The sequence below is a fragment of the Zonotrichia leucophrys genome, chromosome 5, assembly GCF_028769735.1.
Source record: "Zonotrichia leucophrys gambelii isolate GWCS_2022_RI chromosome 5, RI_Zleu_2.0, whole genome shotgun sequence".
NCBI lineage: Eukaryota > Metazoa > Chordata > Aves > Passeriformes > Passerellidae > Zonotrichia > Zonotrichia leucophrys.
In genome coordinates, this window is record NC_088175.1 from 47,780,120 (window position 1) to 48,042,653 (window position 262,534).

Below are 262,534 nucleotides of genomic sequence, written 5' to 3' on the forward strand. Positions count from 1 at the left end.
TCTCCTTCCCTCCATCCTGCCACAATTCCCAAACAGCTTCACTTTCCAGCCTGGAGACCTCTAATTCATGCCTTGCCTTGAGTACTCCCCCAGGAGCCATCTGAGAGCCAGCAGAACCCATTGCTCTGCCCTCCTCAAGCTGAGCTCCTCTGTCCCTTCCCCATGCAGAGCATCAGTGTCCCCACAGCTCTGAACAGCACAAACCCAGAGGCCAAAGCAAGGCCTGACACAGCACTGGGGCAAAATGCTCTGCAGGGGGTTACTTGAGGCATGGGCATTTCAAAATTGACCAGAACTCAGTTGGACTATGACACAGGGAACTTCAGCAGAGAGAATTCATGGCATTAATGTCCCCTGATGTTTGAAACCTGAGCAAGGAAACCCACCACAACAACTTGTGCCCTCACACAACCCCAGCACAGTTTCTGCACTGCAACCCTTCTGTTATGGAACCCAACACTGGCACAGGGGATTAATGCCAAATTTCATTAAAAACAGCTGTAATCTTTTACACAGATTTCACCTCAGTGCTAAATAACACCTAAATGTACTTTTCAGCATGCACACAGAAGCATCACTAAAAACAAAGCCAGGGCTCCCATGAAGCACAGACCACACTCTGCATCACCCCCTTTCTCCCCATGGTGCCTCCAACACCTCCCTGCCTGTCTGCACAAAATGGGGGAAAGTTCTGCAAGATGGAAAATGGACAAACAAATAAATAATAAAGCATAATAAATAAAGGCACTAAACCAAACGTTACTGCAAGGGTTCCTGAGGACATCTTGAACCCGACCATCCCTCCCAGCAGCACAATTCAGTCACATCATGGTTGGTTACTCACAGACTCCAGAGGGGAGAGGCCATCTGATTTTCCAGCACTGTTTCTTCCCACGGGATTCAGACATCCTTGAGGATTCCTTCCTGTGCAGCCCTGCCCATGTTTTCACTTACCTGCCGAGCACAGGGCAATGTGGTATTTTGCTGAGACAGGCCTCTCATCAGGCCTGTCATTACACACACAACTCCAGTTCAATGGCAATTGATACAATAACATCCAGTCACACACCGAACAGCAGCAGATTCAGGTACAATCTCTGATCCTTTCCAAATTTTCATCTTTTAAATGGCATATTTTAGATCTCATCCTGCGCCCAAAATATTTAAGTGAGGCCCAACCTTTGTACTAGATAATTAAAAATTAGATAATGGGGATGTCTAAAGACAAGGAGGACTCCAACCCCAGCAAGGGACACAAACAGGAGACTGTACCTAAATGACCCAAATCCTTCTTACCTCCATAGCAAAGGTACTGCTGATGTGCCTAAGGCACTCAGAGAAGGAGCTGCTGCACAGTATCTATTCCATTTTAGAGATACTCTCACTGCCCCACATGTATCTCACATGTCAAGATTCCCTGAGATTATCTAGATTATTACTTGTTATCCCATTTATAACTTGCTCAGGGCATAGCCAGCAGCTCTCCCCAGTCTGCAGGGGAAGGGTGGCACTTGTCTCAAACCAAACTGAACAATGTCAAATTCAGGAACCTCATTTGAACCAGGGTCCTTCTGTTGCCACTGCTTAAAAAACATGGGCCTCTACACAAAGATTTGTTTGGGTCCAAAAGAAATGGGATAATAAGCTGCTGCATCCAACATCAGAGGCCTGTTGGAGGGAGACAGGCACCATTATAGATAAAGCAGTGCAATTGGGATGTGACAGCACTGACAGACTCCCTGTTTGATTCAGCAAATTGTTCATATAAATACCATGTGCCATCTTCAAAGGCCTCCTGGATGCTGATTGCCAGAGCTATGCCAGCAAGGAAAAAGGCTCTATACCAGCAAAGCTGACAGGAAGGAAAATAAAAGGGAAGGATTCAGGGGAAACATGACATAGAACAGCAGCAAACCCTGAGACACAAGTGCACCCTTGTAGAAAAGGAAAGATACTCAGAGAAAACAGCATCTCTGAGCATAATTACCCACTGAGTAGGCTCTGGGCTCGTCAGAGAAGAGGCTGCACCTTGCTGTACAATCAGATGTCACCCAGCATACATGAAATCCCGACCTGAACACTACTGCAATTCAAATTCCAAACCTGCTCTGCATCCTCATTCTCCTGCCTGGCTGCCTGGTTCCTGGGGAAGGAGCTGTCGGCCCTGGGGACGGAGCTTCAATCTCTCAGCTAATCTAGATTTATCTTAGGATTTATGTTTGATTCCACACTCATCTAAGTAATGGAGCAGTTAATTGGTGCTGGGCCGTGCATGAACTGCAAAGAGAGAAACATAAGAAGCAGGAATTTAATTCTACACTGCACAGGAAGATGGATCCTTTCTGCATTCCTCAGAAATATGGTAATGAGATTTTAAAATTTTATAAGATACTTGAAGGCAATTTTTCCAGGACCTTCCCTCACTGTGTTTAGTTAGATTTGGACTAAAGTATAAAATGGTGTTAAATGCTAAACCTGTCATCCCTGTCTCCCAGAAGCCTTTGTTTCAGGGCTCAGGATCCAGGCTCCTGCCCCAGTCTCCTCTTGTTTTAGAAGCCATATAGCCACAGAACGGGGAAGTTAGAGCAGACTCCAAGGTTCACACTCGCATCTCTGAACTACAGACATATTTTTAAGCATCTCAACACTTTAACAGGTTTATGAATAAATCAAGAACTACTTTAATTTAAAACACAAGTGCAAAGGATTCACAACTAAAGACAGGCAGGACTGTTTGTTTCAAATTATAAATCTTTTCCAAGCCCTGCTTTTTTTGCATTAAAAAAAAAGTAATATATCTGGAATACAGAAACATTTTACATCAAAAATTTTCCAGTGCAGCTAAGGAGGAGCTTAATGAATTAATTTCAACCAACTCCATCGGCCCAAACTTAGACATCCAGTTTACAGAAACCCCCTACGACCTCTCTACCTGCCATGAGTGAGAGAGAGAGTGATTTTGTCCTTCAGCAGATGTCTGAACCACCTCTGGAGCTGTTGGCCCAGGGGTGTTCCTCTCCCCATGGGCTACAGAGCCAACCTACACATTCTGCAGACTGGGTGCCCACCCTCTGCTGGCTGGCAGCAGTGCAGATGAATTCCATCCCAAATTACTTCAAGTAATCAACCATGGCTTCAATTTTGAAGCAGGATCTGTAGCTGGAGCAAATAGCAGAGGACAGAGGTTATGAACATCTTCTGAAGAAAATGCAGTTCTGAGGTCAGTTTCTGAGACAGCAGGACTGTCCTGAGAATACCTAAAAGTCCAAAATCTTGGTATCTGGAGTTTCAAAACAAGATCCCAGCTCCACATCTACAAATATTTTCTTGAGACCTCACAACAACACACACCATCACTGTACAATGTTAATCCCGACCTAGAGTCCAATTACCTTGAGGATCTCACTGATCAGAGAGTGCAGCATACAAAATACCTAAAACTACATCAAAATAGCTGAAAGAGCTGTTTAGACAACCAGAAACCTTCCAGATTAAAGGGCTGACAGGGAAGGGCAGACCAATAGCCAGACAGCAGCACACAAACACAAAAATCAATCCTGGGATATGCAGGATAGCTCAAATATTTCCATTTGGTCTCCTACAGCATCCCCAAAATGCTACCCAATAACTGCACCAGGGCAGCACTTCTCAGCCTCTCCAGAGAGAAAGGACTGGGAAGGCAAGCCACAGGAGCATGCTGTTCACATTCCAACCAGCACACAAGGTGTTGCAAATGGTGAATTTTTAACCATAAGATCCTGGTGGTAAGAGCACCTGGTCTTCATAGAGTCCACTTTGAGGACTGTATCCAAGGGTTTCCCCCTCCAAAAGTTTAAAATCATGAAATGAATTCAAGATTGACCACTAAACCATACACATTCTGCAGCAAAAGAGAAGCATGTTGATGCAAGAGAGCCACTTAGAAACAAATATATACATATCACATCTGATCCCTAAGGAAGGGTGTGCAGGTTTCTAGGTCCATATTTAACCAAGGGAAATTAAAATAATCTGTGAAAAGGTCTCAGAGGAAAAAAAAAAGGTCTTTGTGCATTGACAGTTTAAAGAGGTCTGTGCCCCAAAGTGAGTCAGCTCATGGCTCCAGTGCACAATGAAGGAAACAAAGATCACATTTCTAAGTGGGGAATATCGTTCCAGCTCAGTAGTCAGCAGCCTGGGTGTGCAGAAACCCACAGACATTCAGAAACACAACTTCAGACTCCACTTTCGAATGCCATCCTTCGGCAGCAGTGACCTGCAAGCCATGGAATACCCGCTTTATCCTTGAGACAGACTTGGTCTCACTCAGATCCAGTCTGTATTGATTGTCTTCAGCAAAGGAGAAGCCACAGGAGGCTGAGGATGCATGGACAGGATTCACATTTGTCCTCCAAAACAATCACTGGCAAGTTCCAAGCACCATTCACAGGTTGAGACTGCCTGGGCTCTTTAATTTTTTCTATATATTTCTTTTATAAACATTCCTTTTCCCTAGAGTTTCCCCTCATATAAAGTCAGCAGGTGGAGGTGCGCTTCCTGTACTGTTGGATAAGGGGCACCAAGCACTCTGGAAGTCCTGTCTGGAGCAAAAAGGGGTGATCCAGAAGTTCTTGTGCTGTTGCTCTTTCCAATGGATCTCGTGTCAACATCCTCTCCAAGAAGTCTCTCAGAACTGGGGAGGTCTGTGAAAAAGCAACCAACCAAGTCAACCCTGCAAAGGGCCCAGGCACAGCTCGTGCAACACCAGGCTGCCAAGGTGGGTGTGGTTAAAAGGATCCTGCACATTCCCAGTCTGTATCCCTGTTTTTCCAGCAATGTGACATGGGTCACATGCTTTTTATGCTATGGACATAACTTTCTGTCACTGCTAGGCACAACACTTAGGCTGTTTTCTTTTCAATGGGATACAGTCAATTAACTAAGACTACCTGCCACATCCTTCCATTTGAATTACTTCTGCTTCCCATTTTGTTACTTAAACTTTCCTGGATCTCAGCTCAAAAACTCTGCAGGACTCCTGCTACCTGGGCAAAGCACTTGAGTGGGAAGGGGGCATCAACCCATTCTTTTACTGGTCACAGATTATGGAAAGGTAGTTAAATAGAGTTCTCTGTCACCCTGATTTCTTAATATTTTCTAAGCCTTCTAGTGTTGACATTTTTGTATCGAACTTTCTCACACACTTTCTGCAGATAGTTCATTGTTTTACATTCCTTTATAGAAGAGGAGAAAGTTGACAGACTGTTAGTTTGTCCAGTGTCATTGGAGAGGTGGCACCGTCACCCTCCAATCCACTGTCACGTTTGGAAAACTATAAATGTTAGAGTCAGAAAATAAACTTCCCTTTTACCTTCACCTTGAGAACAGCAGTGTGTGCTTGTGTTCTTTCGTATCCTATAGCGACAGCTCTCCCCTAGGTTCCGAGAGCCTGAAAAACCCTCGTGCTAGTGGTACAAGAAGATGAAGAAGCTGCAGCACCAGTACCAAAAAGCTGAATGACCTCACAGGTTTGTCCTTTGGAAGGGGTGTAAAAGCCTCGTAGTAGGTAGCCCCAAGCATCACTTCATGACCCTGCACATCTCTGACTGGCTTAATGCTCTGCATTATTAAAACGGAATTAAAAAATTATCTTGGCATATATTTATTTATTGTAATGCTGATAATTACACCCAGTTTAGACTGGGGGCATTTTCCCAGCTCTGTTTCCCTCAGTAGGTCCTGAAATACTGTTCACTCTGAGATATTGCTCATCTCAGGAGTGCTTTGGATGACTTCACTTAGGCTTGCTGGAGAAGACACCACACAGCTCAGGACAAGTGTCAGGATCCAGCCTGTATCCCTGTCTATAAATCTGCCCATGCTTGAGCAATGCAGCAGGGATTATCCTAGGTCACATCCCTTTAACCTGCTGCCCCCAGAACTGCAGTCACCGACCACAGTGAGCCATGAATGGGCACCAGAATGGAAGGCTGGATCCACAGCTGGAGCTGCACTCCAGCAGGACACTGGGGAGGATGCCCACCAGCCTGTAAATCGGCCTGCTGGAAGCCAGTCTGCTTCCCAGTACAAAGTGGAGCAGAGCAAGACCGTAACCAGCTCTGGTTGTCACAGCCTGTGGCATGGCCATGTCACCAAGCAAGGTGTGACCCAGACCAGGATGGTTTTACACTGCCCAAGGAGAGCAAGCACCAGGTCCAGAACGTGACCGTGAAATTTTTATTAGTGTTGCTAAGGCAAAAAGGAAAGAACAGCTGTTGATGTTGGAATGTGTGCTGTTAGTTCAGCAGTCTCCTCTCTTAAATAATTCAGTTTTAGCAGCTGCAGATGCTCTGATTAATTGGAAAGGCTGGGTAGCTCAGGATGCTGCAGAAGCTGTTTGATCTCTCAGAGGCTGGGCATGGAATGAAAGGAAGACTTCTTTAAGCAGGCACTGAAAGGTGAGTGCTATTTCCTATGTCACTGCTACTTTTTCCTAACAAACCATGGAGCCAAGTTCATCTTCTGAGCTGCTGCAGTGTCTCTATGAGTTTGCATCTGTCCTGAGCTCACCTGCTCTGACCATAATGCATCCTTTGTAGTCCTGAAGGCCATGAAGCTGAAAACTCTCATGAGCAGGGATCCTCCTGTTCCCTTCCCTGGAAGATAAGCTACTCAATCAACATCAGTAAGCTGGGAACTGCTGGGTGCACCTGAAGCAGCTCTGACCTGCACTCTCCATTTATGCCCAGGTGCCCTCACACTGCCAGGGCTATTTCCCAAAGCAGCCACCAGCTGTCAGCAGCAGCTTGCAGCCACTAAGACCCTGAGGCCAAGGCTGTTCCCCAAGAAACATGTCCTAGCAAGTCCATTTCCACAGCCAGCTGTACTGGGAACAGCTGATATGGATATTTGCCCATGATAACCATCAGGCTTACAAGTGCTTGGCAGCATGCTCACCCTGTGGAAGTTTTTCAGTTTGGGAGGAGGGCTGTCACGGAGTCTCTTCATTGCCTGGACTGGAGAATCACTGAAGTAGGGGGGTTCTCCATCTACCATCTCTATGACCATGATCCCCAGGGACCAGATATCCACCTGTGGGAGACAATGTCATAGCAATACACACACTCCAGAGGAGCGGGTCTTTGTTTAGCTGCTTTCACAAAGACCACAACACCCCACTCATGACAAATGGCACTGAGAGTCCAACACTGATGCCCTTAATGCTTTTGGGCTCCTTACAGAAGTTGAACAAAGTCAATTTTGCACCCAGGACTGAGCCGTGCTGGTGTTGCAACATGTAAAGGTGTGCAAGTAACTGCCTGTACCTGGCTGGTTGGTAAACAAAACTAGTCAGTCTGCTGCCACCTGCCCAGAACTCCAGAGCTCCCATGTCTGCTTTCCTGAGGTGAGCCTCTCAGAGCCCACATGTCCCCCCTCCATCACCTTTATGGAACTGATTTACTGATCCCTATAATGTCACAGGCTGCTCCTTGCTCGCATCGGTCCACAGCAGACACAAGTCCAGGCCAAGCTTTAGGTGTAAAAATACAAGAAGTTGATGCCTTGTTCCTAGAAGCAGAACAATCTGGTTTTCTACTGATTTAGGAAATATTGATGTTAACACCATCAAAGCAGTAGTCATAGTTGGGTTTATTTTCTAAATAGAATCTAGAGACTTCCTAGAAAAGCCAATAGCTATTTTGTGACACTTCAGACTGTTACTTGCTCTCCTGCTATTAGGGAGGTGGTCCCTTACCTCGGTGGTGTATGGTATCCTTGCAATGACTTCTGGAGCCATCCAATAAGGAGTACCCACCAGGGATTTTCTTTTAGGTACATCTTTACTGATCTGAGCACAGAAGCCAAAATCAGAGAGTTTGACCTGTACAAAGAGAAAAGCAACCAACCTTAAAAATAAGCCTTAAACAACACAGAGGGAAATGCTACAGACAAAAAGAGTAAAAGGACAAGGGGAAAACAAGGGATTGGGAGCAGAAAGGAAGTAAGAGACAGAAGCTGCAGCAGCACAAGACAGGAAACAATTTGTCTGAGGAAACACACCCTGCCATCCAACGTCAGAAGGATGGAGTCGCTCTTGATGTCTCGGTGAATGACCCCCTGAGAGTGGAGATAGGTCAGGGCCTGCAGCACCGACTCACACACTGTGGCAATCTGCTCCTCGTTCAGCCTGCAATTACAGACAGGGCACTTAAACTGTGCAGAGCACAGTGCTCCTCACAGGGGCACAGGGATTGAAACACAGACACTTTGGTTCCCTGTGACAATCACCATCTCACTATCACCATTCTTCCACGTCTGTTACTGAGGAAAACATTTTTTACTTGAGGCTTGACAACTTTAAAGTTTTCATAGGTATAATATCGAGAAATTGCACTTCGAGCTCTGTACCTAAATTCATCCTGCAAGATGCTGTTTCAAGCAGTTCTGACAGGCAGCAGTGCTGCTTGATGCCAAGGTGCTGCAGTAACTGGTGAGACAGCTTTTTTTAAGCAAACACAGTAAAGACATTATTCACAAGGCTTATTGTGCAACTGTATCCACAAAACATCCAAATGCATAATTCGACAGCGAATATAGGGATCCTTTAGGATCCTTTAGGTGTTTGCAGACACCTGGGGTACACTTACACCTAACTAAAGATAGCACAGGCTACAAGCAGGGAAGGCACTACTGATTTCTACCACTGTTAGCACATGGAAATGAGCCCCAAGAAGCCCCTCTTTAGAAGCTGTTGCTAGAACAGCAATACAGAAACCTTCACAATCAAGTGAAAATGGTAGAAATGAAAATTCTCTCCTGTACCTGGGGACAGTGACAGCTCTGCATGTTTACACTGAGCAATGCTAGAAGCAAATGATTTCAAAGAATAGCTGAAGTACCAATTTGAGTACTGTGGATTATCAGCCTATCTCTAGCAGTTGTTCTGAACAACATCTGGTTGAGGACAGAAATGAAACCTCCTCAAATTCGGATCTGCAAGTGAGCCTAAGGAGAAGAGAGCACTCAGAAGGCAGAACTGTGCAGTGAACAGTACCTTCTAAACCCATAACAATTCCTATACCATCAGCTGAGAAATCTACACTTGCACTGCCTGTCTGGCATCCCATACCTTACTCTTCCAAACCAGGACAGCTACAAGGTTGTACCTGCACTGTGCCACACTGATGGCAACTAAATCTGAGGGATATCGGGGGGCTACTTCTGTCTTTAAGATTTAATCTGAGAAGGGAAAGGGACAAAGGCTACCTGTGGCACTTCCCAGCACAGAAACCAATGCCTTTAGGAACAGTGCTTTTCCTTTCATAGTGCCTGAGCTGATCCACCTGAAAGCCCTGGGGTTCCCAAAGATCACAGGAGGTGCACTTTCACCCTGTCACGTATGCAATTTGGTTTCAGTCAAGTGACTGCATAGTGTAAAACAGATTACTGGAGGATTACCTCACTCCTGGAGATGTAAATCACTTATCCCCCTCAGCAAAAGTTTAATGACTGCAATGATGGCATTTTCCTTCCTGGGAAAAACTGATAAAGGTTTGCAGCTTACTTCTGATAAATGTTATGGTTATAACAGATCCTTCTTCCATCATGAGGTTAAAAACAAAACCAATCACTAACAGGCTTAAAGGAAGCTTCTTTAAACAAATCTGGGCTGAGGTCTCACTGGTGGATATAAATACACAGACCCTTCATAAACCTCTTCATCACTTTTTATCTGCAATTCAGTACTAGCCAAGAGCTACAGGAGTTTCATTGGCCCTGTAAGCTGTAACTGAGCACTCCTCAGAATTAAATGTTGGCTTGCAGACCCTGAGATGCCTCTGAACTCAATTCTGGAAGGGCCTGCCCCGGTAAGTGTCTCCAGGGCACTCCTTCCAAGTGGGGTTGTGGAAGCTATCGAGGACAATGTGGCTCTTGATGCCTCTCAAAATTATACTTCCAAAACTCAGAACACAACAGAGCAAGATACATGCCTTAAATCCACCAAGCAGAGTAAGATACATACCTTAAACCCACCACAGGACCTAGGCCAAGCACATATGTGAACTAAAGGTATACTATGGTCTTTTAAAAACTGAATACAATTAGTGCTATCAATACTGCCTAAGTGTAATCCAGTTAAGATCCAGAATCTTCCAAAAAGAAACTCTCATCCTACAAATCTTCTTGGTCAGTCTCTCCAGTGGCATTCCCTGTCCCAGTTTCCAGCCTTGCAGGACTGCTCTGAAGCAGGAGAAGGGTGCTCCAGAGTCGTGGGTAAGACACAATCACCACAACTGCATCATCAGAACACCTTCTGAGAGGGACCAGAGGCCGTCTGAGAACAACTTATTTGCCCTACAGAAATGCCTTGGGTACTATTGAATATGAAGCAATATAGATAAGGAAACAAATTTAGGAGAGTGTCCAGTAGTTGCTATCTTTAGGCAATGAAATTTGGGAAGGAGTCCAGATCTCAAGGCTTTGCTGCACTTCTCCAGAGAAGTTAGTGAGGTTGAATTTGTGGCTAAGGTTGCAGCACTGAAAACCATTTCTTTAATACTTATTCAATGAAGGTCCTGGCCGGGATTCAACATATACAGTAAACACTTATATAAGTACTGTGTTTTACAGGGAAGGTCATCAAGGAGATGACTAGTGGGTATCTAAAGGGATCAGTACTTTAAATTAGTCCCTTCTACATCAGAAGTATTATCACATACTCAAAATTGGTAACAGTTATAAACTGTAGTAGTTTCAGGGCACTGCAAACACAAGATCTCTAAGGGAACCAATTTGTCTCAGAAATCCCCACTCTGCTGTCCTTGCTCTCCCATGTTGATGTCTGGGATTTTGCTTTATACCTGATCTGAGACACGATGTCTGTGAGGGCTCCTCCCTGCAGGAACTCCATCAGCACCCAGAGCTCTTCTCCCACGAGGTAGCTCTTGTACATCTCCACGACGTTGACATGTTGATAGTCCCTCATTATCACCACCTGTAAAACCACAGTGGACAAGTGACCACCACAAAATCACTCACCACACCTCATTCTATCCAACCAAGCGAGCACACACAGCCCTGCAACCGCAGCACAGAGCCTCCATCCCCCCAGCAATAGCTGGTCTTGGTATGAGCATAACACCAGTAAAAGGAAGATGATCCTGCTCTTCCCTTGCTCTTGCCACACTGATGGCTCCAGTGAGGACAGCAGAGTCCCGCTGTCTCCAGCACTCTCACCTCATTGAAGAGGAGCTCCCGGCGCTGCTGCTTCCTCAGGTCCATCATTTTCACGGCCACCTGGCGCCCCGAGTGCTTCTCCCGAGCGATGCACACGATTCCTGTGGAGCCCTCCCCAATCTTGATGTAGTTTTCCAGCAGTGCCCTGGGATCTCCTTGGTCCACAACCATCCTGAGGGCAGCTTTGAACTGCTCGTGAGTCACAACCACAGGGTCCTCACTGGCTGGCTGCCCCTTCCCAGCAGAGTCCTGGGGCAGGTGGAGGTTGCTGGAGCTGGTCTGGGTCTGCCTGTTCCTGGGGGACCCTGCTGGGGAGGGTCGGCCTGGTGGCACTGCCACAGCCTTCTCTGCTGTTGGGGACTTCTGGGGGGTCCCAGCTTCGGAGATCATCCTGGGGAACTCGGAGGCAGGTTGGTCTGGGGGGAGAGACTGGGCTTTGGCTGCAGGGCTGTGCGGGGAACCCCACTGCTGGGGCTTGAAGAAAGCATTAGGCTTCAAGAAGAACAAAGAGGAAAAACAAAGTGATGGTTGGATTAACAAGCAGAGAGGTGAGGAATCAGCTCTGTGTCATCCCACTCTGCCCTAGCACACCTGGGAGCAGACTGGAGTCAAGAGCTTCAGGTTCTTGTCTCCAGGTCTGTCCAACACATGGCTTGGATGAAGATCTCCTTAGATGCAAGATCTTCAAGAATCCCTTGGGGAATGGGTGCTATGCTTTAGCGGCCTCCAAACTGACGCAGTTTAAAGGGAACATGCTTTAAGAAAACCACCAAGACACAAAACCCACAGAAAAAAACCCCAGCTGCTAAAAAGCATTCCAACCTTGCCACCAAAAATCAGGGGCAACCTGTGCTGCAGAGAATTTGAAAATCCTTTATCCCTCCATGCCTCTGATCTTCCTTTGTATAAAAGGAAAGGGGATTCATGCCAAGGCTGTAAATCACTTTGAAGTCTTGGCCTAATTCCCTTTGGGTAATTACACTCTGCCTACTGAAAACACTCTCTGCACTTTCCACTGGTACCTGCAGAGCATTCCTGTCGATCAAGCATGGAATTAGCTCTCCACTTTGGGAAAAGCACCAGGCACCAGGACAGCTGGAGGCAGTCAACACAAGACTCCTGCTACACAGAGCCACCTGCCCCCTTGCTGGCTTAAAACTGACCTGCAGTGAATTTGGATTAGCAATGCTCGAGGTTTTTGGAGACCTCCCACTCAAATGACAAGCAGGCCCAACCCTACTTAGTGTAGGAGATATAGTAAGATCACAGCCTGTGGGAATGTGGCTTCAGGATATGCATTCCCATGCCAGGAAGGATAAACACTGTCGTGCTAATACTCACCCTGGAAATGTTGATTAATTAAAATCAACAACATTTAGCAGGTGAGGTACAAAATACATTATATACGTACATATGTATATGTAAAATATACATAGTATATGTATATAAATACATGCAAAATAATAGTAGATCTGTCAAAGAAGCAACTTCAGAAAGAGCAAACCCATCATTTATATTATAGGGCAAAACAGAAACTTCAAAGCAAAAAGCTTTTTCTTTCTCACAATTCAGAGAGATTATTAATAAAGTTAATAATATGGGCATGGGAACTGAAAACTGCCAATCGAGAATTTTTTACAAGAGCACTCATTTTCCCTGTCTCAGACAGGGAATAATTGTGTAGGATTTAATTCTATGCACTTTGGGTTTTAATCAAGGATTTTTGTCAAGAGCAGAATCTGCATAAGCCTCACACACAGAGAGGCCCTGGAAAACACGACTGAGCAGCATCAGGGCACAGCACAAACACAACTGCCTGTCAGGAGCTCCTTCCTCCCCTACACCAGCTCCACCCCTGCAGTCCTGTGCTGACATGCTCACAGCAACACAGAATTTACTTCCCAAATCTTGTTTTGTCTCAGGAGAGAGAAAAAACCCCACGTTTTACATAACCCAGAGCATGCAGAAGGGCACACGACATGCATGCAAGCTCACACATGTTTGCTTAACCACATATAAGTCTTATTTCCTGCTCCTGTAATCTGACAGTCCCCATGTACCTGTTCTCTGTCTTGGGACATTTTGAGGTGTCACTGGCTCTACCACTCCTTCCCTTCATAAGGAAGGTGCATTCAAACTTACCATGGTGCTTTTCAAGGCACCACCTTTTCATTCCAGCCAGTTACCCAGCCAAGTGGTGGATGCTCCATCTCTGGAAGTGTTCAAGACCAGGCTGGAGCAGCCTGGTCTAGTGGAAGGTGTCCCTGCCCATGGTAGGGGGTGGAACCCAATGGACACTGAGGTCTCTGCCAACCCAAACCAGTCTGGGATTCCATGATTCAGTTATATTATTGTTCCATTAATCTGCAATTACACATTTCTTACACATCATCAGCTCCATCAGAGCAGGAGACCCAGGTTTTCATCATCAGAAGCTGGTAAGAACATCTTAGATAAACAACTATGGCACAGATCCCTCACTGGATCTGTGGGAGATAGATTAGTCCTAAAGGTCTGCCCTGTTCCTCTCCTCTGACAAACAGCTGGAGCTCACACAATCCCAAGCACATTCACTGGGCTGGCAACTTCTGGTCCTGCTCCTGGAAGTGCTGAGCATGGCAAAGACACTCTGGGGAAGAAAGAAGTGGCCAGTTCTAGGTACTCAGGGGACAGGCCTCGAAGCAATTTAAATCAGCCCAGAGTCACTGAGACAGCAATAAGTGCACTTTGTGTTACACAAGGACTGCATTCTTTCAAAATCCTCTCCCTTGGAAAGAAAAGCCACTGTGCCCAAAGCCTTGAGCCTGGATCCTTACACAAACTGCAAGAAACTGGACTGGAGACATCTCCTCCCTGCAACACCCTTCAGTACAGTCAGGCTGGTTTGGACAGTGGTTCCTGTCATCATCCTCCCAGTTCAGAGCTGTTGGGAATCAGCCAGGCCCAGCATCACCTTTGAAGCCATGCACAGAAGACAGATGCTGGGTCAGCCCGAAATGGAAAAGAAGCAATGGTTGCATTTCCTATCCAGTACCAGGAACCAGAGATTTTCAGTTTAACAAGAAATGAGTCATCCATTCAGGACAGCTTTCCTGGGGGAGCTGTAGCTATGAGCCTTTACAAAATCCAACAGTCTGACTTCCTGTGTGACAGCACCGTGGGTGCTGCTGCAAACCCTGCTGCTGTAGTGGCCTGGCAGATAGAGCTATAACCAACACACTCCCCCAAGTTAGTTCTGGTTTACACAGGCAGAAAAATACTCTGCTAATGCAAATCGTGGCAATTTCCCAAATGGCAAAGGCTTTTTGGGGCCAGCAGAATGGCATTGCAGCTATGCCTTTACCTCACAGAAGGCAGTGACTAAGACCCCTCGTCCTTCCCAGCCCACGCTCCTGCAGCTCCGCCAAACCTTCTGCTGGAGATCTGGCTGCCATCCTGAGCTGTGCCTTGCAGCATCTCGCGGAGCTCAGGCGGACCACACATTTCCTCTGCTCAGGACTATTTAATTCCAACATTAATCATAACAAGAACAGATGGTTACCCGATGTTTGCAATTAAATTGGCTGCATATGTAACCTCTGGAACTGTAAAGTCAACACTGCAGTCCAGTGAATAACTCCTACCTTGATCTGCAGGGGAGGGCCCGGCTTGTTTGAGGTGCTGGACGAGGGGAACACGCTGCGCAGGAGCCTCCTCTTGAGGCTGTTCTCCCGCGATTTGGAGTTGGGGCTGCCCTCCCCCGAGGGCCTGGCGCTGGGCTGGCGCTGAAGCCAGCCCTCCTCCGGGCTCCTCATGGCCGTGTCGCTGTCCCCTGGCACAGCGGGCACGTGCTGCAGCCCAGAGATGCGCTGCACACAGCTGCCATCGGCGCCCTGGAACTCCGAGGGCCCCAGGGACTGGGCTTTTGTCACCATGCCGTTGGGATGAGACTGCCCTTCCAGGCGGGGCTTGTAATCCGGCCACATGGTCTGCCTCCGGGCCACCTTGGACCCACCATTGCAGTTGAGGTAGTTCCCATACTTGTCTGCCCAGTCTCCTTCAGGACTCTGAAGGTACATGTCTGGGGGTCTCTCATCTCCCAGGAGCCCGAGGGACTGGGCTCTCCTCCTGCTGGTGGGGCTTCTGCCTCTCAGAGTGTTCGAGCTGATGGCAGAAAGCTTCTGGATGTCATTGAGCAACCCAGAGATGTAGCCTTCCACTTCCACAGTGCTGCCCCGCACCACGGTCTGGGAAACACAGGCAAGGTGAGAAACAAGTCAGTGTTGTAAGAATCAAGGCTCAATTTGTCTTACCAAAGGTTAGATTTTGTACATATAGCCAAAGACAACTCAAGGAATTCAGGAAAAATTACCAATTTTTGTCTTTTGTTTCAATGTCCTTTACTGAGGGAAAATAAAAGTCCTTGGGTTACATCCCGCTGTCAGAGCAGCAGTGCTGTCAGCCAGAACAGTCAATTCTGCTGTTGTGCTCACATTCTAAAAGACTAAGTTAGAGCAAAACTGGGATATTTCAACACTCCTGGCTTTCTTGTGCTGAAACTGTGTGACACTACATACATCACTAATGCTCTCACCGAGCTCCTGAAATATTAGTTCTCAGAAGCTCCAGCATGCTGCAAGCTCCATTTGCAAAACTCACCTTTGCTGTGCCAACACAAGGTTCATCTCTCCCCTGAAGCACTCTCAATAGCGTTGTAATCAGCGTCCCTCAGTCTGCTTCTCTACAATTTCAGCTAATACATCCCAATCCTGACCACTGCAGACTGTGCTGTTCCAACTCTGCCTCCCTGCTCTACTCTGCCAAGCTATTATAATTAAAAATGATGAACAAAGGGTCACAGCAGCTCACAACTGCCCTGTAAGCAAACACTGAAGAACAAGGCTTCCATCCAAACAGGCACCAGCTCTGTACAGTAGGACAACCTGAAGCTGTTGGTATATTAGGTAGTGTTCTACCTTGTTTTTTTCTGGAACTGAAAAGCTTCTTTAGCTCTTCTAGTGCTGGGAACCAAAAGGTTTCATTTCTCCACAGAAATTTGCAGCACAGGATCACTCCTACACTTTCCTGAACCTCTGCTTGAGGAAAGTCCTTCCCTGGAGTGACAGCAATCTTCTGTTTGCTAACTGAGCTCCAGGGATCTTCTAAACATGCTGAATTAATTACACTGAGACTAATACTTAGCTGGTGCAACACAGTAGCTCCAGTAATTTCAACAGAACACCACCACAGTGCACAAACGAGCACCTGGTTCGCTCAGTGTCTGAGAACGAAAGGCAGAACAGAAGATTTTTGTTCAACAGGGTGAAGAAAGGACAACTCAACTCACTCCATGGCGCACACAGCAGCTGCAGCTGGAAATTCTGGTCTTCACTCCTACTCTCTCACCACACACACACCCCTTCCTCCACAGCCCAGCTGCTGTCACGGAACAATCTGCTGGGGACACGAACTTTTTGTCCAAAATTGACAAAAGTGATTCCAGAAAGACATGGGTATTCTCAAAATAAGAAGGCTCCAACAACATGCTATGGCCTCTCCAGAAAATCCCCTGCAGTGCTCTTCTCCCCTTCTAGCTAAAACTCCCTAGAATTAGACTCAGGTCACTCCCATGAAGTCAGACCTAGCCCCAGCAGACAGGGAAGATGGGAGTTAATCTTGCTTTGCTGCTATGTTTAAGCATTGCATCAGATTAATGAGGAAACATCCAAATTTGAGCCAAATGTATATGGAGTGCTGTTACATAGCTCATGCCCTACTGACCAAAACTGAGAAATTCTAATAAGAAAAGCACCTTTTTATAAGCTACACACAAACCCAGGAACTACTATGATAATTTAATCCAGGACTATGTACAAGGGCTTGGCCAACTAGCACTTGAAAAAAAAAAAATCAAATTGATTGGTATCATCGAACCAGAGTTAATTCAAATGGAGTTTACCAGAAACAGTCAGCTTTGTTATGCAGTCCATGAGAGTGCTTGCATTTGGAATTACTGAGAAAAACAGTGTTAGTTTAAAATGATTCTTTAGTTTTTTAAAGCCTGTTGGGTATTCTGTCCTTGTTCTCTAAAGGATTTGCACCTCCTTTCAGCTTTTACCATCCTCGGGTTTAGTAAGTCAGACATGAAAGTCCTGACCAGAATAAGGCTCAGGGCAAACTCCAGGAAATCTCTTCACACACATTTCTGTTTCAACAGGGATGCCTCACTATTTTTTGAGCATCCATGGCCTAATACTTGAGGAAGTTTGGCTTGCTCTGGAAACGCCATCGGTGCAGTGCCCAGAGGCTTCCTGAAGTCAAGATACAGGGGAGTGCTATCACTTCTCCCTGACCCAAAGCCCCCTACCCTGTGATTAATGAAAATTGGGTTGCTTGACGTGATTCTTTTCTTGATAAATCCATACTGGCTGCCAGCTATTACCCTGCTATCTCCTTGGAAGCGGTTGCAAATAGATTACTTGCTTATTTGTTCCAGTCTCTTTCTGGGGATAGAAATTATTCTGACTGATCTGCAATTCCTTGAATTTCATTAGGCCCAGCTGACTTGAAAATATGCAACTTCTTCGCTAAGTCTCATTTCTGTTCCTGTTCTTTTCTTATTCTGGTCTGCATTCTCATCCCTTCATCCTCATGCTAATTGTCAGCCCACTGATCACACTTAATGAAGACCAGAGAAAAATCATTAAACACTTAGGAATTCTCGGTATCATCTGTTAACTTTCTTCCAAAACCCGCAGTGAACAAATTCTTTCCTTCATCCTTCTTCTCCTCCTCATTGCCCTCATGATGTGTCCTCAGTGCCCTTTATGTTCTTTGAGAATAACATCTCTTTTTTGTGCATTGCCCTTCCAGTTTTGCTCCTACATGAATTTCTTTTCTCTTTGCCCTTTATAACTTGACCTAGTTTCCACCCTTCTGAGCAATCCTCCTGCAGTTTAAGCTCATTACAGAGCTCCTGATCTAACCAAGTTGGTCTCTTATTACACATTTTATCTCTCCTCTGGATTGTGCTCCTATCCCTCTACTATATTTTGAACCTCAAAGCACATTCAGGACACCAGGCAATACCTCCTGTCTTTTTTTTCCCCACCTATTCTTCTTAAGCAAGTTTTTCCTTTATAAACCAGCATTCTGCTCCAAGATCCTGATGAGCCATTTCATTTGTAGGTTTGATTATGTACCAAAGCTTACATTATACCAAATATAGTCCTCTTTATTCCCCATGCTTTAAGCACCTGTACACAAAAAGCTAAATATATTCATCAGATAGTCAACTCTTTTTTTATATCCCTCCTAAAACCCAAGTAGCAACATCTCTGTTTTACAGCACACCTCCCAGTTTTCAGGCTCCTGCAGGGTTTTTTGCCTTTTTTTTTTAACTGGGAACAAAAACTTCTGCCAAGCAAGCAAGATTTTAAGCACAATATTTCTGTCACCATCTTTCATTTCCTTTCCTGAGAGGTCACCATGAAGTTGCCTTTTCCCACAGCATGTTCCTGCTGTCACTTACACAGTCTCCAGATGCCAGCACCAGCAGCCATCTAAACCCACCCATCTACAGGAATCACTTCTTTTTCCTTACTGAAGGACACTGTTCCATTACTATGTCCCACTTTCCATTAAAATGCTGGTTTATTAACCCTTTTAGCCCAGACCCTAGTTTAGTCCTTGTGTTCCTTACCTGTCTGTGAACAGCAAGGCAGTGCTACATTGCTCTCTCTCCCACTTAGGCTTCCCTGGCAACTTCATTACCAGCCAAATTTGCTCACCCACAAGAATGACAAGCCTTCTAAAACAGGTCTCTCCACAAATTCTTCTCTTGGCTTCCCTGTACAACTGCTGAACGCACCCTGGCTCCTGTCAGCTACCACAGGAGCTTTCACAGGTCCCCATCACCGTAACAGGCAGCCTGGTTATTTCAACAGCAACAGGTCAGGATCCTACTGTCCTTACTCCTGATGAAGTTACTATCACCTTGGGGTATCAAAGCCTGCTATGCACTGAATTCCATACAGATACCACCCTTAGTCCCATTCATGGGCACCAGAAGCAGAGCCTCAACTCGGAGGCAACTCCCTGAGGAACAGGGAAGAACTTTCTGCCTCCCTCACCTTCATAGGCTGGAGCTGCATCCTTGTGATTCTTGAAGGGTCTACCACTGGCTTGGGGCGCCTCAGCGTGTCCAGAATATTCTGCCATTGAGGAGGCAGGCCCACAAATTTGCCCTCCTTTGGGTCAAATGAGGTGTGGACACGGTGCTCAAAGTTCTGTGGGGCCGAGATCTCCGGGCGTTTCTTCTTCTTCTTCCGGAACATGGTGCCTGAGGGGGAGAGGGCAACACGGTCAGTGCCTGTCTAGGGCAGAAGTGCCCAAGCAGTAAAATCAGGTATCAATTCTATGAGTTAATTATGTTGTATTGAGAACATTTTCCAGTGAAAAGCACTTTATCAGGAGTTGATCACCTGCTTTTATAGATGAGGACACAGGGACCAAGAGAGCAATGATTTTGCCCAAGGCCACCTTGCAGGTTCATGGCTCAGATGGGATTTCTAGTGACTTCCCTTATTTCTACAAATTAATATTGCCTGATAAAACTATTTAAAAAGTAATTAAGAGATACATATTTATATTTTACCTGCTTATACCTACATTAAATGGCTTTGGAATCCACCCAGTTAAACAGCATTGATTCCACCACAAGCTTGAAATTTAAGGTGGCAATGAACAGGGCTCAGGTTGTCTTCCCACTGCTTACTCCAAGTAAGTAATATCTACTTGGTTCCCATTTAATGACAGCAGAACTGTTGCCAAAGGAAGAGCTGCCAGAGACTGACTCTGGATCTCAGTTTTTCTTGCTTAGACAGAGGGCTCAGGAGGGAGGGAGGAGGTGGTAGGTGGAAATCAAACTCTGTCAGCAGGTAGCTGAAGAAGCTAAAATTAAAAACTAAGATTCTTTTCCCTTGGGGGCTTGAGAGAGACAGCTTGTGTGAACAGCCAGTGCAAGTGCAACAAGCCAAAAGCACCTAACACTGAAATATACCCAAACACAGGAGACTTCAAAATCTGAATTAAGAATTTATAAACAAATTTATAACCAAAAAATATACTTAGAAAGCTCAGAGACTGGACCTTTCTGAAATTGGGCAGATATGAAGGAAAAGGAAGAACCAGAGTTGTGCATGCAGACAAGAGGTGGGAAAGCTGGAGGACTGCAGTGGATTGACACAACCTCTTCACAGAAACCAGATAGGGAAGATACAGTGAGGTAAGAAGATTTTCTATGGAGAGCCAGGTTTTTCACAGTGGGGAGTAGTGGGAGTGAGAGACAGGCATAAATCAAAACAGGAGTGGTCCCAACAGCATGGACGGAAAAGCTTTCCTGTGACCAGGAGAGTCCAACATTGGAGCAGCCTGCCCAGACAGGCTGGGCAGGCTCCATCCTCAGGGGTTTGCTCTCAAAGCCAAAGCCCTGAGTAATCCAGCCTGACCCTCCAAGCTGACCCTGCCTTGAGCAGGGGGGTTGGGCTGCACCTTTCACGGCCCCTTTTCCCTGACTCTATTTACTGCTTTAGGAATAAGCTGCACAGGTTCTTTAAAGCAATTAACATCTGCCAGCAAACAATAATAACAATATTTATATGCTCTTCCTTTTCCAAAGACAACATTCCTATTGGCATTTGCCTCCCACTAACACTGTTACAGCCACGAATGCCATCTCTTCCCCAACATCAGGCTTAGGATTTTTACCACTTAATCTTCAACTTTGTAGCAGTCACTCTTCCCCTGTACAGGACCTCAGTTTCCAACTATTTGTGCTGAGTAAATATTTACAAGGGTCAGAGAGGCAGACCGCATAGAGAGATAACCCACTGCGGTGTAGACATGAACACACTTCTGGAGGACACCAGTCTCCAAAATCAGCACATCCCAGTGAAATCTATGTCAAACATTTCCCAGATTGTCCCACTCTAAACTTGTTTAGGGAGCAAAGTGCAGCCACCACCTGAACAATGGCTTTGCTCCCTGGTGCTAGACTGGGATTGGATTGAAAATCCAATACACAATGGCTCCCAGTTTGGTTACAATGACCCTGCAGTCACAGGGGTAGGAAGTGTTTGCATGGCAGAGAAGGACTTGGCTCCATCTAACCCCCCATTCAAGCAATCCACCCTTGGTGAAACACCAACTTCACATGCACTGTCCATTTCAACAGCCTACTAAAGATACCTCACAGGTGAAAAAGAAAACAAAAGGTTAGGAAAGAAAAGAAAAAAACCAAAAAGCTTACGAAAGAGGCTGGAAGCAACTGCTCTGCCTAGAAGAGATTTTTCAGCCAGAATAATCTTTGCTTAGAACAAGCTCCAATGAAAACCCAAATAGATCTTAATGGAGAGCTTATGGGAAGGGTGTCTGTGCTCCAGGTCTGTATTGCAGCTCCTCAAACACAGTGATTCATCTCTCAGGCCCCTTAGGTGCTGCTTATTAACTAATAATCAAGACTAAAGTCAGAGGGCAGTTCTTTAAGGAAAAAAAAGTGCAGACAATCCCAGAAAGGAAAGATACTCTAATAGCTCGTGGTGTTAGTAGTGCTCAAACCAACAGCTGGAGCTGCTGAGGAGCTTGAGAGTCTCCAAGGAAAGCAGGGAGTAACTCTGTAGTATTACAGCAAGTGGTTCAGTTCTGAATCCTTGACTACATGTGAGTTATGACAGCTCCTTGATCCACCTTAACCCAGCCACAGCAATCCCAGGGATCTTACTATTTCAACTAGTACCTCTTCTTCTGCTCCTACTCTCACAGCCTCATAATGAGAGGATACCCAGGGCACAGCAGACAGTCTTAAGTTTGCTTTTTAAGTGCTTCATGTGGCAAAGGGTCCTGTAAAACAAATGCCACAATCATTAGCACTTGTAGCATCAATGGTTTTGTGAACCATTTCCTGATTTCCTCATAACAAGAATGATTCTGGCTTAAGTATTTCAAAATGCAAAATTTTAAAGCCCAGGTGATATTTTGGCCCCAACCAGAACAGTGGCTCTATTTCACCATCTCAGCTTGCAGAAGCATAAACACAACACTACATTTGTATATTTACATAAAATCCCTATCCCTGACAATCAACATGTGGACTACAGCTGGATCCCATAGCCAAAAGCATGCTTCCAAAACCCAGAAAGGAGCACCTACTGAGTTCCTGGTCAGTTCTAAGTGACTGGTTGGCATGGCCTGCATCTGCCTTATTGGCTTAAAACAGACAGCTTAAAAACAACAAAATGTAATCAGCTCCAAATACAACACGCCCCTGGGCATCCAGTGGCATTTGCTCTACATGGTCAGCATCAATCCCTGATTATAAAGAGATCAGACAGGTGGTTTAAAGGTAAACTGCATTAGGATCAAATGAAATACATACACTAAAAATAGTTATTTGAAATCCAATGAATTCTAATAATTTTAGTAGGTTTTGCATCTCATTGAGGAGGTCTGTATTTAACCAGTCTCCTTTCACTTTGTGGTTTTCATGCAAGATCTATTTACTTGTATTTCCAATGCTCAGCTAAAGAATATTTATTGTTAAATAAAACACATAAACCAGGCCTTTTCTAAGTCAGTAAGAAATTCATAAGAACATTTTATGCATATAAGATTTTGTAAATCAAGCCAAACCTGTATTTAAACATAGACAGCATCCCTTTAATATAACAACACAAATACTGTGATACTGATTTTATAATAATCTACTAGACTTTAGTCTTTCATTCAGTGCTGACAACTGTACTGTAAGAAATGTCACAAACATAAATAATAAAAGTCACTACCACAAGACAAAAGCAGTCGGAGATTGAAATTCTCTCAGCGATCCATTCCTGCTGCCTGGGAAACCACGTTAGGTTTTTCAACTCCAGATATAGCTGTTCCTGGATGATACAGTTCCAAAAGCTGTCACATCTGCCAGTGAGCACGAGAAAAAAATCCCACAGCCAGCAGATCCAGAGCAGGGGGAGGGATCAGCTGGGAAGGAGGGGCAAGAAGAGAGAGGGGTCAGCTTCAGATGAGAGGAAGGGGTGGGAAGATTAAGGATGGAAGGGGAATGAGTGTTAGTAAGGGAGAGAGGAATGGTTGGGAGACAGGCAGCCCGAGGAGGAGGGCGCAGAAAAGAAGCAACATCACCCGGAGGGGAAGAAAAAAAAAAAAAAAGAAGAGAAGTAGATAAATGTTATCAGGAGTGGCTCGTTCCAACGCCCAGACAAAGGCAGCAGCATGCGCTGCCTTTTCACCCGACCTGCCTCCACCCTGCTCACGTCCAGCCACACGTTCCACTAGGACACCGCGCCGTACGGAGCCGTGCTCATTGCTCCCTCACTCACACATGCACTTGATGATAGCACGGCAGCACAGAGCTACTTCAGTCTCACTTGTGCAGTTTCCAGTTAAAAATAAGCTCTCCCTCCCCCTCCTTGCTGCAGCACTGAACTCGCTCATCAGCTCATTGCGTCGCTATCGCAGATCTGGATGCAGTTCCCTACATTCCTCCTGCCCCGGACGAGAGATAACGCTTGGTCCCTGGGCTCAAGAAAGCCATTCCCATCATTTCCAAGTCCTCCCACAGCCGATCTGCCAAACTGCTCTGGCCAGCTCCAAGAGGAGAGGGAGAGAAGGAGAACTCTTCCTACAGGACCTGAGGAGCTGCAATATGCAGATTGAGTTTGCAGTGGGAAGATGAAGATCCCAGGGAACACACCAATTAAAAGGAAAAATGTATTTCCATACTCTGCTACTCAGGTCACTGTCATGTGCTGCATTTGAAATGGATTACAGGTTAACTAGGCCATTATCCATGCATGTCATATGCATGTGTTCACACAAATGTATGTGTGAATATGCACACATGGAATTTCATTGCATCCCATACCTTCTAAAATACTCATGTTTGCCTTCCTGAGGTTTCCAACACTCTTAGTATTTATAACAAGCCATAAACTATCACAGCAGTTTGCAAATAAAGGGAAATGACAGGTTAGGTCCCTGAAGAGCTGACAAACTCGAACGTGACTTCACACAGCGGGGAATGGCAACGAGGGTCAGTGAAAGGGAAAAAAAAAAGCCAAACAGTCCAAAATCTGAAATGGGATCTAAGAGCACTGTCCTGACACCTTCTACATTTTTCTGCAATCCTACTTTTAGAAATATTGGTTGAAGTATTTTTTTCCTCCTAAAGGAAGAGTGAATATTTCCTAGCTGTGCTATCCCTTTCCTCATTGCAAGTCCTTTCCTTCTATTTCCTTTCTCCCTCACCAGCCCCCCATGGCAAAGCTGCATGTTGGAGCAAAGCAACAGCACAGCAAACTGATGTAATGCTCTAAATCCTGCCCAAACACACACGAGAGCACAGATTAATATTACATTAGAAATAAGCTTAGGGAAAGACATATTTGTTATATTGGTGGGTTTATTTCTGGGGGATGAGAAGAACATCACAACTGGTTGGACATTTTTGGCCATGCCTCCACTGAGCAGGGTCTGAAGGTGCTGCCTCTCTCTCCTCTGCTCCATTTCCTTGCTCATAAATTAGGATTAAATCCCAGTGAACGCCTGTTTGCTCAGCTTGTTTGGGACGCTGCTGGGTTACATACTTTTAGATGTGTTTTAGTTATACTGTACCAAATTCATTCTGGGACATATATAAAAGCATTTGCAAAGAAAAGACCTCTTGAACTTTACAAAACCAGCACAGGCATGTACCAAATGCTAATGGGCTTTATCCCTTAACAAATAAAGTTTTCCATTATTTACAGTCCCCTAGAAATCCCAGCTGAAGTCACCATCCCATTGTGTCTGTCTCTGAAGTCAGGCCCCACCCTCTGGAGGTTTCATCTAAACAGACTAAAGGTGAGGAAAGGGAATCATTATCCTCATTTGCAGATGAGACAAAAAAAATTACTAGCCCAATTTCTTCCCACCTATGTCTAGATGAGCAGATCTACAACATCTTTGAGCTATGTCTCCTGGCTGCTTTTTAACTTTATATCAAGGCCAGATCCCGGCCCAACACACCCTGGCTTGGATGGAAAACATGGGTGCAGGGCCCCAGTGGAGGCCAAGACACGCTCTGACCACAGGTTTGATCTCAACACCAGCATGTAGGTCCAGAAGCCTTGACAGAACTAAGCAGCACAGACAGAAATCACACCCAAACCTCAGCTGCAGTGCCTTCATTACAAGACCAGCCTCTCCCCGTTGAGCTCAGTGTGTGAGAGGGTTCAGCCACCAAACGCTGCTGCAGCACCAGGGAAGGCGGATCACTCATCGTGTCCTTGGCACGCAGGGCCAGCAGGACGTGTGCTGCAGGTCACCAGGCTGAGACCAAAGCCACAACAACTCTGACCCTTCTCCCCCTCCTTTTATGTGATTCATGTGGCTCATGTCCTGTTCTGGCTGTACCAAGCCATGCTGTGCTGCGCCTGACACTCACCTCACACCCACATCCCCTCCCTGACCCCTGTCCAAAGAGCAGCTGCATTGTTCCACATGGATTTCTCCACATTATTTTGCTATGAAGGATGCATCAGGGTTAAAACCAGGTTGCTGTATTTTACTGTTTATCCAAAGCACCACAGAGCTTCAAGACAGGGCTTGATGGATTCAGGGCTTCACTCTTCACTGCCTTGTGTGACAGATCCATTCAAAACCAGCATAAAAGTACTACTGAGATTAGAATAAGAACATTTAAGGTCCTCTCTCCAAAAATCCACATGAATAACAACATCTTGCATATCAGACAAGAGGTTACATTGGGACAAGCCAAGGGGCCACATCTGGCATGTGGGGTCACATGGCAGGGGAAGGAGCCAAGGCACTGGGCTGCAACACTGGGCGCCGCATCCTGCAGCTCCATGTGAGCCCTGGAAGCTCAGCACGCTCTTGCACTGCTCCCAGATGCAGCTGCCTCTGGCACACGGGGCTACGAGAGGGAGGCTGCAGCTCCATGTGCAAATGGGCACAGCACAGATTTTACTGTGTGCAGGAAGAGTCACACACTCAGGGAGCAGGGCTGGATTCTCACAAGCAGACCTGTCCCAGCAGAGGCACTGGTGACCACCACCCTGGATCCCCGTACTCGCTCCAGTAGCACAGCAAAGGGCTGACAGAGACACCCCAGCAATTCCCCAGATGGCCCAAGTATAGAGATGCAAGAGTTAAACTTGCTTCCAGCCAACACTAAACAATCTCAGTCCCTAGTTATGCTTGTCATGTTCTCCCAAAGAGAAATAGAAATATATTTAATTGCTGTCAGCAGCCTGCAAGACAGTTTGCTTGTGTTGTCCCCACAGGATAACTGATGGGAAAACTCCAGGCCAGGCAGTGCCCCCCAAAACATGGAAGGACAGATCTGCTTAACCCCACAACCTGCCTGACTCTCAGTGCCTTCCTGCTCACTGCTGCCAACACTGAGATGCAAATTTAAATTACAACAGACAAGTCTTCTCCCAGGGAATATCAGTTATCCTGCTCTGTTTGCCACAACTCTGAGTGTTCACACAGGCCCTCTGTATGTTAAACCTGAGGTGCACTCCTAACATGAGATATATGACTGCTATTGGCTACAGCTACATTTCGTTCATCAATTAATTACAAAATAATCTAATTACTAACACTACAAGTTAAATGGCTGAGCCCTAGGGAAAAGTGTAATTTCCTGAGACATTTTGAGGGAAACAAATTTCAAGTTTTAGTCTCTGGGCACCCTCCATTCCCACTGTTCTTTTTTGCCAGACAAATGGAAGGTCAGTCTAAGAACAACAGTACCATTGGTAAGACCAAATGGCAGTGCATTAGTCCCTGAACCTCACGGTAATCCTGCAGCTTAAGAACCCATAATGAGGAATTCTTTAAAAACAAGACCTGTAGCAGCCAAGTGCTGATTTTGTGCTCCATTGCACTAAGTCTGTGACATTATAACTCAAAGTCAGCGAGACTGGTGCAGGAGCAGCGTTGGTGGCACAGGCAAGGAAGCTGCTCCCCAGCCCAGAACCCCCCTGACAAGGTGTCAGAGTTTGCTGGGCTCTCTGCAGCCCTGAGCAGCACAACTCCTGGTGAGCCTTCAGCTACTCCTGCTCACTTGTGTCCTGTCCAGGTACAGCACTGATGTGCTGCTCTGAACAGGATGGAACTTCAGTAGAGTACCCCTGTGGGTGCCCAAAAACCCTCAAGTGCAATACAGAGCTCAGAGCCTGGCTGTGCGTTTTTTACTTGCAGTTGGGCTAAGCTAGTCCAAGCCGCTTTAAGCAATTTTGTTTAAAGCAATTTACACAAATACTTAGCTCTTTTCTCTGCCTGTGAATTTCCCTAAGCATATTACAGAAGTAGGTTAAAAAGAGCTCTTTTTTCAGATTGGAGGCAGGACAGCCAAAGTTTAAAGAATTCTCCTTAATTTCATTCTTCTTGGGAACAAAAACCACTTTGTGGCCAAGAAAGTGTTGTTTCTCACTTTGCAACCCTTGGCAGCAGGACCCAGGGTAGCCTTCCCAGGTACATCCATACTCACACCCAGCTAGACAGAAGCAGCCCCTGTGCACAGAGCAGACTTTCCATCTGGGAGCACAGTTACTAATCCAGCAAGCTATTTGCTGATAGTGCTTTCCACTGTTTGATCAGCTTTGCTTCTAGATTCATAAATCATTGTTCACATAGCATGCAGGATGTACGTACCAAGGCAGCACTGAATGTTAAAAGCAATATAAAACTTCATCACATCATCAGGAATGAGATTTTTCCGTGGGACATGGCTGGAGAGAGAGCAAGGCAGCAGCTTCCCTTCCCCAGCAGCTGTGTTAGGGGCTGACAGGTTGTACCCAAACAGAGAACCCAGAAAAGTAGACAAAGAGTGGCCAAAGGTCTCTTACTCCCCGTACACTCCCCAGCTTCACCTGAGAGCTCACACTCACCAGACACAAATTGCTCTTCTGTTTTTTCAGTGCTCTGTCCCCAAATACATTAAAGCATTAATGCCCTGGTAAAGAAGAAAGCAAATATTAACAGACAGGACTGTTTTCTGTCACTGCAAATACCTGCCTGTATGCACTGGTTACCTGACAAAAATAATTAAATACAAATGCACAATAAATCTGTATATTGTAACTTAAATAGAACAAGATTAGGCAGCTTTCAGCCAGCCAAAACACACACATCCAGCCCCACACGAGTACTCCAGCATAGCTTCAGGAGGTGTTCTGAAAGGATCCTGGCCAGCACAGCTGCCAGAAGGTTGGGAATCCGCACAGGAAGGGTTTAACTAGACCTCTCTGTAAGGTATGGTGAGGGTCCTTGCAGATAGAAGATACTTAAGAGCAGATACTGCTCTGTCTCCCGCAAAGGCGATGAGCATGCATGTTCCTGACATGCTGTCTGCTCTCTCAAGCATCATCCCGAGTAATTTTTAACCCCTTCTTCACCCCAAGGTTTTAAGAGCATCACCCTGCGAGATTGAACAAGGCATTTTCCCTCCACATTCCCCATCCTCTTGAGTATCAGTTGGCTAAACTGCCAGACCTCAGCCCCACACGTTGTCCCACCTCATAGACCCTGGAAAGTAAAAACCACAAGATCTTACTGGCAGTCCTGCTGCAACAATGCTGGTGGTGGACAGTTCCAAGGGAGAGGAGAAAGAAGGGTCTGGAGGTAAACTCTCCCACTGTCATGCAGCAAAGCCGATTGGAGGACGGCGTTGCTGGGCTATAGGAGTAAAGATGAAGCAAACTCCTTCCCAAAGGAATCCAGCTCCCAGTTTTTCTTCTCTTCCAGAAACATCCCTTGAGAGAAAAAAATTGTATGACCCCCTGAACTATTCCACTCTCACTTCACCCCAGGCGGGCACTGCCAACACACGTGTGATCGTTACACTAATCCATGCCAGTGGCACAGCTCAGCTCCGAAGAGAAGGGGTTAAGCCGAGGCAGCACAGCCACTGGGAAGCAGAGACTTAGTTTAAACTGACAAACCCAGTCCTCCGTAAACACAGGGAACAAATCCCACGAAACAGCGGCCATTAGGACGGTTGTTCTGGCTTTAAAGCAAGCAAGCAAATCAATGTTGATCCCCAAATCTGCGGGAGGGCGCTTACCCCTGACTCCTCATTGCTCCGTGACCAGAGATGAAGTGAGAATGCTCCGCCACTGGAATCCGCTGACACGTCGATAAACTTGAGCGAGAAAGACGGCAGGAGAAAGCGGGAGAAGAAAAAGGGGTGGAGGCAAGTCTGACATGTTTGTACAGTGCCTGATTCACCTAAGCTGCCGAGTTTGATTTCAGGGTGTGGTAGCAGATGGGACACAGGAGCACTCAGCGTAGAGAAGACTCAGATTTCTGTTCCATGGAAAACGACAGATGCCAACAGCAGTGTCTTGGGACCATCTCGCCTTCTTCTCACAGTCTCCTCTCTTGGTCCCTAGAGGGGATGAGAGAGAGAAAGAGCTCAGAGTCACACCTGGGCACCCCGATGTTCCACATCTCAGGCAAGAACTTTGGGGAGATCACCTCCTATTCCCCTCCACCCTTTTTCACACCCCACTTCACTGTGACTTATTAAAGCTCCGCTCGTCAGCTCTTCTCTCTCAGCTCGACAGCCTCAGGGCCGGGAGCTGCTGAAGCTTCTAACAAACCCAACATCTCTGCCTGTGTCGCCTAGCTGCACATTTTGGGACCTGCCACCAATCCCTTGTCATTCCAGGAAGGAAAGCTTTGATTGCTTGCTTTATGGCTCGCTGTAGAAGAATTCATCCTATTTATTTGCATTGCAGATGAGCAGCACATGACCTGGCGCTTTTACTTTTCCCCTGTCCTCGCCATGAGTCAGTGCTGCCAGGTCTGGAGTCTGGGATCACCCTCTAATTCAGTTGTGCTGCCTGTGCCTCAGGCTTTACTGACTACTGGAAATAGACTTTCCACAAGCAGCAGGACACCAGCTCTGGCAGCACCGCCTGGGCTTGGTGACTGGGCCATCATCAGAGGACACTTTGGGGATTACAGCCTGGAGCGTTTAGAGTTCATGGCAGCAAACTCATCAGCTGCCCTTGCTCCATTGCAAACAAGGAGGGTTCTTGGCCTATCCAAACCACTGACAATGCTGGCTTAACCCTCAGATATTTTTAGGTCCAAAGAACAGAGATATAAACCATAAAAACCCACCCCTGTGACTTTTTAGGGTTTTTTAAATAACATTGGTTTTGTTGAACCACCCTTAAATAAATGAGAGGCATGCTACAAATAATCATTAGGCGGTCATTATTATTGCTGGGAGTGGCTTGTCCCACAGTGATGAGCCAGCCCAGTGACCTTTTAGCCCTGTTCTCCCATTCCCATTTTCCTCCCTACCTGTCCATTCCAACTAAAAGAGCTGCAGTATCTTTGTGCAACCACCTCAGTCTCAGCTGTAGTTGGAATTCATGAGCTCTACAGTACTATCATGGAGAAGGAACAGAACCAAGGTTTACAGAGACAACCTTTTGGAGCTGATGGTCTGAGGTTCCTAATCCTCATTTCCCAACCTGCTGGCTAAGTTGTGGAAGGCTGGTTCCTGAACATGCTGTCACTGCTTCTACATTACACTGCAGGTCCCTGCCTGCCACAGTGACCCAGGTTTCCTGCCTGTTCCCTCCCCAGGGTATAGGAAATAGAGCCAGCCAGGTTCCTTTCTGTCTGGGGATTAGCTTCTCCCTTCTACGGGGCAGGCCCCATACACAGATGTAATCAAAAGAAGGAAAGTTCCCTTTAATAGTAAAAAAATCATAGTAAATAACAAAGGGGGACAGCATTCTTGCCCAGTGCACTGGAACTCACAGGGCAGAGCAGTGTGGTGGAGGATCAGGGATGAGGAAGCAGAATGTGAATCTAGTAGGTGTGGATGGCAAACCATCCCTGTCATCTGTGCACCTGGGCTTTGCTGCTGTGCCAGGCAGCGCGGAGTCATCTGCACAACCGTGGCGTGGGGAGCGTCACACACAAACAGCTTCTGCACTCTACAAAGAGTCATCCAGCCTTGGAGCTCCACATTTGCATGAGTATTGTATTTCCTGGCTTACATGCTAGCACAATCTTCTAGAACAAGACTTGAGTTTGTTATAAATGGCAGAGCCTGATTTTACTTGTCAAGGCACAAGCTTAGATGAAACCAAAGCAGTTCTGAATCAGTGTGAACCTCTGCTGCCTACAATCTTAATGAAAAATTAGGACACTTTCCAGTCTTTATATTCACAAGTTTGGTCCCAGCAGTCCTGCATACTTTGAAGAAAAATTTCCCAGTAAAAGTGACACGTCTCTAATTTTCCCCTTCAGCAACTATCCCTTCATTAGACATTTTACTGCTCCTTGCCTGCCCACTGCTGTCTTCTTAGCTGGAGAATTGCACAAGACAATATAAATAATTATACTGGCGCATTTATATAAACACACGATACACGCCCCACTCCTCCTACGGCGGCTCTCTCAGGTCCCGTCGGTCTCCGGGACAGCCATTCCTGGCAGCAACAAGTGCTGCAGGGTACGTTGACTAAATGTCTGCATTGCAGCCTGCCTGATTTATCTTCCCAGCAAAGGCCATTCCATATTCCATGTCCCCTCCCCAGACACAAAGCAAAGCAAATTTCAGATCCAAAGTGCTGATCTCACCTCGTTCCTCATCCTGCCCAGCCACATCACTGCGCTAGGAGAGCTCCAGGATCTCACATCCTGCACTGCTGCTGCAATAGCTTCCATTTAATCACCACTGGAGGAAGATTTTGTGATGAAAACCCCATTGTTAAATGTTTTCCTACTCCAATAGACAAAACTGGGAACTTTTAACTTAAAATATAAAAAGTCTGAGACAGCCAGGCCAACTGTACCATATACAATGTCTGTCTTCTGCCTCAGCCAGGAGAAACATACCTGCTCACCTGTCTGAAGCTGGTGGAAACTGAGCAAACTGCTAAGGAAAATGGATCTGTAGTCAACAGAGCTTCCAGGAAAAACCTAACACCAAGGCACAGGAAATCTGATACATTTATGAAATCCCAGTAAGAACTACAGCAATTCCACCTATGAAGTCAGGCTGTGGCTCAGGACCGGACTTTCCATCAAGTCTTCCCTGTGCTCAGGGATCAGATAGGAAGCAGAAATGCTCTTCCACACAGAACCCCTTCCTTCTCTTTCATAGTTCTGTAAATCTAGAGAAGCTGGCCAGGGAATTGAAAGAATGCACTTAAGGATTGGGACAAAGGGGTCACTAGGAGAAAGGGTGTGTTTCACATCAGAACCAGCCAGTGGGAGGAAGCACGAGATAGGAATCAAGTCTGGGAGTCTCAATCAACACATGTCAGTGAAGCCAGGACTGCAGATAAGGAGGGAGCAATCCAGAGGCAGTTTCACTTTAAATAAGTACTTACAGTTTAGCCACCTTTCCTTAAGGGTATCCCATTCGGAGGTGGGCAGAACATTCCAAGAGAGCATTACCTGGATAGCCAGCTCCAGTGTTGGGGTTATCCTCCTGCTTACTATGCATTGCTGCCATTATCCAGGTAGGATCCTGAGATGCCAGCAGGACAAAGTCCTGCTTGTACTCAAGCTGCATGAGCTCACCCAGTGTTTTTATCCAAGGTTTACAGTCTAAACCAGAAGAGGTATTTTCCAATTCAAAACAAAACACAAGTGCATGAGAGCTGAAGAACTGGAAGTTCATCGAGCAAGTCCAGAACTCTGAGTGCTGTCAAAGATCTGGACACATCCCCACACTCCTATCTGGCAGGGCAGTGGGGAGCTGAGTGTCTCTATTTACCCTATGCCAAACAATGCAGATTGGGGCACATGGAAGAAGGGAATTTGTCCTGCTTCAGGCTCACAATGGGTTACAGCCAGGCTCTCCTGGGCCAAACACCTCCTGTGGTGGGGCAAAGCATGGCCAGCAAGGAAACAGCACAAGGACCTGGGAATTCTGCCAAATTTGCAGAATTCCAGAGGTAAGAAGCACAGAATCATTAAGGTTGGAAAAGACCTCTGAGATCATCAAGTCCAACCTTGGACCCATCACCACCTTGTCAGCCAGACCAGAGCACTGAGCGCCACATCCAGTCCTTCTTTGAACATCTCAAGGGTGATGAATCCACCACTGCCCTGGTGCAGTGCCCCAGTGCCTGACAACTGTTTCAGTGAAGAAAGCAGGTAAGCTTAGAGAGGGTAAGAAAACACCAGACTCTTTGAAAATTTTAACTCCTGCTCTGATGAGAAACTGAAGAAGATCACCTGAACACAGCACATGCTATTTTGCTGCTGGTTAAATTCCTGTGGCTTGGTAGATGTTCCTGCAGATAATATCAATATAGCTTGGAACACAGCCACCTCACACGTCTTCCAGATCTTTTACTTGTAAAAATTCACAGACTTATTTGGTTATAACAGAAGTAACATCATGGTCCACCTCACAAGGCTGTCCCACCATCTACAAAAGGTGCTGCTTCTGCTTCCCACAAAAGCCACAATGATCAGTCCTGCAATGGCGCCATCACAGCAGAAAGCCAACATTGCCTACAGATTCCCAGGTCACCTTGGGAAAGGCATTCTGCATGCTGCTAAAATGACTGTGACAATGCTCTACTCCCCCAGAACAGAGGCGGCTTAATCTGTTGTTTTTCCAAGCATGCTGCGATCCTTAAGAATGCTATAGAAATGCAGATTGAAATCCCTCGCTGGCACCAGAGGAATACAGACCGCAGCCTCTGTTCTGAATAACTAGGTCAGTCAGCTATCGCTGAAGTATTAGCCAGAATCCAGCGAATTCCTAGTGGCTAAAATAACGGCTGCAGGAGTCTAACACCATTTGCTGCCATTAGTCACTCTACCTCTGGGTACATTCAAACCCAACTCTGCAGAGCTTAGAATAATTTGAGGGCTGGAGCCTATGCTTGTCAAAATCCAAGCACGTGTCTCCGTGCAGCACAGGTTTCCCATCCCACTTGCAGCCGTGTGGAGGCAGGGAACAACTGTCCTTGCAGCCAGCTCAGCCTTACCCTGAAAGCATTCAGCCCAGGAAAATCAGGAAGATGCACTGCTAATCCCATGCCCAGGGAACAGGCGTCACCTCCCAGCAGCAGCTTCCCTAAGCAAGTACAGAAGAGGCTTTGACCTATGGTGGTGAGTGGGTGACATTTTTGGGGGGGAAGGCTGATAGAGGCAGAGCAGCTATTCCTCCCTGTGGAAGAAAAGAAGGAAAGGGCTGACAGCTGCAATGGGAACAAGTATCCAAAATATATTTCAACCCCTTCCAGCTGCTGACACTGGATCAAGTATTTGGTTTCTTCTCCCTAGAAGTAGGAGGCAGTTGAAGGGTTAAACCTGGTTGGGTTTTTTGGGTGATTTTGTTTGTTTGTTTGTTTTTTACTATTATTTAATTTATTTTCAAGCTCTGGTTGTCTCAGGAGCCTGGCCTATGGTTCAGCTGCACGAAGTCATGCCACAACACAGCAGCCACAACCTGCATTGCAGGAACTGGACCTTCTTGTTCTGCCACTGAGAGCAGCATGTCACAATACTGAACCCTCGCTTTCCCTTATCTCCACAGGCGGCGAATGCTCTGGAGTCCACAGGAGGGGTTGCAAAGGATTAAATGATTATAATCCCCACTTAGAGATTTATTGATATTACACAGAAAAATGGTAGCTGAGACATCCTTGCCTTGCATTCTAACTGCTACGACAGAGGAACAAGTTAATTCCTACCTCCCCTAAGAGTGAGTTTTGCTTTCCTGATAGTAGTTACACAAGTCTTACTTTCTCTATCCTCAGCAATCTCCTCCATCCTTCATTTAGGCTGGAATTTTAATAGCCTGAATACTGCCCAAGCCAGAAGGAGGCACTGGTTGTTCTCAGGTACCGGTTTCAGCACAGCACAGACTAGTGGGTAAACAGTAAAGTTCAACTACCACAGTCTCCATTAAAAACAAGTTTCCAAACTACCCAACACATCTGTGCAACTGCTAAGGCTGCCAGATTCCACAATAATGGACCAAAGCATGCACACAGTCAGGCAATGCACGTTAGAAAGGACTGGAACACGCCGGCTGTCTCTGATACTGTAGGAACATTTTTCTACCACAGCCCTACCCTACAATTAAGGGAGGCCAAGCTGAGCACAGGCACAGCCTGAGCACATGGACCTGCTGGCACTTGGCAGAGTGAATGCCTGTCCTTTGGAAGGAGTCTAGATCCTGCTGGCTGCTGAGAGGGGAACCATGGTGGAACAACTCAACCAGAACCCTCTTCAACATGACACCAGAAACCAGTCCACTGATATACACGTGTGTGTGTGTGTATATCTAAATATTAAAGAAAATCTCCATCACCACCATCATCCTTAAAGAAGAGCAATATAAGACATAGCCATTTAAGTTGTAAATAAGATGTAATATTTTCTAATCTGCACATTTACAGATTCTGAGGCTAGCAAAAATAACTGAAAAACTTCAGTTGATCTTCTACTTAATCATCATTCCTCAAACTACTAATCCAAAAAAAACTCCTTTTCTTGTTCACGTGCTCTCTGAGGTGCCAAATAAATTCTATAAATAAATCAATTTTTAAAAATACATTCCAACACAAAAAAATATTAACTAGTTTGTCTCCATTCCACATGTGATCTTTGGGGGGAAAAAAGGCTTCTTAACACTTAAAATTACAATTTTTAAATTTAGCTCTCGAGAATTTTAATGAAAACTGAAAGCCTGGGTAACAGTTGTGCCCAAAGATGTCCTGCAGAAATACTTGAGTATTTATCTGAAAAATTCCTTCATTTTCTTCTTTCCACAAGTACAGTCTCAGTCTAAGCACAGCCACAGACCACTGAAGGTGATCCACAGGTTAGGAGTAGCCAGAAAATTCAGGTGAGCCCAAGTTCTAAAAGACTCTTTAAATGAATAAAATATAATATTCCTAAATAAGTTATTGGCTCAGCTTTATGTGACCCAGACTGCTGTTTTGAGATGCTTTGGGAGAACTTATTTAGAACTTGGAGAGAACACAAAAGGCCAAAGAGCTTTGCAAGTTTCTGGTTCGGGAGCAAGCAGAATTATTTTCTTTGCTTTAATACCAAACAGTATTCTGTAAGAAAGAGGCAGAAATCAGGAGGTTTTCTCAGCAGCAGTCACAGACAGGAGCATTTTGTCTATTGACATCATCTCATGGCTGATGAGGTGCCACAAGATTCGAAGCTATTTGTGCCATTAGTTAATACATTTAGGTTTCTAATGAAATAAACACAAGCAGGCGTTTTTCCTTTTAGGCCCCAGTTACTCCATCCCAGTGCTAGGTTTGCAGTCTGACTTTTCTCCTTTCCCTGCACACTCAGGAGCTCTGATGGCTGCAGACTGAGAGTGTCCCCAGAGTGGACAGCTTGCTGCAGCATGGCCAGCTCAGAGATGACTTGCCCAGAGAGACTTCCCAAAGTCAGCTGTAACATCTGTTCTTCGGATGCTATCCAAAATCCCTTGAAACCAGAGCTTTTTCACTGACTTCCACAAGTGCTAGAAAGATCCTCATTCTAAGCTGGATGTTACAGGAAAGAAGTTAATTTCTAGCATTATTGTATGCAGTGATGTACTTTCTTGGCCAAGGCCCAAAGTACTCATTATGAAGTGTAACACCCTGCTTAATTCTTCCAGAAGCCAATCATAAGGCTACTATGAATTTTAATGAGCACTGAATCAAGACCCAGATGGTTTTTTAAGCCAAATTATCCTGTTCTTGGTTATTTTAAGATCTGTGTAGTGCCTTCTGGCCACTACATGTTAACTCCTCTGTTCCTGGCCCAGATTAAGGACAGACTTGCACCCTCCTTCTCCTCTAAGCGCAGCTTTCCAGCTGTGCTGTGAAGACCCTCAGCTCCTTCTGTGCCTTGAAAAGTCACAGATTTAGAAGACTCAAATGTTGACACAGGTGGGGTAAAAAGGTTTCCACAATACTTGGCAGGGAAAAAAGTCAAAAAGCTAGAAGGCCGTCAATAAGGGAACACTGACCCTACAGACAGTCAACTCTATTTAGCCAATTCTCAGGGACAAACAATTGAGCTGAGAGCCATCAAGTTGACATTATCAACTTATGGAGTCACTGTCCCTGCTCAAGTTGCTGAGTACCATTTGCTTTCTAGTTTGCAATGCCATGTTTCATTTTAACAATGACACAATCTTGTCTATACATTCTCTCCATGCCATATGAGCAGGTCACCTGCCCCTGGCCAGGGGATGCTGCTGCATTGCCTCAGCTGGGTCTACACCAAAAATGACACTGCTCAAAGCCACAGTTTAGCTAAATTGATTTTTCAGAGCAGGTTAAAAATTGCCTTCCACATCTACCACAAGCTACTATCATCTTACTCTGTCCTTTGACTAAACTTGGGGGTTCTGGGGGAGAGCTGAGGGTAGTTGGTTAGTTGTTTTCACAGGTGGGGTAAAATGGACAGTAAAGGAAGAACACAAAAGGAAAAAGGCTCTACTACCTGCTTTCCTGGTCCCCAAGTATCCAGGATCTTCTCTCACTGCAACAGCAGTTCTCATTCCAGTGTCCCAAAGCCTCTTCTTCATAATATACTCATAGAATCACAGAATAGTTTTGGTTGGAAGAGACCTTAAAGATCATCTAGTTCCAGCCCCCATCCATGGGCAGGGACCCTTCCAATAGATCAGGCTCCTCCAAGCCCTAACCAGCCTCACTTGTATGGGTTTTTCTTTTTGTATTCTGGGATTATTTCCACCCCTCTCCCGCCCCCCCCCCCCACCTTGTCTGGTAAACAGATGGATGTCACAGAAATGAAAAGCATGAAATGGAAGGAGCAACCAAAACTGAAATGCAGCATTATGCAAGGCAGTTATGGAGAAGAAATATGTTATGTCACTGGCTGTTACTCAGTCAAGAGTGGTTAATGAGTTCACACTATTTAACTATCTCCCCAAAATGGGCATCACAGCTTGAGGAATGCAGATAGAACTTTGAGATGATCGAAAATAAGGAATGGAAGGGAAATAAGGAAACCAAAACGGCTTAATGCTCTTTCTTGCCTTCAGATGCATGACACGGGGCACAGTTGTCCTAAGTCTGGGTCTCAAATATTTGTTTTTAATTCACAGAAAACACCCTGACTGAGCAGCAGGAGTGCAAGTGACACACAGAACTTGCCATCATTTCTTAAAGCAGGGGGAGCTCAGTCTCTGTGCTGGGATTGCCAAGTCCTGCAAGAACATCCAGCTCAGAAACTCGGACAGCTCTGTCTTTGGAAGAGGCCTGAGGAGCATGTGCTTTAACCAGCATCTGTCCCTTTTCACTTGAACCACATTTGAACTTCTTAGCAGTGAAAAATCATTCTGCCCTGTTTCTATTCCTCTGAGAAATTGCACACAGGCCCCTCTTATTACTACATTAGTGTAATTTTGTCTCTGACATTCCCCCTGAGAGGAATTACTCATGTCCTGCTATTATTTATTTTACTGCTAAGAACCTGGGTTTTAGGAGTAGTTTTAATTAAATACCAATGCTCCTCCTCCTCAATTAGGATCACCTTTATCTAGGTTGCTGTGCTTTGCATTCTCTAGCAGCAATACTTGTTTCCTCTTATTTATCCATCCTACCACCGTTCTCTCTGGAACTCAAAAAAGCCCCCCTCTACCACCAAGTCATTGTCATGCAAAATACAAGGTTTTACCAGATATAAAGAACCATCCCATGGAAGATAACCTGATGTTTAATACTGGCTATGCAGAATTCCAGTTTAAAATTATGTTAAGTGGCACTGCCCAAAGCAACAGCAGCAGCTTCCATAATCCCCCAAAGGCTGCTGTGCCAGTCCACAGCATGTGGCTACTACTGTCCTTTTCTGATTTCCCTGCTCCTCTGGGGCCTTGCTTCCACTTCCTTTGCTCCCCCCTACCCTCTCATGTCGTGATTTTCTTTGGGAGCTTGAAGTGCAGCACAGCCACCCCTGGGTAAACACCTCTTCAAAGTCTTTGCTGTCCCTGGATAATGAATCGGATCACAATGTATTCCAGACTTGGGTACACAGGATTCTTGGAAGCTGCCCTAGATTAATGATTTAAGAGTTATTCATTCATGCTCCCCAAGTGACAGAGGCAGAACTGATGACTCCTGACTTGGAAGTTGGCAGGAATATCCTCAACTATTTCTACAGAGTGGAATCAAGCTGCAGCAACTCCATCCAAGTGCGTGAGCTGATCCAGTGCCTGGCAGCGACAGCTGCGGACACAGCACAACGTTACACAAGCACTGCTGGCACCAAGGCCCTCCTGGCCACCAGCCCCTGCCAACACTGGCACAGGTGCCCTTCCCCAGGCAACCTCACCCAGCCATTCTGCAGCCTGCCCAGGGCACAAATTCCCTCCAGGCACTGTTTGGTTCCCACCTTCCCTAGGGAAAAGAAGAGGCAACAAATTATTTTGATGTCTCTCTTCACAGACTTGACAAGGCTTTTTTCCAAAAGTTTACTGACTATAGTTATTTCCCTAACCAGAAGGTGGTTTTGTTTTATGAGCACATATTATTCCTTTTCCAAGAGCAAAATGGAACTGCATTCACGTATTAGCACCATTAGCATGCAAAGAGAAAGTGTGGATGCTCTGCCCTGCACTTCTGGGCTCAGCAAGTGCCTTCCCTCCATGGCTCCAGCAGCTCTGCCAAATCCATGCTCTGCTGTGCTCCCATCAAGGACTGTCATGTATACCCATGACCTAAGCACACATTTCTGGAGGCTTCCCAGCTAGGAATCGTTTCAGTATAAGGAAGGGACACTGATGATCAAACATTTTTTAGGTTTTACCAGTTTTTTTCAGAGCCATCTCTGTACATTCAAGGTATTTTTTCCCTACCTTTAACAGGCTTTTCCTGCAGCTAGGACAAGCTCTCTACTACTTTCTGGCCTCTCAACCAATAGTTTTCAACAGCCATAAACTGATTGTTCAGGTGTCATACAAATTAAAAAAAAAAATCTTATCTCCTTACTCTAGGTTTCAACAGCATTTCCTCAAACCTTGCCAATTAAAAAACTTTAAGTCCAAATTCCCAAGGCAGGAACCATCTTCATTTCGCCTCCTACAGAACAACAAATAATCTAGCAATGTTGAAAATCACTAAATTAGTAAACCATAAGCTGATGTCTATTTACTAAATTTTACTTTCATTCATCTACTGTTCTTTCAATACCCATCATTCTGCTACTTAAATATATGTTTTAGAGGCACAGTCCCTGGCATTTATTCACCACTAGAACACAGGCAGTGTTAAAAACACCACAGGCACAAGGCAGTGTTAAAAAAATTCTCTCCCACCCATTTTTATGGCTTCAGACCTCAGAAAATTAGCTCTTACTAGTTGATTTTTCAGCCTAAAAAGGGAGTACCAGAGATATAATACATTTATCTGAGTTCTACAGACCGGGAAGGTAATAAAAATGCAAGAAGTCATTTTAGTTTCAGTGTCCAGAATGCTGAACCCTGTTGCCCCATCTACCTCCCACAAAAGCAGGCTTACCTTGAAAAAAGATCCCAGAGAAATACTTCTGGAGTAAATTCAGTCCCTTCTTCCTTCTGACTGCAGGTTGCTGCTTGTCTTAAATACAGGAAACATCCCTTGCTTCAGGCAAAAATTCTCAGCAATTTAGTCTAAAAGCTTCTGCAGAAAACTCCTCATGCACATGCAAAGCCCCCGGCTCCAGCTGCTTCCTCAGCAGCGCTGCCCCTTGCCAGGTGCTGGGCAGTGATCCCAGTGCTCCCACCCCTGTTCCCAGCACGCAGCACAGGTGGTAGCACAACTCAGGGAAGGTACAGCAGCCTCACAAACACCAATTCCATTGAAACCTCGCAGTTCCGGCTGGGGAGATCTCATTGCAGACACACAGCCCTGTCAGGATGCTGGGATGCAGTGAGTCAATGTTTTCTGGGACCTTTTTTTATCGTGGGCTGATGCTGTGAGCTCAGCAAAGAGGATGGCACAGTGCCTTGAGTGGCATTTTACACAAAAGGCAAAAGCAAGATACTAATCAAGATTCTGGTGTGTAGAGACTCCATGCATTTTCCCCTCAACCAAGCCTGGAAAACACAGGCTTAGCATCACACTGGGGTGGGGAGAGAGCTACAGACATAACAGCCTTACACTTTGAGAATCTGTGATTAAAAACTCTCAGGCCTGTAAACTGCAGGCCACAAGTGGCAAATAAAGTGTCATTCCATCACAGACTCGTTTCTCTATGTGGGGAGCATTGCCACGTCTTTTTGTGGATGTCAGGACTCTGGGCATTGTGCTGGTGTTGCATAACTTGCCTGGGTCCCAAGTAATGCAATTTCAAAAATTGCAAAAGCTAATACAAAGTTGACACTTCTGCAGGCTAGGTTTCAGCAACAGTTTGCCTGGCACCCTGAGAAGGAAGGTAAACTGTTCCATGGCTTCAGACTTCACAGGGATGTAAATGAGGACAGATTTATTAAGCTGATTGAAACGGCTCATACTGGCTGAAACTCTGCAGCTGTAACCATTATATTCCTGATCCTTGAGTCCCAAATGCAACCCAGCAGAATCCAATGTTTTAATCAAGACACCAAGTGCCATGGCTTCTCCCCACTGCAGTCAGTTTAGAAATCAACACCAGCAGGGCTGCCAGGGAGGCAATTAGGTATTTTCCATAGGTATCTGATAAAGAAGCCAGTTATTTACAACTTCCTGGCACATCAGTTACTTCAGTATTTCCTACACAACACTCAGAAAAGAGAAGCACTGTTTTTTGGTGTTTTTTTTTCTCCCAGATAAAGGTGTTGTATTCCAGAGCCAATTCATTTTTCGTGTTCTTGAAGCTGGCTTCTATTTCCTCACCTGGATAACCACAAGCACATTTTTGTGAACATTAGGTAACAAGAAAGCCTGCTGCTAATTCTTCCTCATCAGAGCCTGGGGAAAAATCTGAGCTGTTGGGTGAAAGCTAAAAAAACAAACAGAATAGATGGGAGGGGGAAGAGGAGTGAGAAATAATTCAGGAGTGAGTCAGTCATACTCCTCCTGCTTAGTCACCTGTAGTTGTGCTCTCCAGACACACTGAAGATTGGGAATAAGATTGCTGCCTGCCCTCCACCTACCCCCTCCTGACAAGGACTTGGGAAAAGAGATAGGGCAGAGTTTGGGGAATCAGACACTAGAGATGCTTGTTTTCCAGTGTAAGAGAGCTGCCAGTAGCCTCTTTGTTTCCCACCTCCTTCTGTTGCCCCTGCACTATTTTGCAGTTAAATCATCTTGATTCAACCTGTTAATCTGCTGGTCTGAGTTCCTCTGATGGTGCCCTGCAGTTTTGACATCGTAGGGGGTTGCCATGGAGAAGAGGGTGATGTCATTGACACAAAAAGCACCCAACTTACAAATACAACAGGAACCGAGCTATTTATAAGAGCTGCTTCTCTTCCCCCACTCTTTGCTGAGGTGGGTGGAAGCAAAGACAGCAGCTCCATTCTTGATGTTTCTGTCAACAAGTTTCAGAAATGAATTTTCTTGTCAGAAAATATCCCAAGACTGTGAGATTACTGAATGCTGTCAGCTTTCGGACTTCATTCATTAGAGCTCGATTTATGTTTCCCAGCCCCTCACTGGTTTGAGGTTAAATAACATTCATGTTTGTAGAGTAACTTCTGCCCTGAAAATCTCTGCAGCATTACTGAGATACAACCACTTCTGGAAGGAAAGGCATGTCACAAAAAGAGAGGGGACAGAGACCCTGGTTTATGTAAAGGCTTCATACTGCTTATAACCACTCAGTAATAACTCAAAGAATCACAGAGCAGCCTCAGCTGGAAGGGACCCCCAAGGACCCTGTGACTATTGGTTTGGCCTTGACTGTGTGGGGTTTGCACATCAACACAATTCTTACAGAAATAATGTTTAGTGCATGTAAAAATGGCAAAACACAGAGGAGAGAAAAGGGAAGATTAAGAACTTAGAGAGGAACAAAAATAATAATTTTAGAATGCACTTGGAATAAGGCAGTTCAGTTCACATACAGGTAAAGTACTAATCCAGGTTGGCTGAGGGGTAGATGCAGAACAGTCCAGTGCCTTTATTGCATATCAAGGAAGCATACCAATACTGAATTCTGCAATATTCCAACTTTCTTTTTCCCTACAAAATGATTCCCGAGTGAATGATAATATAAAGTATTGCACTACAAAGTACATTACTAGTTTAACTTCAAGGAAATATACAACCCAAGGCACTGAAAAATCAAGAGACTCCAAAGCACTGGGAAAAAAACCCATCAGCTCAGGCCTAGAAACTGAACACTAACATTTGTCTTTTATCAGCATTGTGTCATCCAGCTCCTGATCCTGCTTGGTAAATCACACTTCCACACCAGCTGGAACCATGAGGTCAATAATTAAATAGCTTTGGATCATAGTTATTACAAAAGGAAAGCAGGGAACAAATATTTCTAGAAGCAACAAATGAACAACATTGTTCCTCGGTCTTTACTGAATGACCTTGATATTCATGTTGTTTAATAATTTAAACTATTATGGAAATGAAACCTTCATATTTCTAAGCTTCCAAACAGCATCCAGCTTCTGCTGGATTAACTGAGCAGAGGGGCAAAAAGTGTGAAATAGTAAGAACCAAAAGAATGAAACTGTTAAAGGAGTTCAGTGTTCCTTGTCAAGCTTTAAGGGTGATCTGTACAAACACAGGCACATCCATGTGACTGCAGCACCCATAGCCCGAGGCTAAAGGAAAGACTCCAACCACCAATTCCCAGCCCACAGGCAAATAACTCACTTCAAATAAGAATTCAGCTTTTGTACATCGAGGCATCCTTGGGGAAATCACTGGGGCGCAGCAGTGAGTGCTGCACCTCAGCCCAAATGCATTTTGGAATATTATTTGGGAAAGCAGCAGCAGAACAGAAGAAAGACACAGAATTACTTGCTGATGCTCATGCAGAAGGGGTGATTTGTCTTCTTTAAATAATAGAATCATTAAGGTTGGAAAAGATCTCCAAGAGCCCACCCAGCACCACCAAGGTCACTACTAATCCAGGTCATCCCCAAGTGCCACCTCCATATATTATTTAAATCCTGCCAGGGACACTGACTCAACCACTTTTTACTAAAGAGTGCCCTAAAGTCCCATAAGAATGGAGATTCTTCTCAGCCCTTTTTGTTGCTCATTTATTTATAGAAGCATTTTTATACTGTCTTTCACAGCAGTACCCAGATTAAGTTTCAGTTGGGCTTTGGCCCTTTTAATTTTGTTCCTGCATAACCTCACAACATCCTTATAGCTCTCCTGAATTGCCTGTCCCTTCTAGTTTACTCTGGAACCCCAAAAATCCTAGTTTATTCTGTGAAATCATTTTATCTGCTAGCACAAGCTCAGGCTTACACTTCTGATAATGTACCAGTTATCAGGTGCATCTTTCTCTTCTGAGGTTTTCTTGATCTTTTTATTGAACACAAACCCCAAGCTGCAAAAGTCTCAGATACAAATATTCTGAGTGCACTTATCTGATAAATTTTAGATTTCCCAATTATTTCAGAGTCAGGATTTTAAATCTACAAATCACATATCTTTGAAGACCAGCAGATGATCAGTACTCCTCACCTTTCCTCAAGCTTCCTTAAAATGGTCTCTTCAGATGTTAAGCGAGAAAATAAATCCAGTTTCAGAGATCCCAATGGATTTGTAAATGCTTGCAGGTGTACCTTAAAAAGCAATTAGGTTCTGTAGCATCATAGGCTGCTCCCCTAAGAGCCACTAAGGAGGTAACCTGGACCACCTGTATTTCAGTGTAAGCAATGATCTTGGTGAGCCCTCAGAAAGTGTGTAATCAACTCCAGCTGCAGCCTCAGAGCTGGAGGAGAAGAAAATGGCTCACACCTCTGGGGTTTGTCCCATCCACAGCTCAAGCACATTAAATGAGCCCCTAATTTTTACCTTTAGCATTTTTGATTGCTCAGTGATTTCCTGCAAATATTTCTAGACCCCTTTTTGCTTAACAGAGTGGACATTAATAATTTGATTATTTCAGTTTCTGAATCAAAGCAGCTGAAGCCTGCAGATATCTTCCAGACATCCCTCTTGTATCTCTGGTCAAGTTTTGTTCCCAAGCAACCTGGTACAATCATGACCCATCACATTCCTATTTTCCTTTGTGCACTTTTATTTATATAATAGGCATTAAAATTTTCCATAGCCCAGATTCCATCACTCTATTTTTTAATGATAACTTCACTAGGACTTCTACATCTGGCTGTCACACAATTTCATTTTACCCTCTACCTGCTGTGGAACATTTTGTCCTGTCAGGATTTATAAATGCCTCTTTTCCCTCAGAAAGTATTAAGACAGTTTTCATCTCCAAATATCCTGCAGGCAAGGCTGGTGTGTCTCCTACTTCATGACCTTGTGGCAATCCCAGCCTGCAAGGTCACAGAGCACCTCTGTGTTACACAATGATGCAAAAAGTGATGCTTGGGAAAAGCTTGTTGAAGGTTAGAGGCAGTTACTTGAACACACAACAGGGATGTCCCAAGAGCTCCCTCAGTTCCTGTTCCATGTTGGTGCAATCAGCTCATGGTAGAGGGGAGGCAGCAGAGAGGCAGAGTTCGTCAAAGCAGGAGTGGGAACAAACATCACAAGAGATGACTGCTGGTTCTTGTTGTACCTGCTTGCTCCTCTTCATTATTTGGGTGTGTTTATTATGGAGAAATTGATAATGCCATGGCTGTTTCTGTTTTTACACTACTGGGGGGCAGTTTTGTGTTGTCAGGGAGGTAGATGAAGAGTAACTGATTGTAGGCAGCCATATTAGACAGAGAAGGCTTAGCACACTTTTTGTTTAGAAAGAAAACAGATGCCAACAAAAAAGTAACAGTGGAGTATTGCAGCTGTGATTTAGATCTCATTTAAGTACCGACAAATAGGTTCACTTACATATTTTAAAGACCTGAAGAACAGATTTCCTCTACTGAACTTCTGCTGAGAGCTCTTATCTCTGCTCAGCCTGTCCTCAAAAGCTTTCTGTGCAAATTAGACACAGTGAAGTTGTTCTGTACTGGCTACAAACACGCCTTGTCTGAGAAGTCCTTGGGATGACTGAAACTTTGTTAGGAGCCTTCTCTTCCTAATCTACCTGGAATTCAGCTCAGTGCTGCAGGATATAAACTGAAAAAGTTGCAAGTGAGAGGACAGCAAATGAGATTCCCCAGATTTTGCCTAACAGTTAAAGGATCAGCAAAAGCAAAAAAAAATCAGTTAAATAAAAGAACAAACATGGCATCCTTTTAGAGCTAGCAGAAGTTAGCTGTGCATTGGATTCCTGAGTGCTCTACCAGTGATCTTGGCTCTAAACTCTGGTTAGAGACAGAGCATTGTTTATCTGCTAGCTCAACACATGACTAATCAATGTACTACAAGAAGCATTAATTAAGGCACTAATGGACCAAAATAAATTCTTCAGCAGCAGTTTACATTCGATATTAAAGCTGGTCTACCAGGGCATTTAGGTCCTATTCCTGAATTAGAATATGTAACCCTAACCCTCTCAGAGAAAGTGTAAAAAAAGGTATTAGGAATCCAAGACAGCAAAAAGAAGACAGGCCAAAGTAACAGGAACAGTGATGGAATATGCAGAAACAAAGCAGGAAAGAAGGTGGCTTGAAGCAATGTGGAAAAGACAAAACTGAGTTCCCCCTCAAAATTTGAAGGTAACACAAAGGGGGAGGACCAAATAGAACCATGGCTGGTGAATTCAACAAAATGAAAAAACACAGTCCATTTGGCTTCTTAGGGAGAAGAAATTGCTAATGATGCAGTTGTCTACTCTCACTTTCCTGTGTGGGAGAAGCTGTAAGGAAGTAAATCCCAAGTCTGAGAAGTTTCCCTACACTTCAAGTACATAGTACCACCCTGGGTTTGGATCTGGTAAATTCTGTTGTCTTGAATAAAATGAAGCCTTTGTACTGGTTTCAGTAATGCGGTACATAAAAGGTTAACACATATAACTATCCCCAAAACCTCCCACAAAAGCCTGCCAACACATCACTTAGGACAAATTGAGATTTCAGGGATGCTCAAATCCAGTCAGGAACTTCAGCCCTTGCAAAAGTAAACAAAACTCTTGCCTTAAGAAGAAAAATGGTTTATGTGTGCAGCTTTTCCACTTCTGGCTTCATCTACTTCTTCTTGTGGCAACTTTCTACAAGAACACATTCCATGTAGAATCATTCAAGCTGTATTCAGGTGTCCAGGAAATCCCATGTGGTTATGAAAGCTGCCACCAAATGAGAGGCTTTTGCATCCAGCAGCCACAAAATATTCCCAGTCAGGCAGCAGCACTTCTGCATGGATTCTAAATGAAGTCTTTTGAAACCATTTGATAGCAATGTTAAATATGATACTCACTACCAAAACACAACTTTATTGATTAAACACCAATAAAGGACCAACTGAATGCAGGACAAAGACATTTCAAAGAGTGGGGTGCAAGTTAGGTGTTAAATTTTTAAGGAGCTGTACAAGAAGGGGAGGTGGCAGTTAAGACAAAACAATTTTTTCTCACAAACTGCTCCAACACAAAAAGGTTCATGTAGAGGCTCAGGAGGTTTTCCACACACTCATGCAATAGAAACATTCTTGAGCAAGTCCCATGTGAAGTATTGCAGAAATGGCTCCAATCACTCTCATGTTTACATTTGAAAACAAAAAAGCAACAACAAATTCTTCTCTAGAATACAAAATGTGTTTGTTTTCTATGAAGTCACTGGAAGTTCACCAGGAGGAAAGTTTCTCCCACAGCAGTTAAGGTCAACAAAAGTCGTTCTTTGAAAGAGCTGTCAAACATTTCACTGATTTCCTCTCTTAACTCCCTCAGCAGAGGTACTGTGGACTTACCATCTGCATTCAGAATTCTCTCAAAAAGTTTACTCCAGAAATCACTGTCAGGAGTCCTAAAACAAACAGAGCAGCGTTCAGTGGAACAATACACACACACACACATATATACAGTGTGTCTATCAAGGTCTCCATTTATATTCAGCACCAAACATCCTGGGAGAACCATGCCTGAAATAATAATTTCACTCACCTGAGTAAATATAAAGGAAAACTAGGACTGTGTTGCTCATTTTATATGTATGGACCCCATTCTCTTTCTCCAATAGGTTTCTGGATAGTAACTACACAGGTCTAAAGCAAATGTTTATACAGTTACCTCTACTAGCAGACCTGACCACTACCATCATTCACACTAAGCCACAGCAGTTTTAGTTTACAGGAATTATCAAGAACATTTTTGAACCAAACAACTTGGGAAACTCCTTTCATGAATAAAGGGCAGAGGTAAATCTTATTTACCCACTTGCAAGCTAAGTTAACAGGGCAATATTAAAGGAAAGCTGCAAGAAAAAATAAAAGAAAAAAAAAAAAGAAAAAGATGGTTTAGAGCCAGTTTTGCTTCCTTTTTACCCCGCCTCCATCTGCAAGAGTTCTGTACAGATAATATTTTGGAGACAATTAATAGTAATAAATCCCCTCTCTCCCAGATGTACCCACACAACATGAATAAAAAGGTTAAGTGACTCATTTAAGTTCCAGAAAACTGATATTAGAGCAAACCCTTTGTTCTTCAGTCTTGCACTGCTACTGACTACTGAAGCATTTTTCTCCCTCGAGCTAAGAGTTACAGTGGCTTTGAAACAAATTATCTGCCTCTGCTTTATCTAAGTGACTCACAAAACAGCAGCAGCCAGTCTCAGAATGAATCCAGCCTGTACTGTTTGTGCTATTTCACTGGTAACTCCTGTATTTGCTAAAATAATCAATGCAGAACCTAACCAAGAAAACAATATACAAGACTTGAGTCCATTTTCTGTGTGGGATTAGATGAGCAAGAGGTGTGGCACAGGAGATGAAGTGTTGCTAAGGAGGTGTCAAGAGTTCCAAGTGACAAAAATAGTCCTAAAAATTCAAATGCAGCTTCTATATCCTGCTCACATAAACCTGCACAGATGACATTTCCTAAAATAGTAGTGAAAAAAGAAAAAAAATCACCTTATCCATTCCTTAATAATGGTAAAAATCCTCCCCTGAAAAACAGGCTGTCAGTATTATACTTGAAGATTAAAAAACCAACTTGATCACAATTTACATTCTACCTTCTCCTAAATCTCTACCACAATGTTTCAGTGGGTTCAATTCCTTCTGTCACCTTTTAAGTGGGTTCTCTTTTATTGAAAGCCATTGACCTTGGAAGAAAAATGTTGTGCTCTACTCTGCAATTCCCCATTGCTTTGGTAATTTGCTGAACTGGTAGTAAAATCAGTAGCTCTTGCAGTCATTATGCTATATCTACATTTGTTTAATAAAAATAATTAAGTCCTGTTTAAAAAAGCTTTCTTAAGATAAGAGGGTCATGGTTGTTGTATTTAACCCCAGTCAGCCTTCTAGTAAGAAGCTTTATTTCTAGCTGTCAATACCTGAATTCTCAGAACATTTTTTGAAGAACGTTATTCTGTCAATAAAATCCTTGAAAAAAAATACCCCAAAACAAACCACCAAACAAACTCAAATGAACCTCAAAGAAATAAAAAAGTCACTTGGAGTACTTTGAACACAAAGGACAGAAGCAATGCCATCTTTACAAAAGCAGAATTACTAAAAGCCACAGGAAGAAGAATCCTGTGTCTTGGGGGGTGTTACAGTGCCACCAGCACGTGTGGCTGTGTGCACAGGATGAAGAGCAAAACTGATCCCCATCAGCTGACTCTTCTCCCAGGGAATACTCAGCTGTGCAGCCTCTTCTGGTGGATGAAGGCTCCCTGCAGCAGTGAATTTGCTTGTCACAGATTACTTGAAAGCTTCAAACTGACTAGAGCAAATGTCATCAATCAATAAGAACTAGACAGACTAAAAGATCCATGTGTGAATGGAAATGGATTCAGTGCAAATTCCTTATTCCCACATAATGAAATAGCTCATTTACACTGTTGATATAAGATTTCAGTACAATGTGTAACTAAAGCACTTATGCAGACATTTATTGGAATAACTGATATTGAAAAGTAATGAATGATAAGTCTATAACACTTTCAGAAGCAAAGCAGAAGAGAGGGTGGAAAATGAATTCCTTATTTGGACTCTGAACTCCCAAATTATGAACTGATGCATGCAGGGGAGTGAGAAGCCATTACAGCCTGGTTCCAGCTCCACAGAACTTGTGCCCAGGCTTTATCTTCTTCCTGCAGTGTCCCCTGTAGCCCTTCACAGGTCTCATTCCTCAAGACTCCCTCCAATTCCTACCTCAGCCCAAAATCCTGATTTTTTCAATCCAGCATCCCCAGCTTTGACTACAATTCCTTTCCAATACACTCCTCCCCTTCAAACTCCACTGAGTTTGGACAGACAGCTCTATCCTTCCCAACTCAGACTTGCTATTCCTCTTGCTCCAGTTATCCAGACAGTTACTGCTCTTTTTCCCATACCCACATCCTGATCATGTCCCTGACACCATGTCCCAGCCTCCTCAACTCAGGCTTTATGTGGCAGTAGCTCAATTTAATCTCCTGCAAAATTAAACAAAGGATATCATAGTAGGAAACCAGACATATACCCAGTTAAAAAAAAAAAAAAGACATTTTTTCCTCTGTACACAGCTTAAGAAGATTGGATTTTTTCCAAAGGCTGAATACAGCAAACTGGGAGATGTAAGCAGTGCAGGTTGCTAGGGAACTGGACAACTCCCACGCTGTAGTGGGTTTTCTTAAAGCAATGGTCCTAGGAGTGATCCATGATCCTGAATCAGATACCTGTCCAGCAACTGCTGTCATGAGTGCACAGTTCTGGAAAATCCTTGTGAAATGCCAAGGCAAGTAAAGCTGCAGTATGTGCCTAACAAAATAAACAACTGTTCAGTCTAAGAACAAATAAAGGGCACAGGAAGGCAGAGCAGACTGATAGTCAAAACATGCAGCTAAAAGTGAGCAGTAGAATTTAATACCTGAGACAAACAGCAGCTTCCAAAAAGCAGCTGTTTGCACACTTGCATCTTAGATGACAGTTTTAAATTATTTTCTTTGCTGCACAAGTGTACTGTTTCTACAGCTGTTACACCCTGCCATCAGTGTCTTAGTAGAATGAAAGAAAAAAGCAGAAAGCCAAATGAATCCATTTCTGAGGCAACATGCTCTTGTGATCTTTGCCCCTCTCACCAACCACCCACTTACAAACTTCTCCAAGCTTGATCTGTAAGGTGCTGACTAAGTCTCATCTGAAAGGATGGAAAAAGCAAAATCATCTCAACCAGATTATTCATATTCAACTTAAAATTGTCTCCTACACAGCACTGAAGCTACCAGTGAACAAGTCCAACAACTTCACAATTTCAGGCCCCACAAAACTAACATTTTTTGGCAAAACCAGCCCCAAGCTGCTGTACATTCCAAGCCCTGAAGATAGTACAGTCTAAGCTCTGAAGATAGTATCACTATAAAGAAAATGAAGTTAGAGGTCTCTTCTTTCCCAGCAGCCCCTTCTGCAAAAGGACTTACTTTGATAAGTCTTGGCTGATTTTCCAGATGGCATTCTCCTGATAGACCTGGATATGATCCCCAAACAACAGCAAATGGACTATATCTGCAATGCCAACCAAGTCTACCTGTAATCACAACAAACAACACAAAATTCAATGTCTATCACTTCCTGCTCTTACTGCTTTCACACATTTAAGTTGGAAGCATCTTTACACCAGAATCTTCCAGAGACGTGTTAAGCAAGAAAACTTCAAAAGGTAAAATTCTGTTTTCATTGTAGGTTTCTAAATAAATACAGTAGCTACAATCACTGAACAGCACTGCTAATCCTTTCACTTAATGCCAAAGAGTCCATCAGATGCAAAATTCTCTTTATTCAGTATTTATTGATCAGAGCTTTCCACAGCACTTGGAAATTTTAACTTAAGAAAATAGGTTTTGTAAAGGAAACACAGAAATTAAGATGTCCTACTAAATACAGACTCACCTGATAAGGAAGAGAACTTTCTGCCAGAAGCTGCTGTCCATGAGGGGTGTGAGCTGTGGGACAGTTATAGGGCAAGCTGACTCGAGGCAGTACCCTCAAATCCAGGCTGTGAGAGAAATCCACCACCTTCAGAGCATTTGGCACCTCCTCATCAGAAAAGGCATCGCAGATCCTGAGCAGAAGAAGCACATTAGGCAGAAGACAATCCAACAAACTTTTCCTTTCTTTTAGAATTAAATTGAGCAGCATAGTGAAGGCAAGTCTTAGCCATGTCAATACTCCCCTCTGATGGCTGCTGTCAGAACTACTGCTGCTAGGGCTGCCCTGCATGGCAAGAGCTCACAGCAGGGAGCTTGGGGATGATAGTGCTGTCTCCACAGTAAGCAATAGGAAACAATAAAGAGTTGAGGATGATGCTATTTTTGTATTTGTCACAGTTATCTGAAACAAAGTCTGTGGACTGTGGGAGTAGTGTGATGCCTTTTCAGTGGTCCTGAAATGATGAGCCAGACACAGGTGGTGAAAAGGGGTTATCTTTGCAAGGATCCTTATGGTGCACAACAGCCAGATGAAAAGCGCTGAAGATGCACACATAACAAAGCAAACGCAATTTTTACAAGTCTAGCAAATCAGCATAACTGACAAGAATCTTCAATTAAAGACATAGGTGATGAGGTAATTCCCCCTGGTTCTGCCCATTTCTGAACAACCCCCCTCAGATGGGAACTAAGCTTTGTTTATGAATATGTGTCTTGAAGAGCTGTTTGCAACCTTGCCTCTCAGAGAGCCTAACCTTGGACCCTGGGGCTTGGAGCCACTGGGGAATTTATTTTGTCTTTCTGTCTAATAGAGTAGGTTAAATGCTAGCTATGAATGCAATCATAGGCTACAGAGCTATAAATATACATATGTAAATAATATAGAGAATAGATAAAAGCAAAAAGGCAAGAATCAATTTGGAATCAGTGTAATGTTTTACACTTCTCCTTCTCCATCTAAATCTCAAAATACTTGTTACAAAAAATAATGAAGCTTGATAATACTTCTAGAAACTTCTCCTAGTCTACAGGTGAGGAAGGACAAACCAGAAGGGCAGGGAGGAGTCTCTCTATTGACAACTGCCAAGCCAACAACATCTATATATCACAGCTCTCATGAGTACTCTTCTTACATACTTGTATGCTCTGAGCTTATTTTTTAAGTTGTACTATGCACTTGTCCTTTTGCTATCTGAAAAACCCCCAAACCATTACCCTAACTTTTTGGCAGTTGTTTGTTTTGTATTTGCCACACAGAAATACAGCAGGAGGTATCAAAGTCCATCAAGCCACTCTTAGATCAGTGACTTCCAAAACAGGATGCAGCACCCTAAGGGATGTGCAAGACAACCCACTGCAGGATGTGAAGAAAATAGTAGAACTTGCACAGTACAGGTATGTACTTTATAAATAATTATGTAAATAAGTTAATAATAAAATAATCACAAAGAAATGATAAGTAAACTATGTTGGGAGTATGTATGTGAGATGACTGTAAGCTCCAAGTAAATTTAAATTTAATAGCTATTTTTAACATATCAATGATAACTAAGAACAGCCCCAGTGAATTTATGTAATGGAATTATATCTGATTCATTAGACATTCTGGCTACTGGCTTCCCACTGATGCCTTAAGTTTTTAGCTTTTATGTATTTTTCATGTATTTGTAGTTCTGTAGACTGTTAAATGACTCAGTGCAACTTTCAGTACTTTTCCAGCCTTCCTTCCCACAATGAGCAGGCACTTATTAACACATTCCTAAAATTTTGTTGTCTTGCTTGTAAGTTCCCCAAGGACACTTAATTTTGTACCACGTAATCACTGGCATAATAAAGGTAGGAGAGGAGGGCAGAACCCAAGGAGATTACAAACCAACTGCTCCTCTAACTGGACAATATTGACCAGATATTCTGATTGCCTGATCTTATCAATTGCAAGGATCTAATCTGGGACACTGGTTTTTGCCATATTATGTACCTAAAGGCACTCAACCTTCACATAAATGTTTGCTTTTATATTATCATTCTAACATGGCCTGGAAAAGTTTGTGCTTTATTTCCAGACATCACCACACTTAGTTCACAGATCACATTCCAAGGGATACGTGACTTTGTTAACATCACATGGGAAAGAGCTTTAAGAAGAAAGTTAGGTGGGTGCATTAAGGTACAAGCTGGACTGCAGAGGAAGCTGAACACTTTGTTTGGAGTATCTGGATATTCCAGTCCCACCTGTTTCTGTCTTCTCATCTCCTGGGTTTCAAGTATGCAAAGACAAGTTACAAACTATATTGTGACTTGCATTAGTGGTCCAAAACCTTAGTAAAGCAGAAACTTAAAAACACAGCAAACCATAATAGCAAAACCATTTTGTTGAACATGAGTTTTACAAAGTCAATTATACTATTTCTACAGGAAGGCTTATTCCTAAATTAAGTGTTTTCAGTCTTATCAGAATACACTGGAGCCTAAAAAAACCTGGACTGCAGAATTAGGCCTGTTTTGCCAGTGGGCAGGTTCAGCACAAGAGGCACAGAAACCAACTTAAGGAATAGTGTAATTTTCTATAATGCAAGAACTTAAAGAATCACACGAAGGGAAGTTCAGCAATGCACCTCACCATTGCTGCCAAGGATTGCCTACAGCAATGGAGATACAGCACCAGTTACACTCTAAAGATTTCATCACCCCCCAGAGCCACACAGCAGCTGGGGGACTCTGTCACAGCACTGGAGATCCCCTCCCAGAACTGGCAATTCCTACAGGTACATCCATCCACAGACAAAGAGGCTTCCAACTGTGCTGGGACAGGGCCCAGCTTGACCAGGGGGCAATAAACAAACTGACACCACTTCCAGTGCAGGAACATCTGGGGTCAGCCTCCTCCTGGGTTCTTCCCAAAGCCTGGCTAGGGCTCAAGGAGCAACCCTGAGAGTTGCCTTTTCTCCTATATCCCCAAACCCCAGGTGTGGCCTTACCTGGTTTCTAAATACAAGAAAGTGAATACATGTTTTGACAATGAGTGGATACATAGATGATACTACTAATGAGTCTTTGTTAATGTATATTTCCAACAAATATAACATTTGGTTGGAAGGTCATCTAGAGATCAGCTTTGGCTCAGGGCCTGCTGTTCAGGCCTCAGTGCTTCAGCTCAAGGGTACAAGTTACAGCAGCACGGGAGCTGTAGCTGAAATGACTGTTCTGTACCCTCCCATACTGACAGGCAGAGACAAACCTGTCTCCCAGGAAGAACACCTCTGGCCTCAGATCTCCATGGACAATCTCAGCTTTGTGCAGCTTCTCTACCACATGCAGAAGATCATGAACAACCACGAAGATGATTTCCTTTGTGATGAACTTACGGTCACAGAGAATATCCTGAAAAGAGAATAAACATCTTTCTCTGTACCCTTCTACCTTCGATTAGGTGAAATATTTATAGCTCACTTTTTGTTTCATTATTCATTTGTACAGAGGTAACAGTCCCACCATAAATTCACTATAATCAGATTTTGCCCAGACAGAATTACAAGAACTGTAAGCCAGGAAACATTATTATTCAAAATTGGACAAAAGACCAGGAGGAGGAAATTGAAGACTGAAATCACTACTGAATTTCAGTCCTATTTGTATGCAACAATTCAAAATGCACTTACAAGAGTTAAAGTGAGAATCATTCAGCAAGACATTAATTGCTATGACCTTGCTGTAGCTGACTGGAATGTATTGAAAGAGGTTAAATTAAACAACAGCTTTAGATGCAAATCTCGCTGTGGAATAACATGTGGGTTTTGGCTCCAGTCCTTTATGACTCACTAAGACAGAAAATGTGAAAAATTGGTCCAAGATTGTCTCGGAGAAGCACATGATCTATGAATGAGAAACCAGACCCATCTGAGGCATTAACAGACAGCCCTGATTTGTATACAGATAAAGCCCAGAGCATCTGTATTGCAGATTAGACAGGAGAAGCTCTTCAGCAAGCAGCATAACACCACTCCAAACTCAATACTGGCACCCAAGCAGGAGTTTGGACCTTCCAACTGCCCCTGGTTTGTCTGTACTGACCCTCAGTGTGAAGCAATTTGTATCCTTGTGCACAATGGCACAGCCATCCTGGTACAGGTAACAGCTGCAATTCTCACTGAAGCTCTGGTCAAAGTCAGAATTCAAACGCTTCTGTAGCTCAAGGGTGATATAAAAATCCCAAGGCACAGGCTGAGAATACACCTACAAGAAGGTACATAAGAAGAACATTTATTTTTGGAATAAAGTGAAAATTGCTCATTTTCATATTCTTCTCATCCTCTTTTTTTCCCCCCTCCCACTTGATCAAGGAAGACATTTTTCACAGTCAGAAACTTTTAAACTATATCCTCAGTTAGGAAGAGGACTCAAACTAGCAAACTTCTTCCATGGAATTCAGAAATTAAGAGTTGATATTAATAGATGAGATTTTACCAGTTCACACTTCTTGTACAATAACCATCGTGTGTGTTACCTTTATTGCAAATCCCTTTGAACCCGACTGCAAAATGCATCCAGTTGGAATAGCAAAAAGCATCTTGTATTCTTCATCGTTCCAATATTCCATTTTGATGCAGTAAGTCTCATTTCCTGTGAGGAAAGTTTACATTCATAAACTGTCACAGTAAATACTCTTCCCAAGTCATTCCCCACCTGTGGCACATAAAACTAAGAGGGTGGATATGAGCCATAATTCAAACCCATTAAAGCACAAACTGCACTGCAAAGGGTCTGGCACACCTACCCAGCTCAACGTCCTTCTCAGGCTCCATGTGAGGCAGAGCTCCAGCCTCCAGGTGAAAATCTGGAGAGGCAGCCAGTGATGGCAGCACAGAATCTAAAAGCTTTTTACGCTGTTCAGGGCTCCACGGGAACTGAGCCACATCATCATCTAAGAAAACAAACAACATGTAGAGATGAGCTGAAACTGTGTTCTCTCTCTGCAATTTGGTTGTGTCTGTCAGTAAAAGTAAGCTGGATACTGGAAACTTTTGATGGACATTCTGATTTACTATTCATCTCTTAGCAAGTCAACTCATCTCTTTCCAATAGTTCTGGGAAGTCAATGTGACTCTTGTCTTCAAAACTGCCTTAGAGACTTTTACCATGAGGTCTCAAGGATTCTACTGTAGCATCATGCAAAATGTATCTATCTTTCACAAGAGACAAAGCTCTGAATTATTTCAGCCACAGCAGAATTCAAACTCATTCTGCAAATCAACACTCCTTTTTTAAATCTATGCCCATAGCAAGTGATTAGTTTGGGGTTTAGGGAAATTTAGTCCTTTGATTATAGCAGAGGTTTGATGTAAGAAAAGGAAAACAAAGCTGGACTCCAACTCTGTTGTTCTTGGCAACGCTAAGAATTTATTGGCTTTTATGTCCTGGAAGACACCTGTAGGACTGGACTTACTCTCCTTCTTAACAGAACATAAGGTCATTCAATAGATGAGTTGATCTGTAAAAACCAAGATAGCCTCAATGTTTACTCTGCTTGATCATTTGAGATAATACACAAGAACTAGACAGCCTCTACTGCCTTCTCCCAAATGCCATGGCTGAAATGAGGGAGAACAGTTTAAACTTTCACAGAACACATGTAAGAACCAGACTATCTACTGTTATGCCCACACTTATTTGAAGAGCATTGCAGTAAGCACTGCTCAGGAAGCAATTCTGTGAAAGAGCCAGGAAATAGTGTAGGCTGGAGGCTACAATGTGTTCCAAGCTTTTGCCATCACAAACCTAGGAAATTTACTGGCATATTTTGTGGGAATAAACTGACAGACATCTGAAGCAACTTCTATTTTTTACATGGTATTAAGAATTACTATATCCAGGGTGAGAGCTGCAGTTCAAGGGAGATGTGAAGAAATCAAGAAACAAAGACATTAAAACATCTGAACAAATGCTTTCTTTTTTTCTGAAGAGATTTTTCATCTTGCTCTAAAGTTTAGTACATATGATAAAAACAAGACAAAGATCCATCCAAAATATCCCAGCTATTTAAGTGACGTGATTTCTAATTGTATTTTCCTTCCAAGTCCCAAGCATGCTTCATCATAAAATAGTTTGTAGGCACATAAGAACATAACTCTGCAGAGCAGATATACTGAAATTTCAAATACACAATTCTAATAAAGCACCATAAGCCAAAACCAAAGGAGTCAAAGAAAGTTAAACACCTTGAACACCATCATCCAACACACATCTAGTTCCCCAGGTCAGATTTTGAAGGCTTTTTGTGACCATTTCTGTTCTAACTGTAATCTAAATATTTAGAACAGAAAGAAACAAATGCCTTTAACTGGAAGAAAAATAAGCAAAGAAACTGACAATTTTAAGTATCAGTACTGCTTTCCATCAATAGGAATAAGAAGGATACTGTGAAGCAGCACAGCAGTTTACAGCATAGTTAAAATGCAGATTAAACCAAAATTATGCAACTTGCACTAGACTCCAAATTCCTGTTCATTCCTTTCAAAGTAGTAGCTTATCAGCACATCAGGAGACACACAATATGATGACAGAGAAAAAAAGAAGACAGACCAAAACAAAGCTACCTTAGCAGTTATTACTGCCATCCAGTCCAAATTTTTAATTTTGGAATTTGACCTCATTACTCCCACAGAATGTGTGCTTTACTACCCTAAGTAACTTCTCTGTCACCTCAATACTGACATGCTTGGGATGCTGACAAGGAGAATCCTGTACTGCACCTCACTGCTGCTTCAGACAAGGGAGACAAGCTCAGTCACAGTAATGGGAAACACACAAAGCAGAGCAGGAAGGACAGAAAAATCCCCACATTTAGTGACAGGTGCAAGTTATTTGTTGTGAATGAAATTCAGTTTAGTACTAACCAGTAACCCCTTCAGCAGGCAAGCTCTGAGCCAGCTCCAGTTTCTCACTGATCTGCAGGTATTTAATAGCAGATGTTTGTGTAACAGAGGACAGAGAACCTCCAGAGACCGAAGCAGCCGATGAGTGAGTATCTTCCAGGCTTGCTTCCATGATGGGGCTGTAAATAAAACCATCGAGTACTCAGACTAAGCAAAGATACAAGTTGTAGATGACATCACCCCGGGGACTAGGAGAGGACACTGTGCACACCCAGATTTAATTAACATGAAGGAATTCTTTCCCATCCCTAGCAGAAAGCCAGAAGTCATGTCAGAGCTTCATTTCAGTTTTGATGATTGATTATACTCAGAATCTTAGTCTAGAGATGATTTCATCAATCTTTTTTTCCACCAAATTTAACTGCTACAAAAGAAGACATCCTGAATATTTATCACTACCTTTGCTACGCAACTTCAGTGCTTTCAAAGCAGTGAAGGGTTGGGTGGGAAATATTTCTTCCTAATTATCATCAGCAAGGTTTTCAAGGAACCTCCTGAGTAAAAAACACATTCAAGCATGGTATACATGTTTACATCCTAAGAGCCAGCAAATCAACTCAACTCTAGATTAAGAAACTCCCATATACCAGATGATTTTTCTTCACAATGATAAAAAGGCTTCTCTTCTCTCCAGCATTTTTACTCTGTAGAAGAACTAAAGTACAAACACTATAATCATTTTATATAGTCAAAATAGGTACAGGAGCCAATAGTATAAAAGGAACTGATGATACTGGTCTTCATGTTTGATAATGAAGATAGAAAGCATTTATTAAATTCTCTGAAAGTTATTTGGTTAAAAAACATTGTCCCACAGCACTAATGCAAAAAGCCAAGTGGGCCTGCTGTTTCCACTTCAATCTGCTCAAAGCAAAATGGACCCTGAGCTAAAGAAATGGCTCTCGCCATGATATTCTGGTCTTCTCAGAAAAACTCCTTCCTCAGCAACACTAAAATCACAACATGAAAGGCATGCAGGAGAAGGGGCTGTAGGTCCCTTGCTGTTATTTACCTCAGTTTCTTTACACTGAGAACTTCAGTGAATGCCTCTTCACCCACTGGTGTCTCCTGATTCAGTGGTGCACCCCTGGATTCTGGACTATCTTCCTTCAGCTCACCCTGAGAGAAAGCAGGAGCTGGGAGTCTCTGAGCTCCCACCCCGTGAAAGGGCGTTGAGGCCAGGTGGGCAGCCCTGGTAAAGTCACACGTGTCCTCTGGGTTGGCACAAAGGCTCTTGTTCTTGTAGGAGCCCGTCACAATTGCATCCTCACTCAAGCGTTCAATTCCATTCAGCTCATCCTGCAAATAAACAGAAAACACACTGAAAGCCTCCAGATTGTACGACAAATCTTTCTTTATTTAAAAGCTGAACATTTCTCTTCCCTTTCTTCCATTCCACCACCTTCCAACATGAACAGGACTTTCAGCCTTCAGGAATTCTACTTAGCACAGAATCCCAGAATGGCCCAGGTCAGAAAGGACCTTAAAGACCATCGACTTCCACCCCTCCCCATGGCAAGGGACACCTTCCACAAGTGCAGCCTGCTCCAAGCCCCATCCAACCGGGCCTGGAACACTTCCTGGGACACGGCAGCCACAGCCACAACAGGATATTTCCTGTACCAGCTCACCATCACCCCCTTCAATTACTGCCATGCCAGGCAGCAGCACAGGCTGCCTTGGTGTCTCCTGGCCAGGAAATCTGCCATGGCCCCAAGGGTTTCCTTACACAGGCTCCTGCTGCTGCTGCCGTGCTTTCCTTGGCACTCAGAGAATCCACAGCATCACGAACAGCGAGAGGCTGACGGGCACTTTTCTCATGGGCACCATCTGCTGAACAACTAAGAGGAAGTTACACTCAGTTACATATTTATTAGAGCAGCTGCCCATCTCCAACAAATTCCTCTCAAGAGTTTAAGTCTATTGATCCTTCCAATCAACCCATTTCTACTACAGAACTAGCACTAAGCAATAGTTACTTCTCTCCAGAATGAAGCAAGTTCATAGAGCAGCTTAAATAGTTCTAGGTTGAAGATGAAGAACAGAAGACTATTTCCTCATCAGGGACTCTGACTAATCAAATAAAAAATACCAAGATAAACAAAACAAAACACACACCCCCACACACCCCTACAAGAAGCAGTTATTTTAGCTGCTACAGCAAGGGTTTGATGCTTCTGTTTGCCTTCCCTCTGAAATCCAGTTCTTTATAATTCTACCTTGTATTCTGATGTGTCAAAGCAGAGGATTCATCAAATATAGAGAAAAATGGAACAGCAGCCGGTGGGGGAAGCAGACCTACACCTGTAAAGAAAAACCAAGAGGCTCTATCATATCCACAGTTCTTGCAAAACAGCATCTCCAACTCTACTTAAAATAGTTAATATGCAGTTCTAAAAGTACTACTCCTAACAGGAAGTTACAGAGCTGGCATATAAAGAAAGCCATTTTAAAAGGTTTGGTTTTGCCACATTAATGAACCACCCCTTTACCACCATATTATGTGAGCTAACTTGCTGTGTTTAAACTATGCTTCAGAACTTGTACATTTTTCTGCAAGACTGTCTTATTCCTTTGTTTCTCCTTAGAGTTTAAAAATGTATTTCCACTGTGGCTGTCTGGGGATTCATCAGGAGTCTGGATAACCACTGTCAACAACAACAAAAGTCAACTCTGATCAGAAGTAAAGTTCTTCAGGATTTGACCTTCCCAACAAAACTTATCAAAATCAACAACATACAATTTTGGGATGTATTCCACTAGCCAAACCTCTGAGGAAAAAGGACTTAAGGTAGTTATCAATCTCATGATAGATTTAAACTCTTCTGAAATGTTACTGAGACTGCAAACATAAAAGATGGAAGAAAACTTTGCAGCTACTGAAAGAAAAATGCTCTTCTTCTTCTTCTTGAAAGTCCTTTCAAATAGTGACACTTCTCAGATCTCATATGCTCAATAAGGTAAAAGGCACTACTAGCACACACACTGTCATTCTTCTAACCCACTTAAACTTTGGGTTTAAATTTGCTGCCTTCTTGGTATTCATGGAACACTTCCCTTTAACCAGACCTTCTTGTTAATGGTAAAAACTTGACTACTTACCCTCAGAACAAGATGGTTTTTGTAGCTGAGTATCTTCATAGACCTGGAATTCACTGTGAAAAAGATAAAATAAATGAGTTTGTATTCTACAGACCTTCAGAAAACCTAAATAAATTCTGTGAAAAAGGCAAGCCAGGATGACAAATGCTTCTTGCAAGAAGTTAAGATCCCTCAGACAAATAATCAAACAGACGCAGAAAGAGCCCAGCTCCTGCTTACAGGCTGATGCCAAGGCTATATTCCATTCCAGCTGAGCAAACAGGCTGCTAGTGATCCATGTTACTAATTGGACCTCCACAGCCTCACAAGTGTTCTCCCTGCTGTCACAAAAACCCCTCTATTACCTTTGTGACTGAGGCTGTTTCTCCCCATATTCTTTTGCACTGGGAAAAGCAAATCCTTGCATTCCCAAAGGTGTGAAAGCTGCCATCACCTCTGCTGCCTGTGGAAACAAAGCCACATTTCAGTCCTACAGTGGTTGCAAGGCTACAGAAATGCTTGTAAGTGGTTGCAAGTTCTACAGAATTGCAAGCCAGGCAAAAAGGTTCAAAAACATGAAGATAATCCCATGTAGCCATTAAAACCCTGATAGAAAATGGTTGCCTTTGGCCAGTTTTATTTATTTAGCTTACCTGCATGAAGAAAGTAAAGTCCACTTTTATTGCATAGTGAAGTTAAAAGGCATCATTTACTCTTTGCAACCATATTTATACTTTCATAGGAGATTTTAGTTACCCTGCAACTATTAAGGACATATGTAAGCAGTTCAGCAGCTTACAAAGTCACAACTCTGTTTCATTATTTAAAGTACTTACTGTGAAGGCATTTTGGAAACAGAGAAGGAAGAGATAGAGAATATCATTTACTAGTGAAGAATCCTTTCAAAAGAAGTTTAAAATGTGTTAGAATAATATCAGAAATTCTTCCTTTTGGCTTTCTTGGGTACTTTTATTTAAAATTGCAGCTATTTGCAGTTAAATGAGGACAATACCTGTTCATGTCGCTGTTGCTGCTTGTAATCTTCTTTCTTCTTTAATTTCTTTACCAGCTCCTCAATTTCCCTTTGTATTTCTTCCTTCTCGCGTTCTATGGCTTGTATTTCATCTAAGAAAAAAACACCTCTAAGGCCCAATGCCTATTTCACATACAATTGGTGGCTGCAGCCTAAATTGTCAAGGGGCCAAAACTTCTGGTGGTCTTTCCCTGTCCCACAGCTCCCACATAAAGCTGTTGAATGTGTTACTGTATCTGCACCTCCCAGCAGTTAAACAACTACTCCTGTAGAAATAGAGAAGCAGCTGCAGGAACAGAAGCAAATACAATTTTATGATTCCATCTGGAATGCCTTACTTGCTCCAGCCCACTTTGGAACATACCCTCATCTTTCTTTCTTGCTTTCTTCCTGTAGATTTCAGCTCGGATCTCTTCAAAAGAGAATTCATCCACTCCAGCATAAACTTTCTCTTTGCAGTACATCACCATCTCCTTCCGGGCCTGAGCATCCTGCTGCTGGTGCTGCACTCGCTGCAGGGGGTCCTGCCGCTCCTCAGCTTTGCGAGTACTTAACACAGAGTTTATGCTGGGCTCAATTTTACACGGTGTCCTGAAAAAGCAGCAATTTATTACTTAGGTTTGGTGAACTTCTCTGTACCACAGAAAAGCAGGCATGGGAGACAACAGGACTAGTTTCAGAATCTAGTTTTGGAGTAAAGACATTCTGTTCCATGCTTAGAAAAAATACATGAGAAAATTGGAATGAGTAACACCAAACTACTCAGAATTGTGTGATAACTAAAACAAACAAACAACAACAAACAAAACAAGACAAATCCAACCTGAAGTGTCTATAAGGTACAGTCAAAAACAAATAAAATTCTTATGATGTCTGAACTGCCCAGCATCTTGCAGCAGGACCTGGCCAATTTAGTTCCATTGAGCTGTGTGACGACCACAGGCACAAGTCCCTAAACTCTGGTTTGCAGCATGATTATCTGGGACAAAAGGGACACAGGAGAAAAGGGACTTAAAAATGGACATTCTTGGGCCAGATGAAACCAACATGCTGATTCCAGGAGAGAAGAAGCAGTGCTGCTACAGCTTTACAAACATCAGCAATCCAGATGACTACAGCTGGATAAATTCAAATCTGGGAGTGATCATACGGCAAAAAAGCGCTCCAAATATTCGGGGTTATAAAGCTTTATTGGAGGAGTGTGGGGATCAATACAAAGATCCCAACAGGGTCCTTCTGCCAAGAACCCTGCATGACAGCTGATGGCATGATTTGCATCACATTTAAACAGCTACAGCATAACCCTTCCACATTTGCAGGTAATAACAGTATCATAAGGAAGTGGATTCAAAGACAGAAAAAAACCCCCAAAATCTAATTTTAAGATTTCAACTACATAATTTAAACCTAGATGCCAAGTCTCTGCCTAAGTCCCTTAGAGATAACTTAGCCTGCTGCTCAGTTCTACCCACTCTGTCCCTCTCCCTGCTATGAAAAGCCACTGCCTTGGTAAGGAACAAATCTCCATCCCACAGAAATGGGCATGCCAAGAGATTTACCCTCTGATGTGGCATCACTGACTTCCAGGAGAAAGAAACAGTCTTACAGCTTAACAGGAATGCAGATTTTACACATTTGTCAGCTAACCCTGGCACAGCCACGGGCAGAGCCACTCTGCAGTCCACAGGCAATCCCTGCTGCTCACCCCTCCTCAGCATTCCCTGGTTCCATGCAATCCCAGCCTCTGGGAACTGCCTGTAATACCAAACAGTCTCTGCCACTCCTCCCTCACAGGGAGCCTGTCTGTTCCCTGGCCATCATTAGCCACAGAAAGGTAGAGCAACCTTGCAAAAGAATGTGTTTGCCTCTGCTCTGACTAAACCACCCCATCTCCTGGGATTTATCAGCATTTCAGGGAGCACTGTACAAGCACCACACTCACTCCTCCACAACCTAAGCAACACTGTTGGCATGGCAACTCTGACAGCTTATTGCAGAATAAAACTCCAGATGTGCTGAGCACAGAGTTCCCAAGACAGAAAAAAACAGCCACAAATCTGCCTCCATTTGGGGCTCTTTCACAGCAAACAGCACCCTCAGACACAGAGCTTGTGCTTCTGCCTCAACACACTGAGCTAAGCTATTAAGCTCATTAGCATATATGGATATGACACAGGCCCCCACATCATGAGCAGCACTGAACACTCCCCGTGTCCTTATGCAACCTCTGCTGAAGCCTCTGTCTTCAAGCTGCAGCACTAATTGCTTCCAGGCTGACAGATTTTAAATTCTTCCAGCTGCAAGAGAGGCTTAAGTACTCACAAAACAAGTCCCATTTCAGGAAGCAGCTTTGAGAATCCCAGATGCAATTCCCCATCCCAAACTCCAACTCACATCATCTGTGGCTCAGCTGGCTCGTCCACATAGGGGGTGAAACTGGGCACTGGGGGGGGCACTGCCAGGCCAGAGCTGCCAGTCCTGCGAGGACGCTGTGGAAGGAAAGGCAACATCAACAACACAGGGATCATTTCAGTCTCCACATCCCTCTGCATTCTGCATCTCCCTTCCCTCATCTTCTGCTCAGTTGGGCATTTTCTTACATTGAAAATTAAACTTGATGGAGACTTTTCCAAATGAATTCCCTTCTGACACAGTCACAGCCCACCAGCTGAACACTGGCACCTAAAAGGCTCCTCCTGCACGTCCTCACCAGCCCCAGCTCCTCTTATTCTGAGGAAATGTTTATATATATTGAGGGATATATATACACACATTATCCTGGTCAGGCTGGGTATTCCTTATTTTCCACAAATGCCACAGTTGTCATTTTCCAGCCAAGATTGTGCCAATTCTATGACAATATTCACTCCCTGTCCACCAACAACCTCCAGACTTGGAGTTTGGTTTTTTCTCAGTTTTCCCATCAGAGGCCATTGCAGCACCACAAAAATCCCTGAACAGTTTCTGAGGTCCATCAGTAAAGAGAAGAGGTGGAATTTAGTCTGGCAACACACTACTCTCATCTGCCTATTTCATCAGGCCAAGAAAATTTACATGGTGGGAATACTTCACAAACTCACTCCTCTTTTCCATCATTTCCCAAACTGCTTCCTGAGGCATCTTGAAACCAGCAGTAAGAGAAATCCCTTCTTCCCTGTGCAAGTTTTAATGTGTCAGAGCATTCACCCAAGCTTATTCTTGCACTCCCCTTCAATGGAGTGGAATTAACATCCTTGCCTCTTCTGCCAGAAACAGGATATTTTATTTAATTAAATCTAAGAAATTTCATTAAGAGGGGAGCAAAGACTACTCTAAGGGCAGACACTAAAAGAAATATGGAAGCATTCAGAGACCAGAATGAATGTGTTAAACAGCACAAAGAGACTGGCAAAATAAATTTTATATTAATAATTCTTCCTCACTCTTCTCAGTTATATTAAATCTATGATTTAGTTAACTTTTCCATTCATGTAACCAAACTGCTTTCCATCTGAAAAGAAAGTCCTTGGAGTTTCCAAGAATTTTAGCCTGGTTGCATCCCTCCCTTATTCAAGTTTTTCTTACCAAGCTCCACTTACAACAACGTCCATATTGAAAAGATGAAAATACTTTTATTATCTCAATGCCTGAAGTTGTTAGCTTGTATGTATTCATGCATTTGGAGTTCTGCAGACTGTTAAATGCCTCAGTGTAACTTCCAGTACCTCCCCACCTTTCTTTCCCACAGGGAACAGGCCCTTATTGACACATTCCTAAAATGTTATCTCTTGCCTGGTACTGCTCCAATTTTATTTTGCACCACACAATTGCTGGCATAATAAGAGTAGGGGAGGAGGGCAGAAGCCAGGGAGGAGATAGACATACACACATTATCCTGAGGAGAGGATATTGTGTGTATATGTATCTCAGAGGAGAGGAGCCAACTGCTCCTCCCATTGGACAACATTGCCCTGATATTCCAGTTGCCCAATCCTTTCAACTGTAAGGACCAAATTCTGGGCACTGGGTTTTGCCATACTGTGTACCTGAAGGTTTGCAAGGAAAGCTTTGTTTTTACATTGTCATTCTAACATGGACTGGAAAAGTTTGTGTTCCAGCACGTGACCAACAGAACAGACCACTGGGGACACAAGCATCATAAAGTCACCCTAGGGCATCCAGGCACCAGCCTCGTGCCTTTCTATTCTCCTTCTCTCAGCTCCAGAGAACATGGCAACACTGGGCTTATCCAAGCACCTGTGAAACAACCCCGATCTCCCAGGATGGATTCCCTTCACACAAGCTCTTCCATCACTCCCCTCCAACAGCCTCAACACCTGTAGCACAGCTGCTCCTTTTGATGTCTACTTGAAGCCATGGGAAGCTCCTCTGTCATCCAATTGCCAGGATAAATATTCCATTGATACTGCTCTGCAATTCTTTTGATCTGTGCTCTTCTCTTTTCCTCACAAGCACTTCAAAACAAGACTTGCAGAATGCTGCACAGCCCTTCTTTGCACAAGGCAGCCAACAAGTTCCTCCTTCAGCTTCTAGTTTCCAAAAGAATTCAACTCTTACATTTCTGTCTTACACTTTTAACTAATGCCTGCCTTCTCCCCTTCTCTCATATTTTACCTCTTACATTCCTTTTCTGCCCTCCAAACATTTCAGCAGGCCACCTCTGCCAATTCTTCTGCTTTGCAAGAATTTCCTTTTCTTCAGTTTAAAACTCCACAGAGAGTTTTTCAACCTTATTCAAGCAGTATCAGCCTGCTAAACTTGAACAGAGTACACATGGCCAGGGACTCTTTAGGAGAGCAGCCATTCACAAGGGATGCAGTGACAGCAAAAGGGGGAATGGCCTTAAGGCAAAGCAGGGTGGCTTTGGGTGAGATATTGGGAAGAAATTCTTCCCTGGGAGGATGCTGAGGCCCTGGCACAGGTTGCCACACAGAAGCTGTGGCTGATCCGTTCTTGGGAATGCCCAAGGCCAGGTTGCATGGGGCTTGGAGCCACCTGGGCTAATGCAAGGTGAAATCGGATATCTATAAGGTTCCCTCTAATCCAAACAATTTCACAATTTTATTATTACATCTGTATTTGCAACAGACACAAACCACAGGCAAGGAAGAAAGAGAAACCTCTGTTTCAGCAATCAGAAGTCATGAACTTCCACACACCTTCCTCTCTTTTCCCTGTCCATTTTGAGCCTCCTTACCCTGCCAGAGTTCCACGGTCCTGCGCTGCGTTCATTCTCCTTGCCCCTGTGAAGTGGAGGTATTGGGCAAGACTCTGCTGCAAGTGTGGGCATCTCAGGTCCAGACACAGAATTGTCCTCAAATACAGAACAACTTCGTGCTCTTGGAAGCTGTCGAGAGCCCTGAGGCTGGGAGCTTCTGTTTGGCTTCATGACTATAAACAAGAAGATTTATGTCAATTAACCTTCAACTGCCACATTCAATTGCAAATCTCACTATAAAGAGATTGAGCTCCTCCAAGAATAGGTTTTTTAGCTCTTTAATGTACCTTTAATTGCATCTCCGACACGACTGATGGGGACTCTCCTCCCTCTGCATTTGAGTTCTGCCAAAGAAATTCTCTGAGGCTCTGCAACTTCCAGCAATCCCATATTGTCTCCATCAGGAGTATCCTCAAGTGCCAGTAATGTCTGCCGAGAAACACGGGCCTGAAACTGCCTAGAAAAAAACCATTGGAGAAGTCAGCATAGCCTTCCCCATCCCGGGAAGCCAGGTGAGCACCTAAGCTCTTCCCTTACTTGTGATGAGCCTGGAGTTTGTCCAAAGGCTCAGCCTTGCGCTGGAGTCCTTGCTGGAATATCAGATCAGCTTTCCTGAAGCTGCCCCTGGCCTCGAGTGCCTCTGCCCAGGTGATGTAGAGCGCGGCCAGCGCGGTGCCGATCTCCTGGCTCCACAGGTAACTGTACAGATCCAAGGGCTCGTTGCAGCAGTCGCCCTGCAATGACCCAAGCATGTCGGTGATCACACGGCACTGCAGGGGCTCACAGGCAAAATCTGCATTTCAATGCCTCCAGCAAGACCCCCATGATTTCAATACAACTCTGACAGGAACAGCTCCAAGGCCAATACACAGAATTTGATCATTTCTTATTTGAATGTGAGGTAATTCAATGATTGAATTGCACCGTATTAGTATTGCTGAGAATGAACAGATATTTTCGCTTCAGATGAAGTACAGCATATTCCTTGCCACTTTTAGAACTGGTAGATTACCTCAGCAAACTAAAGATGGGGAAAAACTGCTTTGTAAAGCAACGGACAACAAAAATTACAGGACAGGACCAGAACACTTAGCATGCTTTGGAGTTTAAAAAGATGCGGATAGAATACAGCTAGAAGCTCAACTATCTGGTAGGACAGATATATTTTAGATGTTGTATCTTTAAATCGCTTCTCTCTCTCCTTAAATAAATATTTGAACTCTATTCAAGGCAGTTTTCTCAAAACAAAAACTTCTAGAGTTTGTAGCTGTCCAAAGTGAACAACCCTAAAAAACAGTCTGGAAATGAGAAGCAGAATTCAAGAGTAACATTTGCAGAAAAATACATCCAATATTGCACTCATTGTTGTGAAAATGCATGTATTTTATGATTGGCTTTTTGCAAATATTAAAATTAATATTATATGTGTTGTGTTAGAAAGTAATGCTGTATTAATTTTCTTAAGTACTGTGTTAAATATAGTTTTCGGTTATAAAAATAGAAACTATGCTATGTAAGATGCTTTGTTTAACAGAAAGGGCTTGCAGCGAGATGGCAGCCACAGGACACCTAAATCTTTCAGAGAAAGGGGATTTATTGCCCTCTTATCAGAAGAAACGAACTTCTTCCCGCTTTGGAGGTGCTGTTGGGATTAGAAGGAAGAAATTGACACTGACCAGACAGAATCCTGTGTTTGAATGGAATTTATGCATCATGTATGAGGTGTATGAATATGGAACAGGCTATTGTTCTTAAGGGTTAATCCTCTGTTAACAGGTGTCCTTTTTCGGGCTTATACTGCCCAGAAAAAGGTACCCAGATGTCCATAACTCTTTGTTTTTATTGTCTCATATTGTCCTAATTCAATTTGTCCAAATTGTTATTACTCTAATTGTGTTATTATTTTTATAACCATTTTATTACTATTAGACTTTTAAAATTTTAAAACCAACTCATTGGCGTTTTTCACACTGTACAACACTGTTTGACTCCTGTCACCAGAATCAACTTAGCTGTGTGCAGAGAACAGGAAAAGGTCCCAAGGAAAAGCAGCAGCCGAGAGATGTTCCCAAAGCACTCACAAACTTGAGCCAGAGATTCAGATAGCGAGGATCTCTGTAGTATCGCTGCTGCCCGTGCAGGGCTTGCACTGCCCTTTCCAGAAGTGCAGTCAGGTTGCCATCCTTGCCACCCCCAGGGAAGGCCTGCTCTATCCACTTGATGTACCTAGAGACAGAATGTGTTCAGAGCAAGTCAGTTCTTAATAAGCATCTCTAAAATATAAAGAGATTAAGAAAAAAATAGGCATAACATTGAAACACAATATAATAACTAAAAACAATCATAAAACTTAGCTTTCAATGAGTTTCTTATTAAATTAGAATGTGTTTTCCTTGCTTCTGCAAGGATATGTGAGCATTTAACTCTTTTTTCTGAAAAAAAGAAAAACTTACCGTTCCCACACATCCAGAGGATCATCTCCAGAGTAAAATCGTATTTCTGCTTCAAACTCCCTAAAACATAATATTATTCATCCAATAAATACATTTGTATCACTCTAAGTTGATCTTGTATATTACAAATTAAGAGTTAATTATTAATTAAAAAGCACAGCCAAATCTCTCTGGTGTTTGTTGTTCAAATGCTCCATTGCAAAATGAAAAAGTTGAAGTCTGTACTACACAACACCTGCACTGAGTAGTTCTAAAATCCTAGAGCGAGTTAGTAGGACAGATATTAATTACTAAACTTCTTTCATGCATTTTTTAATGCCTGTGAGATCAGTACAGTTAAAGAAGATATACATAGAATGAGGAGGGAGGAAGATAAGGGAAAAGGAGGTGTTCTAACAATCACTTACTGTTTTTTAAGCTGCAGAGCAGTGTGGCTGGAAGAGTCCTGCTGAGACAGTGCCTCTTGCAAGCTGGACATCACCCGTCCCTGCCGGAGGGGCTGCACATTCTCCTTGCTCAGCTCCCACTCGTGGCTGTCCTCCTGGGACATGACCACCTCTCCTCCAACCCTGAACGCTTCTCCTTTAATCCTGCACTTAAAAATAAATGCACACCTGTACAGCTGGGTACTGACCTGAAACCTGACAGAGACTGCTTTCCTAAGCCCATTCACCCCAAATTTCTGCACAGCCAGAACACACCACTTAGATACCCAACTTTTAGGGGGCTTTTAGAGGGACTTGGGGGTTTAATTCCCTCCTACAGGAAATACATCTTGACAGCGAAGAACCGCAAGCAGGCAATATTAGCAGCAAAAGCCACTAAGATTAGGCCATCTCCCTCCCGGTGATTGCTCTTTTCCATGCCCGGAGATCCCCCCATCCTCCTCCCAGGGCTTGCCCACGGCTGCGCTCCGGCCCGGGGGAGCCTCAGCCAGGCTCAGTCGGGACCCCCTGGTCCTTCACCAGTTCGACGAGCGGCTGCAGCAGGCGGGGGCACAGCCGAGCCTTGGCTCTACCGGGGATTCCCCGCTGGCACCGGCGGGAGCCGAGGCTGTTGGTGCCCCGGGACGCATCGCCGCACGCCGGGACCGGGCACCCTGCGCTGGCCGGGCAGGAAAATGTCTCACAGCGCCACAGCCGCGAGCGCCATGTACCTCATACCCTAAAGGCCCTCACAGATCCCACACAGACACAGCCCCTCACGGACCCCCAGAGACACCCACAGCCCCACAGACCTCACAGGCCACAGCCCCTCACGGATCTCCCAGTGCCCCTCAGCCCCGTGCCCCTCACGACCCGCAGCCGTCAGTGCCGCGCACCTCAGTACTTAGAGCCCCTGAGCCCCACGGGAATGCCACAGCTCCCCACAGTTCCTCAAGCCCTATTCACACCTCACGGCTCCTCAACCCCACAGGGATCCCACAGCCCCTCATGGATCGCCGAGCGCCTCTCAAGGACCCCACAGCTCCACGCACCTCACCGCACCGAAGGCCGCCTCATTCCCTTACAGACCCCACAGCCATGAGCCCCGAGCACCTTGCAGCTCCTCACGGACTCCACAGCTCCCCCAGATCCTCGAGGGCCCGTCACGCCCCACAGACCCTCACAGACTCCACAAGTTCAGAGCCGACGCCAGCCCCGCAGGCGCGCGGCCCTCACGGACCAAACAATTCTTAGTCTCGCGCACTTCCCAGCCCCTGAGGCCGCCGCGGTCCCTTAAGGGACACCACAACCCTCAACTGCCGCGCACGTCTCACGCCACACGGCCTCACCCCTCACGGACCCCACAGCACCGCAGGCCGGCCCAGTATCGCGAACCCCTCGCAGCCGCACGTACCGCACACAGCTCTCAGCGGCGCGGGCCGCCCGGACCGACACAGGACCCCAGCAGCGCTGAAGCTGTAACGGCAGCGCCGCCTCAGAATTCAAACCTCTCCCACTTCCCCATTGGCCGCGCCCCACCCCACCCCACCCGATTGGCGGCGTTCTGCGTCGCCCCGGGGCATCACGGGAAATGTAGTTCCTGCCGCACCAGCGCCACCTGCGGGAAATACTAAAATTTTTTATAAACACTGCGCTCGCAGTTAATCTGAGTAGAAAGACATACTCCTGTTCCTTCTCCCGTATGTTCCCGCCCTTTCCCTCTGGTAACCACTGGCACTCACTGATTCTCCACATTATTTCTCGGTCTTAAATTCATCCTGTCATTTTTTCTGAGGCGCTCACCTCATGCAACCGGAGGTAGAGCAACCTTGCAAAAGAATGTGTTTTCCTCTGCTCTAACTAAACCACCCCATCTCCTGGGATTTATCAGCATTTCAGGGAGCACTGTATAAGGAGGACTCTCACTCCTCCACTGTGGGATCATGTTTACAGGAAAAGGGACATGTGTTTAATGATCCAGCCTAACCTTCTGGAACTAAAGAACAAGGTCATCTTTGCGGACAGAAAACTGATGTTGCAAGAAGAAGCAGCAGCAAAGTTACTGACAAACACAGGGCTGTCCACCCGAGTAAAATGACACTTACCAGCATCTCACAAATAGATTAATAAAAAATGCATGCCTGCCTGGTGGACAAAGTAGAGCTCCCAATCAAGAGATGCGTGGACAAAGCAGAGCTACCAATTTACCAATGCGTGACTGTGTAGAGCATGATAAGAAGTAAATATAAAGAACATTTAGAAGCACAATAAAGGGCTTTTTCCTGATTCACATTGTTTCTGCAGAGTCCTTTTTCATCTCACGTCACATCCTAAGCATCATTATTGGGATAGCAACTCCAACAGCTTATTTCAGAATCAAACTCCAGATATGCTGAGCACAGAGCTCCCAAAACAGAAACAAACCAGCCACAAGTCTGCCTCCATTTGGGGCTGCTTCAGAACAAACAGCACCCCAAGACAGGTAGCTTGTGGTTTTGTGTAAGCACAATGAGCTAAGCTATTAAGCTAATTACTAGATATAAATATGATATAGGCTCCCACATCATGAGCAGCACTGAACACTTCCCATATCCATTTGTATCACAGCAGAGATGGACACATGCCAAGGTTCAAGCAGGAATAGTGATCTTTATTGTTCACAGCTCATATTTATATGGTTTTCAAAAGCAGCACATTCAATCCCAATTGGCTGGTCACTTGTTGCCACCCACATCACTGGCCAATAGCTGCCTCCAAACGTGCTGGCAAAAGATTGGCCAGCATCCATTCCTTGCAGTTAAGTCCTTCAGCTTTTCATTGTTTTCTTCCTTAAAGTCTTCCTTTTCTCACAGGTACAGGCTGATCAAGTCAAGGTTACTTGTGTCTGTGAGGCCGCCAGGTCAGCTGTTAGCCATCATAGTTCCTCCTTTTTGTATTTCAACTACCAAGGTGGTCTTTATCATCCTCTCAGAGCCCTTTGTAAACAGGATAACAAACATGGCACAATGTACAAAATAATTATGCTAATACAAAAAATTATAAGCCCAGTTTGAATGAGGCTCTTCACCTAGCCTGATAAACCAAACTCTTCCAGCCAGTGATCTCTCCCAGAAAATCCTCCATATAACACATGCCATCAAACTCTTCAGAACTGTGTCCATGAGCTAACAAAAGAAAATCAACAGCATGCCACATGCTATCTACATCTACAGCCATAGCACTCTAAATTAAGGAAGTTTCGTTTACTCTTTAATCCAGAAACTACTGGGAGTAACATTTTGCTTTCCTGTCCCACTTCTGTCCAACATATCATGTTCTGGTGTGTAATTAAAAAACACACACCCTTCTGCTGATAATGTCCCTAAAATGTCTGACTCTTGGGGTTCACATGGAGCAACAGGTAAATCATTATCATAAAACATCCCATAGCTCCCTAAGGGGGTTTTAGTATTACAAATGTTCTGGGAAGAGCATCGCACTTTGACAACATTTTGTGTTACTTGTATAGTTTATGTGCCATTCAAGGGTACCCCCACTAAGCAGGAGGGAAAAGGTTGTTCTGGCTGTGCCATAGACAAAATCAATCTGATTCCATTCAATCTGATCAGCTGCAGACAGCAACTGATACCCAAACACTGTTTCTGTTCCACAGCTGAGGGGCCCTCAGGGAGGTGCTGCTGGCTGTGATCCAGAGCAGAGCCTCAAGCACAAGGCCCCAAGGACCTTCCCACTTGCTGGTAATGAGGTCCCATACCTCAGGCTTGGGCAACTGGACGGCACAAGAGGACTGCAATGAAGGTTTTGGGAGCTTGGCGATATCATAAAGCAATGCAGTGTGCACAGAGCTTTGGCCACCCTACTTTGTGGGGTTTCACCAGACATTGGCCCTTTTTGTTTCTCAAGAATGCACTTCAAAGCGCCATGGGCAAGCTCAGCAATGGCTGGGCCTGTAGGGGAATGAGAAATGCCAGTGAGATGTGACATGCCCCATAACTGCAAGAATTGATGAGTTGTCTCTGAGGTACAGGCAGGGCCATTATCAATTTATCGGGGTGGCCAGCACTGCAGCAGAGCCAGGCCCAGCCCAGCCCTACCAGGCCATGTGGGCCATGTGGTGAAGTGTGGGCCTGACCAGTGCCCAGTTACCTGTTCAAAAGCTGGAAGCAAGACAGCTTTTCCTGGGTTTTGTTTGTTTTCAAATGTGATTACACAGGGACGTGTTCAGCTTCCTTAAGTGGTTTAATAAGGTGTCAATATTCAAAACTAGCCAGAGGATTGGTTCTGATGGGCCCAGAGGAAGCTTTTAGCAGTCCTCACAGAGAATCACTTCCATAACTGATGGATTTTCTCTTTACCTAAAAACCAAGCTATGTTAAACCACAACATTCACCACCCCTAGTCTCTGTGAATACACATTTTAAAATCATCAAAATTATATTCAACATGCAACTTCTACTTAGAACAATAAAAAATACTAAACTAAACAGAAGGAAAAAACTGCTTACAATAACCTCCACCCCTAGACATTTCACTATAATTACAATATAAATTTTCCACTATCATTCTATTTAAACTTATTGCTTAATACTTGCTTTGCCCTTTATTTCTCCTAATTATCTCACAGCTTTCACCAATTGTGTGTATTCTCCACCAAAAGATGCAGTGGTTTCAGTAACCAGGCAGAAACATCAATTTTCATTTGCCAATCCGAGTTTTCTGGCCAATGCACCAATTACTGAAATGGGTCTAGCACTGGCCAAATGCCAGTGCACCCACTAGAATTATTTACTCACTTTCTGTTGTGAGATAAGGATTAGGAGGAGGGCAAAACAGGTTTTAACTAAAAAATAAGCTATGCTAAACCAGAACACTAGGGAAGTTGACTCAGGGTCACTTTTAAGAATATTAAACAAGGGTGATAAATGTGGGGTAGTTAACCTTAAATAGGGTCATATCCAGCTGATGATGATACCTAAAAGGTTTTGTGCATTATTTAAAGTTTGGATCTTGGTTGAAAATTTAATTGTTTGTGGTTGTATTGTCTGATGTAACATTTTAACTGCTACCTATTTCCATGGGGGTTGTTGTTGCACCTCTCCAGGTGCAATGTGCAACTGCAACTCTTGCAGTGCTTGCATCAGTTTTGGCTGAATCTGTAAAAGGCCTTCTTTGCTGCAAGACTGACAGAGAGCACTGTAAATACAAATTTGGGATATCATCAAGACATAAAGGAATGGCAAAGAAACAGTTTTAAATCAACAATCAACATGTCCCAGGTAGCAGATATCGTAGCAGGGCATGGCACTCCAGGCTGTAAAGCACCCACACTTTCCGTAACTGTATTCATTTTTCTTAAGTCATGAAACAACTTCCATTTACCTGATTTCTTTTTAATCACAAACACAGGGGTGTTCCATGGACTTGCTGATGGCTCAATATGACCTTGATTTAATTGTTCTTTAACCAACAATTAAAGAGTGTTCAGTTTTTCTTTTCAAGGTGCCACCTATGAACCCACACAGGTCAATCAGTGAGTCACTGTAAGGCTAGTGTAGGATCCTTTATGCCCCTCAGCACAGTGGCCCCTGTGAAAGATCTGTTCCCAGCCACACCCCCTATGCTGACAAGACATCCCTTCCCCACAGGTGAGTGGCACAGCAGTAACATAGGGATGGATTGTGCCTGTCTGTTCTGGATTTTCAACTAACTCAGGCTTACCACTCCAGTAACTTTGTGTGGTACCTCCAAGGCCAGCAACAGATCCTACAGCTATGGTGGGCCATGACTGAGACCATGTGTAAGCAGATATGATCATAACATCTGCTCCAGTATCTATCATCCCACTGACCTTGATGTGGGATGGATTTGCCTGAGGCATTGTATGAGCACAAACCACGTTTGATCTTCGATCAGACATGACCTGAGTCCAGTATACTTCAGGTTCCCCAGCAAAGCCAAAGCTTCAGTTTCCTCACAGCTTTGAGTCTGTTTCAGGAACACAAGACTTAAAAAGTACAAGTTGAACAATACAACTTTTAGCTGGAATGGATACAGGAGGAGTAGCTCTTGATACCATAGCACATATTTGTCCAGTATAGTCTGTATCTGTAACTCCAGGGTGGACAAAAAAAACCTGTAACGTTGCTCTTGATCATCCTAATAATAATGTACTTAATCCCTCCCCAGTAGGCCCATGGGCCTCGAGGGGGATTTTATATACCTGCAACAAGTCTGTAAGTTATAATGCCATCAACAGACATATCCACATCAGCAGATCCTCTTCTTGTCCCTGTGCATAGGCCTGCACTGGAGGACGGGAAGGTGCTCATGCCTGCAAGCATCTCCCTTTAGGACTCCTGTTCCAGTTTCCCTGTCCACTAAGAGGCTGTCCGTTTGCGTGGAATTTAGACCTGCATTGCTTGGCAAAATGACCGGGTTTTCCACATCGGTAGCAGTTTCCCACTACAGGCACAGCTCTCCATTTCTGGTGTGTCCCCCATGAGTTGTACCTACGGGGACAATTTGCTTTTCTGTGGCCTAGTTGCCCGCATCCATAGCATGTATACAACCTTAGAGCAGCTGCCAAGTTATCAGCTAACCTAGCCATTTCAAAAGATACAGTTCCAACATCAGCACATGCATCAATCATTTCATCTAAGGATGGATTTATTTCTGGTAATAGGTCTATTGCTTTCTTGCAGTCTTCATTTGCATTGCTTCGTGCCAATGCCTGTATCAACAGATATTTTGCTTCATCATTTGCTATTTGCTTTTCTATTGCATCTTTTAATCGTTCTATAAATTGCATGTAAGGCTCTTTGGGGCCCTGCTTAATTTTTACGCAACTCTGAGTTGGTGTCACCAATGCCATTTTTCCAACTTCCATCAGGGCCTGCATTCCTAAATCTCTTGCCTTGGCCAATATCAAGGGATTTAGGCGTGCTTGCAACTGAGGGTTATTTACAGGAGACCATGCCAGAAGCTGAGAGACCCCTGCCCCAAAGCACGGATCTTGCTGCGGCACCGCTAAACTATGCAGCCCTTGCCTTTCCACTTTTTCCTTCCAGATGAACTCAAACATCACGTATTCCTTCGGGGCACAGACCAACCCCGCTATTTGCTTGACATCAAAGGGTGTCATTTCCCATTCAGCTAGAAGTCGTAACATCCTTGTTACAACCGCAGACCCCAGGCCATGCTGGGTAGCTAGTTGGCGTAACTGGGTGAGAATTTTAAAGGCGACTTTTATAAAGGATGCAGTCCCATTGTTTTGCCCTTCTTGGTTATCCAAGGAGTGTGGGAACCAAGGTACAGAAATTTGTTCAGCAACTTCATAATCTCTACTATCAAGTGCCATGAATTTCATACGTTGCCAAAAGCTAACTGGATTGTATGCTGAGATAGCAGCCCCAGTCGTCCCACTCACAAGCTCTTGGCCACTCAAGAACAGCCGGGGATACGGATAAGAAAGTTGTTCAGCAAGTTCAAGATCCCCATTAGCAATGGCCTCTAATTTATGATATTGCCAAAACGTAACCCGGTCATATCCTGAGATAGTAGCTGACACTGGTTGCGTGGCAAAATCATCCTTCTGAGGGAGAGCAGGGAGGCGACAACTTGGGCCTCCCCTGTTAGGATTCCACGAATCTACTAATAGAGGGGATTCCTTGGGCTTCTCAGGCTTTGGCTGTGGACACGATGAGGTGTGGCATCCTGCCGCTCTGGGTGCTGGCACTTCCCTGCTGGAACTGTCAGCACCAAGTGCCGCACGGCTCCCGGCTCCTATTGCCATGCCAAGCTTGCGATTGGACCCATCAAGCACTGGAGGGGCTGTCGGCAGAAGTTTATCATCACTCCGCTCATCTGTAGGCAGAGAAGCAGAGAATGGCTTGGTGCTAACTGGGGGTGCAGGACGTGGAGGTGCAGGAGCACAGGGCGCAGGCGGAGTTGCAGGGATGGCAGGCGCAGATGACAGCTGCTTCCCTTCTGCTTTTTCACCCGCCCTTTCCACTCGTGAACTTGATGTGGCACCTACTCCCCCAAGCGCTCCCTCCTGAGCTCCACCATCACCGGGTGTCTTGGCAGGTGGAGTCTGTGGTGCCTCAGCTGCTGGTTTTGCATTTTGCTCAAGTTGCAGCAGTTTCAAAGCGCCCAGCAACCGCCTCGAGGTGGGCATAATATTTTTAGCAGTGTCATCACCTCGAGAGGCTGATTCAAAAATCAATTCACCAGCCCGTTCCCAGATTTTAACAAGAAATGCAGTTTCTATGGTGGCATCTACCCCATGGTTCCTACACCACTGCAATAAAGTATGCAGATCCTTTTTATCACATTTTATCCCTCGGCGGTCCAACATAAAGCTCCATACATTCACTATAGCTTTTTCTTCTGCTGACACTTTATCTTTTTCTTTGGTTGACACTTGAGATCCCATTGTCCCCAGTGGATCACCTTCTTAATTTTAGGTCTTGACCTTTGCAGCTCACCACGCCGCTTACAGCTCTCTACGCTCCACTGTGTGCCCCTGCACCCACCAGTGTTTTCTGAGTCAGAGGTGCAGTGTTGGATTCTGGACTATCTTCCTTCAGCTCACCCTGAGAGAAAGCAGGAGCTGGGAGTCTCTGAGCTCCCACCCCGTGAAAGGGCGTTGAGGCCAGGTGGGCAGCCCTGGTAAAGTCACACGTGTCCTCTGGGTTGGCACAAAGGCTCTTGTTCTTGTAGGAGCCCGTCACAATTGCATCCTCACTCAAGCGTTCAATTCCATTCAGCTCATCCTGCAAACAAACAGAAAACACACTGAAAGCCTCCAGATTGTACGACAAATCTTTCTTTATTTAAAAGCTGAACATTTCTCTTCCCTTTCTTCCACTCCACCACCTTCCAACATGAACAGGACTTTCAGCCTTCAGGAATTCTACTTAGCACAGAATCCCAGAATGGCCCAGGTCAGAAAGGACCTTAAAGACCATCGACTTCCACCCCTCCCCATGGCAAGGGACACCTTCCACAAGTGCAGCCTGCTCCAAGCCCCATCCAACCGGGCCTGGAACACTTCCTGGGACACGGCAGCCACAGCCACAACAGGATATTTCCTGTACCAGCTCACCATCACCCCCTTCAATTACTGCCATGCCAGGCAGCAGTTTGGAATCCTTGCTGCTCACACCTGATGCCAGTCCAGCCAAGCTGAGCCAGCCTGGCAGCAGCACAGGCTGCCTTGGTGTCTCCTGGCCAGGAAATCTGCCATGGCCCCAAGGGTTTCCTTACACAGGCTCCTGCTCCTGCTGCCGTGCTTTCCTTGGCACTCAGAGAATCCACAGCATCACGAACAGAGAGAGGCTGACGGGCACTTTTCTCATGGGCACCATCTGCTGAACAACTAAGAGGAAGTTACACTCAGTTACATATTTATTAGAGCAGCTGCCCGTCTCCAACAATTTCCACTCAAGAGTTTAAGTCTATTGATCCTTCCAATCAACCAATTTCTACTACAGAACTAGCACTAAGCCACAGATACAGCTCTCCAGAATATAGCTAGTTCATAGGGCAGCTTAAATAGTTCTAGGTTGAAGAACAGAAGACTATTTCCTCATCAGGGACTCCAACTAATCAAATAAAAATTACCACAAAACACACCCCCCTCCCCATCCATGCAGCTAACAGTTATTGCAGCTACTACAGCAAGGGTTTGATGCTTCCATTTGCTTTCCCTCTGAAATTCAGCTCTTAATAATCCTACCTTGTATTCTGATTTGTCAAAGAAGAGATTCATAAATATAGAGAAAAATGGAACAGCAGCCAGTGGGGGAAGCCAACCTACATCTTTAAAGAAAAAACAAGAGACTATCATATCCACAGTTCTTCCAAAACAGCATCTCCAACATTACCTAAAATACTTAATACCCAGTCTTAAAACTACTGTCCCTAGCAGGTGTCCCCTGTACCATGAGGAAATGGATTCAAAGACAGAAAAAAAAGTACTTATAATGTTCCAGGGCTTGCAAGGGTCTTTCAGGGTGAAGAGAGAGGCGACAATCTTGACCTCACGTTCAGAAGGCTTGATTTATTATTTTATGATATATATTACATTATTACTATGCTAATAGGAATAGAGAGAAAAGCTCTCAGAAGCTTACTAAGCTAAGAATAGAAAAGGAATCCCCCACAAAGTTCTGTGTCCAGGCAGAAAGCAAGAACAGCTCTGCCGTGAGTCGCCAGCAAATCCAAACATTCACCCAAGACCAATCACAGGTGCACCTGTGGCATTCCACAGCAGCAGATAACCATTGCTTACATTTTGTTGCTGAGGCCACAGCTTCTCAGAAAGGGGAAAAATCCTAAAGAAGGATTTTTCAGGAAAGATTTCTGTGACATTATAAGATTTCAACTACATAATTTAAACCTAGATGCCAAGTCTCTGCCTAAGTCCCTTAGAGATAACTTAGCCTGCTGCTCAGTTCTACCCACTCTGTCCCTCTCCCTGCTATGAAAAGCCACTGCCTTGGTAAGGAACAAATCTCCATCCCACAGAAATGGGCATGCCAAGAGATTTACCCTCTGATGTGGCATCACTGACTTCCAGGAGAAAGAAACAGTCTTACAGCTTAACAGGAATGCAGATTTTACACATTTGTCAGCTAACCCTGGCACAGCCACGGGCAGAGCCACTCTGCAGTCCACAGGCAATCCCTGCTGCTCACCCCTCCTCAGCATTCCTTGGCTCCATGCAATCCCAGCCTCTGGGAACTGCCTGTAATACCAAACAGTCTCTGCCACTCCTCCCTCACAGGGAGCCTGTCTGTTCCCTGGCCATCATTAGCCACAGAAAGGTAGAGCAACCTTGCAAAAGAATGGGTTTGCCTCTGCTCTGACTAAACCACCCCATCTCCTGGGATTTATCAGCATTTCAGGGAGCACTGTACAAGCACCACACTCACTCCTCCACCACCTAAGCAACGCTGTTGGCATGGCAACTCTGACATCTTATTGCAGAATAAAACTCCAGATGTGCTGAGCACAGAGTTCCCAAGACAGAAAAAACCAGCCACAAATCTGCCTCCATTTGGGGCTCTTTCACAGCAAACAGCACCCTCAGACACAGAGCTTGTGCTTCTGCCTCAACACACTGAGCTAAGCTATTAAGCTCATTAGCATATATGGATATGACACAGGCCCCCACATCATGAGCAGCACTGAACACTCCCTGTGTCCTTATGCAACCTCTGCTGAAGCCTCTGTCTTCAAGCTGCAGCACTAATTGCTTCCAGGCTGACAGATTTTAAATTCTTCCAGCTGCAAGAGAGGCTTAAGTACTCACAAAACAAGTCCCATTTCAGGAAGCAGCTTTGAGAATCCCAGATGCAATTCCCCATCCCAAACTCCAACTCACATCATCTGTGGCTCAGCTGGCTCGTCCACATAGGGGGTGAAACTGGGCACTGGGGGGGGCACTGCCAGGCCAGAGCTGCCAGTCCTGCGAGGACGCTGTGGAAGGAAAGGCAACATCAACAACACAGGGATCATTTCAGTCTCCACATCCCTCTGCATTCTGCATCTCCCTTCCCTCATCTTCTGCTCAGTTGGGCATTTTCTTACATTGAAAATTAAACTTGATGGAGACTTTTCCAAATGAATTCCCTTCTGACACAGTCACAGCCCACCAGCTGAACACTGGCACCTAAAAGGCTCCTCCTGCACGTCCTCACCAGCCCCAGCTCCTCTTATTCTGAGGAAATGTTTATATTTGTGAAAAATGCATGTGTTTTATGATTGGTTTTTCACAAATATTAAAATGAATATTATATGTGTTGCGTTAGAAAGCTATGCTGTATTAATTTTCTTAAGTACTGTGTTAAAGATAGTTTCAAGTTATAAAAATTGTAAAAATAGAAACTGTGCTACATAAGATACTTTGTTTAAAAGAAAGGGCTCACAGTGAGAGAGCAGCCACAGGACACCTAAATCTTTCATAGAAAAAGAATTTATTGCCTTCTTATCAGATGAAATGAACTTCTTCTCGCCTCAAAGGCGCTGTTAGGATTCAGAGGAAGAAGTTGACAATGACCAGACAGAATCCTGTGTTTGAATGGAATTTATGCATCATGTATGAAGTGTATTAAGATGCAACAGGCTGTTGTTCTTAAGGGTTAATCCTTTGTTAACACGTGTCCTTTTTCGGGCTCGTGCTGCCCAGAAAAAGGTACCCGGACATCCGTAACTCTTTGTCTCTATTGTCTCATATTGTCCTGATTCAATTTTTCCAAATTGTTATTACTCTAATAGTGTTACTATTTTTTAACCATTTTATTACTATTAAAGTTTTAAAAATTTTAAAAACAAGTGATTGGTGTTTTTCACATATATATTGAGGGAGATAATATATACACGCATTATCCTGGTCAGGCTGGGTATTCCTTATTTTCCACAAATGCCACAGTTCTCAGCCAAGATTGTCTGAATTCTATGACAATATTCACTCCCTGTCCACCAACAACCTCCAGACTTGGAGTTTGGTTTTTTCTCAGTTTTCATATCAGAGGCCATTGCAGCACCACAAAAATCCCTTAACAGTGTTATGAATGAAGTTCTGTATGCCTAATTAATAAAAGCAAAATTTAATTTAGCAGCAATTTTAATTGAACTGCAATTTTATATAAATGAATACAATTGTTTTACATAATTAATTATAAAGCCAAATCAAGAATAAATTTTATTTCATGACCAGGATTCGGTCTCCGATAGGCACAACCAAAGGGGAGCGTCGAGCCTGGGAACACAGATGCGAACTCGAGGGCTGGGGATCCGCTCTGCTCACCAACGCTGTCTGTGAAACACAAAGCTGTGTTTGGTGTCAGGCACACACAGGCAATGTGTGCATTTGTGATTGAGATATGTGTGGAGACAGACAGTGGGACATCTGCGAACTCTAATAATATCTGAGCAAAGTAAAGTGTGGAAGAAGGCCTTTGAACGTATCTGCTGTTTGCATTTAACCTTGGTTGATTTAGGAGCTTTGGAATTAAAGCTTTAAGGATGTTGTTTTTTGCTTGTAGTTAATCCTTAAAGACTTCTGCAATAATAACCTTTTGAAGTATAATTTTAGAATATTGCTTGTGTCCTTGAAACTATAGCTTTGGAATATATATAGAGGAAATTTGCTTATCTCACGCCTTAATAAAGCAGAGAAAAACAGCTTGAGAAAGGATGAACATCACCTCAGGGTTTATGGTACTGACCAAGGGAAGCTGGACATCACTGTTATGAGATTTATCGTCTCTGCAGTTAAAAGGTGGACCCACATCTGGGGAGCTGGACCCCACCAGATGGGATTTGTCTTTCTTCTTTTGGAAACTGATTCCATCTGGAGATACTCCTTTTCTGGGATACATCCTGAGAAAAATTAAATCACAATAGTGTATAGAATTGTGACATAAAAATTGGGACTAGAAACTGCTGATGAGTAGAAATTGGAATAGAAACTGCAGAGAAAGCTTTTGAGTACCCCTATAAATAAATACCTGTAACCTTTAACTATCAGTGTGCAGTTGGAGGGAAAAATTCCCCAACTGTACCCAGAGCTGTATTGCTCATACTTTACCATATTAATTAATAAATTGATTGCTGCTTGAATATTGGCCTAGTCAAGTTTCTTATTTATAACATGCCTCTGCTGGGCTCTGCCTTCGAGGCGGGAAGAAGTTCGTTTCTTCTGATAAGAGGGCAATAAATTCTTTTTCTCTGAAAGATTTAGGTGTCCTGTGGCTGCTATCTCGCTGCGAGTCCTTCCTTTTAAACAAAGTATCTTACATAGCATAGTTTCTATTTTAACAATTTTTATAACTTAAAACTATACTTAACACAGTACTTAAGAGAATTAATACAAAAACTATATGGGTTTTTTTTGCAGAGGCAGAATTTCTCCTATACCTCCCGTCACTTTACATATTCACGTAGTTTCCTTTTCTCTGTGCTGGGCTGGACAAAACCGTTTCTGGGCAGTGCTGAATGCTGATTGTCCTGGAATTGGGATGCACACCTTGGACTACTCTATCTGGATCATAGACACTTATTGGGTGTTCATAGCTTGGGTGTCTCTGCACTGTCCTGGAAAGGGCCCATCTCCACACAGAGCCACGTCTTATCATTTGCTAATTAGGTTTTTCCTCCTGGCTGCAGTCTGTGATTTCACAATTGGTGAAGCAATCTCTCAGGGGGCTGCTTGTGGTTTTAAATCTTGAAGAATTTTTTGTACAAGCACAACTTATTTCATGAATATTTTACACAGGCACAAATTATTCCCTAACATATATCACACAATCAAGTGTATTAAATATAACCAAGCAAATAAAAAATGTGGCTGTGATTAATTAAGTATGATTAAGGTTTGTATAAAGCATAAGCAAAACCAACGAGGGTACGGGGAGGGCTTCTCACCCTGACCCATGCACAAAACAAAGTAATCCAAACTACACTTCCATACTGTATGCCAATACATATTCATCAGTATTTTTCCATAAATCTCCTTCTATTCTCAATTCTTGAAATCTATGTCACTATACTGCATAGACAGCACATGCTCCAGTTGTTGCTAGGGGGTCTCCTGGCTCTTCAGGGACAGGCTTGCTGCCTTCCTCGCTGTCCTCTGGAAACCTCACAGGTTGCACATGCACACTAAGCTGTGTGTTATGTAAGTAAGCATTATGTTCCAAACAAGCCTTATTATTCCATAGATAAAACCACAACTTGGATTCCTCACCTGGAATCGTCCCAACTTCGCTCTGTTTTGAGATCTTGCTTATCTCAGTATTACATCCTGTATCCTGTTTTTCACATGTAACAAAGAACTCTGCTCATGCCAAGGCCAACTCTGCTTGGGATCTTGCTTATCTCAATCCTACTTTATAACTTTATAACAATTATTTTCTAAAATATTGAGAGAATTACAATTTAGTTAGCACAAATCATATCCATTTATCACACACAGTTCTTATTTTACAGCCAAGATTGTCCCAATTCTATAATATTCATTATCCTGTCCACCAAGAGCCTCCAGACTTGGAGTTTGGTTTTTTCTCATTTGTTTCATCAGAGGCCATTGCAGCACCACAAAAATTCCTTGGCCATTTCTGAGATCTGACAATGACTGGGAAAGGGGCTCTGCTTGGTGCAAGCAAGAAGCCAATTTATTGTTCTACAGCTCAGTTTATGTACTCTTACAGCTTTAGATGGAATTTTCCACTGCCAAAGTGATACCACGATATTTATGTTTCCTGGTAACATTGCTTAACCACAGACTTGCATGATTTGCTTTAGACAAAGCACAATACTTTTCTGGTTTCTCTTTTACATTTCTGTTTGCTGTTCCCAGGGCTTTGGGCCCACCAGGTGCAAGATGACTGTGTAGTGCTTTTTGTTCTACTGCTCAGCTGATCCCCACAGAGGTCCATCAGTAAAGAGAAGAGGTGGAATTTAGTCTGGCAACACACTACTCTCATCTGCCTATTTCATCAGACCAAGAAAATTTACATGGTGGGAATACTTCACAAACTCACTCCTCTTTTCCATCATTTCCCAAACTGCTTCCTGAGGCATCTTGAAACCAGCAGTAAGAGAAATCCCTTCTTCCCTGTGCAAGTTTTAATATGTCAGAGCATTCACCAAAGGTTATTCTTGCACTCCCCTTCAATGGAGTGGAATTAAACATCCTTGCCTCTTCTGCCAGAAACAGGATATTTTATTTAATTCAATCTAAGAAATTTCATTAAGTGGGGAGCAGAGACTACTCTAAGGGCAGATACTAAAAGAAATATGGAAGCATTCAGAGACCAGAATGAATGTTTTAAACAGCACAAAGAGGTAGGTAAAAGAAATTTATATTAATTCCTCCTCACTCTTCTCAACTATATTAAGCCAGTGATTTACTGAACTTTTCCATTAATTTAATGTTATAAATGGCTATGTGGTAGTTGGCTCTCACTGCTATTTATATGTTTTAATTATAGAATTGCAACTCCTTGCAAATAATTATTTTAAGTTTTAACCTGTTTTTAAGCATGGGAAAATTAGTAATAGCTAATGGGCAATGCAAACAGAGAAGCAAGGCTTTCACAAGATGTAAGTGGGCTTGCAAAAGACCTATTTTAAGACATGCTTGCTGCTGCAAAACATACATTTAAAATAGCATAAGTAGAGAAACGAAAACCACAAAAGAAGAACCAAGCTTAAAGTCCCAACACCAGACCTTCAGAAGAACCCTGCAGACTGCTGAATCTGCAATCATTGAATTGCACAAAAGGAATGGAAACCTGAAGTAAGAAGTGTGGTCAAGGAGCCCAAAACAGATGTACAACAAAAAGTGAGGAAGTGATGCACCTGTAATGCTATAAACAACCCTGGGCTGAAGAAAGGGAGAGGGTACTGGCTTTACCAGGCACTTGTATCTTTTGCTTTATGTTTTATCCTTTCTAAATAATTTATCAAACTCTTAAAGACTGGGCTTAGTTTCTCACATGTAACCAAACTGCTTTCCATCTGAAAAGAATGTTCTTGGAGTTTCCAAGAATTTTAGCCTGGTTGCATCCCCCCCTCCTTCCAGTTTTTCTTACCAAGCTCCACTTACAACAATGTCCATATTGAAAAGATGAAAATACTTTTATTATCTCAATGCCTGAAGTCGTTAGCTTGTATGTATTCATGTATTTGGAGTTCTGCAGACTGTTAAATGCCTCAGTGTAACTTCCAGTACCTCCCCACCTTTCTTTCCCACAGGGAACAGGCCCTTATTGACACATTCCTAAAATTTTGTTATCTCTTGCCTGGTACTGCTCCAAGGACATTTTATTTTGCACCACACAATCGCTGGCATAATGAAGGCAGTTGAGGAGGGCAGAAGCCAGGGAGGAGATTACCTCACCAACTGCTTCTCTCATCGCACAACATTTCCCTGATACTCCAGTTGCCCAATCCTATCAACTGTAAGGATTGAATTCTGAGCTGGGTTTTGCCATACTGTGTACCTGAAGGCTTGCAAGGAAAGTTTTGTTTTTACATTACCACTCTAACATCTGGAAAACGGTCTGGAAAAGTTTGTGTTCCAGCACATGACCAACAGAACAAACCACAGGGGACACAAGTGTGATATTTATTGTGGAATAATTCGTGCCTGTGTAAAATAAACACAAAATAAGTTGTGCTTGTACAAAAAATTCTTAAAGATTTAAAACCATGAGCCGCAGCCTGAGAAAGAGATTGCTTCACCAATTGTGAAGTCACAGATGGTAGCAAAGAGAAAAAACCTAATTAGTAAATGAAACTACGTGGCTCTGTGCAGAGATGGGCCCTTTCCCAGGACAGTGCAGACACACCCAAGCTATGAACACCTGATAAGTATCCATGATCAAGACAGAGCAGTCAAAGGTGTGCATCCCAATACCCGGTTCCCTTAACTCGACAATCAGCATTCATCCCTTCCCAGAAACTGCTTTGTCCAGCCCAGCACAGAGAAAAGGAAACTACATGGATATGAGAAGCGACAAGAATTGAAGAAACTCTGCCCCAGGAGGAAAAACCCGTGTATAAAAGTAGCCCAGCAGAGGCAGCATTGGTAAACAGAGAGAGTTCAGATCTGTGGTCAGCAAGTGCTAATCCCGGGCTCGACGCTGACCCTTTGATTGTGGCTATCAGAGACCGAATCCTGGTCATGAAAAATAAAATTTTTATAGATTGATTTGGGTTTATCATTTATTATTTATAACACAAGCATCATAAAGTCACCCTAGGGCATCCAGGCACCAGCCTCGTGCCTTCCTATTCTCCTTTTCTCAGCTCCAGAGAACATGGCAACACTGGGCTTATCCAAGCACCTGTGAAACAACCCCGATCTCCCAGGATGGATTCCCTTCACACAAGCTCTTCCATCACTCCCCTACAACAGCCTCAACACCTGTAGCACAGCTGTTCCTTTTGATGTCTACTTGAAGCCATGGGAAGCTCCTCTGTCATCCAATTGCCAGGATAAATATTCCATTGATACTGCTCTGCAATTCTTTTGATCTGTGCTCTTCTCTTTTCCTCACAAGCACTTCAAAACAAGACTTGCAGAATGCTGCACAGCCCTTCTTTGCACAAGGCAGCCAACAAGTTCCTCCTTCAGCTTCTGGTTTCCAAAAGAATTCAACTCTTACATTTCTGTCTTACACTTTTAACTAATGCCTGCCTTCTCCCCTTCTCTCATATTTTACCTCTTACATTCCTTTTCTGCCCTCCAAACATTTCAGCAGGCCACCTCTGCCAATTCTTCTGCTTTGCAAGAATTTCCTTTTCTTCAGTTTAAAACTCCACAGAGTTTTTCAACCTTATTCAAACAATATCAGCCTGCAAACTTGAACAGAGTACACATGGCCAGGGACTCTTTAGGAGAGCAGCCATTCACAAGGGATGCAGTGACAGCAAAAGGGGGAATGGCCTTAAGGCAAAGCAGGGTGGCTTTGGGTGAGATATTGGGAAGAAATTCTTCCCTGGGAGGATGCTGAGGCCCTGGCACAGGTTGCCACACAGAAGCTGTGGCTGATCCGTTCTTGGGAATACCCAAGGCCAGGTTGCATGGGGCTTGGAGCAATGTGGGCTAGTGCAAGGTGAAACCAGATATCTATAAGGTTCCCTCTAATCCAAACAATTACACAATTCTGTCATTAAATCTGTATTTGCAATAGACACAAACCACAGGCAAGGGGGACCTCTGCTTCGAGGTTTAGAAGTCATCAACTTCCACACACCTTCCTCTCTTTTCCCCGTTCATTTTCAGCCACCTTACCTTGTTGGATTTCTAAGGTCCTGAACTGATTTCTTTCTGCAGGCTGGACATCTCCTGTCCCTGCCAGAGGAGCTGCACACTCTCCCTTGTCAGGAGGGAGTGGCTGTCTCCTGGGACACGACCACCTCTCCTTTAATCTTGTCTAAAATGGACACCTGTACAGCTGGGTACTGACCTGAAACCTGACAGAGACTGCTTTCCTAAGCCCATTCACCCCAAATTTCTGTGCAGCCAGAACACACCACTTAGATACCCAACTTTTAGAGGGACTTGGGGGTTTAATTCCCCCCTACGGGAAATATATGAGAAAAGCGCCCATCTTGACAGTGAAGAACCGCAAGCAGGCAATATTAGCAGCAAAAGCCACTAAGATTAGGCCATCTCCCTCCCGGTGATTGCTCTTTTCCATGCCCGGAGATCCCCCCATCCTCCTCCCAGGGCTTGCCCACGGCTGCGCTCCGGCCCGGGGGAGCCTCAGCCAGGCTCAGTCGGGACCCCCTGGTCCTTCACCAGTTCGACGAGCGGCTGCAGCAGGCGGGGGCACAGCCGAGCCTCGGCTCGTACCGGGGATTCCCCGCTGGCACCGGCGGGAGCCGAGGCTGTTGGCGCCCCGGGACGCATCGCCGCACGCCGGGACCGGGCACCCTGCGCTGGCCGGGCAGCCCCAGCGCCGTGCCGGGCACCAAAACACGTCTCAGTACGCCACAGCCGCGAGCGCCATGTACCTCATACCCTAAAGCCCCTCACGGATCCCACACAGACACAGCCCCTCCGCCCTACATACCCCACAGCCCCTCACGGACCCCCAGAGACACCCACAGCCCCACAGACCTCACAAAACCTCAGCCCCTCACGATCTCCCCGTGCCCCTCTGCCCTCAGCCCCGCGCCCCTCACGGATCCCGCCGCCGCTAGTGCCGCGCACCTCAGTACCTGGAGCCCCTGAGCCCCACAGGAATGCCTCAGCCCCCCACAACCTCTCAAGCCCTACACAACTCACGGCTCCCCGAGCGCCTCTCAAGGGCACGGCAGCCATCAGTTTCTCGAACTTCACAGCCCCTCAGAGACACCACTGAGAGATAACTCGAGGGCCTCTCACAGACTCCACAGCCCCTCAGCCTCCATCTCCGACCCCACAGGCGCGCAACTCTCACGGATCCCACAAACCTCAGCCCCGTGTATCTCACAGCCCCTGAGACCACCTCAGTCCTCCATGGACCCCTCAGCCCTACATACCTTTAAGCCCACAGCACCTCAGCCCTCACCCCCGCACGGATCCCACAGCTCCGCCAGCCGCCTTAGTCCAGAGCGCCGCAGGATCCGCCAACCCTTTCCAGACCCGCCTCCCACCCAGCCGGACGTACCGCACACAGTCCCCGGCCGCGCGAACCACCACAGCAGACACAACACCTTCCGCCAACCAACCAGCCAAGTACTGCCGCAGCCTTAATATTCAAGCCTCTCCCGCCTCCCCATTGGCCACGCCCCTCGCCCCGCCCCGCCTGATTGGGGACGCCATCCTGCGTCGCCCCAGAGCATCATGGGAAATGTAGTTTTCATCTCACCAGCGCCAGCCGGCGGAGAAAAATTTTAAAATTAATGCGGTCGCAGTTAGTCTCATCTGAAAGGCATACTCCTGTTCCTGCTCGTGTGTGTTCTCGCCCTTTCAATCTGCTAACCGCTGGCACTTGCTGATTCTCCACGTTATTTCTCTGTCTTAAATTCATCCCATCATTTTTTCTGAAGCACTCACTTCATGCACCTGGAGATGAGTTCTGCTTTGGTGTCACAAAAACCCCTCATCTTTTGGGTGAAAAATACATAGTTTGCCGCTCCCAGAAGTGTATGTGTCAATGTGATCCTCAGCCTCATAAACTACCTTCTCTCCAACAGCATTCCAAGAAACAATTAGTCTTATTAGTCTGATAGGTTGCAGTAATACACAGGAGCCTGGAGTGACTGGAAGCGTCTAAGGCCAAGTTGGACGGGGCTTGGAGCAACGTGCGATAGTGGAAGGTGTCGCTGTTCATGGCAGAGGGTGGAATGGAATGGGCTTCAAGGTCCCTTCCCACCCGGAACATTCCAGGATTTTATGAATATGTCATCACTGCTTCCAGTGCCGGAGCACGACCGGGAAGTGAGACGAGATTTTTCCTGCTCGTTGACAGGGCTGAGGGAAGAGCTCAGGAGAAACAACGGGGCAGAGGGTGAGCGCCCGTAGAGGCCGCACTCCGACAGCCTGTCCTGCAGCACCCCCTCGTGTTCGTGCCGGGAACTGCAATGAGCCAGGACTGCCTGTTCGCCTCTCTGAGAGCTGAAATCTTCATCAAATCCAGCATCTGCAGGGTCTCAAGGCTACAGATGTCCTGTTCCCCTCTGCATTAGTGTTATGTTTGCCCAATTATCCCATCAAAAAAACCCGAACAATATTTAAGGTAGCAGCAACTTTAATTAAATAGTTTAGGAAATATATAAATAAGGGATAATTTGGTTCAAATAATAGCGCATAAGCAAAAGATACCGCGGGGAACAGAGGGCAGAGTTCTGGGACCCTTGTCACCTCACGTACAAGCTTGCCAAGTGAAAGTCACCCCTTATATGCCATGTATCAATGCCATCTCCTCCCATTTTCTGTTCGTCACTTTTCTATCTTCGCCCTCATTACCACCTTTACCACGCATGCGCCACCACTCGGTTTGGTGGTCGCACAAGTCTTTGGGGGTCGTCACTGATGAAGGCCCTGTAGTCTTCTTCGTTGTCCTTTAATTCACCTTTGGGTTACACATGCGCATCAAGCCAGTACAATGTAAGCCAAGACTAACATATCACTATATCTACATATCAAGGCAATAAATCCCTTATAATTAGCATTTTCTGGGACCCAACCAGATTCTTTGCTCATTTTTAGCAACTGTATCTTCAGTTTCTTTCCTGTGGTCCTTGTGAACATCTGCTGGGAAGGGGGGGGTGGAGCCTCTCTTCTTTGGCATTACAATTTTTAACTATTTTATTATTCTCAAATATTAATTACTGTATCAATATTGATTACTGTTCCAATTTTTATCAGCGCGAATCATACCTATTTATCACAATTAGGATCTGCAAACGCTGACGTATGAGGCAGCTGCAAAAAGAAATTGTCACAGACTTGGACAGGAATATCCTGCCAGGAACATAGATTAGCTGCCTGCTGTTATTGGAAATGTGATCAATAACAGATATTTGTCATAAAGAAAACTGAATGAGCAGAAAGCAGGGTTTTTTTCACAACTGCCCTTGACTCACAGACTCTGGAGGCCTTTGTGATGCTCGTGACTAATGAAGCTTTTGCATGCACAGAAGAGGCGAACTGTGACACAGTGTTGATGAGAGGTGGTTTCTGTGTTACATGGGCAAGAAACTCATGAGAGACCTGGGACTGCGGACGGCGGCAGGGCGAGGCGGTGCCAGAGGGGCTCGGTCGAAGTGAAAAATGCTTATTTAATGATTGGCTTTTGTCAAATATTAAAATGAATATTATATGTGTTGTGTTAGAAAGTAATGCTGTATTAATTCTCTTAAGTAGTGTGTTAAATATAGTTTTAGGTTATAACAAAATGTTAAAATAGAAACTATGCTATGTAGGATACTTTTTTCTAAAGAAAGGATTTGCAGCGAGATAGCAGCCACAGGACACCTAAACCTTTCAGAGAAAGATAATTTATTGTCCTGTTATCAGGAGAAAGTAACTTCCCGCCTCGCTCAGCCAGAACGACGCCGTTAGAATTAAGAGGAAGAAGTACAAGATCACCAGACAGAATCCTGTTTTTGAATGGAATTTATGCATCATGTATGAGGCGTATGAATATGCAACAGGCTATTGCTTTTAAAGGTTAATCCTCTGTTAACGGGGGTCCTTTTTCGAGCTTATGCTGCCCAGAAAAAGGTACCCAGACGTCCGTAACTCTGTTTCTATTGTCTCATACTTGTCTGTGATAAATGCATGTGATAAATGCAATTATGATTGGCTTTTCTCAAATATTAAAATGAATATTATATGTGTTGTGTTAGAAAGCAATGCTGTATTAATTTTCTTAAGTATGGTGTTAAATATAGTTTTAGGTTATAAAAATTGTTAAAATAGAAACGATGCTATGTAAGATGCTTTGTTTTAAAGAAAGGACTCGCAGCGAGATAGCAGCCACAGGACACCTAAATCTTTCAGAGAAAAAGAATTTATTGCCTTCTTATCAGAAGAAACGAACTTCTTCCCGCCTTGAAGGCACTGTTAGGATTAGAGGGAAGAAGCTGACACTGATCAGAGGGAATCCTGTGTTTGAATGGAATTTATGCATCATGTATGAGGCGTATGAATATGCAACAGGCTATTGCTTTTAAAGGTTAATCCTCTGTTAACGGGGGTCCTTTTTCGAGCTTATGCTGCCCAGAAAAAGGTACCCAGACGTCCGTAACTCTTTGTCTCTATTGACTCATACTTGTCCAAATTATTATTACTCTAATTATATTATTATTTTTATAACCACTTTATTACTATTAAACTTGTAAAATTTTAAAAACAAGTGATTGGCGTTTTTCACAGTCGAGCTCTGCGGGGCTTTTGTGCGCGTGTGACGGACAGCGACAATCGTCCCTCCCACGGGGGCGGAACCGGCCGCAAATCGAATCGGCAACGCCCAGGAGGGCGGCCCGGGCCGGAGGTGGCGGAACGGCTCGGGCCCGGCTGCTACCAGCACACAAGATGGCGGGGCCGGGCAGAACTCACGTGATACCACACCTAAGATGGCGGCTTAGGTGTATCGCGCCCTTTCCCATGTGGCGACGTTTCGCGCACGCGCTTTGAGTAGGGAGAAAATGGCGCCAAGGATAGACCCTATGTCTAGAAAGGCGTGCCAGTGGGGACAGCGGTGTTGATCAGAGGCGCCGCGGGCGAGCGGGAGGCGGCGGCAGGCAGTGCCGGGGCAGCGTCTGTGCCGGTCCCTGAGGCGAGAGGCCCCCTGAGCGGGCGCGGAGCGGGCCCGGCTCTGAGGGAGACCCCGCCGAACCCGAACCCCGAACCCCGGCCCTGCCCCGGTGAGCGGCGGGCGCGGCTGCTGCGTCAGGCCCCCGGGGAGATCGTTCGTGGCCTCTGCCTGGGGAATACATGAAACGAGAAAATAGTCGAGAAAATAACACAAACAGCCTCTTCTGGACGTGGTGGTGTCGGTCACGGGCTCTGTGTCACCACAAGTCTGTAGAGCCCCCCTGAGGCAGACACCGCCCGAGGCCCCCGCTCTGGGCAGAGATGGAGATTTACCCCTGGCTGTTGTTCTGGGTCAGTGACAGTTTGTCCTGGTAATTGGTGGTGTTGAATGTCATTGCTGCAGTATTCCTTCACACAGGGTGCCCTGTGCCAGCACTTACAGCCCCTATGCTCAGGAGTGATTAATTAAGGTCTTTTAGTCCTTGTTATTAATTCAAGTAAATAATTTCTGTAATTTTTAGCAACATACCTGGTCTGCTGCCTGTAATCCTGACAGGGTTGTACAGAGGTTTGATCACACCTTTAAAGTAGTTTTTCGCCCCCAAACCCCAGTTATACTGACTGAGACCACACACAGGTGATGCCCTCGAACTCTTGGGTTAATGTTAATTCTTGCCAAATTATGAGGGTAAATTCCAGTGGGTCTGTACCAAAAGACAGAAGCCCTGAAGTACAAACAGCTGTGCTGCAGGACCTGATGGCAATGCTGTGCCCCTGCCAGGACCTGTTCACGTGTTCCAGTGGACCATCGGGTCCAAATGCTGCTTTTGTACAGCCTTGTCATAGTTTGCCCCTGTATTTAAAACTCAGCTATCCAGGCCATAACACCCTTCCTATTGAATGTCAATCCCCAAACCCAAAAGGAAATGTGTGGTTTCAGAGCTTTTGCTGAGTTTCTCAGACTGTCAGTGACAAACCATTATGAGAACCCAGTGAAAGAGACAGACATGGATTTACAAAACCCAGTGAAAGAGACAGAGATGGATTTATAAGTATAACTTAGCTATTTTAATAACTCTTGTACAGTGCATGGTTATATCATTGTCTCCTTCGCTCAGGTACATCAGTGTACAGTACTTTATAGCAGTGTCTGCAGGCAGTACAAACAGAAGAGATGCACAGCTCAGTCGCATGGAAATTTGTAAAAGTGACCTCTGCAGTGAGGCCTGCTGAGATGTTTGTTTTGGGAAGTGCTCCTGTGGCTCCCAGCTTTACAGAGCTGTCGTGTACATTCCTGTTAAAATGCCAGATAACTGCAATTCCCTGTGCTTTGCTTTCCTCTACACCCCAGGACTAGAAGGTGGGGTGTTTCCTAGCTCAACATTTGGTTTTATTTTCATTTTAGAAACTCTTTCGCCTCCTGTGCTTGCCATGCTGCTTCCCTTCACCCTCTTCCAGAGCCAGGGCTTCTCAGGAGGATTGTCCTCTTCATCCCTCCCTGACAAGGTGAGTGCCCTTCTCAGATCCCAGCAGGGCTGTGACCAAACCCAGGATCCCCCCCTGCCTGCACCCTGGTTCTGCTGCTGCCAGCAGCGTCCTCTTTCAGATGAAGAAAACAGATTATCCATGGGAGACAGTCAGGAATAAAGCAAACCTGAGGTGCTCTGGTGCTCTCAGATTGAGACACGAGTTCCCCAAGGCTGTGTTAAAGCTTTTTCCATTAAATGTGCAAGGACAGACACAGATTTGGGCAAAGACTGAGCAGTGCTGAGAGAGAAAAGCCAACTGTCCCTGGGCTGTGGGCAGCTCTGGAGCTGTGTTTGCTTCACTGCTTTGCAATCAGCTTGGTCTGTCAGGTAAACAGAGACAGAAATGCAGTGTGCCAAACTTGCTGTGGACAGGAACTACGCTGCTTGCTTGAGTTTTGAAATTGTGAGTAAATTTTGGAAGCATAATCGCTAATTCTGCCTCCAGGGAGAGAGATTTTCCTCACCCCCTATTTACAGACTGTTATATAGAAATGCACATAACTTTATGAAGGAAAACAGGAAGTCAAGAGCAACACCCTGTGCTAAATTAGATTTTTTTTCCTTGTGCCCATGTATTTGGAGTTAAACCTGCCTTCCCCAGTGTGCTTTGGGGTTTCAGCTATTTGGGAATAACTTCAGCTGACTTTCTGCAGTGAAAACGTGAAGAAGGGGGCGAGTGACCAACACCCTGGGAAGGGCTGTGGGTGTGCCTGGAACGGGAGCAAATGGTCAGGGCTTATCTTCTCCTGGTCTGAGGCCGGGTTTGGCAGCCCCACAGCATTCCAGGGCAGGGTCAGTGGCCCAGGGAAACTGCACAGCTGCCCTGAGCCCGGGCCTGTGCATCAGCAGCAGTGGGCAGGGGGAGCTCACCCATGTCCACGTTCAGATCCCTTTGTTTGTCACTCCTGCTCCTTCCCAGGCACTGAGAGCTCATTTCAGCTGCTCAGAGGCAGCACCAACTGGTCTGTGGGTTTAGGGAAGCAGCCAGACTTTGGGAATGTGTGTTGCCATTCCAGCCTTGTCCAGTGAGGGGCACAGGGGACAGGAGGGGGACAGGGAGCTGTCACCGGGCTGTGCTCACGGGCTGCAGGGGACACCTGCACTGAGGAGGGAATGGAAGTGGGGCTGCCTTAGGCTGCCCATCCCTGGCAGTGTCCAAGGCCAGGCTGGACAGCATTTGAACAGCTTGGGCTTGGGAAAGGCGTCCCTGCCCCTGATGGGGGGGAACAGGATGAGCTCTGATGTCCTTTCCTTGAACCCACAGCAGTGCAGGGTTGTTCTGCAGCCTCACTGCCGGGTGCAGGCTCCAGGCCCTGAGCTGGCCCCTCCTGAGCTGTGTGCCAGCCCTGCTCTGCAGCCAGGGCTGGGAGCAGGGACAGCCCTTGGGAAAAGCTCTGGGCTCTCTGTTTGAATCCACCCTTGTCGTCCATCCAGCCCCGCGGGAATCCTGCTCCGATCGCATGCACGGAAAATCTCAGTATAAAATACATAGTTATAAAAAAAATACTTCATGCAAAATTAAAACACCTCTCCCAGTGGGATGTGGTCTTATTGCCAACCCTTCCCCAGAGTGTTGGAGGAATTGTCACTCTGATGGCAGCTGGAGCCCAAGGGGAGCTCTGCTGCCTCCGGCCTGGGCCGGGAATCACTGCTTTCATTCCCTTTTTTCTGCACTACTGAGGGCTAAGAGCTGAAATAAAGCAGAGAGACTTTAATTAGCAGAATCAATCCTTTCCTGGCGGCGCTTCATGATCTCCTGGAGCTCTGTCTCCCCTCTGCTTTTCTGGAATGGAAACAAAACAGCAAGTTTGGATCTGAACTTCAAGCTGTGGTTAAATTGCAGTATTTAATAAATGCTGTGGGAGGAGAGCTAGTTTCAAAGGGATAGGTGATATCAGTAAAAAGCAGATTAATTAGTGGAAACAGGGAGATCTTATGGATTTGGGGCCTTCTAGCTTAAAAGACACTTCAGAATTTTTATGTGTATTTTATTGCTTGTGTAGTTTTGGTTGCATTCTTTTTTTCCCCAATTGTGTTTCTTAAAATGTCTGTTTAATGAGCGATGTGCCACTGCTGGCACAGCCCCCCATTCCAGCAGGAATTACCCAGAGAACACTCACCTCCAGCTGGTTTTTCTCCACCGTGATCTTGCTGTACACTCTGTTCCCCTCATCACCACACACCTTCTTCAGCTCCTCTCTGTTGAGGGAGAAGAGCTGAGCTCCGGTGAGGATGCCCAGGTGTTCCACGGTCCTGGGGAGACACAAAGGGGGGGAGGATGGCTGAGCTGCAGTGCCTCGTGCCAGAGGTGAGCAGTGGGAGAGGGGAGCCTGGGAGCTGCACTGGGGTGGTGTCACAGCCCTGGGGCTGTGCCAGGCTGCCAGCTGTGATTCCAGTGGCATCTCAGGCCGTGGCTTTGGTTCGTGGATTGTTTTTCTCCAAGAAAAGGTATATAAGATAGAAAGGGAGTGAGCTGGGGCTCTGAACATGCTGGTTACAGAGCCTGGGTTTAATAGGGCTGAAATCTAGTTTACAGCACAGGCTCTGGAGGTAAATCCCAGTGACCTGTCCCAGGTGAGATGGTGCCAGTGGCCTCCCCAGCTCCTTCTCCAGGGCAGGACGAGCGTTTCATGTGGCAACAGAGCAAATCTTACTCTTTGCTGAAGGACTTGGCCTCCAGCCAGGCTTTGACTTCTTCAGTGCTGGATTCAAAGGTGAGGGGCACAAAAACTTGCTGAGGCTTTTCCACTTTGAAATTCCTGTGGGGAGGCTGAATTTTATTGTTTGTGATCTTCTTTAGCAGCTCGTCGTTCAGCTCATCCATTTGGTGAATAAGTTCTGCAGAAACAGGTAGGGAATGAGATCAAATCTTCAGTCAAAAATCCCATTAAATGTGTTGGTGGGGAAATTGTTAGAAAAATGGGGGTGTGGCTCAGCAATATTATTTAAATTCTGCCCAGAAAAGTGGTTCCCCTTTTCCTGAGCCCCTGTGCTGCCATTTATTTCCCTCCCATCACCCCTGGGCTGTTGCCTGGTGTGGAAGGACAGATGTGTGAGGATCTACAATTGGAGAGTTGGGATTGAGACCTTTTCTCCTCTCTGCTACTTCTAGTCAGTGATTTGCTGATCCCAGAGCCCCAGGTTTTGCTCCACAGCGGAACAGAAGCAGCAGGAAGCACAAACTGGGAGTGAGGAACACACTCATGATGGGATGAGCTTCAAGATCCCTGTGACTCTGGGAAAACTCCAGTGACACTTCATCCAGTGTCACTTTCCCCATGAAATTCCTGAGGACTGCAGAGAATAACTGGGTGTTATGAACAGATTGGAGTCCTTGTATTGAGGGGCTTTCCATCGTCCCTAAAGGGCTCCTCCTTCCAAGAGTGGACAGGGTGGGATAAGGGCTGAGGAGAGTGGGGCCCCTGGTTTCTTTCCTGCTCTGTGACCCCCACAACATGAGCAGGGTGAAGGAGGGACGTGGATCTCCTGTTTGGCTGGGAATTCTGTGGAACCACATAAAGGAACCAGCCCAGCAGGCGCTGCATGTGTGGCAGGATATGAGCAAAAGGAAAGGAGAGAAAGGGATTGACCTGAGCTCTTCCTTAGACACATTTAAATGCTTTGGAAGAGAAAGGAAACTCTCTCCTTGGGAGGAGGAGGAGGAAGGTCAAGCTGGAGGAAGGAGGAATGGGGTGATCACTTATTGCTCTGCTTGTCCCGAGCTGCCCGAGAGCCTGGGAGGTGTCACAAGCTCCAGGGCTGCTCTCTTTGCTCTTGTCCTACCTGCAATGGCCTCCAGACCTGGTGCTCTTCTATTTCTGATCACTGAAGGGTGCAGGGGAGCCCTTTGGGTAGGTCTGGTCCCCAGAGCACCCAAACCCAGGGGACCCCAGTGTGGGACACAGGGTGAGGCACACACGTACGTTCTTTGGCGTCCTGTGTAGAGTTGCGTGATAACATCTCACTGCCCCACTTATCCCCGGCGTAGCTGGCTGGCAGCTTGTGAGTTGGACTGGATGGGCCATAGCCCCTGGGGCTCAGGTCTCCTTTGTACCTCTGGTTAGACTGCTTAGAAAGGGAGGGACAAAAAAAAAAAGTAAGATTTTTTTTCTGCCTTTTTTCATTTTCTCTTAAGAGACAAACAGCCATGTTGTCCTTGTGCTGATGTGGGACTGGTGAGACCTCAGGTGGAACTGCACGGAAGAAGTTAATTTATGAGAATGAAGAACCCAAAGCAAAGTCTGAGGTTTGCATGAGAGAATTCTAAACATGCCAAACATGTTCAATCCCATTGGAAGGCAAAGCCTCACTGCTCCATAGCTGGGATGTGAAGCGTGACCACTGCCAAGGGCCTGGAGGAGACTGAGAAGTTTTTTGACATTTTGATTAAACTAGCAAGGATTTATCCAGAAGCTTGCTGGGCCCCCTTTGGCTTTGTCCAAACTCTGCAACACCAAAATTGGGAAGCAATTCCATGCTTCCCTAGGGTGTTCAGAACACTCCAGCTCCACATTTCTGTAGTGCAAGTTGCAGTATTCACTTAATTCTCACTTAAATGGCATTTCCATCTGCCTCCACTGGAGTGATGTGTTCCTGCTGCTGAACTGAACTAGGTGAGGGAAGTGTCCATCTTTATTTAATCCCCAGCAAAAAGCTTGACATGGACAAACTTGGAAGACAGGAGGCAGCTGCACAAATGGGAAGGATAGGCCTTATTTGGGAAAGTGGTCATGGCAAAATGGGAGTTTTATCATAGGAGATTCAGGAATTTCCTGACTTTGTCTATTTCTGAGGGTTCATCCTGACTTGTGCATAGTATCCTAAGAAATCCAGGGAGATCTAATGACAAGATTATTCCCAGAGGCAGATTGTACCAGTCAGGTACCACCTGACTACAGACCTGTTCAAGCTCTTCCAGTGTCACCACATCCAGGATATTGTATGGAACGTAACCAGCCTGGCCACTCCGGTTGAGCAACTTCCACCATTGTTTATTATCTTCCAACACCTGAGAGAGGGACAGAAATAAATCTGCTAGTGGGAACATGGGCTTTCAGGCATATACAACCAGGATACAGTGGGGATGGACCACCCAGAAGGTGAAGTTGCCAGAAGGACATCACTGAGGCCAGGAGCTCTGATTAGATCTGCTCCTCTTAGATGAAATCCAGGATTGAAACTTTTCCTGGAAGGCATCAGAATTTATCATAAGGATGAAGAGGAGAGCACCTCTGGGTGCTGAAGAACTCATGCTTGCTATGTAATGTCCCTGTTTCTCCAGATCTTTTTTTTTTTCCAATGACTGAATTTCTGGTGTATTTTTGTGCTAAAATAAATAAATAAATTTTTAAAAATCTACATTTTGCACAGAAACCTTTTCCCCAGGTCACAGATCAGTGTTAGCCCAAGTAATGTCCCACACTATCCAGATGCAGGAAGAGAAAGGTTATGAAAAAAGTATTTTTCAGAGAAAACAATTCCTCATGGAGGGGGAAGTGGTAATAAGGAGCACAGACCCAGCAGGGGATGAGCAGGGCAGGACAGGGAGTTGTTGTTGTCCTTCCCTCACCGTGGTTGGGATGGGACCGATGTGTCCAAGCTGAGGAGGGGACACAGCCCAGCACAGGCAGCCTGTGCCAGCTTGGGTTGGAGCACAGCTGTGTCACTGTCACACACCACCAGGGGAAATGGAACTGGTGCTGGCTGCCCTCCTGAGCTCTGTGTCACTGTCACACATCACCAGGGACAAGGGGTTGGTGCTGGCTGCCATGCTGAGCTCTGTGTCACTGTCACACACCACCAGGGACAAGGAGTTGGCTGCCCTGCTGAGCTCTGTGCTGCCCCTGGAAGGGGAGGGGACACACCTTTCCCAGGAGTGCTCACGTACCTCCAGGATTTCATCCTTCAGCACCGACAGCTCGTTGGCGTTTCGTGCAGTGAAATCGTAGCGGATTTTGGCAAATCTCCTGGGCACAGCCACTCCCTGGGCCTCAAAATTCCTGCAGGAGAGGAAAACTGGAGTTTTAGTGGAGGCCCATCCAATTACAAGGCCAAGAAAATTGAAATTGGAGAAGAGAAATGATCCTTTCCCTATTCCACACTGCATCTCTACCACCTGATGTTCCTACCAAGACCAGTGATAGGGTAAATGAGAAAAAAATTATTATTTTGCTGATATAATTTGGTTTAAGGTCTTTTGCTGTGGATTTAAATTCTTGTAGTAAAGCTTATAAATCTTTTAGATTAGAACAGAAAAGCATGGAAAAACTGGCTTGAGGGTTTTTTTTTTCCCAGACTAGAGCTGGTGACAGAAAAATGGATGGTCAGCTGAAACCTTGACTCCAATTCCTGCAAAGTGATGTGTCAAGTCATGACAGAGGATTCATGGGGAAGTCTGGAAGAGTGGTGACACTCAAGAGATGTGACAATTTTCAAGGTGTGAGCTCATGTAAACAAGGAAGCAGATGGAGCCTCTAAACTCTGAACTAGAAGTACTTTGATGAAGGTTTTGTACCAAGGAGTAACTGGTGATGGAAAATGAGCATTGAAGCTGTTGAAAGGTGGAAGAGCCATCTTTCCCTTGGGAAAAAACCTGAGGCAAAAGAGTGGCTGGTTGGTTCTGGGTTTGGAAGTGAACTTTCTGAGACTTCTGATGAAAGGGTTTTTCTCCATTTTCTAGAATTCTGTCTCATTAAGAAGAGTTGTCTGAACCTGGCACCTTGTCAGTTCCCTGGGGGAGAGGTGGGCAGGACTGGAATCTATTTTTTTATTCAGCCTCTAATCAGTGGGTTTGCCTTTGGTTGTGTCTAAAGCCAAGAGGGAGCTGCTGTCTCCAGTGAAACAAAGCTCGTTCTTCAGCTGGAATGTTTTCCAGCAGCGCTGGGAGCTTGGGCCACTCTTCCCTGGCCCTGTGTTTCCAACAGGGCAAGGTTTGTGTGTGCCCTTCCCTTAGGGCAGCTTCTGTCTGCAGCCTGTGGTGGCTCTGGGATGAGTGGAGAGATCCTCAAGGGTGTCCAGAGGAGGCCAGGAAGTGCTCCAAGGGCTGGAGCATTACACAGACAGGCTGGGAGAGCTGGGAATGTTCAACCTGGAGAAGAGAACGTTCCAGGGAACCTTTAGAGCCCTTTCCAGTGCCTAAAGGGACTCCAAGAGAGCTGGAGAGGGACTTTGAGGAAGAGGCTGGAGTGACAGGACAAGGGGAAATGGCTTCCAGAGGGTGGGTTTAGATGCATATTAGGAAGAAATTCTTCCCTGTGAGGGTGGGGAGGCCCTGGCACAGATTGCCCAGAAAACATGGCTGCCCCATCCTAGAAAGTGTTCAAGGCCAGGTTGGACAGAGCTTGGAGCAACCTGGGATAGTGGAAGGTGTCCCTGGCCCTGGCAGGGGGTTAGAACTGGGTAATCTTTAAGGTCCTGTCCCACCCAATACATTCTGTAATTCCATGATTCCAACATGTGGAGAGCCAAAGCACAGTGCAGCATCTTTGGCACCTGAAGGTCACTTTGGTGGGCTGATGTTGGGAAACAAAACCTATGGATGGACTGATGAAGTCAGCCAATATTTTTGTCTCCTGTGGTGGAAAACACCTGGGATTCCTTTCCTTGTAGAACTGCAGGGGGTTAAACACCAGACAGTGCTCATAGGAATAATCCCTCAGCTGATCTTTATCTTCTCTTGGAGGTTATTAATAGTGGTAGGGAGTCGTCTCCAGGATGCCCAAGTTTCCCAGTGTCACCATATGTGTCTGTGTGTGTCCATGAGGTTCCAAGGTAGGAGCTGAAGCTCCAGGGGTGCAGATCCTTTACCTGTTTCCATGTGGAGTGACATTCTGTTTGAAGGCATCCCCAGGCTGTGTCTGCTCAGCTGTCTGGCCACGCTTGAGTGAGGAGTTCCGGTAAGGATATCCATTGGCTGAGGAGAGCTGGAAATGCAGACATGGAGTCAGTGTTACCAGGAAAGGGGAAAGCTGAACAGAGAAAAGGAAAGGGATAGTGGGAGATGAGTCATGGCATGGCAGCTTTTGGTCAAGATGTTCTTCAGGGAAGCCTGTGTCCCTGGAGCTCAGTGACATTGTAGGGTCCTGTTGCCTTGAGTTGGGAGAGGCTGATTATTGCTGCCCTTTTCCAGCCTCACAATTTGCTTTCCATATTTAATGTTCTGGTTGTTGAAGCGACCAGATCCAACTGAGTTTTGATCCAACTACTTGTTTTACACCACCACACCCCCCTCAGCTCCATCTCTCTGGAAAAGGGGGAGGGAGAGGGAAGAGAGGATCCCCAGGGACACAGGACTATTGGAATATGAATCCCAATATTACCAGGTAGATTGTGCCTGGGCCAGCCTGACCCTCGCTGCTGAGCCAAAGGCGGCAGCTGTGGTGTATCACCCCAGAGACACCTTTAGCTGGCTGGTGGTTTCAGCTGGGCACTAAACAAGTCCAGGCTTGTTAGGAACTCCGTTTACCTCAGGAAGAGGCTTCAGGCGAAGGTGAGGACAAAGGAGGGATTCTGCTGGAGGGTTTAATATCCAAAGGTTTATTCCATGGTTACAGATGTCTGAATCTTGGGAAGAACTCCAACAGAATAGCAAGCACATGGCATGCTTCACCTTTTAAGCTCAGGGGGTGGGGAGGGAAGGGGACAGGTGAGCCACCAACCAGGTGGGGGGGGGCGGGGTCTCAAGGGACGAGGGACACCTAGACAGACCAATGACCCCCAGGCCTGAGGGGCATCCTTTGAATTTGACCAACCACACACGCCTTTGCTGGAATGTTAAGCCTGATTGTCAGGACTCACTCAGCAAGGGGCGAGGGGGTAAGGGAGGGTTTTGGCACACCTGGGTAAGGGACCTGGAAGGTTAAAACACACTGCAACACAGGACTAACCTCCTCTTGCAAGTGTCCGATGTCTATTTCCCAGGGAGCTCCACGGAAGATTTCCGTGGGTGGTTCCCAGCCATTGCGGAACTTGGGGATGTAGGTGGGAATGTTCGCGTCCCGGGGCCACTCAGCTCTAGGACACAAAGTGGGAATATCAGGTTACATTCTCAGGAATGTGTCTTTGGGAGCATCCTCCCAAAGGAGAAGCAGTAGCATCAGGGCATCCAAGCATCCCCTCTGCCTGGGGAGCCTGGGGAGATGGCAGCTCTGTCCTCACCTGGATCTGGTCCATGTCTCCCCCAGGGAATCCCAGAGGTTTATCTCTTTGGGTGTCAGGTGTCCTCTCAGGAAATCGGTGGCATCTTTAGAAAGCAGTGGGCTGAGGACAGACCGGGCCAGCTCGGGGCCGCCACAGCTATTGATGATCTGGGTCACACACAAACCACACAAAGAGGAGAGAACTTGCAATGGTCAAAATGTCAAACCAGGGACACCCAGACGAGCAGGAATCAAAGACAAAGCTGATCCTTAGATCAGCTCAGTCACCTCAAGAAACATCAACCTAAGACTTTGAAGGAGACTGGACAGTTCAGGGGAACATGAAATTTTTTTAGATTTGAGTCAAAGTAAGATCTGATCTATAAATGAGCTGTTGCTACAGACAAGTGAATTGTCACAAGCTGACACTTCAAAAAATGGAAAGTATCTTGCTATTCCTGTGTCCCTTCTGGCTCCTTTTCCAAGTTGGGATTTCTGCTTCCAAGCATTTTCAGTGCAATTGCCTGATGGTGAGACCAGACAGATTCCCAGTGGGAACCCCAGCTCACTGCCCCTTTTGCTCACAGTAAAGCTTTATTGATTGGATGGAAAGATTCATATTTGTTGGGGTTCCTGTATTTACTTTAAGCTGCAAACCAGATCAGCGGCCAGGAACAACCAGCATCACTTCTGGAAGTTCCTGAGAAAGCTGTGGACAGTGTGAGCAGTTTTCTAACCCTTCTGCACAATCTGTCTCCTTATAGGTGTGAAGTAGAAATGAAAAGGGAGTTCCCAGTGAGATCTGGGAATAAGATTTACCAGTTCCAGTGGCCCAAATAGGAAATGCACCAGCTCCGAAGCGCTGGGGTTCTGGATGTGCTTCCTCAGTTTGGCCTGGAAAGAGAAACACAGTTTAACCCTAACCTGAGTGTGCCTTCTCTTCTCTGTCACATGGTGGGAGTGTTGCTGGCTGATGAGAAGAGTAAGGGATGGAGGAATAGGAATCATTTATTTTAATTTTGGGTCCATTTCAAATTCCTGATTAATTTCTCTCTGTTAAATCAGTGCCTTGGAAGGTAATTTGAACATACACATAAAACCTTGGCTTAATTTGAAAGTCCTAGGGAGAAAACGCCAGAGTTATGGTTGCTTCTGACTCCTGCAGGGTTGAGAATCCCACAAGTTCCATGAATGAAAACAGGATAGGTGTTTTGAGGGTCCCTTTGCAATTGCTGACAAAGGAAAGTCTTGCCTGTGGCACTTGGAGCTGCCCTGGCCACTGAAAGGCTCCAAATCCAGTTGTGTTTGAGGTGAACTGTGGCAGAATGGAGGAGCAAACACTTGGGATTAATTTACTGTAAGAACTGGGTTTTGGTAGCAGCAATCAGCAGAGCTGTGGTGAGAAACCTCTCCAGTTTCTGCTTCCATTCAAGATCCTTCTCCTGTCCTGGGCTCCTGGCACTGCTGCCATGAGAGACAGGCTCCCTGCTCCTACTGAAATGTAAAGCATTTGAAATGCTGGAGATTAGCATGAATGTGGAGTGGGAAGTGAGAAACAACCGCTAGCAGCAGGGTGACCCAGTGAATGGGCACTTCCCAGGGACTTAGCAGCTATGTGGTGAGGAATGTGGCATGGATCCACCACAGAGTGCCAGCTCTGCTCAATGCTCAACCCTGGGCTCTTGCCAGGAGATAAGCTGTTCCTTCTGATCCTGTGCAGGCACAAATTATCCATATTTGCTTCTCAGAGAAAAGGCTGGAGCTTGGTGTCCTGCAAACCCTGTCTCTGGGGTTTCCTTATTAATGACTGCCCAGGAAGGAGCTTGGAGGATGTGTTTGCTGGACACGTTTGGTCACACATGACAGAGTTCCTGCTGCCTTATTAGCCTCCCAGAGCTGGTAGCACTGGGAACATCTTTATCTCTTTCTTTTCTTCCCCTTCACAATACAGAGGGTCTGGCAGGGAAGAGAGGGGTCAGGAATATCAGGGCAATGGGAGACTTCAGTTACTGTCAAGTAGAGACTCCCCAGGCCTGGATCTGAAAAGATCTGGGTGCTGCAACCCTCTGCTGCTCTGTCCCTTCCTGGACTTGGTGCTTCTAGTTTTGTTTTAACAGCTTGTCCCAGAAAACCTGCATAAGTCTGACACAATGTTTGTCCTGAGTTCTGAAGAACCTGGAATTCACACTGTTGTCCCTTGTAAGTATTTTCCATTCAAGTTTCTCTTTAAACACTCACTGCTGGGATTCACAGGGAAAAGAAAGCCCTGTCCCTGCATAGGATGGAAACTCCTCTGTGTCTTACCAACAGGTTGAAAGCCAGTTTGGTTTTCTGGAAGCAGTCAATGAACTCGGCCTCGCTCGGGGGTCTTGCTCGGAGGGTCAGCATTCCCTCTGCCAGGAGAAGGGGCAGAGAAGGACACGTTAGTGAGAGCATCCCCTTTGGGCAGCTTCCATCTGCCTGCCATGCAGAAGGCAAGCAGAAACGGGTGTTGAGACCAGAACTACTGAAAATCAGGGGTTCAGGGAAAGGCAAACTCCCTCTGTGTGTTCTGCCAGAGGTGCCCCCGGAGAGCGGCACCTCCCAAACTTGTGTGCCTGGATCTGTGGCTGTGCCATGGCATCGATCCAGCCTTGCTGGGCCAGGAGCTGAGGTGTCCCCCCCACCTTCATCCATGACCCCCTGTGCTCCCCGTTTGTTGTGGCTGCTGCACTGCACCTGCTGGCCCTTTCTTCTTGTTCTTCTTCCCTTTCTTCCTTTGGTTGAGCTGTCGGAATGCCTCTGCAGCCTTCTGGAGCCGGGCAACGAACACTTCAATGTCATCCAGGGTGCAGTTCAGGATTTGCTGTGAGGACAGAAACCCAAAGGACCAACGTGAAAGTGAGCCTGGACTGCACACACCTGGGAACCTGAATCCCAGGGCCTGCTGCATTTCCCGGGAGAATGCACACAAGTGGGTAATCTAGGCGTGAAATGCAGCTCAATGCTTCCCTTTGCAAGCACAGAGCTGCTGGGCCTGGCTGTGTGCTGTCCTTACCAAGGGGACAAGTGACCCCTCCTAATGGACAGCTGGAAAATAACCCAAGTGGGATGGGGAGGAGCAGAGCTGGAATCAGCAGAGCTGCCTCAGGTCAGAGGACATTGTCACTGATGCAGTGATGGAGACTTGCTTTTGGCCACCTTATCTTTATGCACAGCAGGTATCAATTGGAAAAATGCCTAAATGATGCATTAAATGTCTGCTCCCTGCCTCTGCTCCCTCTCCCTTGCTCCCTGCCTCTGCTCCTGCCTATGGACTGTGCAGTGTCCCTGTCACCCACCGTTTCCTTTTCAATCTTCTGTGCTAACATGGCACGGGATTCCTCATGGTCATGAGAGCCAGAGCTTCGTCGGTCATAGTCTGCAAACCAGGGAGAGAAAAACAGATTTACTACCAGAGGTTGGAAATAGGCTCCATGAAAGACAGGAGTCCATGGGATGGTAGCTCCAAGTTTGGGTGCTTGTTCTGGGTTGTGAGGGCACCTCAGGAATAACGTTTCTAACAGGTGCTAATGCCAATCATCCTGCAAAAAACCCAACCCCGAGGCACCTCCTGGCTTCCAGAAGCCACACACCCAGTGTGTGGGGGGGGATATTCCAGTGGGAACAATCGCTGGGTTGGCCCCTCGTGCAAAGCAAACGGTGTCAGCTCAGGGCAGGGGCTTGGAAAGGGCAGCACAGCAGGATCTGCCAAGTGGGAGAACTGGGGAGGCAGTTTTGGCAAAGGACCATGACAAGTCCAGAGCATCTGTAAATGTGGGGATGAGGTACCCCATCCCTGAGGACAGGTTTTGTAGGAAAAGCAGGAAGGTGTTTCCTGGAGAAGGAATCTCAGCAAACAGGCATCACTCAAGACTTTCTCCTGTCATCCGCTCTCGTGCCAGGCTCTGTGCACTCAGAGCCAGAAATCCTGCCTAGAGGAATTCCCAGCTCTGCTGATGCGAGCACCCTTGGAAGGGCAGAGGTAAGAGTGGCTGCTTTTCACCAGAATAGAGATGTTTATTCATGGTCCAGCTGAGAAACAGAGATACTCCTTTTATGATGCAGAACTGGGCCTGAAATAAGTTCTCCATTCAGCAGCCAGACCAGTTGCTTGGCTTCAGAAGCCATCCCAGCAAATGAGTGTTTTGGATGTGTTACAGTATCCTATTACCTGTTTTCCTTGAAACTAGAAATGAATGCTAAGATAAGGTGGTATGATAGGCAGGGGTAAAAAATGCTTACAGTTTGTTCATCACTTTGATCTTTTGTAAGAGAAAGAGCTTGTTTCTGTTCCTAGGAACTTACTTCTGTTACTTCTTTCTCCAAAGGAAAATACCAGGTTTTTCCAAGCCAACTCAAATGGGCTGTAGTCAGGATGGTTTTGGAATCAGACTTTAGATGAGCACATAAGAGGGGTGAGTTCAGATCTGCATTTCCACACTTGACAAGAATTCATGAAAACATGTTGATTTTCAAGGGTGAAATCTTGTCTCCTGTGAAGTCAGCAGAGCCAGGAATTTGTCTTTCTAACCAAATGTCTTGTCTGTACATTTTAAGATCACCAATGCCTGGTTCAAATTTCATGTGATGGCTTATGAGGGGTTTTTGCTTTTTTGTCATTTCTGTATCCCCCAAATAAGGGTGTTGTTACAAGGAGTTTCTGGGAGCTTTTATTTGTTGAGCAGGAGACGCCCAGTGGGTACAACACTTATTTTCACCACAGAGCACTTCAGGAAGGTTGGCTGTCTGGGTTAATTAGTCTCCCATCCCCAGGACAGACTTCCTGAGTGCTCCCAGTACCTGGATCATGCTGGGAAGGAGGTGCCACCCTGTTCCTGTTCATCGCTGAGCCTCGCATGTCGTGCTGGATCGGGATGGGAGCTGGTCCCTGAGGTGGGGGGAGGATGGATTGTCTCTGCTTGATCTTTTCCTGGTTTGCCCTGCAAAGAAAATGGCACAGAACAAACCCATCAGTGGTCACAGATCCCTTTTCCAAGAGACTGGAGTGTGACTAAACCACTGGAAAGAGAGGTTTATTGTTGTTGCTCCCAGCTGTATCCCGCAGCACTTACTTGAGTGTCTGTGGCCGTATCTTCTTCCCGTGCTTGTGGTCTGCCAGGGCACTCTCTATGTCCTCATGAACCATCTCCGCCTTAAGGGTAAAACAGGGATGTTTTTAAGGGCTTGGCTTTAGGAAGGATTGGAGGAAGGGGGAAAGGGCAGACAGCAAGCAGGAGGGCTCTGCTTACCTCCACCTCATCACAATTGAAGAAGTGGATGTCAGGTTTGTGCTGCTCAGAATCCTGACACACGAGCAGGAGGATGGAGGAATAGCGCATCTGATTGAGCACTGTCTGGCAGTGCTGCACTGTTGGCAGGGGAAAGTCCTCCAGCTCCTCCTGCAAGAGAAGGGGGAAGGTGTCAGGCAATGGGGAACTACTGAACTGAGAGGGAATAGTGCTGTGCAGGAACTCCTGGGATCCCTGGGCTGGTCTTCCTTAATTTGTCATTGCCAAAACCATCCTGTTCCCATGCTGCAGGGCTGACTCTAATCCAGGAGAGGATTTTGGTAGTGATTCACCCTTGTTTGTGCTCCTTAGAACTTGCTCTTTCCCAGGCTGAAAAGAAAGGGCACTCACTGCACCCCACACTTCAGTCTGGGGTCAGCCCCACAGGGCTCCAGGTACCTGTGTCTCACAGTCCAGCAGCCGGATGGATTTGTCATTCACTTGCAGCAGCATCTCCTGTGTCCAGATCTTCTCTTTGGAGTTGAGCAGGATGAGTTTCCGGATTGCATCATCCACTGTCGTGATGGACTCGCTCTTGTCCATGATGAAGGTGGCCAAGTGCTGAAGTTGGGGAGAGAAAGGAGATAAAAACAGGTGGAAAATGTTTTTTTGGGGTGTATAAACTGGTGATGAAAGCATCTCTAGAGGCTTCAATTACTGTTTGTAGTTTCTCAGAGCTCAGGCATGAAGTTGATGCTGCACAAAACAGTTTTGGTTGTTGGTACCAGCCTCATCGTGGCAATGAAAGATTTGGGTTTCATAATGGGTTTTCATAACCAGTTTCACCACTTGCATATTACTTTCATCAATTCCAGCAGCTCTCATCCCCATCCAGCAGGGCAAATGCTTCACACACGAGTTACTCCCCAGGCCCCTCTGAATCTAGCTTGGAAGTAGAACTATGGCAGTCAAACCATTGCTTTGCTTGCCAAGCTATAAAAGCACTTGTGTTTTGCTTGTCTTGTGTAGCAAGCCTGCTTGTGTGGGATTTGTGCCAGGCAAAGAGCTCACACAGACCATGGACAAGTGTTGGTCCCCCATGCCAAGTGGGTTCCCATGCTCTGGGAACAGCTACTCTGAAGAGCTTCTATGCTGCAAAGCCTTGAGGAGCTCCAAACCTGGCAGCTCACTCTACACCAGCCCTTTAAGCTCCCCTTATGGTTGGGGTTACCTTCTCCCCAAAAAATACCCAAATCAGCCCTCACAGTAGTGAAAATGGGTGTTGCTGACTGTAGGAAAGGATTTTTTGCTGCCTGCCTCTGTCCTGCCCTGTGGTTTTGCTTGTTTATCCTGGTATTCCTACCTCCCTTCACTTCTCCTGTAAACCCAGCCCATGGTCTTCTCCCATCAGCCAGGCTTCTGTGCTGTCCTCCCTTCTTTCCCCACCCTGTGTGAGCACTTGGGCCAGGAGCAACTCAGCTACAGCACAGCCATCCAAGCTGCTTTCCCATCCCTGCTCCAACTGCACCCTGGAGTGTGTGGTGATCCAGGCCTCACACTTGGCACCTGTATGTGCAGTTTGTGTAATGGGGCAGCACTTGCAGCTTTGGTGAGCCCCTGGGACTCCATGGGAAGGGAATGGTGGGCAGGGAGGCAGCTGTGGAAAGGAGAGGTGTGTCACATCCAAACGTTGTGTCCCCACCAGCAGTGGGTGAAGGCCACTCCACAAGTGCTGCTCCCTGCGGATGGAAGAACCGGTTGTGTGTGCCAGCAGAGGGCACTGCAAGGCAGGAAAAGCTGGGACTCGGAGCAGCCACGCTGTTTGCCCAGCTGTTGGCCCCGGGGCAGAGACAGCACAGCCAGGCCACATGTTCAGGTGATAACAGGGAAGGGAAAAAAAAAGACCTCAGGAAGGGGAAAAAAATCCAAACCTCCGGAAGGAGCAAGGTTCTGTTTCACCTTGTTCTTTTGTTGCCCAGCTATGTTCTTGGTAGGAGGGGAAGGGGAACGTGCCTGACTGTCAAAAAGCAGCTGAAGCTTTTCCCTGTCTGTACCAACTTTCTCCAGCAGAGAAAATCAGGTTTTTGCATGGATAAGTTACAGGCCTGACCAAGGCATCTGTGCAGTCCAAGGGCCTGCAACCCTTGGAGGCTTATTGGACAAGATCTCAGCTTTTTCTCTTGTCCCTGGAGTATTAAAGGCCATCCACCAGCACGACCCTCTCATCCTGGTTTCCTTGCTCAGAAGAGTACAGAACAGGCACTTCAGCAGCAGTGGCTAATCTGGAGAGCCAGGGGCAGATTAACCCCTGGAGCAGGGGAATCACAAGGTGCTGCAGGTAGAGCTGCCCTGGGGGGCCAGGGACAGCAGTGTGGCCACCCAAAAATGGTCCTGCCAGGCATTCAGAGTTTGTGGGGAGGCCAGCAGTGAAATGCCTGCTTCTCATTGATGCACACATCCTGGTTTCAAAGCAACAGCTGGAAAAACAGAGGGTGTTTTAAAGCAAGTCCTAAACTGATGGGAAATTTGTAGTAACAGGATGAGTTTTGCCTGGCTTTTTCTCCCTTTGATCCTGTATCTTCCTGCTTTCTCCCAGTGATCAGAAATAACCATTCTAGGGATCAAGTAGCTTCTTTCTGGGGCTGATGCACTCATGAGCTGGTTCAGTAACCCAGTGGGTTGTGTCCACAGTTGACATGTGCATCAGTGAGCCATGGAGGAGGATGACAAAGTTGTTGGGAAAGAATTCCTTTCTCCTTGTAAAAGCCCAAGTAAATGCAAACTGGGAAGCAGATTAAGAGGTGGCAAAAGCTGATGCTGCTCCAGCATGTCCTGCTGTGGGACTTGGAGAAGCTGTGGATGTTGGGGTCTGGCACAGAGCAGATGGACCTGAGATGGATGTGTGCACTCCATCTCAGAGCCTTGGATGGTTGTGAGGAAGCACAGGCAAGAACTGTTGCTGCAGTTGGCTCCCCACAAGGTAGATACAGGGAAAGACTTGGATTTAAAGCACTTATAGACCTTGCAGAAAATCTTTAAACGTGCTCTTGGGCATTAGGGCTGTATAGGGTTTGTGGTGACCCATTTGCTGTTAGATGTTTTCCAAAGACTGGACAAAGGAGCAGAGCAGAGGACAATGCAAGGCCCATTCCTGTGTTCATCAAGCAAAGGTATGGGGTGAGGCACTGTCTAAACAGAACTCCTGGCAGGTGTGTGAGCTGAAAGCTGAGATTAGCAATGCAATCACGAATGAAAAACATGCTGGGTGTATGTTACTGTAATTGTAAAATAGTGCATGGGAAGGTATTTGCCAAGTCAGTTTTATCTGTGCAGAGGTGACAAGCCCTTTTCTTTCAGAGCAGTGAGGGTAAGGGTTTACTCAAGATGACAGGCATTTTTATCTCTTCTATTATTTTATTCACCACCTTTACAAGCTTCATAAATTCCTTTGCTGTTTACTGTTCAGTCAGTTCTCATGGAGGGGAAGTTACTTGTCTGACTCAGTCATTAGAATATTTTTCTGCTTTCCATTTTTTGTAAATATGGGTGGATTGAGAGGGAGAAGCTTGTTGCTGTCTTTATTTTATCCCTTAAAAACCCGTTTTCTTCCAGATAGACATTTAAATACAGCAACTTTTATTAGAATGGGCAATGACTCCACCCACCATTAAACTTTGATCTGATTACTTCAAAAGGTATAAAATGCCTCCTGTGAGGAAACCTCATTCTATCTCACTGCCTGCCACTGCAATTCTGTTTGCCTTGGTCAAAGTTCAGGGGAGAGACTGACAAACAGGTAGCTTATGGCATAATTAATAAAGAATTAATTTACATGTCACTGTTTAAAGTCCCTTCTCTGCATCCATGAGTGACTTCTGAGCCACTGAGTTGGTTTCTCCCATGGAAACCAGGACCTCTTTCCAAACAGGCACTTTACAAGTCTAAAAGTAGGCTTTCAAAGGGCCCCATCTCCTAAATATGAACCTGAGGAAGTGTTCTCTTGTCTTGCCTTGCTCAGTTTTCAGTGATGAATGGCCCCACCTCCTCCATGGAGTCCTGCACCACCAAGCTGCATTACAACAATTGCCAAGCTCAGGATGGCCAGGCTGGTTTCTCTTTTTGGGTGGGTGTCTGTGGCACTGGGAGATGGATTTGGCTTATTGCCTGGCTTGTGTGAAGGGTTTGTGTTACCTGAGAGGACACAGTAGCTGAGGAGAGCTGAAAGCTGATAGTCCATGTGGTCTCTGTTGTTTGGAAAGCTGAGTTCCAGTAACCACCATGGGAACTCTGCTTTTAACCTGTCTGTGCTGATCAGAAGGGCTTAAAGCACAGGGTAACAGGATGGACAGCATCTCATGCTCTCCTTCAAACACAGAGGAGGGAGAAGAAAACAGCTTCTCCATTTCCTCTTTCCATGTACAAAATTCTCCTTGTTTATTGAAATCTTCTTTCCCCCCCATTCTCCTTTACTCAGTGACTTGAGACTTTAATCGTAAGGAGGTTCCCAACTCGCCCTTGGCCTCCTGAAGCTCCAGAGCACAGGGAACACGCTGCACCACAGGCACCCATCACTGACCTGTCAGCCCCCTAGCGCCCCATTGCGTGTGTGTGCTCACCTGGACGTGGTACTGGGACGTCTCGTGCATAATGATGTTGGAGTTGGAGTATTTTTTCCTTTGTTCTGTAAGAAACAGGAAAAGAAGCATTGGTTGTTTGTCTTTGGATCTGAGAATTACAACTCTGAGTCTTTCTCACAGTCCCCGAGCTTCCATCTCGGGCTCGGCGGGCGCTGCCAGCAGGGGTCTCTCCAGAACAAGCATTGCCTTTCCTTGAGCTTTGCCTTGGGGATTTCACCTTTTCTCCTTGGCCAGCCAAGAGCTTTTAAATCGAGCTCCTCTTGGTGCACGGGGCTGAGCACAGTCCTGCCCACGGCTTGGGGAGCGTACTGAGCACCCGGAGATATCCCAGTTATAAGGATCATGAAAAGATGCCACTGCTCTTCTTTGGAGCCTGGCGAAGGTGGGTAGAAGTTAATTCAAGCCGATTTCTAAAGCTTTTTAACACTTACCCTACCACTCTATAGGCTGTGCCATCGATTGGCAGGACACAGGAGCACTTCACACCTGTAGCTCCGTGCCTGTGGCTGAAAACACAGCAGTGTTTTGCCTCTGTGCCTGACTGCTGACAGCCCTGGAGTGGTGGATGTTCCCCAGTAGAAGTGATTTCTTGATTTATTGGTGGGAATATTGGCAGAGGCATTAATGGAGACTGCAGGGCTTTGAGCCTGTGTCTCATACACCACCAGCACCAGCTCAGAGGTAGAGTGAGGATGGTTCAGGGGAAAGACCTCAGACAGCCAGCCCAGCTCCCTGCTCAGCCATTCCAGAGTGACCTTGAATAAACAAATTAATATTGCAGCGCAGCCCCTTCCCACCTCAGGCTGGCAGGAAAGGCTCAGTGGCACTTTCTGGTTGCTGGGGGCTTTAATTGCAGTCTGTCCTACTTGCAATGTGGGGCAAGGTCTGGGATAGGGCACAGGCAGCGCATCCCACAGGGATTTGGGGCTGATGTGAGGCACTTTTTTCCTCTCAGTAACCTCAATTTCCTCCCTGAGCATTTCTCATGTAAATAGATGACACTGATGGAAATGAGAACACCGCATTCATGTGGGATGGAGACAGATTTGGGTTTTAAGACATCCCATCCCCTCCTTTTCCAAAGGGAGTGGAAAAGGCTGAAGTGGGTGGTCTGGAAACAAAGGGAGTTTACATTCGGACAGGCAAATGTCTCCAGCCCTGAGAGGAAGGGTGAGGAGCTGTGTGGGGAACTGGTAGTCCCTGAGGGAGGGAAGGAATACCAGGGGGATGAGGTTTCCAGTGGGAGGTTAGCACAGGTCTGTGTTCCTGGTAGGAAAACAGCCCACGGAGCTGTAGCAGTGGTCAGGGCAGCAGCTGGTTGCCCACAGACTCCCTGGGATCCCTTCCAGTGCCTTTTCCCCTTCCTCCGAGCTCAAAGAAGCTGCACGTGTCGCAGTCAGGGGAGATCTCAGTGTGCACTGCTGAGAAAATCTTCAGAGAAGCCCTTGGAAGTTCTGGGGGCTGGCCAAAACCTCAGAACTCTGCATAGCCCAACTTCCCATCACCTGCACTCAGTGACTGCAAGAGAGCAAAGGCCTCTTTAGCCCTTTGCAGCCTTGTTCAGACAGCAGCAAGCCCTGGGACAGGGAGAAATGCAGATGTTTCCCCTCCCTCTGTTGATTTTTCCCTGGGGGAATTTCTACATTACATCCACAAGCCACAGAAGTAGAACAAAGTGCCTCTATTCTGTCTCCCGATGTCATTCAAGTGATGTCCCAGAAGCTGCCCAGGGCAAGAAATGGGGTGTTTCTGCATGTTCTCCTGAAATCCCTTCTGTCTCCTTGGCTTCTACCTGGCCCCCACGCCCATGGAAACTTTTAGTTTTGTGTTTCCTGCTGGCATCCGCAAATAAGACCATGAGGTCTGGAACCAGTCAGAGTTTCTGGGGACAGCAGGGTGCCAGAACACCAAAACCTCCTTCTTTTCTAGCACTTGGTTTTGAATTAAACACAGGAAGAATTAAAGAACCAGGTTACTGATCATGAAAGAGTCATATTTGGGCCACATCTATCCAAGGAGCGTGGGTGCTTTAAAGAAAATGAGTGTTTTTTGGTTTATTTACTCAAAACAATATGGTGAAATACTGCAGGGCTTTCCAACATGCATCATTATTTGTCTTTGATTAAATTTCTCTCTGGTTGGGCTGGGCTGATGCGAAAATGCTTTTAGGAAGAAGTTCTTCCCTGTGAGGGAGCTGAGGCCCTGGCACACGTTGCCCAGAGAAGCTGTGGCTGCCTGATCCCTGCAAATGTCCATGGCCAGACTGGGCTGGACTTGGAGTGACCTAGGGCAGTGGAAGGTGTCCCTGTCCATGGCAGGGGATGGAATGAGATGAGCTTTAAGGCCCCTTCCAAACCAAACCATTCTGGCATTCTGTGAATGATGCCTATAGCAAAATCTGGGGCTCTTTGACTTCTTGGTCAAGGGGGATCCTTTGCCTGGCCCAGGTGAACTCCCTAGCCAGCCATACCTCAGAAGGCAGGTCAGCTGTCCTGTGTGGCTGCACCCTGTCCTTCTGCACAGCTTTGTCCCTGACCTGCTGAATTTTGTATGAGTGCATGCTGGCCTGTTAGCAGCAGCAGCAGGAGCTCATTTCCTCCTGCTTCATCTGACACCTCACACCAAGACACTTGGAATTTCTACAGTGTCCTGCAACAGGACCTGGGCACCTTCAGGTGTTATCTGACCCCTAACCTGGCCCCAGGATGTGGAGAATTTGCATAATCCCTATGTGATAGATGAGCATTGCTGAAATATAGTGATGATTTCCCCAAATTAACTCAGACACCAATCTGCACCTCTTGTTTGTCTCCTGCTATGACCTTCAGAGTCTGTGGCAGTGAAGGACTCTGGACATAACACAGGCAAAGGGCAGGGAGAGCTCCAGGGCTGTGGCACCTGTACAGCAAACATCCAGAGGTGATAAAGCTGGCATGAACCCACAGTGACCACTGTCCTTTTCCCCTTTTGTCTGCCAAGAGAGCCAAAGAGATGGGAAAACAATAGAGCTTTGTCCTGTCCTTTTTGTGTCTGGCAAGGAGAAAACCCAGCTCGTAGCATGGGTATCATGGCAGGTGCTGGTGGATCCCCTGTGGCCTGAGGAGCAGTTGTGCTGATCCCAGACACTTGCTGTACGTACGGGATGGGGAATCCAGAAAGCCTTGAATGCCCTGAGCATGGATAACATGTGGGACACACACAACCTCTGGTAAATTGTCTCATCTTTTGCCTCTCAGGGTCTGGCCCAGTGATCCCTAAGACAATCCTTTGAGGGGAAAAATCCCTATAAATGGTTCTTTAACAGAATTCACTTCAGTTCTCTGCTAACCAGGTAGCTTTAATCTTGCCTCACACCCAGAGGAGGGGCAAAATGGCAACGAATGTTATCTGCCACTGGTATCTTACAGATAAACAGTGCTGTGGGAATGGTGTTTCCCAGTGGCACCAGTGAGGAAATGGGAAGAGCTGAGACCACTGCAGAGGTACAAGGTGGTACCTGAGGGCTCAAAACAGTGCTGGACTGAAATCCCAGTAATGATACTAAAATCTTGGCTAGCAGGGAAAGAGTCTTGTTTAACTTTATGTTAAGGAGTGGAAAGTATGAAAGAGAGTAATAAATCAGGAAAAAAAGCAGGATGGATGCACATCCTGGAGGGCTGGGGTTATCAGCTTGGTCCAGGAAGCCAAAGCACATCTTTAGTGCCAAGTTCCCTTCCCATTTCCATGCAAAACCTTATTTAGCAGGGAGCTGGGATGTGGCTGTGAACGTTCAGTGAGCACAGGAGATCAGCTGGCGGGATAAACTGCCCGTGGGCCCAGCTCACAGCTGGGATCATTGGTTAAGGTCTCTGGGAATGCTGAGCAGTGCCAAGGAGGGCAGGAGCAGGCTTGTCTTTCTCCATGCACAGCCTCTGTCAAGCCAGAGGGGCACAGCACCCCCAGTACAACCTGCCAGTGGCCTCTGCCTCCCCTCCAGGCACATCCTTCTCTGATTAATTAGTTTTACCACACAGGATCCTACCTGATCCTCCCTGTCCCTCCCCACATTTGTTTACAGCTGTTGCTGGGCAGAAGGCACAGCAGAAGACAGGGGGATGTATGAACAAGTACGGAGCAGTCTCTGAGGAATGAGAGGCATTGGATTTGTTTTCCCTGCCAGTGCCACACCAAGGAGCTCTCCTCCATTCCCTGAATCACACTGCTGACCTCCCCAGCCTCCACATCCATTACAGCAGCCTAAGGGAAGTCCTGGTGGTTACTTCTGGAGCTTGCCAGTTCCTTATATAACCTTTACATTATCTATACATTATCTAGCAGTGCACACACTGTTTATAGGAACCTGCCAGCATAGCATGAGCTGCTCTGTGCCAAATGGCAGGTCAGGACCAGCCTGCTGAGCAGAAATGGGGCAGCAAATGCTCTGTGTGCTCATGGCAGCCACAGAAACCTGCCGGGCTGGCTTACAGAGCAGCAGTATGGAATAACCTCCATTCCAGGATCCCAGCCTGGGGCCAGATGTGGCACTTGAACACAGCATCTGCCAGGTTCCTGCTTCCTGCTCCAGGTTACCCAGGATTAGTCAAGGATGTGCTTTTGGGCCTTGCACTGACCTGCTGTGCCTGAGATACCTGACAGGGGAGAATCTGCAGGTTTCCTGCTCCTTCCCTGCTCTCCATGGCCAGCACAGAGAGAGCTCCATTTTGGGATATCTTTGCAGTCTAGGGAGCATCAAGCTCCCTGGGTTTGCTGTTAGATCTGTGGTACTTGCTGAACTGCTGGGGCTGGTCTGTACTGGCGCCTGTGGCACTGGGAATGTGCCTGGTCAGCTCTGCCTCATGGCCGGTGTGAGCAGATGGATCTGGAGGCTCTTGGAGTGAATGAACAGCTCTCATTGAGGTGTGAATGGGCTGTGGCAGCAGGGAGCAGCGGCTCCGGCTCCACACGGCTGAATTCCTGCTCGGCACGCTTCATGTTTGCCACAGCTCAGCCCCAAGTGCTCACATTCCTGCTTTATTAGCTGAAGACACAACCCACTCTAGGAAAGCAAATAAAAACCTGGCACAGCTCCTGGGTTGTGCAAGGACTGAGTACGTGGAGGAACAGTGTGTGTTTGTGTTCAGTGTGTCCAGCAGGCTGCTTGGAGCAGGATAATCAGGGCATTGAGAGCTATAGTTCACCAGTAGAGATATTCCTTTTTGCCTTTACAACCAGGCCTGGAAGAAACCTGCTAAATTATTTTTCACCAAAAAGTCTAAACTGGTGTTTTCTCAGCTTTCTGTAGCTGGTAATGACATTTTTTGAATGAGCATAGTAAGATGTTCTGTTTTTTCAGAACATAGTAAGATTGAGGGAATCCTGATTTAATTAATTAGCTTTCTTTGAATCTTGAAAAAAATTGTAATGAAAAGTTCTTCTCTTTTTTTTTGGTTGTTATTTTTATGAACTATCACAACTTTAGTTCCCAAACTACTTGGGCATATCCAAAACCCCATTTCCATTTAGGAAAAGGTTCCTTTGTGTGAGCTCTAAGCAGTTATTCCATGAAAGGTGAGAACTTGTGCTCAGCAGTTTCAAGGTGGCAAAGAAAAAGGGTCACTGGAGATGCTGAACAGCATCAGAGGTGGGAGATCCCTCTCCACAGCATCCCTGTCACATCCCTACCATCCCAAATTCCTGGCCAGCAGCACCTGGAGCAGCGTCTGTTCTTCCCAGTAGCTCCAGTTAGGGCTGAACTAAGTCAATGTGTTCCCTGTCTCACCCACCACTGGGGCTTGATCTGCAGGAACCAACAGGATTGTTGGCTTCCAGTTTTTCTTCCAGCCCTGTTCCCAGTTGGTGTATTAAGTGTCCAAGGTGTTGAATGGAAGGGTCACCCACACACACAGTGTCAAAGGGGAGCAGGGTAATCTGAAGCTGGAATCTCAGGGGGGAAAGGGGATGTGAAGAAGGGAGCTGGAATGGCACCAAGGGACCAGGGGAAGGACAAGGGAGTTATTCAGGGATGGCAGGAGGGGACAGGAGGAATTAATGACCTGGGCAAGAAGGCTGGATCTCTGCTGAACCTCAGGCCTTTTCTCCAGTATGATGAAATCTTTCAAGACATGACAGTGAGTGGCACTGTTCTGGATCCCTGTGGATTTAGGTATGGACCTGGTCATCTTGACTCAGCAGTGTGGCTGAGCAGGCTTGGCAGGCCACTGCTCCTGCCAGAGTTGTCTCTTGCAGACAATACTAGTGTGTGTTAAATCCTGCACAAATCCTCTCCTAAAGGTTGTGGGGAAGGAACAGTCCCTCCTTGCTCGTGCCAATAATAATGTGACAGCCATGTGGCCTCCAGCTGGGATTGGGAACAAGCTCATGGTTTGGGCAGGGTGTGGGAGAGCCAGGAGCAGGGAATTGCAGTCTGGGCACTGTGCACAGGGCTGGAGGGCCTCATCTCAGGGACCTCTCCATGTGGCTGGGGCTGGAGGCCCTGCTGGGATACAAGCAGATCTGTGGAACTCCCAGGAGTTGGTTCATGACCATTAAAGGGAAGTTACTTTTCTCCATTGGTGTGTTCTGCCTTGCCAGTGCCAAGCAGCTGCCTGTGGCTCAGGGGTGATGCTGGCACCTCTCTGCCCGTGGCTCCCCAGGGAGATGATCCGTGTGCAGGGCCACACTGGGCAGGAAGTGGCTCCTCTCTTTGTGCCAGTGCCTCGTGTCCTGTTACAGCAGCCTGGCTTGGGTTACGGGTGTGCAGTGTCAAGTGATGGCATCAGCACTGTGCTTCTCCAGCCCAACTCATTGCTCCCAAACCCCTTTTCCAGCCCTGTGCCCTATCAAGTCTGGTTCTTTCCCAGAAATGAGTGCATGGAGGGTGGCTGGACAGGCTGGAACCAGCTGGCAGGGTCTCACAGACCCTGGAAGGAGGCAGGGACAGACAGCAACCAAACAGAAATGAGCTGCTCCTCCCCACAGCCCTGTGAGAAATGAATGCAATCGTCAAACTGCCCTGAACTTCTCCTGCTGTGCTGCCTAATCCATCAGGAGAGCCAGCCAGTGCTGTGTGACAGCTCTGGAAGCAGCTGGGGGGAACACCTGCAGAAGCCCACCCGGAGTCACTCAGAAAGGGTGGCAGCAGCTTTCCTGCTGTGGGAAATGCTGTGCAGAAAGAAACACTTCCTGCCAGTCCTCCCATGGGTTCTGCTGGAGCCTGGTTTCCCCCCCAGGCTTTCATCTGGGCTCAGAACAGACGCCCGTAAGCAGAGAAGCAGACTAATTTATTTATGGTGTGCATTAACATTTATTCAGCTGGTGGCGGTGTGGGGAGAGGTGGCAACCTGAGAGGGGCCAGCCATTCCCTGCTGCCAGCTGAGGTGGGACTGCTCCCTGCAGCCACAGACTCCTCCAGAATGTGGAGCTGAACCAATGTGGTGCTGTTTTACTAAGGGGGGAGGAAAGGATGAGTGTCCTGCTCCCACAAGAGCCAAGAAACCTCACTGAGGATGGCAGAGCAGATGGAAAGCATATCAAACTCTGCTAGGAACAGAGCCAGGGGAGGGTATCTTGGGGCTTTAAGTCGGGTTCATTGTAGAATTCCCTCTGGTCATTTCTCCTCATGCCTGTGTGCTCACCACAGTGAAGAATACACGGTGGTAGGCAACATATTTGGTGATCAAAGCAATTTCAGCAGGCCAAATGTGACACCAGAGCCTTCCCCATCCATCAACAGCCGTGTGATGAGGCTGTGTCCTGTGAGCACCTTCACACTATGTCCTGGAGGTCCCCCAGAGTGAACCTCCACCTTCACCATCCAGGTGCTTTCCTGTGCACAGCCCAAAGCTGCTGCTGTGTTCCAGCCTCACCACAACAATTTTAAATATCCCTCTTCAGGGTCTCCCTGAGGTGGGTTTAATATTCCCAATAAGTCCCTGTTGATACTGGGGACACCTTGGCCCTCAGGTAGCACTTTTGTACCCACAGGTGACACCCTTGTCATGTTAAGCCAGTATTACTGTAGAAAAAGCATCTTTAGAAAGGTAAACCAAAGGCCTTGTTCATTTAGAAATAATATTTAGACACCTGTGTGCATTGGAGCCATCATAACCCAGAGAGCTTTAAATGAGTGGATGCCTGTGTGCTGGGAATTTGGGAGTCACTGCACTCACTTCTTGGAGGTCTGGCAGTGTACACAGGCTGGGGGTCTAGCCTGATTGCACAGGAGGAAAATGGAAATATGAAAAGTCTTGTCAGCTCCAAACATCCCTCAGCAGTGTTGTAATCACATAATCAAGGCCAGCTCAGCTTGGTGTGATTTGTTTCATTATGAAACATAATTCTCCCTGGATTTTTAGTTCTTGCTTGCCCTCTATCCCCAAATGTGGCAGCTCACAGCAGAAATTAATGCTGGGGGAGGGAGAATCCGAGTGGGAAAGGGACCAAGACATTTAAATATTGGTTTACACGTGCTGAGTGTCTTTTGCTGAATTAGCGGGTGGGTTTCAAGTGCTGCCAAGCAAAATCCCTCTGGATGTGCTCATGCCAGGGGCTGGGCTGGCCAAGAGGCACTGATTTGTGCAGGGAATCAGAGCTCAATCTGTATTTCAGTAGTGGCAGGGAAACAGCAGGCAGCTGCTTTACTCCTCCTGAGGATTTGGCCCAGGGACACAGAGTCCTCATTTCAGGTTTGCTGGAATTTGGTCAGAGAGGTCCAACCCTGGTGAATTTGTTTTTGAGGTGTGTTCATACAAAAACATGTGGAAGATGAAATTCTGTGTTGAAAAGTGCTTATTTGAGAGCTGTGTTTGTTTTCAAGGCAGTCTGTCAGCCTTTCCCTGCACTGCCCTTTGTGGCACAGGATTGAGGGCCGCTCCCTGTGCCATGGCACCATTAGATCCCCCTCTGGAATTCTGGTGGCTGGAGCCCTGGGTTTCCTGCACCCATGGGTGCCAGCCTGCAAATCTGCTTGGCTTTAATCCCGTTGTGAGCTTCCAGGTTCATTTTTACACATCTCTGTAGGGCTGTTTACCTGGAACCTGCAGCCCTCCTGCCCCTGACAGGATGTGCCAGTGTCAGTGCACAGCCAAAGGAATGTGCACTGCCTTGGAGGCAGGAGTTTGTCTGCACTAGCACCCCTGTGTGCACCCAAAATTCCCACACCTCATCCTCTTGCTTCTTTATCATGTGTCCTTCCATGTCCAGAAGTGACTGCCACAGTTCAAACCCCTGCTTGGCACCCGCCCACCCTGCGGCATCCAGGCCACAAACAGCCAAACTTCTGCTCTGCCATTACCCTCATGTTTCATTTCTTGGGAGCTAATTGACATTAACAGTGGCTTTGTTTAGCACTAAATACAGCCTCTGCCATCCCACTTGTCCCCAGGTGAGGGTGGCCTCTCTAGACACTGCTTCAGGCCACTCCACATGGATAATCCTCCAGCCTTGGGCAAAGGAAGTCACTTCTCAGGGACAAATAAACCACACTGGCAGTTCATAGCCACCGAAGACAATCTCTGATCAAATAGAAAATATCCAAGGAAAAGCACACACAGCCTGTTCCTTCCCAATTAAACCATCAACCAAGTAAATCCACAGCTCTCAGGTGGCAGAGCTGGCAGGCTCGGACACCCCAAAAACTGCTTGTGTTAGCCCAGACAACCTCCAACTTCTTACCCAGGAAATAACTAGGAGAGGTGATTTCTCCCATGATTTATGCTTGCTCTGCCCACCCCAGAGGCCACATTTTCCCCTGGGATACTTGGATCTGCTGAGATCAGGAATAACTGTTATTGATACCTAAATGTGCTGAACCCAAACAAGCTGCCTCTCAGACTGTGCACAAACACCCATCCTGGCCATTCCCTGCACTTCCAAAGAGCCAAAGGGCATGGAATTTTCATGGTTCACTAAGTAGTTAGGAGCGGATAATCATTAACCTGCTGAGGACAGTCTTTCTTTTGTGAGGCCCTTTATCAAGTGATCTTGCTAACAGACCTGGGGAGGATCTGGGTAAGGGAAGCAACGTTCTGTTCCCACAAAATCCCAACTGTCCCCAGTGTGGGAGGTGTCAGCACAGATGTGAGGTGTCTTTTTGCTGCCAGGTCAGGCCAGCCTGTTGGGTATAGAACTCTGGATTCATGTGGCTTTGACTGAGTTCCAGCCTAAAGCTCCCCAACATCCACATCCAGCTCTCCAGAGGTGCCTTTGCCATGGGAAACTTTGGATGTTTGCAGGCACAACTCACCGTACAAATCCTTTGCACTCAGCTTGGAGGCTCCCTCGGCTTTGCCCATGCTGCCACTGAAAAAGGAAGAAGGTGCAAATCAACCATCAGCTCCCAAATATTTTTAATATTTTTCACACAGCAGCTCTGCAGTGCCCAGAGGGACCAGCCCTTCCCTTCCTTGCAAAGCATTTCCTTGTGGGCCGTGCCGGCGGCTCCGGTGCAACCCTACCCGTTATCCACACCACAGGCACATGTCACTGAACCCAGCGGTGGAAACAGGACACGGAGCAGCCCAGCCAGGCCTCTCCCCACTAGAGTTACCTTCACAGTGTCCCCTGGCAGGACAGCACTCCGGAAGGGCTGGGTTAAGGACAGCAGCTCCCAGTGTGCCATAAGTGGGAGTTACAGGGAGACCCCCTCCATGTATTCCTGAGCCCACCTGAACCTGAGGCAGTACAGCAGCCAAGGTGATGATTCCTTCTCAATGGACATGTTGGACATGTACCCCTTGAAGGCAGCTGCTTGGATATAGAACATATCCCATGTAAGGGAAGGTGGAATTGTGTGAAAACAGTTGAGTTTTGGGGTGTCAAGTCTCTAAGCAGCACATGTAGGGCCACCCCCTGTGCATGGGTCATGGGTAGGAATGAGCACCCAGGAGATAACAGAGTTTTCTCTGGATCTGAGGTGCTGTGGTTGGGCTGTCCTGCACAGAGCAGTGAGCCCATGGGTGCCCAGGGGCTGCTTTGTGCTCTGTCACCATGTGCCCCTGAGGGCAGGCAGTGGATCAGGTGCTCATAGCCAGTGCAGGAAGGAGGGAGAGAGCTGGAGGCTCTGGCTCCACTGGGAGGTTGCCGTGGGCTGCTGGTGGAGAGGCTCCTGGTGTCCCTCTGCTCTCTCCACCTCATGTGCCATTATCAAACCCCAGTGCACAGGGCAGGTGATGTGTGAGGCAGTTTCCAGCTTGTGAGGTGCCCAGGAGGGGTGAAACAAACACCAGGGACTTTGGGGATGAGTGGGACTGCTTGGAGTATCCTGAACAGTAGGAAGGTGCAGGGAGATCCTTACTTTGCTGAGCCGGGGTTGCTGTTGAGGGATCCCTTGTGACTCATGTTGCTTCACAGGCCAGGCAACTGCAGCAGAAGCACAAGAGACAGGGTCAGTGGTTATAGAACAGGCTCTCAGGTGATTTATCTGTGTGCATCCTGCCCTCCCTGCCTCCAAGCTGGGGTCTCCAAGCAGATGAAGCAGTCAGGTGAGTACAAGGGTGTTTCCTCCCTGTTCTCAGTCACCTCTCACTGCTCCGACCTAGGCTGAAGGTGACACATCCCAGGATGCTTTTTCAAAACCTATTTCCACCTCTCCCTCTTGCTCTTCCATTCCAGGCACACCCCAACTTTGTGACATTCCAGCACATCTTTTTCCAGCAGCACTGTCCTGCCTAAGGTTAAACAGGGACTGAGGTGCCCTTTGCCTCCATGGTCTGTCCCAGATGCCTGTGCCCATGTGCTCATGGCTGTGTGTCCCAAGTAATTTTTCAAGCCTAGAGTGCCATTAGCTTTTGTTATGTGGTAATGTTAAGCTCTACACCAGCTGTTAAATTATCTTTACGAGGGGATTGACCACATAAAGAAAAATGGGATAACTGAATGCTGCTCCACTGGCAGGAAAATGTACTGCAGTGAGTGGTTAGTGAAAGGCAGACTGGATCAGCACAGATCATTTTCCTTTTCTTTCCAGTGAGAATTAGAATGTGGGAGAAGATGTGAGTGAGATCCAGGCACTGTTCTGACAGCATAACTGCAAGGGAAGAGAGACAAATCCTGAAAACAAGATATAATAAGATCTCAGAGAATTATTTGTTTTGGTATCCAAGCTCTTCACCTCTGCTGCATGTGTGAGCTGAAGCGAAGCCAAGGCAATGTCTTAAAATTTTTTTAAGTCTCTTTTGGAAAGTTCAGGGGCACTTCTGTGCCTGTGTCAGACCCTGCTTACCTCATGATAAGGTTGTCAGAATTCAAAGGTTTGGCTTTGAAATACTTGTTGCTGGCCTAAAGGAAAAAATTCCTCAGTGTCCTCAGTGAGATTTCTTGCAAGGGAACTGCTGAGTGTGCTTGGCATGTGCCAAGGGCTGCCATGACAGCCGTGGGCAGGCAGTGCAGCTTCCTGCAAGGGTTTGTCTTCACTGAATCTAGGCTGAAGTGTGTGTAATCCCCAGGGAACACTTTGGAGTCGTCCCTGACACCTGGGATTTCCCCTCTGGAGGCTGACTGTCTGCTGTAGGGCTTGTTGTATCATCAGCAGAGCTGCCCTACATTCCTTACGTATCCGCATTTATTCCTCATGTTGGAACACTTGCGGTATTTTGCTCTGTGTGTTTCACCCTGAGGTGAGGGCAGAGAGAGTTTTCTCACTGATCTTATCAGCCCTGTCAGTGGGATGTCAGAGGGATGCATTTATGAGGATGCTGGTGAAGTACTTGGCTGTACACAGACTGCATGGAAAACCCCAGCATGTTCTGGGCTCAGCCTTCCAACCTTCAGCCTGTTTTCTGTCACAGTAACACATTCAGCATGGACACACTGCTAGAAGGGACCCTCAACTGCATTTTAGTAGCTAGGATGTTTAGTTCCCCCTTTTTTGTCTCTCTTGTGGTTGATACTGAAATCTCTATGCACACCTATAAAAGGTATAAATTCATAATCACATTAGAGTAGAAACTTGGTGGTCTGCCAACCCCTCTGAGTGTAATAAAACCCATCCCTGTGCCCAAGCTTGGATACCTGTGAATTTTTCCTCTGTTAATAGCTGTCTGCTGGTTTCCTTTTACATTCCTCAAACTGTTCCTATCTCCTGGATCTCTTTGTGCATTAGCATACCTGGAAAAGAGAACTTGGGCTCTTAAAACCCCCGCTCTGTTCTGTTTACTCTGCACCACCCAATCACTTGAGTCCCACAGCTGATGATAGCTGGGAGTGTTCCTTCATATTAGTGTCATATTTCTGGCTCCCTCTTTGTTACTGCCCCAGGGCCATGCCCTAATATTCTGAAATCCAGGTTACTCCAGCAGGAATGTGTCACCAGGTTTGGCCCATGGAGCTCAGACCTGTCCCAGCCCCAGCTGTGAAGCACCAGGAGGAACCAGAGATCCAGCTAAGGTCACTCACCCTGGCTCTTATTTCTCCTTCCTATGCTGCGTCCAAAAAATAAACCTCTGGGATCTGCTCTTTGAGGAGCCCATCTGGGGCAACCCAGCGTGGCTGCCAGAGGTGCCAACTCCATGGCAGTGGCAGAGGAGTCTGGCTTCATGGGTGAAGCAGGACCAGCCCTGAATTCTTCATCTCATGGTGATTAATAAAGTCCATCAGGGATCAGCTGGGTTCCCATATGATAAACTAACCTGGAAGGCTTCCTCTCTTCCAGGGTGCCTGTGTCCCAAAGAGGCCATGAAACTGGAAGCAGTGCACACACCTGCCAAGTCAGCAGGTCCTTATCATGCTGGGCTCCCTTTTCTTTGTTTATTCCTGCTATTTTCCTATTTGCCCTTTGCTCAGCTCTCCCCACTGCGTTCAGGCCGTGGCCGTGCTCAGCCTTGTGCTGGTCACAGCGAAGGCGTGGTGTGGTGAAACCAGGATGGAGCCTCATGCCAGAGCTTTTAATTCAGCCTTAATTGCCGGATATTAATTGAATCTGAACTGGAAGACTGCAAGGGGGAAGGGCACATTCCTAAGGAGCTGGAGACTTTCTAATGAATCTGCTAAATCAAGAGGCAGCTGGGCTTATGAAAAGTGGAGGGCTAAAAGCACTTCACCTGAAATGTGGACAGAACCAAGACACGAGAGATGAAGCTGTGGGCTGGCCGTCCCTAGGTTCTCTCTCCCCTTGGGAGCATCCTTAAGAGCTCCCACAGTCTGCAGCCTCAGCCAGATGTTGTCTTCTCCCTGCCCTGATTAGAGGGTTCTGCTGTCCCCCTTATCTCCCAGCAGGTGTGGCTGCTGCCTCCTCCTTCCCCAGCGGGAGCAGCGTAGGAAGGGAGGCGAGACACAAGTGTCACCATGCAGTGTGTGGCTGTGCAGGTATTACCTTTGAGTCTGCCTAATCAAAGCCAATTTCAAGACCATCTCCCACTCTTTTGCTGGTGCAGGGCAGAGTCTCTGCTTGGGTCACCAAGGCAGGCACCTGAGCCTTGCACACGAGCATGGTATGGAATGAGATACGGACCCCAGGAGCTAAGCCAGGCTCAAATTCAGTCTTCTGCCACTGGAGAAACTACAGGGAAGCTAAACTGCATGGCTAAAGCCTAGCACCTTGATCTGGCCCAGGCCAGGAGGTCCCAGAGGGACTTAGGGAGGCCAGCCCAAACCAGTGCTGAAGGCCATCAAGGTGGGTGAAGACATGTTGTACTTGAAAGCACAGGAAGCCCCACTCCCTGACTTTCCGGCCAGTCTTATCCTTGGAGGTCAAATATCCTCCCAAAGACACGTGGAGCCGTGACAGGAGCCTGGCATTGTCTGCACCACATTTCTGTACTTTTATAGCAAATGGAAGCCGGCCATGCATTGTTTTGGCTTTCTCTGAGTCTCTTTGAAGAGGGAGCTGTGACATTGATCCCTCTTCTCCAAGGGTGGAGAAGCACTTTGTGAAGGGAAAAAGTAATATCTCTTTCTCCTCTCTGGGCTGATCTCTGCTATTGTTTTACTTTATTTTTATTAGGTATAGTTCTCCCTTATCTGCTGTGGTCAGACTTCTTATAGGGCATGGAAAGGACATGAAAAATTCTGGATTCTGGGCAAAGACTGGACAATGTGCAAATGTGAAATACTAGTGGGGTTTTTAGGGCTATTATTATTATTATCATCACTGTTAATAACAGCAGCATCTGCTGTTTGTGGGTTTTTCTCTTCATGGGTCTAAGACCTTTAAGACTGAGACTGGGTTTGTTGGTATCAGAGAATATTAGGATGTGATTGTAGCAGCAAGGATTTATGCTTGTCAAAACAGAACAGTTTTTGCTGGCACAGTAGAAAAACATGGCAAAACTCCCAAAAACCTTAAACTAAGTGACTAGGAGTAACAGCAAGTTTTTCCAAGTATATTCTAACCCTTGCCTGTGTTTCCATCAGTCATGCCACCAAAATCTGCCTGGGGCAACAGGACTTCTGAATTTCCCACCAGCCATGCTGAAGGGAATCTCTGCAGCAAGAGGTGATGGGGCTTGGGCACAGGGGAGATCCCTGGGATGGAAATGCTCCCTGGGATCCTGCCTGGGCTGAGGGGTCCAATGGAGCCCTGCTGTCTGTCTGTGTGTCCTGTGCCAGGGGGATGGGCCAGGCAGAAATGCTGGACTGGCAGCAGCCTTGGCAGTAACATAAAGCTAAGGAAGAAACATGAGCTGGCCACCACACGATGTTATCTCTCAGACTTCTCAGGCCCACAAAAGCTGTCTGTTAGGGCTGCTGAGTGTTTTCCTACAGGAATGTCACGCTGGACAAAGCTGTTTGATGGGCTGTGCTGTAAAGCTTGGTCTGCTTGGATTCACAGGAGAGCAAAGGAAGCACAGGCACTGTGTTGTGTGTGTGTCCTGCACTGCTCCTGCTCCAGACAGCTCCCCCAGCCCCTGGGAGTATCCCACCAGTTCCCACAATCTATCCTACCCTCTCTTGATGGTGTAGCAGGAGCTGGCAGGTAGGGAAGGCCACAAGCCCACATCAATCCACTAACAAAACAGCTTTTGGGCATTAGTGAGGCACTGGGATTATGTGTGCTCAGGCTCCTCATGAGACACCAAGAGTCCTAAATTCACACAGCCTGGTTTAGATCTCTCAAAGTGGTTGTGAGAGGGACCCCAGGAACTGTGGCTGACTTGAGAACTTCACCTGGGTCTCTGGTCTCCTGGGACCACTCTTCTCCTGCTTTTAGTTTCTTTTCTGAACCTGCCCGTAAGGATGGCTTCAGGGCTTACCAGAAGAAACCCAGGGTCTCTGCCAGGAACATGCACTCATAAAAAAAATAATCTTTGGGTTAGTCAGAAAGCATCAGGAAATGCAAATCCAGAGCAGAGAGGCTGACAGCCAAACAGAGGAACAGGTTGTTGTTTCTCCTTGGAGCAGCAAGCTAAGATCTTCTCCCATCCAAAATTTCCAAACCCTGTTTTTGCAAAATCAGGCCTTGGTTGTTCAGCAGGACCAACCACCAGAACACTGCTACTTGGAGAGTGGCAAGTCCTCTGTTTTTTCCTTCTTCCACCCTTTCAGGTTACCTTTACAGTGTTGGAGCCCCTCGGGATCATGGGTCCCTTTGGAAAGACACAGGCCTATGGAAGGAGGGGAGTGGAGCTCCAGGGTGTGTGTGGCACGTGCCACATTCCAGCAGAGGCAGTCCCCAGGTACAGCCTGCCAGGTGTCTGAAGGATACACTCCCTGCTCTGCACATCACATTGTTCACATTGTGGAGATTCTCCACAAGACAAGCACCTGGATAAATATAACCCAGCCCAACAGGTCTGGGCAGAGAGGAACCAAGTGTTCTTCAGCCTCCACGGCAGAAGTGGCAGCTGCTCATTTGGACTGAGGCAGCTCAGACCTACAGCCACCCCCATACCAGCTTTGGTGGATCCTGACCCCCATTTGAATCCCATCTGGATTTCCTGTTGGTCTCCAAGGGGCTGAAATGGAGCCTTGGGAGCTCAGGAGCACAAACTGCCACTACAGAGCAAAAGTGCCAATATTTACATATTCCTGATTGGAGATTCATGAACTGCCTACAGAGAGAATGCGTCCATGGTGATCCACAAGCAGACCTTAATTTAGGTCCCAGTCCAGAGTCCAGTGGCACTGGAGGCCCTTGGTGCAAACAGGCTGGAGTGGGAAAGGAAAGAACTGAAACCAACCAAATATTCCTGCCAGAAAGTAAAACCTTCCTCCCAGAGCTACAACCAAAAACAAGTCTGGACAGCACCCTGCTCTATAAATACCCAGGGAAAATGCACAAATGGCCACAGTTTTCAAGATCTTGGGAAAAAACTGGAAGCTGGCTCCACTACCCCTCAGAAAGACTTGTTTGCAGAGTCCTGGTGCCGAGTCACAGCTCCTGGATTTACACCTTTCCTCTCTGTTGGAGGAATTCTGCAGGAGCTGGGTGGAAGGAAAACCCAGGGAGCAGGTTTGGGCTTGCTGTGTGTCTTGCCGGGGTTCCAAGGTGAGCATTTTCCATGCTTGGGCTGCAGTTTAGAAAGCTAGAGAGCCAGGCCCAGAAACGGCACATTAAATATTAATGGCTGCCTTTGGAAAGATGGAGGAAGATGAATGAGCATTCCTTACATAAAACCTCATTAAATGGTTTAAATTAAAAGACCCCAGTTCAAAACTACCCGACAGGGAGAAAGTGTCATGTGAGTCACTTGTACTGCCCAGGAAGAAAAACCAGCATGACACGTTCCCTTGGCTTCCTGGGAAGAGAGGAGTTTTGTGAGGAAATTTGTAGCTTTTTCCCCTCTGTCCTGTTTTTGTTTTGTGCCCACACCTTCTGTGAGCTAATCCTGTCCCTAGCACCACCCAGCTCCTGGGAGGTGGGAGCCAAGGAGCTGTGGGAGGCTGGAGCTGGCCGTGGGACTGTCCAGGCAGGATGCAAGGGAAAGGCTGGATGGCTCCAGAGCCGCCAGGACCTGTGGGTGTAGCATGCCTGGTATCCAAAAGGTTTGCTGAAGAAAGCACTGGTTGTTGTCACACTGAAGGTTTCTCTGCTCTGCATCCTTATTCAACTCACAACCCCCCAAAATGATCCCCTTTTCCCAGCCTGGTGCTGTACTCTGGGCACTGGTCCACCAGCAGCAAGGGGTTTAAAGCTGTGATTTTTAGACATGGGAAGGATTTCATACTTTTGATGAAAGGGAAGCTTTTTCTTTGCTCTGTCTAGAAATCAGGACTCAGAGATCAGGCCAGTAAAAATAGGGAGTGACTCTGCCTGTGCGTGTCATATTCCAGAGCAGGACGGATAACAGCCGAGCCCAGCCTGGAGAAGGGCATTAATCTGTGTTCAGGCAAAACACCAAAATCCTGAAACTGGCTGTGTGCTCATGTTCCTGGCTGCAGGCACCAGCTCTCAGAGCTCTTCCTCATGTGCACCTCCTGCAGAGCTGGAATATTTCTCTGATGGCTTTTCCAAGCTCGAAGGCATCTGTGGAACAGCTGGGAGACTGGAGAAAGGCTGGCACCAGTGGGGATTGCAGACTGCCCAGCCCTGGAAGTGTCCAAGGCCAGGCTGGATGGGGCTTGGAGCACCCTGGTATATGGGGAGGTGTCCCTGCCCATGGCAGGGGTGGAGCTGGGTGGGCTTTAAGGTCCCTTCCAACCCAAACTATCCCAGAATCTGTGAGGATGTGCTAAAGCTTGGATGGAGTTGTGAGGGTTCCTGTTGTGTCCCTACTGCTTCCCACAGTAATGTCACAGCTCTGATGGACAGAAGCCCAGTGGAGTGGTGTTTGTCATGGTGGGATTTCCAGGAACAAAGCTCAGGACTGTGACATCCATGCTGGAAGGTGGTGCTCTGTTTATTCAAAGCACCCACAACAAGACTGCTCCTTCCAGAAGCTTCAAAGCTGCCTGGTCCAACAGGGACCATGCTGATATTCCCTGGGTGATCCTGGTTTGTCTGGTGGGGATCAATAATTCCTCAGTAGGTGTGGGTGTACAGGTAGGGAACAGCTTGACCTTGCTGTTTGAGCTAATCACTCAAGTGTCTTCATTTTCCATTAGATGATTGCTGTAATGTGTAAGAACATGGTGCCCTCCTCACATCAATCCTGTGCAGTCCCTACAGCCAGCCTCAGCATTCCTGCCTCCTTACCTCTAACAGGACACCTGTAAAGCCCAACAGATGCATTTGGCAGGCAGACTCATTTTCCACAGTAATTCCCAACCTTTAGCCCCAGGCAGAGCATGATACACCTGACCATCCTTGCCCTGCTACTGCCAGCCCAAACTGGGCTGAAAAGCCCCGAGCAGAGCTGGGGGTGTGGCTGGTTCTTCATCCCCTCAGGAGGGGCAGGAGGGAGTCCTGTTTGTCAGTGCACTCCCCGTGCTGACTGGCTCATGAGCAAGACAGAGCAGCTGAGATCCAAGGGACCTTTCCACTACCTCCTCCTAAGGAAGGGCATTTTTGGTCACTCCCTGAAATGCTGATTCACTTCCCTGGCAGAAATTCAGGCATGTAGCAGGGCTGTTGGTGTGCCAAGAGCTTTTTCTCTATTAGAGAAAAGCTGTTATTAGGCTCAGAGCCACTTTGGGGCCAGGTTTAGCTTCAGTTTGTCTCCAGCAATGTCAGCTCAAACTCTCTGGGGTTAGATGAAGATTGGTAAATCTGCAGAAGTAATTGGTTAATCTGAACTAAAAATCCTTTTCTGCCTAGGTAGGAAAGTCACAGCATCCCATCTTTCCCCAAAGAAAGGGAGAGGTTGCAGCCCATCTCCCTCTGACCATATCAGGGAGGAGCTATTCCACTCTGCTCCTGTTCCAAATCTTTGTCCACAGCAATAGGGGTTTGGGGCTTGGGAAGTATCAGTATTTTTCATTTCCTGCTCTAAAACTCATCCTGGGCTTTTTGTTGGGAGGGTGGGGCAGAAGAATTAAGGGAGGAGATTCATCTCTTAAAAATTCCATTTGATATTTAAGGCTTTTCCAGCCTTTTTAAGCTAATGATGACAACATTCACTGCTATCTCTTCCCATCCTATGTTGTGCTTCCTACTCATATCCTGCCTGGGTATTTTTGGCTATTTGTAACAATTCATTTGAGCTAAACTTGGCACATGGAAAATCGGCTCTGAGTGTCACTGCAGGAAAACATCCAGTTTAACCAGCTCAGTGGTGGCTTCTGGAGTTGTGGTGGGGCTCAGGTCAGCTTTTGGTCTGAAAACATCACTTGAGCTTTTTTAGTAGTAGTCTGTTGTAGCTTTTTCCTTCTGTAGTTGGTATTTTCAGATATATTATCATGGTAGATAAAATTTTAAATGGAAAAATGGTGATTTATCTTTCCCATTCACCTCTGAAAGGCAGAAATGGGAGTTCATGCAAAGGGATTTCTGCTGTCCATCACTGATTTGTTTTACATGCAAAATGGTGAAATTTTTGGATTTTCACAGAGTCCCTATAGGAACCATAATATCCATTGATGGTACAAAACACATTCTACTTCAAAATACTCACACCCAGCTGAAGGATGCCTGCTCTGTTTGTGGGGTCAGAAGACAAGATGTACAGTCACAGGAAATCACTGGGTTGATTTCCAGTGTTTGGGCTTTCAGGGAAGCTGCGGATGGGACCACAGAAGGGTTTTTCAGCCTGAACATCCAGTTACCCAGTAACCAAAACAGTCCCAGGAGAGCTCATTCCAAAACCAAAATAAACCCCATTCCCTTTGCCCTTTGTTCTGTATAGAATAGAAGGATGTGTGAGGCTGGGTTTATCAAAATAATTCAAATGGCAGTTTCTAATCTCGCAGTGCAGAATTGTTTTAACAATCTTGCCACAAAAAAAAAATTTAATCTCTTGCAAGGGTGAGGAGGAAAAAGCACAATTGGTCCATGCAGAGGCTGGGATGGGAGTCTGAGCTGGGCTAGGAGGAACCAGACTGATTCCAGGGCTGGGAAGGGGAGAGAAGAGTTTCCTGCAGTGCCTTAGAGAGGAAAGGCTTCTCTGGCCACCACTGTGTGCCCACAGGGTCTTTGGCATGGAGATTTCCAGTTCCAAAGGCTAAAGCTGTGCAGGGCACATGAGGGACAGGGTTTTTGCTCTGGGAACGCCAGCACTGTGGAGCAGGTTTGCCCAGGGAGGTTGTGCCATCTCATTCTTGGAGATTTTCAAGAATAGCAGGAGTGAACTGTGCAGCCTGCTCACCTCACCAGAAGTGACCCTGGTTGAGGTTGGACTGGAGATCTCCTGAGGTGTCTTCTGGCCTGGATAACCCTGTAATCCTCAGAGGAGGAGGTGAAAGGAGCAAGAAATCCCTTTTATGCCAGGTGGGCAAGGTGTGTGTGGAAGGATCAGGGCAGCTGGCACACAGTGGGGCCAGCACAGGCCACGTGGGCGCTCCTGCAGCCAAAGGGGAGCCAGGTGCTGTTACCATGACCTGGGGTTTAAAACCACTGAACTCTCCTTGCTGGCCTCACTGTCACTGGGGTCTGATCCTTAAATGAGCCCCAGGTTTATGCATCCCCTCTGGAGCAGAGGAAGGCTGGCAGGAGCAGACTTGTGCCTAAACATGCACACTGAGAACCCGGTATATTTTTGGGAAGGTTGTTCTGAAGGGAGGGACAGGGGGCCCTGAGAGCACAGGAATATCTGTGGTCTGGGAAGGACAAAGGGCTGTTCCTGGTGCTCCCCAGCCAGGTGCTCCTGAATCCTGCCCTGGGGCCTACAGCTGAGCTCATGGATGCTCACGGATGTCATGAGCTACCCAAGTGCTCCTTTAGCTTGAGTTTCCAGGAGGATTCCAAGAGAAGGAGCTGTGTGTCCATCACCCACATGGCACTGGAGCAGAGCTTGGCCTCTGTGGGCAGCATCCTGGCAGCCACAGGCACCTAGCAAGGGCAGATCATGTTGGAAGCAGCTCTGGGAAAATACCAGGGACTGCTGAGGATGGTGGCAGCCCAGATCTCCCCCATAACCTTCTCCTGCTCCACATCATCCTTCTCACCTCTGACTGTTTGCTCACCAGCTGTTGGCAGGCAGGGAGAAGGGATCAGGGAGCAGGAGCGTCTCCAGGCTCGTGCCAGGTGTGGAGCAGATGTTCTGGGACCTGTCTGGTCTAGTCTGCACGTGGCTGTGGCAGGGCTTTGGCTGCTTGGCTCATTTCAGGGCTCCCTTCCTGGGCTCTGACTAAACCTGTACAACATTTCCTTCCACTGAGCACTCACTGAGGCCAGGGCTCCTCTCCTCCCTTCCATCCTCCCCTTGGCTCAGAGGAGCCAGGAGCAGCTGCCTGAACGTGGGGTGGTCTATCACCTCTCCCATCACCTGCCCTCAGTTCTGCTTGGTGGCAGGCTGGGGACACACATGGCTGCAGCACTCATGGATACCTGGAGGAGAAGCCAGGAGCACGACAGGAGCACAGGAAGCCTCTCTGCATTTCCCAGCCTCCAGCAGTGAGAGTGAAGAGCTCCTGGTGCCCTTTTCCATCCCTGAATTTCTCCAACTGCATTTGCCCAAGCTCTGTAAACTCTGGCCATCCTGAGTGGCCTGTGGCAGGATGCTCCGTGCTTGGCTCTGCACGGTGCTCTCAGCACCTCCTTTTGTTCCTGCTGCACTCACCAGCTGCTGGTTTGGTGGGATGCCCCCCAGCTGTGTCAGCAGGAAGCAGCTGGTCCCTCATTCCCTGTCTCCATGCCACAGGCTGGATCACAGATCTCAAGGAGAGCAGCATCTCAGTGCGTCCCTCCCAAGCTGAAGAGCACGGGAAGTTTCAGGGCTGAAGTCACAGATACAGGGGCTGCTCCTGGTTTGTTTTTAAGCTCAGAGAGAATGCAGCAGCAGCAAAAGGTGCTTCCTTGTCAAGAGATTGCTCGGGCAGCCGATGGCCCGACCACACCTTGGGTGTTACCTGCTCGTTCTGGCAGAGACCAGCAATGAGCACAGCTCTGGTACATTTGCTCTCAATTTATCCTGTTGAACCTGCTCCTGCCTCGCTCCGTGCAGCAGCTTCTCTGACAGAGGCACAGCTTTTCTGGCTTTTTTTAAGCTTCTGAAACTTTATCAACCTATTTTCTAAGCAGTAGCAACTCACAGCAAACCTGACAGTTCTTGAAGTTATCCCTGAGAGTCTTTCATGCTACTTTTACACTCCTGCCCTGCACCTTCTGTTGCAAAACAAACAAGGGGGAAAAATCCAACCCAATATTTTCCTTGTGTTTTGACTCAGGCTTGAATGCCAGGTTGGAATGAGCATGTACCTGGATGCTGGACTAGAGCCTTCCTTCACCAGTTGGGTTCCCTGCTGTGGAAACTCTGCAGGGCAGCTGGAGATTCCTAACTTACTCTCTTTAGGGATCATGGAAACATAGAATAAATAGATAGAATCATAGAATCAGCTCTTTGACTTCAGTGGGTCAAAGTGTAATTTCCATGGCTCAGATGTACCACTCCCCTCCCACAGTTTGGCAGGTTTTCTGCTCTCCTGAACTGAAACAGAAGTGAATCAGAAATGTGCCTGCCTGCATGACCAGGTCTCAAACCCATCAGGAGATCAGGCAGAGATGCTGGTGTGCAGGCGCCTGGTGCTGCAGGACTCCTTCCCCCACCAGCCCGAGGGCGTGGACTCTCCTCTCATGGGGAAGTGGATCATGCCTGTTAAAGTCCACATAACTCCTCCAACCAGAGGATTTGTTTGGGTGCAGTCTGGGGCACCCTCTCCATCTCAAAAATCCTGCCTGTGTCACATATCAGGGGATAGTTTGCAAACTCTTTTGTGGTCTGTACCTGGACTGAGGAGCCACCCCTACTACCTAACCCTACCTCCACTCCTGCACAGGCTGCCTGGGTACATGTTATTGCCCTTCCTTTTCCAAGGACTTTTGAAAGTCCCATATCTCAGGCCAGAAGCCATGCTGAGAGCAGCAGGTACCAAAAACAGGACAAACTGCCTGGCTGTGTGAAAGTCAGAGTTACAGGTTAACCCGCGGGAATGGCCACAGACAAGGCCATTTGCTTCTGCCCCAGAGGAAGACATTAATATCCTCCCAGAGAAAAGAGGTTTTAATTAGTGCTCCCTTCTGCAAAGAGCCCAGCTCTCCTCCTCTGTCTCCTCAGCTGAACACAGCTATAATTAAGAGGCAGCAGTGTCAGGAATGAGAGTAGGCTCCAGCCTATGATTTATTAAGGGATATCGTGGGTGCAAATTACCTTTCTCTCTTCTTCTCTCCCTGGTGTTTTTATGAAGTGAATTTGCTGATAAAAGGATTGTCTCAGGCTCAGGCAAATGGACACCTCTGTGTTTATCTCAGCACAGACAGTGAAGTCACTGCTTTGCCTCCATAGAGTCGCCACTGAAAGCCTCAAACCTGATTTGTCATGTCATAAATTGAATGGTTCGGGTTGGAAAAAAGTTCTATTTCCCTTTATGGGAAATGGACTATGCCCTGTCCCTCCCTTCCACTAGGCCAGATTGCTCCAAGCCCTGTCCAGCCTGGCCTTGAGCACTTCCAAGGATGGGGCAGCCACAGCTTCTCTGGGCAACCTGTGCTAGGGCCTCAGCACCCTCACAGGGAAAAAATTCTTCCCAAAATTTAATGTAAAGCCACCCTCCTTCAGCTTAAGGCCATTCCACCTTGTCCTGTCACTCCATGCCCTTGTGAAAAGGGCACAGAGGAGTTTGGAGTACCTGGAAGAGTTTGTATCCACAAGTCACAATTCTGGCTGGCAGCACTGGTGGGGACAAGGATTGACCCAAGAGAGTCCTGATGGTGGCAATGAGGAATGAGTGAGAGACTAGGACAAGCCACTGGCATGTCCACAGGAGGAGGTGGGTCAGGTTTGGGATCCACCTTGTATTTGCTGGTGAGGGAATCTGGAGCCACCCTCAGCTCTAGTTCCCGCAGCCAACATTTGTAAGAGATTCTCAGCTCCCAGATGATTCCCACTTCAGTCCATCCTGAGCGACAGGGAAGCTAGGTGTAAACAGTCTGGGGGAGGGTGGTGTTGACTCAGCCTGATCCCAATCACATCCCACCAGCAGCACTACTTCACTTTCTGAATCAGCTGTGGTGCCTGAACTTTGGTTTATTGCCATTTGGATGGGCTGCACTTTACCTTTGTAGGATATAGATCTGGACAAGTCGAGACTGATAAGACAGAGGAAGGGAAAAAAGAAAAAAGGAAGCAGGAAGAACTAAACTTAAATTCAAATCATGAAAGCCTTTCAGAGTCAGTGCCCCAACCAGAAACCAAAACTAAATAACCAAAAATAATAACCAGAAAATTCTTCCTGTTCCACTCCAAGGCAGTGCTGAAAGACCTCAGACCACAAATGTGGAGCATTCCTGTTCCACCAGCCATGGAAAGTTCTGCCTTCTCCTGGGGCAAGCCTAGGTTGGAGGCCCATGAGGGCTCATTTGTGCCACACCTGCCCATCACGACAACCAAGGCTGTTGCAAAATCCCATCCTGTCACCCTGAGGGTGCTCAGCTCCTCCATTACAGCTGAAAGTGCTGCTAGAAGCTGTGGCACTGTCCAGGGAGTGGGAAAGAAGAGGTGAATAAGTGGGCTATTACCTTGACAGGTGAGACCCCAAGTGTGGACTGGATGGGGGAATGTGCCCCTGGCACTGGAGATGAGGATTTCTCACATGAGATGTGTTTGCCCATCTCAGCAGCAGCAAGGAGAACCTTTGTGGGAGATGCTGGTGAGAGGGGTTGATTAGGACCCTCCTCTGAAGGCAGGGATGGATGTAAGGGCACAAAGCATCCCAGGAAGGGTCGAGCTCTGTGCCAGACAGGCTGGAGGAGCCCAGCCTCTGCCACCAGCCTCTTCCCTTGTGAGGGTCCCTGCATCCCACTGTGCCTGCAGGAACAGGCACCTCCGGGCCTCACCTGGCGCTTCCAACCAAACCAGGGCCCCAGCAGCTTGTCTGGGCACTTCAGTCCCTGTCCCAGGGCAGCTGAGCAGGCAGAGCCTGTGACTCCCCACTTCTTCCCGGGGGTTGGAAGCTTTTGTTCTGTTCCTCGGCAGATCCTCAGTGGCAGTGAGCACGTTGCAGAAACGCCCTTGGGAGCACTTGGGGAATGGGAACAAGGGCTGGGCTCTCCTGGGGAATTGCAGTTCAGGTGGATGGGAAATATCTCCAAACCGGTCCAGCTCAGCTACACACCCTTCCCTCCCTTCTTAATTGCAATTCTTCCTAATTTATCTGGATTACCAGGAAGTAAAATGCCAGGACTTTTTTGGTTACCCCCCTGGCATCGTGCATTTCAATTTTGGAGGCGGTACTGTCGCCAGCCCAGGAGAAAGGAAAACTCTCGCTGCCTTGGGAAAAGACAAACCCTCACCTATGTGCAGAGGCGGCCATGTCCCTGTGGGAGCAGCTCTCCCTGGATCCCCTTCCTTTCTCTCTTAACACCTAAATATTTTAGGGATGGGTGGCAGCATATTTTTCCCTGACCCTGACATATTAAACCCACTGCAAACAGACAGATGTGCTGTTCACAGCCCCCCCACTCCATGAAAATCCTTCTGCTCTGCTGCATTCCTAACTATGGTCTTGTGGGCAGGTGGAGATCCAGAACCAAACTATGCTCTCGGGCCTCCTGGGCCTCCTTGGATCTCATCTCCTGCATCTCTCAGGTGTGGTACAGTGCCTGGCACCATTTCTGATGGTGCAAGGACTCCCCTACAATGCAGTCGGATGAGCAGGGAGGGTTTCCTTCCTTTCCACCCTTCCCCTCCCTTGCAGTGGGAAACATGAACACCTCCTGGGCGGGCAGATGGGTGTTTCTGATCACCTGCAGTGCCTTGGCCAAACAGGTGGTTCAGGAGTCCATGCTGGCAGAGCCAAGTGCTGTTGGAGCTGCTGGCGCTCCATGGGAGCTGCCATGCCAGGCAGACACTGAGCTGCTGGTAAAGCTCTAGCAGAGTGCAGGAGGTCATCACTGTCACTCCAACAAGTTTTAGCAGTGGACTTTACTTGGCATTTCTGCTTGGGGGTCACTAGGCTAGGCTGGAGAATTTTCCAAGGGTGATTGTTTTATTGCCAATGACACCAAACTTGCAGGCTAAAGGCCGCGCATTCCTGTCCACCCTGGAGGGAAGGGCAGCGCTGCTGACTGCACTTGTGGAAAGGAGTCACGAGCCCTGATCAGCCCCGTTCAAGGACTAAAACACTGAGTCTGCTTCAAAACCACAAACCTGCCCTGGCCCAGCACTTCAGAGAGACCATGGCATGGAAGGGAGAAAGCCAAGGGTACGACAGAAAGTGCTCCTAAGCAGTAGTCCCAGATCCAGCCCTCTGGGAATAATACTCCAAGAATCCCCCATGCTCTCAGGACTTATTTCATATGGATGTTTCTCAAGCCCACACAAGCCAACGCATTTGTTCTCCCTGTTTCACTCCTTTCCTTTTTGCCACAAGGACTGAAACCTCCCCAGTCCTACAGTGCATTAGTGTCTCTTCTGAATCTTTCGTTTCCAGAATGATCCCGTGACCCTATGAAAAGCATTTTGTTTTCCAGCACATTCCAAGCCATCTCATCCAGTGGCAGATGCCAACAAACCTCTGGCAGGTTTGGCCCAGCAACCATGCCCCAGCAGGGTCTCCTCTCGGGATCCACAGCCTGGCTGAGTGAGCAGAGCAAGCAGGCCAGGGCTCTTCCTGTACAACCCTTCCCTGTCTCTTCATGCCCTTGGATGAATCCAGGCAGGCAGCCATGACAATTTGTCACAGCCTGACAAAATGGTGGCTGCTGTGACATCACCAAAGACAGCATCTGCTCTTCAGTGTCCTTCACAGAATCATCATACTTGGAAGAGACCTTTGAGATCATCTAGTCCTACCCTTGACCCATCACTCCATCCATGGGAGTTGGGCAGATGGAGACCCAGGAGCAACAACCTGCAGGGCTATTTCAGGCTCAAGGCAGCTGTTTGTCACTCTGACTGATGGGGAGTGGTTTGCAGTCAGCAAAGGTGGGCACTGAAGGCACATTCTGTCTGCCCCTGCGATACCTATCCTGTGGCTCAGAAGACATTTCCTGCTGGCGCTGAGCAGGATCCCTGCTGCCCTCCTCTCTCATGGTGTCTGTGTCCACCCTGACATGTGGGGTGATGGCAGAGGGGCAGAAAGCCAAGGACTCAAAGCTTGTCTTGGCAAACTGCTCCATGGCCCCACGCGAGCAGTGTGCGCACGTCACAGCCGTTCTCCAGCGTCACTGACAGCTGCTCCCTTCCCGGGACTTCACCAACAGCCACTTCAACAATGCTGGTGCCAAACTTTTCCTTGGGTGCCCAAAAACATCCCCTGCTCCTCTAAGCTCTATGATTACATGACAAAGCCACCCTGCCCTGATGAGTACAGCAGAGTAGATCCTGCTCTAGACCACTTGGAGAGCTGAGGCACAGTTGGGACAACACAAGCTCCTTCCCAAGGCTTCAGCTGCGGAAACCAGCAGCAGGAACAATGCAGGCCTGACCACAGTGGATCTGAGCTGCAGTGTTGTCCCAAACACCAGCTCAAGCCTTGGTTTTAAACATGGCCAACCAACGACCTTTGCCTCTCACAGACACCTTCCCACAGTGGATCCCAAGTCCCTCTTCCCAGTCCTGTTTTAAAAGGCTCCTTGGTTCAGCACTGCTGCCTGCCCTTTCTGTCTGTGAAGGACTAATTTTCCTTCTTAATCAACCGAAAACTCACAGAGCAAAACAGAGCCAGGAATGTGCTGTTGCCTGTGGCATCCGCGAGCAAAACCGTGCGTGGGTCCCTGCTGTATCAGCTGGGGTCTGAGCCTCGGTCTGTCACTTCTTTACTCAGAAAAAGTCCTTTTTGGGATACATGCCAGCCGAGTTCAGGCACTCTTGGATGAGCAACTACCAATGGATCTGATCCCTGCTTTTGGAGCAGCCCAGCAACACAAGTGTTAACTCCCTGTTGCCCTAATTACAGCAGGGCAATCAACGAATTTTACTACTGTGCTGTGTCACAGTTATTTCCAGTATTTGAAAATAATGTCAGTCACATAATTTGTCCCTGAGCCTTGTCCTCAGTGGAGTTTGCACCAGCATTTTCCAGGAAAATAAGAGAAAGGGGACGGGAATGCTGTGACTCGTTAACGTAGATGAAATCTCCTCAGGAGGCAGAGCTGTCACCAGAGGGAACAGGGCAGCTCCGAGCTTCCCTCAGTGCTGAAATCGGGTGGTGAATCCTACCAAGACGAGGGGTAAGGAGAGCTGGCCCACCAAAACCAGCAGCTCTTTGAGGGGCCCGGTGGGGAACGGCCTGAAATTCTACACATTTCCCCAAAAGAGGAAACCCCGAGGTTTGCAAACAAACAGCTGCTCAAAACTACGTCTCTAGACTTCATTAGGAACAGAAAAAAATGCCTCGTTCTGTGCCAAATGGACATTTTGCTGCCAAGAAAGTGCCACCTACTGGATCTCACCCGGTGGGGAATCACCAGGACGGGAAAAAAACTCAGAAAACACAATGCTGGGAAAAGTACATTTTTTCATATTTTTTACTAAAACAACAGAAAACTACACTGATAGTTCTCCCGCCCACATCCCCTCTCCAGCCATTCTCCCTCCACAGCAGAATCAGACAGACTTTTGAAGTGGATAAAAGCTGGGGAGGGGGATGAAGTTTTAGGATTTGCAAAGAGGGACTCACCGGTGCTGAGAAGCCGCTCTCGTCTCCCGCAGTTCGCTCAGCTCCCGTGAGTTCTCTCCCGGTTTCCCGTGCCTTCCTAGTTAAATCCTGCTGCCATTCTCCAGCAGTCAAGCTCCGTGTCCTGCCTGCACAGGCTGTGAGCCCGATGCCCCGAAGGCTGAAGGAGAGTGAGTGGGAGGCAGAGCCCACCCGGCACCCCGGCCTGGGGGTCTCCTTGCCGTGGCTCCCCTCTGCCCTTTTCTGCCGGTGCCGCTCGCTGCGGGTGTCTGAGAGCAGGTGACAGAGGTTCCTTGGCACAGGAGAGAGGAGGGGAGGGATGTGGAGGCAGAGAGAGGTGGAGCTGGGACCCGGAGCAACAGGTTACTGTATAACCAGGAGCCGGTGGCCCCGGGAGCGCCGGGGGCTGCTGCAGCCTTCGCCCACTCCCCAGGCAAGGCGACCAAGAGCCCAGGAAGGACGTGTTAAACTTCGGGTTTCTTGCTCCCGAGAACATTTTGTACCCAATGGGAAGGGTGAAGGTGGCGAGGGGAGGTGAAGGAGTGCTTGGAGCTCAGTTTTCCATCGCCGGTGAGGGAGGGGACGTGCTGCCCGACCGCCTCATGGGGGGAACAAGGCACCTTTTGTGCAGCCCAGGGCTCTCCTCAGCGCTGGCTCGCCGCTTGTTTTCCTCCAGCATCGCCCCTGCCTGCTCTCCGTCCCGACGTCTGCGGCAAGGAAAGGTGTTGGGAGACGGAGGGAAAAGGCAAAGCGTCCTTTCTCTCACACTCCCCAAAGCAATCAGGAGCAGAGTCCCCTTTGGGGTACCCCCTCTGTGGCACTGCGCTCCTTGGGGTTATATGGCCATAAAGCCCCTCGTTTTGCCCCAGCTCTTCCATGAAAGACAGTAAGTTTAGATGGGATATTTGGAATAAATTCTTCCCTGTGGGGATGCTGAGGCTCTGGCACAGAGAAGCTGTGGCTGCCCCATCCCTGAAATTGTTCAAAGTCAGTGCTTGGAACAACCTGGGATAGAGGAAGGTGTGCTTGGCAGGGAAGGTACCAGCTGGGTCATACCGATGGCAGGGTGGGATCATTCTGGTTAGCCATTCTTCTTCCAAAACTGAGGCTTTTGAGAGTGTTTTTATGGAAGCGCAGGTGTCCCCCACCATGCCCACGCTGAGTGTTGAATCACTGCCATGTCCATGTGAAGCGAGACCCCGTGTTGCTGGCCCTGGGAGGAAACAGCTGTAACTGCGACACTAGGGAAAGAAACAAGGAAAAGCTTCCCCCTGAGGACAGCGGTCTGGGAGAAGCCCAAACTCCTTAGCTTGACATTTGCTGAGCTTCCCGCTGCCGTGGGTTTCTTTGAGGGGCTTCTGCCCAGCGCAGGGCCTGGCCCGGGTCCAGGCGCCGCACGCCCGGAGGAGCCGCCCCGGTGAGTTCCTGTGGGAGGAATGCGGCCGGGTGAGCCGGGCGGGCAGGGGGAGAGGAGAGCAGCTCCCTGCTGACAGCCGGCATTTCGGCAGCTCGGCTTTGACAGCACCACGACCTCTCCTACTGCGGGAGAACACGAACCGATACTCGCTGTGACACTCCCCCCCAGCGCCCCGTCATCCTCCTCGCCAGGATCCCCGGGGATAGATTGTGAAAACACGACCGGCCCCAGGAAAGGCAGGATTTAGGGAATGCCTGCTGTAGCAGGCAGAAGGGATATCAGTCCAACACAAGAGAAATGCAGTGGGAATGTCAGCTGTGCTGGAGGCTTCTGAGCCTCAGCAGCCAGAAGGTTTTGTGCAGGAGATCCCTACTGCCTGAAATGCATCACTGGGGTATTTCAGCAGGATATATACTGCTGGGTTGGGCTGGGCTGACTTTCCTGGGATGCAAACAGGGAGTTGACAGGATGGTGTTTTAAGGCACTGCTTCCTATGCAGCTCCATATTCACAATGAGGACAGGGCTACTGTGAGCTGCTGTGCCCCACAGGGAATCTCTTAACTGCTTTGCAGAGGCAGCAACTTTTCCTCTGGGCAGGGAAGAAAACCACAGCAGAGCTTATTACACCTTCCCAGCTGTCCCACCTGACAGCTGCTGCCGGTGGGGGTGGGCCAGAGGCAACTGCAGAATCATGGAATGGTTTGGCAGGAGGGAATCACCCTGTGGTATGGTGGTGGTTCCTGGCGTGGCTCCCAGGTGTGGAATCAATTGAGTGCGTGTCCTCGAACTCCCTCCTTCACTGGAGCACCAGGCCACTGCAGAGGGACATCATAAAGTCATGGACCCATAACACCCTATCTCCAGAGGGACATCATAAAGTCATGGACCCATAACACCCTATCTCCCAGTATCTCCAATTTGGAAATCCGGGGAGGCTGACTTGCCTCTCAGGATCAGCCTTTTAAATCAGGTTGGCGGCAGACACCCCTGTGATGGCTCGAGAACAAAGACTTGTCGAGTAAACACCACCCAAACCCAGCTCCTCAAAATATGTGTTCCTCTAAATTTTTAATGCTGTTTGCATCCAACTTGCTTGTCCTGTTTCAGAAGGGCTGGGCCTCGTAATTAAAAGCTCCAGCGATTGTATGTCTGGCAAATGTCATCAATGGCTTTACTATGTGTGCCCTGCTTCTCCAAGCACTGGGAACGGTTTGGAAAGGAGCTACTGGTTAGGGAAACTTCCTGAAGCTGATTCATTTTGGGTCTTTGTACCACCTCGGTGTCAAGAGATGCCACCATGAAATAAGGGACACCAATACAATGACAATTCCCATTGAAAGCCTGGAAATACTTGGGATGGAGTTCCCAAGATGAAGCTTCCAGGCTTCATCTTTCATCATAGAGCACAGGGCTGTCAGCAGCAGCAGTACCCCACAAGAGTTCATGGACAATTTTATCTGGAATTGGAAAACTGCAACCAGAGCTGTCCTGCCCTTGTGAGAATGCAAGTCCATGTTGGTGCCAGTTGAGCCCAGCAGGCACTGACAGCCAGTCAGGGCTCTGAGCAGTTGCAGCCATCAGGCCCTGCCCTGAAACGAGCCAAAAAATTAATGTTTGTTGTCCTATGTGCATATTTACCCCATGCCTCACTATCACTAAGTGCTGGCACTCTCTGCTGATCCTTGTTTTTCACCCGGGTGATGGGAAGGGAGCAAAGGGTTCACCATGTTTTATAATTCATGTTTTGTGTTTATTTTGTTTGTGGTGATCACTCAAGAAGGTGAAGCACAGGAGCTGTGACTCAACATTAACCTGTGTGACCCTGTTTGCTGTATCACCTGCATTCAGGTAAAAATTCCACTTTGCAGTATTCCTTTTAGAACCTGTCAGTTGTTCTGTGGGCAGACCTTCGTGTAAGGCAGGTGCAAACACCAGGAAAAGTTTGTGCTTTTTTTTGTGCCCATCCAGGAAGAGTTTTGCTTGTGTGCTTTGATCGTTAATGGGGCAGGGACAGCTCGGTATGTTGGTCACTCCTTGGAACAAGCATGTGATGGCACATTCCATCATGCCAAGCAAATCTGGGAGGACAAATAGGTGGGGGCTCCATTCAGGCAGACTAAGACCATAAACATTTGGTTGTTCCATTTCCTGGGTGCTCCTTAGCCCCAGTTCTGCTGTGATGTTTCTGTGGGAGCAGCAAGGGCTGGCTGTGCCCTGGCTTAGCAGGACCTGTCCAAGGGGATTTGTGCCAGTGGGGACTCTGACTGTGACTGCCAGGTGGTGGAATGTGAACAGAACTTGCTGGTACCTGGCCTGGGAGTAGAAAGGTTAGGGTTGGATGGGACTTTAACCTCATCTCCTCCTATCCCCCTGCCAAGGGAGGGACACCTTCCACCAGACCACATTGCTGCAAGTCCCATTCAGCCTGGCCTTGGACACTTCCAGGGATCCAGGCGCAGCCACAGCTTCTCTGGGCAACCTGTGCCAGGGCCTCAGCACCCTCTGAGTCACAAATTTCTTGCTGGTATCTCATGGAAACCAATCCTCTTTTGGCTTGACAGCACTCCCTCTTGTCCTGTCACTACATGCTCTTGTGAAAGGTCCCTCTCTTTCTTGTAAGCCCCTCTAGGCACCAGAATCCTTAAGAAAAACACTCTGTGATGATCAAGTCCAAGCACTGAATTACTGAGGGATGAAACTGGGCCCTTCCACAGAACTTGTGTGTCTTTGTGCCTTTCCACCCCCACCAGAAAGCAAAGAGCAGTGTGGCTGAGGTGCCACAGGCCTGCACCCCACAATTTTCAGCCCCTGGTGATTGCAAATTAGCTCAGACCTTCCCAGGGCAGGAGAAGGGGCTACACACAGCAGCAGGATCAGGATCAGAAGAGGCTTGCACACACATCCAGGCTTGCCCAAGTCTTCCTTTGGATGACTTAGCTGGAGCCCAAGATCTGAACAAGATTGCTCTGCATTTCAAACGCTCCTTAGATCTAAACCATTATTTATTTGAATGAATAAATAAATACAAAAATAGGAAATTCTGAATATAAAAGAGGCTTCTTCAAAAACCCAGGAACTCCCAAAGCTTTCCACTAACTCATATTTTTGAGACAGTAAAAAACTCTGCCCTCGAACCAGTCAGAAGTTAAGACAGACTTGAATATAGTAATTTTTGCAAAATAGTAGAAATAAGCACATTTAACACTGAATAGAAATAAAACTGCCAACATTCTAACATTCTGTTGGACTTTCAAACAGGACAGAAGGGAGAATGAATGGTGAATGGTTTTGTTCATTTTAAATCCATCCTGTCTAACCAAACATCCCCTCACGTAGTAAGAACTGGCTGCCAAACCTTGTGGCTTGGCTCTCCAGGTATGCACAAAACCCAGTTCCACTCTCCCCCGCTGGGATACATCAGGTTCTGCCCTACTAAAGTCAGGGAAATTACCACTGAGGTCTGGAAACACAAATGAGAGCAGCAGAGCAGCTGTGCCCTCAAACACGGACGTGTGCGTGGCAAGGCACAAGTGAGCCCTGGCCTGATTCATTTGTGTGTCACTTGGGCTGCACGTTGCTCCTGTGCCTTGAAAACTGCCACCATGCCAGCAGCACTGCCTCCTGTCCTGTGCTAGGAATGGACATTTAGTACTGACCCCTGCTGAATGCCAGAGTGTTAAGCATTTTGTGATTCACCCCTTGCCTTTGCCCACAAATAAGCCAGTGGTGGACAGCATCACGGAGCTCCTGGGCGGGACATCTATGTCCCCAAAACTTCTCATTTAGCCAGAGAAGCTTTCCAGGGTTTTTCTATACAAAGGAATTCAGCAGTGGACATGAAGCCCCGCTCTCTGAGAGAAGGAATGTGTGGCAGGGTGTGGGAAGCGCCGGGCTCAGCTGACAAAGGCAGCGATGGCCGTGACCTTGAGGCCCGACTCGAGCGCGTAGGCCGCGAGCAGCACGGCATTGAGGAGCACGTCTGCCCACAGCACGTAGCTCTGCCACAGCAGCAGGTACACACACAGCAGCACGCTGCCCACCGTGAGCCCCAGGCTCAGCCCCAGCGGCCCCTCTGCTTCCGTCAGGTTACCCTTGAAACCTGCAAGGAAACACAAATCAAAAGTCCAAAACAGCTCAAGCTGTAACTAGAAAATATTCCTGCTCAAAAAAGGCCCCAGTTCTGACTTTGCTCTGACTGAGTCCTGAAAAAGCTCAAAATATATTGAAATACCAGCCTGAATCAAAGCTCTGTCAGGAATCAAACAACAAGCCCAACACCAATGGACAATCCATTTCACAACAGGAAAACTAACCAAAGTTCATCTAAATAAGTTCGTCAGTTGATAATCACAGCCAGGGCACTTCTTACCACAGAGAATCAGTTCTGAAGCTGCATCCTTCTGAGCACCCAGCTTCAACCATCAAACTCTTCCTGAGCCCCCCAGCCCTGCACTCACTGTGGTGACCTTGGTGCACTCCTGGAGTCCAGTCCTCATTTTCAAGTCTTATTTCCTTCTAATCTATTCCTGTTCCAGATGACTGACACTGTGGAGAAGCTGTCCTCTCTTCTGTGCAGCTTATTTCCGAGCTCAGTTCAGTAGATTTTGGTGTTTAACTACACTGGAGTTGAAACCCACCTCTTTATTCATGGATCAGGCTCCATAAATACACAGAGAGATTTAAAGCAGTGGAATAAATCCAGCTCTAAAGCCACTCAGATTGATTCAAGGGCCCCACCCTGCACAGATGCCTTTGAAATATTAAGCAGATTTTAATAGTGATTTGGGTTTTTTAAAAATTGGACTTGAAGAAGTTTTAGCAAGCTTTGGACAAGATCAGGAGGCCCTCCCCACCCTTCTGTCTTAGTGAAAGGAAGGTGTTGGTGCTTGCAGGTGTCCTCAGGAGAGAAAGGAAAGGTGCAGGGGTCTCCAAATATCTGCTCAACTGACAGCCTCCATTTCCAAATGATTCATGTTTACAGATTACAATTCAGTTGCACTGATAACATGACCTACCCAAGTACAATCGAGGCACTTCCAGAATGGCCATAAGGAAAAGCACGGCAAGATCAGGAGCTAAAAAATCATCTGGATAACTGAAAACCTGACCTGGAGAATAAACCAGAGTAAATAAAGCAGGAAGACACAGCAAGACAAAACCCAGCTGTGCATCAGCACAGCCTGCTCTGGGGACACTACCTGCAACTTACTTTTGTAAATAATCATTGCAAGAGTTGCCAAGAAGTAGAAGATGTAATAAACCCCATTTACATAAAGCAGGATGTGTAAGGGAAGTGATGACAGCTGAGAACTGTTGTTAAGGATTTCTCATAGCAATGAGGTGGGATCTATTCCATAAAAACACCATTCCCCAATAACCCCAAAATACACTGCACTCCCTCTTTATACTGAATGGTCCAGCTATGCCTGGCTGTGGGGAGGGTTCAGGAAGGAACTTGAGGCTGTGAACACCACGGCCTGGGATAAAAGCCTGCTGTTTCAGGCTTGGCTTTAGTTCCCTTCTTAAGGAATTTTATTTGGACTGCAGTGGGGCATCCGTTAGCCTGAGGAAGCAGGGGGGATGCATGTGTACATTGCCCCAGACTACTTCTACACTTCTTAGTCAGCCTTGAGGAAGCTGACAGAGAGTTGGCAAACTCCATCAAACTTGTGTTCGGAGAAGAGGTGGCTCTGTGCAGCAGCCAGGCCTTGCTCCTGCCCACAGCATGGAAATGCTTTGCTCCATTCCTGTCTGAGCTCAGCTTTGAGATGCAAATTCCTAAGAAACAGCCTTAATTCACTCCCCTCTCTCCCCCAGCCTTTTTTCAAATCCTACAAATATTTCCAAGCAGGGATTTCATCCCAGGCATCTTCTACAGGAACTGCCCATCCCGCTTCTAAACCCACCCACGCGCCGTGGATGGATTCCAGTTCCCAGAGCAGCTCATTTTATTAACACAGAACCAGGTTTTGGGGTTTTTCCAGTTGAAGGAAGGTGGAGCAAAAAAAATTACTAGATAGGTTCTAAGCATGGAAATCTCCAGAGCCAAGGGTGTCTCCTCCTTGGAGGTTACTTGGATCTTGGCAGGAGTAAAGGTGGGGTAACTTACTGTAAGAGAGGAGGAAGTTACTGCTGAGGGCTGCTTTTACTACCCCTTGTCAGCTGTGTCAGCTGCCTGTGAGCTGTGATGCAGGGGGTGTGTCCACCAGTCCATAAATGCAATTTTTAACCTCCTTTCTGAAGAAAATGGGTTAAATCATGACTGCAGGGGGGCTAAATCATGACTGCAGGGCTTCTGCAGGAGCAGGAGTCCATGAGGAGCAAATCTCAGCTAAACTTGCACCAAACATCTTCAATTGGAAGCAATGTGGTCCCAGTTGTGCTTCCTGTGGATGACACTGACAGAAAATTCAGGAGCACAGACCCAGCAGTGAGCAGAGTTACTGGACAGAAGACAGGAATCCACTTGAGGCAGTCTTCTCCAGGAGTCTTGCATGGAGGGAGCAGTGGTACAGAAAGGATACAATCTCTGACGTTCTTCCTTTCCATGGAAAAGGAGAAAACAAAGAGAAGAAAATATGTCTAAATCCAGAAACATTCTAGCAATGGTATCTAAATTCTGGGAGGAATCTTTTTTTTCATCTCCCAGAAACATTTATTTCTTGGACTTCAGATTCCAAAAATAACCTTTTCAAGTAGATGAAGTCTCAAATAATTTGGGGAAAATCCCTACTGGGAAAAGCCACTTTCATTGAGGAACTTTAGGCTCTTTCAAAGCCTGAAGGAGTGTACAGGCATTATCCAGAACTTGTTCATCCTGTCCTGTCCTAGCAGATGACACTTCATCCCCTCTAACTATGCAGGAAGGAGGTGAACATGGGATCCATTTGCTTGTAAATTGTGAGAAAGTTTGCGGAGAACACAGGGCTCCCGGGTTCCTCTAAATACCATCCCTCCAAATGTCATCTCTCCAAACCAGTTCCCTTCACAAAGTCATTCCACATCCAACCTCAGTGTGTTCTGATGGCCCACAGAAATCAAAGCAAGTATTCCCAATGATCCAACCAACACACATTTCACTTTTTTCCTTATTATTATCTGCAAAAATCACATAAAATTCCCATGCAACAGGATGGCACCAACCTACTAAAGCACCTCTTGAGTTCCTCATTAATGTTCTCAGCCTCTCAGGCACATGAGGAATTGCACAGTTGGGATTTCTGTTCCAGGGAGAGTAAAACCTGTGAAAGGCCATTTCATCTGTCTGCTCAGGGATAGCTTGTCATTGTCACACCGCCATCCTCATCCCTGTGTTCCTGAGCTCAACATCCTCTTCACCTCAGAATTTTATGCATTTAGACCCAAATTAATTCTCCCTAACTCCAGGCAGCTAATTAAGGTGTCCAGTTTGGGAACACAGTGGGAACAAGCACATGATTTTAGGTGATTCATGTGTCCATGATCTGAAATGTCTCCTGGACCTGATCCTCTCCTCTCAGCTCTCTGTACAGGGACTGGGGGCTGCCAGCACTCATCCTGTCCCTTGGGAGTGACAGGACAAGGGGGAATTGCTTTGATACTGGGAAGAAATCCTTCCCAGGAGGGTGCTGAGGCCCTGGCACAGGGTGCCCAGGGAAGCTGTGGCTGCCCCATCCCTGGCAGTGTCCAGGGCCAGGCTGGATGGGGCTTGGAGCAGCCTGGAGTAGTGAAAGGTTGATGAGTTTCAAGGTCTCTTCCAACCCAAACCATTCCAGGATTCCATAATTCTGTGTTCATTCAACATCCAGAACTGCAGCTACACCACTGACGCTGAATTGTATGATAGTCAAAGCCATGGAATTCCCACAGGGAACTCCGAGTGAATTCCCTCAGGGCAGTTCCCCATCTTTATATGCGAACTCTTCTTTCCTTAATCCTTTCCCGGCGAGGGCAGTGAGCCTCCTGCAGCCGCGCCAGGCGGGGATGGCAGCCGCAGTTGCTGAGGATGTGCTGCCTCCCTCCGAGCGAGCGGGACATTTCACAGGGATAAACCCCGAACCCCCCGAGCACACAGAGCCAAGGGGGATCATTTAACAGCCTGAATGTATCATTTCAGTGCTTTACGCACCGAAATCTTGGTTATCTATCCAGCCTGGTGCTGATTTTAGAGTGAGTGACACTGAGAATGGGGATTTGAGGTGGAACATGGCCCATTTGCTAACAGAAAGGCTTCATTTTTAACATAAAACTTTAATATTAAAGGCAGAGATGTGGTTAGCATCGCCCAGAGTACCTCATTGCACAGTCTTGGGATTAGGAATTTTTTTATGAATTCAGCACAAATTTTCTCAGCCACCTTTATCTACTCCAGCCAAAAATTTACATTTTTGGGAGTAAACTCTGACCTCGGCGAAAGACTTGGAAATTAATGATTTTGACCACATTAAGGATGAAATTTTTCCCCTCTGAATCCCAGCAGTTCCTAAACTGAAGCAAAGATCTGGATTTTCACGAGGCGTCTCTCGGCCTCAGGAAAGCGTCTTTCCCGGGGTCAAAGTGCTCCTCAGCCCGCACATGCGCCAAGCCCCGGCTCGCGGCGCCACCGGGATCTCCCCAGCGTGTCGGGATTGTCGCGATATGCCAACGGGGCTGGGCTCGACCTCGGCCCCGCCTTGCTCTAGTCGTGTCCCCCCCGCGAGAGATCACCTCTAGCTCGGTGGGAGACAGCCCCCCGCGGTGCCCCGGAAAGGGCTGTCATGTCGCTGTCGCGTTGCTATCGCGACACCGCTCACCTCGGCTCGGCACCGCCATCTTGATGCCCTCACCCCGCCCGCCGGTCCTCCGCCGTCCCGGCAGCCCCCGCGCGGCCACTCGCCCCGCCCACCCGCCTTCGGGCGCGATCGGAGCGTTCGGCCCGGTTCGGTCGCTTTCGGGCGGATTCGGGCGCTGCCCGTTCGGGCGTCTCCGTTCGGGCCGGCGAGCGGAGCTCGGGCGCGATCGGAGAGGACTCGGCACACATCGGCGCTCCTCGCTACCGCCTTCGGCTGAGATCGGACACTGCTCGAGCGCGCTCGGGACTCTTCGCCTCGCCGGGCCGCACCGCTCGGGGACTCGGCCGCGTTCGGGCGGGCTCGGGTCTCACCCGATCCGTCAGGTACCGCTTCGGGCCGCGCCGCGCGGACTCGGCCGCGCCCCATTGGCCAGCCGGCAGGGAGCGCGCGCGCCGGCCGCCTTCGCACGGGGCCCGAGCGGCTCGGGCCGCTTCGGGCCTCATCGGAACTCGGTCGAAAGGCCCCGAACACGTTCGTCAGCGGTCGGGCAGGCTCGGCTGCGCTCGGCTCGCCGGTCCCCCCTGCCCGCAGGACCCCCCTCAAGCGCGCCCGGGGGGGGGAGGCGGAGCGGGCTCGGCCACCCCCGGCCCCGCGCATGGAGAAGCGCGACGGCGACTCGGCCGCCAGACAGCTCGATTTGCCCGCGGGACCGGGGCAGCAGCGGGAGCCACCGCAGGCAGCGGAGGGGGAGGCGGAGCAGGAGGAGGCGGTAACGGTGATGGCGGCAGACGCCGGGCACATCGAGATGGGAGCACCGCCAATGCCAAGCGCCGACGAGGCCGCCGCCGCCGCTGCCTTCGCAGGTCAGGGCGGGCAGCGCTCCCTCAGCCCGCCCGGGACTCCCCCAACCCGGGCTCCGGCCCCCACACAGCCCCCGGGGCTCGGGCTGGGACAGCGAGCTCCCTCAGGGAGCGCTCCCGCCCCCTCGCCGAATCCCACACTCCGCCCCTTCACACACAGTAAAGAGCGGGAGGCCCCCGGTGCGCCTGAGCCGCGGCCCCGTGTCCGCACAGCCAAGCGTTCCCAGTCACACAGCAGCGTCGTGCAGCCGAGCTGCGCTGCCACAGAGGCCCGAGCCCTTCGCCCGCCCCAGCTGCTGTTGTTCTTTCACCCTCGCCCACGTGGGAACCCAGAGATTTGAGCCAGGCCAAGCGCTGAACACCACAGGAGCGCTGGGCTGTGCGGTTGTCTGCTCTTAACTGGGCGACGTGCGCAGGTCATGGCACCATGGGAATTAATACATGACAGAGGCAGAATCTGCTGTTCAATTTATCCTGATGTCTGCCAGTCGCCCCTATTTAAATAAAAGCATCACAGCTCGGAGTATCCCTAGTACAGGTGCCATACTTATTTTTCCCTTAGTTCATCACATACTGATAGTGACTGCCCTGGTTTCATGGAGGTTAAAGCCTGTTGAACCCAAAGATTAATAGAAATCAGAATGATTGTGTTCCTAACAACTTACAGGTGCAATGAAAAATGAAATTAATTTAGAAAGGAAGGAAGAAGGAATTTTTCAGATGTTCATCAGGCTCTCTGCATGAAGCAGAAAATTAAATTAACCCTGTTTTACATTCCAGAAGTCACCACAGTGACAGTGGCCAACGTGGGGGCCTCTGCAGACAATGTTTTCACTACATCTGTGGCCAATGCAGCTTCAATTTCAGGACACGTGTTGGTAAGTGTGTCCTTTCATTTGAGGGCCTTGACAAAGTTTCTCAGTGTAAATGAAGAGCTGTACTAAGGTCAAAGACTTGTTTTCGTTGTAATATCCAGGCATTAAACTACAAACCCATTAGCTGGAGGACATACAGGGGTTTTATTCCTAACTTTCTTACCTTTCCACCCCACACATTTGTCTGGTAACAGAGCTGGTAACCTGGAACATGAAATCTTTGAATTTGCTTCAGAGACTCAAAAATTAACCTAATACATACCATACAGATTGGAGTTTTGGGGTGCCTGTGAAATCTATTTGTGTTGAAATGTTTTAATCAATTTAAACTCTTTATTTCTTCTGCAGTCTGGGAGAACAGCCCTCCAGATTGGGGACAGCTTGAACCCTGAGAAAGCCACTCTGATAGTGGTGCACACGGATGGCAGCATCGTCGAAACCACCGGGATCAAGGGGCCTTCAGCACCGCTCACACCAGGTATTAGACAGTCTGCTTCTGGTGGGTCACTCTCCCACAGGGATGGCTTCTACTCCACTCATCTTTCTGGAATCTAAAAATATGTGCATAATTTTATAAGGATGCTTTTCCCTCTTTTAAAACTATAAAGTTGTTCAGATTGGAAAAGACTTTTAAGATATCAAGTCCTCACACGGTATTTTGTGTATTTCTTGGGAATGAAAGAGTCCATTATTGTTTTTAAATTTTTTTCCTGTCAGAAATGTGTTTAATTTGTTCATTCTTTGTCCTAACCCTGTCAAAGAAGCTGCTTGAAAAATCTTGCCCTGTTACCAGGCTTTCTACACCCATCCCACCCCCAAGGGCACACGGATAATTTTAACATGGTTAATAAAAATCCGAGTCTCCCAGTTCTGCACGTGTTCTTTCCACGGCTCCTGGAACACATTTTCATGTCCATTCAGGCTGATACTTTAGTGTCTGTGTCGCTGAGGTTTTGTTCAGGGCTGCCTGGCAGTTTCCTTGCCGCCCACGAGATGGCACAGCAAACCTTCAACGCTCCAAAGCTTCCCACAGGATGGGCTCTGGGCAGGGGAATCTCCAGCCAGCTCCTGACACCATAGCTTACACGTGGTGTAAGGATCAGGTCACAGTCTCAGAGTTATTCCCTGTTAGAGCCCGTTTCCTCAGGTCCTCTTTGCTTAATTATCAGCCCTTCTCAGTTCGTTCAGGCTGAGCTTTTTGTGCTGCTTCATTGTGGGGGCGTTCCAGCTGCTCCAGTCAACCCAGCCGAGCATGGGATGGAACGATGTTGGGAATTTAGCTGCTAGAGAATAGAAAAGTACAAAACTATGGCTAATTCTAAGTTTTGCACTTGCACAGATAGTAGTGTCTTTGGGCTTAGCTGTGGTAGGATAACAAACAGTGAAAGAGACATGAGAAAAGAGACATGTAATTCTTAAGGAATGAGGAAGAGTTGATGGTATAGTTTAGCCAATAGATTGCTGAGCTTACAGAATATTCATAAGCTTATTACTCACTGTATAAGTGTCTGATGCTCTCTTCAATAAACGGAATTTGCTTATCACTCATATTGAGTGTCTGAGTCTCCCCTCACCGACAAATGGCTCGACCCCGCAAAAGCCTCTTTCTCTGTGACAGAACACCACTCTGCCTTTTGGTTGCTGACACCTTTCTTTTCCCTTTCCTGCAAGGACCACAGTCTCCTCCTACCCCTCTGGCAGCCGTCCAGGGCAAGAGTGGAACCAAGTACAACTGGGACCCGTCGGTGTACGAGAACGAGCTCCCGGTGCGGTGCCGGAACATCAGCGGCATTCTGTACAAGAACAGGCTGGGCTCAGGTAACTGCCACCGGGCTGAGGGGGGCACAGCTCCTTCTCTTCCTGCTCTACTCTTCTTATAATCAGGCTGTTCTTAAGGGCTGATTGTGACAGGAAAAAAACCAACAGAGTTTCCAAGACTGCCCAGAGTCTTTTGATTTTACTGTTCCCTTTTGTTTTGCTTTTTCTTCAGAGGGTTTTTAACTTTTTCTTAAACCTGCAAATATCCAGGCTGCCATGCAGTGAGTCTCCTCAGTAATAGGCTCACTCCTTTAATGATTTTTTTTGTCTCATAAGTAGACTTGTGTTTTTGCAAAACTCTGAAGAATCCCTGCTGGAATGCAAATAATTTTTTCTCTTCACGGGGCTTCTGAGCTCTTCCTCTTGTCTTTTATCCCTGTGGGGAAGCTGGGGAAGCTGCAGCAGAAATTGCCAGCCAGCCTGGCTGCCCAGTGCACTGCTTGCTTTGTGGGCAGAAAGTTTTCTTCTAAACCCACCACAAACACAAAAAAGATCAGAAATTTAATTGCACATTGAGGAAAGACTTAAATTTGTGATGTTTGTCCAATAAAGACTTTTCTTTTTTGTAGAGGAGTAATTTTTACAGCCTTTTGAGACCCAGAGTTGGAGCCCTGAACATGCCCATCATTGTCACAGCCATGATAATAAATGGATGTAGTAGAACAATGGGCATAGTTAGTGGTTCTTACAGATTAACTGCTCTTTTGTCCAGCAATTTTCATATTTTCTTCTTTAGAGAAGTGGCAAAATTATCCTTAACCTGGACTAACAGAGTATTTTGTTGCTTTGCTTCAGGAGGCCGGGGCAGGTGCATTAAGCAAGGGGACAACTGGTACAGCCCCACGGAGTTCGAGGCCATGGCGGGGCGAGCCAGCAGCAAGGACTGGAAGAGGAGCATCCGCTACGCCGGGCGGCCCCTGCAGTGCCTTATCCACGTAAGGTTAAGTTTGCTCCCTCCTTTCTGCAGGAAGGGGCAGCTGGAGCCAGGTGTGATGGCACCAGGAGCAGGGCGTGGTTTGGTTGAGGGGCAGTGATGTAGGGGAATTGGTTTTCGTGTCTCAAAAGCACACTGGGAAAGAGTTTCTTCAGGGTGAAGTCCAGCCTTGAGCTGTGCCACTGGAGTTGAGCTCTCACCTGTGATACTGCAATTCAGTAGCCTGATCTCCTTCAATGTCTTTGCCTGCCACACATTCTTCATTTTCATTATTTGGGTCCTCTCTTTGAGTCTCCTGGAGAACTTGGCATTACCACTAGGCTGACAGTTGATTTTTGTTTAAGCAGAAATCAAATCTCAAATTCATATATCCTGGCCTTTGGGTGTGGAAAAAGTTTGGTTTTCCTTTTCTCTCCTCTGACCCTCTCACCCTATTGCACTGGTGGGGGGAACTGGCCTCTTTGTTACTGTACAGCATCTAGGAGGGAATGGGTACCACTCTGTGTGCCATCCACATTTTTTAGCAAGATCAAGGTGTGCTCTGGGTGGTTTTGGTGACTCTCATGCTGAACTGGTGCCCTCTGATTCCAGGATGGGATTTTAAATCCCCACGCTGCCTCGTGTACTTGTGCCGCTTGCTGTGACGACATGACCCTGGTGAGTGGGAGGCTTTACATCCATTACTTTGGGAACTAATTATTTTTGTTGGACAAATTAACCAGTCAAGCTGCCCCAGCTCTTGGGTGAGCAGGTCATGAGTGTCCTGGGAATTGAGTGCCCTGACACATGAGCGTTCAGGGACAGGTGATTTGTCCCTGCCCTGTGAGGAAGGAGATAAGGAACTGCTGGCATTATTGCAGACCCTCAGTAAAAGTAGATCCTACTTAGTGCTTTTTTTCTTTTTTGTTTTCTCATTTTCTAATTAATATATCTATGCAAAATGCCTTTTGGGGATGTCAGTGCTATTCATGATTTTTGACTCAAATTTCACAATGTTTTGAATTGGAAAAATATTTTTGTAAAGAAGTAACATAATCTTATGATAGGTCAGTATTTTCATTTTAAAACTACTTGAGGTTTTTTTGTTAGTTGATTAGGGGTTTGATTTTTTTGCTAGTTTGTTTCAAAAATGAGATTTAAATCCTGAAGCAGAATTCTTTAGCTTGACCTGGTGCTTTGCCTTTCTTTTCTGCTATGAACTGGCTGATGTGCTCGTTTTCTAGCCTGGAACTGCTTCCTCTCTTCTCCTCCCTCTTTTTCTCTTTTCTTCCACCACCTTGGCCAGCAGCTGATTATCTGCCCAGTTCTACTCCTTAAATAATAGTGGGAAGATGTTGAATTTGTGCCTCTTCAGCTGGAGGGAGTTGAGTTTAACTTTTCTTTTTTATTCAAAGTTCTTTTTGTTTGGAAAACTTTTAAGTGCTTTGGTCTATTGTTGCAAACCACACATCATGCATAGGGATCTGTGCTGCTGTTCCTGGAAAGATGAGTGTAAAACCAGAGTCTCCAAAGAGATGCCTTAGCTAATGCCTTTTCCTTTTTTCTTTTCATTTTCTTTCTGGTGTTTTTCTACCCAGAGTGGCCCTATACGACTCTTTGTGCCATATAAAAGGCGGAAAAAAGAAAACGAAATACCGGCAACTCCAGTGAAGAAGAATTGTTCCAAAAACATCACTCTGCTTCCAGCCACTGCTGCAACTACGTGTAGGTTCTTTTCTCCTGGTAAAAATTGCTTCCTTCCTTTGGAGAGTTGCCCTGCTAGGTGTTTTATGTCTGTTAGTGGCCCCTTGGAACTGTCCAGCTGAGAAAAATGTCCTTTTTTTTGGTCACATTCTTTTCATTGGATGATTTTATTGTCTCAGTGTCACTTCCTATTTTATAGGAAGTAGCACAGTGTTGCCACATCTGAACACAAGTTGAATAGGAAAAAGTGCAGCTCTAGACCTCCAGGAGACTCAGGTTTAAGCATTGTGACATCCTTGTGCCATGAACAGTAGGTTTCATATTTTGTGCTTAGAGAGGTTTGGGTTATGTGCTGTGCCTGGAATTGTTCAAGGCCAGGCTGGATGGGGCTTGGAGCAGCCTGGTTTAGGAGAAGGTGCCCCTGCCCATGGTAGGGTGGTGGAAGGAGATGACCTTAAGGTCCCTTCCAAGCCCAAGCATTTCAGGATACTGTGGTTATAGTATATGATTATATTGCCCCTTGTACCTGCTCTCAGTGGGGGGAGAATTATGGGATCCTGGCCTGGATCCTTAGTGGATTTCAGTTTGATTTTTCACAAATAACAACTGAGAAATTTCCTGTTGGAATTAGGTTTGGGAGAGGCTGGCCCTTCTCTGCTCTGCCAGAAATCCCCATTCCATCCTCTGAGCTTCTTTGTGTCCCTTAGAAGCTGGAGTAAGATTTGTGCTATTCCTTGCAAAATAGCCTGGAAGCAGCTGGAATGAAACCCCCAGCCTGAAAGTCGTTAATGAAGGAGGCAGGTGATGCTTTGATCTGCACTGAATCCCTCTCCAACATTCAGCTTTGTCAGTTACTGGTTTGATTGGCAAATTATCTGTGTGAGAACAGGAGTTAATTTGCAAGCTGATCCAGCTCACACATCCCCAGTCACATCCATTTGTCCTCCTGCTCTCGGCACACTGGCATCATCTGCAGGTAACAGCACAAAGTGAGTCAAGGAGGAAGCAACAGAAATCTAAAAAAAGAACAGAAAAGTAAGATTAGATCATCAGCAACAGTAGGAGGAGAAACACACAAGGATTCTGCAGAGTTGTTTTATGGCTTTGGTTTTTTTAGTCCCCGAATAGGTTGAATCTGTATTGGTTTGTTATGTGAGGTGCTGTGAGGCTGCTCCTTCTCTCATGATGGCACTGGAAGAGAGAACTTCTTGTTTTGGTGGCCAAATACTTCAGCCAGGAATTTGTAGCTACAGTATTTTAAAATTTTATTATTGTGTGCCACAGAATCAGACCATCACCAATTAATGGTACCAGTTAAATAATCCTCTTTAAAATGGATTTTAAACATTCAGAAGCCACTCAGGTATAATTATCCAGAAGGATTTTGTGCCTTGTTCCTTGCATTGGCTGAGCACATTCTAGCACTTTGTGTAGATAAACAGCTAAAATTGCCCAGCTGTCATGGAATTAGCCGTAATCCACAAGTTGTTGTGTTGATTTAAGTAACAACAAACACTCTTGCTAAAATTGTCATAAAGCAGCCAGAAATTGGGGTGTGTGGCCTCACTGAATCTTTGGGAAGTGTTATGGTTCATAAAATAACTGAAAGTGTGGTGATTTGGGAGATATTAGGTTGTAAATTAACATTTTGGCCTCGTGCCCCCAGAGCCTTGGAAGGACAGCAGAGCCTTCAGAAACCCCTTGGGGCTTTTATTCCCCTTTCCAACTGCACTGGTCACAGGTGTGATCCAAACTGGGTTGTCCCAGGCTGGTGATCTGTGAGTCCCCTGAGCTTGGGTGGTGCAGCACAGGGATAACAACAAACAGCTGGGCAGGCATGTCCTCTGCTCTGAGTGCTAATTATGAAAGTGCTTTAATGTTTGCAGTCACCGTGACTCCCTCTGGACAGATCACAACCTCGGGGGCGCTGACCTTCGACCGCGCGTCCACCGTGGAGGCCACGGCCATCATCTCAGAGAGCCCAGCACAGGGGGATGTTTTCTCTGGAGCCACTGGTAAGAGCTCAGCTCTCTCCTAGACGGCCATGGGGAGGAGGAAAAGAGGTTTGGATGCCCGCTGCTGAACATTTTGAATGCAACACAAAGGATTTATTTCTCAAGGGAGACACTGCCCAAGGCACTGTCTTTCCTGTGAGGTCATTTCAGCAATTTGAAATCTTAGCAGTTGCACCAAAGGAGAAGCTTTGCCCAGGTGTGGCAGCTGCTAATGTTCCCCTCTACTGAGTTCCTAGGATTTATGTTCATCTCTGTAATATTTTTTTTAACTCCTCATTTAACCTGAAATACTACCAAAAAACCTCAAATTAGGTGAGGGTTGAAATGGAGTGAAAAATGCCAGGATAAATCAAACAAAATATAAATGCATGACATACATTTCAGTTCTCTCAGTCTGAGTCATGCTTTGGGTTGTGAGCTCTCCTGGGGGAATGATCTTGCTCCAAGAATGAGTTTGGAGCTCTGTGATGATCGTGGGTATTTCAATGTGTGGGATGGCACTAAGGAACCTGTGGCTCTAAAGGTGAAAGTAGAACATGGTGGAGTCAGGACCAGGATTCCTTGCTTGCTGACTCTGTGAGATCCTGCTGCTGTTTCACATTTTCAACCCTTGGGAATTACCACAGAGTGCAGGAACTTGTATAAACCATAAAAACATAGGGGTGAATGCAGGGTAAGGAACACCTGCCCGCTGTGTCAGTGATTCCCAGGCCCTTGTTCTCCTGCAGTTCAGGACACCAACGTCCAGCAGCCTTGCCGGGTGTCTCATCCAGAGCCTCACTATCCCAGTTACCAGGACAACTGCCAGATCTCACCCTTCCCTGAGGCTGCACTGCCAACGTCTCATCCCAAAATCGGTACGTTTGCTCTCCCTGGGCTTCAGTTTCCTCCCATCTTTCTCAACAAAGGTAAAGACTGGGGAAGAAAAAGAAACTTTGCTCTCTTTTGCTTGTGAGTTTTACAGATACTAAGATTTGGACAAGCAGGTTTCCCCTTTGTGGGAAATTTTTCACTCTTTATTGAGAGCTTTGATTTATTGATTGTGCCAGGGGCGGCTGCTGTGATTCTGCATCATGAGTTGTCTTGCATTCCCTGCTGTTCCTAAAGATTTTGCTTCCAGACTTTTGTCCTCTTTGGGCACTGTGGCTGAACATTTATTTAGTGTTCGATCTGAGGAGAACAAACCCAATTAAAATCATGCCACAGAAGGTTTTCTAGACATCCCTTTACCCCAGTGATGCGTGCTGGGGGTACTTTTGACCAGGTTTAGTGTCAGTTTTCAATCCCCTCTGTATGACCCTTATTTATTTATTTGGAGTGGCAGGATGTTCCTGGTCTCCAGAGTCAGATCTTCTTGTGTTTAAGACTTAGTCAGATCTTGATGTTACTAATTAAACATTGATTGTTTTCTCACCAGTGAATACTTTCTCTTGCCTGATGTACTTGTGCCAAAAAACCCAAACTAGGAGAGGGTTGAAATGGAGTGAAAAATGCCAGGATAAGTCAAACAAAATATAAATACATTATATACATTTCAGCAGTTTGAATTGGAATTGGAAGAGGAATTGGAAGTAATTCCTGTTTGATAAGTTATCAAATGCCAGGCAGGTATAAATACTGTGCTGGAAATGGAGAGTGGGAAAGGCTGTTGTGCAAACAGACACTGATAAAAAAGACTGGTTTATCTCGTACTCATATCTAAGTGCAAATAGTTCCATGCCACTCATGTGCAAGTTCATTAAAATTACTGTTTTAATTAAGGGTGTTTTGAGGTAAGAAGTCTGCACAACCCTGAGGCTGGTGGTACCTTCTTTGTACCAGTAAAGAATTCAGTGGGGAATGTCGAGGTCAGTGTTGGTAGATTTGAATGTCTTGGATTGAATTTTTTGGCAGATGGTGAGTATTTATTGCTAGAATTACATTTTGGAAAAGGAAAGCCAGATAACATTTCTTCCTGGAATGTTACCTAAGCTGAGTTTATGCTGTGTGTGGTGGAGTTCTGGGTCTGGATTTAATTTTGTCATACCCTGATCTCCCAGTGTACACACAAACCTAATGTGAAAGTAACTGGTTCAGTGACACAGTAACTGCTGGGTTATTAAAGGGCTTCCCAACCCATGGTTTTGGGAAGTCCATGTTTGGAATACACTCACGTGGAGGTAATGGTGACTGTCTGGGGTAAGGTCCAGTGTCTGGCCAGGGTTGTGTAAAGATCAGAATTCAGGAAGCACAGAGAGTGTGATGTGGATCAGTACTTGAATTTTGTGGTTTGCAACCTGAGAATTGACATCTGGGCAGGATCATCAGGATGTTTCTGTAAAGTATTGGGTCACTGAGTGACTTACTCTGACCTTACCTAGCCGTGGCTGAGGGAAATGTTCTTGGCAGTGGTGGAGGAGTTCCTGGGAATGCTGCTTTCACTGCATCATGGTGCTTCTCCACAGCCGTGCTGGGAGGTGTTAAACTCTTCCCAGGGTCATCCAGGTCAAGAGGAGGTGTTCTTGTCCCATGGGTTTGAGAGTGCCCACGGGCTTGTTCTGCCCAGATGTGCACTTGATGTTGCAGAAGGAACAATCTGTTTAACAAACACTTTCCTGGGCTGGAAATTCTGCAAACCACATTTTAGAAAAGAAACCAAACACCACAGAAAAACTACAAAAACCAGCACCCCACCACCACCAGCACTTGATGGAAATGAAAGCCCCTAACTGTCTGTATATTCTCCCTTGTTCCTCCTGTGCAGTGCTGACGTCTCTGCCTGCCCTGGCGGTGCCCCCCCCGACGCCCACCAAAGCCATGTCGCCGTCGGTGGTGAACGGGCTGGAGGTGACGGAGCAGCGCAGCTGGCTCTACCTGGAGGAGATGGTCAATTCCCTGCTCAGCACAGCTCAGCAGCTGAAGACTCTGATTGAGCAGGCCAAGCAGGCCAGCTCCTCCTTCCGTGAGGCTGCTGTCACACAGGCCAAGATCCAGGCTGATGTGGAGAGGAAAGAGGTAACCGTGCCACAGCGGCTCAGCCATGGGCACCTTTGGGGCTGAGTGGTGAGCAGAGTAGTTGCTGGCGGGAGCAGTGGTACTGGAAATTGTTTCTCCAAGCCTTGAAAGCAATGTTAGCGAGAGAAATCTTCCCAAGTTATTTGTATCCTGGGGAAAGGAATAAAGTTCTCTGGGATTCCAGGAGCTGTGGGCAGCAGGCTGGTTGTACAGACTGTTTGGTGTCACGATCCTGAGCTCTCCCATTAGCTATCCATAAAGTTATGGGATGTGGGCACTGAGTCCTAATCTGAGGAAGCTGGTGAGTGTTCAGCAGTGCAGTGGCTGCTGTCAAGTGAGCTGGGCTTTCAATAGGATATGTGGAACAGCTTAACACAGAGTTTATGGGGAAGTGTTCTGTCCCAAGGTAAAAGAGGGAGTCGGGGAGGATTCTTTTGGATAGGTTTCTCAGATAAAAATAAAGCACAAATGCGGCAATATTTGAATATAAAGAAGGTTTCTCAGATAAAAATAAAGCACAAATGCGGCAATATTTGAATGTAAAGAAGGGTGCGCGTCCTACTGAAGGGGGATAGAAAAGAGAGCAGAGAGGAGAAAAGAGAGACGGAGAAAGAAACAGAAGAAGGGACAGCGTTACCGCAAGCACGCCGGTGCTCTGTCAGCGCCAGCTCAGAGGCGGAGCGTGCGTGTTGCCGGGCGCGGCGAGACCCCGCGGCTTTTGTCAATGCTCGGGCGCAGTCTTCTCGAGGCAGCAGCAGCAGCAGCAGCAGCGGCAGCGTGTCCCGGCGGCGGCAGCGGGCTTGTCTGGGCGCGGGCGGTGACGCCGGGCTGGTGTTCCCGGGCTGAGCGCTGTGGGGGATGGCGGGGCGGGCAGCGCACAAACACCGCGGCGGCCGCGGCTCGGTGCAGGCGGCTGCAGCTGCGCCCGGGGAGCGCGGTGGAGGCAGCGGGCTGTGGGGGAGGCAGCGGAGCACAAGGACATCTGGTTGGCAGAAGCAGGGCAAAGAGGTAGGGGCAGGGAAGCAGGACCACAGGGAGGAAAAGGTGAGGGTGGGGGGGAAGAAGGGCCAAGGTGATTCTCCCAGCGAGCTCCTGATGCCTCCAAGAAACCCAAAGCAAAAGGACTCACCATTTTGTCACAGTTAACCACCTTTATGTGCTAAGGCACAGCCCGATTGTACCGATATTGTTCATGGGAATCCGAGCCTTTGCCGTACCGGCGGGTGGGGCGGGTCGCTGACAGGGTCATCGTGGAGGTTTTTTTGGCCCTGATTGGCTGCCAGGCAGAGCCCTCGCAGGAACAGGGTTACCAGTACATGTACCGACATGTATAACTTACAGGAATTCTTCACCCTATGTGTAGCATACGTGAAACCATAAATAAAAATCAGATTGATCCCTCTCAGGAAGATGTGCAGTGAAGTTTAGAGGTGTTTTACTGAGAACTGTGCAAGCAGAGCTGACTCACACGAGTCCTGGTGGTAGGACTGGCAGGCTGCCTGGCCACACAGGAGCCCTGACTGGTTCCCATCTTCTCTCTCTTGTGGACAGGGATTATCCACAAGGACTGCCCTCTTCTCCTTGCTCTTCTTCTATGTAACTGATGCATGGGTAGGGATCTCGGATCCTTCTGACCACCAGCTCATGCATGCACCCAAATATACCTTAATCCTGAAGGTGCTCTCCTTTTCCCACAGATCCACAGCTGGTGTGAACTAGGGAGAGAGAGGTGGGGGGCAGTGTTGGAGCCATCAGTTGCTGCTGAACTCCCTTCCCAAACACCACTTTCCTGCTGGTGCCATCAGCATTGTGCTAACATCAGTTTTCCACTGAATCCATAGGCATGAGTGTGCAGCAACAGGCCTGGAAGAGAGGTGTGGGAAGACTTTGCTGGAAGCTGAGGACCCCTAGGACAGTCCTTGCAGCCTCTTTGGTATTCTTTGCCATGCTAAACTCTCCCATATGATGCATCTTTGATGTGCAGGTGTGTGATATGTTGGGAGTCTAATCCTTCCCTGCCTCCCTCCTGCAGAACAGGTGCCGGTGCTGCTGCCCAGGCTTGGGCTGGCTACTGCTGGAAAGCTGCACAGAGTGGGACACTGAAATATTGGAAGCTTTGGCACAGTTGAGTGATAAACATCTGCTTTTGTTTAGCTTCACTCTGCTTTTTTTCCAGTCTATGTGCATCTTCCCTTCTGTTTATCCTCACAGTGGTTTCTGGAATGGTTATTCAGTCCCTTCTCCACACCCTCTGATCCAAAACCAGCTCTCTTTGATGTTCTTCTAGTTACTTCTTGTCCTGGGAATGGGAGTTAGAATCCCATTAAAGCTGGCTTGATATGGGAAGGATGAGCACATGATTTCCAGAGAAAACCCCTTTCCCAGGAACTGCTGCATGCCCAGTTACACCACTTGTGTCTCACCATTGTCTGTGTGTAATGGGGACCTCCACACTTGTGCACTGTGGTGAAACCACAATACTCATGCTGATATTTTTTATCATCCAGACAATTCTAAGCTGTGCTGGCTGCTGGAACCATCCAGGCAGTATCACAAGCACCACAAGTACCTATCTCTGAATGAATTCCTGCTTGTGAATTCCATATATGGACAAAACTCTGTGTTCCTGGATACAGGGAAGCAATTACACTAAAGGTCAAAGAACTGGCTCTCTGCTTTTGTGTTGGTCAAAGGGCCTTTCCCAGTTTCCGAGTGGTTTGTAAGTCAGTTTCCCACTCTGAGTATGTGTGTGGTCCCATGGCTTTTTGGGCAGTTAAAGTATATGAGAGGCAGACAGAGAGGCCTTCATGCCCTTCAGGTAGGGCATTTTTTACAAAGGAAATTGGTGCTTAATTACCACTTCGTTCATTCCACTGATAGAACTTGAAGGGTGAGCAAACAGGGGGAGCCTTTCCTGGTGGTGTCCTTGTGTCAGAGCTGCAGGGAGGCTGGGCTGCAGATGAGATGATAACAGAGCTGCAGACTCAGCTCTGCCTGGAAGAGTGACTTAGTACAGAGCAGTATTGGAGAGATCTGATAGAACCAGGCTGGTTCCCAACTGGATACACAAACTTAGGTGCCTCGCTGTATGTTACAAACTCACTATAGTGTGTTTCAGTATTGTATTTATTATTTAATGAGCTTTGGAGTCATTAAATAGCACAAATGAGCTGTCCTGCTCCCATAGAGCAGCAGTTAGGTTGCCTTAGCTTTAAACAGCAGGAGCTGTGCTCTGTGCTGGGCAGTGTCGGTGGTTGTGGGAAGTGTGTCTGATGTCAGAGGTTTGCACTCTGCCTCCCTCCTTGTACCATCTCAGCCCTGTGTCAGGGGCTGGGAACATCCTTATCCCTTCTGAAAGAACTGTTTCAAATGCTGTAGATAAAGGCTGCACCAGCAGGGAAGTTTTTTAGCACATAATTTAGTATTTTGGCAGTTCTGGCATGCACTCAGTTGCTTTCTTTGTACTTCTTAATTTCTGTAAATTTGTTCAAGGGTCATGGTTTGTTGAGCAAATTTCAAGACAGAGGATCTCCTTCAAATTTTGTTTCCATCTTTCCCACAAGTCATTTTGATGTCCCTGGGTAAGTCCTTGGCCTCACTGTGCCTCAGTTGAAAATAACAGTTCCTTCCCAGAGAGCTCATGTGCAAGTTTGCAAAGTGTTAGGAGCCTCTGAGTAAGGTTACATTTGTGTTACTTAGAAGTCCTGGGGAATGATATCCCAAAAGAAAAGCAAACCAGGAGCCCTCCAGCTCCATGTTTATATGAACTTCCAAAATGCCTCATGATATTGCAAAAAATGGAAATATGGATTTATAAGGTTTTTCTGAATTGCAGCATTTTGTGTGGGATTAGTTAAATACAACTGCTCTGGCTGAATTCCATGTGGCTGTTAAGAAACAGTTCTGGAGTATCATTAGTAATTAGGTTGTGGTTGAGTATCTGATCCCCTGGTTAATATCTCCATTTGGTTTTGCTGCATTTTTTGGTAAGGGAAAGACATCTGGGAATTTAGGGTGAGTGGAGTAACAAAGACTCAGTGTCTCTTGCAATAGATATGTGACATTTGCAGATCAGGCCCGAAATGAAGAGATTAAAGGCAGGACTGACATGTTGGTGTGCTTGGGCAATGTAATTTTTCTGAGTGTGCATTAATCCAATGTTAATATCAGATAAACTTTAGGATGGGGACATTACACATACTCACTAAATTCTGTGCCAGAATTGCTGGGGAATAATAAAGAGATTCAAGAAATGCATTAATTGTATTTTCTGTATAAGTTGAAGAGAATGAGTGTTGAAATCCCACAAATGTTTTAATTGGAATAGCCCTCTGCAAAGCAGAGATGCTTCTGGAGCCCTGCCTGTTTGAAAGCAAGGTGGAAAATTAAATCAGCAAACAGCTGGGGCATCTGAATGCTTTTTAAGATTAAACCAATTCAGGGCTGGAGAATATGAAATTAATCTAAAAAGGGTTGGACAGTTAAGAAATAGTCTCTGGTCAGCAAACAGTGGCTTGTGTATTCCAAACTAGCAGTGATACTCTTGGGAATTGGAGATTCTGCATTTTGTAGGGCTGTTTCTGTGAGAGATCTGAATGTGTCTGGCTTGTTCCTCTCTCTTATCACACCTTTTCCTTCTCCATGGTTTGTGCATGGCTGGAATCACCTTGTCAAATAGGGCAAAACCAAATCACACCCCTGGCAGGCCACAGCAAGAGGCTTCTCTGCCTCCACCTCCATCTGCCTAGAGTTTTTTAATTTAATTTCTGTCACAGTAATATCAAGGTTTTGAAGGTTGTGGTTTCACAGGAGAATAAATACTGTGCTCTCAGGTCATATACTTGTAAATTAAGCCTTTAATCTCCTTATGTGTTGAGTCAACTCCTGGATGAACCTGCTTGGCCTGGAGGAAGGGATTCAGCTTTTTTGGACTTTTTAACTGTTCCAAATACATTTAAGCCAGGGTTAGCACATAATTAATTTGGGATTGGGTTTGGATGCCATTGGTTTGGGACTTCTGTCCCTCATTGCTGAGTGTGTTGCTGCTGCAGCAGGTACAGCAGCATCTGGCTGGGCTTGAGTTGGTGTGAAGTGATTCTGCCAGGCAGCCAGAGTGGGCTCTGATCACCTCCAGAGGACTGATGGAGTCACAACTTGTTCTACAGCCCTCTCACTCTTCTGTTTCAAGGAGGAGTAATGATTATGGTTAGTGCTGCTCCTAAAGTCTAAGGTGTTTTAATTTGTTCAGCTTTTTTTCCCCCTAATCCTTTTTGGTGGGCTGTACCTTTGTGAATTAGGATCACTGGAGTTGACCCAAAATTTGGCCCTGGAATGTGCCACTTGGCCCTGTTACCTTGGTGTTTTCCTCGTGTTTCCTGTGCTGATTTTCTAGTTCCCATGTGTGGGGGAGTTGCAGTTAAACCCCCCAGTTTAAGGGCAGATGTGTGGCTGGGTGGAGTGGGGAGCTGGGCTTGGAGGAAATGCTGTACTGAGCTGGTAATTTGTCACCTCAGGCTGTTCTCTCACGGGCTCCTTGCCCTGTCTCCACATCAGGTGACAGTGTCCCTCTCCTAGAAGTGAGGAGTGAGGGGCCACCCTGTCCTCTTGCAGCTGCAGTGTGGGGCTGGGCAGGCACAGCTCAGCATGGGGAGCCTCCATCCCAGCACCCTTCCAACCCCTCACATCGTGCTCTGGCTGGGAAGTGACTTGTCTGCTGTGTTCTCCTTGCAGCAATACCAGAGCCAGTTATTCCAACAAACAGAGGATGTGGATGGGAAGACAGAAATCATCATCAAGGTAGGCTGGGGATGTCTCATGTTGTGAAGAGCCTTTTGGTCTTTGTCTTATTCCATTTAAAGACTCAGAGGTGTGGAATCCTGTGCTCTGTGTCTGGCCTTCTGGCAAAGGATCTGAGCCCTTCCTTCCCTTGGCCAGTGCTCCAAGCAGTGTCTCCCCTTTCCAAAACATTCCAGATTTCTATGCTCCTTCACCTGGCCAGGTTCATCAGTCTCCCTCACCTCTGAGTGGTGGTGCTGCAGCTCTGGTGGGTGGCTGTCACAGAGCTGTGACAGGAAGACAATTTGCTTCTTTTCTGTCCTGTGAGCTGGTTTTCATAATTCCACAATTTCCTCTGGTATTTGGAATGGGAGTCAGCTCTGGACCCATGACTGAAGCCCTTAGAGCTGTGTTGCTCAGTTCTCTTTCATATCTGCAGGTACAACCATGCCCCATGTATTTTCCACATTTTCCAGTTACAAACAGCCCCAGTCAAGTCTCCCCTCAGGGCAGGCTTTGCAAGTCCCAAATCACAGCTTTAGGCCATTTTTGGTGTCCCAAACCCACAGCTGCACATCAGGAGCACAAACACAGTTCAGTGTCACCAGCTGTTTACTGCAGGTACATGGAAAAGTGTGAAAGAGGGTGTTAATCAGAGCCCTGATTTCTGGGGTGGTTTTGCTCAGTGACAGAAGAAGCCTGGAGGAACTGATGAGCCCACAATACTTTCACAGCCCAGCAACACTTCTTGTCTCTGCTGCTGACGTGCTAATGATTTGTCAGGGATTTAATGAACTGGAAGTGGAATGCTCTGTGAAGTGCTTATTTTGGTGGTAGTTCAATGATGTTTCCACCTAAATATACAGGTTATGTTAATTGATGTCACCAAAATAAGATTAAAGCGATAGACACAAAAACATCACTTAAAAAGCAGGTGTGATTTTTCACCTGTGTATCCTATCTCACCTTACTTCTGGATTTAAATCCTGGTTTCTGTTAGAGCCTTCTTAATTTGACTCCTGTTTCCAACTTTGTACACTTCTTATGTAGTCATGACTGGGAAAGGACCAAGGAACATATCCCCTAGGAGCAGATGCCTTTTTCCTCCCTCAAACTAGGGGGAAATACCTGAAGGGTCCCATCTGTATTCTTAGTCTGTTGTCCTTCCTTAGACCTTCTCTTAGATATACACAGGATTATAAACCCAACAAAACCACCAATGAAATCTGCCTTTAAACCTTTAAATTTGGGATAACCTCAGAGCTTGTGTGTCAACAGCCTGTGCACAGCCTGACATGTCTGGGTGGGATACACCCGACTCCTGTAGTCACCTGACTGATGGATACCAGACCTATCTGGAGGGAGGTTTCCCTGGGCTGGTGGGGATGGATTTCCATGACCACTCAGTGTCCACACACAGTTCTGGGAGGGCTTCCTGCCGACAGAAAGAAAAACAGGTACATTTCATTTTCCAAATGAAATTTCATTTCCTGCTAAAAGAGGAAGGAGAGTGGGTCTCTGAGGGTGTATCCAGAGGCCACTGGGCCTCTTTGTTGTGGGTTGTGTGCTGAGGCTATTTTGGGAAATGGGAGCTTTCCCACTGCTCTGGCATTCCAGCCATCACCGCACTGTTGTTGCAGCTCGGTGATGCCCCTGGTTTTTCTCTTTCTCTGTGTGACTTGTCCCTCTCCATCCCTTCCCACAGCAATCCTGCGTCAACTGCGGGCGGGAGGCCACCAACGAGTGCACAGGATGCCACAAAGTCAACTACTGCTCCACGTTCTGCCAGCGGAAGGTATCAGCCTGCTTGGGACTTGGGGCTCAGCTCCCTGGGGAGGGCTGTGTGACCCTGGGGACAGCCAGGCTGCTTGGGCTGTCACCTGATGGGTGTCAGTACTGAGGGAGGAACGGACAGCAGAGCCAGGCAGGCAGAGCAGAGCCTTGCGTGGGTTAAGCACTCCAAACCCACCCTGCCAGTGGGATCACCAACAAGGCTGTAGTGATGGGGCAGGTCTGCAAGGCAGGACAGGGTTAAAAGGGTAGAGAAGGTCCCCAGGTTTGCACACACCTTCCCAAAGGTGACCCAAAAAATCCAAGTAACACTAGAAATGAAGCATGGACACCTCACTGGGATCTGTGGGGAGATGGGAGCACTTTTACAGCCCCTTCATGCTGCTTCTTTCCTTCCCTGCTGCTCCTGCCATGGCACTGAGGACATAGTTCTCCTTTCCATTATTTGTGATGCTGCAGGTGGTACAGTGGGACAGACTCTACAGTTGTGAGCTTGGGAGATGGGAACAGTGTGAAGTACAGTGGAGGAAGCTGCTGTGTGTCATGTTTCACACCAGTTCCTTACAGTGACCCTTGGCCCTTGCTTGGAGAGAAGGATGGTTCAGTGTAGCCATTACAGCTCTGCTGGGTAGCCAGGTTCAGGTTCAGGCAGAGTCAGCTGTTCTGAATTCAGTCAGTTCCAAAAGAAATCTGTTCCTGTCCTAGCTGAGCTAAGATCCAGCACAGCGCTGTCCCTCAGGAGCACTCAGTGTTGAGAGCTTCCTTTCAGGAGAGGAGAGGCTTTAAGTCAGGGTTCTGACTCAGTTCTAGTAAATTTTCCATCTGACTGACACTGATAATCCTGGATTGTGGTTTGTGTGGAGATGGCAGCATTCTGCTTAGTCTGATTCCACCTCTTACACTGATCCAGTGCATGGCTCCTTTGTCCTCCATCATTGGTCTGGTTTGTGGAGAGAGAGTGCTTCTCACACAGGGAGGGCCCTTCTCCAAGGGCCTCTTCTGCTCACAGCCTTTCCCTCTGCTCTCCCCTGGCAGGACTGGAAGGACCACCAGCACATCTGCGGCCAGTCAGCCACGGTGACGGTGCAAGGGAACGAGGTGCACGTCCCGGACAATGTGATGGAGAAGGTCGCCGTGTGAGGGCGCTACCTCCGCAGCCGTTCATGGACACGCGGGGCCGGCTGGATCGGCGACCGGCGGGAACGGTCTGTCCTGTGCCAACAGCATTCTTCTCACTAGCAGACTCATTTTTCATTGATTTTTTGATACTGTGACAGTACTTGTCTATTCCCAATCCCCTTCCAAAGCTTTGGATAATACAGAGACTGTGAAAACCTCATCTGGAACCCTCTCCCTTCCGTCCCAGCCCCGACTGGCTTTGGGAGGCTTTGCCTTTGCCTGACTGGATCCTCCACCATGTGGATTACAGCAGTCTCCTCATCTCTCTTGAGATGGATCTGAAGCAGGTGCTGCAAGGAGATCTGCCTGTGCTTCCTCCTACTGGGGCCTCCCTACCTCTCATTAGAGAAGACAAACAAACCTTTGGTTGGTTTATTTAATTGCCTTGACAAAGTCGGTACAAGTTCTTAGTTTGGCATTGAAAGGATTTTTGGGTTTCCCGTGTTCCCTCTGTGCTGGGCAAATCTGGAACACATTGGACTTCTCCTCTTAAATATAGTTGAAAAATAACATGTTAAATAAAATGAGCTGAAAGCACAGGTGTGCCCAGTGGTTCCCCTTCATTCCCTGGGCAGCACTTTGTGGTACAGGTAACTGCTCAGGTGAGTGCACCAACAGCTGCATGTGTGTCTGTACTCCCTGTCTACCTGGGAGGTGTTTTCTCCACAGCTTCATTCCACAGCGTGCCTGGAATGTCACTCATAGCATCCAGCTGGCCAGAATCAGATGGGATCAAGCCCAAGGTGAGCAAAGGTGGATATGGGGCTGTCCTGTCTGTGCCCTGTAGGAGCTGCAAATGTGCTGACCATTAGGGAGTTAGTGGCTTTGTTCACTGCAACAAAATAATTTTAATTATTAATCTACTATTTTAATAGTTAATTAAATCCTTTATTTGTTAATTAAGTTAAACCTTTATTTGTGGTTGGAGATTTCAGAGGAGTCTTGACAGGTGCACAAGCCTCTGGTTGTTTGGTTGGGTTTGTTCTTGGCTTCAGGCATAGCCCCCATTAGGGGTCACAACCCCCATGAAGGGTCACTGTTGTTTGCTCTGGTTGAGGGGTCACAGTCCCTGTGGGGGTCACTTGTCCTGGCTCTTGTTTGCTCCAGTTTGGTCATGGTGGATGAGGATGGCTGTTCAGCTCCTGCTCCAGGCAGGGCCACCTGAACCACAGAGTGACCCAACCCAACATTACACACGCTGTCAAACAGAAAATTCTATCCTGACTTACAGGAAACTTAAAAACAGAGAAAAATGCCATGGAAAACACTCAAAGGTGAACTCCATGGAAAAGACTCAAAGGTGAACTCCATGGAAAAGACTAGAGGTTTCTGACAAACCTATTCCTTGCACTTTGCCTCTTAAAGGTCTGTTAGGTTGCATTCCATGTGTTCCAAGGCAGCAGGAGCTGGTTTTCCATCTCTCAGGGGCGTCTCTCAGAAGTGCCCTTGTGGGTTTGCCAGCAGCCCCAGCTCCTGAGGGGCATCAGTCCTCAGTCTCCCATGGAGGGAGGTGACAGGGCTCCCACAGTCGGTGGCAGGTGGTGAGTGTTACTTCCTGGCTGTTTCCTGGGAAAGTTATTCCTCTTAATACAGAGCTGAGCAGGCCCAGGAGGCAGCACTGCAGTGCCATAGAGGATGAGGAGCTGGTGGCCACAGTGTGCAGCTCTTCGAGAAGGAGCCATGCTTCCCACGAAAATCAAGCAGGAACTGAGGCAGGATGGGAACAGAAATTATCTGTGATACTCCTGGGAAGGAAGGAAAAGGCAACTCCTTCCATTCCCACAGCAAAATGCTCACTCCTGCTTTCCAACGTAACACTTGAGTGTTGGGAATGGTTTCTGCTCACAGTTAAATGCTGATTGCCCATTGTCTAGAACATGGAGACAGTTAGTTAATTGAGAAGGCAGTCTTGATTGAGCCCACAATAACAAAGATCATTTACAGGGTTTCTTGCATCCTGCATTCAGATGCAGCAAAGACAGCTCTGAAACAGCACCTCTGGAGAGCCCACGGTGCCCTGGTACCTGGGGCAGCTGTGCCCCAACGCAGCATACGACAGCTCAGAAATGCACAATACAAGCGTGGGAATTGAGTCTGTTTGCTGGTGAGAAATTGAGCACCTGCTATTTTTAGTCAAAGGAACACTCTAGACATACCCTTTCCGTTCTGCTTCCAAGCAAATTCCCTCCTGGAAACAACAATCCTGTACAAAATCATTACTTGGAAGGCTGTAATTTCCTGCAATATTCTTTTTCTCCCCTCTGAGCCTCAGCGACAAGCATCACCTGTCCCACTGGCCACTGTGGCTGTCGCTACATGCAGGTTCACCTAAACATATGAAGGATTTTTTCCTGAGGCTGGAAATGGTTCCTGGCAGGAATTGTGTGGCTTCACAGAAAATTCTGGAGCACTAGCAATAACATTATGGTGCCTTTGTAAGACCCTTGTTAAACACGAGTGAAATCAGGTTTTGGGTTTAAAATTATCAAGGATAAGGGGAAAGGAGATTGCATAGGTAGATTAATCCTCACCTGCATATGGACATCTGGAAATGAGCTTGATACCCTTGTCTGGTATGTGGACATCTGGGTAATTAGTTTAAACAGCCTTTTTTTCCCCCAGACTTATGTCCCTGTCACCTCACAGCCCTGTTAATATCACCCCAGAAACCAGAAGATTAGAAATTACCATTATTATCCCTGCTTACATCAAACAGCAACTGTTAAAGAAGAGGCTACACTTGGCAGTTCCACTGGGAAGAGGATCCAAGCTGCATCCACTGGCCCTCACCTGTAACACCTTACTACAAGGACCTGGGGAGCCCCTTCCTTCAGCTGCAAGCTCTGCTCATCCTGCCCTCATCCCCAACAAAGACAGCAGGGCAGAGGCAGAAATAGATCTTTAATGAACTATACAAAAAATGACCCAGTGATTCCTCCTGCGCAGAGGGCTCAGCAGAAGAGGTGCAAGACTTTGCGGAAGAAGTTCCTGAACTCGGCGTTGAACACGGTGTAAATGATGGGGTTGAGAGCACTGTTGACATAGCCCAGCCAAGTGACAGTGCTGGTGACTTGAGGGGGGATGGAGCAGGACTTGCAGAGTGCCCTGGTAATGTGCACCACAAAAAAAGGTGTCCAGCAGAAGAGGAAAGCACCTGCCAGGAGGACAATAAAGAGAGGTGATGTGAATGTTCAAAAGGGTTTAATTTAACAAAGTCTGAGCCAAAAAAGACAGACACAGCTTGGGCACTCAGGGAAAAGGCAGCAGTTGTGCTAACACATGGAGCTGGGCTTATGCCCAGACAAAAAATTGGGATATTATTCCTGTCCTAAACTTTGATGAAAAGTCTTAAGTTAGTCTTGCTTTGGCTTTGAATGTAAGATATTGGGAGTCACAGGTTTGCCTTGGAAGGAGGTTGTGTTATAGACACTGTATGTGTCTATACGTGTATGTGTTCTTTCCCAAGGGTGGTGGGTTTTGGCACTGCTCTGGATTGACCCAGGCCCTGCCAGTCTGAGTGCTGTGGTGTGACAAGGTGGCACATTTCCCAGCCTCCCCAGCATCCCTGACAGCCACTCACCGACAACAACCGGCAGCACCCGCATGGCCTTGCGCTCCCGCCCGTTGATCTTGGCCTGCTTGCGCCCGTGCCCTGGGTGCGGGTACCTGAGGTGTGGGTAGGACACAGTCTGGATCCCACTGTTCATCCCACACTCCCCAGGGAGGCCGGCACGGGCATAGGGGCTGCACTCCAGCAGCCCCAGCCGGGTCTGCTCTCTCTCCATCAAGGTTGGGGGGTGATAGAGCTTCCTGTTGGCTCCGTGGATGCAGCCTCTCAGCTTGGCCTTCCGGGCTTCTTCCCAGCGCTTGAGTCCTTGGAACATGCCACAGTACAGAACCAGCATGACAGGGCATGGGATGAAGAAGGAGCAGATGGAGGAATACACGATGTAGTTGTCATCCTCCAGTTGGCACAAGCTGGGGTCCCGGTCTGGGACGTTGTTGAGGCCAAATATGACTGGGGATGCCACAGCAAAGGCGAATATCCAGGTGGTGGATATAAGGATCAGCTGCCGCAGGTCGATCTGCCGCCGGTTGTAGTTGAGCGGGATTTGAACAGCGATGAACCTGCCAACACAGCCCCGGGTGAGTCAGTCCTGGTGTGGTGGTGGCATCGTGGTAATGTAACCAAGGGACCCCAAACTCCTTGCCACTGTCCTTCCCCCCATTAATTCACTTTACTAACGGCCAAGGCCTGGGCTACAGCCACAACAGCCAAGGGACAGCTCTGGGTCATCACACAACAAGATTTCAGCTTGGCCACCACCAATGGGACACAAACCTGGTGGTGGAGGACATTAGGACAGAACAGCCTCCTTAGGGGAGGGCAGAATCCTTCCTGCCTGGGACACTGGCAAGGGCCTATGGAAGCAGCGTGCTGCCCAGGCACAGCCAGAGCAGGAAGCACTCACCGATCCACGCTGATAGCACACAGGTTGAAGATGGAGGCCGTGCACAGCATCACGTCCATGGTCATCAGGGCATCACACAGCACTGTGCTGAGGGACCACACTCCTCCCTGGAACTGAAAAGATCCCTGGGGTCAGCAGATGCTGTGTTCTTTAAAATGACAGGAGCACGGCCATGCCTGGGTGCCTCAGCCACTCCTGTTTGCTCCAAACAAGCAGCCCAAAGCTGAGGGCTCCTCCCATAGCACGATGCTCCCAGTGCAGCAGCAGCACGTGGGAATGAGCCCCACACAGAGCCCACAGCTTGCTCAGGGCTTGTGGCTCTGGCCTGTCTGGAGAACTGAGCCCTCAGACCATCAGTACAGCTAAGTGAGTGATGCTGGGCAGAGAAATGGACACAGGACCATTGCACTGCCTTGGGTGAGGTCATGTACCCCCAAACTCTTCAAACCCCCAATTCAGGACCTCAGGATCTCCCCAACAAAGCAATATTGGCTGCACAGCATCCTGACCTCAGTCCCCAAGCAAGCAGAAGACAGAGCACAAAGCTCCTCTTCCACTTCTGTGTCCCAACCACTCCAAGCCCCTGTGTGCAGATGATGTGAACAGTTTCTCTGTGTTACACAACTGTTCCACCCTGGCAGGCCAAGCACAAGTTCAGCCTCTGGAGACCAGGTCCAGGCAGTAACAACCTGTGATTCTCTCCCCACAGTCACAGGCACCAGGGCAGAGCAGCAGGGACTGGTGTCAGTGCTCTGAACCACCTGGAAGTGTTGACTCTGCCATTCTTGGTGATTTTCAGCTTGGTCATGCCTCAGCCAGCCAGCACAAGCTCTGCACAGCCCATAGCACAGGACAGGCAGCAGGACAGAGAGAAGGACAGCAATGGCTGATGCTCATACAGCCAGAAACTACAGGCAACACTTTGTTCCAATCGAGTGCTTGTCTCAACCAGGTACAAACCCAGCTTGTTCTTTTAACATTAAAGCACTTTTTAGGCTGATACAGAAATAGGTCACCTCCATCCCATTCCTGTGCCATTATTCCCATGAGCTCCTTGAGCACAGCCAGAGACCTATCAGTTTGCTTGCACCTGCACAGGTAAGCCAGGTAGCTCAATAGGCTGTCACCACTAGGCAGCAGGGAATTTTTCCTCAGAGTTTGAGACTGTGAGGAAAATTCCTTTGGGTCCCTCTGCAGAGACAGGTTGAAAACCCAATAAAATGTACAAATAAGTATGATTTTAGCTTGAAAAAAAAGTGTTCAGTAGCAATGGCCCCTTGACATGTCTGATTCAAACACTTTATTTTGATATTGCAAAATACCAAGCACTATCTGTACTTTCTATATGTTTTTATTAAAATATATATTATAGATATTACTATAGTATATATATTGCTGCAAGTAATATATTTAATTTTCTATGCATGTTTATCTACAGATAATGTGAATCATCTAATATATATAATTTATTATATATTTTTATCTACAGAAAATGTGCTGCATAAAAATTATTTTTATATATATATAAATCCCAGGGACCTTTTTCTCTATAGCAATAGCCAGCCAATGCTCATAGAGTCTAATGTTGCTACCCTTTAATGTTGCAGGTTTCAGGAAGCAGGTATGGATTACACCAGATTCCTGTACTGGTGCTAAACAACAGTTCTGGTTTCATTCATCCCAGCACTGAGTAGAGCCACGTGGGGAACACACTCCACAGAACGCCTGGAAGGTGCTGAACCCCAGGCCCTGCCAGCCACAGGGCAGGCAGCTCTGCAGGGATTAATATCAGCCAGTAATGATGTCAAGCACAGGATTATGATTAGAGGAGCTGTAAAGCCAAAGGAGTCTCTGAAGTAACTGTTTTGCTATTTTTGTACAGCATCTCCTTGAGATACCTCCGGGGGAGCTCTGGAGTCAGACCTGAGTGCTTCAGTCAGCCCATTTTCTAGCACAATGCAGACACTCCAAACTGATTTTGGGACCTGAATCATCAAAAGCCAAATTTCTGCCAAGCTCACTGGGATCTTGACAGGTTCAGTTCAGCTTATGAGAGAGAAAAATTTGATTTTGGGCTGCAGTTTTCCAAACCTATTTGTGATTTGGGGAAACTAATTGATTCTGAAAAGGACAAAGGCTCTCGGTCTGCAGCACCATTGGATCATGTGAGATTAAAGTTGGGCACTTGGAAAATGCTATGAAACCCTTCCCTTTCCCCACCAACCCCCAAGACTCAGCTTTGGAGGAGGTGCTAGGAGAGAACTTCCCATTCTGTGGTGTTTGTCACCTGCCCACCTTGGCAAAACGTGCCAAGCACCCCTCTGATGGGAGAGTAACTTTGGATAAGAGGCTTTGCTGGGCCATGTGATTAAGGAGTTCCTAATTCCAGGAGGCTGCAGCAGATTAGCCCATCAAGGTACACAGTGTAAAGATTTAGGGATCACAAACAGCTCAAGCTTCCTTTAAGTGCTCCAGAGCAACTGAACCTCCAGCGGCTCTTTTGGTTCTCCACTTTTCCAGAATACAATGCAGAAGTTTTTATAGGATGCTGGATGGCAGGAGACAGACTTGGCTTCTCAAACACCCTTGCAGCTGCCTTCCTAGTCAGCCCATTCTGGTATCCTTATTCCTCAGCACAGCTGATTTGTAAGGAAAACTCTGCCTTCTAAACCAGCCTGATGCCAGAAGAGCTTCTGAGGGCAGGAGCCAAGACAAAGCCAAAGGTTTTAGTTCTATTTCCTCTGATACCAGCCCTTGTTTCACTCCTGCCACATGCAGGGAACAGCAGGAGCCTGAAAGAGAATTAGGAGATGCCCATCTGGACTTTGAACAAGTATCTGCCTCAGTGCAGCCATGGCTCCAAGACATGGCATGGAGAGGGAAGGCTGTGACATGAGCTGGAAGAGGAACAGTCCTTGCCAGTGGGCAAAGTCCAGCATCAGAGCCAAAGAATTGTCTCTGTGTCCACCAGAAGCTGACTTGGGGCTTTTTGTCATGAGTTGTGACAACTGTCACAGTCCCCAGAATACACAATGCAGCCTGCAAGGGGAGAGGAAGAAGAGGGAGTGGGACATAAGACAGAGGTGCCTCATGTCTGCTCTGATGTTGTTTCTTAAATCATTGAGGTCAAGGTTTTTCAGAGATTATGAAAAAGCCTCATCATCCATCTGAGACATTATGAGGGCCAAGAATTTCAGGACACCTCTCCCAATTACTGGTATCTGAAAAAAAATCCCTAAGCACTGGTTTGTAACTGCTGGCCTGTCTCAGCTCCCTGGTACTTTGTGTGGCTCAGACATCAGCCAGGCCCAGAATAACATCTATTTCCACTAAAACTGTAGCATTCTAGGAAAGACTAATCCCAAATCCTGCTGCAAACAAGCTGACATGCATTCACAGAGAGCCTGGGGAAATTTGGAGAGGGTAGAGGTCTGGCCTCTTATTAGAAGAGCTCCATCACAAGCACACAGAAAAAACTGCAAAAGAGATGTTTTGATACCAAGCCAGTGACACCCTGAACGTTTTGGGCAGAACCCATCACCCTCAGCAAGATAAGAAGATAGCACATGAGGTTTTTACTGGCTGCTCCATCATCATGCCTGCTGGGAACACTCATCTTCTCTGACCTGAGAAGGAGCCAGGTAAACATGCAAATCTGCTCAAACTGTTTCCTCTTTTCCGTAATCACTTACACAGGTCTTAGTGGCAAAGATGTTTACATAACCAACACCCTCAGCTCCTGCCAGCAGCTTCCTGGCTCAGGCCTGTTCCACAGCCCTGCTGCTTGGCAGGGATTAGCAGAGAGCTGAGCACAGGAGCAGCAGGTACAGGTGCAGGTACAGGTACAGGTGTGCTGCACAGCACAGTCCACGTGTGTCCTGGTGCCTGCCATAATTGCTGGGATGCCTCCACTTGATGAGGGCTGTATAAACTCCTGCAAGTATCCCAGAGTCTTTGGAACTCCTGCCATTTTCACAGTCTCTGGGAAGAGGAAGCTTGCCTCACAAGGCAGGCCTGTGGAGCCACGCAGCTCCCTCCCAAAGCCACCCAGAGCCAAGTGATATCCTGCGGTAACTCCATAGCTCTGCTTCCTCAGGTAACCCCTGTTTCGGTGCTCCCAATGCTCCAGGGACTCTCTGGGATCTTCTCCTGGCCTCTCTTCACATGAAAGCAGAACTCTGCTCTTCAGGAATAACAGTTAATGCCTAAGAGTGCTCCAGGTCATCTCCTTCCCCCTTGCTTCCCATCACCCCTGCCTTTCTGGCACAGGATTGATTGCTGGAAAGCACTTGACACACTCATCAGAAAGCCAAGGCTGGCAGAAGAGCAGTGCAACTTCCCCGTGAAAGTTACCATTACCTCTCCCCATCACACTGCTAAGACCTCAGATTCCCAAGCAGGCAGGAAGGTAAGTGCCTTCTGCCCACCAGGGCAGGCAGCTGTGCGGTAATTGCAACTGGAAACATTGGAACATGTCTTTGTTCCATATTTGGATGAGTCCAGTGGAAGGAGAGTGTGTGTCCATAATTGCTGCCATTGTCTGAAATGAGCTTTCTTAACAACCAGAAATAAAACCCACGATCAAGGACTCTCCACTGTGCTCCAGCTTCAGAGAAGAGCAGCAAAGGATCACCCGCATCCCACAGGAAGGAATCCCATCCTCAGTGGGGCTTGGAGGAGATCTGTTCTTTGTGAGGATGTCAGATGTCACCTCAAAAGTTAGGTCCCTCCTGCTGTCTTCTAAAGCTCAGACTTGGAGGAATGTTTCCAGAACTGGAACACAAGATGCCACCTCACAGGAAAACAGCACAAGATGAGCAAATTTCTGCTGAATGAAAAAATGCTCAGTTTACTGTTCTCTTCATGCTAAAAAAGCAAAAACCCACTGCCTCATCTGGCTTTCGAGTTTTCCAATAGGGCCTCAGAGTCCACCTTTACTGTATCAGGAGTTGTACTAAAGTTTAAAACAACAAAACAAAAATCCCACACCAAGAAGAAAGATTGAGGTGAACATTCAGGACTGTCCAGGCCATATTTTCAGTGGCTACCATGTTTGGTACAGAGTGCAAGCTGAAACCAAGCTAGTTTTAAAGAGCAACACTACCCCTTGCATCTTGCATCCCAACATCTAATTCCAAGTTTTGCTTCCAAGGAAAAAAACAAAAAAAACAAAAAAAACCACAAAGCAAAGAGACCACAAAAATCCTGTCCTCTGGCATGGATTCAGTGGTTACTCTCCCTTTTCCTTATTTCAGAACAAAATGAGTTGGAAATCCTGCACCAGTGTACAAAAGACAATTAAAATGAAAATGGGCACCTGCAGGCTCTGAGCCCAGAGAAGCTTCCAGGCATGGAATGGGAACTGCTGCAACACTAGAGGTGGGGTTGCTCTACACATCAAAGCCCCACTGCCTGCTCGAGTCTCTCCCTCTCCCTCTCTCTCTTTCTGTAGCTGTTCAGCACTTCCCTCACCTGCTCCATGCATTCCCTCTGAGAGCCAGGAGTGCAAATCCTGGTGCCTGTGCTGTTTTGTGCCTCTGAATGCCTGCCTGGCTGCAGGAGCTGCAGAGGATGGGAGGGAAAGACTTCTGTCATACAGCGCCTTCATTCTCCATGTTTAATATCCTGGGAGCAGAGACATGGAAGAATTCCCTCACAGAACTGATGTTTACGAATAGCCATGGAGGTGAATGTACCAAGTGTCACCACAAGCTGAACAGCACCAGTTTTTAAAGCTCATACAGGTATGAACACCTGTTACCTGAGAATCCAGAACTTGTGGAATGTCTGTGGTATTCAAGAAATACTCCTGCCCCAATGGAAGTATTTTCAGAGGTACCCCAGAATATGTTAACCTGTATTTTATATATTCCAGCAAAACTCCCACCTGCAGGCAAAAGGAAACCACTCTGGTGTTCATGACTGCCCATAGAGAGACCTTGGGAACTGAAGGCATCAAGAGACAACAGAAAGGGGAAGGAAGAAAAGGGATCCCAATTAGCAAAAAGTAGCAGAGAAGAATGATGAAGAATATGCCTTTCTAACCTCAGCAAAAAAGAGGTAATGAGGAAAAGCAAATCCACCAAAAGCAAGAGCACAGTGGAAAAAGAGGGGACCTAATGCTCCAGTTCTTCCTTGGTTCTTCTCATGGGTCCCCAGATGAACCTGCTGCTCCACAATACCTGTCTCCAGAGAGGTCACAGTGTCCTGCAAAATCCTAGGACGAGGTAGAGACCATTCTAAGCTCTAATCTGCAGCCTGCCTTGCTTAGGGGAGTACAGGCCTGCACAGTCAGGGCTTGCTGAGCCATGGGGTGCTCTGCATGGCTTGTGAGAGGACAAGAGGGGAGACGCTATTCCACAGCTGGGAAGAAGATTCATAGTACCAGCTACCACCAGCATGGGTAGAAAAACCTGCTATTTGGCTCAGTGGATGCTTTCATCCTCTTGAGCAGGGAAGAGTCACCAGCTGGTACTAACAGGTTTAAAACATCCCCCTGCAAGCACAATGGTTTATTTGTCCCTGGCAGTAAATGTTACAGAGAGAACTCAGCCTCAGGAGTGCCTGTTGCTCTTTCCCTCAGCTGTCACAGTCTTGGGGGTGAACAGGTTTTGGGAGTGAACAGCAACTCTGCCCCATGTCCCTGAGCTGGCTCTCCACGACTGCCATTGCGTGCTGGGTCAGGCCTGTGCCAAGGAACAACCTACCAACCAAAGCCACCTTGGTGCAGGGTGACCAAATCCCATCCCTGGAACAGACAGCTTCTCCGTCTCAGCCAACATGGAAAGTTATTTCCTGGCTAAAGATGTTTAAGATCTCCCTTTATCACCAAGGCTCACTTTATGCCGAACAGAGCACAGCACCTGTCTCTTCCTATACATTTGCTGACGGCAGCCTGGACAGGGTGCAAGCCGAGGGACAGCGTGCAAGCCGAGAGACAGCGTGCAAGCCGAGGGACAGGGTGCAAGCCGAGGGACAGGGTTGAAGCCAAGGGGAGAGCACCCCGGTGCGCCTCCGCTCGGGGCATCTCCACTCGGCGCGGTTCGGACGGGATCCCAGGAACTCGCACGGAGCCGGCTCCGCTCTTCGCCGCCCGCGGTCCCGCAGCGCTGGGATGCCGTGAGGCTCGCAGGTAAGAGCCGGGGGGTCTGACCGCCACATCCCGGGGGACAGGGCTGTCCCGGGTGGGGAGCACTCCCGGGCCGGCGGGGTGCCGGTGGGCAGCAAGCCCGGAGAGCGGCTTGGACCCTCGGTACTTGGTCTCTTGCCCCACCGCTGCCTCGTAACCTGCAGGCTCGGCGGGCACCCGAGCCCCAGCCCGCCGTGCCCCGGTGTCCCCGGGCTGTCTCACCTCGGAGTAGACGTAGAGGGGCAGGACGAGGAGGGCGAGCAGCAGATCGGCCACGGCGAGGCTGACGATGAAGTAGTTGGTGGTGGTCTTGAGCGCCCGCTCCGTGCAGACGCTCAGACAGACGAGCCCGTTGCCGCCGACGATGAGGAGGATGAGGAGGATGCCGAGCACCAGGGCGGCGATGCTGTGGCCGGGTACGGCGGGCGGGGGTCCGGCGGTGCCGTTGCCCATGGCCCCGCGGCGCTGCCCCCGCAGCCCCGCGCACGGAGCCGGGCCGGCCGCCGGGAGCTGCCCGCCGAGCCGCGGGAGGAGCCTCCGCCGCCGCCCCGCCCGGCCCCGGTCCCGGCCCCGCGGGGACAACTGGGTCACGAAGCGGCTTAAGGGGTGGCGGGGCGGGGGGGGGCAGGCTCCCGGTGTCCCGGCTCCCGGTGTCCCGGAGTCCCGAGCGCTGCAGAGGTCCTGCTGCGTTCTCACATGGTCTTGCTGCGTTCTCACACGGGGCTGTTCTCTTAAGCAATGTTAGAGGAAAGAATTGGAATTAGTACAGGTCGGGTGAATAACTGGGAAATTTTATTCTGATGTGTGTGTAGAATCTGATAATGTTTAGGAGTTTGTAATTAAGCTGAGTGAAGATCCAGACAGTCCATAATGAAATTTGAAGATAGTGCCAAGACAGAATGCTGAGAGTGTCTTGGAGCACAGAGGAGGGATTAAAAGTGCTCTTAATAAGCTGGCAAATGCAGGATGCTCTTCAAAAGGAATTTTGCACTTTAGCCATGCTTGGGCAGGAATAAACAACTGCAGAAATGTAGGATACAGGAAGGAACCAGATGGGCAGCAAGTGTGGCAGCAAAGATGGGATGGCAGGTCAGGAGCTGAACATGGGGGCTGGGCTGTTTTACTGCAGAAAATGAGAGAAAAATGCTCTTTGAGGGGTACCTATGCACCTGCAGGATCAGGAGGTATGGGGAGGTGTGACCTTCCATTCCTAGCCCAGATGACTTGGGAGATATGGGAGCTGATACAGACCCTGTGGGCATCTCTGCAGCTGTGCCACTAAACCTCAGCCCAGATGTTAATGCCAGGTAAGCATTCAGGTCAGCCTGGTGTTTGTGGAAGGTGGTGGGAAGAGAAGGCATAGCAGTAGAAGGACATTTATACTGTGTATAAAAGAAAAAATACATTATTGGAAGATTTTTATGAGACAAATTGCTTCTAAGATCTGTTTATAAGCTGCAGCTATCAGAGTTTCACCCAAACTATTGAGACTTGTGGTAGAAATCCTCTCTCCAAACCCTACCCCTGCTGCCCCAAGTTCCCTTACTCTTTTTTGGAAAGGGTCACAGTTACCCCCCAGCATGTGCAGTGTAGAAAGGCCACAGCCCTGGTGTCAGCCTTGGGACACAGATCCAAGCACTGTCCTTCCCTTGGACTGGACTAACAGCAGCTGATCCACACAGTCTGTTCTGCCCAGCTGCTGTGGCTCTGCAATTTCATACATGAGTAGGAGAAAATTCCCTTGGTTTAAGCACTTGGACAACAGTTTGGTTGGCTAAATTCTGCCTCCAGAGGTGGGGCTTCCAGGTCTGTTCTAAAGCCAGTAAGAATGCCCTGTCTTTAGTAACTACAGAGTTGTATCACCCTTCTCTCCCATCCTTGTGAAGTCTGCCCATCCTCATGTTGATCCCAATACCTGTGGATTTGTTTCTCCAGTCATCTCCCTCTTCTAGTGTGCAAAGACAGGAGAGACAATTCCACCTGGCCTGAGTGAGACCACATCTTGCTCTAGATCTGTCTGTCACCAGCACTGGAATGGGTACTCACATACCTGTATCTCTACATTCCTTTTGGGAATGGTTTCTGTTGGACTCAGGTGGACACAAGCATGGTTGCACATCTGCCAGGTTCGAAGCTCGGTGATACCTCATCTGCTGGCAAGTTCAAACAAGGAATATGGTTTCCATCATCTGGTCACAGCTTTTCCTACCTGGCTTTGTTCCCTAAAGCCTGACTCCTGACACAGCCCTCATTCAGTGAGGGGCTGGGACAGCAGAACCACGTTCACTAGAGCCCTTTTTATTCTGAGAAATGAACTCAAAGTAGTAAAAGGAGGTCCTGAAGTTTCATTAATGGAGGAGGCCCACAGTTTCATTAATGAAACTGTGTGGACAAAATACTCTTAATTTATTTATGTTCAAACCACCCGAGCAGCCAAGAGAGCAGGATGGAAATGTGACTGCTGTCCTCCTGCCTTCCCACAGGGATTAGTGGCATTCCTCTAATCCCCTTTAACAGTTAATTTACATTCATTATCTCAATTTTCCCTGTGGGTTAGTGCTGAATGACTCGTAATTCTCAGTGTGGAAGCTCATATTCCAGACTAACAGGGCCTTAATCCTAAACTAGTTTAATACTGGAGTGGGTTAAACTAATGTGAAATAGTGCTTTTGACTTCCTGAAGTGCGTAGCCATGCAAACCACTAATTAGGACAGTGCTTCCATGGCAAACAAGATACAGACATTAAACACAATTCCTTTCTTGGATAAGAGGAGCTGCTCTCCTAGCAGAGGAGAAGGAAAGTGTGTCTTACATCAGCATATTCAAAGAAGTCGTGTCACTGCACAAAAAACAGATGACAAAGGACAGAGTCATGGGTCACCCTCATGGAAAGCAGGAGGAGTTTTGCTGGAGTGATGGACTGGGAATGCTTAGAGCACCTTTGGAGAGGGTCTGATGTGTTGGTGTTTTGGAACTACCCTTTTTTGTTTAGATGCACAGCCTGCAGTGTCCTCATTCTCCATCTCACTGGGACGGTAGCTGTGGAAGCACCACAGCTGCTTCTGGTACCAGGAAGAGGGCAGCACCAGAGAAACACCCAAACCAACAAACCAGTGGGAGATCTGCCTTTTTTGAGTGTTTTGGAGTGTTTGGAAAAGAAACTCTGGGAGATAAGCAGTGTGGTTTATGGCTGTGGTGGAGCTGGTCCCTGACCAAAGGAAGCTGGTCCTCTGCCAAGGAGCCAGGAGTCCTGCAGAGACTCCCCCAGGATAAATTAACGGAGGATTGGATTCCCAGCCAGTTCAAAGGATCAGGAAGTTTACGAAGTGAGACATCTGTCAGAGTCTCCACAAGGAGATGGAATTTTTATCACCATAATTTTTCACATCTGAGGCACTACAAATTTAAATAGAAAAGGGGAACAATGTGGCTGCCAAAGTTTCAGGACAGATGTGCCAAAGTCGGCTGATGAATAGTGCCCTGATAGCATCAGCTCTCCTGGCTGCCTTCAGGTTCAGGACAAAGGGAGGAAAACAAAGAGCTTTCAAGGCCAATCGTGTTCCTATTATTTGCTATATTCAGCCTGGCAATTTTCTGTGAGACACTCATAGGCAACAAAGCCATCCTGCTTTCCAATCTCCTGTAATGCATTTCTCAAAAAAGAGGCAGAGGCAGTATCCCCCCTCTCAGGTGAGCTTTTGCAAGGAGGGAAGAAGATGGCTCATCTCTCTGGGCTTTCCAGACTCCAAGAAGCTGCAGGGATTTATTTACATGCTGAATGGATCTCTTGACATTTACCATTCTGGTAAGTTATGATAAACCCATGTAAGATGTAAAAACTAATGCTGGTGGTTATCTGTGGGGGGTGAAACTATGGAGAAAATGGCTGCATTTTCCATCTCTGTTTGCTTGGAGTCAAAACTAGATGTTTTTGTGGATGCCTGGTTTCAGCTTAACCACATAATTGATCTCACACAAGGGTGACTCGATGAGATACAAGGGCTTGTGCCACAGGACAGATCGAAATAATATAACTCAAGAGCTCCTACTGGGTGTAAAACATCCCTGAGCTTATTAGACCCATTTGTTGGGAAAAACCTCCTGGGCAGGGGGAGAAGTGGAAGACAACACAAGCAGGAAAGGCAGGGAAAGGCGTGACTGGGAGCAGCAAGCACCTGTAAGTGCTCCTCCCTCCGTGCTCATCCTGGCAAAGCCTGCTCCTGTTTACTGGAAAGGGTGTCCCTTCAGGTCCCTGACAAAGCCAGGGAGGGATGAGCTGAAATGCAGCCCAGGCAGCTGTCAGGAACTGCTGGGATGGCACACCTGGGACAGCTGGCCACAGTGCACATTCTAATTCTTCTAATTCAAACTAATTCCCCGAAGTGCTTTCTCCTCTTCCCAGACACACAAACAGCTGGAGGCTGAGATTACAGCGCTGATGCCAATTAGAGCCGTGATAAGGCAGGACACAAGGGAAGTGTGAGCGCGCTCAGGGCTCCTGCACTGCAGTACAGGGAGCTTCCAGCCGGGCAGGAGGCAGCGCTGGGCAGCAGGGCAAGGGTGGCCAGAGCAGCCTGGGGAGGAGTACAACCAACCCTCTGCGGTCATGTCCCTGTGTTAAAGGATCAAAGCATAACTTTCTCTGCACAACCCAGGCAATGTGTGGATGAAATTTTTTCTGCTGCACATCCTGACCAGAATGAAGTAATGCCTTGATTGTCTAACACTAAAAATGTTGCTGGGGAGTTTTTTTGGTTTTCCTGCAGTTTTGGTGGCGCCTACACTGGGATGTGTTGTTCCACCCTGGGAACATAACCAGAGGGCAGGTATTTTTTTTCCCACTTGGGCTGGGAAACCTGGGGAGATTTGGAAGGAGTTCCATGGGGTGTAAAATTCCAGCAGGTGATTGATGGGGATGGCAGCTAGTCTTTAAAAACTACTTTGGGCTTCCTTGGTGACAGGGAGAGAGCCATGATGCACTCATAGGGTTGGAAAGCAGAGTTCCCTTCTTCCTGTAAAAAAAGCTGTGCCCTGAGCTTGGGTTTTCCTTTTCTGGATCACAGTGCCAGCCAAGGGGTAATGGGAATTTCTCCCCTTCACAACTCAGAATTACCCCCCCATCCCAGAGATCTGAGTGCTGATTTTGGAGAGTCTGCCTGCACCCTCCCTGTGCTATGGGCTAGGATAGCTCTGTGATGAAATCCTCTCTTTTCTGAAATGCAGTTTCTTGTATTTACCTCCAACATCAAAAAAGGCTAGGCTCACATGTTCTCTCAAATATTGCCAGATTTGGGGCTAAAGCATTTAACAAGGCCGACCCTTCTTTCCCCTTACAGTACCCATTCCCAAAGCAGGCAGAAAGAATTTCTTCTCAGGAAGAATTTCCTCATGAAAAAGGTGGCCAGGCAATGGAAGGGACTGCCCAGGGATGCGGTGGAGACCCCATCCCTGGAGGTGTCAAAGGAACAACTGGATGTGGCACTCAGTGCTCTGGGCTGGGTGATGGGGTGGATGACGGGCACAGTTGGACTTGATGATCTTGGAGGTCCTTTCCAACCTCAATGATTCCAGGATTCTATGATTTGCTTGTAGGAGGGGAGTGCCTCATGGCAGCCCTTCCAGATTCAAGGCTTGTCAGAGGTGTTTCTGCTGCAGGATGGGCCTGGCTCATCCAGCATCCCTAGGGAGGCATCCCAGGGGACCCTCTGGCTTAGCACCTATCCCTGCTTCAGAGGGGTCTTCTCTCCTGCAAAGCACTTCTTATCTCTTATCCTTGGAGAGCCAAGGCACCCTGCCAGCGCCCAAGGTACCACTCCTGCACCAACAGGATACTTTTTCCCTTGTTCTTCCCAGTTCTTAGCAAAATGTTTCAAGCATTTGGGGACTTTTTTCTTTTTTTCAGTATGAGCCAAACACCTAATATTTTTTTTTTCCTTCAAAAGCGCTGGGGTTTACTGCAGATTTTACCCAATGGTTTGGCAGGAAGCAGATACAGCTTTGACCAAAATGACTGAGATCTGCTCCAGCACAACCCAGAGCTCTTGACAAATGTTTTGCTGTCCTTGCCCCTGGATAATGCTGCCAGCCATGGATGTCACCAGCATGTCCAGCACCTCCCCTCCTGACTTCAGACCAAGCAGGAACAACTCCAGGTATGTGACATTTTGTGCTTTTGTCCCTCACATCTGGTTTTTGTTTTAAACTGGTGCAAATCCAGAAAGGTGCCACATGTTTCAGTCAAACAAAGCAGGGGAGAGACACAGGCAATCCAAGCCACCTCAGGAGCAAGTAGGTACAGAGAGACAAACGTATCCTGGATCTATACACCTTCTTAGCTTAATTTGCCCCTTTGAGATTGGAGTGAGTGTTTTTCTGAGGTTCCATGACCACTGTGATTTTCCTCCTTCTTCCAAGCCCACCTGGGCTGCCTTACTTGCCTCTTCCTTCCATCCCACTCTTCACTCTTACAGCCAAAATCATGAAATCAGGTGGTAAAGATTAAAACCACTCCTGAAAGCATCCTGTGCAAGAAAGGAGCATTTAGAAGGCTAAATCCTCCAATCCCTTTATTCCAATTAGGGCCCTTTCTCTTACAGGGCAGAGAGTGATGAAAGGAATCGCCGCCAGTCTGCTCTCAGCTGGAGCGGCATCGCCGTCATCGCAGTGACGTGGGCCAGGCTTACCTGCAAACACACAGAGCCAATCCCCACTGCCCACATGGCCTGACAGACACAGGAAGGGGAAAAAAGGAATGGGGGAGGTAGAAGTTCTTGAACACCCTGTAAGCTGATTAAAGGGTATTTTACGTAGGAAGGATTTAGCCATGCAGTTCCTAGTACCATCTGACCTCAATAAACTCCCCTGCCATGGGCTGGTGCTGCCATTGCATGGGGCACAGCCTGTGCTGGGCTCCCCAAAGGTCAGCTGCACCTGGACAGCTCCATCAGGACTTGGGACACCATTGCTGGACATGTGTGGGGCATGACATGGTCCTTCCACAGCCTTCTTGGCCTGGCTTAACCCTTGTGCATTTTACCATCCCAAAGTCAGGGTGTAAAGCATGGCTGTAAGATTTTGGGATGTGTTTTGGCCAGTCAAGGTGTCTCTAGGAAGAAGAGAAGCTCCAGCAGATCCTGGGGTCTTGGGTTCTGGACAGGCTGGCAAGGATTGGGCAAACTTTGTAAGGACTGCCCTGAATAAAAAGCAACCCCAAAGGCTGGATTTCCTTGTCCAAGGCAGGAGCAACTATGTCCACTTGACTATGGCAGCATTTTTCCAGCCTGTTCTTAATGCTCTCTAGAGGAGGCCTCTGAATGCATCCACACTTCTTCAGCAGGGAAAAATATTTTCTGATCTCCTGTATCAATTACTTTGAAGGGTGAATGGGAATTTCTCCCCTTCACAACTCAGAATTACCCCCCCACCCCAGAGATCTGACTGCTGATTTTGGAGAGTCTGCCTGCACCCTCCCTGTTCTATGGGCTAGTATAGCTCTGTGATGAAATCCTCTCTTTTCTGAAATGCAGTTTCTTGTATTTACCTCCAACATCAAAAAAAGGCTAGGCTCACATGTTCCCTCAAATATTGCCAGATTTGGGGCTAAAACATTTAACATGGCTCTAAGATGCTGCCTTTCACACTGCTGGTTTGGTGACCCCTCCCACTGTAAAGAGGAGGAAAAAGACCTTCCTCAGTTCCATTCTCAGCTCTGATGCCTTTGAGACAGAGCAGTAACCAGAGCCTGGGTGTTGAAGGGGGGTGGTCCCTGTGTTTCATAATCTTTGCTCTCTGTTGGCACGAGGGTGTCCCAGGCATCAGCGTGGCTACTGGGAATAGCCCTGGCACCCATGGCAACTGGATTTACTTAATGCATGCCATCACAGGCCTCTCCATGCTGGGCATGTCAGTCGGTGTCAAGCCTAAGCACAAGTGACTGCACAAAGATCCTGATGCTTTATACCTGGCAGCGTCCCCAGGGCAGCTCAGGGATGGCCCCAAAGCTCACAGATCCCTTCTCCATCTTGTCCTGGGGCATTTCTCCCTGCTGTCTTCAAGGAGTGTGTGTGCACAGCCTCAGCACTGCTCAGTGTCCCCTGTTTGTGGCACTTTGCTAAAATTCCTGTGCCATGGACAGGTCAGTCAGGGCAGCCAGGGGCTGGGATCAGTCCAGCCCAGACTTCCCACACCTGCAGGCGTGGCAGTGGTACAGCAGCAGGGATCAGGTGAGGCCACTCATTTCCTCTGTCATTCTTAGAGCCAGAAAATAGCGGAAAGCTTTTCTCTGCAGTGATGCTGCACATAGATAATGGGTTATAGATTTCATCTAAATGGGTGATTTAATCCTGCTTTGTGCCTGCTGGATGCAGGCAAGGGGAATCTCCACTCTCCTGCTGGGACTTGGAGGGTTCACACAAATGGAGAATCAAGGTGCAAATTCACAAAGCTCCTTTCAACAGATATTGTTAGGCAGGATTCTTTATTACTCCTATTTCCATAATGCCTCCTGATGAGAGTTTGATGTAAATTCTGGTTAAGGAGAATCAAATGTTGTTTCAGGACTGAGGAATTGGTTTGGGCTCTGGTTTATTCAGTTATAAATTTCAGCTTGAAAATGCTTTTGGGTGTCTTCATAGCCCTGAATATCCTCATCAGGGGCTTTCAGAGCTGCACTAGAGCTCGAGCCCACATTTGTCACCTGCGTTAAGTTGCAGCACTGCTGGGCATAGCCACACCATTTTCCACCCCATCACCTTTTCACTCTGCCCCTGCTGCTGTAGGCAAGCCCCATTTTTTGTTGCAAAACAGTTAATCAGGTTACTTATTTCATGTTCTTCCAGTCCCCAGAACCTTTTAGTGTCCTGTCATACACCCTCTGCTGCCATCGTGGGGCCACTTTGTTATTCCAACCTCTTCTCTGTCCTCTCGTGGCAAACTGAGTTTCCCCAGAGCTTGGAGGCATTTCAGACCCACTGAGGTTGTTTGCCAAGGAAGGAAAATCACATAAGTAATTTTTACCTCCCTACATCTTGTCCAGCCTCTTTTATGAACCTGAAGCTGCCAGCAGCACTGCAGGCAGAAGCAGAGGCAGAAGGCTGCAGCTGGAGAGAGCAGGTTCAGAGAGGAGAGAAAAGTGGCTGGGAAATGCCTGGACCAGAGCAGGTTCCAGAGGAGGAAATGGGCTCTCCTGTCCTAGTGCTGACCATGGCATGTCTTGATGCTCCAGGCCTGGAATGGGACCTGGACTGACCCTGCTGTTTCCCCTGTCCCTGCTGCAGGGCTCTGGCTGCAGCCTGCACTCACAAGCCAGAGGTTCTGCTCATCAGGTCCTGGGGCATTCTTCCAAGGGAAAGATAATGAGGAAAATCCTGTCCCTCCCAGTCTTCTAGTCATGAGGACACCCTCTGCTTTTCCAAGGAAAAAGATAAGGAGATAAGAAGTGTAGTACAGTTCCCATTTCTCCAGTTGAAAGATTAATTTTTTTTATTATTATTATTCCTTATTCCTTCCAAGCTACTTTATACTATACAAAGAAGAGAGAAAGGCTAATCTTATTTTCTTCCTGTATTTCTGAGTCACCTTTAGCTGCAGTATTTGAGACCAGCCAAACCCCAGCAATGGCAGGGAATATTTAGGATGTTTTCCATACATGTATAAGTATGCTGGCTTTTTAGATGCTGTGACAGAATTTGTACTGACAGACCTTTCCCAGTTGAAACCACAGTTCAAAAGGTGTTGTCCCCTCATGGAAAAGTGAGCCCTGATCCTACTGATCAGGCAATTGCCCTAAAAAAGTGACACTTTGTTCAACCAAATCACTGCTGCACACAGGGACTCCCTGACAGATCCTGGCAATTGCAAACAGCCCAAGCCAGGATGAAATTACAAGAAGAGAAGATTAGGCTCCTATCAAGAGGTAATTAAAGCCAGGAAATAATGATGACAATCATAGCGAATCAATTGGTACAAGGATGTTTGCCCAACAAATGTCATTATAGGCAGAAGCAGGAATTATTATCCATCAGCAGAAATATTCCATCAAATTGCTGTGAATGACCTGATCAGGTAATTAAAGGGACATTCCAACCCCGCTGCATTATTTGCTGTTAATCATGATTGCTCATATCCATATCTTTACTCAAATAATTGTTTCTGATAAGGCTGCAGATTTATAGAGGTCCCCAAGAGGAGCAGGCAGTGGAGCATCAGCTGTGAGCCCAGAGCAACCCAGGTCGGTGAGTCCTGCTGGGGTGAGTGTGCTGCACGGGCTGCCTTCCCTTCTCTCTCACTTTTGGGTGGATTTCAGACCTCTGTGATGCCTCACTGAGCCATTGCCATGAGGCCATCCATGTCCTGAGCAGCAGTGCTGGAAAATGGGGGTTTCCCTCCTCAGGGCTCCCAGCCTGGCTCGGGGTGTTGTTCTTTCAGCTAAAGGTCCCAGCTGGTCAAAGAGTTTGCAGTCATTTAAAACCAGCATCAGTGGGGAGGAAATTAAAAGCTTGGAAGTGTCCTGCTAAGGTTAAACAGCCCTTCAGTGATGACACTGGAGATCTACCTGCTTCTTGGGGTGTGGGTAATTTTAAAAATCATTATTGATAGGAAGGAAAAGTTCCCCAACAGCTATCACTGCTCTTGGGAACTTCAGCAAGCAAATATGGTCTACCCAGGGAACACAAAATTACATCCAGAAAGAGAAAAGAGAAGTTGATCACCAGATTAGCAGCTAGAAAGGTTATGAAGAGAGGGGAAACTCTGGAGCCAAGGATGGGGTTTAAAATGGTCTCTTAAGTATGGTATCCCAGAGAAATGCAAGCCCATGAGAGGCCAAATGCTGAGGTGAGATCTTGGGGTCAAGGGATTGTGTGACAGCTGTTGGGCAGATAGAAGGACAGGCTCAGGATTCAGGTGCCCCTTGCCCAAGGATGCTGTGGTTTTGGTGGCTGTTTTCACCTCCTCCTACATCCCAGGACTGTGGAGTTTGCCTTGTTTGGATTCCAGTAAGATGCTGATCTTTGAAATGTCCTTCTTGCTTTACTATTCCATGCCCTCAAAGCTGGATCAGGCAGGAAAACACAACACTAAAGCTCAAAGTGTGTGTGAGATTAAGCTTATGGTTCCTTCATCCTCTCATATGTTTGCTTTGCAGCCCCCATGAAATATTTGCCCTGTGGTTTACAGCGACTAAATTTCTGTATAAATCCCTCACTCTTGTCCTTTCTCCTTGTGCCTCTTCTCATCTTGCAGCACCTCCCGAGCAGCAAACAGTCCCAGAAGGGAGGGATAGAAAATATTCTGAATTCTCGGACATTCTCTTTCATGTTCTTTGTACTGTTTAGCTTCAGAATAAAGTAAAAACCAAGTGGGAGGATTTGATTTGGGGTTAGCAAGTGCCATCTTGAGAGACTGCAGGACAGTGATGAAGGTTTGTTTCCTTGCAGGAAGAAGGTAAAAGAGAGAGGAGTGTATTACAAATTACAGGTAGAGCTGCTGCGTGATCCTTGAGGAAGGGTGAGCATCTGGGAATAAAAGGGGAAACAATGTGGGCATAAAGGGGAGAAACATGCTTGTGATGAACAAAATGTACTTTTTATTTCAGTGAGAAAACAAAACAGGAGGGCCTGCTGTGACTGCAAATCTGTGTTATTTCATTTTACCTTCTTGAAAGGTTAGAGGATAGGTGGATATGGGCACACACATGAGCCCTTCCTCTATATGTGAATGAATTTTATTTATCATATGTGATTTTTTTGTCTGAAAGCCCCTTGCAGGTGTCTCCAGGTGTTTATCTCTGCTGGCAGGAATTCCTGCTTTATTTAGTTACAGTGGTGGTGCTTCCACAGCCCTATCTCTGTAGGGAAGCCCTATCCTCTTGTAGGCACCAGACACACACCAAGGCCACTTGTCCTGCTGCTCACAAAACTTCATGCTTTATTTCAGGAGAGAACATGGTTTCCATGATGACAACTCTGTGGCAAGTAATTATTCCCATGATTGTTCTGTCCCACTTCTCAGCATCTCTGCCATCCTGGGAGAGGTAAGTCTTTCTTGGGATTCTGCTTTCTTTTTCTCCATGGTTTTTGTTCAAAGAACCTGCTAGCTGAAAACCCAGCCTTTTAGCTGCCTTCTTGAACTTGCATCTGCTTGCTTGTGGATTATCTTCTTCCCTAAACAGATTTAGTTAAATGAGTGCAAATACTGTAAATGTTTTTCTTGCTTAAGGATGGGAAAGTTAATTTTATTTCATTCAGAAGAAAATTTGTGACCCCAAAACAAAACACAGTTACAAGGACACTTTTGAGTCTGTTTTTCTCCTGTGCACTTACATAGCCTGATAAAGGTGAGATTTTCTGTTTCCAACAGCCTGGTCCCATGAAAACATAACCAAAAATAGCCAACCCTGTAAGTTCACCAAGGGAGTCACCTGCAAGGGCTGGTCTTTGCTGCTCTTTCCTAAGTGCTCTTGAGCTTTGTGTCTCTGGATATTTGTTTATTACTTCTCCAGCCTGTTGTCCTATTCTTTTGTGTTGAATCATCAATAACCCCACATTCCCACATCCTTGTGGCAAGATGATTACATCAGTAAAAGCAAGAACAGGTTGTTTTCCTGTGTGATGTTTAACAAAGGTATTTTTAAAACTCCCTTTTTTTTCCCCTTTTTTGTGAAACTTTGCCAAAGTGGTACGAATTCTTGCCCATGTGTGTTTGGGACTCTCTTCCCTTGAGGCAGCAGTATTTAATGCCTGTTCTTGCCTGTTCTTGTATGTTTTTAAACCATTTTAAACCTTTTGACCCCCCTTTTCCCTGTTCCAACTCACAGGGTGGAGCGCCACGCAGACGGGCTCTTCCACAGCGAGCTCAGCAAGATGAACGGCAACGCCTACGTGCAGCAGCTGGTCAAGCACCTGGTGGGCCTCAAGGACAGGTGAGCACCAGCCACAGCCACCCTCCTGGGGCAGGGAAGTCTCCAGCAGGATGTGGGATCCCTGCCCTGAGGAGCTGCTCGTGGAGCTGAGCTGTCCAGCTGCAGAGCCGGCCCCTGGCTGCCCAGGATGAGGAGGGGAAGGGGAGGAGTACAGGGCCTTGTAGTGGTGGGAGAAGAGGCATTGCCGTTTGCTGTGCCATGGGGAGTCCCACGTGGCTGGGAGGTGCAGCTGCTGTCCCATGTTGTCCCCGCACAGGTCCCTGAGGCACTCAGATGGGCTGTTCACCAGTGAGTACAGCAAGATGAGAGGCAACGCCCAGGTTCAGAAATTCATCCAAAGCCTCATGGGCCGCAAGCGCAGGTGAGAGAGAACCTCGGGTGTCCCAGCCCCACCCAGGCTCTCACTGAGGCCATGTCTGTGAGCACAGCAGCAGACACAACACAAGCTGCAGGTGCTGCTCTGCAGTGGTGGTGTTACATAATTGGTGGTTTGGGGTTTTAAATTATTACTAATTTTCTTTATCTAAACCAGCTCTCCTGGCCCAGTCAACACAGACATGCAAGGGAGAGAGGGAGTAAACAAACCTGAGGAACTTTGCTTTCTCTGGTTGTACCAGAGCTTTCTGAACACCAGGTAGGTGGGAGGGATTGGTCACCTCTGTGACTCTCAGCCCCACAATACTGAAGCCAAAAGAAGGCTTTTATGAACAGCCATAGAAAAAGTCAGTTGTTAAAACAGTAAAACCCAGGGAAGCAAAATAATATCTTTTCCTAAGAGTTGTCATTCTGGATTGAAGCAATTATTAATCTCATTAGGAAATGTGACCTAATGGTTAAAATTGAAAGAAAGCCTTTGCTACCCTGTCTGGATTCAGCTGCTGGTTGGAGCACACACCTCAGGATGGGTTGTTCCAGGACCTGGACATTGTCTTTTCCTAATGCCCAACAGCTTTCCCTTAGACATCTTGGACTCTTAAATCCCTTAGACATCTTGGACTCTTAAATCACTGTAATTAGGAGGAATAAACTGGCCCTTAGTACCTCTTGTGCCACAATGGGGGAGAAACACCACTGTGCATTTGTAGAGTGCCTGGCAGCAGGCAGCCATGATCCCTCTATGGAGATCATGACCTGCTCTTTGGAGTCATCCTGGAATGTCACAAGGTGGCCTTGTCACACTTCCTGCAGTTCATGCTCCCAGAAATAACAGATTTTTCTCTTTTTTTTTTTCCTTTTTTTTTTTTTCTTTTTTTGTCCCTGCTTTTTCCCTTCCCACAGCCGCTCAGACAGAGATGCCAGGGAGGCTGCTGCCATTACCAGCCAGTACATTTGTCCCTTCTCTAAGCAGCTGCTTGCAGACATGAAGGAAGATACAGATGGTTCTGAATGAAGGTTAAAAGAAAGAAACAGCCAAGGAGACAGCTTTGCACATGTATGGCCTTGAAAATAAACAGGAAAGCTCTTGCTTAGGAACGATTCTTGAGATAGGCAAATAAATAAAAATAATCCTGTAAAGCAGTCAAAAACCAATGAAACCTTTGAGATTATCCAAAGTGAAATGCATGTGGGTGTGTACTGCTGTCAGTAGATGGAGCCTGGGTGAAGCACATCCCTTCCACTCTGTGTTGGCATCTGGCTGCCTGCTGCTGTTCCCAAATAAAAATGGTTAGCTGTGCCTGTGCCTTGGCTGCTCTTTGGGAAACTGGAATAAGGATGGTTCCATTACAAGGTCTTGGATTATTAGGAATGCAGGGGAGGAGCATTTTGCCAGGATTCCCCACATGAAGCATGATGGGACACATGGCTGGGACTGGGGAGTGCCTACAGTGCAGCTGTGCACAGAGGTCAGAATCAGGGCTCCATGTAGCAGAAACAAAGCCAGATGTTAGGCCTTATGGCAAAGAATTGTTCTGAGAGCTACACAACAGAGATACTCACTTTAAAGGTTATTTCCTCTCCATTCTGCCCCTGGAGTTGATGGCCCAGTTTTGTCACAGCCACTGAAGACAAAGCTCCACGAGGAATAATTTGTTCCCACCACTTAATGAGGTTCATGTACTGTCCCTGTGCCACACAGGCAGATTGCTCCCCTTTGATGGAGCAGCCACACCACAGCTTTCCTGTAAAACCATTGGATTTTGGAGAGCAGCTCTAAAATCAGGATCTTCAGCTGCAATCCTGTGCTGCGCTATGCAGCCCTGCCCAGCCCATCCTGCTCCAGCACTTTTCAGCATCTGTGATGGACCTGACACCTGCAAAAGGAGCTGTTCTGACTCAAATGCACACCTAAGCACCATTCCCTTACTGAGGAGCTGAACAAGCCTTGGCAGTTGTTCATTTTAGTCCATAGGAAGTCTCTGCTAGGAAATATTCCCTTTGGAATACTTTTAGAAGGTGTTGACAGCCTGGATTTCAGTAAGCTGCTAATAACCACCTGGCTGAGGCACAGCATCTGAGAACTTCCTGAAATCAGAATGAATTTTAAAACATCAGTGAGAGCAGAGGTCCCCTGAAAACTTCAGGAAGCTGCTGAGATTCAAATAGTTGAAGATCTCCTGGTGTGGAATGTCCTGGAAGGAGATTCTGGGAAGCATCTCTACAAGGAGCAGCCAGCAGTAAAAGGAGATCTGTTTTCCCTACAAAGTTGCTGGGCATTCCCTGGACTGCAGGTGAGCCTTTGTCACTGCTGGGATCCACTTGCTCACCTTGTGGGATACAGACCCCACCTCTAGCACATCAGAAACCAAATTTCCCCCCTTTCCTGTGGGAGAGACTGGAGTAAAGAGGCAGTTTCCCAAGTACCAGCCCTTGTCCTGCATGCTCAGCTGGGCAAGGGCTTGGCTCTGTGTTCTGAAATGCTTCAAATATATCCTTGTTGCCACACAGTTTAGGATAGGAAAGGAAAGATCCAGAGAAAAAAGAAGCAGGAAGGATTTATGTGTCATCGTGTTCCATGACTGGTAAATCCTTCAATAAGTCATCCAATGGGGCAAAGAGGCAAAGGTTGAGCCACAGCAGTCCACAGCCAGCTGGTGTTTCTTGGTGCCATAAAGTGGCGAACGCAAACAAGGGCACAGGGCAGAACAGGGAGATCAGCTCATTTGGAAAAAGGGATTTTTCCGCAACTGGCAGCTCACCATGGCTATTCCTCACTGGCTTCTCATGTCTGCACTCTTCCTGCTGCCCCTCTTGGCACAGATTTCAGCACAGCAGCCAGGTAAGCTCTTTCACATTTCTTTGAGGAATGTCTCCCATGGGAGGGGGTGGCCCTGTTACAGGTGGGGGGTTGCTACACTCCAAGACCCCTTTGCTCTACAGCTTGTGACCACAGCTCTCACCCAGCTCCTTCCCAATGTGAATCCTTGGGCTATTTTGCATCTTATTTGTGTGTTTTCCCAGGATGTTCTGTCAGTAACAGCAACCCAAGTGTTCCTGAAAATAAGTGTCCTCTTGTGGTGGCTGCCATCCACGTGCAGCCAGGTTTCACCCTAACAATTGATCCCAGTTACCCTGATGGCCAATTCTTCACCATTGAGGGCTCCGAGCTGCAGCTGACAAAGTGTGTGGACTATGAGGTAAGCCTTCAGCTGGCAGGCTGTAATGATGGGATAGACAATGCTGGGATGCAATGAGTTTCAGTCTGGAGTCTTGGGCTTCCAGGGATTCTTAACCTGCTTCTAGAGGAAATAAGTTATTTCAGTTGTGTGAATTTGGGAGCCTACAAAAAAGATGGAGAGAGACCATTTGAAAGGGCCTAGAATGACAGGATAAAGGGGACTGACTTTAAACTGCTAGAGGGCAGGGTTAGATGGAATACTGGGAAGAAATTCTTCCCTGTAAGGGGCCTGAGGACCTGGCACAGGTTTCCCAGAGAAGCTTCCATCCCTGGAAGTGTTCAAGGCCAGGTTGGATGGGGCTTGGAGAAGCCTGGTCTAGTGAAAGGTGTCCCTGCCCATAGAAGGCGTTGGAATGAGATGAGCTTTAAGTTCCTTTCCAACCCAAATCATTCTGGGATTCTGTCATCTTGTGTGAAGCAGAAAGGCAGTGTAAAAGGTCATTGTGTTCACTTAGGTGGCTGCTACCTTATTTTAGCTCCCTAGAGTGCTCTGTATACAGCCACAGGCATCCTTAAGTTCCCTTTCAATATAAAAACCCACTTTTACTTCAGTGAAGAGCAACAACCTGAGTTAACACCCTGCAGGTGCCAGATTAGCTCTGCCAACATCTTACAGGAATTGAAGGGAGTGTGCCTGGCAGATGGGACTGCTTTGATATCATCATAAACAAGATCCCAGCCATTAAGGAAAGAAAGTAGAAAATAAGATAAAGCACAGCAACGTTTCTGATTCAGCGAAGGATAAATTTGGCTCATTTGCTTTAGCCAGAGGTTGTACTCTTGGGCTGTTTCTACAGTGAGGGGATTTGTTTTTCATGCAGGAAGACCCCCTGCTGCTGCTGTCCCTGACCTGCCAGGACCCTGCTGGCCAGGTGAGTGCTCTCCCATGGCTGAGCCCTGGGACAAGGCACTGCAGGCAGCCCCTGCTTCCCTCTGCTCTTCCTAATCCTCACACTGGGATGGGCAGATGTCCTTCTCTTTGTGGGCAGACACACTCTTCTCAGAGCCACAGAGAGCACCAAGGCTCTGCCAGTGGGCAGGAGGTGGCAGCAAGCCCACAATCCTGCCCAGGATGTGGGCTGGCTGCAAACCCCAGCCCCATCTGGCCCCCATCCTTACACCATCCCCTCTGGTCACTCTGCAAAGCAGGACCAGCCCCAACAGTCTATTTTTGTCTTTGATTCTTTGATTTGCCCATTCTGCAGAGCGATTCCTTGCAAATCCTAGTCACCATTCTGAACGAGAACGACAACTCCCCCGTGTTTCCACAGCCAAACGTCACCAGGCAAATCCCAGAGGTAAGGGGTTTTGGGAAGGGAAGAGAGCACTGCTCACTGAGTGCTGTGGGACTGAGGAAGGGTCAGCAGGGAGAGGACTTCAATCCATTTCACACAGACAATAACTACAACAATGTGGTTTTTTTCAGGATACAGAAGTGGACACAGTCATTGTAGCCCGTGAAGAAGTAACTGCTGCTGATGCTGACCTGGACACCATCTACTATGAACTCACCACTACAGTGCAGGTGAGCAGCTCTGGGGACAAACAGTAGCTCTGAAGAAGAGCCCCAGCTTTGAGGAGAAGGTCACTACATTTAACTCACTCAACCTTTACAAAACTCAAACATTGATTTGGTTAGCAGAACAGAGCCATTAATGTTGCAGGTATTGAATTCTCTTATGGCTCACACTTTTAATGCACTGTACAGATTAAACTTTCATCTAGGATGTTCAGAGCTGTAATGATTCAGGGAAGTCGTGTTGGCATGATCTGTAAACATATCAGGAGACCTTTGTACCTCAGGGAGCTCAGAATTGCACTGAGTCTGATGGGGAAAGCAGTCCTTCCCCTAGCTGCTAACAGCAGCACAGGAAATGCATTGTGCACACAGTTAAACCAATGCCAGCCTGGAGAGCAAGGGCTGGCTGTAAACTAAAATCAAGAAAAAATTCAAGAGAAAAACCAAATGTATGTTTGCATTTTTGAAAAGTGTTGTGGAGAGAGCAGACCATGCCTCTGTTACCTCTATATCCCCAGGGAATTTAAGTTTCTGTGAACAGAAACCGCCAGTTTTTCAGCTCTGGGATCAGACTTTGCATTCACATTGGTGTAAATTCAGAGGGATTTAGAAATTCAGAGGCATAAGATTAAAGGAGAACCAAAGCAAGTGCAGAAAGTTATAGAGTAAAATGCAACACATGATACTTCAAGTCAGCTTTACAGTTTCTTTCAGTCCAGCTGTATTAGGCTAAGGCAGGTGATCCTGCCAGCTCTCAAAGGCTGAGCCATCTTTGACCTTTTTTGTGCATGGAAGTGAGATTGTTGGCTATTAGGGACCCAAAATCAAGGATTGTAGGCAACTTGCTAAATATAGAAAATAAATTAGGTGATAGATTTAATCCAGACGCTGCTCAGCAAGTGGGCAGTCAAATCAGGTGTTCTGTGAGAGGAAATTCACAAGAACAAACCTTTCTGACAAGCCAGGCAACTCCAGTGTGCAGTGCCAAAAATTAAGTAGATCAGACATTCCTACAGTGCCCCTCGTCCAGATCCCCAGGATTAAAGGTCCAGTTGGGATGACAAAGATAGCAATGAGCAGGATTTGGAACGTGTCTGTAATTGAGTCTGCTATAGGATTTTTCCTTTTCCCTTGCCAGAACACAGACGGTTATTTTGCCATAAGAGGAGTTAATAACCCGGAAATTTATTTACGAACAGCATTGGACTATGACAAATTTAATTCAGCAACGTTGCTCTTGTATGCGAGGGTAAGTGGCTTGGGAAGAACAGAATGCCTTGTTTGCATGGTCCCTCTTATCTGAAGGATGAGTCTGGATGGGACATCTCTGGGATAACAGCAGGGAGGGCGGAGACTGGAAGGGGGTGCATTTGGAGCAGCCTTTCCCTCTCCATAGTTCCAGTGACAGACCTGCAGTCAGCCCACTTCTGTCAGCAGAACAAGATAACCTACTCCTTTAGTTACTCTCACATAAATTTCTAATTAAACAGAATGGAGTGACAAAGGCTAAAGGGCCCCAGTCCACTGCTTTTGGCAGATGGGCCCTTGTTGTGGCAGTGAAACTTGTGTCTCACGAGTGTGCTTTGCCTTGGGGGCAGGACAGGCCTGTGACCAGCCCTGAGCCCAACGGAACCAACACGGCCACTGCAACAATAACCATCACCATCAAGCAGAGTGACACCCGGGCACCCTGGTTCCTGCCCTGCACCCAGCTCCACAACGACCACAGCGTCTGCATCAGCAGCCCCTACTCCGGCAGGGTCAACATCTCCGAGATGTCGGTGAGCAGGAGGGCTCAGACAGTGCCCCTGGGCTCTTCCCAGAGGGAAGCACTGAACCATCTCCATGAACCTGTGCTGGTCTCCAGTATAATGCAGATGATTCAGCAGAACAGGAAGCCTTCATCGTCCCCCACCCCAAGCAGCACTGCTTGTCTCTGCTCCTACAGCAGAGGAGAGGCAAGAGCTGGAACACCAGCTCAAGGCTGTCTCACCTCCACCCTGTCACAGACACCTCCCAGCAATAAATCCCATTCTGTCCAGGCAGAGCCATGGGATCTGCTCTGGGCTGGGAGAGCTCCAGTTGCTGATCTGGTCCTTGTGGTGTGTGATTGTTTGCCTTGCTGTTGCAGACAGACCCGCTGCTCCTGGAGCCAGGACCCATCTATGCTGTTGACCCTGACTACACCATCAGTGACAGGATCGTGTACAGGATTGTTGGGGGTGAGTAGACCTTGTCACCTTCCACAAGGAACATTGCTCATGTCTCCTGTGGTACCTGCCAAGAGAGAGGGCCTGGGATTTGCCCCTCTGTTTCTGCCACAGAAATATCACTAGAGCCACAGAACGCTGTTGATTAAGTAGAAGAAACAGACTGTACAGAGAGGAAGGAGAAAAAGAATTACAGTCCCACAAATCAATCTCAATGAAATCTGTTTCAAAAAGATTTTGGTTTTTTGTGAGATGAGACATGTTTTATGTTTAAGCTTTTAGCTGTGATTTTGTCAATCTGGTCATGCTACTTTCATGCTACTTTCATTACAGTCTTTGAGCTGTACCTGAAATTCCCACATTATCAGCCTAATTTCTATTCATTGCCCAGAATTATGTTTTTATTTCCCAGCACATTGTCACATTCTCATCTGCCCTGTTTTAGTCTTGATTCCAAAAGAATCAAGGCAAAGGTCATATTGGTCAAATGAAATTCCTCTCCCTTTTACCTATTATGCCTTATGGCAGCGCAGTTGTGAATGTCCTCCTGGTGCCAAATGTATTAAAGAACATTAAATTCCACTGGCATTTGGATGGAGTGTGGCCTCCCTCCCCACAGTCAGTGACTCAGATCCCTGTCAACAGAGAGCCCACAGTGTCTCAGGGTGAGGAAGAGAACTAAAAATTCTGCTTATCTTACAACATGTGTCCAACATAGGTACTTTTATGATTCCCACACAGATGTAGGAATCTGCTTTCTACCTGTACATAAATCCAAGGTTTGTGTCTAGACTCCCTTTGTAACCAGTAGAGAGAAATAAGCATTCCCAGAGCAGACTGGGAACTGGATGGAGATTTTCAGTCCTCAAATTGCACCAGAGGCTCTGGGCATTTATCATACTTTAGACAGACAGTCTGTGGGTCTAGCTACTGGAAGTGCAAAGCTTTGTTGTTCTGCCTCATTTAATTGGGTTCACACATATCTAATGTGTCCCTCTGCATGCCTGGCCATCACTCCCAGTCTTTGGAGCAGCCAGGCAGGCAAGGAAAACAGCATTTTAACTTGGGTAAATGGTATTTACCCAAGGAAAATTCCTTGAGGGTATTTTTACTAAGATGTGGAAGAATGAGTCTGTGAGCTCCAGGTCACTTTATGAAGGAATCTGATGGTTGAATTGTCTTTGCATTTTCTCTAGGGAATACAAATGAAGTGTTCTCAGTGGATGCAGACACAGGGAATCTAACCATGAACAAAATAGTGACTTCCCCTGTTTCCTTTCTGTTGCAAGTTATGGTAAGTGATGACATTACAGCCACTCACCCAGCACAGCTGGATTTCCAGGAAGCAGCAGCCTGGCTGTGACAGGAGTCAGTGACCTCAAAAATAACTCAGTTACTCCCTTTCTTTTGAAGAGCCCAGTGTTTGACCTGTGGGTTGATCCTGCACCAACCCACAAGCAAATCTCCTGCAGCAGTTGAGAGTTTCCCCTCAGGTGTGGGTGGTGACAGCAAAGGAAATTCACCCTGGGCACGTTCTGCTGATTCGATGAAGGCTTCAGATTGAGCCTGTCCTTTCGTGTCTCATCAGGGCAGAAGTCTGGCATATTTATCTCTCTCTCTCCAGGCCACCCAGGTCAGCAATGTAAGGAAATACTCTGTAGCCACTGTGGAGATCAAGGTCATCCCTAAAAGCAACTTTCCACCCTACTTTGAGAAAGGGGTCTACAACGGGACGGTGTTTGTTGGGCTGCCCCAAAGAAGCTTCGTCTACCAAGCTGGAGATCCTTCCACCCCCCTGGTGATAACAGCAATGGATCAGGATTTCCCTGATGTAAGAAACTAAAACTGCTCTGTGCTCTGTCTCACTGCTTGAGGCTTAAAGCAGGATCAGGAAACACGAGGGAGGGGAAGAGTGGAGAGGCAAACACATGTTGTCCTCTAGTGTTCCATGTTATATTCCCTTGGAAATTGCACAGATACCAGAACCACTTATGGTGTGATGTCATGGGGAGAAGCTGCTGGACTCCCCTCTTCCAAAGCCAGTCCCACACACATCACTTGCATAGGTGTGTTCTGCTCGGGCAAGTACTAAAATTGCCAACACAAATGGGATTAAGACTTGGGATTTTTACTTTTTTTCAATGTTTTTGTGATATGTTCTTGGTCTCTGAGCAACAGGATGAATGCAGTTGAGTTCAGCCTTTCTCACCTGCTCAGCCCAGGTTTATTTGTTACTCTCCAGACCTGCTCATACCTCAGGTGTTTTGGACAGATCCTGCCTAGGGGTTGTTGGGAAGATGCATGTGAAGCACAGCTTGGTTTGATCACCCACTCTCTCTCTGGCCTTTCAGAAAGTCAACCCCAACATCGAGTACTATCTCAAAAACAGCACCGATTTCATCGCTACCAGGGATGGGCTCATCCTGACCAACAAGGTGCTGGAGTCCCCAGGAACTGTGACCATCCAGGTAGGGCACCTTTCTTGGGTATTTTGTCAGGAGTGTGGAAAGGAGGAATCCAAATCCTCTTTTTGCTTGGGTCAAAGAAGCAGTCAATAACTTTAGACTTGTAAGAAGCTGGATGTTCCCTTTGTCCACGTGGCTGCCTAAGGCTTGCCTGGCCCTGTGCCATGTCCTGTGGGGCTGTCTGAACCAGCCTGGCCCCAGCACTGCTAGGTTTCACAGGCAGGCACAGAGAGGTGCCAGCACCTGCTGCTCCTGCCCCACACTGCCTCAGAACCTGTGCTCTGCTCCTCTGTGCTGGAGCTGAACACAGAGCAGGGACATGGTTCAGCTCATCCACTCCCAGGGCAGGGAATCTTCAGAGCTCTTGTTCCCTTGTGACCAGGCTGTCCAGAGTGAACAGCTGTGGTGACAACAGGGACAATGTACTTTCCCCTTAAAGGGCCCCCCACAAACCTTGAGAGTGAGCTGGAGATCTGGAAGTCCCTAAGCCATCTCTTTCCCATGTTCCCATAGGCTGTTGGAAAAGATGTGTTGAGCCTGCAGGAGGCAAGCACCATAATTGTGGTGGAGGTCATCCTTGCCACAGGTAGGCTGGGGGGAGGGTCTCTGGTTTGTACTCTGGGGAGTCTTTTCTATTTCTGTGGCAAACTGGCCATGGTGGGTCACCTTCTGAGGTCTGTGGGCCAGGGCTAGGCCAACCCCAACCCTACAGGAGGTTCTGTGGTGGCTTTAAGAGGGAAAAAACCCCAACAACATTCTCACAGCATAGTAACCACATGCCTTGGAAAGCCTCCTGAGACTTTAGTGGTGCTGAGTATTGGAGTGTCTTTTCTTGTTGTTCCAAAGCTAAAACTGGGATTGGTTCATGCTGGGAAATAACTCAGGATGTCTTTTCATGGTACATCATTGCTCCTTTTTAACCACACAGAGAAAACTGCAATGTTCTTGCCTGTCTGAGGCAGAGCAGAAGGCAGCTGGCACACCCCAAAGCCAGGCTTGCCCATGAGCCAAGGCTTTTCTACTCAGGTCAGGGTCTTTTATACCAGGATTTTATGGTCTTACAGGAGAAACAGCCCATGAGTAATAAGAGAGACATGAGGCTTCATAGATAACCCTCTGGCTACTGTTTAACCTTGTCAATGTGAAAACAGCTCACACTTCCATACTGCTGAGAAATGACTCTTACACTGGTCTTATAAATAAATTAGGATTGAAGTTCATGAAACTTCTTATGCTCTGAGTTAAGCTGAACCAATTGCAATGAATTTTTTATCTCAGGATAGGCAGAAAATGCCCAGACTCCACTGGATTCTTCACATTGATGTGTGAGTGAAGTTCTATCACTTCACCCTCTGATCACCACCAGTGGGGTGGCAAAAACAAGTGGGTTCCTGGGTGTAAAGTTGGATTCCCTAAAGGCAGTGCCACTTCACAGCTAAAAACCACTGAGTCCCCATTTAAGGGCACAGCCCAGCATAAAACTAATCCATGTGTGAGCTCACAGAATTACAAATGCTCCGAGCATGCACCAACACTTCAGAGCAACTTTGAAATTTTGCCCTTACTGCTTAATCCACACCAAGCAATGGTGCTGTTGAATATGCAGAATTACACAGCTCTGAGACTCTCTGTGGGCTGCAGCTCCCCAGGAGACAGGACTAAGCAGCAAAAATTCCCTGAAGTCCTAAATCCTTGCTAAGGTGTTAATGATAAACTGAGGGCGGAATCACATGCAGAAGGAATATTCCAATTCCATTATAATAAACAGGTCAGCAGGAGAACAAAACCTTGTTTCATTAATCATTAATGAGAGTCATTTACGCTACAAAATGAAACTGGAAAATTTGAAAAATCCCACCACCAGCAAGCAAAGCTGAGAATGGTACTGTCTTTCCACTCTGGTGTCAATCTCTGTACAAACATCTGACCCTGACCAGTGGCTGGAAGCAGAAGCTGCTCCTGAGCAGACTGGGCAATATTGCTACAGCTACAAAAGGGCAAGAAAGGTTTTATTGTCCTGGGGACTTTCTAATGCTTTTGCTGTTTTTTGTTTCTTATTTTGATGTGCTCATCTGTATTGGAGAGGATGTTCCGGATGAAAGGAGGCTTTGCATTTTCACACACAGACATACAGTCAAACCTCATTTTTGCATTCTGGTGTAAAAGGGTGAAGTGGGAAAGTCAAAGAACTAAATAACTACTCCATGTAGCATCAGCTTGCCTGATGCAGTCAGGTATTTATTAACTTAGTTAAATCACAGGGTAAAAGTCACTGTCTTATAAATGGCTGCTGTTTCCACTTCATGGAATTTATTGGAAATGACAATATTCTGTGCAATTAAGAAAGAAGCCCCCTGCTGTTAGTACAGCAAAAAAAGATTTTCTGTGGTATCAGATATATGACTGTCACATTCTGAAGCACAGGATGCTTCCTTGCCTTTCAAAAATTGATTGGAGCTTCTCCCACAGTGAAGGGTTTTGTTGGAAAATGCTGCCTGCCAGTTTTAGGCTTTGTAACACTGCTTTGTTTTCCTCGCAGCCATAACCCCTTCTGACAAGATGTACTCTGCTCAGGACATGGCCATCTTAGGGGGCACATTAGCAGCCCTGCTGTTAATTGCCTTGGTCTTCCTTGGAGTGCTGATATGGAAATCCAGTAGATGGCACAGAAAACCTTTCAAATACCTGGTGAAGGAAAAGGTAAGTGCCTTGTTTGTACCTGAACTTCTAAGAAGTATGGATGGGCTGCCCAAGTACCACACATTTGTGTGAAGGTGGTGAATCACTCCCAAGACAGCCTGCAGAGGTAGCACCACTTTGGTGGTGTTTGCTGCTGTTCCTTCTGCCCCTGAGGCAGGAGCTGTGTGGTGGATGATGAGCAGACATTGTAAGGAGAGCACCACAGCTCCATGGAGCACAAAATCTAGGGTAAAAGTGGCACACATCAGGGGTGGTCTCTGAAAAAACCCTGTCTGAGGTATAAACCCCAGTTCATCCTCCATAGTCAAAGGAGAGGAGAGTCCCTTCATATCTGACCTCAAAGCCTGAGCTCAGACACTTGTCTGCCCCTGAGCTATTTAATTTTGGACCTCTCAGGTCTCTGGCAGGTTGGTCACTGCAAGTTTAGAGTGTAGTTTGTCTGACCAGCTGTTGGTCTGTGCCACAGGCTGGGCCTGCCAGGAGCCTAGGCCTGAGTGCAGAACACATAGCTCAGGTGGGTAACAAAAGTCCTTCACCCTGAGTGAGGGAAATCCCACTGCAGAATGGGCTGGGTACAAACCACCACGTGTGCGGTGCTGGTGCTCAGCCCTCCTGGAGAGCTTATCTGAGAAAACTCCAGAAGTGAGCCAATAAAAAATGTCTCTTCCAGGGATCTGCAGTTTTCTCTGGCTTCAGATAGGTCTAACTACAAACCAAGATGAACTTTCTTGAGCAGGAGCTCAGTCACTGCAATCACCCTTCCCTCCTGCCTCCCATTTCTTTTCCTGTCCCTACAGTCACAATTTGTCTCTCCTCCTGTAGCTTTCCAAGGAAATCTCTGAGGGTCACCAGAACAACTATTACCAGGAAGATGAACAGCCATATGTGAGCACTAAGCAGCGTGAGACATCAGAAAGCAGCAGTGTCCAGACAGAGAGTCCTGTGCCAGAGCTGCCAGCACTTGCCTCACACTTCTCCAGTGCAGAGGAAACAGAGGGTCTCCCAAAGGACTCCATAGCTTCCACTGTCATCTTTGAAGAGGAAGAGGAAGAGGAAGAAAAGGAAGAAGAGGCTGGACAGGAGAAAGAAGTGAAGTCAATCCTCAAAACAGACAGGCACGTGGCAGATGATGGCTACAAAGCTGTGTGGTTTAAGACTGATGTGGACCCTGAGGCTGGAGAGAGGGTTGAAGTGATTGAGGACAATGCAGCAGATGATGATAATGATGATGATGACAGTGACCAAGGTGTGCAGAAGAATGAGGAGGAAGAAGGTTCTGGCACTGATGGTCACCACCAAGGGCTGGGAGTGTCCTTTTCCTCAGAGAACTCATCACTCCCAGCAGCAGAGGTGACAGTCAGCATGTCTCATACAGATGCAGGGACAGATGACACTGAGATGTAAAGGAAATAGGGTACACACCCCCAAAAAATGGGACAATTTCAGCTCCTTCGCTGACATGAAGCCCATCTTTCTGCTCAGGGGGAAAACTGGGATGCAGAAGGGTGAGGTTATCTGTTCTGCTTGTCTGAATGCAGCAAATAAGGCCAGAAGAGATTACAGCTAATTTAACCCTTTAGTGAGAGCTTGGAATATCACTTAGGATTTTCAGGGGAAGCAATTCATCTTTCCACCTTCCTGCCTGTTCCCCCTGGGTTACTTGGCACAGCCTTCCCTAAACTGGCTGCAGGTTCAGCAGAGCTGAGCTGACCTGGCTTGGCAGCAGCCAGCCCAGCTCACAGGAGCAGTCAAGTTGCACAGTCCAGTGTTGTTTGGCTCTTCTCTTTAGGGAGGTGCAGCAGGGTGTCAGCAAGTCCCTCCAAGCCTGCAGGTGCTCCTGTGACTATGCAGGAGCTGACTTCAGGGCTTGGCTCTGCTCTGTTCTCCCAGCACAAATATCTGGAATGTGCCACCAGGCCCTTGTCCTGCCAGCAGGAGGTTCCACGCCCAGGACCTGCTGTTTCCTTTGTCACTGGTAAACATGGACTGATCACATGAAGGACTTTGTCATCAATTTTCTATGTCATAAACCCACTAATTGTGCAGTACTTTAGCTGTCTATCTGTTATCTGTCAGCCAAAGAGCTCCTGAGATATTGTCTTCAAGTGCCAAGTCAGCACTCTGCTTCCAGCTATCAGAGGGAAGGAAATATTTGATGCTCTTGTCTAGGTTTGCATCTCCCATCAAACAATCTCTTCCCCAGCTGGCAGCCAAAAGCTGGGCTGGTTTCCACCAGCTGAGAGCATGGCTGTGTGCATTTGCATCTTCTGATCATCAGCACAAGATTTATGCTGCTCCTGGAGAAAGAAACAAAAGTGATTGCTGGGATCTGCAGGAACATCAGAGCACATGTGATCCCAAGGGAGGCTTTTATCCTCTTGGGCCATACATGTCCCTGTCCCAGTGTTTCCATGCTCACTCCTGCTCTCCTCTCTCTGAGGAATGCTGCCCTGGCCTCCTGGACACCGTGTTTGTGCTGCAGATCAAGCCCAGGACCTGGGAAGCTTTCCTACTTCTTGCAGCAAAGCTGTTTGCCCAGGAATTACAGTGTGATAATTGAGGGTGGGGAGTGCAGCCAGTGTTTGCCATATGAAGAATCCCTCCAGCAGCTTTGGGATATCTCCAGGAAGCATTTTCCACAGGATTATGAGAACTCTCTGGCAGCTGCTCACTGCTAACCCAACATTTCTGGCCACCAGCAAGGCTGAGGAGGAGCCTGCCCCCTGTGGGAGGGTTGCTGATGTGGGGAGAAGCTGAAGTGCTTCCCCCCTGCTCTGTTTCCTTGGGGGCTGTGCTGTGTGTGGTTCATTCCTGTCAGTGCTCTGCTGTCTGGCTGCATTCCCTCTGCTGCTGGGTGCTCTGGATTTCTGCTGGCACACTGATTTATGAGCTCCCTACGACTGCAATCTGTGTTCAGCTCTTGGTGCTTTCCTTCCCCTCACCAGTGTGCTTCCCATGCTGTTGGAATGGGACTGGTCCCATCAAAACAGTCTTTGCTTTCTCCCAGGGCTCATCAGTGCATACAGCCACAGGTTTTAGTGTTTTTCAGGGTTATGGGTCCTTAATTTCAAAGGAGATGATGTTTGGTAAATATTGTGTCTGTGGAAGTGATGGTTGTTGTGAGAAGCACAAAACCCAATAATAAAACTTGGCAGCAGGCAGAGCTCAGCTGCTTCCAGCCATTGCCTGTCAAAGCCTCCAGATCCTGTGTTCTTGACTCCTGTCTTTTTGGAAAGAAATTAAGAAAACTGTGTAAGGAACAAGAACAAAATTTAACCTTTTAAGTTCAAGTCCATGTGAGCTTGAACTCCATCTGTATGGGTTGGTTTGTCTGCTGAGGCTGGGAAGGGTGACAGAGTTTTTGCATCCTTGTACAGCGATCATGTTCATTTATAAACATCTGCATAAGAAATAAAAATGTACTGATAGAAATGTTTTTAGAAAATTGGATCAGCTTAAGTGGTTTTTGACAGCAAATAAATATCTACATACCTTGAAGGTCTCATCCTTACACTCCAAAGATATTCAAGTGCTTTTGGAAGTTTAACTCTACAGGCAGATATAAGAAATCTCTTTCATCCCGTCCTCAATCAAGCTCTGTTTTTATTTCTGTACCAGCTTAGAATGATACTTTAATACTTGTGATGCAAAGCTATAAAAAACTGGTCAGCAAATCTGCATGGGAGAAAGAGCAGTTTCAGTGTGGCTGTTGTAAGTGTGGATTTGAGGTTTTACAGCTGGGAGTGGCACAGATGCCAAGGGAGAGGATCCTCACAATTGCCAGCTTTGAGCACCCTCTCCTGATGTAACACAGACCTGGCATGTGCCTGTTTCACCTTCATTTTAGCCTCTGGAAGGAAAAGAAGCCTCTCAGCTGCCAAGGGAAACTCTAAAACCAAATTGAAATCAGCAGGTGCAAGCAGGGAATTGGAAAAATCGAGTAAATACAGGCATTTTACCTGCAGGAAGTAACAGAAACAGATTGAAAAATTCCCAGGTGTCTGAAAATTAATTTCTGCTCAAATCCTTATGGATTTCATCAAGTGTCATTGGCATAACTGACAGCAAATGTATCCTTTTGCTTTTTTTTTGCTTCTGAGAGAAAAATATTTCTGGCACATGGCTTGCCAGTGTAGGAAGGACACTTGGTTTAGTTTTGAGGGGTGGAAGAGAACTGGAGACCCTTCTCTTTGTATGTAGGATAGCAGAATGATCTAGCATCTATAAACTTCCAAATGACAAACAGTCAGAGATAAAAGACGTGTTTTAACTTGATTCCCCTTAAATATTAAGCAGCCTTAGCTCCAAAAGGGGTTCCTTTTTCTTCAAAAAAGAAAGTAAATTAGATTTTATTCCAGTTTGTGTGAATATATTTTTTCATGAGTTGGTTGCTGAGTCCTCATGGAAATAAAGCTGACATAAGCAGTAAATGGAATTTTAAAGAAACAGGATCAACTCCATCAAACAGATTTTAAGCAAATTATGGCCTTTCCTTTTTATAAATACATATTTTATCCAATCAAAAATAACAGCAGTTCACCATCAAATTCCAAGGAACAAATTTTGAGCTATAACAACAACTGAGGCTGCAGAAAGGACCCAGTAGCAGTACTGGGGCAGAAATTGTATTCCTTTTTGCACAGAGAGGTTGCTGTAATGAAGGACAGAGATGGGAGTGCCGGGTTTCCCCTTGGTTTGTGTACGTTGAGATAAACACTTGTATGATAAGCCTTAATGAAATAGCTGAAAGATGTAAGACACCACATTATACTTGTGTTCTGCTTGGATTTATACATCTTTATGGAGGCGTTAAGGGTTTTACAGTACGAGAAGTACCCTAACTGTTCAGGTGCAAAAGTAACAGGTTTCTTAGGGAGATACAAGGCCATGTATCCATCCCTTCTAGGTCCCGCATGAGTTTCTTGCCCATGTGATGGAGAAACAACCACGCATCAACACCCCGGGCCCGGGGCTCTGGGGCGGTCGCGGGCGGTCCCGGGCGGTCCCGGCTCAGGTGCGGGGTCCCAGCGGCGCTGCGCGGGGTGGGGCCGAGGTGATTTAATCCCTGGAAATCGCCTCCAGCCCCATTCGCCCACCCTGAGGGCAGGGAGGCTGCAGCCGGGCTGGGCTCTCCCACGTCCTGTACCCCTCTCCTTTCCCCCCTCTTTCTCCTGCCCTTCTCCTCCTTTGTTTCTCCCTTATCTCTGTTTTCCTACCCCTCCATTTCCTTACTCCCTCCCACCCCGCCCTGCCTCTCCCCCTTCGCCAGCGCTCTGCACATCCCCGACCCCCTGCCACCCCTCTCCCTACCCCACTCCCCAACCCGACTCCCCTCTCTTGCCCCTCTACCGCTTTTCTGTCCATCATCCCGCTCCCTCACCCATCCCTATCTCCTCCTCCTCCCATCCTCCGTCCCTCTCCCTCCTTCCCCGTAGCCGGGGCTCGGGCACCGCAGAATAAAGCCCAGAGAGCCGGAGCCGGCGCCCCCCGCTGTCCCTGGAGCCCCGCACGGGGCCGGACCCTCTCATACCATGGGCTCGTGGGGTGATTTGGAAGGGACGACGAAATCTGTTGTCCCGTCTCACGGCAAAGAACACGGCCAAAACTGCCTCCTCAGCCTCATGGAATGGCAGTGGCTGTGTGGAGCTCTGGCAGGAGTGCCTGGAGACCAGGTAAGAACAGAAATGAGATTGTTTTGGCTGCTGCTGGATGTGGTTTTCTCTTTTCAAGGTATTTCTCTGATTGATGTTTTCACAGTTGTTTTCTAGGTGTCATGTGAGGGTATTTCCAAAAGTTTGGAAGTGGTTGGGAAACAGTGGGGCAAAAATATGAATCTGATTTATTTCTAGTAATTCCAAACTTCTCCCACAACATCATTCTGGGGGAAAGCTGGTTAAAGGATAAAGATACAGAGGAACAAGTGTTGTGAACCCCCCTTGCTATCTGACAGAGCACACCTTCCAGTAATCCAGTACATCTCTCTGAGGGACTCTGGGATCATAAGGTCTTCCAGGAAAGCAAAACAAGCACAGAGACGAGGGAAGAGGCTGCTGGTTAATAATGATTTGATAGGTGTAGGAATGATTCTCTTCACACTTCTCTTTTAACTCCTGGAACATTTTTAAAGTTATTCCTTTAACAAAATGAATTTGAAAGGAAATGGTGCACAATAAATGCATAGAGAGATCATGGAGTCCTCAAATGGTTTGAGTGGGAAGGGACCTTAAGGATCATTTCATTCCATCCCCTGCCATTCCATCCACAGCCCAGGGTGCTCCAAGCCCCATCCAGCCCGGCCTTGGACACTTCCAGGGATGGGGCAGCCACGATGTCTCTGGGTTTATGGGCACAGGAGGGAGTTTCCAGCAGGACTGAGGCGTTTCCTTTGCTGTGCCAGCCCCAGCAGGGCTGTGGGAGGCAGAAGCTGTGGGAGCCGGAGCTTTGCCCCTGCCCCGGGGAGTCTCTGCTGTGCCAGCCCCAGCAGAGCAAACGTTTGTGGTTTCACATCCCGTTCCAAGGAGCTGCCGGGGCAGGGACGGGGATGGGCACGGAGCAGGGACGGTGCCGGGCACAGGGTGACATCCAGAGGGTGCCACCAGCCCGTCCCTGCTGCCCAGGCCGGGCTGAGCAGGCTGGTGACCGTCCCTGCGTTTGCTCCGCAGGGAGAGGAAGCCAAGCCTGGCGAGGAGGTGTGGGAGGATGGAGACAGCGGCCACCAAAGGCTGGGGAAGGCCCAGCTCCAGGTAGGAGATGCTGCCTTCCAAGGAGAGGGACTTGTCTGTCCCACTGGAATTTGGGGTGTGAGGTCAATGGAACAAAAGATTTGATTCCATTTTCTTACATGGGCCAGGCTGTGCTTGAAACAGCCCAAGGCAGCAGAGAGTGGAGTCATTTCCTAGCAGGGAGCTTGACTTGGAAGCTGCATTCCAAACATTGTCCACATTTATTTTATCTCCCACATGGAGATGCCTAAGGAAGGTGGGGTGTTCCTAACAAAAGAACATCCCAATTCATCTGTGGTAGAGAGCTTAAAGTGTGAGTGGAGGTGCCTTTAGGACACTTCTAATTCCTTAGTATATGAATGGAATTGAAATGAAATATCCAGATCCTGACAAGCTTGTGTGAACTCCAGAGCCTCTGCAAGTGTTTTACAGCCAGGGAGGGAGACAAGAGTCTGGAGTCTCTCCCCAAAAACTGGCTGCTGTTTGTTTGAGCAGGCATAGGAATGATTGTGGATTCCCTGGGGCTGTCCTTATGGAGAAAGGTTTATTTATGCGCCCTGGGTTTATTCAGGGTCTCTTCACAATGATGGAAACTGATTTCATTGAAATGCCAGAGGTGCCCAATGCTTTCCCCAGGCAGAGCTCAGAGCCAGCCCTGTGGGAAGGGGTTCAATGCCCATTTTCCCCATCCCTCCAGGCAGCAGCACTGGAGCACTTGAGCCAGACATGGCCAAGGTGCCCAGTGCTGGCAGGAGGCAAATCCAGGGATTGGGCAGTGGGAGTTTGCACTGCTCCTGGAATGCCAGACCTGGAGCTGTGCTTCAGAGAGCCCAGGAGATGCTGCCTCACTCAAACCTTGTTTAAAGCTCAGCAGCCTCCCTGCTCCCTTGGCATTATTGCTGCTCCCTTTGCTGCTCTTCCTTATTATTATTAATTAATTATTGATGTCATTGTTACTATTGTTACTGTTATTACTATTACTGTCATTGTAAACTCCCGCTCCATCTCTTCCACAGCCCTTTGCTTCCCAGAGGTGCTGCTTTAGGAAAGCCCCTCCAGCCTGGGCAGGAGCTCCTGGCTCCAGACACATTCCAGTGCCCAGGAGCAGCAGGACCTGTGCTGTTCCCAGCAGGTGAGGCACAGGTGCCCCTTCCTTCCTTCCTTCCTCTCCCTTCCTTCCTTTCCTTCCTTCCCTTCCCTTCCCTTCCCTTCCCTTCCCTTCCCTTCCCTTCCCTTCCCTTCCCTTCCCTTCCTCCCTCCCTCCCTCCCTTTGAGGGGTCTCTGGGGGTCTGAGGGAGAAGTTCTTTGTCATTCCAGGGCAGAATTAGCCCTGGTCCCACTGAAAGCAGGAGAAATCATTTTATCCCTGTGTTTGGATACACATCTTGTGTTTTCTCTCTGTTGCTGACACCATGTGGTGAAGCAGCAGCTCCCAAATTTTCAGTGCTGCTCCCTGGAAGAGTTTTCATTTGTAGAACCACGAATTCCCTGCTGGAATCCAGTCACAGCCCCCAGATCAATGTGCAGTTTAAGGTCTTACACCCTGAGCAGGACAAGTTCCTGTCTCTAGACATGGAAAATGGGGGAAAACTCAGACTGCAGTGGGGCCAGGATGCAGAATGGGGCAGTGAGGCAGCGTGCTCAGCCCAGGCTGGGGCTGGCACAGGGGCTGTTCCCTGCTGGATGACACCTGTGTGGAACAGATCCTCCTCTTCCTTTGTCCAAAGTCCAATGGCAAAGGATTCAGGAACTCACAAGTGCGGCCTGGAATTAAAACGTTCTGTTAAAATTAGGCAAAGAATGTGATAAGAAAAAATGGGCATCCTTTTTGTGTATTAGAATAGTAGGGAATAAAATGTTGACAAGGGGCACTTTTATTCAGTGCCACCTTTCATGTTTTATGGAGTGAGCAATCAGAACAGAGGTAGGAAAGCCAGGAGCCTTTGATTTCCAGAGTGGACCTAATTTCCATTTTCTCCTCTCTTTCAAGACAGCAAAAACCACTTAACTCATCCCATCTTTGCCCAGAGCTTTGGAGTTTGAGCAGCCAAACCCAACGGGCTCCAGCTGCACTGGAGGGTCCCTGGCCCTGCTGTGGTGTGGGGTGAGCCCCCAGCTGTCCCCAGAGTGTCACAAACTCAGAGGGATCTGCCCTGGTTTCAGGCTGTCCCTGCAGTCCCCGACGCCTCCCTCGGGCCCCCTTCTCCTACCCCCACCCCAGCCCCCCTCCCCCCTGGGACCCCCTCCTGAGGAGGGGGCCCTTCCTAACACCCCCCAACCGCCCCCCAACTTCCCCCTCTCCTCGGAACCCCGGCGCTGTCGGGCCGTGCATTGCACAGCAATGGGGGGGTCCCGCAGAGCGGGCCCGGCCCCGTGTGGGAGCTCCAAGGACAGCGGGGGCGCCGCTCCGGCCCTCTGGGCTTTATTGTGCGGCGCCCCGAGCCCCGCGGCTGCGGGGGAAAGACGGAGAGGGGGACAGAGGAGGGGAATAGGGAGGGATGAGGTGAGGAACAGAGAGGGGCTGAGGAGAAGCTGGGGGAAGGGAAAGGCCGGGTCCGGGGAGAGATGATGGACAGAGGAGCGGTACAGGGGGAAGAGAGGGGGGTCGGGCTGGGGAGAAAGTAGGGAGAGGGGTGAAAGGAACGGGGGGTCGGGGGTGGGCAGGGGAACAGCGAGAGACGGCAGGGGAGGCTGGGAGGGAGAGGGGATGGCGGGGGAAGGAGAAAGAAGCTGGAGAGATAGAAAAGAGGAGATAAGGGGGGGGAAGAAGGAGGAGGACAAGGGCAGGAGAAAAAGGGGGAAGAAAGGGTGGAATCGCCGCCGAGAGAGCCCAGTACAGCCACAGCCTCACCGAGCCCCGAGTGAGCAAATAGCGCCGGCGGCGATTTCCGGGCATTAAATCACCTCGGCCCCGCCCCGCGCAGCCGCACTGAGGCCCCGCACACCTGAGCCGGGCCCGGCCCCGCCCCTGAAACTGCCCCAGGACCGCCCCGGGGCCCCGCCCTGCCCGCGATGGCGGCGGGACTGTCGGTGCCGGCCCCGCCCCTCTCACCTGGGCCGGGCCGGGGCTGCGAGCGGCACCGGAACCGGGGCCTCGGCTCCGGGTTCCGCCGGTGTCTCTGGGGCTCCGGGCGGTGCCGCCTCTCCCCCGCCGGGCGGGCTGCGGGTCCCGGCCCCGCAGCACTGAGGGCGCTTGGGGCCGGCACCGGCAGGAGCCGCTCTGGGACGGGCGCTGGGGCCGGGCCCGGGCGGTCCCGGGATGCCGCGCTCAGCCCGGCGCGCCAGGCCGGCTCCGCTCGGAGCCCCGAACCCCTCCCGGCCGCCCGCGCCGGACCCCGAACGCGGCCCCGGGGTTCCGCCGCCAGCCCCGCCCGCGGCGCTCGGGCCCTGCCCGAGGCGCGGAGCCCGGAGACACGGACTGGCCCTGGCCGAAAGAGCCGCCCGGAGCACCAAAACGCGGCCTTTGGCCTTTCCCTAAGCCCCCCAAAATGCAGCACTTCAGTCTCTCTTGGTGAAGCCCAAACGCTGAGTGACCCCGGTTTCAGGACCTCCCACACACAGGCCATGGCCTCTGCTCCACGCCTCTAAAATGCAGAAGTTGTTCTCTCTGAGATCCCAAATGCTGTCTGAGGCACCTCGGTATCAAGCCCCCCAAACCAGTCCTTAGTGTCTCTTTCTGTATCTGGCCAAATGAGCCCAGTTTTGAGCCCCCAAATCGCAGCACTGGGTGTCTCTGTGAGCCCCAAAACTGCCCCAGTCCCTCTATTTGCACCCCCAGAAGTGCCCCGGGCCAGGGGCAGACCCAGCTGGGCCCCAGCAGCAGCTCCCTCACCCCAGTGCGATGGGGAAGAGACCAGAGACAAAAATCCAGCTCAGAACACTTTAATAATGGAAACCATTAAAATACAATCATTTAATATTCATGACAACACGTAATAACAGTGACAGCAACAGCAACAAGAGCAGTGAGAACAATAAAAATAAAAAGGAGATAAGCCATTCCACAGCCTCCCTTTAACATTATAAATCCAAAAAGTCATTCAGACCACCACAAACTCCCAGTGTGGGGGATTTCCATATTCCTGCTATTTTCTGTGTGGTCCATCCTGGGGATTTGAGGCACTTGCTGCTCCTCTGGGCAAGGGAAAGGCTCCTGTGCTATTCCCAAAAACATAACACCTGGAATTAGTGCCATGGGAGCCCAATCCAGTCTTTCCAGTGACTGGGGGTCACCCAGAGGGTCTTTACCAGCATCAAATGAAAATGACATCCTGGTCCAGTGCATTTCCAGCAGGATTGGACACTCCTGGCCATGGTGACCAGTCCATGAAAATTGGACCAGTGACAATCCAAAGAGGACTTAAGGTTGGAGACTTAAAATCAGAAACTCCAATTCTTTTCAACACCTCTTGCTTAAATGTTTCCCTGCTGGAAGAGCTCAATTAGTATTTTTGCTGACCAGACTGCCAAAGGGAGGGAAAAACAATCAGCATTCCCTGAATGCCTCCATCACTTCCACAGCCATCTGCAGCCAGTGGCCGATGGGCAGGAGCTCAAGGGGTGGTATTAATTCCATTATTCCCAAGGTTTGAATGATTCTGGCATTATCCCAGGTCCCTGAGTGTGCCAGAAACCCCAGAGCTCCAGGAGCTGCAGCCAGCTGCAGGCAGGCATTCTTCCTTCTCAGCTTTTTGGGAGTGAGGGTGAAGGTCCCCTTCCAAGTGATCTTGGGCCCTGCTGGAGCCAATTCATGTCCCAGCCCATATCCTACAGGAAAACAGGGAAGTGCCCTGCTGGCCCCAGTTCCAGTCAGGAATGTCTCAAACAACATTGTGGGGTGTTCTTCCAGCTCTGGAAGGAAAGCTGGGATGAGCTCAATGCCCAGGCTCCCTGTGGAACAGCACTTCAGTTTTTAGGTGAGGGGCTTTTCCTGGTGCCCTGAGGCACAGGATGATCCATAGATTTGTCCCTCCCTTATTTCTCACACACTCACAGACTGAGGTCCTGCTCCTTTTGCCCTCCCTCAGGGGCTGCAATTGCCAGTGGGGTTTTCCCACTTTTCAGCAGACCAGGGATCATTCTCCAGTGTCTCCAGGAAATTTCCAGAGCTGACCCATTCCCAGGTACAGAGGCCAAGTACAGAGGTCAGGATGAACAAAGGTTTTACCACTTACCATCTTTAATCTTCCTTTCCCACAACAACTTGCTCTGGCTCGTTCCATCTCAGAAGGTTCCCTGTCTTTGTTTCAGCCTCAGAGGATTCTGTGAGGAGATTTCACAGCCACAAATCAAGATCCCAGACCCTCAGGGTTGCCCATGAAGGCAGAGCAGTGTTGGCTGCCCCAGTGAATTTCCTCCATGTGCACAACTTAAAAACCATTACACCACTTCAAAATTACCTGGAGCTGGTGCTGTAACAATGAAAAACTGATTTTCCATGTCCAGAGGCAGGAGATTGTCCTGGTCGGGCTGTGAGACCTTAAAGTGCACATTGATCTGGGGGCTGTGACTGGATTCCAGCAGGGATGGAGCCTCCTGTGTGTGCAAACCCAGCGTGGGACTGGGAAGGTTTTCACCAAGGAAAGCTCTTCCTTTCTTCCTTGGCAGCTTTTCTCTGGAATATTAAACAAATAGGGAAGACTGGTCCTTGATCCAATTACCACAGGGCAGCAAATTACTGTTTCTTGTTTACCAGCTATGAACAAAACTGGGAGCAGCGCTGAAAATTTGGGAGCTGCTGCTTCACCACACGGTGTCAGCAACAGAGAGAAAACACAAGATGTGTATCCAAAAACAAGGATAAAATGATTTCTCCTGCTTTCAGTGGGACCAGGGCTAATTCTGCCCTGGAGTGACAAAGAACTTCTCCCTCAGACCCCCAGAGACCCCTCAAAGAGCCAAAGTGCAGCAGGAAAGGAAGGAAGGAAAGGCACCTGTGCCTCACCTGCTGGGAACAGCACAGGTCCTGCTGCTCCTGGGCACTGGGAACGTGTCTGGAGCCAGGAGCTCCTTCCCAGGCTGGAGGGGCTTTCCTAAAGCAGCACCTCTGGTTCACATCCTGCTGGCTTTCCCCTCCCTTGGGAAAGGAAGGATTTCATCCAGAGCCTGGAGAAGAAGGAAACAAGGAGGCCCAGCCCGTGGACTGTTCAGATGGGCCACAGGAGGACACAGAATCTGTGCAGGGATTTCTGCCCCAGGGGCCACATTCCTTCAAACCCAGTGCAAACTTGTCGCAGAAACGAGGCCTTTGTCGGGGATGACCATTTGTCGGTGAGGGGAGACTCGGACACTCAATATGAGTGATAAGCAAGTTCCGTTTATTGAAGAGAGCATCAGACACTTATACAGCGAGTAATAAGCTTATGAATATTCTGTAAGCTAAGCAATCTATTGGTTAAACTATACCATCAACTCTTCCTCATTCCTCAGGGGTTACATCTCTCTTTTCTCATGTCTCTTTCACTGTTTGTTATCCTACTACAGCTAGGCCCAAGGACACTACTATCTATGCAGGTGCAGGACTTGGAATTAGCCACAGCTTTGTAATTTTCCATTCTCTAGCAGCTAAATTCCCAACACAAACTCACTAAAATGATCTTTCCACAAATACCTCCCAAAGCACATGAGAACCTGAGTGAGAAAATGGAATCAACCCCTTTGTTCCATTGGCCTCACACCCCAAATTCCAGTGGGACAGACAAGTCCCTCTCCTTGGAAGGCAGCATCTCCTACCTGGAACTGCGGCTTCCCCAGCCTTTGGTGGCCGCTGTCTCCATCCTCCCACACCTCCTCATCCTCCTCCTCGCCAGGCTTGGCTTCCTCTCCCTGCGGAGCAAACGCAGGGACGGTCACCAGCCTGCTCAGCCCGGCCTGGGCAGCAGGGACGGGCTGGTGGCACCCTCTGGATGTCACCCTGTGCCCGGCACCGTCCCTGCTCCGTGCCCATCCCCGTTCCTGCCCCGGCAGCTCCTTGGAATGGGATGTGAAACCACAAACGTTTGCTCTGCTGGGGCTGGCACAGCAGAGACTCCCCGGGGCAGGGGCAAAGCTCCGGCTCCCACAGCCCTGCTGGGGCTGGCACAGCAAAGGAAACGCCTCAGTCCTGCTGGAAACTCCCTCCTGTGCCCATAAACCCAGAGACATCGTGGCTGCCCCATCCCTGGAAGTGTCCAAGGCCGGGCTGGATGGGGCTTGGAGCACCCTGGGCTGTGGATGGAATGGCAGGGGATGGAATGAAATGATCCTTAAGGTCCCTTCCCACTCAAACCATTTGAGGACTCCATGATCTCTCTATGCATTTATTGTGCACCATTTCCTTTCAAATTCATTTTGTTAAAGGAATAACTTTTAAAATATTCCAGGAGTTAAAAGAGGAGTGTGAAACATACAAGAATCATTCCTACACCTATCAAATCATTATTAACCAGCAGCCTCTTCCCTCGTCTCTGTGCTTGTTTTGCTTTCCTGGAAGACCTTATGTTTCCAGAGTCCCTGAGAGAAATGTACTGGATTACTGGAAGGTTTGCTCTGTCAGATAGCAAGGGGGGTTCACAACACTTGTTCCTCTGTATCTTTATCCTTTAACCAGCTTTCCCTCCCCTGTCACACCGAGCCCTCCCCGGCAACTCGGATCCAATCATCGGGACACCGACTCCCCCATTTCCCCCGCTCGCTCCGGCCCGTGCCCGTTCCCCGCTCGGGGCTCTCCCCGTTCCCCGCTCACCCCCGAGCCCGCCGCAGCCGCTCCCGGTGCCCCGGCCCGGCCCCGCCGCTCCCCGGGCTCCGCCATTGCCGCTCCCGGCTCCGCGCCTGCGCTCCCGGCACAGCACCCGCGGTTCCTGCCGGGAGCGGCCCAAGGCCCCGCGGCCCCGCACGGCCAGTTCCCGTCGTTGTCCCGCTCCTGGTCCAGCTCGATATCCCGTTCCCGATCCAGCTTCATGTCCCGGGCCCGGCCCAGCTCCATGTCCCGGTCCCGATCCAGCTCCATGTCCCGGCCCCGGTGCCGGCGGAGCCGCGGGAAGCGCCCGGCGCGCTCGGAGCTGCAGTACCGGGTGTGTCCACAAGACGGCAGCACTGAGTGTGTCACGGCCACCGCGCATGCGCAGCGGTTTTAGGGGTGCCAATAAATCCCAATTTCAGTCAATTCCAAATCCCGGATTTCGCCTGTTCCAGCGGGAGCAGGGTGAAAGAGCTCCGTGTACACAGAGCTGTTTCTAGGTCCTTCATACAGACAATCTACTCTTTTTCAAGCGCTTTATTGTTTCATTTATAGACCTAAAACATTGTATTTTTATTTTCAAACCCTATGGATCCATAGTCAGAATTCTTTACAGTCTTGAGAGGAATGGCGGATTTATCTTTAAAAACAAGCTGTGGGTCTACTGGTAGATAAAACTAGCTCTGGAAGATAAAAGAAACAATGGGAAGGATTCCACTGATTGATGAATGGAAAAAGATATTTTCTTTTACAAATAAGTCTTAGGTTTGCTGATAAACTAAATTAGACATTGAGAGAAGAAAGAAACAATGGGGAAGAAAACCCCCTAAGTTCCGTAAGAATTAAAAATTAAAAGGGAGGGTTGTACATTAGAGGGAAGTCTTTGGTGTCAGGTGTATTGGGAAGTCTGTACCTCCCAAGTACCTCAGCCAATGGGGAAAGAGAGAAGGGAAATGCAGCCGGGAAATTAGGATAAAAAGGGAGGCTGTGTCCTCCAAAAATTTGAGAGACCCCAGGGGAATGCCCCATGGCCTCACCCTTTATTCAAATAAAGCCAGAAAGGATTCTTCTGTCTCCTTTTGGACATCAACCTCTGATGTTTGTGGGTTAATTTTCTTAACAGTCTGAAATCCAATCTATAACACAGCAGATTTATCTTGAAATAAAGAGTGTTTTTTTTCTATATATAAAAAAGACTCTTTATATTTTCTACTGTTCTACACACAAATGAATTTTCAGGCATTTTGGGGCTATAACCTCCCTTTTTTGGAGATATCCCACCTGTTTCCCCCTCATGCCCCACTCACCAGCTCCCCCACCACAGACATTGGGGTGCCCCAAATGGCACCATCACCCCACAGACTCACACACTTCTTTTTTTCCTCACCCCCAGAGAAGGCACAAAACCAGTCCAAGTGCCCTGGCCAGCAGCTCAGTGCTTCCATAAGAAACACATGGACATACCCCCAAAAAAGGGGGGTAAATCGAGGGCAGGGCAGCCCCCCAAAGTGTTGGGGTCCCCCCAGCTCCTGTCCCACAGACTGGCAGCCGCCCCACGGCACAGAAAGTGTCCCCAAGGGCGGTGTCTCATCTTCCCCCTCAGGCCCCAGCACGTTCCCCCTCCACTCCAGGCAGAGGATTCCTCATTCCAGGAGATGTCTGATCCCTTCCCTAGGCCTTCCCAGACACGGCTGGGCCGTGATGGAATCCGTACCCCCAGCAGCTCCAGCCCCTGCGCTGCTCCTGCACATCTGCCCCAGCCAGGGAAGCAGAACTAAAACCCAGAAATTTAAAAAGTAAACTGGAAACACAGCCCCAAACCTCACTCACTTGATGGTTAAAAGGTGTCTCTGTTTACCCAGGAAAACCAGTCCCTCTGGAGTAGTCTTGGGTTTCCTTTTGCATAAATTGAGTGGCACAGCTGCCAGCTGATGCCGTTAAACTCTCCATCCCCAAAACCCCTGGTCACCCTGGGCTGTGGGGTTTGTGGTGTCACGCTGCTAGCAGGGACCTCTGCCAGCTGCCCTGCCCAGGAGAGAATCCATGGGACTGATGGGAACCTCACCACTGGAAGGCAGGCAGGAATTGGTTCATTCAGAGCAGCACCTCAGAGTGCTGGGGGAAGCTGTGACATGCCACTGCCTCCGTGGCACCGTGGGCAGGTTTTAGGTGAGGTGCCCACACAGGCTGCACATCCTCGTGCAGATGAGAATCCCTGCACAAGGGTTCTCCAGCCACCCCAGGGGCTGGAGACAGCAAGAACATCCCTGGAGGAGCGTCAGGGAGGTAGGACAGACAGTCGGGACAGACGGACACGAGAGATCTCTGCAGCCAGGGCGTGGAACTTGGGGTTTATTGCAAGTGCAGAGCCCTGCTGGGAGCTGCCAGCCACAGCTCGGAGCAGGCCCGAGAGAAGAGAGGGTGAGAGAGCGAGGTTCCCGTTACAATACAATAAATCTTCTTCTGTGTTGAATATTCTAATTCTCACTAACAAATCTAGTACAAGATACAAATCCTACAGCATTTACATCCAGCCTATAAGAATCATTACATTAACATACTGTGTTACATTTTAAACCCTAAAAACTCTTCTTTGGGCCCCTTCTGCCAAGCTAGTGGGGTCTGCTCTGACCCTTGGACCTGCCTGCAAGTAGAGGGTATTGTTTCATCAAAAGGAGATTACCTTCAGCTGGCCACACCATTGTTTTCCAGTTGTTCAGTAACTAAGGTATCTCAAAGCTTGCTTTCATTTCAATCTCACTTAAAATTGCTATATTCTCAAAATCTTTTGCCAGGCAATCATATTAATAAGGCTTTCTGTTTCATCTTCCCCAACACAATGGCGTTCCTGTTATCTCTTCATCCCCCACTCCTGGCATTATCCTGCCCAAAAAACAGGCACTTACAGTCCCTGTGCCTCCATCACAGCTGTCACGCCAGCCTCCTCCGAGGCAGAAGTGTCCTGCAAAGAGGAACTCAGGAGCAAAACCAAGGGAAGTGAATCTATCTGTATGGAAAGAGTCACCGTTTCCACAGCAGAAACTTCCTTTACTGTTTATTCCCCAAAACTTGCACCACCTGCCCTGCGCTGCTGAATCCGCAGCCCAGCCAGGCACAGCTGGGCAGAGCTGGATCCGAGCCCTCAGCACCTGTGGCTCAGCATTTCCAAGTGGGAGGTGCTGTCCCCGGCTGGTGACACTGCAGACCCTGGGGGAAGGACGGGAATGGGGCAGAGGAGGCTGCAGAGAGTCCCTGGTGGGGCAGAGGGAGGGACAGACACCTTCCTGCTCCCCACCCCCTGGTCTCGGTTTCCCCTCTGTCATTTCTCACATGCCTCAGTTCTCACTTCTCCTTTCCCTTTCGTCAATTCCCTCAGCCAGCTCGTTTTCCCAGCTCCGGTCCCTCCGCTCCGGCTGGTGAGTGCCCAGAGCGGCTCGGCCATGGGCTGGGGGCTCGGGGGGGCCTCGCTCACCTGGGCACTGCTGGCGTGGGTGACAGGGGCTGAGCAGCCCCAGGAACTCTCGTCCTCTTCGGGCTTTGGGGTGTGCAGAAAGGCCTTGAACCTCTCACGTCTGGAAGTCCTGCCGGGGGGCGGCTGGGATAACCTCAGGAATTTGGATATGGGCAGAGTCATCAACCTGGGCTACTCACAGTGCAAGACCACAGAAGATGGATCTTACCTCATCCCGGACGAGATCTTCACCATCCCCCGCAAGCAGAGCAACCTGGACACCAACTCTGAGATCATCGAGTCCTGGAAGGATTACCAGAGCATCACCTCTGCCTCCATCAACCTGGAGCTGTCCCTCTTCTACTCCATCAACGGCAAATTCTCCAGCGACTTCCACCGCACCAAGACCCACCAGGTGAGAGACAAGGCTGTCACCACCCGGGTGCAGGTCAGGAACCTGGTTTACACGGCCAAGATCGACCCCGAGGCGGCCCTGGACAGGGCCTTCAAGAAGCAGCTGCTGACCATTGCCAGCCACCTGGAGAACAACCAGACCCAGATGGCCGATTTCCTGGCTGAGGTGCTGGTGCTCAACTACGGCACCCACACCATCACCTCCGTGGATGCAGGAGCCACCCTGGTGCAGGAGGACCAGATCAAAGCTACCTTCCTGAAGGACAGCTGGGCCACACGGAGCTCTGTCACCGCCTCGGCCGGCGTGGCCTTCCACAGCATCGTCAATGTGGGAACCAAGGAGTCCGTGGACGTCAGCTCGGGCTTCACCAAGCAGTACCTGGACAACCGCACCAACTCCAGGGTGGAGAGCATCGGTGGGCCCCCCTTTTACCCGGGCATCACCCTGAAGACGTGGCAGGAGAGGATTCAAAACCAGCTGGTGGCCCTGGACCGCTCGGGGCTGCCCCTGTACTTTTTCATCAAGCCGAGCGCGCTGCCGGAGCTGCCGGCGCCCACGGTGCGGAGGCTGGCCCGGCGCGTGGAGCTCGCCATCCGCCGCTACTACACCTTCAACACCGCCCCGGGCTGCACCGACCCCTCCTCGCCCAACTTCAACTTCCACGCCAACACCGACGACGGCTCCTGCAAGGGCACCATGGCCAACTTCACCTTCGGGGGAGTCTTCCAGGAGTGCGTGGGCCTGGGCGGTCCCGACACCGGCGCGCTGTGCCGGGCACTGGAGCAGAGGAACCCCCTCACCGGGGCCTTCTCCTGCCCCGCCACCTACACCCCGGTGCTGCTGGGCGTGCAGGAGCGGGAGGAGGGTCACAGCCACCTGGAGTGCCACAACAAGTGCACACTGGGCATCTTCTGCCACCGCGAGTGCCAGGACGTCTTCTGGCTCTCCCGGGTGCAGTTCAGCGCCTACTGGTGCGCCGCGAGCGGGCAGGTGCCTCCGAACTCGGGGTACCTCTTTGGGGGGCTGTTCAGCACCCACGGCGCCAACCCCATCACCGGAGCCCCGTCCTGTCCCTCGGGGTTCTTCCCACTGAAGCTCTTTGGTGAGCTCAGCGTGTGCGTGAGCCAGGATTACGAGGCGGGGGCCGCGTACGCGGTGCCCTTCGGGGGCTTCTTCAGCTGCCAGGCCGGGAACCCGCTGGCCGGGCAGCCCCGGGGCACGGCTGAGGACGCCCACGCCAAGGGCTGTCCCCCGGGCTTCAGCCAGCACCTGGCACTCATCAGCGACAGCTGCCAGGTGCAGTTCTGCGTCCAGGCCGGGCTCCTCACCGGGGGCTCGCTGCCGCCCGCCCGCCTGCCCCCCTTCAGCCGGCCCCCCGCCAACCTGCCGGCCGTGGACACGCTGCTGGTGCGGGACGGGGACAGCGCCTGGGTGAGGGACGGCCACAGCCACGTGTGGCGGCTGGCACGGCCCGAGGAGGCGCGGCACACGGCCGACATGGTCGGGGCCCGGGGGCTGTCAGGGGGAGAGGTGGCCGGAGTCACCGTGGCCGTGCTGGCCGGGCTGGCCACCGGGCTGGGGACAGCCTGGTACGGCCACCGGCGCTACAGGGCCAGGGGGTACCGCGAGCTGGGCGAAGGGGAGAGCCCGGCCCCCGGCAGCCCCGAGCACAGCACCGTGCTGAACGTGGGCGAGGGGTACCAGCAGGAGATGGAGGGGACGGTGCCCTGAGTGCCCCCTCCCCTGGGGCCCAAATCCCCAAACCCACGGGAAAAGGCGGGAGCGAAGGGGCCCTGGGGAGGGCTGTCTCCCAAATCCTGCATGCTGCAAGCTGCAACCCCTATCTCCATGTATATCTATCGGGATAGATATACACACGCATGCAGAGAGGCACGGAGCAGTTTTATTTCAGCCAGCAACTCATCGTGTAGTCAACAGAGCATTAAAAAAAGGAAAAAAAGTCACGTTGTGGAAAGACTTACTCACAGTAAGAGCCATCGGGCTGGCACCGCGGAGGTGGGGGACCCTCCCCCCTGTCGCCCAGAGGGTTTTGCATAGCTCCAGACAGGCTTTGTCTGCACTGGGGAAAACCCAGGGCGTGCAGTGGAGGAGAAATCACACGGCTGAGAGCCACCCAAACAGGGGCGTGTGCCTGGGGAAAGAGGGTTTCTCCCTTGAGGTAGAAGATAACAATCCACGCTGAGGGCGGCTGGGCACAGATGAGTGCAAAGGGAAATCAGGGGGACTCGGGGTGCCTGGCCCTGCCCACAGCGCCCCTGGCTCGCCTGGCCACACAGATGACTGACAGAAGACAACGGAGAGGCCAGGCCGTGCAGGGACCGCCAGAGTCCCCTGCCATCCGCTTTATTGACCCCCAGCCCCTCCACGGGGTGGCCGCGGGGGTGACGGACCCTCCAGGCCACGGAGAGGAAAAACAGCAACGACAACAGAACGATGCACAGCAGGATGGGCCCCCCTCCCACCAGCACCCAGCACAGGCGGCTCTGAGAGGCCCCGTGAACCCTGGTTTGGGATGGAAGGGACCCCACAGACTCCCATTCCTAAGCCCTGCCCTGGGCAGGGACACCTTCCACCTGGGCTCTCCAAGGCCCAGTCACCCAGGGGGCTGACAGGGATCCCCCAGAGCCTTGGAACACACTTCCCCCATCACCCACACTCTCCTACCCACACCGCCCTCCTGGCCCAGCCCACACCAACCCTTCAGCAAGCACCTTCCCCTGCAGACCTCCCCAAGGGCAGGAAGGGGGACACTTCTTACCCCACCTGCACCTGGCCCCATGGGGACCCACAAGTGACAGCCCTCCAGTGGGGCAGAGCCCTGTCGGGGTGGGGGGCCCCACAGCCCCTGTCCCGACCCCAAGCACCACTGTGCCCAGCCCCAGCTCGGCTGCAGCACCACGTTCTCCCAGGCTGCCTCCCCAGATGCCCCCCTATATGTACATATATACGACAAAACCCCAAAACACGAGGTATATAGAAATTCCAACGTGGGGACGCCCCCATACGAACAGTTCAAGGAACCCACTGCGGGGGGTGGCATGTCACTGTCCCCTCCCACACACTTCCTACCACCCACCAGCCCCTCCCTGGCATGCAGAGGGACACGGGGACCCTGCAGGGCACAGCTCAGACACAGCCAAGAGGAGCAGGGGGCAGGGCTGGGGGCAGCTGAGGCAGCCCAGGCCCCCCAGACTCCACAGACACAGGAGACCAGTGGGGAGGTACCGGACAGAACGAACGGACAGACAAACGTCAGAGGGACGAGGCAGAGCAAGGGGGACTCCTGCGGCCCCAGCTCCCACCCCAAGCCAGGTGCCAGCCCCAGGTGGGTGGCAGGGGTGTTGGGTCAGGCTGGGACTGGCACAGATGAGGAGAGAGGGGAGCCTGGCACTCCCCAAGCCCTCAGCACAGTGACAGCGAGGACAGAACACCATCCAGAGGGGCGGCCAAGCCAGCCTGAAGCCCCACAGCTGCGTATGGGGATGTTCCCGCCCTGCAGGAGTGAAGGGGACGGCCAAAAGGACCTTCTCCCACATTCCCAGCCAGCCTGGGGCACTGCGTGGCTGCCACTGGGAGCAGGGGGCTCCAGGTGTGCCCTGAAAAGCCCCCAGGCAGATATCTCCAGCAGCTTTATCCTGGTGGGTGCCGGCACAGGCAACCCTTTCCTTGCCTCCTCGCCACAGTCTCAGTCCTTCTCCTGTGCCAGGCTCTCCTCGGTGATGCCCTGGGCTGCCAGCTCGGCCAGGACATTGTCCAGGTAGTTGATGTCGGGGTAGCCGTGGCCGGTGAGGTTGGAGCCGAACTCTGTCTTGTGGTGGATCTCGTTCCAGATCACCGTGTCTGACTCGCCCGTGGTGCTGGAGGTCCCGATGGCGAAGATCAGGCGCCGGTCCCAGGCCACCAGCAGCAACTTCAGTACCTGTGGAGGCCAGGAATGGGGCAGGCAGCAAAGCAGGCCCGGCCATGTGGGCAGCCCACAGGCAAGGCCTCCTGGAGCATCCCAGCACAGCCTCCTGCCCCAGCCAGAACAGAGCGACTGCGCTGCCGAGCCGGCAGGGGAACGTCACGGGGCTCCTGCAGAGCTTGCTGGATGGGCTGTGGGCTAAGCCTCCACCCACATTCCCCTGCTTAAGCCATGTTTGCTTTTCCCACCCGGGCATGCCTCACCTTCCTGCCCTTCTCGCTGTCTGGCAGGTAGCAGTGCCGGGGAAAGCCACGGGCCGTGAAGCTCTTCCCAGGGTTTGGATGCTCTGGTCCCTGCGATGTGGAGGAGAAAAGAAAACCCTTCTGGAGGTCAAAAGCAATCTCTGGGCACAGAGCAACTCCCCAAGCCTTGGTGGGCACCAATGGCCACCATCCCCCTGCCACCAAGCATACAGGGACAGCACTTTCATGCGGATACACCCCAGACTTCCAACAACACCCTTATGGACAAGCAGCTCCTGAGCTGCAAGGCACGAGCTACAGCAGGACCTGGGGGTGACACAGCTGTGACAAGGGCTTCCAGCACCCCCAGGTGGCCCCCCCAGACCCACCTGCACCCCCGGGGGGATGTTGTAGATGATGCGGATGGTTTTGCAGTCGGCGTGGCCGGGCAGCGCGTGGGGGATGATGTGATATTCCATCTTCCCGGGAGGCTGCGTCCCTGTCTTCACCCCATAGATGGTTTTGCAGGTGGGACACTGCAGACTCCCATCCTGAGAGTGGAAAAAGGGGGACATGGTGAAACCAGCATCTCCAGCACTGAGCCACGCCAAGGACTGAGTCCCTGAGCAGCACTGAACGTTGTTTTAATTAGGAAAAACATAATTTCAAAAACTTTCAGGAACCTGGGGTAGGGGTGGGAGAATACGCTCTCCAACTTCAACCAAAAACCTGAGGTCTTAATTTCTCTTCCCCATCATTTTTCCAGTCCTCATTGCTTTCCCTAGCTCTGAATTGGTGCTTTGTTTTGCTTTGTTTTTTCAAAGAGGGAAATATAAAAAAATATTGAAAATCTCCAAACAATGCATTTTCCAGGGAATGTCAAGCACGAGGGGTATTTGCAAAAACTCTCCCGTGGCTGGAGAAGCACTGCCTGGCACCAAATTCCAGGTAGCTCTGCTCAAACATGCAGGGATCAAAGTCCACCCTGGCAAGGAAAACAAGCACAAAAATCTGGGCATAGTGGGGGGAAACACACCCACACAACCCTGAGTTCTGATTTAGCAGTCCCCAAGTGCTTGCTGCTGATAAAAATTAAACTCTGAGTCAGGGTGGGAGCTCAGGAGTCCTCCAGGGCAGCCAGGCTGGAGCTCCATCCCACGGAGAGCTCGTGGAGCTCAGCACAGGTGGCTGAGCTGGGGTCCCCGGGGCTGCAGGCTCTCACCTTGTTGCCGTTGTTGTACATGGCCACCAGGCAGTGGAGGTGGAAGACGTGGCTGCACTTGACCAGCTTCCCCACCAGGTCAGGCTTGACGGCCGGCTGGGGCCCCTTGTAGCCAGAGGGGGCAGAGAGGCGCTCCATGCAGATGGTGCAGTCCTGTGCCAGGGGGAGGGCAGGATCAGAGGGATGGGCGCTGATGGCTGCCCTGCTCTCACCCAGGTCACCCTGCAGGGGCCATGCACGCAGCACACAGCCCCCTCTGGGGACAGGGCAGAGCCATACAGGGTGGCATTGTGTGTCCCCAGCAACCCACCCCAGGGCAAAGCCCCTGGCACAGCCCTGCTGCTCGCACCTCATCGGGCGGATGCCGCACCTTCTGCAAGTATTTCTTCAGCACCTCCTCAGGGGTTTTACCTGCAGGACAGCGAGGGTCAAAGGATGGGAGAAACCCACTGCCAGGGGCAGCAGAAGGGATGGGGGCACAGGGGAACCAAGAAGGGGAGGAGGGACAGTCTCTCTCACCCTTCTTGGCCTGTTTCTTGGTGGTCTTGCGGCAGGAGTGGGAGATGCCGGGGATGGACTGGATCTCGCTCTTGCTGACGGGCGGGGGGTGCAGCACCAGCTTGGGGGGCCGGGTCAGGCACACGGGCAGCCCGGCCGCGCTCATGAGGATCCCCGTGATCCCTGCGCAAGGAGGGAGCAAATGGCACTGAGGAAAACACCCTGAGACCCAGAGGCCCCCCAAAACCTGCCCCACTGCGGCTGTTTGTCCTCCCACCCTGGGGAAGCAGCACCTGCTGTGGCCCCATCCTCACCTGCCAGTGCTGGGTTGACGGGGCTGGAGCCAGTGAGGTTCTTCACAGGGACAGTGGGGACCCTGAGGGGAGCCAGCACAGACCATGTCAGGACAGGCAGGAGGCACCCACGTCCCCACAGGGCCCAGGGGCCACACAACAGTTGCCTGAGCAACTGCACAGGCCCTGGTTGGAAAAAGAGAATCCCCTCGACGGGGCAACGTGCCCCTCCCTGCCCCACCACCGCCTTTTCTCTGGCGCTTTAGAAACCCTGACTGCATCTCCATTCATGGCCCCTTTTTGTCACAGCTCCCCGGGCCAGTCTGTTGTTTCTTTTCCTCTTTTCTCCTACAGCCACGTCACTGCCGCAGCTCTTTCCCCCCTCCCCTTGGGGCTCTCTTCCATGGGAAAGTTTCCCGGCAGGTCAGGAGCAGAGGGAAGGGGGAGAATGGAGAGGGAGAGGAAAGGGGCCAGGCTGTGACAGAAGGCTGACGGCAGAGCCAGACAAAGGGGAGAAACAGGCCCATTAAATGTCCACCCCATCACAAAAAAATGTCTTTGGAGGGTGGGGGTCTGGAGGCACCCCTTCTCATGGGGCCTGAATGGCTTTTCTTTGGGCCTTTCGCAGTCCCCCACCCAACCCCTGACTCCAAGAGAAAGAGCAGCCTCAGCCTGTTAATTGAGATGCAGGAGCCGACCCATCCCTGCTCCGGTCCCCAGGCACCTGTGGCAAGGCGAGGGGCCCAGCAGAACCCACTACCCTCCACGGGAGGCTGGGCACCACTGAGGGTCTCCCACCACGCTCAGCGATGACAGAACCCTGCAGTGAGGGCTGCAGCCCTCCCTGGGGAGGAGGAAATGCCTGTGCCGTCCCTTTCTGCAGCCCGGCACCCCGCGGGACTCACCCGGAGGCGATGAGCACGCGGGACTGGGCGATGGCGAGGCGCTGCAGGTGGCTGCGGTTCAGGGTGCCCAGGCTGGCCCGGGAGCCTTTGCCGCCGCCCGCGCCGCCGGGGGGGCTGCCCGAGGCGCCGGCCGAGCTCAGGGCGGGCGTGCTGGCCGCCTGCCGCCGGCCCCCCTGCGCCGCCAGCGGCTTCAGCGAGCCGCGCACCGCGGCCACGCCGTCCGGGGGCTTGGGCCCCGCCGCGGGCACCGCGGGCTTGGGGGCGGGCGGCGGCTTGGCGGGGGCGGCCTTGCGGGGCTGCAGCGTGGAGGCGCCGGGGCCGGCGGCGGCTTTGACGCTCATGACCAGCAGGCACTGGGGACACGTGCAGGCGGGCACCGGCGGGGCCGCCGCCGCCCCGGGGCTGGCCGGCCACGACTGCGACTTGGGCAGCGTGCCCGACACCAGCGGGTAGACCATGTCGAGGCGGCGGCGGACGCGGCGCTTGCGCTGGGTCTGCCGGTTGATCTGGCCCATGGTGGCGAAGTCGATGACGTAGCAGAAGCCGATGGCGCTCAGGTCCACCCAGGGGTGCTGCTTCTCGTAGGCGCGCTGGATGGTGATGCCCACGTCCATGTCGTAGGGCGTCCACGTGCCGCTGTCATTCTCCCACTCCCAGACGACGCCCTTGCCCGGTGCCGAGGACGGGTCATAGTAGCTGCGCCGGACGGGCCGGATGGTGCCTGAGGGAGGGCGACAGATGCCATCAGACCCTGGCGCCAGCAGCCACCCGTGGGCAGGCAGCGAAACCACCCCGACCTGCCCTGCCGGTGCCATTCCACGCGGGGACAGCACGGCTTTCCGGCTCTGCTGCTGTCCCCGCCCTGCCAGGGGACCCGTGTGCCTCAGTTTCCCCAGAGGGCAGAGAGCTCCTACACCCCACAGCCTGGGGATGCACCCCAGTGCAACTGGAGTGAAGGGAAGGGCAGATTTCTCTCCCACTGGCCCAGAGGCCAAGCACGGAGCCACTCAGCCCTGATGGGGAAACAGAACCACAAGCTTGGCTGCTCCAGCCTGCTCCTGGGGACCTCCTGTGGGAGCCTGATGAAACCAGGCATTAGGGCACCCGAGCCCTGCAGTGCCCGTCTCCCTCCCAGCTCTGGGCTGGAACAGGTGAATAAAAGATTTGAGGGGCAGCTCCGAGCCCCAAGCAGTGACACACACAGGTCCTCACGCACACAGGGGAGCAGGGCTCATGCCAGCCCCACCATCTGCAGCTGCCAAACCGGCCCCGATGAAAACCCCAACTGTGGCAACTGATTTTCCTCACAGGGAAAATCCGTGTGAGACCAAGCTAAGGAGTTTGAGTGGGGCGCTGTGCCCAACTCCCACTGCCCCATCAGCAAACATCAGGAGTGGGACGAGAGCACAAAGCACCAAGGCTTTGTGCCTTGCATGCTTATTTTGGCTAAGCGTTTCCTTTCCCACCGCTCCCAATCAACAAGGATGCATTCGAAGCATGGACACAAATTTTGGGAACTCCTACAGTGAGGAGAAAGGCTTCCTCTTTGGGATGTCTCACAGCAGGGCAGGGCTGGGTGTGCATGGTACTGGGGTCCCATGCTGAGCATGTCACTAATGCCCAGAGGTGTCTGGTGGGACAGCAGGTGGGACAAGCACCACTGCCTCCAGGTCCCTCTGCAGATCCCCATGGCTCAGCCCAGCGTGAGGAACAAGAAAGCACTCAAAGAGAAGCAATAACAAGTCTGCTGCTTCGGCTTTTCACCACGTGTCCTGCAAAGCCTCCAAGAATTTCAGTCCCTTCTCACCCCCACCTCTCGGCAGAGAACAGCCGCCACCGCAGGTCCCGCAGGGACACGAGTGGGATAAGAAGGAAAAGGTGTTTATCAGCACCCTGCCAAGGGACACGGGGTACAGCTACACCCCAGCCAAGCCAAGCCACCCGCCCTGTCCTGCCAAGGGGCACCCGGGGCAGAAAAGCCGAGGGGAGCGGGGCAGTGATTTATCCTAATCTGGCGGCGGCATGCGGCATCTGGCGGTCCCCAGGCAGCAGTGTGGGAATGCTGTGTGTTCCCCCAGCCCCTCGCCGCCAGCCGGCCTCCCATTCAACAGGGGAAGAAAGGGAACAATAGCTATTCAGGGCCTGCCAGGGTCGCGACCCCCCCAAATCAGAGCTGTTTAATGACCCAAAATACCAACATCCCCAGCAACCCAGGGAGAGACAGAACAATCTCCCTTTCAGTCCTCCACCCTGGGCAACAATAGCCCTCAGAAGCTGGCCCCCAGCCACCCTGCTCGCAGAGGTCCCTTGTCCCCACACCCACGGGCAGGGGAGGGTCGCCGCCAGCCCCCAGGGCTGCTGGGGAAAGAGGGACAAAGGAGGGTGTCTGGCGCTCTGCTGCACCCCAGGGACAAAGCACGCTGGCCATCACGGGGGTGTTGGGGATCACAACCCCCCATTCTAACGCCCTGCCGTGGATGCTTGCGCCCCACATCCCAGACAAGCCCAAGAGGTGAGGGACAGACAGCTGGGACCCACCCACCTGCCCGTGCCCTCCCCGACCATCCCTGCACCTGCTTGTGTCCCTGCCCTGGGGCTGCCATCCCCCCGGGATGCAGGATCTGTCACCCAAGTGTCTAGGTCGATGGCGGCTCAGATCTAGCACAGAGGGAGCCGGGCACGGCCCTGGAAGGGTGTGCAGGAGACGAGCTCTCCTGAAGGGAGAAGGATGGGGTGGGTGCAACAGGGCCCTGCAGCAGCGAGCAGGGCGGGCAGCACGACCCCGGGAGGGACCAGGGACGCGGGCAGGACGGGCAGCGAGGGCAGGGCGAGGACCTGCGGATCGGGTGGGAAGACACGGGCGAGCTGGCATCGCGGCGGGATCGGGCACGGCGGGGCCCGGCAGCGCCGCTCGGTGCAGCCCCGCACGGCCCCGGAGCGGGGACACCGGGACTCCCCTCCCGCCCGCCGGGCCGGCCGTGCCGCCGCGCGGGGCCGGGCCGCGGGGCCGACTCACCGGTGTCCTGGCGGAACTGGTGCATGGACTGCAGGTCGATGATGTAGGGCGCCAGGCGGCTGTCGGCCTGGCCCAGCACCACGCTGCCGCCCGCCCGCGGCCCGGCGCGGGCCACCGCCTCGATGTGGTGGCTGACGGCCGGGCTGTAGGGCCGCCAGCGGCCGTGCTCGTTCAGCCATTCCCACACCACCACGGCCGAGGCCAGCAGCATGGCTCCGCCGCCCCGGCCGCGGCCCCGGCTGGCTGCGCCGCTGCCGCCCGCCCCGGCGGCTCTCGCATGCTCGGCGCGGCGCAGGGCTCTGCCCGCCCCCGCCCGGGGCCGGAGCCGCGCACGGCCGGGCCGCCCCTCGCTCGCCCCTGCGCGCACCCGCGGCGCCGCTCCCGGCCCGCTCCGCCCGGCCCCGCCCGCACCGAGCGCCCCGGGCCGGGGGCGGCACCGCGCCACGTCAGCGCGCCCCGCCCCGGTGGCACCGAGCGACCCGCCGGGGGCGAGGGACCCATCCCGCACCGGGGCATCTCCCACTGTCCCGGTATCCCTGTGCTGCATCCCGCTTTCCCACTGTCCCCGTATCCCAGTGCTGCACCCCGGGTCCGCACTGTCCCCGTACCCCTGTGCTGCATCCCGGGTCCGCACTGTCCCCATACCCGCACCCTGCTCCCCTGGGACCCCTCCCAATGTCCCTGTACCCCCACCCTGCAGGCCCCCCGTACCCCTAACCAGGTGTGCAGCCCGGGGGGTCCCTGGTGTCCCATCCTGGTGGAGACCCCCAGTCGCTGCCTGCCAGCAGAGACTCAGGGTGCTGGTGGGTCACAGGGAAACTGCTCCATGTGCTGTGTCATAGAAATGTCGCCCAAGAGCTTCTTCAGGAAGTGGCCCCCTGGGCTGCTCTTGCCCATGACCCATGACACACAAAAATTGTTTCAAAGCCCAAAATTGCCTCATGTCTGAGGGCATGTGGGCTGTAACCCCAGCTCCTGCACCCCAGCTCTCCCAGCTGCCTGGCTGCCCCTGCTGTGACGTGCACAACCCTGTGCAACCCTCAGACTCAGGAGCAGCCAGCGCTGGCCCTTCCCAGCAGGCCAGAAAAACATTCCTGAGCTTGTTCTCCCACAGAGCCCCATAAGCAGCTTCCCAGGACAGCCCTGAATGACAGGATATTGGTGACAGACTGGTCTCATCCTTTTTGTGCTCCTGTGCTCAAACACACCTAACACTGATTTCCTTGTATATTAAACACCTGGACTTTCCTGGTTCGGGAGAAATGTGCAAATTGCCCCTGTGCCCCAGGCTTGGCAGCACAGGAAATCCCCCAGTCCATGGTCCACCTCAGCCTGCAGGCAGCTCATCCCCAGGCAGGTGGTGGAGCTCCTCTCTGGACAAACCTGTTTCCCAGGCACTGCCCATCCTGCTGAGTGCCTGCCAGAGGCGCTTGTGAGAAACCATTAGACAAGATCCAAAAGAGAGGAAAAAACGAAGGGAAGGGAAAGGGGGAACAGGTGGGGACTGACTGCGGTGATGCCAGCTGGCGGGCACTGTGGTGAGAGAGGATGAGGTGAACCACAAAGGTTCTCCTTTTTCCAGCTCACACTTGGATATACACATGGGGCTACGCTTCAGGCGCATTTTCCTGCAAGAAGGGAGGTCTCCTGGCCCTTCCCAGGAAAGCAGCACAGCCACAGAGAGCCACTCCTCTGGGTTTTCACCTGCTCCTTTGAGGCAGACAAGTGCAGCCAAGGCTACGACGGGGGAAACCCGGGGAAATCCGTTCCACTGACTCAGACAGGAGGAAAAGGCTTTCCTGCTATTAAAAAAGGAAAGTGTTGGTGAATATCCACCCACCTCTGCTCCAGCTCAGGATAAAGAAGTCAGAAGCCAGCACTGCAACACTGGTGTGGGCCCGTGGGTGAAGCAGTGGGACCAGCACAGCAGAATCCCACCGGCCTCTGGGCAAGGAGCAAATCCATTCTCACCCAGCACCAAGGCCTGAGGTCAGGGAGCAGCCTCAGCCAGCTCGAAGCCTTTCCAACCCCACAAAGTGTGCCCAGCCACACATTAAGCCCTAAAAACATTTATTAGTTTGAAATTAAACACGTCCATGGGTTGCTTTTGGTGGCTGCATCCTTGCTGCAATTTGGGAGTGCACCCCTCCCTCCCTCCTTCCCCCTATTCCCAGTTCCCTGTTCCCACCAGCACTACAAATCCCTTCTCTCTTCCCAAAGCACAAAGCTGGATGGTTGTGGTGGGTTCTCAGTTTGCAGGAGGCCACTGCAGGGGTCCTCAGCAGCATCAACCACACGGGTACAACTGTCCACCCCTAAAACTCCTAATTTCTGATTCCAAAATGAACAGCTTCGTTTGCCTTCAGCCACTCGGATCAACTTCACTTCAATCCATGGCAGAGCAAATCCAAGGGCCTCCTTGCACCACGGGAGCTCAGCTGTCGGGCGCCCTTGTCCTCGCCAAATCACTTCACTGGTGATTCCCTCAGGGCTGCAGCTGAAAAATAGCATTAAACCCCAGCCAGCTCAGACGTCACCGCCTCTGCACGGCACAGCGGGGGCTGGCTAGCAGGGAAAGGCCCAGAGCTGGAGCCTCTAGCTCAGCCAAGGCCTGGAGGTTTGGATTAATGGATTGCTTTTTCCCATTGTTTCTGGGTAGGGTGGCCATTCCCGAGCGCGGTGGCTGCTCCACAAATGCAGGTGCACCCAGCTGGCAAGGTAACAGGGAAGGAGTAAGGAAGGTTGCAAAAGCCCAGGGAAATCTCTGGGGCAACACCACGGTCCACCTTGGGTCTCCATTGCTGCTTTCAGCCTGGAGTGCAAGCACAGCCCCGAGCTGAGCTCTCTGCCAGCAGCTGAGGTGGGAGGATCGGGTTGCAGCCTTGGCCGGCTCCCTGCGATCTGAAGGTCACCTCGTACCCGGCCTGTGCTGCCGGAGAAAAGAGGTCTGTTCCCACCTGGCCGGGTGGTGAGGTTCAAGGACACGCTGCAGATGTCCCTGGCCACCCTTGGGAAGGTGAGGAGGGCGTGAGCACCCGGCCACTGCTGAGCTGGAGGGTGCAAGGGCAGAAGAGCATTGGGCTTCAAGCACACAGCAGCAGGCAAGAAAAACACTTGTCAGAAAAGAGACTTGCTTTGACTAATCCTGAAAAAAATAATGGCCATAAATTGTTATTCCCCAGTGCAGGGAAGCATAAAGATTGAAATAATCCAGTCTGAGCTGCAGGCAGCTGAGGGCAGGCAGCAAGCGGCAATGAAGAAGGTGCAGGTTCTTCCTCTCAGCCACCACTGATAAAAAACCATCAAAAGGCCCCATGAAACCACCCTTGCCCCAACCCTGCAGCCCTGTGGGGTCGGTGGGGTGGGCAGGATGGCACTGGGGGCTCAGCCTGGGGCTGCTCTTTGTCTCGCAGAGGCCCCGTGCCCGTGCAGGCGCTGCTGGTGCTGGGCAGGCGCTGTGCCCGGCGCTGTCCCAACCTGCCACCACAAAGCCGCTTTGTGCAGGGCCGGCCGGGCACGTCCCCAGCCTCCTCCCTGCTCTGTGGCCCCGGGCTCCCCCCACGCTGCCTGTCCTCTCACAGGCCAGGGAAGAAGGCAGGGCCACACCAGAACAGGGCACAACCCCAGTGACCCACCATCTCCTCCTCATCCTCCCACCATCTCCTTCATCCCCAGCTCCTTCGTCTCCCCCATGACCTCCCAGTGGGTCGCACCCCCCAAACCTCTCACCCCACAGGGATGGACTCTTCCCTGGAGTGGCAACTGGGCAGCCCAGCCTCCCTGGTAAGCTGCCCCACCTCCCCCAAGAAGTACATCACCCTGGTAGATCTCCCAGCCCTTTTATTCACACGGCAGCCATCACATCCAGTCGGCAGGAGAACCGTGGCCCAGGAAGCTGTGGAACATCCCAGCACTCCACAGGATGAGCAATGTGGTTGGGGCTCTTAGGTTCTCCCATGCCATTCCCAGTCCTAAAATAAGCCCTGCAGGCACTAACCCCCTTGCAGAGAGAAGGCTTCTCTCCCTTCAGTTAAAAGATCCTCTCCATTATCATGTCCAAGCAATTAAGAATTCCCCCTCCTGATTGCTCCCCCCCCTCCCCAAAAAGCCCCAAGCAGTTAGAGCAGAAATTCAATGAGCAGCCAACCAAGCTGGGCAGAAGGAGAGTCCACGTGCAGGAGGCCAAGCCTTGTGCCTTGTAGCTGGGGGCAGGTCCCAAGACTCCTTTCACCCGGTGATGCTCTTCTGTCCCTTGGCTCCTGCCCTGCATCCACAAGAGCCCCAAGGCAGCATCTGCATGCCATAGCAGTGTGCAAATTCCAAAGGGAAGGGCAGTGCTGCTTCTCATGACTCTAGGCCCTGGGGTGAGCAGCAAAGCTGCTTCCTGAGGGTAATTCAAGTGTCCAGCAGGAAGAGCCCAAGGACCCCTGAGGATCCCTGCTCCCTCCAGGCTAGACTGCAGCCTGTGCCTCAGTTTCCCCACGGGGAGCAGCATTAAAAGCATGGGGATTAATGGCACGGTCCCTCCCCTCCACGTCCCCTCCTTCGCTCTCAGCTGCCCTCTGAGAGGGTGGGCGAGGAGCCGCAGGGGCACCCAAGCCCCCCCACCCTGTGCTCGGCCTCAGGGGCTCTCGGCCAGGCCGGGGGCTGCGCCGGTGGCCGGGCTGGGCTTGGCGAGCTGCCGCAGGTCCCGCACGGACCTCACGGCCCACTGGGCCAGCTCCCGCAGTACGCCCAGGCCCCGCAGCTTCTGCTCGAAGAGGCTGAGGCGCGGCGGGGGCGGCGGCCCGTCCTCCTCCTCCTCCTCCTCATCCCCCTCCTCGCCGGGGACCCCGCGGCTCTCCAGCCGCAGCAGCTCCTCGAGGTGGTAGGCGAAGGCCGAGACCTGGAGCAGGACGGCCGCCAGCGCCCGGCCCAGGCCCGCGTCGGCCTCGCCCAGCTGCTCCCGCTGCTCCTCCAGCATCTGGGCCAGCAGGGCGCGGAAGGCCCGGTAGGCCGCCAGGTTCTCCAGCAGCCGCTGCGTGCCCGTCTGCTCATCCCAGCGCTCCACCGCCGCCAGCGGCACCCCCTCCACTGCCGCCACACTGGCCGAGGCGTCCAAGCCCTGCTGCTCCACCTGCAGGGTGAGACCCGCCGGGGATCAGCGGGGCAGGATAGACGTGGGGGGGATCCCCAGCCCTGAGGGTGTCAGGGCAGTGCAAGTCGCCCGAGTCCTGCCCAGGTGTGAGCAGGCCGGGGTCCGGCAGGACTCCGTGCCCCATCCCTGCCGTGGGTCAGTCCTCGCACCCCAGCACAGCTCCCAGATCCCAGCAGTGCTCCCAGCCCCAGAGCAGCCAGAAGGAGCAGGGCAAACTCACGTAGGCGTCCAGGAGGTCGACGACATCCGCGCGCATCTTGCCGGCCAGGCGGATGCCGCGGCTGCAGAGGTCGCGGCGCCGGAGGGCAGCGGAGGGGCTCTCTGCGGCCGCCATGCTCCGGGCAGCTGTCACGGCCACCAGGCTCCGGGCACGGCAGCAGCCGCCCGGCCCGCCGAGGACAATCCCTTGCTGAGCTGGTGCATTCCAGCCGGGAGCTCCGCTCACACGTCCGCTGGCCTGGTTCTCCCCCTCTTCCGTGCCTGGGGCCTGGCACCACGCTGCAAATTCCCGCCTCTGGGATCAACAGCGACAGATTATTTCCCTAATTCCCCCACGCATCGCTACTCCGAGTGCCTTGCCCAGAACTGTCTGGCGCAGCAGCAACAGGCTCCCAGCCCCGGCTGCCCCACTCCTCCCTCCCAGCCACACAGCGAGATTAGCAGCACGCTAAGCCCTCGGCTCATTCCAGAGCGCGGGAAACCACTGCCGGGAAGAGGCGAGCAAAGCCCGGACATTGCTCAACCCCTCAGCCCGGCAGCCGGCTGGAGCCTGAGCAGGACCAAGCAATGCTGGAGGGCAGCCCCCAGGCTGGAGATCCCGCAGCAGCCCCAAGCCAAACTGCAACCCCAACCCTGGCAGAAGGATCCGTGCCAGTTGCTTTTAACCCCCCTTTCCCCAGGAGTCCTGCCCTAAAGAGGGGCTGCAGATAAGGAAAGATATCCCAACCACCCCAGAACGACACCAGCCACGCCACAGGTGAGCTGCACACACCAAGACAAAAACAGCCCTTCGGGTTGGGTTGGTATTTCCTCAGTATGTTTATTTTGGTTATGCATTACCCAGATCAAGAGTGAGAAAAACCCCAGGAGTTGAAAAGCAGCTTCCCATGAATACCACAGTGTGCCTGGCTGGGGATCCCAGGGCTGGGGTGTCCCCATATGCCCAGCAGCCCCCTTGCCACCCCGTGGCTACTGCAGAAGCTGCTGAGCTTGGGGAGCCCCTGGCCAGAGCAGCCCCCAGCCCCAGCCCAGTGGCCCAGGGCCTCTCAAGTGCTGCCCGTGCCAAAGAGCCTCATGCCCCCTCCAATCCCTCCCCGGGAGGAGAAAAAAAAATAAATACAGGGGAAAAAAATACAAAAAAGTTTATTGCAAACTACTACAATAATTTATTGAAGCAAACTGCATGCGAGTGAAGGAGAGACATCGAGGGGAGGAGGAGCTGCAGGAAGGCTGTGTCAGTTTTAGGGCTTCAGAGGGGCATGGGAGGGGAGCTACACATCTCTCCTGCATCAGGGGCGAGCAGGCTGTGGTTAGAGGACAGACAGGCACCTGGCCACGGCCAGAAAAAGAAAAGGGAGAGCTACAAGAGGTGTCATGGAAGGACAAGGCAGGGAGCGGCAGGGATCAGAGGTGTCCAGGCCGGGAAGCAAAGGAAATGTTTGATTTTGCATCCCAGAAGTGCAGCCAGGGGCAAACCCTGCTCCACTGGGGCGGACGTGGGACGAGGCAGCCTCCCCCAGCCTGGTGCCAAGTGCTGGGTCACCAGAGGTGAGCAAGCCCTTGGCCCAAAGGCCTTTTAGTGCCATCCCTCGACCAACAAACCCCCGAGCTCTCCTTTAGTGTTCTGTGCAAGGCTCTGCCCAGCCTGCACCTCCCACAGGCACAGGGGCCAGCAGAGACACAGCTCCAGCAGCACCATGTCAGAAGGACAAAGCCAACCTGCCCCGAGGGCCACCAAGTGTCCCCAGAGTGCTGCCCCTCTCTAGCCTGCAAGGGGAGGGGACCAGCTGCCACCCGGAAAGTTTCCTGCTGGAAACCACAGTAAAGCAATCCAAGCAAGACACTGGATCATCTCGACTGAAGGAACTGATTTAGTTTAACACCATTCTACCACCGACCTGCCACCAGGTGTGCTGGGCCCTCCCATGAGCCAGGCTGCTGCCACAGCGTGACCACGGGATGCCCACGCCCAGGGCACGGGACTGCTCAGCCTCCACCCGCCCCTACACCAGGAAGTGCTTGACTTGCTCTGACAAAGGTGTCAGTGCGAGGGGGAGGAGGAGGGGAGAGAGGGAGGGGGCAAACCAGGACAAACAGCCTGAGAAAAGCCAGCATGTTTGGGCCACAGCTGGATTTCCAGGCGTCATAGGGGACAGAGTGGGTGTTCAGAGTCAGTTTCCTGTTAATCCAATTAAATTCCACATTTTATTGCGGTTTTCCAGACCCCCAGGTACCCGATTTCAACAAGCTCCTGTGTGCTACACACCAACTCAGCTGATCCTGTGCTCAGACAAGATACTTCAGCTCTGCTCCCAACCCCAGAAACCCAACCAAAAAACAAGCAAATAAACAAAAAACAGGTTATTCTTCACCTCTTCCAAAACCGCTACGAATGCAAGGCCACTGAATCTCCACACAAAGTTTCAGAGAAGAGAAAAAAAAAATCCAAGTCTCCATAGCAGACACATCTTATCCTATGTAAACTTTTCCAAGGGCTCAAAGCTGCCCTAACTACACCAGCAGGCAACACCTGACCAGCCACGTTTCAGGGAAAACTGGGGTGTCTGTGCAGAAAAGAGAAGCTTTCAGAACACGGCTACACAATCCCCCCTCAAAATGAGGGCAGGGAGAAAAGCTGACAGCCCATAGTCCCACATCAATCTATTGCCTTGGATAAACAAGCCTGAGAAAACCATATCCAGTCCCTGCTAACTGTGTCTTTGTCTAGACCTGGAAAGGAGAGGCAGAGTTGGATGAGGAGCACCACATCCCCCAGCAGCAAGTAGCTCAGGGCTGTCCCAAAAGTCACAAGTCACAAGAACAAGTTCCTGGCTAACAACGTCCTTCCCCAAAAGGCTGGAGGCAAAACAGGCATTGAATGCAAGGAGCTCACCCGGAGCTGGGAGGGAGGGAGAGACAGCCCATCACTCACCTCATCCTCCTGCTAACACGCTGCTGCAGAGACTCCCACTGCACACAGGCTCTTCTCCAGGGGCTCTCCCTCTACTCTGCAAAAGCTGCAAGACACATCTGACTCCAGAGCGCTGCCTTCACCTCAGCTCTCCCAGCTGCTGGCACAATGGCACTGGAGCTCCCTGCACTGGAGCCTACTGGGAAACAGCCTGAACCCCTTCCACCCCCGCCCCTAAGAACAGAACTAAAAAATACCGACCCTTTTTTAAACAATAAATAAGGAATCTTGTTACCACAACACAAAAACGAAGCATGTTCAAAGTGCAAATTACTGTCGTCAAACTGGGATGCTCCTCCTTGCCTCTCCCACGCAGGGCTCCTGTAGCCCCCGGGCCTCTCCAAGCAAACATGATCTACGAGCCAGGGCGTTCCCTCCCTCCACTTCCTGCCAGGGCTGGAGCAGGGGAGCGTGGTGGGAGCGGGATGTGCACTGCTGCTTCACAGCTCACCCTGCCGAGGGGCTAAAGTGCCAAACTCCCAGCCCCGGCCAGGAAGGAGGAGACTGCAAGGACCAGAGTGCAGTGGTGCATAGAAGTCGGGACCAGGGGCAGAGGGAGTCCTAAGGAACTTCTCCAGAGCACGTCCAACGCTTTTTAGTTTGCCAGTGGGGCCATGCCAAGGAGCCAGAAAGGCAACAACTGCTTTGGGGTAGAGCGAGGGGTTTCGGCAGTGCCCCCTCCCTTGGAGAAATCCGCCGCTCAATCCAACTTGCTCTGGCAATGGCAGCACGTGCCCCTTTCCACAGAGGGGCCGCGGGAGAGAGAGAAGTGGTTGGGAGAAAGAGGATGTGCTGTGATCCGCGCTGGAGGGGAGCAGACCCTTCAGTTATTTACTAGTATTGTAAGTTTTGTTTAACTTTCCTCTCTTTCAGTAAGTGCCTCCTCCTTTTTTTTTTTTTTCCTTTTCCTTTTAAATACAGAGTCCCAACTGTCCCAGCACCCAGGTGCTCCCCTGCCACTAGGGTCCAGTGGAGTCTGAATCTTCAATGAGCACCTCCGTGCTGGCTCCCAGCATCTCTGTGTTCATGACCAGCCCCTCCGGGTTCGCGCTGCTGCCGCTGCCCACGAAGAGCTTGCCATCAGCCACCAGGCTCACACGCTCTGCCCCGCCACAGTAGGGCTTTGGCATCCCCTCTGGGCTCAGCAGCAGGCAATCTGCTGGGGGAGCACTGCCCAGGGGGTCGGGGAGCAGCGGGAGGCCCTGGCCATCTGTGGGTGGCACAATGGCCTCGGGATTAGTGCCCAGGATATCGGTGCTGGTGATCAGGGCACCCGCGTTGGCAGCCAGTGCTTCAGCAATGAGCACTTCGGGGTGACTCTTGGCTTTGTGGGCCACCACGCTGTCCTTCTTCTCGAATTTCTTGCCACAAATATTGCAGGAGAATTGGTAGAAGGAGTCTGCATCATGCTTCTTCATGTGCCAGTTGAGGGAAGCCTTCTGCCGGCAGGTGAATCCGCAGATCTCACACCTGGGAGGGGACAATGAGGAGGTCACAACAAAGGGACATCCACACACGCTCATAAGGACAATAGTAGTGAGGTGGCAGCTCAGGAGAACAGCAGGGGCTCACTAATGTCACTGCAGCTCCAGCTCTGATTTTATTTACTGAGGGCTTACGTTCCCCAGATCCACACCAAGACACGGCCCCGAGGAGCCGGTGACACAAGTGTGTGTTCAAAGAGAGCTGGGACACCAGGAGCAGGCTCCAGGCTGACTTCAGAGCTGCTCTGAAATGGGTGTTTTGGGGGTCCCTCAGAGCAGGAGGGCGAGGCACAGGCAGAGGTACTCACTGCAAGGGCTTCTCGCCCGTGTGGATCATGCGGTGCACTGCCAAGTTGTGGGAGCTCTTGAAGGCCCGGGCGCAGTACTCGCAGATGTAATCCCTTTGATCTGAAAGACAACACAGTTGCAGCACTGCTCTCCCACAGACCTGCCCCCTTTCCCAACTCTCCGGCAGTGCAGGTAAAGCTGCCCAAGGAGCAGAGCTACAAGTTCTGGGAAGAGGAGGTGTCCCACAACACAGCACAGCTGCTGATCTGGAGAGGCGAGGCACGATTAAGACTCTCCTAAGAGCTAATTATCCACTCCAACCAAAACTGAAAGACTGGCAAATTGGGATAAATCAGACTTTATCTGTTGAGGCTTATTCCTCTACAGAGCTCCTGAGTGATGCCTGCCAGAAGGAGAATTAAAACCTCTATAGTCTATTTCTTTCATTTGCTTAAAAGATGGTAATCCAGAATTCAGTAATACCCTGCTGCTGCTGCAAATCTATGCCACCTGACTTGGCTTCACTCTCTGCAGAAGTCCCAGAGGCTTTTCCATTTTCCCTCTATCTGTTCACTGACCTGAAGAGGAGTTTGCATCTATTTCCCACCCGCTGTACCTGTGTGATGTTTGGCATGCCGCAGGAGCTGCTTCTGGAGCCGGAAGAGCCGACCGCAGGAGGGATGAGGACACACGTATTTTTTCTTCAGTAAGTGCTGATATTTTATGTGATGCTGGAAAGAAAGAGTGGAAGTCTGCAGACTGTTCATGGCTGAGCGAACAGCTGAGGTTCACTCAAGTTTAGATCCCCACTGGAAAATAAAACACACATGGACACGCAGCAACCTGACAGACAGACACACACATGGCTACTGGCCACAATGAAGCCTTCCAAAATGACAGCATCAGGAAGGGGTGTGAGTGCCAGTGGAGGCTTAGCTGCCTGTTCCAAGCACCCCCTCCCTGCCCTCCCAGGTGCCACAGAGGGAGTGAAGAGCCCCACCAACCTGCAGGTACCGCGGGTGAGCCAGGACCGTGCCGCAGCCTTCCATCTCACAGCGCACATACTGGATCGGGGGCTTCTTCCTGGGAAATCAGCAAGGAGAGGGGCAGAGTGCTTGGCTGCTTCTATGGTCAGCTGATTCTACAGATAAAGACTCTCTATATATTCTATTTAGAATCACAATTCTCTGTGTCTGTGACGGGCTGATGTGTCTCATGCCACAAATAACAAGTGCAAGCACAGCAAAGCACCACTGCTCCAAAATCCCTGCCTGGGCTGTGACACAGCTGCTGTCCAAGAGCCACTTCTTCTCCTGCCACTACTTGAGGGCTCTCCCTAGAGCTGGGAAAACCTCAGGAGACCCAGAATTCCCAAAGCAACTCCTTACTGCTGGGCAATGCCCCAGGAGGGATCAACTGAGAAATGGGCAGGGGGCTGGTTCACTTGGAAGAAATTAAAACAACACCTACAGGGGAAGGAGAAGAGGGAAGACAAGGCATGCTGCTGGTTTTGGTTTTTATTCCCTTTAAGGCAGAGAGATGGCTTTGGGAAAATCCTTGTCTGCATGTAGAAATCAAGTCTGCAGAACAGAACTAGGTTGAGAGGATCACTTACCTTCTCTTGGGCAGCCTTGGGCTCTTGTCATCCTTTCTCCTCCTTCCCCTCCTGTAACAGGGATACAGAAACAGAACTGAGAGAAGCTTCTTTACATTAGCAGTGGGCAGAGACTTTGAAGTGTATGCTGTATTGCCTCATGAACTGCATGGTCTAGAAAAAAAACTGAGATCAAGTTGGAGACATTCAAAAGATGGAGAATTCCAGAGAAATAAATGCTTCACGTGGTTTGCTCTCTCAATACTTCCCATTTCCTACTGCATTTTTCATAAACATGTATTTTGCCAACACGGTCTAGAACCGACAGTGCACCCTGTTTCCTCTGCTCTGTTGGGGAACATTCCACACCATGGGAAAACATCCATCTGCCTGATCAGGAAGAACAGGATTAATGATCCAGTAGCTATTTTACAGGGCTCTGAATTAGCCACAGCAGCTTCTGTACCTGTCAAGACAAAAATCTAGGCTCTGTCTCAGCAGACCTGTGCTCACATGTAAACTGCAGCCTCCCAAGCCCCAGCTCTGCCCAGCTCTGCCTGCCTGATCCCATTGCTGCAGAGACACTTGGAGCAGACTGATGGAAGTATTTTCTAGACTCTACTGAGACATCTGTATTGATGGCAAGCCAGGAACATGCTGAACACACACTCAGCATTCAAGCCAAGCCCTCAGAACAGCCACAGGTTTTATTACGCACAGAAAGTAGTGTCTGATTCAAACAACAAAACCTCAAGCCTCAGAAAGCAGTCTCCAACAGACAAAAATGTTCTCAAAATATCAGCCTCCTCACTCCTCTCCACTGTGAATCAGCAGCAGCTCAGGAACAGCAAGAGGAATTACACCACCAGTGTGCAGCAGGTCAGCAGAGGGAGCCCAGGCTGTTCCAACCACTCAGAGAGGAGCTGAGGTACAAAATCAGCTCCTTTTTCTTTTTTTCCCCTCACATTATCCCAAAGAATGGCTTTGACACAGCCACATAAACCCATCTCCCTGTGTTGCCAGGAGGAATGCTTCAGCCAGGAGTTCCAGGGACAGCACACACCAGAAGGTGTCAGCCACTGGTGACTGCCTGGGTGGCAAAAGTTTGTTGTTTTACTTCTCGAAAGCAAGGGGAAAACAGCTGATTTTCCTGACCTCTGGTGAAGCCCTAACTGTACAAAAAGGACGCTGACCACACACACAAGGTATTCCAGTAACAAGACATCCCAGTGTCTGCCCCCAGCACACAGCAGGAATGCTGCCCTCTCCCACTGGCTTTCGGGATCCACTTGAGGCATCACAAGGAACCCATTGTAAGGACACCCTGAAGTATTTCCCACTGTGTGGTCACACCCAGGGAGGCTGACTAACCACAGCATGATGAAAAACCCCTCCACTTAAGCGAAACTCTGATGTTTTTTGTGGCTGAAGACAGGCAAGATGTGAGGGCACAGGATAAACAGTGCTGCCCCATCAGCTGTCAGGCCCAGAGGAGGAGGGGGATGGGGGGAGCCAACAACAATTAAACACTGTTGTACACCAGCAAGAATGCAAAACACACAGCACACACTGGCATTGTAACTGCAGAGTTTACTTACTTCCTTGGTGGTTCTTCATCCTCCTGAAACTCATTCTCTTCTTTCACTTCCACTTTAATCTCTTTCTGCCTTTCCTTTTCCTCCTTCCCCTTGCTAGCTTTTCTCCTTTGCTTTGGTGCTTCCCTACAAAGACACAAACACAACACCTTACTCCAATACTCAACCCACTGCCTGCTTTTTACAAAGATTTCAACAAAAAGTGGACCCAAGTTTAGGACTGTCCTTCAAGTCCCACTTTCAAGCAGAAGTAAGAACCAGGCTCAGGGAAGCTGCCAGCAGCCAGCAAGGCTCTAAAGGCTTCAGTACCTGAGAGAACAGTTCTGGCCAATGCAGGCAATGTTTAGAACCATTCCAGCAGATCAACTAGCACAGGTGCTTTGGGGCATTTAAGCTAATTCAGGTAACATGCCCATATTTTTTTGGTCTAAACCCCCAGTAATTACATAATCCAATATACTTCTCTAGGTGGGGCTTGTAGGTCTCATCTCTGGGATCATCTTTGAAGGGAACTTCTTCCTCACTGATGAGCATCTCCTCATCATCATCGCTGTTGGGAGAAAAGGAGAAGAGAGGACTTTGGCAGCAACAGCTTGGCCACTAATGCAAGAAAAATATCTGTGCACCTTTCCCCAGGATGGGAAGGACAATATTACACTGCACTTCCTCATCCAGTATGACTGGGGAATGGTAACAGCTTGCACTGACCAAGGAGCACAGTGACAACCAGAACAGGGCAGGCAGAGATGTGTCCTCACCCACCCACAGCAACAAAGCTACCAGGTGGAATGCCCAGATCAAATCTTACTATCCGTTTCTCCACAATATCTCCTGACATTTTTGCATACTGGAACTGCAACAGCAAGGGGCCAAAGGAGACAGAGCTACTGTCAGTCCCATGGATCATTTCACACTAACAGTAATTTGCAAGTGACTCAGGCCCACCTTGAGACACCGACTAGGAAGAAACACCACAAAACAACATGTCCTACCTGACTCCATCTGGAGACTGATGCTCGTCTGTGACCACTGAAAGGAAAAGTCACCATTAGGTTTCAAAGTGTGTTCGCTGCAGTGAGCTCATCTGTCTCACGGTACCTCCGTCGACATTCAGAGCCGGGAGTGCTGGTGGCAGAAGGCACCCGTGACAAGCAGCACCACGCCAGCACAGCCACACGCCCAGAGCGACGCCCGCAGCCCTGACTGTCCCCGGGCCTCGCGCGGCACGTACCGTACTCCAGCTGGTCGGCGTTGGGCTCCGACTTGCAGATGAGCTGCAGGGAGGCAGCCTTGGCCCGGGAGGCGCGGGAGCCGTCGGGGTCGCGCTGGCGGGCGGCCGCCGCGGCCCGGCTGCTGCGCCAGCTCCGGCTGGGCCGCGCCGTGCCCACGGGAGAGCCATGGCTGAGCGTGCCAGACACCTCCTCCTCCTCCTTCTCTTCTTTGGGAGCTGCAACAGCCAGTGCAGTGTGTTTCATCAGAGCACAAAATGCCTAAATCCCCTCATGACATCACACCTTAAATCACAGCAGCCCCTGCTGATGCCTAGAAAGGCTGATCTGGAACAGACACTAGACAGAGCTAAATGGATAAAACCTTGGGCAGCACAAGAGCCTGGCCAAGGCTACACCCAGGATGAATCCAACAATGGTTCCTGGTCATGCATTTTTACACTTTTCTAAGTTTTGGTTCATCTACATATTGGGTTCAATTGTCCAGTTACAGCTCCAGGTAGTCTCACTCCCATGGCTTGCCCCCTTTTCTTCACCGTTGTTTGTGCTTTTTGGGTAATGTCTGTCCTTGATTCTCTAGCTGGGAAGGGATTGTTTTGTCAAACTACTCTGTGAAGAGAACTTACTAACACCTAATATGAAGTTTCAGAGTTACATACCACCTAGCAGAGAATGTGAAAAATATAAAAGCTAAAACCCAAGGTGTCACTGCCGGCTGTGGGAACCTGCTCAGCCCTCTATGCTGAGCCAGGACACTCCCCAGGCCCTCACCTCAGCAGACCTTCCCTTAAAACTCTCCTCACATTCCCTCCAAAGAAAGACACTAACATTTAAAAGCAGCTTCTATTTCCCTTGGATAAAGGCTTCTAAGACTATGATTTGCTGGCTTGCTGGCTCTAAGCACAACAAGAGACACTCATAAAGCTCAGCAAGTGCTTTATGAAAGGCCAGCTTCAAAGTTGGGCCATGAGAAAAGTCATGTTTAGAGAATTCCCCAAACATATACTTCACTGGAATTGTACACCTGGCAATATCCCTGAGGGATCTGAGCTGGATGTCTCTGGTGCTGTGCTAGAGCAAAAAGCATCACAGATGCTGTTAGCCTGAGGCCTCCACACTTATTTACAGCTTGTACAGGTGGTTTCCTTTTGCCTCATGGCTGGTCTCCAAACATGCTCTGGCAAGATAACAGAACTGACTGAAATATCTTGTGAGCAAGTTAATCCCTTAAAAACTAAAATTCCCAAGTACAGTTCATTTGATCTCACTTTTTGGCACTTGCTGTGACACTGGGCCTTCATGAACTCAACGCCCTTTGAAATGTTACAGCTGGTCACAGAATGGTGTGGGTTGGAAGGGACCTTAAATCTCAGCTCATTCCAACCCCTGCCATGGGCACCAACACCTTCCCCTAGGCTGCTCCAAGCCCTGTCCAACCTGGCCTTGGATACTTCCAGGGATGAGCAATCCACAACCTCTCTGATTCCTCCCAGCCTGCAATCTCCAGTTTTGCATCAAGCCTTCTGAACCAAATGATCCTTTTTCTCCTAGCATGTAGTTTGCTCTGCATTACTCACTGTCTGATCCTTGATTAACAGGGTGGGAATAAGCAACATTTGGCTGGAAAAGCCTGACTGGAATCCCGGATGTGAGGCATCACAGTGTTGTAAACCATCAAGCTGCTGTCTTGCACGTATAAACCTCACCATCAGAGCGTGAACTGCACCCTTCTGGCTCTCTTTGGCAGATCTCAAGGTGACTGCTGCATGTTCTCAGTCCTCATGGTGAACATCTCATTTGTGAATGCCAAACCAGACCCAAAGACACTTGAAACCATCCTCTACAAATTCCCCCCTCAACCACTACCATGCTGCCAGGGATAGCACACACTGCTGCTCTGGGAGAGATGTATTCCCTTGGAAGATCAGGCATTCAGCTGATGATAATTATAATTTTAAAAATCAGGCTTGCAGAGCTGAAGCAGACCTGCCTCAGAACACACCTGGACAGGGCACACCCCTCACCCAGCAGCTCTGCTTCCCTCCTCTCAAGTGAAGGTCTGGGATAAACCTTTTCCCAGGATTTCTCCTTTTACTTCCTCTGCTTCAGCTGTCTAACAGATTGAGGGCATTTTTACACGCTGAGAATACCCAGGTACCTCCCAAACCCCATCCTTAGGAGATGTATCAATTATTTACCTTGCCACAGAGCTCACAGTGATACAGAGCTGGCAGCTGAAAAACCTCCTGACTCCAGACCCTCCCAACATGGTCCCTGGTCCCTATCCAAGGAAACTTCTGTCTGTCAAGTGTTCAGCTGCAGGAACAGCTGGAATCAGCCACCACCAAAGCCCTTGCCCAAAATATGGGAAGTCCTAGATTTGGAATAAGCTTTTGTCTCTTTTTCCTTCATCAAAAATAGATTAAAAATCGTGAGTGAATGCCAGTCCCTGGGAGAAGGGACAAGAAAAGGAAACCTGCAAGGACACAGTGAAGTTGTGGCTTTGTTTAGACAACCAAAAGACAAGACTCTGGGCACTGGTCTGCTTTTCAAGAGAGCTGAACTTTGATTTATAAGGCATTTGGAAGCTTCTTACTGACCTGCAGACAATTTCAGAAAATACATGTGTGCAATTAGGTGAAAAGAAAATAAACTATTAATTGCTAAGTTAAAAAGCTGCTATAAAAATAAATGCACCACAACAAATGCACACCTCTGGGATTGAAGGAAGCAACCACACAGTGGGTAAGGCACCAAACACCTGGTTTCATAATAGCATGGACAAAAATGAAACTCAGGAAAAATATCCAAGTGCAAAGCTCCATCCAAAGGGCTCCTCCCCACCAGAGCAGTGTGGAACTGTACAGATGGGATACAGGAAAATCCTTGGAGAGTTTGGGCAGTCTGAGCTATTTAAATTCAGTGCGTTTTTATAAGGTTTGGTTTTAAATAACGGCATTACTTTCTCCAAACACTGACAAAGCCTTAAGGGAAAGCAAAACTCCCAAAAGGAGCATGAAGCATTAAGAATGAAATTCTAAGGTATAATGTGAGTCTTCTCTGTACAAACCCATTCACCATTTCCTGAGTCTCAAAGTTTTCCATCTTTTTTTAAAATTTGCCAAACCTAACTGTTTTCTTAGCAAAACCTCTCCTGACTAAAATGAAAATTATTCCCACAAGGATACAGAGCGCTGTGGGAAGGCAGACGTGAATTCTGCTACACAGCGACTGCAGCTACACAAATTCATTTGTAAGCTGAGATTAAACGTTCTACTTATGCATCCAATATTCCTGCAGGCACACACTGGGAAATCCTGCAACTGCATGACTAAGCAGGCAACAGGGAATAGCCAGGGAGCACAGGCTGACACTGCAGCTGCCCCGTGGTGACAGTCACACTCGGGCTGTGACACAACACAACACACACACCTTGGCTCTCATCTCCCTCCAAACTCCCTGTCAGCCCTGCACAGCCAGCGCTGCCCAGGGGATGCAGGAAAAGCCTGATCCCATGGCTCTGAACCATGGTTGTCTCAGGGAATATTCCAAACTGGATACAGCAGTTGACAGTACAGGCTAATACTGCAATGCAAAAAAAAAAAAAAAATCAATTCTGTATCAGGGAACACAAGCACAGAATTCCAAACCTTCACCAGAACCACTCAGCACCTTATCCAGCTCCATGCAGGGGCAAAAGACAAATGGGATTGTGCCTTCCAGGCTCACAGGGGGCTCCTGGCTACCAAAACCTCTGTTGCGCAAGGAAAGCTGCTGCTTGCTCACACTGCTCTGTCTCCTTCAAAAACCTCTGCTAAAGCCCAACAGGAGGAGGAGGAGGAGGAGGAGGAAGCCCCTCCTGCTCCTGCACAACCTGTCCAAGGAAGGAAGGAGGAGGAAGACACTCCTCAGCCCGTTTCCAGGTCCTCCCCAAGCAGCACAAGGTGCACAAGGGCTCCATCCAGCGTGCAGCCAAGACACAGGAGTGCAGCTTCCTCACTTCTGTGCTCCTGTGGACTAAAAACAAACCAGAAACAAACAACCCCCGCCCCCCACGGCACAGATTTCCTCTGGCCCAGAATCAGCACTTCCCGGTGCCAATTTCCACGCAACTATCCCTACCGTCGTTTTGGCTGCAAATCTAACTGGGGAAAAAAAGAGCCCCAGAAGTTTAACAAACACTTTCCCACTCTCACCTTGAAGCACAGCTGAAACTCTCAGAGGCCAAGTTAAAGGCTAAAATGGCTCGAGCGCAGAGAGCTCCCAAACCCAGGAATTTCAGTCTGACAACTTTCACTTCCTGGAGTAAAAATGGGAATATTCTGCCCATTTTCTACCACTGCCAATAAATATTTCTACTTAAACCAAAACCAAGCAAGCCTTAACTCTATAAACATACAAAGCCAAACTTTTTTAAACATTTCAGCAACTGTGCTTTGACATAAAAGGCTGAAGCTCTGACATTACGCTGCCCACCCTGTACACAGTGAGGGGTAAATGCACACAAGATCTGGACTCCACACACAGTGGTTAATTCTGCTTCGGTCTGTAAAAACACACCTTGCCAGCTGGAACCACGATGGATTTCCACACCCAGATGGAATAAAGCATTGCAGGAGGAAAGCTAAAGAGTTACCAAAACACGAGAATAACAGCAGCCTCCGAGACAGAGCTGCTGGCAAACAAACCCAGACAGCTCCAGCAGAAAGGGGAATTCATGGGCACAGGTGTGTGTGTGACCTCCTTTCCTCAGGGCTTCATTCTGCCACAATTCTCTGGTGCCAGATCAAAACAACACTACACAAAGCCCTCTGCTTGGATCTGTTTCAGAAGTCATCACCAGGTAAGGAGAAAAGCCCTCTAATGTTTTGGTTTTTTTGCTTTTTGGGCATTTTTTTTTAAACAAGAAGTTGTTAAATAAGTGCACAAAGTTCACAGTGTGCACCGGAAAACAAAAGTTCTGCTCCAGGTTGCAGATTCCCACAGCTGGGGCTTTTGTGTTCAGACTCTACTCACGCCCCCAGTTATAAATAATCTTCTCTTTCACTCCTGAAGACATCAGCCTAAAAACTCTATAATCCACTAAGCTAGAAAATAACAAGTGTGAATATCTGAATATTCTAATTTCCACACAACTATCCCAGGTCTCTTGAGGATCTACTCCTATATTTCTGAGCACAGAACAGAAGTGAACTCAGGATTTGCCAATTACTTGGGACTGCTGTGCAACAAGAGCTGTCAAACCATGGAGCAGCTCAGCCTCACACTCCAACAGCCATGGAAACCTGAGTGCTTTTTGGGACAGTGAGATTTTGCAGGTTGGGCACATGCCAACAGCAGCAGCTTATCACAGTTCCACAGTCTTGAGAGAGACTCAGAAAGAAACTGCACATCACCCAGCACTAAAACATTCTTTGAAAGGAAGATCCAAAAAGAGGATTGGGCTAACCCATGGGACAACCCAGACTTTCTAGATGGAACACAACACCAGGAGCGAATAATTCAACTCTTACCTTTACCAGCAACTTTATCTGCGGACCTGAAAAAAAGCACAAAAGCAAGTGTAAGAGCCAGACTCGATGGGATGGGCAGCAACACGGAACTCAATGGCGTGGAGATGAGCCCCAATTCCCCAAAGTCGCGGTGCCTCTCTATCGGATCATTGTTTTCAACCCCTCATGCCGAGGTGGATTGTTTGAGCCGCAGGAAGCTGAGGGGAACTACAGGAATATCCAGCAGCAAAGGCCCAGCCATGCCCAGGTCAGTTATGACTGATCCAGGGGGGATCTGTGCTTAGCACAGGGGAGAGCAGCTGCACTTCCGAAGGCTCCGCTGTCCCGCTCAGGACCGAAAGTACAGCGAACGCAGCCTCTCCTCCCGGGAAGGTGGATCCCACCGCCTCCCTCACCCGGACCTTTGGCAGAGGGAGCCGGACCGCGCTGGCGCCGCGGGGCACCGGGACAGCGGCCGCTGCCCGAGGGCGCTGCGCAGCCGGCGATTCCCGGGACACGGCCCTTCCTGGGAAGGGACCGGCGGGGCCGGCCCAGCCCGGCCGGAACAAAGGGGCGGCGGCGCGGGGCACCCCGCGGCCGGAGGCGGCCCCGGGGCCTGGGCCCGTTCGCGCGGGTCGGGCAGAGGCCGCATCTCCTCCCCCCGCGGCCGCGACCCCCGGAAGGCGCGGGCGGAGCCGGCGCTGCAGGGACTCACCCGGCCCGGGGGGCCTTCCTGGCCGCGGGCGGCGTCTCGGCGGCGGGCTGCTCGGCGGCGGGCCGCGCCCCGGGGCTGCTCCGCCGGCGTCGGGGATACTCGGCCTTACGGCGGCGGGACGCGGCGGCGGCGGCTGCAGCTCCCCCCGCGGCCGAAGCGGCGCGGCCGCGCTCCCGGCCGCCCCTCAGCACCCGGCTACCGCCGGACTCCTCCCCCTGATCGGTGGCGGGCGACGGTGGCGGACGGCGGCGGCCCGAAGCCGGCGGTCGGTCTGCGGCGGGCGGCGGTCCCGGGGCGGGCGGCGGCTCGGCGGCGGCGCCCCCCGGCTGCTCGGTGCCCGCCGGCATCGGGGCGGCGGCGGCGGCGGGGCCGGGACGGCCGTGCTCCACCCTCGGCCGGGCACGCCCGCCCCCGCCGCCCACGGCCAATCAGCGGCCGCCGCCCGCCTTCACGCGCGGCCCCTGCGCCCCGCCCCCTGCCCGCGACCACCAATCCGCGGGCGGGACTCGGGGGACGGCCCTGCCCCTCAGGCCCGAGTGCCCCCGCCCGCCGCGCTCACTCCTTTCCCCGCCGCTCTCGCGCCGCCTGGCCAATGGGCGGCCCGGTCAGGGAGGGGCCCGCCCCCCCACCGCTGAGCGACCAATCAGCGCGCTGCTCCCGCGCGCGCCCCGGACTCGCGCCGCCTCTCGCGCAGGCGCTGCCACGGCCGCTGCGCTCGCGCTCCCGCTCCCCCCCCGGCCGGCCCCGCTCGGCGCCCACTCGAGCGCGGCCCCCGCGGCCGCCGCCCCGCAGGCCCCTCCGCCCGGACCGCCCGTCCGCCGCCGAGCCGCCGCCCAGGCCCCGGCTTCGCAGGGCTCCCTACCGCCGCCGCTGCCTGCGCCCCCTCCGCCTGCCCCGGGCCCCTTTGCCCCTCGGGCAAGGCCTGGCAGGGGAA

The 262,534-nt window shown here is 48.8% G+C and overlaps 12 protein-coding genes and 3 long non-coding RNA genes across 34 annotated transcripts; 5 read left to right on the plus strand and 10 right to left on the minus strand.

The window, feature by feature from the left end:
• Nucleotides 1–2,657: 2,657 nt before the first annotated feature.
• Nucleotides 2,658–44,935, minus strand: PAK6 (p21 (RAC1) activated kinase 6). Of its 4 annotated transcripts, none has more exons than XM_064715213.1 (12): nt 44,871–44,935; nt 29,339–29,662; nt 28,829–29,027; nt 28,164–28,228; nt 19,329–19,537; nt 14,841–15,443; nt 11,218–11,709; nt 10,842–10,975; nt 8,041–8,167; nt 7,736–7,861; nt 6,937–7,071; nt 2,658–4,682 (listed from the first exon to the last, which is right to left on the minus strand). In XM_064715213.1, the coding sequence occupies exons 5-12, from the start codon at nt 19,530–19,532 to the stop codon at nt 4,515–4,517; spliced, it is 1,989 nt and encodes a 662-aa protein (XP_064571283.1). In that variant the 5' UTR covers nt 19,533–19,537; nt 28,164–28,228; nt 28,829–29,027; nt 29,339–29,662; nt 44,871–44,935; the 3' UTR covers nt 2,658–4,514. The 4 variants fall into 4 exon arrangements, with proteins under 4 accessions (XP_064571283.1, XP_064571282.1, XP_064571285.1 ...); XM_064715212.1 differs by lacking the exon at nt 44,871–44,935 and adding an exon at nt 40,770–41,289; XM_064715215.1 differs by lacking the exon at nt 44,871–44,935 and adding an exon at nt 34,254–34,275.
• Nucleotides 44,936–45,418: 483 nt separating this feature from the next.
• On the minus strand, nt 45,419–79,968 carry BUB1B (BUB1 mitotic checkpoint serine/threonine kinase B). Of its 4 annotated transcripts, none has more exons than XM_064715217.1 (23): nt 74,026–79,968; nt 71,446–71,628; nt 71,039–71,098; nt 70,667–70,811; nt 69,123–69,319; nt 68,873–69,042; nt 68,565–68,758; nt 65,762–65,856; nt 63,732–63,958; nt 63,347–63,459; nt 62,700–62,797; nt 62,356–62,408; nt 61,473–61,557; nt 60,983–61,094; nt 60,266–60,552; nt 59,215–59,372; nt 57,096–57,242; nt 56,826–56,941; nt 56,393–56,554; nt 55,560–55,702; nt 52,284–52,455; nt 51,815–51,921; nt 45,419–48,217 (listed from the first exon to the last, which is right to left on the minus strand). In XM_064715217.1, the coding sequence occupies exons 1-23, from the start codon at nt 74,028–74,030 to the stop codon at nt 48,028–48,030; spliced, it is 3,219 nt and encodes a 1,072-aa protein (XP_064571287.1). In that variant the 5' UTR covers nt 74,031–79,968; the 3' UTR covers nt 45,419–48,027. The 4 variants fall into 4 exon arrangements, with proteins under 4 accessions (XP_064571287.1, XP_064571288.1, XP_064571289.1 ...); XM_064715218.1 differs by lacking the exon at nt 74,026–79,968 and adding an exon at nt 72,878–72,972; XM_064715219.1 differs by lacking the exon at nt 74,026–79,968 and adding an exon at nt 72,878–72,899 and having other exon boundaries at nt 71,446–71,633.
• A 243-nt stretch (nt 79,969–80,211) lies between these two features.
• Nucleotides 80,212–91,731, minus strand: LOC135448886 (uncharacterized). Of its 2 annotated transcripts, none has more exons than XR_010440599.1 (5): nt 91,638–91,731; nt 82,853–82,947; nt 81,203–81,285; nt 80,731–80,842; nt 80,212–80,237 (listed from the first exon to the last, which is right to left on the minus strand). It is a non-coding gene; the product is annotated as an uncharacterized LOC135448886 (long non-coding RNA). The 2 variants fall into 2 exon arrangements; XR_010440600.1 differs by having other exon boundaries at nt 82,781–82,947.
• Nucleotides 91,732–95,137: 3,406 nt separating this feature from the next.
• LOC135448889 (uncharacterized) lies at nt 95,138–102,034 on the plus strand. Its single transcript, XR_010440602.1, has 4 exons — nt 95,138–95,584; nt 96,639–96,739; nt 99,563–99,612; nt 100,898–102,034. It is a non-coding gene; the product is annotated as an uncharacterized LOC135448889 (long non-coding RNA).
• LOC135448887 (epidermal growth factor receptor kinase substrate 8-like protein 2) lies at nt 96,733–145,929 on the minus strand. Of its 5 annotated transcripts, none has more exons than XM_064715223.1 (21): nt 145,351–145,928; nt 127,058–127,122; nt 126,008–126,063; nt 115,765–115,829; nt 111,608–111,769; nt 111,170–111,319; nt 110,993–111,072; nt 110,721–110,860; nt 109,220–109,299; nt 108,618–108,744; nt 108,204–108,292; nt 106,719–106,793; nt 105,919–106,067; nt 105,648–105,774; nt 104,569–104,684; nt 102,650–102,761; nt 101,663–101,770; nt 100,686–100,830; nt 99,417–99,600; nt 98,883–99,015; nt 96,733–98,545 (listed from the first exon to the last, which is right to left on the minus strand). In XM_064715223.1, exons 2-21 carry the CDS (start codon nt 127,099–127,101, stop codon nt 98,474–98,476), a joined length of 2,214 nt encoding a protein of 737 aa, XP_064571293.1. In that variant the 5' UTR covers nt 127,102–127,122; nt 145,351–145,928; the 3' UTR covers nt 96,733–98,473. The 5 variants fall into 5 exon arrangements, 4 of the variants coding, with proteins under 4 accessions (XP_064571293.1, XP_064571294.1, XP_064571291.1 ...); XM_064715224.1 differs by having other exon boundaries at nt 100,686–100,827; nt 145,351–145,927; XM_064715221.1 differs by lacking the exon at nt 96,733–98,545 and having other exon boundaries at nt 98,593–99,015; nt 145,351–145,929.
• Nucleotides 145,930–149,749: 3,820 nt separating this feature from the next.
• On the minus strand, nt 149,750–155,570 carry TMEM80 (transmembrane protein 80). 2 transcript variants are annotated; one of them, XM_064715230.1, is made up of 5 exons: nt 155,537–155,570; nt 153,290–153,306; nt 151,975–152,068; nt 151,781–151,873; nt 149,750–150,864 (listed from the first exon to the last, which is right to left on the minus strand). In XM_064715230.1, the coding sequence occupies exons 1-5, from the start codon at nt 155,553–155,555 to the stop codon at nt 150,659–150,661; spliced, it is 429 nt and encodes a 142-aa protein (XP_064571300.1). In that variant the 5' UTR covers nt 155,556–155,570; the 3' UTR covers nt 149,750–150,658. The 2 variants fall into 2 exon arrangements, with proteins under 2 accessions (XP_064571300.1, XP_064571299.1); XM_064715229.1 differs by having other exon boundaries at nt 155,451–155,547.
• Nucleotides 155,571–155,801: 231 nt separating this feature from the next.
• On the plus strand, nt 155,802–175,978 carry DEAF1 (DEAF1 transcription factor). 2 transcript variants are annotated; one of them, XM_064715228.1, is made up of 13 exons: nt 155,802–155,898; nt 157,156–157,253; nt 157,599–157,728; nt 158,922–159,068; nt 159,864–160,003; nt 160,594–160,659; nt 161,580–161,706; nt 163,572–163,700; nt 164,429–164,557; nt 166,444–166,694; nt 172,425–172,490; nt 174,175–174,264; nt 175,296–175,978. In XM_064715228.1, the coding sequence occupies exons 5-13, from the start codon at nt 159,926–159,928 to the stop codon at nt 175,398–175,400; spliced, it is 1,041 nt and encodes a 346-aa protein (XP_064571298.1). In that variant the 5' UTR covers nt 155,802–155,898; nt 157,156–157,253; nt 157,599–157,728; nt 158,922–159,068; nt 159,864–159,925; the 3' UTR covers nt 175,401–175,978. The 2 variants fall into 2 exon arrangements, with proteins under 2 accessions (XP_064571298.1, XP_064571297.1); XM_064715227.1 differs by lacking the exon at nt 155,802–155,898 and adding an exon at nt 156,034–156,378.
• A 2,355-nt stretch (nt 175,979–178,333) lies between these two features.
• DRD4 (dopamine receptor D4) lies at nt 178,334–187,540 on the minus strand. The gene is made up of 4 exons (XM_064714501.1): nt 187,263–187,540; nt 179,912–180,024; nt 179,020–179,567; nt 178,334–178,593 (listed from the first exon to the last, which is right to left on the minus strand). Exons 1-4 carry the CDS (start codon nt 187,491–187,493, stop codon nt 178,391–178,393), a joined length of 1,095 nt encoding a protein of 364 aa, XP_064570571.1. The 5' UTR covers nt 187,494–187,540; the 3' UTR covers nt 178,334–178,390.
• Nucleotides 187,541–203,098: 15,558 nt separating this feature from the next.
• CDHR5 (cadherin related family member 5) lies at nt 203,099–214,075 on the plus strand. Its single transcript, XM_064714917.1, has 14 exons — nt 203,099–203,177; nt 203,360–203,535; nt 204,398–204,448; nt 204,782–204,874; nt 205,003–205,101; nt 206,234–206,344; nt 206,694–206,876; nt 207,227–207,317; nt 208,502–208,599; nt 208,930–209,136; nt 209,657–209,773; nt 210,284–210,356; nt 212,310–212,470; nt 213,293–214,075. Exons 1-14 carry the CDS (start codon nt 203,099–203,101, stop codon nt 213,872–213,874), a joined length of 2,121 nt encoding a protein of 706 aa, XP_064570987.1. The 3' UTR covers nt 213,875–214,075.
• Nucleotides 214,076–217,830: 3,755 nt separating this feature from the next.
• Nucleotides 217,831–221,480, plus strand: LOC135448558 (uncharacterized). Its single transcript, XR_010440493.1, has 4 exons — nt 217,831–218,142; nt 219,133–219,213; nt 220,209–220,324; nt 221,183–221,480. It is a non-coding gene; the product is annotated as an uncharacterized LOC135448558 (long non-coding RNA).
• A 1,578-nt stretch (nt 221,481–223,058) lies between these two features.
• LOC135448894 (collagen alpha-1(I) chain-like) lies at nt 223,059–227,198 on the minus strand. Of its 7 annotated transcripts, XR_010440607.1 has the most exons (5): nt 225,925–226,773; nt 225,137–225,297; nt 224,592–224,806; nt 224,367–224,454; nt 223,059–223,959 (listed from the first exon to the last, which is right to left on the minus strand). XR_010440607.1 is itself a non-coding variant. In XM_064715236.1 (4 exons), exons 1-3 carry the CDS (start codon nt 227,177–227,179, stop codon nt 224,765–224,767), a joined length of 399 nt encoding a protein of 132 aa, XP_064571306.1. In that variant the 5' UTR covers nt 227,180–227,198; the 3' UTR covers nt 223,059–224,454; nt 224,592–224,764. The 7 variants fall into 7 exon arrangements, 2 of the variants coding, with proteins under 2 accessions (XP_064571306.1, XP_064571305.1); XR_010440605.1 differs by having other exon boundaries at nt 223,059–224,454; nt 225,925–226,772; XR_010440608.1 differs by having other exon boundaries at nt 223,059–223,350; nt 225,137–226,772.
• A 2,960-nt stretch (nt 227,199–230,158) lies between these two features.
• On the plus strand, nt 230,159–232,674 carry MPEG1 (macrophage expressed 1). The gene has a single exon (XM_064715238.1). It carries the CDS (start codon nt 230,350–230,352, stop codon nt 232,504–232,506), a length of 2,157 nt encoding a protein of 718 aa, XP_064571308.1. The 5' UTR covers nt 230,159–230,349; the 3' UTR covers nt 232,507–232,674.
• Nucleotides 232,657–241,240, minus strand: DTX4 (deltex E3 ubiquitin ligase 4). Its single transcript, XM_064715239.1, has 9 exons — nt 240,877–241,240; nt 237,861–238,581; nt 236,977–237,038; nt 236,684–236,845; nt 236,514–236,575; nt 236,165–236,317; nt 235,332–235,493; nt 234,964–235,053; nt 232,657–234,715 (listed from the first exon to the last, which is right to left on the minus strand). Exons 1-9 carry the CDS (start codon nt 241,085–241,087, stop codon nt 234,482–234,484), a joined length of 1,857 nt encoding a protein of 618 aa, XP_064571309.1. The 5' UTR covers nt 241,088–241,240; the 3' UTR covers nt 232,657–234,481.
• Nucleotides 241,241–244,698: 3,458 nt separating this feature from the next.
• Nucleotides 244,699–246,577, minus strand: CNTF (ciliary neurotrophic factor). Its single transcript, XM_064714141.1, has 2 exons — nt 246,234–246,577; nt 244,699–245,992 (listed from the first exon to the last, which is right to left on the minus strand). Exons 1-2 carry the CDS (start codon nt 246,345–246,347, stop codon nt 245,498–245,500), a joined length of 609 nt encoding a protein of 202 aa, XP_064570211.1. The 5' UTR covers nt 246,348–246,577; the 3' UTR covers nt 244,699–245,497.
• Nucleotides 246,578–247,032: 455 nt separating this feature from the next.
• Nucleotides 247,033–261,947, minus strand: ZFP91 (ZFP91 zinc finger protein, atypical E3 ubiquitin ligase). Its single transcript, XM_064715240.1, has 11 exons — nt 261,601–261,947; nt 260,907–260,932; nt 255,396–255,611; nt 255,157–255,193; nt 254,625–254,714; nt 254,168–254,290; nt 252,591–252,641; nt 251,980–252,058; nt 251,592–251,706; nt 250,996–251,095; nt 247,033–250,673 (listed from the first exon to the last, which is right to left on the minus strand). The coding sequence occupies exons 1-11, from the start codon at nt 261,945–261,947 to the stop codon at nt 250,163–250,165; spliced, it is 1,695 nt and encodes a 564-aa protein (XP_064571310.1). The 3' UTR covers nt 247,033–250,162.
• Nucleotides 261,948–262,534: the final 587 nt, after the last annotated feature.

Excerpts from the sequence above, each read along its gene's own strand:
- PAK6 (XM_064715213.1), bottom strand. The coding sequence starts at position 19,532 with ATGTTCCGGAAGAAGAAGAAGAAACGCCCGGAGATCTCGGCCCCACAG. Across the intron at positions 8,168-10,841 it reads GACATCGTGTCTCAGATCAG|GCTGAACGAGGAGCAGATTG; the intron begins GTATAAAGCAAA and ends CTGTAATTGCAG. Across the intron at positions 4,683-6,936 it reads AACTGAAAAACTTCCACAGG|ACCTCCCCAGTTCTGAGAGA; the intron begins GTGAGCATGCTG and ends GCTTTTTCACAG.
- BUB1B (XM_064715217.1), bottom strand. Across the intron at positions 65,857-68,564 it reads GACCGTGGAACTCTGGCAGG|CGTCCTCGCAGGACTGGCAG; the intron begins GTAAGGAGGCTC and ends TTCCTTCCACAG. Across the intron at positions 57,243-59,214 it reads GCCTGCTGAAGGGGTTACTG|ATGATGATGTGGCTCAGTTC; the intron begins GTTAGTACTAAA and ends TTGTTTTCTTAG.
- LOC135448887 (XM_064715221.1), bottom strand. The coding sequence starts at position 127,101 with ATGAGTCACAAGGGATCCCTCAACAGCAACCCCGGCTCAGCAAA. Across the intron at positions 126,064-127,057 it reads AGCAACCCCGGCTCAGCAAA|TGGCAGCATGGGCAAAGCCG; the intron begins GTAAGGATCTCC and ends TTCCTTTTTCAG. Across the intron at positions 105,775-105,918 it reads GAGACATGGACCAGATCCAG|AGCTGAGTGGCCCCGGGACG; the intron begins GTGAGGACAGAG and ends TTTGTGTCCTAG.
- TMEM80 (XM_064715229.1), bottom strand. The coding sequence starts at position 155,502 with ATGACAGCCCTTTCCGGGGCACCGCGGGGGGCTGTCTCCCACCGAGCT. Across the intron at positions 151,874-151,974 it reads TGCAATGATTATTTACAAAA|GTCAGGTTTTCAGTTATCCA; the intron begins GTAAGTTGCAGG and ends TTTATTCTCCAG. Across the intron at positions 150,865-151,780 it reads AGTGCCTCGATTGTACTTGG|GTTTCAAGGGTAACCTGACG; the intron begins GTAGGTCATGTT and ends GTTTCCTTGCAG.
- DEAF1 (XM_064715227.1), top strand. The coding sequence starts at position 156,171 with ATGGAGAAGCGCGACGGCGACTCGGCCGCCAGACAGCTCGATTTGCCC. Across the intron at positions 160,004-160,593 it reads CCCTGCAGTGCCTTATCCAC|GATGGGATTTTAAATCCCCA; the intron begins GTAAGGTTAAGT and ends CTCTGATTCCAG. Across the intron at positions 160,660-161,579 it reads GCTGTGACGACATGACCCTG|AGTGGCCCTATACGACTCTT; the intron begins GTGAGTGGGAGG and ends TTTTCTACCCAG.
- DRD4 (XM_064714501.1), bottom strand. The coding sequence starts at position 187,493 with ATGGGCAACGGCACCGCCGGACCCCCGCCCGCCGTACCCGGCCACAGC. Across the intron at positions 179,568-179,911 it reads TGTGCTATCAGCGTGGATCG|GTTCATCGCTGTTCAAATCC; the intron begins GTGAGTGCTTCC and ends CTGTGTTGGCAG. Across the intron at positions 178,594-179,019 it reads GGTGCTGCCGGTTGTTGTCG|GTGCTTTCCTCTTCTGCTGG; the intron begins GTGAGTGGCTGT and ends TCCTCCTGGCAG.
- CDHR5 (XM_064714917.1), top strand. The coding sequence starts at position 203,099 with ATGGCTATTCCTCACTGGCTTCTCATGTCTGCACTCTTCCTGCTGCCC. Across the intron at positions 207,318-208,501 it reads CGTGTACAGGATTGTTGGGG|GGAATACAAATGAAGTGTTC; the intron begins GTGAGTAGACCT and ends CATTTTCTCTAG. Across the intron at positions 208,600-208,929 it reads CCTTTCTGTTGCAAGTTATG|GCCACCCAGGTCAGCAATGT; the intron begins GTAAGTGATGAC and ends CTCTCTCTCCAG.
- LOC135448894 (XM_064715235.1), bottom strand. The coding sequence starts at position 227,179 with ATGGAGCTGGATCGGGACCGGGACATGGAGCTGGGCCGGGCCCGGGAC. Across the intron at positions 226,018-226,915 it reads CGGCTGCGGCGGGCTCGGGG|GGAGAGGAAGCCAAGCCTGG; the intron begins GTGAGCGGGGAA and ends TTTGCTCCGCAG.
- MPEG1 (XM_064715238.1), top strand. The coding sequence starts at position 230,350 with ATGGGCTGGGGGCTCGGGGGGGCCTCGCTCACCTGGGCACTGCTGGCG.
- DTX4 (XM_064715239.1), bottom strand. The coding sequence starts at position 241,087 with ATGCTGCTGGCCTCGGCCGTGGTGGTGTGGGAATGGCTGAACGAGCAC. Across the intron at positions 236,576-236,683 it reads CAAGAAACAGGCCAAGAAGG|GTAAAACCCCTGAGGAGGTG; the intron begins GTGAGAGAGACT and ends GCTGTCCTGCAG. Across the intron at positions 234,716-234,963 it reads ACAGCGAGAAGGGCAGGAAG|GTACTGAAGTTGCTGCTGGT; the intron begins GTGAGGCATGCC and ends TGGCCTCCACAG.
- CNTF (XM_064714141.1), bottom strand. The coding sequence starts at position 246,347 with ATGGCGGCCGCAGAGAGCCCCTCCGCTGCCCTCCGGCGCCGCGACCTC. Across the intron at positions 245,993-246,233 it reads TCGACCTCCTGGACGCCTAC|GTGGAGCAGCAGGGCTTGGA; the intron begins GTGAGTTTGCCC and ends CTCACCCTGCAG.
- ZFP91 (XM_064715240.1), bottom strand. The coding sequence starts at position 261,947 with ATGCCGGCGGGCACCGAGCAGCCGGGGGGCGCCGCCGCCGAGCCGCCG. Across the intron at positions 255,612-260,906 it reads AGATAAAGTTGCTGGTAAAG|CTCCCAAAGAAGAGAAGGAG; the intron begins GTAAGAGTTGAA and ends TGGCTGTTGCAG. Across the intron at positions 255,194-255,395 it reads CGCCGACCAGCTGGAGTACG|TGGTCACAGACGAGCATCAG; the intron begins GTACGTGCCGCG and ends TTTTCCTTTCAG.